The following is a 286894-nucleotide window of genomic DNA, read 5'->3' as shown; positions in this document are numbered from 1 at the left end:
TGGTGAAGTTATGTTTTGTTTGTTTTGGGGAGTAATTTTTATTTTTACTAAATATTTTCCTTAGACTGAACTCACTATTTGTCACAAAATTTTGAAACTGCCAAATGCATCCACAGTTTTAAACTCTGAACTTCTCTGAAGGAAAACATTTTTACTTCTGTTTAGTTCTGGTTTAGTTAGACTTCTTGGATATTTGAGCAATGGAAACATATATGATGCAGATTAATTTTAAAACGTTTCCCCACTTCAGAGAGTTTTATTGGCTTTTCTGTGTTTCATTAACTGAGATGTTTGCTTTAGATTTCCTGGAGCCAAAGAGACCAGATCTCCTGAGGTTTCTTGCTATATTTAGTTCATTTAAATACTTTATGAGCTTTTGGTTATGAATCCAAAAAGTGGGTGTTTATCACTTTTTATTGGTTTGGGTTTTTTTAACTCTTCTATAAAATCAAAGATTTATTGACTATAGAATGTAATGAAGATTTATATTTCCTCCTCAAAGAAAAACATATATTTTATATGCATATTTTTAACGCACATTTTGCTGAAATAAAAGAATGAATTGTAAAGATGATGAAAGCTCTTAATTTAAGCAGCAGATCACTGTTTATAGTCAATAAAGACAGAAAGGTTAGATAGATAGACGGATTAAATTGTGAGAGAGGACTCATTAAACCCTGCAATGTAACATGGATGTACAGACAAACTAACACTGATTACTGTGACATAGATGAAAATAAAACTGATATTTTAGGCAAATATGCTCATAAATAAATGCTCACAAGTTAACATTGAAACTGGCTTAACAAAATTAAAAAGGACTAAAATTAATGAATTTGAAAAAGCAATATATTGGGAAAGTAACTAAAACTTCAAAGTGTGAGTTAAATAATCCTTGTCTTCACACACTCCTCTCCTCCCTTGGGTCTCCAAGGAACTGCTGACTGCCTTATCAGTTCAGTTTGAAATCAAACCCTGGTGAGAAAACACAGGGGCGTGGGCAGCCATACAAATAGATGGATATACAGACACCCAGGTGGATACATGAGGAGTAGATGCACAGTCACTTTCAGGCCAAAAATAAAACTGTGGGAAAAGGACAGAAAAGAATTGGAGAGCTCTCAGTGTACCAGCCATTTCTAAGGAGACAAACAGGGACACACAATAACAATTGGACATGAATAAGCCAACTCCAAATTTCTAGAGCACATACAGAAGAAAGGGGGAAAAGTGATGGGGTTAAAGTTTCCATACACTCATCATGGGCTTAAATTTCACGGTAATTTCGCCATTTAACCCATAAGAACCCACCTGTCACCGCACCTTTACTGACTCTCCATAGTTATTTTCTGACAGTAAAAATGGGTCTGGGGTCTTATGGGATTTCTTTGGATTATTTTTTTCCAGAATGAAATGACTGCACAGCATACAACTTTAATGATTCAAAACACATTTCAATTTCTTTGGAATTTTCTCTAATCCACACAGAGCCAAAATTATGCATAAAGGGTCAAATATATATTTGCTGGAATGTTCTACAATGACCCTTATTTCCCTTATTTCTACAAACATATCTCTTGTCATTGTGACCAAATATTTTATCTGATGATAAAACATTTCTCCAGAAGGTATTTAGCTGGTCCATGATGGCAGCTTCAAATTGAACTCAAGTATGAAGGTGCCTTCTTTCTTCTGTCTTCTTCTTCTTCTAGACCTTTGCAAAGTGATGACCTATAAAAATTATTTGTACTTAATCTACAGTAGGTTATGAAGTTGGAATCTCCAGTTATTTAGAATTGGCTCTAAGAAACATTCATAGCTTGTATAAATCTACAGTTTAACCCCACACACAGACACACAAAAACTTACTTGTCACTACGTGCACCTTAAAATTCCCATTCCCTCTAAAATTTTAGCCCCCATCTCTGGTTGAAAAGATCTGGAATATTACTCTAAACATTATCTGTGCTGTATTGTAATTAAGCAAGTCATGAAGTTTTAATAATTTTGACTTTAAAAATAAGAAATTTGTATTATGAAGATACCAAACTTTGTGTATTATATGAACGGCCCCTTTTTTATCATTATTTCCCCATACCTCTACACAGTAAGTTAAATATGGAAGAATTAGAGAACAATACAGTATTTAGAGACACTTATAATCTAGAACAAGTTTAATTTTGTTCATGATTGAGATGCTTTTGTTTTGTATGTGTCTGATATAGGGTTTCCAACTATTTTATTGTCATATATCAAACGTCTCCTTTACTATTTCAATTTTTAAATTTTCTATCTGTGTTTGTATCCTATCATTCACTTTATAGTTACCAAATATCATTGCTATTGTTTTGCTAAGATTTAGTGATAATTTATTGCTATCCATACAATTTTGTAACTGTCTTAAATAATTTATACTGACCCTTAGGGGACTCCACAAGCAATTTCCATGTACCCAGATGTAAATTCTCCCATCTTCACAAACTGTTGTCTTCTAGATGAATACATTCTGATCCAGCTTAGTGCCACTCCCCTATTCCATAAAATTGTATTTTATCTAGTAGTAAAGATTGATTAACTGTATGAAATGTATTCTGCCCTCACTGCTACACTGGATACAGTTATGCAGACAGATAAACTCCTCGACAACTGACAGGTGTATCGTCCCTTTTATTGACGCTGCCTTCAATTATCAACAGAGTGAAACTACAAACAGAAGAAAATAAGCAATATTCAGTCTATATATTCACATGATAATGCAAATTAGTTGACTAAACTAGCTAATATTGGAAAGAAAGTAAATCTGAATACAGTACACCTTTAACCATAAAAGTGCATAAATAATAGCAAATATAGTTGCATTAACTCTTGTACAACTTAAATACACATAAGCGATGCTTTCTGTAAAACAATGAAGAGGATGGATGCAGATGTTTATCCGAACAACATGCTGAGTCAGTCTTTTCTCAAAGTGTGCTGCATTACTAACTCTACAGCTAATAACAAACAAATCTTGGCATGAAAGAACTGTAGTGACTCTTGCTGGTGGGAAGAAGAACTACACTAGCACACTCCCCGTCTGACATCTATTGGATGTCATCACCATCTTTAAGGATCAATGTCTCTATTAGTATTTCGCAGCAGGAGTACAGTCTCTGTCACTGGTCTTAAGAAGGTTTTAGATGTTCCTCCAGAAGTAACCTTTACCTGAATCTTTCTGACATGTCTGTCTTGGCTAGGAAAGGTCTCAATAACCACCCCCATGGGCCAGTGGTTTCTTTTAGCTCGACTGTCCTTTAGAAGAATTAGATCTCCCTTTTGAAGATTTTGACTCACAGATTGCCATTTTCTTCACTCTTGGAGTGTCAGCAGGTACTGTGTTTTCCAACAGTGCCAGAAGACATTTGAAAGATGTTGCATTTGTCTCCATTGGGGTCCGAACAAATCTTTATTGTCAAAGTGCCCGGGTGGTGTAGGTGGTAATCCAGTTTTCTGCGTAAGGAGGGTAGCAGGCGTAAGAAGAAAGGGGCAATCTGGATCTGACGAGACTGGTAGTAGCGGTTGAGAGTTTAAATAGCGGTTACCTCTGCTAGAAGGGTAACAAGAGCCTCATGGGTCAACAGGCGAACTTGACAGTTAGTCCAGTATGCGCTTCACGATGCCGATCATGCGCTCCCAGCTTCCTCCCATATTGGAACTATGAGGAGGGTTGAAGATCCATGTGCATTCATTCTTGAATAAGTCTTGAATAAGTCTTGAATTTCCTGGTTGTTGCAGTGTTTTGAAGTTATTCCGAGCTCTTTGCACGCTCCCAGAAAGTTGGTCCCACAGTCCTCAACTGCTTTACTGGTCCTCAGATAGAGATGAATCGTCTCAGAGCATTGATAAAACTAGACGACTCCATTGTCTCGATGACCTTAACATGAATGGCCCTGATGCCCAAGTAGGTGAAGATGACGGCCCAGCGTTTGCTGCTGGCAAGGCCTCCTCTTGTTCTCCGAGAGCTTATTGTCCACGGTCCAAAGACGTCAACTCCGACGTAGGTAAACGGGGGGCAGACTGTCACACACATGGGTAAGTCTGACATTTTTTGCGCTTCTGTGTTCCACCTGAACTTGCGGCAAATTACACAGTGGTGGATGACTGAGCTGATGCTCCGTTTCCCACCGACAATCCAGAAGCCAGCCGATCTAATGGCTCCCTCTGTGAAATGGCGCCCCTGGTGCTGCACCTGTTGGTGGTAGTGTCGGATTAGTAGAGTAGTTAAATGGTGGTTGACTGGGATGATAATGGGGTGTGCTTCGTCGCTTTCCATGCTGGCTTGTGAAAGGCGACCACCAACCCTGAGACAGTCTGCATTGTCTTTGAAAGGAGAGAGTTTTCTGAGAAGGCTCTGTTTTGGAATGTCTTTTTGGACTTGAAGACATGTGAAGATGTCAGGGTAGACCTCGTGTTGAAGACCACTCAGAACAACGCTCTTTGCCTTACTGTAATCTTCTGGTCTAAGACTTTTGCAGATATGCAAGCCATGACACTTTTTTGGGGGAGTGCTGTTCCTGTAACACCTTGCAATATGAATGAGCCTTGCTATTGCTGTCAACAGTGACCCCCAAGTAGAGAAAGACGCAAATCGCCTTGTTTCGAGGAAAGAAGCCGCGACATTGGTTGAAAGTGATGTCACTGTTGGACGGATCTCAGGATCTCATTCAGGATTGACTAGTTCAAAGGTATGTTTATTCACTTCAGGGGTTGATCTCAATAGGTAATCTGGTTCTTTGAGCCATGTGCTTGATGAGAGTGCACTAGCTGGGATTGATCTTGAAGCTATGTTGGCCGGGTTAAGCTCTGTTGGAACGTAGTTCCACTGCTCTGGGTTGGATGATTTTCGAATCCTCTGTACACAATTGCATACGTAGAAGTAGAATCGTCTGGATTCATTCTGTATGTATTCAAGTACCACTCTGCTGTCTGTGAAAAATCTTGTAGAATGGAAGGGAACATCAATTCCTCTGTGATAATGTCAGCAATCTCGACAGCAAGAACAGCTGCACATAGCTCGAGCCTGGTGATTGTTATTTCTTGCTGCAGTGCGAGTTTTGCTTTGCCAAACATGAATCCCAGTTCATTGTTGCCTTCTGAGTCTGTGAGCTCGACATAGGCTACTGCAGCAATAGCTTTCGTAGACACATCACAGAATATACAGAGCTCCCTTTTTTCTGCACCACTGAAGGATATAGAGGTGTACATTCTCAGTATTCTGACTTCTTCGAGAAGTTTCACGGACTCTTTCCATGCACTCCACTCTTGGAGCAAATTTTCTGGGAGTGGATCATCCCATTGACATATGTCTGTGGAAAGTTCAGGAGAGCTCTGCCTGCTCTGCAGCTCCGGTCTGCCTAATGCTGACCGGAGCTGCAAACCCGAGAGGGTCAAACAGACTGTTGACAACTGAAAGTACCCCTCTGCGGGTATAGGGCTTCTCAGCAGAGGACACTTGAAACATGAATTTGTCTGTTGCAATGTCCCAGCTTATTCCAAGGCTTCTTTGCATAGGTGGAATGTCAGCTCCTAGGTCGAGGTCTTTTATACCCTTGGCTAGATCGTTTTTGTGGAATGCCTTCATTACGTCCACGTCATTGGATGCAATCTTGTGTAGCCTCAGATTAGATGAAGCCATAGTGTCTTGAGCGTTTTGCATAACAGCAATGGCATCAGTACTTGATTGGAAGGAGGCGAGACAATCATCTACGTAAAAATGTTGTTCCACCAGATGTTGTGTGATGATGTCTTGCTTGTCTCGGTCCTCTGATGCCCTTCTGAGTCTGTAAGTTGCAACCGCGGGCGATGGGCTGTTGCCAAAGACATGTACGGTCATTCTGTATTCCACAATCGGTTGATCCATGTCATTGTTTTGGTGCCAGAGGAATCTCAAAAAGTTCCGGTGGTCCTCCCTGACCACGAAGCAATGGAACATTTGTTTGATATCGGCTGTGACTGCCACCTTTTCTTCACGGAGTCACATCAACACACCCAACAAGCTATTGTTGAGGTTGGGCCCAGTAAAAAGAACATTGTTGAGGGATACTCCATTGTGTTGTGCACTTGAGTCGAAGACAATGCGTATTTGTTCCGGTTTGCGCGGGTGGTATACTCCGAAGAAAGGGAGGTACCAGCACTCTTCTTCTTTAGTGAGTGGTGGCGCTATCTCAGCGTCGCCATTGTCAAACAAAGTTTGCATAAAGTCTATAAACTGACCTTTTACCTGAGGGCGTTTGTTCAGCATGTGGCGTACCGATGTAAGGCGTTGCATAGCCTGCCGCTTATTGTTCGGCAGGCGTGGCCTGGGTGAACGAAAAGGTAGTGGCGCGACCCAACTGTTAGCACTGTCCTGGTAGACTTCCTTATCCATTATACGTAAAAAGGCCCTTTCCTCCTGTGAGTAGCCGAGGCTCTCGTCCAAACTTGTTTGAAAACTGTTTCTCCAATCGAAGAGTGCTTTGTTCGCATTGGGGGGTTGACCTTGTTGTAGCCTTGCGAGTTGAAACTTTCCTTTAGCTGAATGGCATTTTTGCATGGAAGGAAGTGACTTGGACGACCATTGTCTAAGATGTTCATTTTGAAAATGTTAGCACGCGCGGGTTTGTGAGCTCCACCCAGGCAAACGTTCCCAATGATCACCCATCCAAGAGCTAGCTTCTGTGCAAATGGCGCGTTTGGAGGTCCATTGCACTGGTCGAGAACTTTGTGTGCTTGAATAACGTCCCTTCCAATGAGCAGCAGGATCTGAGCGCTTTGGTCAAGAGCTGGGATTTCGGTTGCGATTTCCTGAAGGTGGGCGTGGTTTCGAGCAGCTTCAGCTGTGGGAATCTCACTGCGATTGTCGGGTAGCATATCACACTCGATAAGTGTCTGGAGCTCAAGACGTGACGTGCAATCTGCCGATTCCACAATGAAGTTAAAAGCTCTCCTCCCTGTCACTTCCTCCAATCCAGCACAGGTTCTCAATTTATATGGAAAGGAGTTTCTGGTGACGCCAAATGTGTCAAAAACCGATGATTTTGTGAGTGACCTGTTGCTTTGGTCATCTAGGATGGCATAGGCCTTAAGTTTCTTTTCAGGTGAGTTCTTTGGGTAAATGAACACAAGGCAGATCTTGGCACATGAGTGACTTTCAAATTCACTTCCACAGACTTGTGTGCATGTCGAGATAGCTGTGGGCCGTGCCGCATTGCACTCCCGCCGTCAACTGTTACGGGCTCTGCAATAGTAGCTGTCGCAGTAGTCGTTGGTGCCAGTCCCGGATGAAGAGCTGTAATGTGTAATTTTGAATCACATTCTTTACAATGTATTTCTGACTTACATGTCTTTGCCTGGTGGTTTGTAGAAGCACAGCATTTGAAGCATATCATGTTTTTCTTGAGATAGGCCTTTCGCTCCTCCAGTGGCATTTCCCTGAATGCTCTGCATTTTTTGAGAGAATGAGGTCTTTTGTGGATAGGACATTCCTTATTTGGGTCCTCAATGTTTGTAGGAGTTGATTTCGGCTCCGTACTGACAACTTCGGTTCTGATGACTGAGATAGGTTCTCTTTTAGCGTGTTTTTTGTAAAGTTTATTCGTCTTTGAAAGGGCAGGAGGCGTCGGCACAGACTGCCTAAAGCTGGGGTTGTTGCGCATTTTTGCTTCTCTACTGATGAAGGCCACAAATGCAGAGAATGGTGGAAATGACACACAATGGTCCTCTTTGTATTTAGAACTAGGGCTGGGCTATATCATACCGTTCACGGTAATACCGGTGTAATTTTGGGCAACGATAGGAAAATGAAATATCGCAATAGAATATGGGTAAAACGCGCATGCGCAGTGCCTATGTTTACATAAGCACATGGCTGCGACGCAGAATGAGAAGAGCGAAAGTGGATCGTTGAATGAAACAGATGAACCAGAATTGGTTTGTAAAAATGCTGCAACTTCACTGGTTTAGCTTTCGTCCGTCAGATATACAACAAAGCACTATTTTTGGTAGAGCATGCTAGCGGGCCGTCGTTATTACCGTGTTGTTTGGAAAATACTGCACACTTAAAATCAATCCTTTGATTTTTCTGAAAATCGACAGTGCCCCTTAATAATCCCGTGTACCTTATGTATGAATTCTGGTTGTGTTTACTGACCTCGAAACAATTTTATGTCGTACACGGCGCTCGAAAATCTGTCAAATGATTTAGTACCACTTTGCTAAGCTACGAACCCGCACGGCTTGATGGATTGTCGGAGCATTACGGCTATCGTAAGCAGAAGCCTCGCGGAGTGATACGTACTGTGCTTCAACATAATATTACCGTATTATGTGTGTATAACCTCTTTTTAAGTTTTGTGGATATTATACATGGTTATGCTGAGGATATGTCGGCCAATTTCCACTGGAAATGCCGTTTGGTTAAACTGTCAGCAAGGAATTTGCACTGTTACATTTTATATAACTTTGATGCACATAAAAAACAGCTGCTTGTTTAAGTGAAAATACAGTGATGGGGTTTTTTGCACTAATAAAGTTGTGGAGTTGTAAAGCATTTTGTCTAGTGTCAATTATATCGTCAGTTATATCGTTATCGCAAATTTTCAAATGTATATCGTGATAAATATTTTTGGTCATATCACCCTGCTCTATTTAGAACCATAGTTCATCCATTTTTCTTGCATAGCACAGGGGAGTTTTTCCACCACTGGATTAATGCCTCTCGCTGTATCGAGGTAGAGTAGACCTGGAATGTAACCTTCACTCTTTGCAGCACCTATCTCTAGGAGCAGGTCCTGTAGTTCTCTCAACAGTTGTGGATCTTTGTATGAGATTTTTGGGAAACGGTCCAATCTGTCGAGCAGTGCATTCTCTATAGCTTCGGGGGAGCCGTAGCACTCATTTAATCTTTCCCACACCTTAGCAAGTCCTTCAGAGGGATTGTTAATATGCACAGCTCTTAAATGATATGCATATTGCACTGATTCTGTGCCGAGCCATTTAATCAGCAAATCCAGTTCCTCACTGGCCGTTAGGTTTAAGTCACAAATCGTGTTCTCAAATGAAGATTTCCATCCCCAGTAATCTCCTGCGTTGTCACTGAACCTTCGGAGGCCACCAGAGAGTAAGTCGCGTCTGGCAAGAAACCTGGCTATGTCAGAAATGTTTCCTTGTTGCATGTTCAAATCTCGGTGAAGTATCTGGTGATGTTTTCTGCATTAATTTCGGAGACTGGAAAACGTTTTCTCATTTGTCAGTACTCAGAGGTTGAAGGACATATTCCTTTAAGGTGTCCAACCTGGTTGGCTCTTGTTTTGGCGTGAGGAATGTGACATTTGGTGCAGGCATTGAATTATACTCGGTATGGCCAATTGGGCTTGTGCTGTCTTTGATGATGAGCTGGTCTTTCACATAGTTGAAGGTGCGTTCCAAAGTGTCAACCCTTTGAGGTACACGCACGCATTCTTCTTCTAAATCATTGACTGCTGTTTCAAAAACTATTGTTTCGGCGTGTGCCGCTTCCGCATCACGTTCTTGTTGGAGGGCTTGTAATGTGGCCTCTAGACGTGTTTCTTCTACTTTAAGCTCTGCTTTCTTAACTTGCATTTCAATTTCCTTTTTAGCATATTCAGCTCTTTTGCGTGCTGCTTCAGCTTTGGCTCGAGCGTTTAGGGCGGCCATCCTGGCAGATGACGTACTTGTACCTTTTGACACATATGATTTCTCTGAACGAACAGATGATGCTTTATCTTCTCTTGGTTCAGACATGGTTTATGTAGCTGAGTTGACGTAACATCCAAAGGTTGTCTTGTAGAAGGACGCTTTTTCACTATTCTGCCCTCACTGCTACACTGGATACAGTTATGCAGATAGATAAACTGACAGGTGTATCGTCCCTTTTATTGACGCTGCCTTCAATTATCAACAGAGTGACAATACAAAAAGAAGAAAATAAGCAATATTCAGTCTATATATTCACACGATAATGCAAATTAGTTGACTAAACTAGCTAATATTGGAAAGAAAGTAAATCTGAATACAGTACACCTTTAACCATAAAAGTGCATAAATAATAGCAAATATAGTTGCATTAACTCTTGTTCAACTTAAATACTAGTGATGGGTCGTTCGCAAACGAAATGGCTCTTAGAGCCGGGTCTTTGACGTGAACGACGCGAGCCGGCTCCTTATCCCGAGCCGTCACGTGGGTTTTTTTTTTTTTCTTTCTCTCAGCCTCTCGCACTTTTTTTCCGCTTCACTCTGCACGCGAGCCTTGTGCTTTACGCTGGGCAGAGGGGGGAGGGGCGGTAGTTACACTCAGTAGCACAGGAACAGAGCCGGAGGGAGAGAGAGAGAAAGAGAGCCAGGGACAACAACATCACATTAGAAAGGTATAGTAATCATCCGCAACTATTTTCGGTTGCAGATGATAAAGGTTTCAGAAAGTTTATTCATGCGGGCCCATATGACAGAGAATATGCATCTTCTTTTTGTTTTCATATTTTAATTTATATTTAATTGTGTTGTGGTTTGCAGTGTTTTGTGCTGTTTCACTTTAAATTCGTAAAAGGAAAAAGCTGAACATTTAAATAGTTAAAATTTGAAATGTGAATAGTTGATTTTTGTATTATATGATTTATTTATTACATTTTATGTGGAGTGAATAAATAAAAGTATATTTACGGTGGCCCCTAGAGACAAAGCACATACAAACTTCAAATCACGTACAAACTCCAAAACACGTAAAAACATGTAAAAACTCCGAAGCACGTAAAAACTCAAAACACGTACAAAAGACAACAGAAGTGCTCCAGGATGCTGGGCGCAGTGTTAAGCTTTTGTTACCTAGTGGCTACACAAGCCAGCAAGTACCAACGACTGGATTTGGTGTGTGGTAATAACAGGTAAATGAACTTTTTTTATTTGAATATATATGAGTGCCTGTGTATAAATACACAAATAATACACACATGCTTTCAATTGTGTAATTTAAGTGATCTAGTAGCTCTGCTTTGGAAGTTCAGTTCATGCTAGAAATGTGTTTTGGAGTTTGTACGTGTTTTGTCTCTAGGGGCCACTGCATATATTTATATATAAACATATATAAATAAAACCACTTTTTTTTACATTAGTAATTCCTTTTGTGCATAATTTTATATTATTGTTAATAATAAATTAATTAAAGCAACAAAACAACCTGAAGAGCCGGTTCGGAGCCGAAAGAGCCGGATCTTTTTAGTGAGCCAAACCGAATTAGCCAGATCTCTAAAAAGAGCCGGAAATCCCATCACTATTAAATACTCACAAGCGATGCTTTCGGTAAAACAACGAAGAGGATGGATGCAGATGTTTATCCGAACAACATGCTGAGTAGTGATGTTCAATTCGTGAACAAATCGTTCAATACTCGAGAATCACTTTACTGACTCGTGAATCATGATTCACAAGCCCAACTGACTCACTGACTCATCCCTGTTTCTGTTAGCAAACTAATTCGCTTAGTAGAAATATATCTAGCTTATAATTAAAATTGTGGGGGGGGAAAAACAACAGCCAGTTTCTTAACAAAAGCATTTCTGCTCTGAACTGGAAGAAAAAACCCTGAGTAGAAGCTCACATCAAGAAAATAGCTCCTCGGTTCACAGTAGCATCGCTCTGCTAACATGCTACCAGCACATTTGAGCTACTCACTCCCTCCCTTCCTGTGCTGAATCGTAAGCGTAAGCAAATCACTCAGGACTCGCTCACCCCCTCCCTTCTGTGCTGAATCATAGAGCGAACGAATCACTCAGGACTCACTAACCCCCTACCTCCTGTGCTGAATCATAGAGCGAACGAATCACTCAGGACTCACTAACCCCCTCCCTCCTGTGCTGAATCGTAAGCGTAAGCGAATCACTCAGGACTCGCTCACCCCCTCCCTCCTGTGCTGAATCATAGAGCGAGCGAACGAATCACTCACTCACTCACCCCCTCCCTCCTGTGCTGAATCGTAAGCATAAGCGAATCGCTCAGGACTTGCTCACCCCCTACCTCCTGTGCTGAATCATAGAGCGAACGAATCACTCAGGACTCACTAACCCCCTCCCTCCTGTGCTGAATCGTAAGCGTAAGCGAATCACTCAGGACTCGCTCACCCCCTCCCTCCTGTGCTGAATCATAGAGCGAGCGAACGAATCACTCACTCACCCCCTCCCTCCTGGCTCACAGCTTCTTCTTCTTCTTCTTGGTTGGCAACCAATGTTAGGGCGCATTACCGCCCCCTGGCTCACAGCTCAGTGGACATTTAGATGAGAAAATATATATTTAACACATTTAAGGAAAATACTAATAAAATACAAATAAACAAAATAAATGTTTATTAAGCAATTTTGATAGGAAATTGCTTAATTTTAGAAATGTTATTGCTCTTTTTTGCTCTATAAAATAGTTGTTTTTTTAGAATCATTCATCTTAGCAACTGGTCAACTGACTCAGTGAATCAAATGACTCAAAAAACCCGATTCACTTTGGTGAGTGACTAATTAAAACTCGATTCAGTAAAAAGAATCAAATTTACCATCACTAATGCTGAGTCAGTCTTTTCTCAAAGTGTGCTGCATTACTAACTCTACAGCTAATAACAAACAAATTATGGCATGAAAGAACTGTAGTGACTCTTGCTGGTGGGAAGAAGAACTACACCAGCACTAAATGCTTTATTAAAATCAAAAGATATTCCAACTGCATATTGTTTTAGGTCCAGTGCATTTGTTATTGCTTCGATTGGTTCACTTATTGCCAATGAAGTTGAACTCTTTGGGCTGAATCCATACTGACTTTGGTTAACCAAATCATATTTATTTGTGATTTATTTTTCTAGTTGATTGCTAAAAACTTTTTCCAAACTTTTTGAGAATTGGGAGAGGAGTAATGTTGGCCTGCAGTTGTGAAAAGATGTTTATTCCCTGCCTTAAATATCAGTATTACCTTCAGAATTTCATTTTATTTGAAATTAACCAGTTTAAAAAGATAATTTGCAAATACAGTCCCAATCAAAAGTTTAAGACCACTTGAAAAATGACAAACATTCACATTTGACATGGCTGGATCTTAACAAGGTTCCTAGTAGTGCTTCAACATGCAACAGTAAGAAACGTGAGTGAGACAAAACATTTTTTGAGCATGTAATTAATCGAAAACAACGCTTAACCTGGAACTGGCTGTTTTACAGCTGATCAAAATTTTAGGGCCATGTGCCTTTAAAAGGCCAAATTGATTCCAAAATGTGGATTCATTGTCATTTTCTGTCAGGTAGTCACACAGTCATGATGTTCTGATGGCAAAGGCAAAAAAATGTCCCTTTTTGTGGTCAACCCGACCACGTTCAAAAATAACTGAACTGAACTGCATTAGAAGGGTCCCTCGCAGCTCGCCATCACTGCTGAGGGACGCAGTAAGTCCATTGGAATTTCTTAAATTATCCTGAGGGTTATGGAACAAAACCGTCAAGTGGAAGACCGCAAAATATTTCACCAACACTGAGCCAGAAGATCCAATTAGCTGTCCGTCAAGACACTGGACGATCCTCAACCCAAATTAAGGCCATTACTGGAGCCAACTGCTGCCCCATAACCATCAGACGGCATCTGAGACTGAAGGGCTTCAAAAACAAAAAATGTCTTCAAAGGCCTCGTCTCGTTGAACGCCACAGAACCGACTGTTTGGACTTTGCAAGAGAACACCAAACATGGGGCATTAAAAGGTGGAAGAAAGTTTTATTCTCTGATGAGAAAAAATGTAAGCTCCTGATGTTTACTGGCACGACAATCACATCCCAACAGAGATGTTTTCCATGCGCCACAGCTTTAGGGGCGCCATAATGGTCTGGGGTGCTTTTTCCTTCAGTGGAACAATGGAGCTTCAGGATGCGCAGGGGCATCAAACGGCCGTTGTCTATGTCCAGATGTTGCAGAGAGTGTCCCTCTTGACTGAGGGCCCTGGTCTGTTTGGTAACAGCTGGGTTTTTCAACAGGACAGCGCTACAGTACACAATGTATGCGTGTTCCCCTGATCTAAATCCAACTGAGAACCTTCAGTGATGGATGGCAAGGGAAGTTTACAAAAATGGACAACGGTTGCAGACAGTAGATACACGTCATGCGGCCGTCTTCACCACTTGAAGACATGTTCCCACTCACCTCATGGAAACGCTTGCATCAAGCATGCTGCAACGAGTTTCTGAAGTGATGAACAATAACGGTGGAGCTTCTCATTACTGAGTTCATGTTTGGAACATTGATTTTTGTTTTTTAGGGCTTTACAGGATTTTTAAGAGGTGTGGTCCTAAACTTTTTATCACCTGTAAAACAGCCTGTTTCAGTGTAAGTGTCACTTTTGATAAATTACATGCTCAAAAAAATGTTCTGTCTACTCCCATTTCTTCTTGTTGCATGTTGAAGCTCTGAAACAATGCAAAATATGATTTTATTTTTATTATTATTTTTTTCTGGTGCCATTTTTTCAAGTGGTCTTAAACTCTTGATTGGGATTGTGCATGTTAAAAGCTACTTTTTTTTATCAATGTCACACCAATACCATCACAATCAGTAGAGAATTTATTTTTACACATATTAACAATAGATTTTACTTCCAACTCATCCACTGTAGAAAGAAAAAATGAATATGATTTATTTAAAAGTTTCACTTTTATCATCTCTTCCATGTTCTGGAATCTTTGCTGCTAAACATTTACAAAAAAGTCATTAAATCCATTTGCTAGCATATTTATATTATAATTGTCAACAACATAACAACATTTTTGTCAACAAAATACTCTGGATATGTCATTTTCCTTGTGGCATTTTTTAAAAACTGTTTAACATGTTCAAGATTCCTTTAATGTTATTCTTATTGTAATTTAATAATTTCCTATATGTATAACCTCTTGCTAGCTATTATCACTTCAGTTAACCTATTTTTGTTGTCTTTATGTCTTTTTTCAGATTCTTTAGTTCTTAAATTGATAAAACTTCTATAATGATTGTTTTTTGTTTTACAGGCATTTTGAAGCCAGTTGGTTTATGGACAGTTTTTATATTTCAAAATTTCATTTCAAATGGGCAATTTTTATCATATAATACATTTGAATATCTCTAAAAATTTATTGTAGAATTTATTCACATTTTTTTTTCTCTATAGACCTATGATTCAATATAGTTGCACAGTATAGAGTTATTTTTGTGAGTTTTGTGAGTTTTAGAAATAAGGTATACCTATACATTTATGTTTAAAAAAAAACTTCAGTTGGTTTATGTTGCTTAAACCTCTTGAGATCTATATTGAAGTCCCCAGAGATTCCGATATCTTTTTGAAATCTTTTTGTGTACATTTTCTCCATACGATCTTTGAAAATTTCCATATCGCTGGTCTATATATGCAACGTACAATCATATTCTTTCTTTCTTTTTTCATTATAATTTCAATTGTTAATCATTTAGCAGCCTCGTCCACTGTTGCTGTCATACTCCTTACTATTGTACTTTTAAAATTTCTGTCAACATATAGTGCTACCCCACCACTATTTTTACATGTTCTGTTCTGGGTGTACACCTCATACCTGTTTAAATTAAAATTAGGATGTTTAATGCTATAATTTCTGGTTTCCAAGATGGCTGTAATCCTAAATGTGGTCTTGCATTGTTTTCTTTTTTTAAATTAAATCTGTAGTACTGGTAAATTGGCATAAAGACTTCTACTATTACTATGAATTAGTGACATGCGATCCGATTTAAGCTGCTTTTCCTGGTAATAAATAAAAATTTTGTTGATATGATTGAAAAAATTTGCTGTCTCGATCAATATCACAGAGAATGTCTTGTGGTTGCTGTTCAGTGGGTACAAAGGTTTAAATTCTCTTAATGCACCTATATTCCTGTCTTCACTATTAAGACAGCACGGATAATTAAACAAGACATTAATCATGAAGTCTGTCAGTGAATGTACGCAAAAAACATATTCATACTGTGCTGTACTTCTACAGGATGGGCCATTTATGGGCTGTACTTATAACTGTCTAATTCACGTTGTTCCTTTATCCATATGACTTTTGCTTCTTCTTCTGGTTTTCCATTTAGTTCAATATATACCTTACAGTTTGATGTCCATGTTGCTTGGATCCTGTACTGTTTTTAAGATATGGGCTTCACTTGTGATGTCTGCATTTCTTTCTTTCTTTTTTTTTGGGGTGGGGTGGGGGGGTGCTCATTAATGAATATGTCCTTTTCAGTTTCCTCCCTTGCTAAAGTATTTTTCTTTTTTGGTTCACAAACCTCACTACAACTGCAGGTTTACACTGTCTTTATTTCCTGGGGAGAGGGTGCCACGCCTCAGTGCCACCGCTATAAACCAGAATCCCTTTACTGTTCAGGAACTTGATCATCTGCTGTTCAGTGGAGTCTCTACTGCTCTGGCATTGTGTCCAGGGCTTGATCTCCAGTTCTTGATTTTCAGTTCTTTACCATCTTTCATCAGATCCATTATTGTCCTTAGCTGCAGCTTGAAGGCCTGGTTGCTGGTTGTTGGTACTGGAGGCCTGTGTTTGGCCTGGCAGCTAAGCCTCTGATAGCGGAGGCCTGGATTCAGCTCGGAGGCTAAGCTTCCAATGGCTGATGGTTAAGCCATCGAAAGCTCAGTGTAAGCTGCTGGTGTCCAAGCTGCCTGGACTCAGCTTGAAGGCTAAGTTGTTGGTACTAGAGGCCACATCTAGCTCCTCTACTTTCATAAAGAACGCTTTCAAACTGACCAGCATCAGGTGAGGAGACCAGGAGAATATTATTAGACTTGAATGGCAGAATTTCATCCCTTTGAATACAATCTTTGTTTGCCACTTCTCTGGCTCACCGGATTTTCGGGCCTGTGACTGTGCTTCCCAAAAAGGAATATCCCAATGAATCAATGTGTGGGGGGGGGGGGGGGGGGGGGAAGAGACAGAGAGAGAGAGAGAGAGTAAGCCTCCTGGAACTCTGTGATCTATTGTTGACCTTGCAACTTCTTGGAATGCTGATATTTTGGAATGAGGTGATTGCAAATAGGTGATGCATATTTGATGATTCTAAATTGCTCATAGGTGGAAATGTGAATGGTTGTCTGTCTCTCTGCATCCTCCTGTGACTGTTTGAATAATAATTTGATTTAAATGAATGCAGTCCACATCTGTCTAATTTTCCTGTTACATAAAGGTAGTTATTTGGGTAAAATTTGAAGTCGTGAAGTTGCTGCACAGTTGGGTTATAGCATTTGTATACACTGCTGGTTCCCCTGCATGGTTGAGGCAATGTTTTGGTCCGGCCACCTGTTCTTGACTCTTGACAAGACTCTTCACTTTAAAATAATCTTTATTTAAATTGTTGTTGTTCTACCAGAAAAGAGAGTAGCTGAGCCATAAAGACCCTTGCTGTCCTCTTTGGGATCTGGCATCGGTTTTGTAGTTGGTGACCCAAAGAAATATTTCTCTCTTGTATATGAGTCATTGAGTCTTAATGAGACTACCTGTATAAATGAAGGCTAAATTTCAAAAAAATTATAAAATAAATAAACATTTACACAAACACCAATGACCCCGAACACAAGCGTTGTGGCGATTCTGTCATCCAAATGTTCACTAATTCCTGTTTCCCAATTCAATTTACATGAGGGGACATTTTGTCAAGCAGTTGCTAGGAAGTTGGCTTGTGTCGGCTGGGGAAGTGGAGCAACTTTGAAGCTTATTTTTGATGATCAAAGTAGGGTGAAGATGTAGCTATGGAATATTTAGTCCAAATCTAGCACTGGAAATAGATTTGATGATATAGCTCAAAATTAATGCTATCCATCCCACATCTCAAATCTCGTGGCGACAGAGCCATCTCTGTGGCAGGTCTCAGACTTTGGAATAGTGTTCCCCTTATCTACACAAACACTTGATCAATTTAAATCACTACTAAAGACATATTTTTACGCCCTGGTCTTTAACACACTATGACCCAAGCATTTTGGTCTTAGTTATCTTTTTAATTCACTTATTTTCCTATTATTGTTTTATATTGTTATTTTTGTTATATATTATTTCTTTTAAATGACATTTTTATATTGTTAAGCTCTCTGTGCAGCATCGTCTGTCTGGAAATGTGCTATATAAATAAATTTGACCTTGATCTTGATATTGTTTGTGTTAGTCTATAATTTTTCTCCAGCTTCCTGCGGTAATAGGTTTTCCACTTGATGTTTGTCACCAAACATTCAAACAAATACATTCTTAATGACAAACCTATGTGCATCTGTGTCTTCCTGCAGCAGTCACCCCAAACTAACAGTGCTGATTGCCATATCAATTATCAGCCCAAATCATCTGGAAAAAAAAACAAATTTCTTAAATTTTTTCTCCATAAAAAAAATTATAGTGCAATTGGAAATTTAGGTTGGTCTTTTCTGCTTTCCACTCTAGGTTCTTTATCAATTATGATTTCAGCAGTGACTGACTACTCTGACTGACTACGGTTGTTAGGTACTCATCTCCTTAATGATTTGCCTGCAGGTAAGTGATCTTTTAGGCTCATTTAATCCACCGGCAGGTTTTCCTGGATCAACAAGAAAGCAGAAAAGAAATCATTTGAGAAATTTCATCTTTGCCACCAAGATTGTTGTGAAAAAATAAATTGAGCATTGAAACCATGATTTATTTTCTGAAATGTATTGAAAGAAACCTTTGAAATATAGCACACACAGTCTGTAGCAGTAGTTTTAATACCTTGAGGGAAAATTAACACCTTGTTTATACCTGCGTGGACACTGTCTTTGTTTCTTCCAGCTGTGGGGAGTTTTTTTCCCATAGTTATGGAGGCAGCTTCCTGGTAACGGTGGCGCTAACAGGATCTCATGACCTCCAACACAGGTTACAATTTGTTGTTTTGTATCTTTGCACACAAACTCTTCATACAAAGAAGTTACTTCTTACAAGACTCTCATAGAGGGTTTTTTGTTTGTGTTTTTATCATTATTTGATAGGTAATTATTGAAATGAACAGAGTACACTTTTGTGTATAAGTTAGCACACTGTTTGTAGATACGCCAAAGAACTTTCTACTTTTATGGGTGCATTTTTGCAAATGCATTATCAAGCTACTTTTGTCCCACAGCTTTTAGTTGCAAAACTTGCAACTCTTTGGTGACACTACTCATGTCTAAACCAACCAATGATCATTTCTCACAATTCATGTGTCAAACCAACTCCCTAAACACAACCCATTTAGAGGCGCTGTAGGGCGGGCTACAATTTCTGAGAATTCCCATAGAGTCCTTTTCAACATAAAAGCAATCTCACATGACACACACTGATTTTTGCCAACTGTCACTGACATGTTTATAAAAAAAAATACAAAATTACCAAGGTCGGTGACCGCACAGCTGATTACGATGACTGATGTTACAGACTGTAACATCAGTCATCGTTTCTCAGAATTTGGTCACATTGGGTTTCAAAGTAGGACATGAAAAAGATCGGACTTCTACTGATATTTCACACCTCTTATCAAGTTGTTGTAAAGTCACGTGTCCTTCAAGCAGAACAGAAGGAAAATGAGAATGAGCTCTTATTGTTTATAACTGTGGTCAGACTTGTTCCCATTTATGAACCCTGGAGTTTCTTCTTCCCTTCCCCCAGAAATCGGTCTTGCCTTTGTCTCTCTGTAACTAATATGAGATATAAAAGGGCGCTGACAATGGAAATGGTGGTAAGCGCAAATAAGCCCTCACCCAACTTCATGGTGTGAGTGGTGAGTGCGAAGAATGAGAAAGAGCTGAAGACGATTGTGGTTTATTTCTCTTTTTCATGTGGCTTTCCCTTTTTAAGAAGCTTAGTTGTGTGATTTTTATTCCCTTCAGGAGGATCGTTGTCTGTCAGGAGTTTAATCGCGAGACCCCTGGGGTTAATAATAGGCTTGACCCCACAGATAAACCTGTGTGCATGTTTGCCTCTCTGTCTATCAGAGTGTTTGCACATGCATGTGTGCAGCCTCCTTCTCCTCTTTACGTTGATAGTCAGTGTAATGAGCTGTTTTATAGATAATGCCAATTGCCTTTGACTGTAGCAGTGCTGCGATAAGCTGCCAAACGCTCTGATGCTGCTTGACTCGTGCTTTGTTACACATTAATATTACCATTAAGGGTGGATATTATTAAGTGGGCACCCCTGGAGGTGCAGATAGTACCTTCTGTTCATCAAATATGTGGCTACAATAATCTTCGTGTCCCAGATAACACAAACTGATGGGTCCTGAGTTAAAGAGGGGCAGAAAACACTGACCTATTATTTTAAAGGGAAAAAAAGTGAGCTAAGAGGCAACTTATCCTTGAACATTATCTTATGGTATGTTAATGTTAAAATTATATTTAAAAAAAAATAATGAAGGATTAATATTTGAAAGCAGTTATTTCAGATGAAGATTATGTTTAAAGATCAAGGACCGAGCATTTGCTCATGCTTGTCTCTCTGATGGCTGGGGACAGATATTTGTTTTGAAGGAAATCAAACTGTAGTGTAAACTGTCTGATGCAAATACATTAAAAGCATGAATGGCAAGATACCCCCAAATCATAAACTGGGACACTCAGCTTCAAGATCACTTTGGAGCCCACTAATATGTAAAGTACAAAGATATGTACACATGTGCATTGTGCTAATTGTGGACTTGGTAAGATTGTCCGAGGTTAAGATTTGCCACGCATAGAGTTAAAATGTCAAAAGAAGAGACTGAGGAATGTAGGAGGATAAAACTGAAGCAGAACTCCTCGTGACACATCCGACAATGTCCAAATCACAAATCTGAACAAGTGCAGGATGTAGGAGAAGCTATAGGAAAGCATAATACATAGCAGAAACATAGAGGGGGAACGAGACAATGGAGGGAGAAATACTGATGGCTGTTTTTGTCTTGTGAGGATACAGGGCATTGAGTTAAGGATAGTCCTGAAAAGCAAGAAACTGAGGCTGATTGAACTAATTTGATGGTCTTTTGGCATGGACCTTGGTCTTTCTTTCACCTTGCAGATGTTCAATGGGATTCAATGTGCAGGCCAGCCTGTCACTTTCACTAGTCTTTTGGAGGTAGTTTTTCACCAGGAGTGATGTATGTTTTTGGTCGCTGTCATGTTGGAAGAGAAAGCGACAATCAAGACCCGGTTTTGCTGCTCACTGCTTTTCTCTCAGAATCTCTTCATTCTTCATGATTCCTTCTGTCTTGATGAGATTTCCAGTTTCTGAAGCACTGAAGCATCCCCACAGTATAAAAGTTCCTTCTCTGTGTTTAACTGTGGGGATTGTGTTCTTTGGGCTGTAGTCTTCTTATTTCTTTCTCCAAACAGTGTCTCTAATACCAAAGTGCTCTAGTTTTATCTTATCTGTAAAAATGATGCACTTGCAGTCTGCATTTTTTTTTTCAAGTTTTTGTTGGTCTGCGACCTCAGATTCCTGTCATTGTCTTCTTTGAGACTAAAAAAAGTGTCTCTGCAGTTGTTCTTGAGTCTATAAATACATCTCTCACTAGATTTCTTTCCAGAGTCTTTGAGATCTTTTGCTTCCTACTTCTGCCAGTCTTGTTCTGTGGTGTGTGGCTGCCTTTGGATTTCTTGATGATACTTCTCCCTCCAGTTCTTGACACTTGGAACTGTTGTTAAATATTTAGATGTTCATCTCCTCCTGTGTAAGCATGCAGAATTCCTTTTTTCAGGTCTGAACTGATTTAGATTGTTTTTGGCATGCTTTCTCAAGTGACAAATCAGACCTTTGCTGTGGTTTTTATACATTATGTTCATTGTAAGATAACCCTCAGTTACAAAAATAACCCTCATGTTTTCCCTGTGACTTCCTAGTTTTGATCTTCTCGTCTGTTTGTGTATATAGATTCCCTAGACTCGTTCTTGTTCCTCTTTTCTGGATTCCTGAGGGTGGGTGTTGGCAGTGTGGCGTGGCATGACCGTAACAGAGCAAACTGTATGGTCAAAAGCAGAGCGAGTGTGTCGTTTGGCAATCGGGTGTGGTGTCCCTCTTACCTCCTTCCCGTGGATCCCTGGAGCCCCTGAACTTACCCACATTTGTAAATAGTTCACTTGGTGTTGTCAGTAAACCTTCTTTGCACTTTATCACTGAGTTTGCGCCTGAATCCATTCAGTCAGCCTTGACAGTTATGGGTCAATAAAAAGGTCCGCTTTTTAGGGGGATAATAATGCTGATCTCGATCAGCTTTTTTTTTCTTTCTGAAATAAATGTCACGGATTATTGAAATAGAGATGTTTCAAAAAGTACGGAAAACCAAAATCATGGTTTAAAAGTCCACCACATTACAGAGATGAGTCCTAGCTGACCATGAACGGCGATACATTTGCTACAGCTATGGGGAACCCGGCCACACTAGCCGGCGCTATACCAAGAAAGTGAACAAAGGGGCTTTGGCTCCTATCCCCACGAACCCGACCCAGGCGGTATTTCCTGGCAATCCAAACTCTAAGGATGGGGTTAAGAAACACCCCACCACACCGACCATTGGGCGCCAAGCAGCCGAGTGTCTCGTGACAGAGGTGGAGGAGTGTTCTCGGAAAGTGTTGCACTGTTCATCTTAAGATAGGGAGAGTGGACACCACCTGCCTCTGGGACACAGGGTCAAATGTGACTGCTATTACGGAGTCCCATTTCCATACGTGCTTTGGGCCACAAGAGCTGAGGTCAACAGATTTGATTGAGCTCACAGCAGCAGATGGGCTCAATATTCCTGTCTTGGGCTGTTTGGAGGCCGAGATTGAATGCGCCAGGAGAGTGGTTGGCAAGAAGTGCATTTTTGTACTCACTGACACTCACCCTCAGCTAGGCAAAGCTAATGGGGTCCCAGGCATTGTGGGGATTGTAAGGTTCTTTTTGATTTGGAAGGAAAAGTAAGCGCAGACAGAGTCCTAGGGGGTGTCCAAAAAGTGATTTATTAAACACACACTTATTATACAGTGCGGGAAGCCGGTCTTCTTCTCTCTGTTCGCTACAACAAGCTTTATAGCCATTATGACGTCAGAACAATTCCTGGAAATCACCTTCTTCAGAACAACAACTCTTTCCCAGACTTAAAACCAGATGTTTCCCATCATCGGTGTTTGGGAACATAACAATTGTGTAAGACGAGAGTGCAGTTGTGTAAGATTGTAGGTCCAGGCCACCGAAAGGTGAGTGTCCTCATCTAACTTACTATGCTGGTACTTATGCATGATATTTTATTCTGCGTGCTCTGGCAGATTTACTAAATGATAAATGATACATGATAATATTGGTGATAACCTGATGATAAGTGATACAGACTAATGAAGTAATGATGAAATAATGACCGTACATGTGAATAATAACATAGTGACAGTAAAATAACATTCCTTGACGTGACAACTCCTCCTCTTGGGCTCGCTTGCGAGGCCAACCTTCACCAGGATTTGTCTCACTCCTCCGTCCAGCCTACAATCTCCCTCAAGGGCATCATGGACTCAGGCGCCGCTGAACCAGCTGAGCCCGAGCTCAGGGCCCTCTCCAGCATCTTTACCAAAACTCGCCGGACCAGAGGGATGAGACAACATCCTATCATTAATATACCAAGAAAAACAACAAAAGAAAACATGGCAGACATAACAACACTCTTCCATTGCCCAAAGACAGACATAAACCAGTCCCCCGGTCCCGTGTTCACACCTGATTGCTCATGCATGGTTTTAGACAACATTTTCAGACTCTCAAGCGCTCTAGTAACCGTACCGTCTGGGGCCGTATTGTTGGGTATGAAGGTACAGCACATGTCCCCAAACATGGCACACACACCACCCTTCTCTGCCAACAACATGTCCAGGGCCATTCGATTTTGGATTCCCATTAACGACATCGGGCCTAATTGTTCCGCAAGGCCTTCTACCGCGTCCCTAGTGAGATTAGAGCGTCTCAGCACATTATAATGGACATAGTTAATGCGATCAACATTTTTATTTGGAGTTATCCATAGAAACACTCTTTCAAAGCCGGCCGCTATCTGATTAACTAACTTATACTCATCTGGAACTCCCCTGGGAACTCCTATTGAGTCAATCCAGGTTGGCGAGTCCCATCTTGGGTCATATTTGTGCGCACCCCTTATACTTCTCCTACGTCTGGCTGTCAACACACCAGTGTCCTGCTGTGGAACTGTCTCTACTCTATTTCCTATCAGCATCAAAGGTGCACCTAGGCGCACCAGAGCACATGTTCCCACACTCCCCATGGGAACCTGTACCAAAAGCGTGTACTGCCCACAATAATAATATAGCCCACCCCTGGCCCAGGTGCCTATAATTGTGTTTGAGTCACTTACATTATTGGTAGTCCTGCCTGTGATTGTCCTCTGACACCAGCTTGGATCAATCCTTCCTAACGTATATCTCATGCTGTCTGTAGAGAACTCAAAACATGTATAATTATCCCGTTTAGGTGTGAATGAACCTGGTTGTGTACGTTTATCAATTGGCGGATATAAACCTGACAAAGTGGTGCAGTTACCTGTGTTCACCGCCTTTCTAGTTAATCTCAGCATACAATCATAACCCCACTCATCCTCTGGATACAGAGGAGCGGGTTCAGTGAACAGACGAGGTCTAGCTGTAGCACAAGCAACACAATCAACCACTTCCTGCTCGTTAGCATTGTGAGCCACCCAATCTAACCAAAGATTCCTATCACCGAAACCTGTGGCACGCTCTATTAACTCTTGTCTCAGTCCTCTACAATTGTAGAGATTGTAGCCACCTCCTCTTTGAGTGAAGTGATGCTCTGCAATCCTCCTCTTCTCGCTTCAACTTCCCAGGTAGACTACTGGTTAGTCGTTGCACGGGTCAGAGGGTTATTCTGCCTCTATTCCTTCTTGCCACCCGTGTCATTTGGAGATGAGCTTGTCTCCACCAAGCTCTCATCCGCCATGGCACATTGAGACCAATGAAACCAGGTCTCGCCTGTCCCCTTCAACCGGACCGCTGTTGTGGTACAAGCCGTCACTTCTGGAGCTTGGCACGCTCCCTTCATCCCTCAGGTTCTCATGTTCCAACGCTGCTGAAGATTTAAGGCAGAGCACGTCGTACACCTTAGTTGTCTTCCTCAATGTCAACGATGAATCTCTCATTTTATTTCAAACTTTGCTGTGGGAAGTCTCCTCTCAATGTCCTGGACGCTCAGTAGCATAGCTCTCTGTGCTATGTCTGCTGTTCCTTAACATGATCACTGATCCTCCTCAAGCCTCTATCCTGGCCTCCGCTTCCATCCTGTAGGTGCCCTTCCTCGCTCACTTCTCGTCATGGCACCTCACGACACCTACAAATTAAAATGACCCTCCTCTTGCACATGGCTTCCTCCATGTTTCAACTCCCCACTGAGACATGTACAAGAATGTTGCACCTTCTCTCTAAAACAATCTCCTGCCAACCTGTAACCTTGTGTAAAAACATTAGTCAACAGGTACATGTTAAGCCTGTTTAACTCCCAGCTCCACCTGGAGCCTGTATCCTGCAAAACAAATCTGTTAAATCAAACTTCTTATTTACAACCAACTATAGATCATGAGAGCAATAAAGTATTCAGCACAACAGACAAGTATCATGTGCAGGTTTTCTCCAATCATTAACTCACTATTATTACCATAATTTGTCTCCAATCATGAATCATCCCAATTTATTCCACAATTTACTCAGTGACTTTCCTTAAGCAATGTCACTCCACCCATTTATCACTAGGAGCTCAAAAAGTGGCCAGCTAGTGAGCTCCATGTTAAACTATTCCATAAACACTGCATCTCTTATTTGTTTCCTCATGTCACTTGTCTGTTTTCTACCGAATCCTCCACATGCCCTCTTAACAAAAGCAAAACAAACATTAGCCACACAAATTGACCATCCCGGTGATCAGGCGTCATAACCTATAAACACAGTTTCTTCACACATAAGCCCAGAAATCCTGTAGTAGAAAAACCAAACGTCAATCAATTGTCTTGTGGTAAATCACATGATCAAACCACATGAAGAACTGTAATGCTGTAGAGAAGAAAATGCAAATGTTAGCGCTGCGCAGATGTATACACTTTCTCACAGTTACCTCTGTGAGCAACACACAACACAAACCCATGAATAACACACCCCTGGTAAATTCACAAACACAGAAAGTGGCATTTAAAAGTTAAATCGGCAGGCCAAAGCTCACGCAACCTCGGATGTTGCTGTCATCTTTCTGCTCCTGTAAAAGACACACACAAAAATTCATCCACCCTTTCGTCCTGTCTAGGTGGAGGTTAACCTTGAGTCGTGGTCAAGTCTTATCAGCTTTTGTCAGCTTTTACCAGTCAGTCAGTTTGTTTTATTCCCATTCATTCATCCATTCATTCTTTCTTTGCTGATAGTGGAAACCATCGTCGCATTTGATTTCCACCCTCAGCAAGATGACGTCATTTCAAAAAAAGAACTTTAGATCGGATTACCTCGCTGAATCCTTCCTAGGCAGGGACTCTCATTTTCTAATTGTCCCAGATAAGTGGCTTCCCCAGAGCCCATTTTAATGTGGAGAAACTCACTTGCAACAACTTTCTGAAAGTGTAGCGCTTTTAATTCCCAACGTGCAGATCTGCTTAAAGAAAAGAAATTCACAAACAAAATCAGTGCACTGTTCAAAAATAAAAATAAAATAAAAATAAAATGAAAAAATAAAAGATAAAACTGAAAAACAAAAGTAAATAAAAATACAGAAGCCCGGTCCTAGGACTTGTCACTCTTATAAGTGAAAAAATACCAAATCTAAAACTTGGTGCCATGGTAAAACTTTCCCCATACTTCAGAAACAAAAATAAAACAAAACGAAACAAAAAATCTGCTAGTTCCACTCATTTAAACTCTGGCTGCAGGATTCTGTTCACCCCTGCTATCATCTTCCCCAAAATAATACTAATTCAATCTATGTATCAGTTCTCAACCCACTCAATAAACCAGACAGGATGCTGGTAACAGTATTACCTTCTTAAAATTGTGTTTGATCCTAATGAGCTGATCGCGTGTGTGTGTGTGTTAGTCGGGTTAATACATTTTCTATTTCTATGTATCTTTTTATGTACCTTCCCCCTTTTTTCTGAAACAAAACTCCGTTCACTCCAAATTCTGTTCCAGAAACATCTAAATGAAAAACTCTGTCATAATCAGGCACAGCTAAACCCCAATGTTTGCAGGTTACCATCGGCAACCACACTGTGTGTTGTTAACCCCTTCTACAAATGCCCTCTTTTAATGTGTTACACTTTATGTATGATTTTGTGTTATCTCTAGTGCATATTATGTGAAGGTGTGGTGTTGTCTTTTCATTTTTCTAACAGTTCACTTGCATACCTCAGTGCTTGTCTTCCTCCCCCTTTTGTGGTCTGGACACTGTGTCAATCCTCCACTCCCAGGCAGTCGTTTGTCTCCCCGGATTCCTTAACCCAATTTAATTCCCCAAACTACAACAGCCGCCTCTGTCATCACGTGCTCCTTTCCTCTCCGTTCTTTTCTCCCACTTTTCTGTCCAATGGCAGTCAGTTCTTTTCAGCTTTGTCCCGTGCATCTCTTTGTCTCACTGTCTCTTTCATTGCCATCTTGCTCCAAACATGGCAAATGTCAAACTCAGACAGTCTCCTCAAAGGTCCTTCACACACAGTGAGGTTGCAGCTTGCTGGAAACGCATCTCCATCCATCCAGTCCAGATGGTGGATCTTCTCTTTCTGATGCCGTTTGCCCACAGCGCTGCTGGACCTCTCTGCTCAGAACTCTGGTATTGTCTCTTGGACTTCTGTCCATTGTTGATGTTCATGCTCATGCTTCTGAAACTGCACTCTGTGTCTTCAGGGAGAGATTAGCTTCCTTGGAGCTTGCTTGTCCAGGATGAGGATGGGAAGCTGCAAAACAATTCAGCCAAAATTCTGGCTGGGTGTTTCTATTTTTGTTTCTAATGATTTTAACCTATAATTTTCTTCCGACTGCTGCCCATGGAGAATTGATCCAGGTCCGTTCCCCACCTGTAAACGACAGACTGAGAGACTCTCATTATTCACTGTGACTACAGATATTTTCATCACTCCTAAAACAACACATCTCTACTTATTTTGTTTTGAACTCTACTGACTTTAAACCCCAAATGTGAATTTTTAGTTGTTCATAACCGCAAACACAAAAAATCTTCTTGATGTTGTTATCAGTTATTTTCATCCACAACACTCCAAATTATGTTTTCATTTTGTGTCCAGCAGGGGAATAAGGTAACCTGTAGTATCACTGCTTCCCCAGTTGGAGACAATTTCTCACTCACACTTCCACACTTTTATTTTCTTTGTTTATTTTAGTTCCTTTTCTTTCTCTTTTCTTTCCTTTTTTTTTTTCACACGCACACATTAACCTGTTACAGTCAGCCATCAAATTCTCCATTCATCCTTGAGTACTTGATCACCTTTAAAGTCACTGTTAATTTTGTCAATTTATTTATCTTTACCTTAACACTAATTCACTGTTTTAGTTTTCTTTATTTATTTTCAGTTCACTTGCTCCTAGTTGATCACTAGGATTTCTTGACTCTTATTATTTCCCAGAAAATCAACTGAACTACTTCTCCTTTTTTGTCATCCAGGAATTCACACACACATGCACAGGCTGGTCACTCGGCCCCCACCTTTTCTCTCTCACAGACACACACACACACACATTTTACTCCTTGTTCGATCCGCCTGTGAACCCGCCCCTCGAGGCTGGCTCACACTCACTTCATGCTTGTCGCAGTACCATTCAAACTCTCTGTGAGACACTTCTTTCTCTGCTTATTCTGGACAACACCCTAGACGGCACACAGAGCGGGTGCCATCCGCTCTTGTGCACCTCGCAAATTTTCAAACTGCGCCACAGACTCGATACCGCAGTTTCTCTTCCTCTAAAAAATATAAAACCAAACTCAACCCCCCAATTGACTTCACAGTTTGATTTCTACACACCACAAACATACACTATTTTGTTTAATCCTCATACACTCAGCTTCTGTATTAAATCACTTTCACAGCACCCGCAGTTATAATCAATATAAGCAATCTACACAGCCAATTTACACTTTATTTAATATACTCGAACATGTATAGACATGACAAAAGACACCAGATGCCAAGACAAGTTATTCAACAGTTCCTTATCACTTCTTATCACTTCTTATCACTTCTGTACCGGTACACCTAACTTTTTGACTAATTTAAAAGCTTCTAAGCCCAGGTCCAACCTTGCTGGTCAATGGACCCGCTTCGGGAACGCTGTCTCCGACAGCGGTCAGATTTCTAAGCCCTAATTAATTTAAAACCGCTTCTCGCAGCTTGAGAGGGAGCTCCACGTCCGGCGTCAAAGTATCAAACTCACGCGTTCAGCTTTACTTAAAGCTCACTGTCACCCACGTTAATAGTCACGGCCGGGTCCAACCCTTTCAGCCAAACAGCACAGTATAAAGGTAATCCTTGATTACCTGGCCTTTAACGGGTGTCCGAAGTCCCGCGGGAGGCCACCCGAGCTAACTGGTCGCCGCCAGAGATAACCGTGCGTCCACAGATTACCGGTCGCTGCCACACGCTGAACAACTGTGCTCTTCGGAGCCATGCTCCGGAACTTTAGTTTATGTTTAAAAGCGTCCCTGGGGACTCTCAGCCCCTCAGTTTTTAATTACCTGACGCCCGAAACCGCGTTTCTACCACCCAAAGAGTCCGAATTCCCCTAACCTTAACGAATGCTTGGCATCTAACTCCACAATCTCACTTAAGGCACATAACCCGAGCCTCTTAGCTTTAACACCACAAAACACAACACAAAAAACACAGAAAACCCCCCTAAAATAAACAGCAATAACTTTTGCCAGAATTTTATCAAACTCTTACCACTAATTATCCTAATTAAATAAAATCACTACGGACAGAACCCAGCAGAAGGCCCCCCCTGAGTGAACATTCAATTTAGTTTTAACTTCCCATTTAGTACCTTTGGATAAAAATTATTCAACAGGTGGTACTGACCTTTTATGCCGCGGTTTTTGTCACTCAGTTGGTTGCTCTCCTGGCTTCCCCCGTCTTTTGGCACCCCGCAGCGCGTCTTCTTTCCCCCCAAACCGGGTTTCGGCACCAAAATGTAAGGTTCTTTTTGATTTGGAAGGAAAAGTAAGCGCAGACAGAGTCCTAGGGGGTGTCCAAAAAGTGATTTATTAAACACACACTTATTATACAGTGCGGGAAGCCGGTCTTCTTCTCTCTGTTCGCTACAACAAGCTTTATAGCCATTATGACGTCAGAACAATTCCTGGAAATCACCTTCTTCAGAACAACAACTCTTTCCCAGACTTAAAACCAGATGTTTCCCATCATCGGTGTTTGGGAACATAACAATTGTGTAAGACGAGAGTGCAGTTGTGTAAGATTGTAGGTCCAGGCCACCGAAAGGTGAGTGTCCTCATCTAACTTACTATGCTGGTACTTATGCATGATATTTTATTCTGCGTGCTCTGGCAGATTTACTAAATGATAAATGATACATGATAATATTGGTGATAACCTGATGATAAGTGATACAGACTAATGAAGTAATGATGAAATAATGACCGTACATGTGAATAATAACATAGTGACAGTAAAATAACATTCCTTGACGTGACAGGATGAATGTTACAGAAGATCTTGAAGCGCTTTTTACCATGGATGGGGGTTGTGTCCAAATGGATCCTTACAGCTCCGACAAGGCAGAGGCCACCATCCGTAGGTTGATAGCCCGAGCGAGGAAGGAGACCCCCTGCACGGGTCCGGATGGCAAAATTGGGTTCGTCAAGGTGGCTGGCAGGGAACCCATCATCATTCCCCTGATGAGTGAGAAAGTGGTAGAGGGCTGGTGCAGGGTCCCACCCAGGGTCGAGTGCCAAGTGCTGGCTGAGGCGGCGAGAGAAATAGAGCTCCTGAGGGGACTGTTAGTCGCCAACACCCTCGCAGCAACCATTGGTGGAAGAATCCTTCTCAGAGTGATGAACACAAGTGAGCGAGCTGTCAAGTTGATGCCTAGAGCCAGGCTTGCAGTTGTTAGCAAGCCACAAGCTGTAGTGCCTAAAGAGGTTGTACAAGTAGAGGAGAGAGGGGTGCTCGTGGTTAAGCCGCTGGGCCAGGGTGAGAGCATAGCGACAGGGGGCGAGGTTAGGCAGTTACCTGTCCCTGTGCAGGCTAACACTCAGGACCTCACAGAGCTGCAGTGCTAAAAGCTTTGTCAGTTATTAGTCAAACACAAAGGCGTGTTTTCAGTAAGCAAACGTGATTATGGCTTACCACCACTGTGACGCACAGTATCCCTACCGAAGCACCCCCTATCAAACAGAGGCACTGAGAGTCCCGCCCCATGTCTTCCAAGTATTCAAGAGGCATGTACAGGAACTCGTTAGCCAGGGGGTCCTCAAAGAGAGCTCACGTCCATGGGCCTCACCTGCGGTGGTAGTTATCAAGAAAGGTGGGAGTGTTCGTTTCTGCTGCGATTACAGGTGGCTGAATGAAATAACATGCAAAGATGCATACCCACTTTCGCGCATCAAAGAGTCGTTGAACACGCTCGTTAACGCGCTGTTATTCTCGACCCTGGACCTGACCGCAGGCTACTTCCAAGTGGCCATGAACGAGGTGGACAGGGGAAAAACATCCGTAACTCCGTCGGATTAATTTTTTGTGCTCCGCGCAGACAGAATGGCAGAGTCAAGCAAAACCAAAGGTGGAGGAGTGTGTTTCATGGTAAACAGAAAGTGGTTTGATGCCAGGAGCATTTCTACTCTCTCAGCGGCTGCTCGCCACATCTGGAATTCCTGAGCATTAAGTGCCTCCCTTTCTATCTGCCCCATTAGTTCACCTCAGTCATCGCCACGGTGGTCTACATTCCACCCCAAGCAGACACAGGTATGGCTTTGTCCGAACTACATGATGTGCTAAGTTCGTTTCAAAACAAGGACCCGGGCGCAGCCCTCATTGTAGCAGGAGACTTTAATAAAGCAAACCTCGGACAAGTCATGCCGAACTTCTACCAGCATGTCTCATGTCTGACGAGGGGGGATCGAATTTTGGACCACTGCCACACGCCATACAAACAGGGCTACAAAGCTGTCTCACACCCAGCTTTTGGAAAGTCTGACCACAACACCATCTTCCTCATTCCCCAGTATAAACAAAACATACGGAGGGAAGAAGTAACCACAAGGGAGGTGAAACATTGGTCTACCCAATCAGAAGCTACGCTACAGGACGCACTCAACGACATAGACTGGGATAAACTCGTTGATGTCGACTGCACATGCACGTGCAGTCGACATCAACGAGTTTATGGAAGTAGCAGTATGCTTCGTCAACATGCTAGCAGAGGAGATTATCCCCACTGCGAGAGTCACCACATTCCCAAACCAGAAACCATGGGTGGAGAGATCAGTTTGCAGATGGCATCACCAGCCGCCTGCTGCGCTGCTGTGCTGACCAGCTAGCAGGTGTGTTCACTTCCATCTTCAATAAGTCTCTGACGAAGTCTGTGGTCCCCACATGCTTTAAAAGATCCACCATCATCCCTGTGCCCAAGAACAGCACACCCTCATCCCTGAACGATTACCGGCCAGTTGCACTGACCCAGGTAGTAATGAAGGTGTTTGAGAGACTGCTAAAGAACATCATCTCCTCCTCCATCCCAGACTCCACAGATCTGCTCCAGTTCGCCTACCGACCCAACAGATCCACAGAGGACGCCATCGCCCACGTCCTGCACACCACCCTCAGCCACGTGGACAAGAAACAGGGTAAGTATGTGAGAATGCTGTTGATTACAGTTCAGCGTTTAACACAATAGTGCCCAGCAGACTGTTCACAAAGCTGAGGGATCTAGGACTCAACAGCCATTTGTGTGCATGGGTGTTGGACCTCCTCACTGGCAGAACTCAGGTGGTGAGGATGGGTAGATGCATCTCTAACAGGATCACCATCAACACAGGAGCACCACAGGGATGTGTCCTCTCCCCACTGCTCTACTCCCTCTACACTTCAGACTGTGTGACCACCCACGGTTCCAACACCATTGTGAAGTTTGCTGACGACACAGTGGTGTTGGGTGCCATCTCCAACAACGATGAGGCGGCCTACATGGATGAAGTGAAGAATCTGGCATCATGGTGCCAGGATAACCATCTCCAGCTGAACGTTGGCAAGACCAAGGAGCTGGTGGTGGACCTCAGAAGGAGTCAGCACAGAGACTACAAGCCCATTATCATCAATGGAGCTCCAGTGGAGAGGGTGCAGTCCTTCAAGTATCACGGTGTCCACATCTCCTCAGACCTGACATGGTCTGCCCACATTCAGGTCCAGACCAAAAAGGCTAGCCAGCGCCTGTATTACCGCTGACAACTGAGGAAGTTCAGGGTCTTGCCAGAGATCCTCAGGACTTTCTATGCAGGTGCTGTGGAGAGCATCCTCACACAGAACATCACATCCTGGTTTGGGAACAGGTGTGTTAAGGACCAAAAAGCTCTTCAGAGAGTGATCCATACAGCAGATTGCTGCTGTAGGATTGCTCTCCTCCCGCTTCAGGACACCTACACCAGGAGATGCCGGACTAGGGCAGCGCAGATACTGAAGGACCCGTTCCATCCTGGTAACAAACTGTTCCAAATTCTGCAATCTAGTAGAAGGTTCCTCCGCATCATCCGGGCAAGGACAGAGAGACTCAAGAGCATCATCCGGGCCCTAAACCATAACACCCCCCCACCCCCAAACACACACACACACACACCCGCCCCACACCCGACAGGACTCTCTAAACCCACCGGCACAATGTACATTTCAAATTCTAATAATTTTAAATATGTTCATATTGTCTATTTTGTAAAATGTTCAGATTGTCTATTCTTATTTAATTCACTTAATGTACAGAATTCACCTGCTTGCTTCATGCAATGCTACTACTGCACATTCACCTAATGTATATAATATATAATGTTCTTCCTCTCTCCCCCCTTTTGCACAAGTAGAGGAGTGTGTCATGTTACATTTCACCGCGTGTTATACTTGTATAACTATGCATGTGATGAATAAAGAATCTTGAATCTTGAATCTATCTTGACGACATTATAGTCTTCTCCTGGGACTTTGACAGCCCCTGTGAGAGGCTTGAGACAGTGTTCGAACGTCTGAAGCAGCATGGGCTGAAGTTGAAACCGACCAAATGCTTCCTTCTGCGGCCGGAAGTTAAATTCCTTGGTCACGTGATTTCTGCCAAAGGCGTGCAGGTAGATCAAGAAAAGGTCAACGCCCTGGAGGCGTGGCCAGTCCTAAGGAGTATGCGAGAGGTGAGGCAGGTGCTTGGATTTATTAGCTACTACAGGCGGTTTGTCCCGAGGTTTGCTCAATTGGCCAAACCCCTGCATGCCCTGGTTGGGAAGGGGTCGGAAGACATGACAAGGGGTGCCCAGACGTTTGTTTGGACTGGCGAGTGCCAGGAAGTGTTGGATGAGCTGAAACAGTGCTAGACGTCCCCACCAATCCTGGCCTACCCCAACTTTACCTTACCCTTCATGCTGACCACAGATGGGAGTCTGCATGGACTCGGCGCTGTGCTTAGTCAAAAGCAAGGGGACGTCGAGCATGTGGTAGCCTATGCAAGTCATGGGCTAAGGTGCTCTGAAAAGAACGACAAGTATTACAGCGCATTTAGACTGGAACTTCTTGCGCTTAAATGGGCTGTTACTGAGAAATTCAGGGACTACTTGATGTTCTCCAAGTTCACTGTGGTTACTGACCATAACCTGCTGCGCTACTTGGGAACAGCTAATCTGGGGGCTGTTGAGCAACGGTGGGTAGCACAACTCGCTACAAGTACAACGAGTACAACTTTGAGGTGTGTTACAAGCCCGGGTGGGAAAACACGAACGCAGACGTCCTCTCCAGGATTCCTTACCAGGAGGAACCTGAGCAGGAGGACATGGACAAGGACTTTATTAAAGTGGGTCCTGAGGTGCGTGCTTGTGGCCTGCTAGACCGGACGGGGATGGTAAGACTGATCTGCAGGCCAGGGTGCAGGTAACTGCTGGGAAAACTCTCAGTGGGCAAAGTTGGGACGAAGTGGAAGAAGCACAGAGGAATGATCCCGTTGTCGGGCCCGTGTATCGGGTGGTTGAGAAGGGCAATGGGATGAGCCATGCTGAACTTTGCATGTCAACACCAGGTATAAGGCGACTTCACCAGCAGTTTGACCGCCTTAAGCTTTATAAAGGTGTGTTGGATAGGCATGTTAGAGACCCCCGTGATAGAGAAGAGATCAGGCAGCTCATTGTCCCAGAGACCTTGCAACGTAAGGTATATGAGAGCCAACATGAGCATGGGAGGCATTTCAGTGCAAAGAGTACCCTCAGTGTGATGAGGAGGAGCTATTTCTGTCCCACAATGAGTAAAGATGTTCAAGACTGGATTCAGCAGTGTAAGCGATGCACATTGGGAAAGGATATCTTTCCTAACCACAGGGCCCCAATGACCTGCAGCAATGTCACAGCACCCCTGGAGGTCCTTGCTATGGACTATACAGTGCTGGAGAAGTCATGTGGGGGATATGAAAATGTCCTTGTTTTTACAGACATGTTCACCAAGTTCACAGTTGCTGTCCCCACCAGAAACCAGACTGCTGAGACGACGGCAAATGCTTTGCTAAAGTACTGGTTCACGTACTACGGGTGTCCAGCCCGATTGCATTCAGATCAGGGGAGAAATTTTGAGGCTAGTGTCATAAAAGAGCTGTGTAAGACCTATGGGATTGCCAAGAGTTGTACCAGCCCTTATCATCCGCAGAGTAACGCGCAGTGTGAGAGGTTTAATAGGGCCATGCATGATATGCTTAGAACGCTGCCACCAGAGAAAAAAAGGGATTGGAAAACATACTTGCCAGAGTTGGTTATGGCATATAACACTCGTGTGCACTCCTCCACTGGTTATGCGCCTTTCTACCTAATGTTGGTGAGGGGCGCAAGAATGCCCATTGACCTCCTGGGAGGAAAAGACATGAGGGAACCTGAGGCAGATAATCTGGATGACTTGGTCAGGGATCACCATGTGAGGCTTAGGACTGCTGTAGAGGTAGCAAACTCAGCAGCTCAGGAGGCCTCCAGGAGGAGGAAAAGAACTCAGGTGGTGAGGATGTGTAGATGCATCTCTAACAGGATCACCATCAACACAGGAGCACCACAGGGATGTGTCCTCTCCCCACTGCTCTACTCCCTCTACACTTCAGACTGTGTGACCACCTATGGTTCCAACACCATTGTGAAGTTTGCTGACGACACAGTGGTGTTGGGTGCCATCTCCAACAACGATGAGGCGGCCTACATGGATGAAGTGAAGAATCTGGCATCATGGTGCCAGGATAACCATCTCCAGCTGAACGTTGGCAAGACCAAGGAGCTGGTGGTGGACCTCAGAAGGAGTCAGCACAGAGACTACAAGCCCATTATCATCAATGGAGCTCCAGTGGAGAGGGTGCAGTCCTTCAAGTATCACGGTGTCCACATCTCCTCAGACCTGACATGGTCTGCCCACATTCAGGTCCAGACCAAAAAGGCTAGCCAGCGCCTGTATTACCGCTGACAACTGAGGAAGTTCAGGGTCTTGCCAGAGATCCTCAGGACTTTCTATGCAGGTGCTGTGGAGAGCATCCTCACACAGAACATCACATCCTGGTTTGGGAACAGGTGTGTTAAGGACCAAAAAGCTCTTCAGAGAGTGATCCATACAGCAGATTGCTGCTGTAGGATTGCTCTCCTCCCGCTTCAGGACACCTACACCAGGAGATGCCGGACTAGGGCAGCGCAGATACTGAAGGACCCGTTCCATCCTGGTAACAAACTGTTCCAAATTCTGCAATCTAGTAGAAGGTTCCTCCGCATCATCCGGGCAAGGACAGAGAGACTCAAGAGCATCATCCGGGCCCTAAACCATAACACCCCCCCACCCCCAAACACACACACACACACACCCGCCCCACACCCGACAGGACTCTCTAAACCCACCGGCACAATGTACATTTCAAATTCTAATAATTTTAAATATGTTCATATTGTCTATTTTGTAAAATGTTCAGATTGTCTATTCTTATTTAATTCACTTAATGTACAGAATTCACCTGCTTGCTTCATGCAATGCTACTACTGCACATTCACCTAATGTATATAATATATAATGTTCTTCCTCTCTCCCCCCTTTTGCACAAGTAGAGGAGTGTGTCATGTTACATTTCACCGCGTGTTATACTTGTATAACTATGCATGTGATGAATAAAGAATCTTGAATCTTGAATCTATCTTGACGACATTATAGTCTTCTCCTGGGACTTTGACAGCCCCTGTGAGAGGCTTGAGACAGTGTTCGAACGTCTGAAGCAGCATGGGCTGAAGTTGAAACCGACCAAATGCTTCCTTCTGCGGCCGGAAGTTAAATTCCTTGGTCACGTGATTTCTGCCAAAGGCGTGCAGGTAGATCAAGAAAAGGTCAACGCCCTGGAGGCGTGGCCAGTCCTAAGGAGTATGCGAGAGGTGAGGCAGGTGCTTGGATTTATTAGCTACTACAGGCGGTTTGTCCCGAGGTTTGCTCAATTGGCCAAACCCCTGCATGCCCTGGTTGGGAAGGGGTCGGAAGACATGACAAGGGGTGCCCAGACGTTTGTTTGGACTGGCGAGTGCCAGGAAGTGTTGGATGAGCTGAAACAGTGCTAGACGTCCCCACCAATCCTGGCCTACCCCAACTTTACCTTACCCTTCATGCTGACCACAGATGGGAGTCTGCATGGACTCGGCGCTGTGCTTAGTCAAAAGCAAGGGGACGTCGAGCATGTGGTAGCCTATGCAAGTCATGGGCTAAGGTGCTCTGAAAAGAACGACAAGTATTACAGCGCATTTAGACTGGAACTTCTTGCGCTTAAATGGGCTGTTACTGAGAAATTCAGGGACTACTTGATGTTCTCCAAGTTCACTGTGGTTACTGACCATAACCTGCTGCGCTACTTGGGAACAGCTAATCTGGGGGCTGTTGAGCAACGGTGGGTAGCACAACTCGCTACAAGTACAACGAGTACAACTTTGAGGTGTGTTATAAGCCCGGGTGGGAAAACACGAACGCAGACGTCCTCTCCAGGATTCCTTACCAGGAGGAACCTGAGCAGGAGGACATGGACAAGGACTTTATTAAAGTGGGTCCTGAGGTGCGTGCTTGTGGCCTGCTAGACCGGACGGGGATGGTAAGACTGATCTGCAGGCCAGGGTGCAGGTAACTGCTGGGAAAACTCTCAGTGGGCAAAGTTGGGACGAAGTGGAAGAAGCACAGAGGAATGATCCCGTTGTCGGGCCCGTGTATCGGGTGGTTGAGAAGGGCAATGGGATGAGCCATGCTGAACTTTGCATGTCAACACCAGGTATAAGGCGACTTCACCAGCAGTTTGACTGCCTTAAGCTTTATAAAGGTGTGTTGGATAGGCATGTTAGAGACCCCCGTGATAGAGAAGAGATCAGGCAGCTCATTGTCCCAGAGACCTTGCAACGTAAGGTATATGAGAGCCAACATGAGCATGGGAGGCATTTCAGTGCAAAGAGTACCCTCAGTGTGATGAGGAGGAGCTATTTCTGTCCCACAATGAGTAAAGATGTTCAAGACTGGATTCAGCAGTGTAAGCGATGCACATTGGGAAAGGATATCTTTCCTAACCACAGGGCCCCAATGACCTGCAGCAATGTCACAGCACCCCTGGAGGTCCTTGCTATGGACTATACAGTGCTGGAGAAGTCATGTGGGGGATATGAAAATGTCCTTGTTTTTACAGACATGTTCACCAAGTTCACAGTTGCTGTCCCCACCAGAAACCAGACTGCTGAGACGACGGCAAATGCTTTGCTAAAGTACTGGTTCACGTACTACGGGTGTCCAGCCCGATTGCATTCAGATCAGGGGAGAAATTTTGAGGCTAGTGTCATAAAAGAGCTGTGTAAGACCTATGGGATTGCCAAGAGTTGTACCAGCCCTTATCATCCGCAGAGTAACGCGCAGTGTGAGAGGTTTAATAGGGCCATGCATGATATGCTTAGAACGCTGCCACCAGAGAAAAAAAGGGATTGGAAAACATACTTGCCAGAGTTGGTTATGGCATATAACACTCGTGTGCACTCCTCCACTGGTTATGCGCCTTTCTACCTAATGTTGGTGAGGGGCGCAAGAATGCCCATTGACCTCCTGGGAGGAAAAGACATGAGGGAACCTGAGGCAGATAATCTGGATGACTTGGTCAGGGATCACCATGTGAGGCTTAGGACTGCTGTAGAGGTAGCAAACTCAGCAGCTCAGGAGGCCTCCAGGAGGAGGAAGAGAATCTATGATCGAAAGTCCCGCGGCTCTCTGCTCTGGTCAGGTGACCGGGTGCTGTTGCGTAACCACAAGCCCAGGGGTAGGAATAAGATACAAGATAAATGGGAACCAAACCCTTATTTGGTGGTGAAACAGAACCACCCTGACATCCCTGTGTTCACAATCAAACCAGAGAGAGGTGACTCAGTGAAGGTCGTACATAGTGATCAGCTCAAGTTGTGCGCTTCTCAACCGCCGATACGGCAGTTAAGGCATGTCTATAGTTTACCAGCAGAAGTGGAGTCTGATACAGACTGCATGGAGGTTGTTTGTGTTCCGCCATCCCCGTGTGTTTCAAACCCAAACACTCGCATTGCCCCAGGGGTTGAAGATGTTGGTACTTGTGTTTCCCAGGGGTCAGAGCCAGATTTAGCAGGGGGAGCACAAGCAGCCATGACTCCAAGTGAACAGGAGGAGAGTGATGGGGCCTCTGTGACGAGCGACAAAGTGCAGGAAGAGGGAGGCGAAGTTTTGCAGTCTGAGCGTACATTGAGGCAAACTAGAGGGGTACCCCCTGTAAAGTATAGGGATTATGTTATGAGATGAGGTAATGCGCCTGTGGCGAGAATAAGGCACGGCGGGACCACGGAGTATCGTTCAGAGCCATTTTATTTAATATCTCACCACCACACAACACCAACCGCTGAGTCCCTGTGTTTTAACACGGCGGGCGTGATTGCGGATGCCGTGCAGGTGCGTCCGCACTGCACCGCAGACCACGCCCCACCACACACCCCCATCGCCCGATTGAGGCCGGGGAGTCATCCGGCCGAACCTACTCCCCCACCCCACCGGTTCCCAACCTTGGAACAGAGCAAAGTCCCTTGCGGAGGCCGCCCACACCTCAAATGGCGGCGAGCCTTGTCCGGGGGTCAGCCACGCCTCCAGCAGCAGCGGCGAAACTGGTCCGGAGGCCGGCTACCTGGCAAGCCGGCACGACCCCGCCGGCCCCGGGAGAGGCTCACTACCGGGCGCATCTGACGCTCCGGGGCAGCTCGATCCTCGACCTCGGGCACAGGTCGAGTAGGCTCCCCTGGCACGGGGACCGCCATCTCCCCTCCTCTGTTCCCCCTCCTCTGGCAGGCGCAGATCCTCGCGCGCCTCGTCTGCCACCTCCGGCTGCTGAGGTGCCTCATGCGGCTCCTCCACCGCTTCCTCGGGACACACCTGTGGGGGTGGCGCCCAGGCCCAGAGCAGCGCCGCCAGCTCCCCAATCCTTTCCAGGTGGCGCTCGGACTGGTCCTGCAGCTCTTCCTGCTGGCGACGCACCTCCGCCGCCTGCTCCCGCTGGGCGACCGCCATTTCGGCCACCCTCTGGGCCAGCTCCTCCATTTCCTGGCTCCGATACGGACCCGCCGTGCTGCCTCCTGGGTTTCGGCACCAATGTGGCGAGAATAAGGCACGGCGGGACCACGGAGTATCGTTCAGAGCCATTTTATTTAATATCTCACCACCACACAACACCAACCCCTGAGTCTCCGTGTTTTAACACGGCGGGCGTGATTGCGGATGCCGTGCAGGTGCGTCCGCACTGCACCGCAGACCACGCCCCACCACAGCGCCACTGCTGTGTTCATTTGTTATGTAATGTAATTCATATGTGGACGATATAGAGTGTTACTGAGCAAGTGAGCTTATATGTGTTATTCTGTGTTTGTTTCTGGGATGCGAGACGTCACTGGCGTGGCAGGGTTTAGCCGGGGGGAAATGTGAGGGCACATACATATAACTTGCAGAAAACTGCCATGTAGGGCATTCAGTGGCCCGTCTGGACCAGCCAAGAGGAAGTGACATATTGAGGCGAGCTCGCGGGCGCGTGTCTGAATGGGGAGGTGCGCTGTTGGGAGCGAGCGGGGAGTACCTATGGTACCTATCTCGTGCGTGCCAATACAGCCCAAGACACCAAGAAATCCCCACGGTCAGGACGAGCCCAAAAGCTGCCCTTCCCTTTCTAAACTACCTTCGTTCATGTCGCTCGAGGCTGAGTTTGACTGTGGAGCTCGCATTGAAAGTGAGGCAGCACATCCAGCTGCCTGGCAAAGAGATACTGTGTTTCCGGGAGGGGAGTTGGGCAACTTCGCTTCGAGTTGCCCGTGAACTGCCGGAGCTTCGATACATTCCAAGGACCCGACGTTTGGGGCCACATAAGTCGGCAGCATTTTGATTACCCTGCCATCCAGACGACGTCCGGGTCGTTCACCATGCTCCAGCTGGCTGTATGTGAGAACATAGCTCTTTTCTAACCTTGTGGTTCTTCACACACCTGTACCTTTGCCTTGAGAGGCAAAGGTGAAGTTTCTGTGTTCTTTGTTTTCTTTGGTTTTTTGTGAGCCCAGGACTGGATAATCTGCTCCAGCTGCGGAACATCTGGGCAGCCTAACAGACTGGAACTCTAGTTCACGACAGCTACACCTAAAACTGTTTATTGGTTTCACATACCAGGGACAATTCACTGGATCGGACTTTACTTTAAAGACTGTAACTATTTTTTTGGTTTGGATATTGCAAATAATGTGATGAAGCTGTGTTAACCTTAATTGTTCTGCTGTATTGTGAACTTTGGGCCCTTTTCCTGTGGCTATTGTGGTTTGGGAGGGGTTGAGAACTCACAACATTGGGTCATAAAAGCCTGTTTGATTTCTTTTATTTGATTTCTTTTATTTCTTTGGTGTTGGGGGGTTTCCTTTCTGTCACCCGTGTGCTCCAGGGCCCCATTAACATTGATAAACACTCTTGGTTCATGAGAGCCATCTGAACAAATAAAAGGTGCCACATTGTTTAAAAAGTGACTGTTGCATGCTTTTGTCAAACCCAGGTTGCCTTGAAGTAGGGGCACCCAAGTTGTCTGGTCAGGTACAGAAAAAGTGGAGCCCTGGAGCCCTTCTTCTGTGCCTGCAGCAGCCGGACAGCTGAAACCATTCTTACAGTAGTAAGTATCAGGGTCAACTGTACCGGGGGGATAACGGACTCAGATCCCATCACCTCTTAGTCGTCCAGGGCAGCCTGTGCACTTCTACACCCCTACATAGCGGGGCTAGTAGCCCCTTACATAAGCCAATATAGAGCAAGCACCTACCTACAGGTATACAGTAACAATTGGCAGACTGAGGGATGTTGTAACTTCTATGGAAACACATACAGGCCAGCACTTTTGCGTGGATCGAAGGTACTCACAGCTTAAACAGGAACCGAACCGCTTCTTGTTATAAATATATCATTAAAATGTCATTAATATGAATAAGGTGTGTTTCTGCTTGTCAATGAAGTGTCCAGTAACTTTATACTTGTATTTTGTATGATCTAAAAAAAAAAAAACACATGAACAAACCACAATGGCCAAGCACAAATGCCACTCTTGCTCATCATAAAACTGGCCTGCTCATTGCTAAGTATGTATCACCATCTAGTGAGGGGAGTAGAGAACTGCTGGACCAAAGGAATATTATTTGGTACAGTTGACTGATTAGTGTATACTTCACAGAGCGATCCAGGATAAACTGTATAAGTAAGTTCACATTTTACTCAGAAGCAGCTTGAGTATCCAGCCGTCCTGACAAGTGACAGTACTGCCTGTAAACAGAATATTGAAAGAATATGTGATCAGAGAAACTGCATAGGGCAATGCAATTAAATCTGCTTATTTCTGTAACATTAACTTGAAAACATAGGCTGCAACTGTCTGTCAAGCATTAAGTACATGCAAGAACTTTAATTACACAACATGTAGCAGGCATTTATAAGGTTTACCTCAGTAAATAAGGTTATAATTATTCAAGGGTAAGTTTTAACCTATTTGACACTTCCTGTGTTGAAGTACATGTAGAAACTGTAAAATGTCACCGCTGTGTAAGCAGCATTTACACACACATTTATATATACATACACTTTTCAGAAAGCCATATCCTGCTTTGGTCATTGACAGCTGTGGGTGTTAAGTGGCACGCTGCCTCTTCAGAAGAAACGATATGGGGGTAACAAGAGGGACAGAAGGAAAACCAGGGGAAGGGGGAAACACAGATAAGGCACATGTTTGGTCTGGGCCTGATAGAGGCTTCAGATAAACATGCCGGTTTGTCTGCCCCCAAACCCACACCTGACTCCATATGTAGCAGCGAGAAGAAGCACAAGCACCTGATCACTGCCTTTCTCCTTTCATCTCCATTTCTATCTAAAGGAGCAATCCAAAATCTGTGTAAGTATGAAGTCCTAACAGTTGTTGGCATAATGCAGTAAGGTAGAGCATCTTATTGCATTATTTTGTGAAAAGTAGCCTGATTTAAAGACATCCCAATTCACACCATGCATTAGGCCAGGTCTATCAATGGATACTGGTTGGTGTGAATTTTTGGATGCTTTTTAACTTTTTCCCCCATTAACATGACATTTGATGACTTGACTGTCACATGTATTTGATTTCTAAACCATGGCACATTTAAGCAACCGAAGCTGATCCAAAGTGATTTAAAGGAAGATCTCCAAAAAACCCACTTTCAAAATACATGAAAAGCTGAAAGGTCTGTTTTGTTGTGTTAACTAATTATTGTAGAAAGTAAAATTCACATTGATTTACTGGTGATTTTACTGTGATTAAAATGTCCCCTATATAAGCTTCCTTTATAAGTTACCAATACTGATACAGGTAACTTTATCAACATTGCTGGCGTCGTATTTACTTCTGAACAATACCAAATTTAGTAGTGTCAAACAGTACTATCAAAAACTGCTGGTTTCAGAAAAGAGCTTTGAGGGTTACTCCTAGTAGTATTCAATAAATAAGACTTGTTTAAATGTTAAACTCCTTTGCTTTGGCTTCCAAATAATTCTCAAAGGTGTTAATCTGTTCAGACATCATTGCATTTCACTCATCTGACCCCAAACACCTCGCTTTGATTTTTTTCTCCCTATTAGCTTCTCACTTAAAAGGTTATCACTGTCCCCTCGAATCTTATCTCACGCTCAGACTCTGCAAACACACCAAATCCGGATGTTGTGTGCATGCGCCTATAAAACGTGCTAATCTGTGAGCCCTTGTTTTATCCTTACTAAATTCTGTTAATCAGTTATTACAAAATGCAAAATACGCCATTTGCATTATTGGAGGAGTAACAGTAGCAGCATTTTCAGTCACCCCATGAGTGTGTGCACACACCAATATTCTGTCTCGCACACACACACAGTAGCAGAAGTAATGGCAGTATCGCGCATTACTTCAGTCAGTGCAGATAAGAGAAGTTGTGAAACGAACTGTGCAAATCTTTCCACTTCAGCTCAAACTCAGTCTCATATCAAAGGTGTGGAGCGATAACAGCTCGCTCTCGCTCACATACAAGGTTTTAGATAGAATTGGTAACTATGCTGGTGGTCTCTCAACCCACCCCCTTCTCTTGTCTGCCACTCTTTTAGATTAGCTTACTGACTGACTGGTATGCATGTCTCAATTACCAGACATAGAGTCAGACTTTAACAGCTGTGTATGTTAAGGAGAAGGTCGTGCATTGAGACAGAGGGAGCAGTTTTGGGTGTTTTTGTGTCTTCAACTGATACTTTTATGTTCTGTTAAAGGTTCCATGACAGTTTAAAGAACATATACATCTAACGAACTGGCTCATAACCTTGATTGGACAAGAGTTTGTGGTCACATGATCCAAAAAGGGTATATTTTCCATGTTTTATGACAGTAACAGCAAAATCAGTGAATCAATAAAGTACAAAAAAGCATAACGTAAAATTTTGCACAAGTTCGCACGCAAGTTAGCAACGCTAGCGCAACGCAATTCCCTGTTGGGATTGAGCTACAGAAAAGCAGGTCTCTTGAAGATACTAATCACCGCCTCTGATGATAAATGACTACTGCACAAACAGGATGTGTTAACTACTACTACTTTTTTGCACAGCATGTATGCAGAAGCAGAGCTCAGTGTGTGGGTGTGTGTGCATGTGTGTGTGTGTGTCAGGCTGCAGGTGTGCCATAAGTGTGCTTGTGTGTGGGACATTCTCTTCTGGTGCTGGAGCAGAACAAACATGGATTAGAGCCGCACCACCATGCAGGTACCAACAGCTCCCCGTTGGCCTGCGCGCACACACCTAGAAGCACTCATGTTCCAAACAGCCAGCTGCTGCGGCTTACATGATGTCAGGGCCATTAAAGTCATGTAGCTAGAGAGAGCTGGCAGATGAAAGGCTTGTCATTTAAACAGAGCAAACTATTAGAAGGCTCATAATCGCTGATGGACAGGCAGGTTTACGGCCTCAGGCGTGGAAGGGTGCAAAAGCCTGTAAGGTGGAGAGGATGTTAAATTTCTAGGGTGTGTCTATGGTGGGGGAGGGGTTATGCCGTGGCTGAAGTTCAACACTTTGTAAAAATAGGATTATTCACTGTTAAAATCAATGATGTGATAAAGATGGAAAGAAGAAAAAATGCTCAGTCTGACTCAACAGGTCTGATTGATGACTCCAGTGTTGGCTAAGTCCTTTTCAAATATGCACTCATACACTCGCCCACAATCTGTGCAGCAACCCACTCAGAGTTCAGCCGGAGGTTCTCCTGATAACATTTACACATATGCTCAGTTGCACATGCACACCTTTAATTTGGCTGGCCACTGCTTCATACACACGCACATGTCTTTTACTCTTACTTGACTCCTGGAACAATGCTCAGAAAGATCAGAAAGATCATCACTTTGTTTCCTTCTTCTTAACTGCACTGGAGTGTTTCTACTCTGTATGGGTTCAGCTGCTTTGCATTGCACCAATGTCATCTCTGCCATGCCATGCCAATATAAGTCATTACATTACAAACTAAACTGTTACTGGTTTGAGTTATTTAGTTATGACACATGTCCAGCTTTGAGAAAGTCATTCATTTGGCATGGATCACTGCTTAAGATACCGCCTGATCACTATGTCAACGAAACAGACATTTCTCCTGTGGTAGAATATTTGTGGGGCCTTAACTGCTTAAGTAGAAAAAGGACTTATCGCTAAGTTGGCCATCTGCTAAAACAAACCACACCACTGAGCATGTCTGAACTCATGGAGACACACCCGTCCAAACCAGCTGCGGCTCAGCCGGCCTCTACCTGAGTAGCCAAGAGAGGGAAGGAGCGAGAGAGATAGGGGCCCCCAAAAGGCCAAGGTCACCTGGGTCAAATGTTTCCATAGCGATGTTAAACACACATATACGCACAAAGCATTTACACAGGCAGACATATGATTTGAGCTACAGGGTTACCACGGTGACTTAATGCCAAACGCATACGCCTCATGGAGAAGAGAATGCACGTGTTGTTGACACAGGTGCTTTTATCGCAGTTAATTTCGGAAACCTCTTCTGCATGCAGGTTCTTTCACCAGCGTCTCTTCTCCAAACCTCTCTGCTCTGCTTGTGGCTCATTTTCAGTCATCAAGCATTTTTAAATGTAGCTTTTCCTTCCGTAGCAACAAAAAAAGAGAGACGGTAAGTTGAAAGTTCAAACAAAACAGCAGAGGGCGAACCAGAGTACAGTTTTTTGCCAGCTACTGTGGCAAATTTCTTTTCAATAGAATGCCCTTCAGTTTTAATTACATTGGTAATAATTTAATAATAATATATAATGAGATAATGATAGTTTTCAAGTAAAGTAATAGTTTTCATTAACAAAAGGGGGAGCTATATTTAATGGAGTCTTTATGTAAGCGTTTTTGGTGATTGGCAGTGCACATGTAGAAATGAAATCACATCAAACTATTAGTTTGTGGGCATATGTGGATGAATTTCACAGTTTATAAGATTTTTTGCGCACACTGATGCGTTTCTGTCATCACCTCTGTTTGTGTTTGTCTGAAGTTTGAGTTAACCTCACAGGCAGGCAGGATTTCACCTACACCAAACCTCTCTGAAAGTGTGCATCTGTCAGAATGATGGAGAGCCGAGGGGGTTTTTTTTAAACTTTTTTTGCACCTTCAAGCAGCTGCTTGTCCTGGTAGAAATGAAGCAGATCGAAAAAAGCAGAGAAAGCGCACACAGCAACCTTCGTGCACACATACCAACCTTCACCATCTTACAGAAGAAGGAACCTTGTGACACACGAGATAGCAAACAGTTTAGGAGCTCCGTGGGTGGTTGCACTGCGGCAGCTGCCACATGGCGTCACCCAGAAAGTCATGTGTTATCTCCAAGATTCTGGTGTGATTGCAATAAATGCTTTGCAGTGGTGTAAACACGAAAAGAAGAAAATTGAGCAAACTGCTCCAAACCAAACTGTGCAATGTGCACACGTTCGTGATCTGTCATGTGAAGGATCAATACACATCGGAACTTACCTACCGTCTCCACATCCTGCTCTAGTTCTCAGCCCTGTTTCTCTATGTTCAATATTTGCCTGTTTACATTGCTGAAACCTTGCTAGGTGAAGTCACTTCCAACTGGTTGTCATGTCAATATTGAAAGACCACTGTAAAAGCAACAAACTTCAATACAGTTTGCTGCAAAAAAATGTGTGGCAGTGACTCAGAAGGTTGAGCAGGTCATCTGCAAATTAAAATGTTGGTCGTTCAATCCCTCGCTGCTCTAGTTTGCATGCCAAAGTATCCATGACGAAGATCCTGCACCCTGAGTTGCTTCTAAAGTGTTCACTGGGTGTTTGATAGAAAGCACATGTGTGTGAATGGGTAAATGACTTGATTAGAAAAGTACCATAAGAACCTGTTATTCATTACAACTGCTGAGACCCAATCTCTCTTTTCTCAGAGCTCTAAACAAAAAGTCAAAATCTTAGATACTGAGCTTTCATGATGCACTACCTCAAAAAACACAAGTGTCCAGGATACATATTGTCTTTATAAACAAACCTGGCTGTATTTAAAAAATAAGACTTATAAAGTGGCCACTTTCACATGTTTCTCCTCCACCATAACTACAGTACAGTGTAAGAAGTAAAAGTCAAGTAAACACTAAGAAAAAGTGTAAAATCTGGGATTTTTATAAGTGATTCGTAGTGTGAAACTTTTGGTCATCGCTTCTTTTGAGATGAGAACTTTCTGGGTTCTAATCTCAACAGTAGTGCAACAGCTGGGGTGTAGTTTAGCTCAGTGGGTGAGCAGCCAACCACATGCCACAGTGGCCCAGGTTTCAATCCAACCCGTGGGCCTTTGCTACATGTCCTCCCCCTCTCATTCCTCCCACTTTCCTGTTCTCTCCACCATATCACTATCCAATAAAGGCAAAAATGGCCAAAAACATAATGTCTGCCTACAACTCACCCTCGCTGGTTGTGCACAGAAGATGGATACATAAAGGCATGAACATAGTCAGCAATAATATTCAGGTAGACCATCATGTTGAAGCAGTCTGGCCTTTGTCCTGTGACCTTTGGCATCAACAACATATTTTGACTCAGAGAACTGCCGTTCATTGGCTATTTTCTCTTTTGTTCTCATTCTTGGTGGAGCCTGTGAGATGGTCGTGTGAGGGAAAACCCAGCATAGCACCATTTTCTGAAATGCTCAGACCATCCCATCTGTCACTAACAACCATCCCATATTCAAAATCACTTAAATCATCTTTCGTCCCCATTCTGATGCTCTGTTTGAACTCCAGCATGCCCACATGCCTAAATGCACTGAGCCGTTGCCATACCATCAGCTGATTAAGTGCTTGCATTAGTAAACAGTCCAAGACGCATACCTAATAAAGTGGTCAGTGAGTGTGTTTTCTATTGTCATACTGTTTTATTTGGCTGTTTTTGTATTCTGCATTCTGTTTTGGTCTATTTACTTTTAGAATGAAGCATATCTTTGCTTTAATTAGATAATTAGCAACAAGAGTGACCGATTATGAATTAGTGTGTTTAAGAAACCTTATTTCTGCAGCAGATTTTATGGGGGATTTTCCCCCCTCTGGTGGTTTCCATCATGCATTACAAGGGAGCCACTGCAAATTGTGTTTGATGAGTTTACTCATCCAATTTAGTGAACTGGATTTTGTGTGCTACTAGGGTTTCACGTTTTGGCAATAGAGTGAATAATTCAACAAACTGGAAAGAATACAGAGAATGTAGTTCACGGAAAAGACGTCAGTGTTTCAGCAACTCAGAAAAACTGCACAAAATTTCAAACTGAGTGTTAAGCAGTGAGATGCATTTACAGATTTGCCCCCCCCCCCCCCCCCCCCAAAAGGAAAGCGTAACAAATACACAAAGAGTGTGTAAAGCTCAGGATGTGCATTCAGTGTGATAACTGCAATCCTGTTGGGTTTCCACACTGACCAGTGTGGAAACACAAAATAGGTTCACCTAAAAGTCAGAGCTTGCACACTATAAATATTGCAGTACTGGACATGGAGGAACAGTGAACAGAACTAGAGGAGAACGCTGGAGGAAGTGTGGTTGAGGAGAACAGCTGAGGTAGAACAGAGGCTGCAAATGAACAGATTGTGGTCTTTCCATGTAAGCTTCTCACGTGGTGCTGCCAGCTCTTCTCTTTCTGTCTGTTCAAAAATCACACTGCCCTTATATTTGCTGATGAGAGGGAGTACCAGCTATAGCTGGTGGCATGGTGTAGGTCCCGAGATCAAACCTTTGGCTGCTCGGACGCGGCAGCGCGTTGAGGTCTTTGTGTGCACGGGCACACACGCTCACACACATGTACACAAACTCACAAACCATTATCCAACATGAAATATCACACACACTTGTCATTTCAATAGCAAGGCACCCTTGCAGAAAACAGAAAAAAAAATTTTTTTTTATTTTTATTTTTTTACTGCATGCTTTGAATGGTAAAAAAAAAAAAAAAAAAAAAAAAGTAGCGCCACCTGGTGGACAAATATGAAAAATTAAAAATTTAAAGGTAATAAAATAAAAATAAACTCTTAACATAAAAGAATGCATTAGTTGATGTTCAGATAAATGTGATATCACACATTGTATTTTCAATTATTTTTACTGGGACATTTGTTTTTGGCCATGAAAATCAGATGTGGTGTTTTTTGCATAGCTTAGCCATTTAAAACTAATGTCACAAACGGAGACAACAATTTTAAAATTTTAAAATAAAAATTAATATCCACTGGCAAATATGAGCTATATTCATTCAGCACAGCCAAAATAAAAAAAGAGGATGACACAAAATGTCCCGAGGGTTTTATCCAAGGGTTTTAAGGACATGCCAAAGCATCTTAACTTGATTCTTCCCCCAAACTTTGACTAGACTTTGACATCATTTTGGGTTTATATTCAGAGGCAGACTTGCTGGTGTCCTGCTGCTTAGCACAACAAACAAGCTTAAGCTTCAGGGCATGAGCTGATGGCCGGACATTCTGCTTCAGAAAGAACAGAATTCATGATTCTGCATTTACAGCGAGTCAAACTGGTCCAAAAGATTTTGTTCGGCGGTCTTCAGATATTTTGGGGATCTTTAAGATGTTTCTTGGCAAATGTAAGATGAGCATTTGCGTTCTTTTTGGTCAACAGGTGTTTTCTCTTTGGATTGATTCCATTGTTGTCCATTCTCTTTCTTATAGTTGCTTCTCAATGAAAGGAAAACCCTCCGCGATCTGTGTGGATTATTTATGAAGGTTCGTTCAGTGGTGATCCATTTAACACAGACACTCACAGTTTGTCATCCATGACCCAGTCCAGTGAAGTGGATGAAGAGATACCCCCCACCCCCACCTGTCTCACTGGGTCACAGAGTAAGGAGGGCAGGGTAGCTCCTTAGGAAATCTAATACCACCCACCTGGTAACACACACGTACTTAGACAGCAGACACAGACACAGAAAAGAGCCAAACTGCAGTCATTCAACCAGTTTTAACTAGCTACTTTCACAAATGTCCAAATGAAGGGTACCTTGGCCTCTGGTAGAGGACTCAAGGTTGAAGGATAAGAGAAACAGAGAGGGAAATTTTTTTATATATATATATATATATATATAGTTTAGATAATGTATTTTTCCAATACATACAATCAGGAGCTATAAGAATGTAATGTGTTATTTTACTTATCTTGTTGTTCCTTACAGTGTAGTGTAAGTGTTGCATGTTCAAAGCTACAGATGTTACTGCCAATGCAGTAACATCTGTAACATCTATAGGTGTGATACTATAGCTGCTATGTGCGGTTAGCCCCACCTCCCCACGGCCATACTACGATGGGGGAGGTATTCATATATAAATACTTGCTCTGTTTATATTTAAATTGTTCAGTTTTAATAGGAACTGCATATTTCAGGTTTTAATTGTATTTCCAATGTAAATTACGTTATATTTGCTTGTTAAGAGGTAAGAATGATAAATGTCACTGTCATTTTAAATCGATTATTACTGTTTAAACTCTTTATGTTCTTTATTGTGACATAATTGTGGTAAAATCATTTGTACACTGTAAACACTGCAATAGTTACACCCTTGTTGCACACACTCCTTTCTACCCATTAATGTTGTTGTCAATATTCTTGATATTTATTTATAATCACCTCTGTCAATCCTTGATATTTATTATTGAGTGATTTGTATATATTAGTGCTTTTTTTCTTTTATAAATCTGTAGCATATTATATTTTTAAATATTCTAGTCTGTTTCTGTCACTGTTACTGTACTGGAGCAACTGTAACCCACATAATTTGCTTAGTGATTAATAAAGTATTCCGATTCTGATTCTAAAATACTGTAAGCTGTATCCTTCAAATTATTCAGTTATTTAAAATTAGTTCATACCACCTGTTTGAGCGGTGTGTTATTACTTGACAAATACAAAAATATAATAAAATTACAAACAGTTTCTAATCATAATATGTAAACATTATTATACATGGAGAAAATGCATGAATATGTAAAGATTTAGCCCTGAAACAGACTTGCAAGTAATAATAATAATATATTTAAAGTAGTGCTGTCAATAGATTAAAAAAATTAACTAATTAATCCCACAATTTTCTGATCAATAGCCTGGTCACGATTACATTTTTTCAACTTAATATTTAACCTTGTAACTGACATTTATGCAATATAATGAAGTAAATGCATGATAAAAACAAAGGATGTATGCTTAAATTCAAAGAGAATTTGAATTGTTTTCAATCTTTTTGCACAGGTTTTCTCCTGTAAAATCCAACTTTAAAAAAAACCCAAACCTATATACTAATAGGTAAAAAAAAAAAAAAACACTAATATATAATATAAATTAGTGCTGTCAAACAATTAAAATGTTTAATCAGACTGATCACAGGTTTACTGTGATGAGTCAGGGTTACTTGACATTGTGTCAGTGAATATTTCCGAGGTAGACTTACTGAGTCCCCGATGCTCCGTGAGTGGTTTGTCGCAAGCTGGGTGACGCGTTAGCCAAAGTCCTAGCAGCATCCCTGACTAACGTATGCGTCACATCAATGTGATATTTTAAGCTGGTAGTGATTCAGTGAAAAGGAAATTCCTTCTTGCACAACGTGCACCATACTTTATGTCAGTCGACTGTTCTGTCTTGTTATTTTTTTAATACTCAAATTTTCCATCGAGAGGGCCAATGTGGGACATTGGTTAAACATGTGTCCAAGAAGTTCCGGCAGTCTGGAAAGAAAGAAAGGAGAAAAAAGATGAAGATGATAGTTCCAGTGATCCAAGCCATCAGTGAATCTTGAAGTGTGATGTTTTCTTACGTGGGGATAGATGCTTGTTGAATTCCAGTTCCTTTTGGAGGAATATCATGGTATTAAAGTCCCCCACATGAAGCACTTCATACAGCACCACTCCCATTTGCCACACCGTGGTGGGTCCAAGCCTGTATTTTCTGCGCCCGTAACATTCGGGAGGGGTGTGAATAGGTGTACCTAATAAACAGACACAATTAACAACAGCAAACAGCGCAAATTGCTACATGTTTATCCTCCAGGTCCTTTGCTGCATCAACCAGTTGCTTCAGAATGACCTGGAAACGATGAAAAAGACATTAATGAGTCAATGGGTTGATGCTTCTCTGATACTGATGGGGATTCTGTCCTGTGGAATGTGTTTGATCGCTACCTAAAAGACACAGAGCATTGGTGAGCATTTCCTCAGTATGACATCATTAAAGGTGTAAAACAGCACACGTCTCACCTTACGATATCTGCTACTGCCTGTCTTGCTCCCACCATCTGAACACTTACTGGGAAATGATCTGTTATCCAGTAGCCAGCAAACACTGCTCTGCAGCCGCCTCCTCCAAGATGGTGCTCCTCCACATATCCCGCTTGGAATTCACCTGAAAATACAAACGCAAATGTTGTTTTACTACAGATGTGACACAAATTACTCTCTGCTGTACCCTAAATGTTCCTTTTGCTCTTCACCTGAGCATAACATCTAAGCTGCTTGCTACTTACATTTCTGGTCGGCTGCTGAATTTTGGTTGCCGCTTTTGGTTTTGTTCTTTTTCTTTTTGTTGAGTGGCTCTTTGCTGTCTCCCGCAGCCTTCCTTCTGCCATTCATCTGCCAGGAAAGTACTGCAGAGGGTCATCAGCACAGCCCAGAAGATCACTGGCTGCTCTCTGCCCAGCCTGGAGGCCATTGCAAACTCTCGGTACCTCAGCAGAGCTGGCAATATCATTAAGGACTACTCTCACCCCAGTAATCAACTGTTTGAACTATTACCGTCAGGCCGACGGTACAGGTCACATAAAACCAGGACAAACAGATTCAGGGATAGCTTCTTTCCCAGAGCTATCGCCGTAGTAAATAAGCACAAAACAATTGAGCCTGCTTAACTATACCATACTTGCCACTGTCACTATATTATGCTGCTATTCATACTATCATTATATGAATGTTGCTATTCTGTATATATCGTACTTATTATTGTTTGAGTACTTCGGTTGTTTTATTGTACTTTTTATATTTTATATTTATATTTATTATTGCATTTTGCACCAAGAGAGTGGCACTCCAATTTCATTGTACCCTGTACAATGACAATAAAGGCTATTCATTCATTCATTCATTCATTTTTTATGCACTCCTTTGTGTTTTGACTGCAGTCTGCAGATGTGGAAAACACCAAAAGCACATCAGCTTAATAAATCATACACACAAATATCTCCCAAAACACTAATATCTTAAACCGAGCAACTAGATGTGCACTTAATCTTCCCCTCACTCAACTTGGAAGGATTTTGATGGCATTTTAACAACACCCAGTTGTTGTGTGAATAGCTAGGGTTAACTAGCTATTGGTGTTAATTTACTGATTAACTTATAAAACACATGCTCAACTTAGTGAAAAAGTCCCACAGCGGCTTCCATCCTTAATGTTGGGGAGTCCAGTTGACGGCAAAACACCTAAACTTGGGGCCCATGTCACCCTTACTTGCGGCCATATATTTAAGTGAAGAATTATAAAGCAATTTGGCACTTGAAGTTCCTTTGTTGTTAGGGAGGATTTATTTGTTTTTGAGTCCATCCATGTTAAAATCCGTTCTTAAAAAAGCAAAAAAAAAAATTTAATATGAAGGTCTATAGCCTCAGGGTGCTGGACTTGGGATGAAACCCTCCATGCATGGTCAGGAGCTTCCTCGTCTGGATGTCAGTGGCTTCTATCTCTTCCTTTGGCCAGCTTATTATCCTAGTGGATGATCACGGGCAGAGCATAGGTGTTGATAGCCCAGATCTTGTTCTTACCATTCAGCTGACTCCTTAGGACTTGCCTGACCCTTTGCAGGTAATTGGTGGTTGCAGCTTTCCTAGTGGCCTTTTCGTGGTTCCCATTTGCCTGTGGGATCCCCAGGTACTTGTAGCTATCCTCCATGTCTGTAATGTTGCCTTCTGGTAGTTCGATCCCCTCATGTCTGACTACCTTCCCTCTCTTTGTTATCATACAACTACATTTCTCCAGTCCGAACGACATTCCAATGTCATTGCTGTATATCCTGTTGGTGTGGGTCAGTGAATCAATGTCTCGTTCACTCATGGCATACAGATTGATGTCATCCATGTACAGGAGGTGGCTGACAACTGTTCCATTCAGTATCTCTAGCCAGTCCTGTCAATGATCTCACTGAGGGGGTTCAGGCCTATGCATAACAGCAGTGGGGACAGAGCATCTCCTTGGTAGAGTCCACATTTGATGGTGGCTTGGGCTATCTGTCACACTTGCATTTAATATATATATACACACACACACACACATACACATATATATATATATCCATCCATCCATCCATTCGCTTCCGCTTATCCCTTTCAGGGTCGCAGGGGGTGCTGACGCCTATCCCAGCTGTCATAGGGTAAGAGGCGGGGTACACCCTGGACAGATTGCCAGTGTGTTGCAGGGCTAACACACAAGAACAGACAATCATTCGCACTCACATTCACTCCCGCATTCAGACCTGTTGGCAATTTAGAGTTTTCAATTAACCTATCCCCGCAAAGTGCATGTCTTTGGACTGTGGGAGGAAGCCAGAGTACCCGGGGAGAACCCACACAAACACAGGGAGAACATGCACAACTCCACACAGAAAGACGCTGCTGGCCTGATGGTGGAATTGAACTCAGGACCATCTTGCTGTGAGGCAACAGTGCTAACGACCATGCCACCATAGATAGATAGAGAGATATATATAGAGAGATATAGATATATAGATATATATCCTGTATTTACTTATAGAAGTTGCAGTTTCACATCTCCAACATATTCATAAGTACATAAGTGAACTAAGTTCTATAATAAAAATGAAGAGCTTTAAGACTCTTCTGGAACCTGATCTTAGGATCTTCTTGGCCTCTCACATTGTTTCCAACCATTGTTGGTTTAACCACACCTAAACTTCCACCTCCTGTGGCTTCATTTATGCATCACAAAGTTTGTCACTGTGGAAAAGATGTCTTTCAGTGAGTAAAAGGGGCTTAAAGTTTTTTCTCAAAAAGGCGACTGATTCAGTAAATTAGAAAAGTAAATTAGTAAAATTCAGGTTTTGGGCCTTAGAATGAGATTATTGGTACTTTAGAACAACTGTAGTGTCTGTTTTAAAGTTTACTGAACTGCTGTTTTATATTTGCAACACCTTCTTTTGTCCTCAAGAGGGAGACTTATACCACATGTTAGATCTCCCCCACAGCTCTTTCCTTTGGATAGATGATTTAAAAACCTCCCACCAGTGACTATCAATTAACTGAGAAACTAACTTTTCCCCCCACTGCTGCCTGTCTCGAGGGCCAGTGTCCAGCATTGAGAAAACTAAATTAAATCATTTCCCTTTTTTTCACGCCAGTATTCATTCTGAGAGCAATGTTTTATTTATTTATATTTTCAAGACTAATGGCCATTTGGTATTGATTCAGCCATCCACTTTAAAAGCCAGTCCATTCATTTTCTATCTCCCTAAGAGGCATAACGACCAATGTTAGGCTCCCCTGAGTCCATTATTCATTTTTTTCCCCTCGTAGTAAGACATTTATTCATGCTAACGCAACAAGACAAATGCTAATATACCCACATATAAAGTGGTAACCGAAACCTGAGCAAGTAAGCTGGACTTGGAGGGAGCAGAGTCTGAGCTGATAGTGAGTACTTGTCCTAAGCCTATTAGTACTGCTGGGGATACTTGGTGGTAATGATTGAAAGCCACTTAGCGCTGGTGTATTTACCAAGAGGATCATCCAGGGCATGGTTAAACAGGCCTGATGAATTAATTCAGTTTAATGTACATTGACAAGGAAAGGAAAGGAAAGGAAAGGAAAGGAAAGGAAGTGTTTAAGTTGTCCTACTAATTCAGGCTCTCATTGCCTCAAGTCATTTCGAAACAAAACAGGGTGTGCCTCACACAAATGTAAGGCAAATCCAGAGGTCAAACACCCGTGCTTTCTTTCCTTGCACAGTTTACATGACAGCCTTTTTAGTTTAGTTTTGTCCATTTTTGATTTATTGCTTAAATGGATTATGAAGACCTCGTACCTGTATCCACACCATACGTTGCTACTTTTAACAAAGAACTCATGCAGTATTTCCTTTTAATGGAGTAAATGTACGCCACAACACGTGGTGCTGGATCCCCCTCTAAAATAATGTGTGTCTAGAAACACTGCCGCATGTTACGCAGACATAAAGATGCCATCTTTTCTACAGTGTAGCTGAGCCATGGTTGGAACATGTCTCACATGACACATGTAAAATGTGTGGCCCAACAGTGTGTGAGGAGGCACACATGCAGGTAACTGACTTGTTTCTTGAACGGTGCAGTATGGTGAGTAATATTAACCTGTAAGACCACAGTACTGTGTTGCAAGCACTTGCGAGATTGCAGTATAAGTTGAATTCAATACAAAGCTGGGCAGGCAGCCAAGCAATGTCTGGTGCCTTGCCATCCATTTCCATGACAGACATAGAGGGCATTATGGATCACTGGCCAGTCATCTCATGTCTCAGGTACAACACACACATTTCAACTGGCAGTTTCTATGTCTATGATCACTATGCAGCTGACCATGAAAATTAAGGTAAAAAAAAAAAGGACACTTAGATTACACAAGACATTTTCCTGAGAGTAAATGATTCAAATCAAAATAAAGGATTGGTTCTTTTCTCTTTCATGTGTAGGATGAGCTTGAATCACTATTTTTAGTTGCTTTGCCACCTCGGCAAACAACAGATTAATTGGAAAAAGAATTTCTCTGACACATTTTAGAAATGTAATGTTTTCATCTCAACAGCTGAAATATGCACAGCCCTGGCAGCCTCTCACATTAAAAACTGACATACTGTTTCCAGTCCAGCTGTCAGGTAGGAGCGCCCAGATGTTGCTGCTGCAGTGGCGTTATGTAAGCCAATGTAAACCAGAGATTTCCCTCGCAGTCACATGGGCAGAAACACTGAGCTTCAGTCTCACACACACATGCAGATAGATAGCAGATTATCTGCAGGATTTGCAGAGTAAATCTGCTCTTTTAAAAAGTGACATTTCTGTTTTTACTGGATGCAGAGCAGAAACACAAAGCACACAATGGGGCTTGTGTCACTGGTTACTCTACGTGATAGATGACGAGGCCTTAAAGGCAAGACGTTGCGCACACAGTCACTCTCGCCTGCTGCTGACCTAAAGCAGTCTTAATCCCGGGTAAATGCATATCGGTGGCTTTTGGCTTAGTTTGTCTGTTTTTTGTTTTTTTGTAAGACTGCCATCATGAAAAGTCCAGCAGAAATCAGATAAACTGTGTGCTGTAGACAGTAGACTCACTCTGGCCACTTAAGGAGCAAAGGTGAAGGTGCTGGGGATGATGCAAAAGCATGCAAATACATGGGCGTCTTTCCTTTTGACAGCAGGGCAGAAACAGGAGAGGAAATGCTTGGGCAGCTGCAGCTGTTCTGGTCCAAATATAGCTGCTCGAACACATTGATTACACAGGATCATTATCACTTGCCATTTGCTCTTCTTCACTCTTCATCAATAGAAGTATCATGTTGGTGCTTTCGATCACGTACAAAGAGCACAGTGCAGTCCTGAAACTTACAGATACATAAATTCTCAAGCATTCCACGTTAGGCATCATTTTCTCTCTATACATTATCGACTGACTGGGATGCAGCCAAGTATGCAAGGAGGGAGGGAAAAGTAATGGATTCATCACAGTGAGAGAGAAAGAGACACTTATACTAAGATGACCTCACTTTATGTGAGATGCCTTACAAGAGAAAATCTGTAACAACTGGTCTGGAGGGCAGTTTTAGAAGAAAGAGATAATGGATAAAAGATAAACAGACCAGTTTTTCCAGCTCATAGGTAGTTAGGTTTTACTTCAGGAGATGATAAATAAACAGTCTATTAAGATATTTAAGATACACTAGAATAAAACAAATGCACCTAAACACAATTTCCAGCTCCAAGTCAAACAACATTCGCTAGCTGCCTAGTAAGATACCTGGAGAACCTTGCACGATCCCTATTATACCATACATCTGCACTTTCATAGCACAGCTTAAATTCTTATACACACTATGAACTATGTAGAGTGAGGTCTATCCCGCACAGTATGGAAAATATCTATCCAGCTACTGTATCTGTCAGTCTATCTAGCTATCATTTGTAAATGCAGACAGGCAGGGGGCGTGCAAAGGCCACCGGAGAGCAGCCAGAGCTGTATCTGCACAGGCTGAGGCTGCTGGCAGAGGAAAAGTGATCGTGGCAGAGGAGTGATGTAGCAGCGCTGCTCGGTGGGACTCTGTGGCCAGCCGTCTGTCATTTCTTTTAAAACCAGAAATTGTTTTTGTCAGACATTACCGTGAATGGGAAAGATTGAATGCATCTTATAGCACAGTGGCGCCGTATGAATGTGTCGCGTAATGCGACCGAGAAGGATTGCCTCTCGGGGGAAATATTTATGTTTCGGGACGGTTTTGTTGGAGTAGCTAGTTGCTAGCGCTGGGCTAGCGACTGTGCTGGCTACTTGGAACGTATTCTGCAAGGATGATTCGGTGGATACGACAGCAGCTGGTAAATGAAACCGCACGTCCCATCTTCTTCATACATACCGCTTTCCTCTTATTAGTTCGCCACAGCAGCCAGTCTCCTTACGCATTGTAAGGCTTAGCCCGCGGAAAGCAGAATAAACTTTATTTAGAGAGCAAGCTAACCTAGCCAATTAGCTGTTGCTGATGTGTTCAAAACATTCCATTTCCCCTTAATGACAGTCAGGTGTAGGTTACGTTAGCTAACAATTACCTTATCTGCTAACTGTCAGTAATAAAGAGTTTAGACCTCAACAAGGGACATTGGTTGAGTTCAAATTTGAGCTTGAGGTATAAGTTTGGTTCGAACTTTGATAGCATTTTAACAACTGTCGGGTGATTTCCGTTACTAAATGCTGAGAGTTAACTACCTTAACACTAGCTAGCTGGCTAACAACGTCAAACTTGGCAAAGTTATAAAGCGTCTCTGGCTTGCTTTTATCTAGTGTTAACGCACAACTTTCGCTTAGACTGAGCTCAGTTTCAAATGTTCTATTTAATGTTTGTTCAGGAGACTAATACACTATCTTTAACTGAGCTAGTTAAGACTTAAGCCTCAACACTCCAGGGTAATAATTGACGTTAGCTTGTGTTATTTTAACTTTATTTCGGCCCACTTTGTTCCCTGCTTTCGTTACATGATCTATATATGTATGTATTATTTGAAATTGAACTGATTTGATTCGTCACACCGCATCCTGTTTCTGCTGTAATCACCTGTTGTTTGTCTGCAAACATGACGGTCGCATTGACGGGCGAAGGCTTCAGTTAAACCACAATAGTGGCCCGTTTTGGTACAGTAGAAAGAGCGAGTTCTGAATTATGGCTGAAGAAAGCTACAGTGTCACGGTGCTTGTGGCTGTAATCATGAAGGTCTGTGTGGTCATTTCACTGTGTTTAAGCAGAGTTGGGATAAGAAGCGCATTCAGTGATCGGCAAATGAGAGTGGCGTGACCAGTGGTGAAGAGCCATGTGAATGAATGAGTGATTGCATATTATGAGATTAGCCACACACAAACTGTTGATGTCACCATGTCTACTGAGTTTAATCAGTGTTGGGGGTGTTTTTGACCTTTCCCCGCTCACTGTGCACTCTCTGTAGTTAAGGTTAAGTTAAAGTGACACTTATTAAATTTTATGAGTCATGCTCAGCTTCAAGTTTGCCTGTTTAAAAAAAAATCATTTTTGCTTTTGGAGATTAAGAGCACCACAGAGAGTTAGGGGTCTATTTAGAAATGGTACATAGCCTCCTCCTAATTTAAGATAGCTCAGCTCATTTGACCCATCCCGCCTAATTGACCTGGCTGCTTAATTAAAAGTGTAATTAAAATGCATCTTAATACAGCTGGCCTAATGAAAAAGTTTGTTGAGGGGCATTAGTCTGACCCAAATATCAGCTGGATGGTAGAATGGGGATGGTTGTTCACTCATACTATTTATCAGCTCTTTCTGATGGAATGAAGGGGGAGTGAGATGCGACGGTTTTCATTGTCAGTCTTGGTTTAGTTACACTATAAAACAAACCAGAAATTAAAGCACAAGGAATGGTAGCAAAAAAGCAAAGTCTTTGACATACTAGTTTGCAAGCCTGAAAACTGGGTTTTCTAGATGTCTTTATGGAGACTTAAAGTCTGTATGTTATTGCTGACAGATATTAAAAAGACTGGTATAAGTCTTCCTGAGGTTTTGTATATAGTTTAAGTGCACTATGAGAGAAGTATTTATTGAATTACCCTTGCTTTACCAAGTCACGTTAATCATGATATAATCATGAAAAATAGAGCAACTATCAAGAGCGCAAATGAGCAAAAGGAAAAAAAACATCTGTCTATACTACTCATCTGTAGCCCATTGAGCAAATGGGAGTTTCCTACATTTTTTTGAGTGTCATTCAGGCTCTTTCCTGGATATTGCTGCAGCAGCCCTTGTAATAATCCACTGACACCCAGCAATAAAACATCCTTATGTGACCCATGATAAAATATCATTCCTTACTCTCTAGCCCTGCTCTGACTACTCTGTTGCTGTGGGTTGCACAACAATATTTTTTTTGCTAATATTTTATATTTGGTGATGTAGTCCATCAGTTTAGCTTATATGCAGTTTATTTTATTGTATTGCTGGTGTCATCAGTCTTATGTTTAAAACTAGTACCCACTGTACATGAGTACACACTGTTTATTGCCCCCCCTTTTTTTTTTCTTTTTACAACCACCTCACTTTTTTGTTAACATTTCCATTTAGCTCATCGCGTTTGATTAAGTGCCACTTAATCTGTAATATGACCCCTTGGTTGTGTTGCGTTGCCATTATTCAGGGCTGTTTCCCCAAGGCATTGTGGGACTTGTAGGCATTATGTGGGGACTAATTACCTGCCAGCCTTCAAATTGATGGGGGTATAGAGTCAATGGGTCAAAACAAGCTGATTTCAGCTTTATAGTTTTTAGTTATAAGCCTACTTTTATCTTCATTTTCAGTGGTATAATGTTCATTTTTCATACAATGTTCAAAATATATTTAATGCATTTATGGTTACGTGAAGGTGTTTAACTCAAAATTGTGAGGTACATCTGGTAGTGGTGTTGAAAATTGAGTAAACCCAGCAGGAGTAAAAGTATCTGTTACTCATCTGTTACTTGTATCCATCCACTCTCAGATTGGCACGCAGTTTTCAGACATTTGTGCTATAGAAATAGAATGTCATAAATTACTGCACTTTTCACTTTAGACTTCACCTTAGGTGTTCGGCTTATTACCGCTGGTCCTCAAAACAACCAAACCATGTTCAACTGTTTAGGAATATTTTATTTTAAAATAAGTCAACCTCTTCATGTTATGTCTATCCAAACAAATGTCTACAGAGCCTTCATTAGATAAACTTCCTGCTGCACTGCAGAAATCTGTAATCTTATATAGCAGAACTGCATCGGATCCACAAAATGCTATGGCAGCTACCTTGTGAATTGAATTAGCATAAAATTAGTCATTTTTAAGCACAAATGCCAAGTTTGTGCTTGGTGCCAAATGTCAAAATTTGAAGTTTTTCTGTATCATATACAAAAATACAGAATATCTTTTAGTCCTTGGACTGTTGTTGTTGTTGCAGGTGAAATAATTATATTTCCATAGCCATAGTCACACTAGTGGTTGCAGACTGTTGCGTGACTAAAATTGTAGGGCAGTGAGTTGTACTTATTTAACTTTGGTGTGTGTCAAGATGGCTAAAAGATGGTGTCGGTCTGTTGTTAGGTTGCAACTGAATGGGGGAAGTTGACAATTACATGCAGTTTGTTTGAAGTGTCATTAGCTTAACGCTGAACTATAGAGAAAACGGATCCTGTTAAAGCCGTAATGCTGGACTTGCAGAAGCATCGACTGAGGTGCTTCTCTCAATGTTCTCTTTAACATGAGAACATGTTTGTTAGAGCTACGCAGGTTTTTATGTATATGGCCATCAGTCATTTTAACTGTAGTTATTGTTCACCAAGATATTGATGATCGGGTAACTTAAATGTTAGTTCCGTGACATGCTCAGGCAATTTCCACAGTTGCCTGAAAAACTGGGTGGCAAATAGGAACAGAGTAAATCTCCAGTAACCGTTGTCTGATTTGTTCACAGCAGTTGCGTAAAGGTGTGTTAAGCATGATGTTTGCACTGTTAAAATTTGTAACTGCTTTAAGCTCTCTGTAAGGATTGACTAATTTCATTGACTCATCTGTTGCTTTTCTGCCTGTGGGGAATTTTTTGGCTTACAAAAGTTACTTCTTGGCCCCTCACCATCTGCAGTTTCATTTTCTTTAAAAAGAGAACATTGAAATATCCCTGGTTAAGAATTCACAGTGAGCTGTTGTTTGCCATTACTAATAAGACTAGAAAAGTTGCAATATACATATTGCATTTTTATACTACTACAAATAACACTTGTGCGGTAAGCCATTAAGTTAATGGTTTACTGGTTTAATTTAATCATTAAACATTTGTCTACTTTTTCATTCCAATCCAAGACATTTTTTAATGCAGTGCTACTGGGACAAACAAGAAAACAAAATGCTTAATTCTACATACTTTCCAATCTCCAGTTGCCCATTAACTTGAAGTAAAGGACAAATATCTCACTAAGACAAATCCACCTTTTAGCTGCAATGTCCGAGTTTGTAAAGCACTTAATAAATGAGGACAGTGTGTATGTAAAAAAAAAAAAAAAAAGTATATGAAGGCATGCATATATATATATATATATATATATGCATGCATGCCTTCATATGTTTAGGGTTTCATGTCCTCTTTAAGATGTTCCCAACCCTGTTGCCCACTTTGTTTCAGGATCTGGTCAAATAGACCTTTGTTTTGTTTTTTAAACTGCTGCTCAGCCGTCAGTAAATGAGTGTTTGCAGACAAGTTGGTGTCTTCCCTTCAAACCGCAGACTACTTAAATAATCTACTGTGGATTTCGTTAAGCCATTGGGAAATGCACTCCCTGTCTTGTGATCGGAGGATGCCAGGGGCTCAGGGTATTTATGTTACTGAGCCCAACATGTTTTACATGTGTAAACACACATACGTAAAACATCTTGGGGCTCAGTGCCTGTGTGCCCTTTCCTTAATTCTGCAACCACTTCTTCAAAATCCTAATTGGCCATGGTGTTACTACAATGCAGAATTCAGCTTCTTTGTGTACTTTCAACAATGCCTACTGAGCTGTGTATATCAAATAACTGTTGAACAACAGTTTCTTAAAGTTGCTGTAATGGTTAATTGATCAATGTTTATATCATTTTATAAATGTAAATGCAGAAAAAGAGAGAGAGACAATTTTCCCTCTTTTTATCTCTGCCCATTTTTATTTATTTATTTATTTATTTTTTTAAAGCTGTGAGCTAGGGGTTTGCGGTATAAACGGTATATGGTAGAAACGATATCAATTTGGCCAACGGTAGAGATTTTTACTATACCACTCTACCACGATAGCGCATGTTGATGGTGTCATCATCAAGCTGCGCCTGTTTTGGTCGAAAGCATTGCAGCGGCTGCAAACAACATCATCTGCAAATTATGCTGTGTGACAGTAATAGCAAAGAGACAAAGCACTTTTGGAATATGAGGAAAGCCAAAAACTGCGCTTCCTCCACTTCCGTACCATTGATTCATTAATGCCAAATTCTCTCGCAGCCGCTCTATTCCCGTGTTGTTGCAGTATATCAATGACTAACCTCATATTGTGGATGGATCTCAGTTGTTCTCCTGACTGAAGTTTGGTCCGTTTATAGCATCCTGCTATGCAATTGCATTTGTCCCTAACCAGGACAAACCCTCACGTTAACTTGTATCGAGTGGGAAAAAAGCGTTCATCCTTCAGCTTCACTGTGCTAATGTTATGCTAACGTAGCTATTTTGCTAGCGATTATGTAGGACATCATTATACACCAGCTAGACCATCTTCAGTAACCCTACAAACGTCACTGCTTAGTTTTCTGTCTTCATTTACAGTGGGGCAAAAAAGTATTTAGTCAGCCACCGATTGTGCAAGTTCCCCCACTTAAAATGATGACAGAGGTCAGTAATTTGCACCAGAGGTACACTTCAACTGTGAGAGACAGAATGTGAAAAAAAAATCCATGAATTCACATGGTAGGATTTGTAAAGAATTTATTCGTAAATCAGGGTGGAAAATAAGTATTTGGTCAATAACAAAAATACAACTCAATACTTTGTAACATAACCTTTGTTGGCAATAACAGAGGTCAAACGTTTACTATAGGTCTTTACCAGGTTTGCACACACAGTAGCTGGTATTTTGGCCCATTCCTCCATGCAGATCTTCTCAAGAGCAGTGATGTTTTGGGGCTGTCGCCGAGCAACACGGACTTTCAACTCCCGCCACAGATTTTCTATGGGGTTGAGGTCTGGAGACTGGCTAGGCCACTCCAGGACTTTCAAATGCTTCTTACGGAGCCACTCCTTTGTTGCCCGGGCGGTGTGTTTTGGATCATTGTCATGTTGGAAGACCCAGCCTCGTTTCATCTTCAAAGTTCTCACTGATGGAAGGAGGTTTTGGCTCAAAATCTCATGATACTTGGCCCCATTCATTCTGTCCTTAACACGGATCAGTCGTCCTGTCCCCTTGGCAGAAAAACAGCCCCATAGCATGATGTTTCCACCCCCATGCTTCACAGTAGGTATGGTGTTCTTGGGATGCAACTCAGTATTCTTCTTCCTCCAAACACGACGAGTTGAGTTTATACCAAAAAGTTCTACTTTGGTTTCATCTGACCACATGACATTCTCCCAATCCTCTGCTGTATCATCCATGTGCTCTCTGGCAAACTTCAGACGGGCCTGGACATGCACTGGCTTCAGCAGCGGAACACGTCTGGCACTGCGGGATTTGATTCCCTGCCGTTGTAGTGTGTTACTGATGGTGACCTTTGTTACTTTGGTCCCAGCTCTCTGCAGGTCATTCACCAGGTCCCCCCGTGTGGTTCTGGGATCTTTGCTCACCGTTCTCATGATCATTTTGACCCCACGGGATGAGATCTTGCGTGGAGCCCCAGATCGAGGGAGATTATCAGTGGTCTTGTATGTCTTCCATTTTCTGATGATTGCTCCCACAGTTGATTTTTTCACACCAAGCTGCTTGCCTATTGTAGATTCACTCTTCCCAGTCTGGTGCAGGTCTACAATTCTTTTCCTGGTGTCCTTCGAAAGCTCTTTGGTCTTGGCCATGGCGGAGTTTGGAGTCTGACTGGTTGAGGCTGTGGACAGGTGTCTTTTATACAGATGATGAGGTCAAACAGGTGCCATTCATACAGGTAACGAGTGGGGGACAGAAAAGCTTCTTACAGAAGATGTTACAGGTCTGTGAGAGCCAGGGATTTTCCTTGTTTGAGGTGACCAAATACTTATTTTCCACCCTGATTTACGAATAAATTCTTTACAAATCCTACCATGTGAATTCATGGATTTTTTTTTCACATTCTGTCTCTCACAGTTGAAGTGTACCTCTGGTGCAAATTACTGACCTCTGTCATCATTTTAAGTGGGGGAACTTGCACAATCGGTGGCTGACTAAATACTTTTTTGCCCCACTGTATGTTGGAAGTGAGAGCAGAGCTGTACGTTTTAATTTTTTCAGATATCTCTGTCAGAACATGGCATATCATGTTTAGGTGGAAGCTAGCGAGCTAACTTCCTGCTAACTTCTAACTCTGTTGAATTTAATAAATTCTGTTTTCATGGATGCCTGGATGTTAAACTTAATTGTTACACCTGGTAAAGCAGCAATGCTGATCATTTTAATAAAGATGAAAGAATTTAGACAGTTTTTAACTCTCAGTGATGCCGCAGTGTTCGTTTGACTTTGGGACCTGAAGCAGACGGAGTTTTGGACCCAGATTACTCCGCGAGGCTCCTGACTATGGTAGCTGTAATGCTCCGACAATCCATCAGGCGGTGTGGCTTCGTAGCTTACCAAAGTCGTACTAAAACATTTTTGAGTGCCGTGTACTACATAAAATCTGTTTGAGGTCAGTAAGCACAACCAGAATTCATACATAAGGCACACTGTCGATTTTTGAGAAAATTAAAGGATTTTAAGTGTGCCTTATAGTGTGTAAAATACGTTATACAGAAGAAAAGAATATATCGCAATATACAGTATATCGTTACCGCACATGCTTCAAATTATACCGTGATATAGATTTTAGGCCATATTGCCCAGCCCTACTGTGAGCAAATAATACAAAAAAATAAATGAAGAATACTGAAAATATTATTTCCACAAGTGGATAACTGATTTTATGCCATCACCTGCATTGCCCATTGGCTGAGTTACTGTATGACAAAGTCATATGAGCTAAAGGCTAACAGGTGTTCTGTTATTCAGTCCTTGAACTGCATGTGCTGCATTAATTTTCACAACGGTCAGATGGGAGAAAGATGAAGAGACTGAGAACATTACAAAGATGGGTGCTAATGGTTTACATGTGTCCCTGAACAGAGGTTGATCTTTCTGGAAGTGTAGTGACGTGACCCAGATACATTCCTTTTTGTGTGGTCGGGTGTGCATATTGCGTCACTTATATTTGTGAATAATAGGAAACGCCTCCTTTAGTCGTCTGTGTACAGCAGTTGGGTGGGGTTTGTCAGACCAGTCAGCGCCAGAAAATCTTAGAAATGTCACTCGTTGAAAAGTTCACCTTGTTTGTCATTGGTGTTATTTTTCTTACATGTTGAGGGTGTAGTGACTATCAAAGACCTGCCAGAATATGCTGGAGATTTGAATTGCTCAATCTGAATGTAAATATGTTAGAGGTACGTTTTAAGTAGCATGTTTATGAAATGTTTGCAAATGACTTTAAACAACAAGTGCTGCTTTAAAAAGAAATGGAATGCTTTAAATGTGAAATTTTAATATGCATGTAAAAGATGAAAGGTTGTTATGTAATTACATACAGTTCAACCAGAGTATTTAAGTATGGAAGTTAGCTTTGGACAGATTTATGTTGGAGACAGATTGCAATTAGAACATGGCCTCAAATGCAGATGTCCTGCAGTTTGTTTATGCAACAGAGGGAATTATGAATTTATGGCGCACAATTCTGTTGCAGTATTATAACAATGTGTCTGAAATATATCAAAAACTGTCTAATCATATCCTCCACTTATATCACAAACAATGAGCAGACTATCCTTCAGTCCAAACACAGCACTGTCCTGAACACAACACAGCAAACCCTGAAGCAGATGAGGTACAGCACGATACCTCATGGTTCTCACCTGACCGATATGTGTCGCCTCTCATACAATACTGCCACATAAGTGCCAATGTAGGAAGACAAGAAGTCAAAAGTGGAAGCAAAGACTTTCAAGTTTTTTGAACTGTTGCAACATCTCCCTCTGTATATCTAAGGGAGATATCTCTGAGCTTCTGTACTGAAATATCATTATTATGGCAGTAAAAACCAACATGATCATACCCTCGTGTCTTCAACCCAGATGCAGCAGCCATGGTAGAATGCAGCAGGTCAGAAAAAATTGAGGTGCACAATATGAACGTGTCTGTGTAGTTCTCAGTTAACAACAACATGGAAGTCTAAAGAGCTTGAAAAGCACGTTGTTTTTTAAAAAAAGATGTTTTTCCTCATATTTAAGAGGCTTCTTCATTTCTAAGTCCAAGGTATTTATCTCTAGTTGAGGTTGTCGCTTAGGAAGTGGTTGTTGACCCACTATTGGTTGTGTTATCACATAAGCCAAGATGTGAAAAAAGGCATCGGCCATTACCATCATGATTTCGGGTCAAACCACTGTGACACCTTGCCCCACCCTATTATGTGACCTACTGAGGTCACCTGATGTGAATGGGGGTTAAGGCACCTGAGAATAGATCTCAAGACTTATCAGTCCAAAAACCGAGAAGATATATGGTTTGTAAGAGGAATAAAAGAAACCATCTATCCCACTCACTGAACAGAGTTGGTGGCTTACAATACCAATGGTCAGCGACCTACAATCCAGTCTTGAGATCCCTTCCCAGGTCCCTCAACCCCCACTCACTGATGACTATATCTTTATGGTAAGCGGGATTTACACCAGCTGTTCTGATCTAGTTATTCATGCCTTACCATATTGTTTGCAATAAGGCTTGTCTGCATCCAAGTTGATGGCATTGCTTGTAAAGTTGTTTTGCTTTCATAAATGTGTTATGTTGTCTAACTGTCTGAAAAAGTGAAAATGATTTGACTCTAGGCCTGTGCGATATGACCAAAATCTCATATCCCGATATAAGACATCTATCGTCCCGATAACGATGTAAATCACAAGAATGTAACATTTTCTGTAAATTCTGTGAATCTCGGGCAGCTCGACTTGCGCGAAGTGATTCCAGCTGGGCGTCATGTACGTGGAGTTGAGTGTTTTAACCGATGCATGAAACGATACATTTTTAGACATAAGTTGTAACGGACGCTTTTTTTTTTTTTTTTTTGGAAGTATTTATTACACAGCGTGCTGCGGGGAAAAGCCTGTTCTAACGTTTGAGTCTAAGGTATATTTTTTAGCACCTGATGGCTCTTTTTTGCTTCTCATCCGTAAATACTCTGCATACTCTTTCACGTGATTCAGTTTATTTTGAAAAGTCTCAACAGGATCTTGAGCTTTATTGTGAAAGGTTTATGTGGAAAATAAACAAGCGGACACGCGGTGGTTTTACCGTCGTGCATAAAAACAGGCACTTGTCCGTCTGTAGTGTGGTTATCTTAAATATAAGAGAAAGAGAGAACTTTAAGAAATTAATATTGCCACTACAGTGACCATCAAAATGATGAAAAAATATTGCCGTAAACAGTTTATTTTGCGACACCACGAAACAAACGATAGCGTAAAATGAAATGATAGACGTTTTTATATCGTCATCCGATATATATCGTTATATCGAACAGTCCTATTTGACTCTATAGTAAAACTGCAGCAATTTTTACCAAGTTTGTTGCATATGGCTGGCTTTTCAGAAATTTGCTTTTAAATAAAAACATACAGTCATCATAAAACAAGGAATGCCACATTGCCATATTCTCACTCTTGATATGTGTATTTACATTCTGTAACAGTAGCATCGTGTCTGGTATTGCTTCTCTTTCTGTCTCTTACTGTAAAATCTATCCAGCCCCAACCTAAGCTGTGCTGCACTCGACAAAATAACAGCCCACAGAGAAATCACTTTACACTCCCAACTATACAGCAGCTGAAACCTCAATGAATAGAAGCACAAAACGTTGCTCCAGGTGGACTTTAGTGTGGTGTAGACTTGCAGTGGTTTATCACATTGCCAACAGTATTAAATAACTTGGTTTAAAATAAGATCATAATATTGCAATGACATCATTAACTGCAATTTTATAGTTAGTGTGGTGTTGAAGTGATGATGTTTTAAATCTAGGTAGCTATACAGTTTTGTTTTTTTTTAACCTTTCCTTACACTTGTCTGGTGTTTCTGCCTCACCCTTTTCTCCCTCAGGGCTTTGACCCCCCTCATCAGAGTGATACCAGGACAGTGTACGTAGCTAACCGTTTCCCCCAGAATGGCCACTACATACCACAACGCTTTGCCGACAACAGAATCATCTCATCCAAGGTATGTTACAATTATGATCTTAAAATTTGTGTCAAAAGTGCAAGGGAAAAAAAAACCCTCTTGATATGAACACTAACATTTTGCAGTCACAGCAACTATGGCTACAGAAAAATTGTCATTCAGAGAAACTCTAAACTCAGTCTGGTTTCGGACACCAGTGTTGACCAGTGCTAAATACATTAGTGTGTATCTCTGGTGTGGTAGGAGAGAGATAAGCTTGAAGTGTGATTTGTTGATAACAGGATTAGCACAGCCTCTCACCAACACACAAGTTTTCTGTCTAAGTTGGTTAGCTAGAGCACTGGCAAGACAAAAGGATAACAAAGAAAAGGAGCTAGGGCCTGCCTCCAGCAATCATGACTGTCATTGATTAGCCGGTAGATTAAATGATTGACGGGAAGGTTAAAGCACCTGCTTTAGTCAGGCATTGATTTCAAACTGATTTTGGATAAGGTTAATTCTGCCATTCGTGTGTCCTCATACAGTTAGGTCCATATGCATTTTATATTTTTCCTCTTTACACAGCAATAGAATTTTTTTAAGTTAAGATTAGCTTGAAATGCAGAGCTTTGATTCAAAGGGTTTAACAAAAACATTGCATTAACTGCTTAGTAATCACAGCTATTTTAATATATGGTCCCCATTTTCAGCTGCTCAAAAGTTATTGGACAAGCAACTGACAACCAGTTTCAGGCGAGGCTTCATTATTTTATGTTAAATGGGGGTGACGTATATTGGCTGTTGATTCCAAATATTCAACTTGTATATTATAGCTTGTCGATGGAACTCCTAAAATGAGCTTGTGATGTATGCGACACACACACACCGTTTTTGCTCACAATCACGTTTTTATTTATAATAACAATGCGCCGTGACAGCTCGTCCCGGTCCAGCCCTTTCAGGAGATGAGAAGAACTTCAGGAGGGGCCATATCTACAATCTAGTACAATAACCCAGGCACTAGCACAGGCATGTATGGGTGATACTGGAACTGGGCTGCTAGTGTTTACTGATGATGTGACTGCTGATAGAAGCAGCAAGATGAATTGTGAAGTGTACAGGGCTATACTCTCTGAGCAGAGAGTATCTCAACACAGCATTGATGATGTCCATAGGATCCAGAAGTCATTGACAGCAAAGGATTTTCATTCAAGTATTAAAAATTCCTGTAATTTAAAATGATGTTTCTTTACTTCTATGGAAATTTGGGACTTGATTCAAATCTTGATTGTTGGATTTTAAAATCCATTGTGGTGGTGCACAGAGGTAAAACTACCAAAACTTTCATTCTTCAGAAACTTATAACTGTCTGTAGCATTTTATCTTAATAAAGTAAGACAAAGACTTAAACGGCACATTTATTGAGTAAATTACAACCAGTAATCAGTTTATCTGAAACACACTTTAACTCAGCACAGCTGCTGTACTCCTTTATCTCAAGCTCCAATTTGGAAATGCCAGTGAACACTATAGCCATAGACAAGATCTTTTACAGGGGTAATCAGAATATCATTTGACTATATTATTGTATTCATGTAAGGTCTTAAATATGGCCAGTATAAATATGACACAGTAAAAGTGTTTTTTTTTTCCTGCTCTAATAAACAGTTGCTACAGTAGTTTGAATACCTCCAGATACACTATCTATGTATTTGCAATTCAATTCCTCTGTTTTACTTAGTAAAAAAGAACCTTTAGTAGCAATTATTCTGTCCCAGTAAACCCTGAAAGATGTTTTCTTTTTTTTTATTTCAGTATACAGTTTGGAATTTTGTCCCCAAGAATCTGTTTGAGCAGTTCAGAAGGATAGCAAACTTCTACTTCCTCATTATCTTCCTTGTACAGGTAACGACACACAAATGCATGTGAACACTCCTTGACGTATTTGCTTCTCTCAATACAAATGCCCATGCTCGTTCTTGTGCTTGTGCTTCCGAGCATTGAGTGACTCATCGACTTCTAGGTACCAGAGCAGAGACTGGTCTGCCTCTGTATGAAAGCGACACACTTACTCACTTAGTAATATGTGTGTCTTTGCAGCCAGTCCTAAGCATTAGGCCTTCACTGTGCATCAGTCATTTTATGCTGAAGTAGGATTTGGCTTTCAAATTTTTAGCCTTCTGATTTATTCTGCACTGTGTAGTGAAGCCAAAGCAATCGCCTTGACTCTGTCTATTTCACCCACTCAACTTGCCAGTGAGGCTGAAGTCAGCTTAGCCTCAAATCACTGAGAGAGGGGCCTCTTTTCATCTAAGATAGCCAATTTGACCATTTAAAGATTGCTTTAGATGGGTTTCTAGATGACTGGTGAATTCTTCAGTTAGTGTAGCCATTTACAGAAAGTGTTTGTTAAAGTGTTAAGATATCTTTGATCTTTTCCTTGAGGCGTCTTCCTTTTAAGCAAAGTTTCACTTTACATTCAGTGTTGCTTGCCTAAAGCCTTTGTGGTTACGCTTGAAGCCTAACAAATGTTGCACATTTTCCTCACATGAAAAGTTTGCAGTGCATTTGTTTTTTTATGAACATGCATTGTTTACATTCATGTTGCTTTCTTTCTCATTTGTCTGCTCAAGGATTTTTTTTAGAGTAATTATTATTATTATTTTTTTTATTGGATAACTACTTCCACCTGTAGATTAGTGCAACAGTGTGAAAGAGTTGCCAGAAACCTGCTTATGAAAACCCCCGCAATTCAAAACTAATATCCACTAATAAACTGCTCAATGGCACTAAACCATTTTAGCTTGGTCTTCAGTTTCACACACTTTGCTCAGCATTTCGTTGTGATTATTAAGACCAGGATATGGGGTGAGGAAATATAATATCCCAGTGACCCTGCTTACAAAGACAGGAATTCAAAAGTGTGTGTGAGACTTGTTCTTATCTGATCGTTGACCTTTAAGGGAAGTTATACGGGTTTCCTGTTTATGCACATTGGCCACTACTACTCGTATTTTTCAAGTTGCTTGTTGTTGCAAAAACCACTACCATTTTTACAGTCCCTTCTTTAGTTTGGCAGCATCTCTAAACTCTCTGTTTTGTATTTTTCTTTGAAGTTAATGATTGACACGCCAACTTCCCCAGTAACCAGCGGCCTGCCTCTGTTCTTTGTGATCACAGTAACTGCCATAAAACAGGTGAGAACATAACCACATAGCGGCTTCCTCTTCCTCATGAAAATGTGGAACAAACATGCATGCATCATCAATGATTATTGTCTATTTGTAGGCAAAGCTCAAAGCTTTTGTTGTTGTACAAAGCACAATTGAAATGATAAAGTATTGATTGAGAACATTTGAAGCATTCCTGCTTCTGACATTAAACAAGTTTGTTTAGAATAACTTGTTAAATTTGGTGGCCACTTCTGTTGATCAGTTTCTAGTAGTGCCACACATGCCACACACACAACCATAGTCAGTAAATAAGATTATTTTAACCAGCTGCCATCTGCAGTTTGTAACTGGTTGTGTTTCACAGGGCTATGAGGATTGGCTGAGACACAAGGCTGACAATGAGGTGAATGGGGCTCCAGTGTTTGTGGTTCGCAGTGGAAGTCTGGTCCAGACGAGATCCAAGAATATCAGGGTAAGATCATCAAAGTTGTAAAGGACCTTAATCATGCCAGTTATTCCAGTTTAGAAAGAATTTCTTTGGTCCAAGAAAATTAAGGTATCAAAAAAGCTTTTTGCAACTCCTAACGAATCGATGTAACTAACTTGAGCTTGGATGTTATAGTGTCATTTCTTTAAATTTGTTCCCATCTAAAGCTTATAAATTCACTCTAATACCTAATTTCCCATGGTACAGTATGTGGACACTCAGAGACCTGTTCATAATTCAAATAAACCCTGAAACGGTAATGTGATTCCTTTCTATGTCTAATTGTATTTGTATAACTAGCTGCAGCATTTGCCCTTCAAACACTGTGTCATTTTATACCTCGGCTTGTCTGGTAATGGTGGTTGTGTGATGATTATAGGTTTTTCCTGATCTTATCTGACACCATGGAAACACTGTGGGTTGCATGTCTGGGGTCATCACTAAAGACATCTCTAAATGTGTACTTTAGTAAAAGAATAAATTAATCACTTCAGGGTTTTTTTCCTCACAGGAAACTAGGTGCCAACAGGAGTAAAATTGTTTAATCTAATACAAAGGATGACTAGTTGCTTTGTGTTTGGTGTTAGTTTTGGTGTGAGTTAATTGTCCTCAATCTATGGAGAACTACATCGCTTCTAACCTGCTACTCACAAACATCTAACTGCATAGCTTCTATTAAATAAGTAAAATATGTAGTGTTGTATTACTCTGAAAAGACAAAAAGCTAAAAATTACAAACTGTAATATAACAATTAAACATATTGTCTAGAGTGTGAACAATACAGAGTTTTTGTTTGATTTCTGTTCACATACAGAACATTTGAAACACTCCCAGCGAACTAAAATGCTTCACAACACTTCACTAACCAGTGAGAATGCTCAGTACACTTCTTGGCCAGGCTCTGGAGTAGTAGATAACATGGAGAATGTATCTCTAACATTTCCATTTACCTAGGCAAATTTTCAGGCAAAATGGTATTCTTTACGTCTTTATGTGGTACTCTACCACATCCTCAATGCACACCTGACTACAGGACGGAGTGTAGCTCTTGCAGCGTGCGCCTAGTACCTGGGTCACATTGACATCAGAACACATTGTCACAATACAAAAACGGCTCTGGAGCTTGTTTAGAAGCAGAGTGAGCCAACGCCCTCCAAAGGGTCCAACTGTGGGAGTTTTCATGTACGCTAAAGAGCACAGAGGTCAAAAACAACCAAAAATGAACACATTTGCAAATTTCGATAATAGTTGCACCCCAATAATTTTTAACTTGCCTACAATATATATTTTTTAACAAAGTCATTTAGCTATTTAGTTTTAAACATTTTTAGATTTCTAAAATATTTTTGTGTGTGTGTACTTATTTTTTTCTCCTATCTGTCTGAAAACGTGTGATAATATTGCCTAAGTGATGCTAAACGTATTTTAACTCAATTAAACATCACCGTAAATGTGTGAATACAATTATTTGACAATCCAACTGAAATATAGTGAAAAACTGAACAGACTTTACCCCGTGCCTGCTTCTGTCTATCCATCTAGGTGGGAGACATCGTCCGTGTGGCTAAAGATGAAACGTTCCCAGCAGACCTGGTGTTACTGTCGTCAGATCGTCCAGATGGCACCTGTCACATCACCACAGCCAGTCTTGACGGAGAGACCAATCTCAAGGTCTGACAATAATATGAGTGGTGCTGTTAAACATACTTGGAGGTGTTTAAATCTCTTTAGCTTTGTCACTGTGAGTTTTCAGAAGCTATTTTCACCCTCTTTTCTTTGTCGCAGCTCAAGCAAATACTAGATTTTTGCTTTGTCGAAGTGACACTTTGTGTATATTTCTCTTTGGGTCATTTAAAGTATTATTTACATAAAAAAACAATATTGAATTTCAGTTGTTGCAAACATGCTGACATGAATGCATGGCTAATAACCTAGTCAGGAAAATGTGAAACCAATTTTATAAATCGTCTGTGATCTGAGTCACTGCAGTGAGTAATTGCTCGTACCAGTGATGGTGTTGATGTACAGGAAGGAAAGTTGACGATATTGCTGAGAGTCAGACATCATAAGGCCTGCATATTAAAGCCCTGTGGATGGAGAGCTCCTCACTGAGCCTCATTCATTAGCAGCTTATGGAAACAGTTTACATAGAATAGGAGTTCTTTTTTTATTTTATTTTTTTAGAAAACTAAGTTTAGTTTAAACTTGTTTGTGTCTGGCATATTAATGATCCCAACTTTGAGAGTGTGCGGAGTTTTTTGTTTTTTTGTTTTTGCTTTTCCTCTCATTTTATCTGTGAGTTTTCACAGTGTTTTTCTGTTATAATTTTCTCATTGCTCACTCAGAAAACCACATTTGTCCCACTTGAAGCAATGCTTCCTGGCCATCACTAATTAAACTGTTGTGTGTATGTGTTTTTTCTAGACCCATTACTCTGTGGCTGAGACATCAGTGTGCCAGTCAGTCTCCCAGCTGGAGGCATTGCAGGCTGTGGTGGAGTGTCAGCAACCAGAACCTGATCTGTACAGGTAATCGTCAATTAAGTGTACACATCCTTCAAGATAAATCTAAGGGTGTATTGTGTGGATTCAGACAACAGATGTTTAAAAAAGGTACTTAGTCCCATTAAACCACATAAGAAAAAAAAGCAACAACAACTAAAGCAGTCAGAGGGTTATGTAACAATTTGAAAAAGCTGCTCAGAAAAAAACATGTTTACCAAACGTCTGAAGAAAATCTCGTAATACATGAACAAGGCATCTCTCCATATGTGCAGGTGCAAAAGTAAAAAATATAAATGCTTGCAAGTGCAGGTGGATACTTAAATCAGAGGAAGAATTGCCAATAATCCGGAGGTATGAGGGCAGATGCACCAGCTTGGGTTGTGTTTGGGTGGAAAAACCTGATTGAGTATACGGTCTTAAAAATTCCACTATGATAGCAACCTTTCCTGTCTGTTTGAGAAACTAAAATCTGAACTGTTACCATTCTTTTTGACTATTAGAGAGGAATGCACATTGTGTCTGAAAACCTTTTCAATGTGGGATCCTATTTGATAAAGTAGCTCAAGAATTGCCTGCGAGTTAATGTTCAACTTGAGGTTGGTGGATGGAAAAAAACAAAACAAAATCTAGCCAGGAAATTATTGTCACAAGACCACAGCTGAACTTTAAATGTAGGATGAAGATTACAATAGACATTCAGATTATTCAGTATTTATCGATCATAAGATGTAAAATGTTTCGTCAGGACAAATGGCTTCATTATGTAACTCTCCATAGGCCTAATTTATATTCACAAAGCACTGATTTATGTTGACTGTCCATTAGGGTGTTTTTTCTTTGTTGTTTTTTTTAGATCTTTTATTGTAACTTGTCTTTTTTTTGTGGCATCTTGAATGTAGAATATATAGATGCAGTATTAGAGGTCCATTACATTACATTTGCTGCTCATTATCACAAAAATGCATAATAATAAAAAAGAGAGCTTTTTTGTTGTCTTTTTGGGAAAATGCATTGGTTTCTTTATTATTTTTATTATTATTATATATTATTAAAATTGCATCTGTCACACATTGGATCGATATATTCTGACCAAAATTGAATCTCTGAATGTCAGCTTTCTCTGGCTTTTCTGTTTGTCATTTGTTCTAAGTGCTCTATGAGTCACAAAGCTTCCTTAAGCTGCAGAGGCATTAATCCAATTACTTAAATATGTCAGAGAATGGTGGATGGATAAAAATATAAACATAGGCTTTAAAGTAATTTGGTCATCACAGTGCATGTAAGTCTCAGGTTTTCTCTTCTTTCCTGAAATTTTCTTTTTACTTTGTGCATGCAAACAGAGTATCCTGTTTGGTTTATCAATCCACTTAACTCTGTTTTTTCTTTCTTTGTTCTTTTTCCCAGATTTGTTGGTCGTATGACGGTGACTCAGCATGGGGAAGAGATAGTTAGGTGAGATGAGTTTTCTGTCTATTATAGTACCAGCTATAAGCACTAGAGCTAAGGATACAGAACCATTAAAAGAGAGTGAACATAAAAAAAAAATAAATGAAAATTGTTACTTAAATATGGAGACTGTGCATTCATTGTAAGATGCATAATGTCATTGGATACAGATACAGATGTATTTTTGTCTTGTTTGTATTTGTCAGACCGCTGGGTCCAGAGAATTTGCTGCTGCGAGGGGCCAGGTTGAAAAATACTAAAGAAATCTTTGGTGAGTCAAAATAAAAGGAACAAAAATAAATGGTTCAGCAAAGCACAAACGATTTACCTTTTTTTGTGCTGTTGCAGGTGTGGCTGTTTATACAGGCATGGAGTCCAAGATGGCACTCAACTATAAATGCAAGTCCCAGAAACGCTCTGCTGTAGAGAAGTAAGCTATTTTATTATTGCTTTTTAAGATGTGCTTAATGAAGTCTCCAACTTAATATTTCCCAATGTTCACGATGTCAGGTCCATGAATACCTTCCTCATCATCTACCTGATCATCTTGCTGTCCGAGGCCATTCTCAGCACCATCCTAAAGTACGCCTGGCAGGCGGAGATCAAATGGGACGAACCTTTCTACAACCAAAAGACAGAAGCGGAGAGAAACAGCAGTCCGGTTAGTCTGCTTTGTTTTTACGACCAGAGGAATGCATTCTTATTGATCTGTTTTTGTGAAGACTGCAGGCTATCGGCTCCAGAGATTAGATGAGTTGAGATTTTAGTTGACATTCCACTTCTTCTCTCTGTTTACATTTGCACCCTGCGCTGTCCTTCACTTTCTGATCCCCGTAAAAATTATAAGGGGCCTATAATATAATGTAGATGTAAATTAATTAATGGTAAAGATTCTTTGAATTGACATGCACAATACGTCCACAAAACTACTTGTGTTAGTGTTTCTAGATTTTGTGACAAGACACTAGAAAGGAAATGCCTGTCACTGAGCCAGCCTATCAGCCAACCTGCCAGCAGTAATCAGTCACGGGGAACAATAGCCCTTATGTATTGAGACAGCAAGAGATTAAAAAAAAAAAAAAAATCATAGTTGTGCACAAGCCATCCTGCTTCCTGGACACACAGGAAAAAACCCAGGAAATAATAAAGCTCTTGTAAAGTCTGAACTCTTTCTAATATCCCGGTCCAAGGATAGCTAAACTTATATTTGTAATATTAAATCACACATTTCTGAGAGTCCTTCTTGTGTCTATAATGCAGACAAACGTATATCTAAGTCATTAATTATAATTTCTTTATTTTAATTAGCATGTTAGTCAGGCTCACATAAAGGCTTATACAGTGCAAACATGGCTTTTAATAGCTGCTCATATGTTCAGTCTGTGCTCCTTATCCTTTCCCGTCAGTTAAATAATCAGTCCCTTAATGTCAGTGAATTACCTCGCCTACTTTGGTTTCATTATTCTGTATATGGCTGAGATATATGTAAGCTAATTTATTGAAAGACAGTCTTAATATTCTCCTGCATTTTTTTGTAATGCTTCTCTCATACAGTTTAATAATTTCACTTTCTTGCAGCAGTGCAAACGACTTGCACGTATATAAATTTACTTTATACTTTTCATTGTACTGCTCTCTTGTCCTCTCTTTAAATAAAAAAGAATCTGTCATGTTCTTTCAGATCTTAAAGTTCATCTCAGACTTTTTGGCTTTTCTGGTGCTCTATAACTTCATCATCCCTATCTCGCTCTACGTTACTGTGGAGATGCAAAAGTTCCTTGGCTCTTTTTTCATTGGCTGGGATTTGGACCTTTACCATGAGGAAAGTGACCAGAAAGCTCAGGTCAATACCTCTGACCTCAATGAAGAGTTGGGACAGGTATGAAAGAGGAATGAAGATACCTATGTATGCATATTACAAAGCACACCCTGAACATGGATATGCATGGATATCCTGCTGTATCATCTGAGTTTTAGTGTTGTATATAAAAATAGCATATACTGTAAAATATTTTACATTTATATGAAATATCATGTATTTTTAGTAATTTGGAAATATGAACCGGTTTGAATCTGTGAATTCCGTTTATGTACAAATTCAGTATACAGCATACAACTATGCCGACTTTAATGGTTAGTGTACTTCTGTGAGCATCTGTGTGTTTCTGTTTTTCAGGTGGAATATGTGTTTACTGATAAGACAGGCACACTAACAGAAAATGAAATGCAGTTCCGCGAGTGTTCAATTAATGGAACCAAGTACCGGGAAGTTAATGGCAAACTTTTACCAGAGGGAATGACAGACGACTCACCAGATGGTTCTATGCCTCCTCTGGTATTGCATATATATATATTGCAGGCTTGGTCCTTTTCTTTTTCTGTTTTTTTTAATAACATGCTGTGTTTGTATCCATCAAGAAAAGAGAGAGAGAAAATAAAAAATTATGTCTCATCTTTCCTTCCAGATGGGTGACGAATTGTTATTTCTCAAGGCAGTGTCACTTTGTCACACAGTTCAGATCAGCTATGACCAGTCAGACTGCCTGGCTGTGGGAGGAGACCCATTCTCCCATGCCAACGGGTTCTCTTCCAATTCCATGGAGTACTACGCCTCTTCACCGGATGAGAAAGCTTTAGTAGAGGCAACAAAAAGGTAAGATGACACTTGAGCTTCCTCTTCTGCAAGTTTCAGGTTCACAGGTTAAAATTTATGCGTTGTGATGTTAGACATTAAGAGCTGGTGGTTACACCGGACTGCAGAGGTTGCGACACAGGAAATGTGTAAATTGTAGTCTGCATCCCAGTAATGCCACAACAAAACTTCTTAAAGGTCTTTATTAATTTAAGGATTCCTCAAATCTTTCTTAGTCTTCTTTAAACTTTAAAGATGAGTTTTGTTTTGTCTGTGCCTTTCTAGATGGGTCAGTGATTGGCACTGGCACCTCACAGCAAGGTACCTAGTTCAAATCCCAGCTGGGGTCCTTTTGTGTGGAGTAAACACGTTTTCCCTGTGGCGGTGTCACTTTCCTCCAGATACCAGTGACATGCATGTTAGGTTAATTGGTGATATCCTAAATTTGCTGTGGATGTGATGTAGAATAGGTGCAGTCTAAAGTGCTGAGAACTGGAAATATGCTATATAAATGAAAGTGTATAAGAATCCTTGCTGTACTGATTGTGTTAGCTGCAAGGGGAAATTGGAGGGGGGCGCGGGACACTGAGGTTGGGCTGCTGACCACTTGTTCCTTTCAGTGTTGCAATAATACTACATGGGCAGCAATTCAATATCCAGGAAGTGATTCAAAAACTCAAGCTGACCACTGTGGGAATATGTTCTGAAAGGGCAAACGCAGTATTGTGCAGCTAAAGAAGCTGGAATCAAAACACCACCTTTAGATCTACAAGAAAACCTTGATAAATTGATCATTTCTGCATGTAGCTGTTTAGGACCAAGTTATGGTTTGCTTGTCCACAAGTGTTTTAAGGTCTACTTGGGTCAGACTGACGTTAAGTTCATCGTTGGACGTTTAGCATAAGGCTCTGTTTGGATATGTGTGTTTCTGCCCATTTTTATGAGAGCTATGCGAGTTCGTCCAAAGAGAACTGCAGTGCATCAATTGCACATGCGCCGGTCAGGCAGACTTCAAGTGGGCTTAAAGGAAGCATAACCGGAATGACTGCCTCTCTGTGCTGCCTGTGTCATCATCCATTGTAAATTATAATTTGTACCTTAAAGTAAATCCACCCATTGATTCAAGATCCTGTTTTGTAGGAACACCCTATAAAACTGGAAGTCCAGACAGTAGAGTTCAGTGCTTAGAGTGTTTTGTTTTTTCTGCTGCAAAACAGTTTTAAAAAAGTTTCTAATGCTGTGTAAATTTCAAATAAAGACCGAAAGCTGTCATTTAGACTTAAATTCCATTTGTTCGAAGTACAGAGAGAATGGATGGATAACTGAATGAATTATGTATTGATTCGGTGTCCTGAGAAAAATGCTACAGCTTGCAGTTAAAGGTAATTGTTGTAAGATGTTAATATAAGTGCTGGGGTTTGCTTTATTTTTTATTTTTTCTCTCTCAGGATTGGAGTGGCCTTCACTTGCAGCAATGGAGATACCATGGAAATCAAAACTTTTGGCAAGTTTGAAAAGTATGTCACCTTGTTCATTTTTAAAATCGCAAATAACACTGGATTGTTGTTTTTCTTAATCTCACTCAGGAGATGTTCCATGCTCTCATAGTTTTTAAAGTTAAATAATAAATAATAAAACCTGCAGCCAAAAAATAAATCGTCCCTGTTCAAAACGAGTAACTAATCTATGTCTGACGGGTCTTTGTTTGGACACTAAGGTATAAATTGCTCCATGTACTCGAGTTTGATCCTAACCGCAGGAGGATGAGTGTCATACTGCAAACTCCCTCAGGTAATACCACGGTCTTCAGCTGAACTGTACGTTTGTTGCAAGTGACAAAAAATGAATTTAACCATTAACAATAAAAACAGAAATGTTGAGGAGTTGATAATATTCTAAAATAAGCGAAAAATGGAACGCTTATGTTTACAAGTATAATATAGTAAGGTTTTTTTTTTTTATATTTTTATTGAAAATTGACATTTTAATGCATATTTAGCGTATATGTTTTTGCTGTGTTGCTTTTCAAGGAGGCAAAGTGCTGTTCACCAAGGGGGCGGAGTCTGCCATTTTGCCTTTCGCGACTAGTGGTGAGATCGAAAAGACAAGGCTGCACGTTGATGAGTTTGCCATGGTAAGATTTTTGTTATTTATTTATTTGTTTGTTTGTTTTCCTCTCTAAATATTAACCAGATGCTTATATTTTCACAATCATGATACAGATTTATCACCCCTTAAGCACAATATTTTTGGGGGGGATTTTTCATCTGTTGCAGAAACACATTTTTTTTTAACCATTGAAGTCACACACATCAGCTGCACATGTATTATTTAATAGGATACAAATGACTTACCTGTCTAGAGGTAATATGATTATCAATATGAAACTTCCCGATATCCCTGTGGTCAGATGTCTGAGACAAATTGGATGAAGTTGATACATCTGTCTTCAAAAGAAACCTTTAAATATATATATTTTGATTTATGTCCTCAGATTTGTGTCTGTATGTGTAGGCCTGACATTTTTCAGTGTTACAGTGATTACTTTTGGCTCTGTGGCTCTCTGTTCCCATTACATTGTAAATTCCTCGCCACAACAGACACACACACACACACACACGCACGCACTGCCCTCACATCATGTCATCATACGTCAGTACCCAGGAGTCGGTGGGTTGATTTGTGGTCATCTGCCCCTCAGGCTCGCTCTGTGATTTAGAGTCAAGCTTTAATAATTTGTTTTTCTTGTCTTTCTTTCTCTTTGCTTTTTTGTTTCTTTTCTTCCCATCATTCTCTTATGATTTTTTTTTCCAACCTTGCCGACATTTGACCTTAACATCTGCCCAAATGTGGTGTCTCATTTTATCCTTCATCATTTTATCAACCTTTCTTTTGATTTTTCTTTTTCTTCCCTGTTTTGAATCATTTTTCTAAACTCCATTCTCCTAATTTAATTATAGAAAGGTTTGCGAACCCTGGTCATAGCATGCCGCCACTTCAGTCCAGAGGAGTACATCGATGTGGACAAGAAACTAAACAGTGCCCGCACCGCGCTGCAGCAGAGGGAGGAGAGACTGCAGGAAGCCTTCAGCTACATTGAAAAAGACTTGCAGCTCCTGGGAGCAACAGGAGTGGAGGACAAGTATGGAGACTCAAAACATAAAATAAAATATCTTGACATTCTCATCACATTCATAACCCGTGCTAATCAATACAGAAAGGATTTTGCATTGATTATCCACACCTAAATCGGTATTAAGGACAAACACAGTCTCGCTAAACTAATAATACACAAAGCAGGCTTTTGATGTGTGCATTGAACACAAAGTAATAATCTACAGTCTAGGCTTAAGTAGAGTCAAGTGAACTGGGTAGACTCAGGTCTTACTTTTTTTTTTCCTTTTTTTACACAATGTTTGCTATAAATTAAAGCATCAATTCTTTTAAATCAAGAATAAATTGTTTAATTTGGTCAGTACAATCAGTACACTGAAGTACTGGTTGTGGTTTGCTTGCTTTTCCAAACACTTGTGTGTAATCTGAGTCAATTTTTAGGAATGTGGGGTTAAGATAATGTTAATTGTAAGTGTTGCTCACTTTTGGAAAATGCTACATGGTTATGGGCATTAAATTAGATCAATTTAAACAACTGACCACTGTACTATTTGAAGATGGTTAACTTTAAAAACAGGATGCCATTGTACAGGAGTAGATGATTTATGTGCCACACAGGCTTCTGGATTTTTTGTTTATGCTGGCCAATTTCAGTTGACAATTTGTCCGTCCACTTTGGTGATCGAGATCTGGATATCTGAGCAGCTATTGGATAAAATCAAGAACTTGAAGGACCAGTAGGCTTATGCCATGGCAAAACATCTGTCACCCATCCATCTGTAATTTACAGGGCTCTAGAGTGCGACCAATTTGGTCGCAAATGCGACACACTGTCGGAGCTTAGCGATTCTGATGCGTCGGGTCCGCTCTGTGTTTACGTCTTTTTTTGCGCTGATTCTGAGCTGCAGGTTTTGTCTCTCTCCAACCAAAATTCACAGAGCCAGCAGCAAAAGAAGCAGCAAACTGAACTTCACATTTGATCAATGTCGTCATGAATTCCCTCTGCCTTTTGCGGTTTTGCTTCCACCACGATAAAAATCACACTTCCTGCACAGCTCTCTCTCCCTGTGTGTACTTCAAGAACAGTTTCCCGTCTCAAATCTGTTTTCTGCATTATTCATTTGCTTATTACCCACCAGTCTACCGTTGTTTACAGCGCTGTCTTTTTCTTTTTTCACTTAAATGACCTCGGACAAGAAAGCCTAATTTCTGCTGTTCAATACTGAAGAAATTTAAACTTCTTAAAATTATGCAAAATTACAGAATATTTTAAGGTTACCTGCTATAAAAAGCCAGGCCAGGAAAATCTCCTTCGTGTTTTTCTGTGTTTTATTCTCAGTTACTTTCACACAAAGGCATCTGCTGTGATGTTCACAATTCTGATGAAGTCTCATGTGTATCAGTACTGATAAGTGATCAGAATTATAATATTTCTGACTGTCTGAGGCTAAATTGAATCAAATCAGGACTTTGAGAACCAGAATCGAATGGATTATAGAAATCAGTGATGATACCCAGCCCTAGTGAGCAGCCTAGGCCTGAGAGAAGTGGATGTAGCTGTGGGTAATAAGAAAAGATGAAAAGAACGATTGATAACTCTTTTGTTAAGTTAAGGCCTGATCTGTCTGAAATTCATAGCCAGTGCTCTGACACGGTGCCATCAATCTTTGAATGCTGAAAAAGCACAGTGTATCCAGGAAACACATTATATGCTGCAATAAATGCACTGCCCAAGTGTCCCCTCTCCCCACTGCCTTTCAGCAACAGACAGCAGCAAACAGGTCATCAGAGGGGGCCAAGATGATGATTAAGTTTAACATTTTCTACAATATTGACAAAGCACTTTAAGCACAAGTTTGTTAGTTAATAATTTAGAAATGAATATTGTCTGTATGGACTTCCCCCCCCCCCCAAAGAAAGTGCACATGTAAAACTGCAGAGTTAAGCAATGCGGTTGAAAAATTTGAGTGCGCCTAACTTTTGTGCTGGTACGCCTAAATTTTTAAAGTTAGGCGTACCGGTGCGCCCATGTCAAAAAGTTAGTCTAGAGCCCTGATTTATCGTGGTTGAAGACACTTTTAAGTTTTAAGATGTTTCACCTCTCATCCAGGGGTCCTGGTTATTTAAAGTGTAGTTGGGTTACGTTAAGGGTGAAACCACTCTAAAGGTGCCAATATACCCTCCGTCGTGGCAGGAAGCCGCTGCAGTATTCTCATAAACGTCAGGTTTCACCACTCAGACAATATCGCGTCATGCGCGCTAATAAGGAGGCGAAGTTGTGAAAACCATCTCCCACACAACAAGCAACGCGGTCCAGCATAAAAACTGTGAGACCTTGCCCCGTAATGAGCTGAGGTGTGAGTTGACCCATGCCATTTTTTTCACACCTTGGCTCATGTGATAACTCGCAACCTCAAAATGGGACAACCCCCTCCGGGGATTAAATACATTGCACGCGCCACCTTTTGGTTTTAGAACTGAAGCTTCTTTGAGAGATGAAGTGTCTTCTCAAATTGAAAGAAGTACAGTTGCCTTCTTTTTAAAAAATCTTTTATTCAAGCTCTTAAGACTACCATGACTAGGATGAGACCTTATACAGACAGGTATTCACCTAATTTGGTCTCAAGGTGTAATGGTTAAGTCTTATTGGTAGCTTTACCGGCACTTTAGACATTTTTGCAAGAATCACTAGACCCCGTAGAGTTTTGGTCAGACTGTAGTGCAACGAGATTCATTTGTCACTATTTGTGAGCCTTCTTGAGTTCTCAATGGATTTGAAATCTCAACAGTTTGTGCAGTACAGTGGTCCCTCGTTTATCTCAGGAGTTACATTCCAAAAATAACACGCGATACGTAAAATCTGCGAAGTAGCCAACTTTATTTTTTACAATTATTTTAGATGTTTTAAGGCTGTAAAACCCCTCACTACACACTTTATAGTTTTGAGAAATGGACATCATCCACAGTGGATCAAATCTGCTTGTGTTTTGTTGTTGTTTAGGCTTTTTATGTCTTGGGCTTCCAGCCAACGGACAGATAAACACAGTGGGAAGATTTTTAACCAACAATAAATAGTCAGCAGGGAGAAGAAGACGTCACCTCACTGAGCCTCTCTGGAAATGAATGTTGATGTGTGTTTGCAGCCGCTCGCCATCTGCTCCTCACATAAGCCTCTTGCGTCTCCCACTTTGTTTATCTTTTTGCTCGCTCTCCCTTTTCCCCACTGCTCTGCTTCTGTATCTGAAATGAGATCCTCCCGGGGCACGGATGTTCACGGTCAAAGAATCTCCTCTGGTATGGAAGATGAGACGAAGGGTTCCCTCCAACATCTGTGTAGCATGAAAAATGTAATGCCGATTGGCATGAAAATATTAGATCAGATCAACTGTCTTTGAATCTTTGGAAAAATAACTGCAGCGAAAAACACAAAGTAGTCAGTCACCCTCTGCTCACCAGTTCTTGCTAACCCTTCAGTAGATGTGTTAAATTATGAAGCTTAGTTTGATCAGTTCCATCAATTTACCCACACTTTGTCTGCGTTACCTTGGAGACCAAAGTGTTTATTTTCTCTCTTTCTTGTATCCCTAGACTTCAGGACAAGGTCCAGGAGACCATTGAGGCTTTGCGACTCGCAGGAATCAAAGTATGGGTGCTGACAGGGGACAAACATGAGACGGCAGTCAGTGTAAGCCTGTCCTGTGGCCACTTCCACAGAACCATGAACATCCTGGAGCTCCTGCAGCAGCACTCTGATAACGAGTGTGCTGAGCAGCTCCGCAGACTGTCCAGGAGGTAGGTGTGATTCTGCTGAAAGTCATGATGTTATCTGACAGCATACGTGTTGTTTAATTTTATAGATAGATAGATAGATAGATAGATATCGATATCTATCTATCTATATATATCCCCCTGACCTCATATTGTGTTCTTTTTTTAACTTTTTCTCTGTCTGTTCGCAGGTTAAGGGAGGACCATGTCATACAGCATGGATTGGTTGTAGATGGAGCTAGTCTGTCTTTAGCATTGAGGGAACACGAGAAGCTCTTTATGGAAGTGTGTAAAAACTGTTCAGCTGTGCTGTGCTGTCGCATGGCCCCACTGCAGAAAGCTAAGGTATCGTTGTCTTGTAAGCATTTTTAATTGTTTGTGGGTGGATGGGGTTCTTTTGTTTGTTTTTTTTTATGTTTGTTTGTTTTTTGTCTCTGCAAATTTTCTGAAGCTCACCTGTGATGCCATTGTTACTTTGTTATGTCTAGGTTGTGCGTCTTTTAAAGACATCTCCAGAAAAACCCATCACCTTAGCTATTGGGGATGGAGCCAATGATGTCAGTATGATACAGGAAGCCCATGTGGGCATAGGTAAACACTTAGCTCACGTACATACAGACTGTATTGTCTCACACGACATGGTATTAGTGTTCTGCAGTGTGATCTCCAGTATGTCCGTGTCTCCAGGTATCATGGGGAAGGAGGGTCGTCAGGCCGTGAGAAACAGCGACTATGCAATTGCCAGGTTCAAGTTCCTGGCCAAACTCCTGCTGGTCCACGGGCACTTCTACTACATTCGAATAGCTACTCTTGTACAGTACTTTTTCTACAAGGTAAGATCTAGAAAGAGACTTTCTACTTCCGCTGTAATCGTTCAGTCCGACTAGAATGAAAATACAAGACACATTCCCTGTGGCTAAGAGAAATCAGTGTGTTTTTATTTGTTTTGTTTTGTTTTTGTTTTTTTTAATTTAGCAACAAATGGTTGCATTCTGGTTATTTTCCTAGCTAAAACAAGTTTGCACAGGGCCTGTTTTTACATTTTCAAATAACAAATCACTTATCTGTGGAGAACTTCTACATTTCTGTTCAGGATTTGGTTGTTCTCTAAATGTGAATTCTGTGTCTATAGATAGCAACAGATTTGCAATTTTTGCTGATTTATCCCAGTTATTTGCTGTGTAATTGCTGTGTAATTGCCAACTTAACCCCATTCAGATAGCAGACTGACTCTTTTATTGTCATTTTATCATTGTGTGATACAATTACTCACTGACTTGGTTCCCATTTTCAAAGACACCATTTCAAAGGCAACAGGACTACAGGTTCACTGCACACAGTCACAATAATTTAGCTTGTGCTGTGGCCTCCGACCACTGTTTCCCCTAGTGTGACCGTAGCATAACTAAGAGCGTGTTCAGTCGTGTCTCCTGTCACTGCAATATTTTTAATGTTTCTTTCCTTCACTCTGTCTTTTCTAGAATGTGTGTTTTATCACGCCGCAGTTTTTATACCAGTTCTTCTGTTTGTTTTCACAACAAGTAAGTCTCACACTCTCTGTGTCTTTGTCTTTTTAATGTCAGTGGTGTTTTGGTCCTGGTCCTTATTAGGTATCGGATTGAGTGCATTTTTATAGATTTTCTCTTTTTCGATGTCTCTTGTAGTGAATCTGTGTTAAATAAAAACGAAAATGGATCTTATTATTTATAGGCTTTAAAATTAAGAATCAGAAGTCTATTGAATTTCTGTCTTTTCAATTATTTATGTAGCATGGTTTTGGAAGCTAGTCCCAAAATATTATTAACCATGTAAGACTATAGTTTTTACTGGGAGGCCATATTATAATCCTCTTGCCTCATCTTCTAGTACAGTGTGTGTGTTCCTACTCATTTGTTTTTCCGCTTTGCTCCAACTCTGCTCCGCCTCTCTCCCTGATATCTTTAAGGTCTGTTGAACGAGTTGTGGATATCAGTTCTTGTTAATGGGTCATTGATGAGTGAAATGCTGTCTCTGTCCAACCTAGACTCTGTACGACAGTGTTTATCTGACACTGTACAACATCTGCTTCACCTCGCTGCCAATCCTTGTGTACAGTCTGTTTGAACAGCTGGTCCATCCGCATGTATTGCAGAACAAACCTGGCCTGTACAGGTGAGCTTATATGTCATCTCTAGGTGAACACTACTTTGTATATTGTTTTCTGTTATGTCATCATCTACGTACACAGTTGGCCCACTGGTTCTTTTTTTGTGCGTGTTAATTGGAATTTTATGTAATGTTTTTAAATTGGCTGTTAGCATCTAGATGCTGCTTGTTACATAAATCATTTTAATTTTCAGAACCGCTAAATTGCAATGTATTTATTTATTCATCACAGTGAAACATGCAACTTTGCTTGGATCCTATGAATGCTCTTAAGGATTATATAAAAAAACAAAAACAAAACCCAAACGTATTTATTTTTTTCTGCAGGGATATTAGCAAGAACTCTCTGCTTTCTTTCCGGACCTTCTTGTACTGGACTGTGTTGGGTTTCTGTCACGCCTTTGTCTTCTTCTTTGGATCCTACATACTAATGGGAGAGGACACCACTCTTATGGGCAATGGACAGGTATGTGTTTTCATGCTCTATGATGCTGATATCAGTCAAATGTTAGTTCAGAGCAAAAACGAGAAAAGTAGCAAACAGATACTATAGAGTAACCGTTCGTGATTGCATCTTGTTGTGTTGCGGACATTAACGGGACTGTTTACCCGCTGGTATTTTTGCACTCACGTCTTCCCTTCATCTTGCACTTTTCTTATCTGTCTCTTTGTCGTTCTTTTTGTTTAAGAGCATAACAAATCTTCCCTTTTCTGTCCTGCTGCATATCTCATCATCTTTCTTTCTTTCTGAAGTTTGGTATTTCCGAAAGCACTCACTTTTACTGCACTCTTGGTTGTCTTTTTCTTCTGTCCTTTGTTGATTACGCCTTTTCCCTTTTGCCTTCATGCTGTGCATGTCTTCAGATCTTGCGAGCTAACAGGCAGCTGGTAAGCGTCTGCTCTACAGATGAATGCATGTCTTCTTAGGGAGCTAATGAGAGAGCTCCCAGAAAGATTTTCTTTTAAGTGAAATATTAAATTATTAGTAATGATGCTATTCAAGAGCATGAATTTAAATGGCTAGTCTATAGCATTTACATTAGTGGTGTCTTGAAATATGCTGAATCAACTCATAATAGAGTTACATGGCTTGGTTTAATCATTTCCTACCTCTCTTGTACCCTTAATGGCAATTTTTGAGTATATACAGTATTTTACAATATATTATATTTTGAGTTTGATGACCATTAGAATAGAATAGAATTTCTGCCTTTTTCAAAGCGTAGCTGCATAGGCAGAAACCATCGTCACAAACATCTAGTCAGATTTTTCTATAAGTAGGCCTGAAATATGACAGAAATCACTGCTCAGAAAAGAGTTTGAAGGGTTTTACCTAGTAGGCTTTCAAGGGGTAAAGAGTAGATATCCGTTAGGGGGCCGAGTTTGTAAAAATTTTTAGTTTAAATCATAATTCTGAAAGTATCGAGCACAAACTTGAACTGTATTTCTAACACAGGTCCAGAAATGGTGTTTACTCCCCTGTGTGTCACTATTAGCCCTCAATGTTCAGACTCCAGCAGGGTCCTGAATTGGCTGGCAACAAAACAATGTCTCCCACAGCTCTCAACCTATAAGTAGAACAGTCGAGCTACTGATGGTACTCACACAGTTGGAGGCCGAGGTCTTATTTTGGGCACCGTGATGCCAAAACAACTTGTTAACCAAGGCTACAGTCATAGTGAATTTGTCTCTCTTTGCACCACATGTGTAGACTAAAGCTTGTCAGTGATCCGAGGGAACAAGAGCAGTAGGGTAACGACGTCCCTTATACAGATGCAAACACACAATCTGTACATTTATGCAAAGCTTCTGTTTTCCTCTCCTCATGAAATCATTTTCAGGAAGTGCCAAACTACATTGTAATGCTGTTTATAATTATTAACTGAAGTACTGTATGTCTGTTTTTGTAGATGTTTGGGAACTGGACATTTGGAACACTGGTCTTTACTGTCATGGTCATCACTGTCACGTTAAAGGTAAATGATATCAAATATTATACCCTATCAACAAACCACTGTACTCGTTCTAAAGAAGCAGTTATGTTTGGATCATTTTGTAATGTTTACGACACTCATGGTTGCATTTGAAGCTTTCAGAGTAATGAGTGGTGGGTTCATATAATAGCAGGCACTCTCCCAGTCAGATTTGTATGTTTGCCACCTGCTGAGAACAAAGCAGCAGGAAGCCAAGTTATTCAGTGAGTGTAAACAAGGGCTGGGAAAGAAGTATCCAGTAACACATCTTCAGCTTAGCTGGAGTTTTGCTTACATGTAGGAATTTATAATAAGTTGACAAGCTGACACTGAAGTACATCAGCAATTTATTTTTGAGTGTTTGAGTCTTTTCTCATGTAATGCCCTCTAAGGATGGTGGGTGCTGTTTGCATAGCAGAAAGCTGAGAAACACATGCAGTTTCAAAAGGAGACATTTGTATCGTCAAAGTCCCGTTAATGAAATATGTTGAAAGATGTTGTGATGAGGATGATGTCAGTGGCCATTAATTGGAGAAGATAATTTATCAGTGTCACCTCAAGGTCTCTCTTTATAGCACGGAGGAAGATTGCTGTAGTTTATTGATGCACTGCCTGTCCCTGGATCCATGTTTTACACCCATCTTTCTTTTCCTCCCCCTCCTGTATGTGTGTAACGTCAGCTTGCATTAGAGACTCATTTTTGGACGTGGATGAACCATTTTGTGACATGGGGCTCAATTGCCTTCTATTTCATCTTCTCTCTCTTCTATGGAGGCATCATCTGGTAAGAACACCTTCTTGGCAAGTTCTTTTTGCTTCTGGAAAGTGATGCTTTTAAACTCAGTTACTTCCTGTGTGCTGTATGTTTATGTCAAATAGGTCTGGGCAACATGAACAAAAAAAAAACTCTTACCACTTTTTTTTTCAGGTTTTTTTCTCATATATATTAAACATTTAAATATTATTTTCTGTTAAAAGCTGAGCATGACAAATGTACAATACACAGAAAAATAGAACAATATACAGATCTGTAAATCTGTGTGTCTACAGTCATCTAAAACATTAATTCTGACCATTAAGATGATTTATATAGATTCAAACAGTTTTTGGGGGAACAACACCAAAAATAAACAAAGCTTTCTGTATATATCATTAGTAAAAATTCAGGAATCTTTCAAATATAAAAAAGAGAACATAAACTAAAGTGATATATTCACACAATTGTGGTGTGCTAATGCTTCAAGACAACAATCCATCCATCCATCCTTTCACTTATCCAATTCAGGGTTGCGGGGATGGGACTGGGAGCTATTCTAGCTGCCATAGTGTGAGAGATGGGGTTCACCACGCCAGTCTGTCGCCGGTCGCCAGTCTGTCGCCGGTCGCCAGTCTGTCGCCGGTCGCCAGTCTGTCGCCGGTCGCCAGTCTGTCGCCGGTCGCCAGTCTGTCGCAGGCCTAACTTTCTTTCTAAAATATAAATAAAAACGGTTTGAGAAAGCACAGGACTGGCTCATTGAAATGCATTGTATTTGACCACAAATCCGATCGGGTGGTGAAGTATGATAGCTTTGCAGATCTCTCTACACTCCTGTGTAGCTGGGACAGTGCTGTCTGAGATAAATGTTTACAGCTAGTTGAACCAGCAGCTTCAATCAACATTTTCAACTGTGCTTACTTGCATCATACAGATTACAGTAAGGTATTGCATTGTGCAGGTAAACAGTTAGCTGTGCATGGTGTAAGGATGTCCTTGCTTCAGGTGCTTATGTGGCATTTATGTGGAAACGTGCTTTCAGCTCATTTTGCAATGTATGTTGCTCTGCTTCTTTATCAGGCTTTAGCAAAGTCCTCAGACTCTTCTTTTGAATAATAAGCTTGTCCTTTTATGGCTGTCATGTTCAGTAACGCTGTCTCTCGAGTTTCCGTTACAACCCTAATGTTGCAGTAGCACAAACATTAGCACATATGCTGCTGCCAGCGGCTCCTCCTACACTGATGTCAGTGTTCCAACCATGTCCGTCCCCATGATTGGTTCGACAGGGTGCTATTCTCACCGTCATTGGCCTCTCGTATTGTCTGTGAAAACATGGATGTAGTGAGTTCCATCGGCTTTATATTGAGCATTGTCTCATATTTCTATTGAGGGAAAAATTACTTCATAATAACTATTTTAGTGTTTTATTGCCCCGCCCTGATGTCAAACTATACCTCACACGACTGCTTTGTTTTTGTTTTTTCTGGTAGTCTGCTGAGTTGAACAGATCTGTCTCGACCACGTTACACAGGCCAGTGAACTCACAGACTTGCAGGAGCCATGCTGATAATATTGGACCATAATGGATATTTGTAGTCTGACATCTGCACTAGTCATTAAACTCTGGTGTCAGGAAATAATGAAATTACTCTAAGAGCATGACTTCCAACTGCCAGTAAAACCTGAATTTATGGTGAACAGGGCAAAGTCGAGGCTGGCTGCCCATCTCTGTTGCTGTTTTGTTTTGTATGATTCTTTTTTCTTTTTTTTTTAAAGGCTAACCAAATGTTACTGTTGCTTTTGGACAAACTGGCTTGTAGATGTTTTTAAGCATAAAATAGACATTGTTTCCTCTCCTCTTGCCCCCTCAGGCCATTCCTGCACACCCAGGACATGTACTTCGTCTTTGTGCAGCTGCTGTCCAGCGGTTCAGCCTGGTTCGCCATTATCATCATCGTCATAACTTGCCTCTTTCCTGATGTGTTGAAGAAGGTCTTGTACAGACACCTGCAGCCCACCAGCACTCAGAAGAGTCAGGTAATGAGGGGAGGAGGTGCAGGAGCCGTATTATAAAAAAGAAAAAAAAAGTGGAAAGTATGAATGTGTGATGGTAAGACATTTATAGGTTGTTGCCTGTGAGCCAGTACTGGCCTAACTCTGTAGTTTCTCTGGTTCACAGCAGCTGTCTAAGTGCTGTTTTGTTCTACTTGCTGTTTGAACTCTACTGTAGTTACTGAGAATACTTCACCCACTTCTCTGTTTTCACTTGCATTGAAATCGTTTTAAAAAGGGTTAAAGCTAATGAAAGATAACAGTATTCTTAAGTAGTTAACAGACTTTGAGAATAAGTCAGATATTGTTAGTTTATTACCAGATCTATGTAAACAAATCTAAAAAAAGTTTCTGTGGGTTTACTGCAGGCTCAGAATGAAAAAATTGGCAAAAGGCCCGAATGCTTTCCAGTAGTTAAACTTGTGTGTCAAGCGTTAGATTTAATACATATTCCTACTTGTTTCACAAAAAGGGAAATTATATTTCCTGCTATTTGAAAAGAGCCTGGAGGGAAGAAATAAACTAAAATGCCACTGAAAGTTAAAATGTGACAGAGGCAGGGAGGAGAAAAGGTTCTGCCCATCGTGTTGTTTAAATGAGCCTATGTGGTCACAAGTAATCAACTTGGCAGCACAAGAAGGACTTGGTGTTTATACACACATTGCATGAGTCTCCTTTGATCACAGACACGCAGACCAGCTCCACACTGTGCATGGTCACCTTTCAGAGGACCCACACTGTTGCTGTATTGATTTGTCCAGCTGGAGATTGCTTATGTTTTAGTTTAGACCCTTCTCCTTTGAAATTTGTCCAGTCCTACATGGAGTTTGTATTTTCTGCGAGTGGGCTTGTGGTAGCGTGTGTGTCTGTGAGAGAGAGAGAGACTTTGATTTTTAACCTCTCTGTGTGTCTTCATCCTATCCTCTGTGTGCATTCTCCTGGTGTAGATGTATTCCAACCGTGTGGCGATAGGTGATGACTTCATCGCTCTGCAGCCTTTGTCCAGAGCCAAGAGCCAGCTGGGCAAAATTAGGTAGAGGAATTGAGTGATTCAGCCGTGGACTTAAAATACACCCAAAACAAAATTCAAAATATTATAAGGAGTGCTTTATTCAAATGCAATATTCTTGTACTGTGCGTGTACTTGTATTGTGATCCATCTGTATTTATAAATCTATATTTCTATGATTTGTCAGCTATTAACACAGAGTTGCTGCCCTGCTTTTGTAATTGAAAACGTATCAATTCTGACCCTTTTTAGGGAGCTGTTCTTTGATAATGTGGCGTGGCCTGACAGTGACATCAAAGCATGCTGTGCGCCTCTCTTCATATTAATTCTGTTTGGCCAAAAATACACAATGTAGTAGTTAAAATCCTGTACACAGCACACTGCAAAAGGTCCGTAGAAAGTAGAAGTATTGCTTTATGGAATAAGCACTCCTGTGTAAGATCATTCATACAAAACTCAAATGTTCTTTTTCCCAGGCCTCAACTTTATTTGGTCATTTTTCTAACACTGGCAGTACCACAACTGCAGCGTTGTGTACTGTCAGTTTTAGAGTAGGAGCCTTTGTTTCATGCCTGTAACTGCATGCCCTGCACAAGCCAATCAGCATTCTCTGTGACTGGGATGTAGAGAATATATAAATGTATGGTTGGAGATCATGTCAAAGAATCGGGTTCAAGCACTTCAGCCGCTGCATGTGTTGCATTTTCAGTGAGAGACTGATGTAGAGAATGTGTTCTGAGACCACTTTCCACTCCTGCCTGTCACAGCATGCCGCTGTCATTACCGCACCACCCGCTGCATGTACAAATGGATAAATGGGGGAGAGAATGAATGAATGCCGAATCACCTGTGAGGGCTCATAGACTCTTGACTCTTTCCCTCAGCGCTCATAACGTAAGGGGAAATGTGTTGGGGAGGCGGCTCTGATCGTCATTCTTTATCGCTGCAGCTGGTCAAACCTACCTCTTGACCATCAGCAAGTGGTCTTGTCACATGAGTACAATCTGGAATGCCCCTCACATGTTAAAGTGACACATGAATCAGATGCATGGTGCAGCCCATCAATCCACTACTTTTATCTATATGGCATGGTCACCTATCTTGATGTATGCCCAACTAAAACAACTCAATCTAGGACACGGAAACGCCCTCCTTAGCTCAGCGTTATCCACCTGCATGGTTTTAGGCAGATCCTCAGGGCAAGACTGCCACTCCCACAGCTGCATGACAGACTCTTGAACTGGTTTGGACTGTTTTGTACAGCAGCATGTTGCTATGAATGAAACCCTGTGTTGTCTCACATATTTCTTATTGATTGAGTTGAAGATCTTGCTCTTTCGTAGTTGATGTCAGGATAAAAACCTGTAAGGAAAATGCTAACAATAGCATAAGCTCTCTTTGATAACACAAAGGCCAAAGAGCCAAATTGAGGGTGGTTCTCTCTTAATGAGTGAACATGAGCAAATGGGGAGGTTTTTTTTATTCTTTTTAACTGTCCAAGGTGAGCAAATCTTTGGTTGATACAGAGGTCATATTTAGTTTTGCTATTATTACTTTTGTTATGAGCAAGGATCATTAAATTTTTATTGCTTCTGCATGTTTTTATAGCTTGCAAATTTGTTTGGTTCCAAGGTGGGTGGGAGGAAGTGTCACTTATAAAAACAGTGGGCTGGATTTACTGTTCATGTTAGTTTATAGCACACTTAGTTGCTGGTTTATACACTATCAAAGTAACCTGAATCTGCAGGCTGTAGTTAGTGGGGCAGATAGATTGGGTTGCGAGTTGCTTTTTGTCCTCACTGACAAACAGCCTGTAAGTTACAGTAAAGTTGAATCAGTTATCTGAAACTTTTGTAACAGCAACTAAATGTGCCATCTATGACACTAGGGTTTATTGCCTACTGCCTCTTACAAGTTTTAGCTAGGCGTACCTAATAAACTACCGTCTGAATGTGTTTTGGGCTGCTTGTATAAAGATAAAGCTGAGCAGAAGCCAGCTAAATGAGCAGAAACCAGCTATTGATTTGGAGAGCACAGGTGAGGGTACAGAGCACATTATGCAAAACAGATTCACTCAGTCTGAGCGATTTGTTGAATTTCTGCGTTCAAAATCTTAATGGTTTATTCATGTTAATGTGCTGCATAATGCAGTATGTTCAGCTCTGCTGAGATAATTCTGGAACTATTCAGTTTCCTTTTTTTTTTTCTTAATTAGATTAGATAGAGGTAATCGTAAAAGATCGTAAAAGAACCCAGAGGGCTCTCTAGGGTTTACTGTTGTTTGCCTACTCTGCAGCTCTGATAGATTCAGCAGCAGGTTAATTGCTTTGGATTCTAATAGATGTGCTTCTATCTCTGTTTCCCTCAAGACGCTTGTCATATGAATGAAGCTTCTTTCTGCTCATTTGTTGCCTAGTTTCACGGCTGTTTTTGAGCGCACTGACCGTCTAGCCACTGTGTTTAGTTGTCTTTAACTTTTGTAGGAAATGAAGCCCTCCACTAGTGCCCTCATCAAAGCTCTTTACATTTTCTAAAAGACTTATTTCACTTATTCTCAACTAGTGACTTCTGATTATCTCGCAGTCTTAATTAAATTGTGGTTTAAATGTGCAGCAGGGGACTTTGAGCAAAAAGCAGGAAGCAGCTGGACTTGTCAGCTCTTCTGCTTTGTCGAGAAGGTCACTTGTGAAGGGCTTTAAGAAGGAGCGGCATTGATTTGGCCTTTCTGTATGACGTAATGTATTCGAGTACACTGTAGAGTGAAGGTCAGAAATTCCCCCAATTAATTGCCCCCCTATAGTGCAGCCTGGACTGGCTCTTGACCGAATGATCGCTTGCTTGCCGACTAATGAATCCTCCAGTTAGTAAATAAGCAACACTGGAAAACATATCCACTGTACCTCAAATTGTTTTCCAGCTGTACGAGACAAAAGCTGATCTGCATGTAAATCAAAATAAGAACAAATATTTGATACATTTAGAAAGATTGCACAATTAATGAAAGGTAGCAATTATTTGATCCAATCATCCAAATCGTTTTGTTTCAATAAACACCTAAAGATTGAACATGAGATGAAACTGCTAAGAATGATGTGTTTTGCAGTACACCTGGTTTGCTTTTTTAGTGTTCAGCCAACCGTCCGCAAGGTTGACTGTATGACTAGCTAGTGGGGCTCACTGTAAGCATCTTGTGTCCTTCAGATGGAAGAGGGTGAGGGTTCAGTCGGCCCAGAATATGACCCTGTTAAAGCCCAGCGGAGCCCAGGGGAGGACAATTGGCACCTGCTAGCTGCTTATCCTCCCCCTGCTGCCCCCGGCCCAGACTCATGCTCCCTTAGGTAGTACCGTACATGTACTTCACTTCCATCTGCCCCCCTCCTTGTACAATCACTGCCTGGGCATCGTCTTCACCCGAAGACCAACCAACCCTGTGCACCCTTTCATAGCTGCACTCAGTTGCACAACCTGCAGCCCTTGATCATTAACCCATAACTGTTTGTCACAGCTGCTCCCACACAGCCTTTTAACTGGTTACTCAAATAAGATTCCTGTTTGTCTCTGTGTCTGTCCCACGTTGTATATGAGTGACCCCATGCTTTCCCAGCCAGTCACAATTAACTTCATCCTTCCCTTACCTGTCAGTGAATAACACAGTCCTTCCCTGCCCAGATGTGACTGACCCTGTCCTCCCCTTACCCAACCATGATTTTTTTTACTCATCCTTTTCCCAACCCGGTCTCAATTCACCCCTCACTGGTTTCTGATCAGGTATGGGTTCAGAGTTTAGACACAGAGAGAATGCTGTTGGCATGCTGACTTTGTCTTTGCCATGTTTTCATCTCATACGCAGTGATATATCTTTGCTTGCTTGTAAGGGTTTTACATCACTTTTAATTCCTTTTCAATTATGACTTTAAATATCTTTTTTCCCATTAGTTCCATAATTTAATAGTTTTTGTTTCTGTGAGTTATTTTTGTGAGTGCTAGAAACCAAGATTATTCTATCACGCAGATCGACGTGCACTTTCTTGTTTCTCTTTAAAGCAGCAAATTGCTGTGCTCAGTAACAGGACAGAAAGCAAGAACTTAGTTGAAAGCTGTAATTAATATTGTGGTAAGTCAGCCAGAGGATGACGTCAACCATACAGCTGTCACTGAGGCCTTGGCTATTTTAATGGCAAAGCCTTCGGCTCTAGCATTCATTTTTCAAAAGGTTTACATGAGAATTATTAATCTTACAGTCTGGTCGTGTTTTAATCTCTGAATTATGTGACTGCCTCTTTTTTTAGAGGTTAAAAAATAAATAATAAAACCCAAGAGTTGGTTGAAAACACTGCAGTGCTGAATTTGGCTCTTTGTATTTACAGCCTCTGTGATGACTCATTGGTTCTCCACAGGTTGATGCAGGGGTTCATTTGTTTGAGTAAGCAAAATCAGTATTGTTAGTTAATCTAAAGACAGACTCATATGGTGCTGTCTACTTAAAGGATATTTCTCCAACAGATAATCAGTAGAATAAGGTGCGTAATGTTCATAGCTACAGCTGTGGTTGTGCTTCTTTTCCTGTTTTCAACAGCCCCAGCTTTTCTTTTCTTTTTTTCAATAGAGAAAACGCTGTACAATAGAACCTGAGTCTAAAAACCAGACATTTATAGTATAACCTTGGAGCACCTGACAGTGTCAGAGTAATTCATATTCACTGTGACCTGTCTTTGTTTTGCTGTCTCCAGCGAGGAAGCAGAAGTTTGGATTCATGCCTAGCATGTCTCCAGTTTCAGCTGCAGAAAAGCACAACATCCATAAGTGAAAGCACACTGGAATCCACGGGTCACTTACCCAGACACAAATGCCTGTCAGCATTACCACATTAGAGGGGACATCGTGAAATGATCGAGTTTAGAAACCGTTTTGTACAAAAGACGACTTTGGCGATATCTCAACTTTCTGATTCTGTACTGTGACACAGTATCGAACTGTACCTGTGTGTTACTGGACCTTCAAACAATCAAAACCTTTTTCCTCAATACTATTAGCATAGTAGATTTATGAATTATGTTCATGTAATACACAGTAATAAATGGGACCTACACTTGAGAGGTAGTAGTAGGGAACACAATGCCAGCTGAATAAGTGTAACTCTACACCACTGTCACTTTTTCCTCGTTGTCTCTACTACATCACCTACTGTCAGGTGCTTCCTTAGGTCAGCAGACAGGTTTCTCATTTAATTTAGCTTTATCTACGAGTGCATCACTGGCTCACTAAGCAATCTAGTTTTAAAAAAAGTTTGTTTGTTTTGAAATAATCCCAAAACATGTAGTCTTGTGAAAAAAGACTTAATAGAGAGCCAGTCTGAGCATAAGGAAGTAGAGAAAAATGGGCTTATGGTTAGTTTATGTTAAATGTTTATGTTGATGCTAAGTGATCCATCACAGATGCGACAGCCTAGCAGAAAGACCTGCGTTGAGTTTTCGAGGCTCTGGAACAAAAAGTCATCTTTCCTTGAAGGTTTGTTTTGTAGTCGTAGTCTAATGCCACAGCTTCTGCTCTGTGAACAAAAATCCTCTGCTGAGGTGCACAAGGAGGAAAAGAATAGCTTTGGGTGGTCTTCATGCTATGATTGCTGCAGATGCACAGCCTATTTTGTGTAATGCCCAGCTACTATCAGGAACCTAGAATAGAACCACTGCAGGAACTTTATGTATTTAGCAATTGATATTTTGTTTTGGCACAAGGCCGAAGACACTTGATCTGGTTTAATGTTGCCCAAAAATTATACAGCAGATCATTTTTAAGTTTAACTACTAATATGTTTTTTCTCATGGGATTTTGTTTGGTTTTTAAGTATTTATTTACCACATTTCAATCCCTGATGTAGCATGTTTTGAATGTTTTCCCTTGTACATCACTGTTGCTGTGACAGCATGCAAAACATCATCCTCCAGTCACTCTTTTCATACCAGTCATCCTGAATTGTTTTGGTTTTGATCTTTCTTTGTTTTCTTCTCTTTCTCCACTCAAATCTTGTTTTTGTTTTTTTCTCCTGAATTTTCTGTGATTTCATTCTGTGCCACCTTTTCATTTTTGTTTTATTCACTTTCTCTCCCTCTGTTTCTGCGCTTCTTCCACTTTTTGCCTTCCCTCCAGTCTCTACCAGCCTCCCAGGTGCAGAACCTCAGCTGCATGGAATCCCTGTGCTGCTACCAACAGGGGCAGAGCGGCTGTACCCGCCTGGCCCGCCTCCTGGAGCAAATGACTGGACGCTGCAAGGCCAGCGCCAACAATTGCCACACATCCAGCCGCAACAACAGGTGGGGAAGACTGCGACATCGAGAAAGCGTGATTTTGAATGACGAACCCTCGGCACCTCTTGGTGTCAGAAATCTGGGCTTCATTCCCGACCGTTGTAGCCCATAATGTGACTGCAGGTCAACTGTAAGTCTTGTTCAGATTTATAGTGATTTGAACTTAGTGGTGGGGAAGCTGGGCTCCAGGTGTTCCTAGAGGCTGGTTTTAGGCTGAATCTTAGCAGGACTTTGGGACAGCAGCCAAAAGAAGGAGTTAGAGGCTGAACATATGTGGATCAAGCCATCATGGACTGCACTACTATGAGTTTCTCATTTCCATCAAAGTCCGTGTTGGGAGTCTGGAGTCTGAACATTCTGATTAACCAGACAGAAGGGTGTGCTTAATGTCATATCCACAGAAATGCATCAGTACTCCATAGAACCAAAACCACAGGGCGATTCTGATGGCTGTGCTGTCTTACAAAGCATGCAGGTGTGAATGTTTGGCAGACTAACAGGGAGAATCTGGGTTACAGTATTATTTATTAATACACGGTATACCGGTGTCCAGCGGGTCTGTCTTGTGTAACCCACACTTAAGGGTTTGTCTGTCCGTATGTTAACCCATGTGTCTGTGTCCTAACAACATGCTATGATCTGTTCGTCTTGTCTGTCACCCTTTCCAAAATATTCTCCAAAAACCACATGGCAGTGAGTCTGATTAATAACCAAGGAATAACTAAGGTTTCAAGGAATTTTGCAATGCGCTTTAACAGATAACCCAAGCACTGCATTAAAGTCGGTTTGTTAGCCTTGTATTCACTAACAGGCCCTATTTTTCATTGGAAAGCTACTTCACATGAGATGAGACCAGACAATGGTTAATTTGTCCAAATAATAATGTGGATTTAGATATTTCTGGGACTGATGAGCTGTCAAAAACATTTAAGTGGGAAGCCGAAGCAATGAGATTGAACAGTAACTGCAATGCGAGGTCTTTGCTGCAGAGAGAAAATGAAATATTCCAGTTTACAGCAGAAAATGAGCATTTGATTATGCAGATTTCTTAAAAGCTGCAAGTCCACTTTGTGACAAATGGATGATAAAACAGAATCAGTTTGATTATCTCTTTGTTTGTTTGTTTGTTTGGGGGGGGGGGGGGGGTGCAGCTTTAACAACTTCAGTTTATCGGTCTGCCCAATCTGCAGTTTCACTTCTGTTGTGTCTTTTCACCCGAACCCCGGCGACTCTGTGGGGTCATCGATTTATTGACTGATCAGCCGTCTCTGCTGAGCAGTCATTATTTGTTTAAACACCTTGGGACCCTCAGTATTGATTGCACTGAGTTAGATGGTGTGAGCATGTGTATTTGTTTGTTTATAACTGTTTGTGTGTGTGTGTGTGTGTGTGTGTGTGTGTGTAAAGGTCATGACAGCATGCAGGGCAAATAAGGGATTCAGGGGTCTCCCCGTAGCCCGCATGGGGACTAATAAATGACAACGTCTTATGTGAAGAAGTTGTTTTTAATCTTTTTGAACATTCTCATAGTAGAGACATTGTTCCTGGCTGCAGTTACATCTTTCAATCAATAACCTCTGGTTTGGCATCAGATGATCACGTTAGACTTGCTTCAGCTGGTGAGATGATAAATTGGGTCCCATGCTTTAATATTTATGCCCTTCATTATTCCCTCAGCCCCGGGGGGAGGGGGTGGGGGGGTTTATCTACCATGAAATGTTTTAGCAGATCAGATGTCAGGGTCATTTTGCTGAAGCCCCTTTGCTTCAGGGAGAAACTGCCACTAAATGCATGATTCAATTTAGATGAATTTCTTCCTGTGGGAATGATTGATTTTTGTTTTCTGACCTTGGCACAAACCAATCACTCGTATTCTTCCAAGTAAGGACATGGCTGCCAGTTTGTTCTCGCCAAAGAATAAATAATGAACATCTAGAAAATGCTTTGCCTAGCTGTGCTTCATACTGTAAATACAAAAAAACAAAGTGGAGTAACAAACTCGTAGCTGATACTGCAAGTTTATTTTCCTCCCTCCCCTAGGCGTTTCTCTTCTCGCTCTTCTTCACCTTTTGGGTGTGATGGCAAAAAGCAGGAAACTGCAAAGAACGCCTAAACAGGTAGTGAGAGCCAGCTAATATTTGGCCTTAATGCTAGGATACTGCCATAGAGGAAATGGAATATATCCACCCATTCCTATATTCTATGCTTAATGACTGGAAGGGACATATAGCAAGCATATGTAGTACTTATATAATACATGACACATTTATCTCATATTTATTGGAAGCCTAGTTACAGTTGGCTGCTGTACTTGGCCTGTTGCTGGCCAAGGTTAAATATTTTAGTGACAAAGCAGATTTTTTTTTGTTTTTGGATTTGTGGATTTGGATTTTTTTTTTTTTTTTTTTTTTGGAAGTTTTTGGGGAAAAATGCAGGTTTTATAACAAAAAGACCTCCTAAACAGAACAAGACTGCTTAGGACACCAGAGGGGCTGCTGGGATGTGTAGTCTCAGTCTCAGTTTTGAGGTGGGTTTTTTTTTCTTCTTCTCCCTGCTACTTCCTCCAATTGTTTTCTATCGGATCCTGAAGCCTTATTATGCTTCTGAGAAGAGGCCGTGATTGAAGGCGTGCTCGTTTTAAATCCCATGGTGTTCCAGTTGGGTGGAGTTATCGTCCCTACAGGTTTAAATTACAGGAACAAAAACATGAATGCCCAGAGTGTGTCTTGTTGCATGGGGGCTGCTGTTGCCTTTGGTATTTTGTAAACAATATAATCATGTATGTATCTATCTGTGCCTACACACACACACAGAGTTTTTCTGTCCTCACTGTGTGCGTCTTTGTCCTTCCGTGTCTGAAATCTGCATAATGTTGTTCGACCTTCCAGATTAATTATTCATGTACTGTTACCGTCCCCTGTGAGCCGTCTTGTCAGAAATCTGCTTGTTCTTTTCCTCTTCTTGGGTTCACGCTGCCACCGTCTTATAACCCCCCAAAAAAACAGTTTTAGGTGTTAACATAGTTCATGGTAACCCAGGGAGCAACGATGGTTTTTAGTACTGAGATGCTTCACTATAACCCCCCACCCCCCGCCTGTGAGTAGACAGCTGAGCATGTGACAGCATGTGAGAGCGCCCCCAGTCAAACCATTTGAGTCATCAGTCTATTTAAAGTGCCCCTGTAGTTTATTTTCTTCTGTTTAGCAGGTATTAAAACAGTTGTCTTCATGTTGGTGTTAGACTAAAGGTTGAGAGATATACTTTGAGTAGACCTACTGACATCTTTTTTTTTGGGGGGGGGGGGGGGGGGGTGTTAGGTGAGAGATGCAGCAACTCTGAAGTTGGACAACATGAAACAGTTGATTTTTGTAAAAGCTGTCCACACGTTTCAGACGTCACTCGTTCCATCATGTGAGGTTCAGATGTGGTAGCCAGGCTTGGAGGTGCTGTTTGACGTCAGTGGATGCTGAGCTGTGGTCTCTCTGTTACTCGCTCGAGCTTTGAGGCGGAAGCTCTGATCGTGAACTCTGGTTCAGCTTTGATGTGAGTCACATTGGAGGCTGGTGTGTTGTGACTTTTAAAGGCGTTTCAAACAGTGTTTGCTGTGTTCATGTTTTTCTCGTCCCACATAAACCAAATGGATGAGACTGTATGGATTTGTTTGTTAGATATTTCCAAAGGAGCCTCAGCTCACCAAGCTAATAATAGGGAATTGGCTGTAACTCAGTCATGTCATATAACGTTATGCACTGTATGTGTTTGTGTTCAGTACTAAAGAATAGCAAGTCAACCCTGCTGTTGTATATTTAATAGGCAGGATATCAGATGCTGATGGTTATTTTGAAGCTGATAAATGATGAATGTTTCTGATGCTTGTTCATCTTAATTTTATTTCTCTTTATGATTCTACTCATATGTTGAGTAGCTCAAGTCTCTCCCCAGCTCCTCAAAGGGAAAACACAGGTGGAGAAAACAGCTAAACCTGTCTTAAACACATTTATGGAGGCAATTGTTAGAAGAAGCACATCTACTGTATGAACCTGTATAAAGAACCCTAGTTGTAATGTTGAGTGGTATCTAATTCAGTTCCAGCCAGGATCGTACCATCTTTAAAACTGACTGATGATACGTGTCCACATGGGTGTTATTCTTTGTGAGTGATCACCCCAATTCCCAGCACTGGAATCTCGATGGGAGAGCCACGATATGATGATTGGCAAATACTCCAATAAGGGTGCAAACACTGACGTGTACCTGATTGGCCGTTTGCTCCCACCACAAACATCCTAAAGTAAATATCGCTCTAAATGGCACAAGTAATGGGTGACATCACCTTGTTTTTCATGAGCCCCGCCTCTTCATAGTGTAAAAAGCTACAGCCACAAAAAGATTAATGAAAACGTCCCATTATTAGGGACCCCAACAGGTCAGGAACACCAGCAACTAGAAAAACACTGCAAAGCACACAAAATGCAAACGAAGTGGAAAAAAATACAATGGAAGTAGGAAAGAAAATCTCAAAAAACACTGAAGTGTTTTGGGGAACAGCTGTGGAAGTGACAGAAACCAACACATGCGACGCACCGAGACACGCTTAAAAGAAGCAGAGGATTCCTATGAGGGACAAAATAAATGCTGTAGATGCATGTTTGTCTCCCAACAACACTTCTGTTTTGCTTTGTTAGGGTGTGTGGGGTTTGTTGTCTTGCAATGTGTTTGACCTCTCGGGGCCACCGTACAGCTTTGGTAAACAGTTGTGCCTTCTTTGGTTCAGTCACTGAGTGCAGGACTTTTAAATTGTGGGCCGTTGCTGATAAAGATTAGTGCGAGTTACTGAGGAGAGACTTGTGATACTCACTAACACCATCACACCATTACTAACCTCACTCATCGCTCACTCAGAGAAGACTCTGCTTCTTCCAGCCTGGTTGTGTAGATTGTAATCACCAACCTGTGGACAGCAGTGTAAGCTAGTGATAGCTCAGCCCCACTCTTACACCCACACACAGAAACCCACTTAGGCCAGCCTCCTAACCGTCACTCACCCTGCTGCCTGTTTTCAGGTCTTGGAGCGACACGGAGAACATGTACTCCAACGATCGCAGCATCCTGACGCTGTCGCCCATCGAGGCCACCCACTGCTGACTCCCGGGGCCGCTGACTGGCGCACAGGGGGCCGGGGGGAGAGTCACCGCTCCATTATGAGTCATAATCACACCCCCCGCAACCTCAGTCACCATTTTCGAAACAATTTCATTTTAAACTCGGTTAATTCCCAGCAGGATGCAGCACTTCTACAAATGGGATAAGGATCCAAAGAACTCGTTTGAGTCTATGCTGAGAGGAATGTCAGATGGGAGCGAAAACTTTGAAGGAAATGGAACATGTGGTGCGAGTCATCTGTGCAGCTACGTTTACGCTTGAAGATCCGGTCTGTGTCTGAGCTGTAAAATGCCTGGATTCCTGCTGCTACTGCTAGCAGCGGATCTGCAAGTCCATCAAACTGGAAAACACCCTCCATAAAATCAGTTTTTAGTCACGTGAACTCCTCTGAAGCCCTTTCATTGTCAAAACAGCGATTTCTGACTGAGTACACTTTTTGCTGCGAGTGTCAAAGTGAGCATCCAGAGGATTTGTCAAGTCGACAGCAAGCCAGGATCATATATGTAGCAAAACATCCTGTTGCTTCCATAAACTGCTACAAAAACTCTTCATTCAGACCTCCCACCACAGCCCGGCAGCATCCAGAACATGAAGCCTCATCTCTACTGCGGTACCAAAGACCAAAAAGGATTCCGACTGGAGTTTAAAAGGAAAAGTGTTTATTTTTTGTGCCTGATTGTACAGAAGCTTATATTGTTAAAGGAGACTTGTTATTGTTCATGCTGCTTTTGTCGTCTGTTCTGGCCTCTTTGTCCCCCCCCCCACCCCCACCCCTCCCAGTGCGCCACTGTGAAAGAGGCCCAATGTTTTAAAAAGCCATACGTTTTTGAAGAGGTCAGATTATTGGAGGTACTGCAGATGGACGCTTGTCGGAGCTTGTTGTTAAATTTGTTCTCCTCGAATGCCTTTTGTCACCCAGCCCGGCGACCAGAAGCATCTCAGCATTAAAGCCCACGAGGTCTGGCAGAGTCATCCATGTCAGCTGCCTAAAAATACGTCCGATTTGACACCATTATTTTATTTATGCTTTTTCCGGTGAGGCTGTAACGGTGAGATGCTTTTCCAAACCGTGGCTGATGCACGTCGACCCAAGACAGCAGAATGTGTTAAAGTTCAGAGGGGAAAGGAAAAGCAGAGCATTTGCACAAATCACATATCAAAATTATTTTGTTGCGTTTCTTTCTTTCTTTCTTTCTTTCTTTTTTTTTCCATTGGGAAAAGTCATTGTCACCGTTCACATCTGAAACCATTTGAATCATCAATTTTTTTTGCTGTTACATTGTTATTTTATTACCCCCCCCCCCCCCCCCCCATGTGTGTTTGTCTCCACCTGCTGTTGGAGGTGTGTGTGTGTGTGTGTGTGTGTCTGTTTTGTTTTTTCTCTGTTCGTTGAAGGAGGTACGGTCCATCATAGCTGTTTGTACGTATTTGAATGATCTCAGCGACCACCCGGCGCTACCACTTTTACTCATATCGGCGTATGTGCAAGTGGGATGTTGGTGTGATATTAAATACAAAAAGGATGTTTCACTAAGGTCACTACTACACTGTTGCTCCACATTTTACACAGTTGACGAGTTGACCTCATATCTGCTAATAAAATATCTACCTTGATGCACCGCTGGGCTCACAGTGGATAAAGGAAACTATAACTTAATGCAGTTTTATAGAAGTATTCAATAGATTACAAAGTTTCTGTGAACACAGTTGTGTTATTCCACCGTGTGTGCGTGTTGTGTTAAACTTGATCTTGATTTAACAGAAAGTCTTAGTCATGATCTCTGAGCGTGGAGCTGGAAAGACCAGGATGTAACCAGCAGAGCAAGTTGCATTATGGGAGCTGTAGGAACCACTTTAAGCCAGGATATCCATGCCTCTGCAGTGTTTTACTGGGACTCCTTGTCTGGCTGCTTTTTGAACTCAATGTGGATGTTTGATTCACCATCATCCCTTTAATACCTTTTTAAAAAAGGGACTAAAATACGCTGATTTTTCTTAGTTTCTTTTTTTTAAAACTAGAAGATGGCTTTAAAAACACTTGGCGCCTCGCACAGCGGCATCTTTTCCCTGACCCTCCACGTCTTTCCAGCTCCACGACCCTCCTCCTGTAGCACGCATTCAGTTGATCTCATGTCAAAACATTCCCTCTGTGTGAGATCTTGTAAGAGCCGGTGCACATCACAACTTGAAACATTGTTTGCTACACACACTAGCACATGACTGATGTTTTAAAATAGACGTGAAAACGTCCTTTAATGCTGGGGAAACAGCCCACATCACAGCGAGCTGAGGTAGCTGCGTGGGTGACGTTACGACATTCGTTTTTGTCCAGGTTGAACCTGTACACTCATGTGAAGCAATAATCATCATTGTCACGATATGAGTCTGCTAAAAGGTCAGGTGATGTCATCACTGACCCCACCTCCCGACACCACATCGACCCAGATAACAGGGCAGCCACTGAGCTCGGTGTTTGGGGGCATCAGCACTGCACACTGCAGAGTTTCTGCATGATATTTTGGAGCAGATGGCAGGAGGAGGAAACGCGAGTCCTTCCTGACCGAAGGCAAGTGACACAAAGCCCAAAACACCTGCAGTGTCAGTGCAGTTCTGATGCCCCCTTGTGCTCAATGTGGACACCAGTAGTGTCCAAAATAATGGTGTCACATGTTGGAGGTGGTGGTTACGTGGCTCCAAAACAGCCTCCCTTTTCAAAGTAGCAGAGTTGATTACATAACAGTCTCTGTTAGACTGAAACAAAAGTAATAACAGCTCGAAATTTATTCTCCACACTCCACCACAGCCGTGACGGCTGGAAATGTTTTTAATTAATGTAATCCACTACTATCTTTTCACGGCTGTTTTCTGTGCCCCGGGTTCCAAACAGCCGTGAAAAGAGCTTGTGTGAAAACACGGACCAGATCCTATAAAGCGCTGCAGCACTGACGTCATCCGGGGCCCTTGTATCGGAGTTCAGATACAAGGCCTGGAGGGGTTTTGCAGAAGCAGTTGATTACTCAGTCACATAACTCAGTCGTGACTTAATATTTCATCACGCCTCAAGCCCCCGTGATCTTCACGTCCAAATGAGAACAAATGCCGTCAGGAATACTGGTCATGTCACAATGGCCACTGAGGCATGAGCATGAGTGGAAATTGGTACTAAAGATCAAACCACTTGTTTAAGTAGAAAAGTAAGATCAGAGCTGGAGGCTGATGACTTAAGTGCCAAGGTGCTCTTTCAAAATAAAAGTTTGCAGACTTGCATGAAGTTTCAAAACCCCTGATCGTAAATAGAGGGAGTTCAGATTGAAATGTCAGCTGCCAGTGTCGTGCAGCCTGTCACTCGGAGCCCATCAGAAAGATGCGGGGATGCATGTCAGCGCTCAGTTTGACTTCATGTTTGCTCCCTCCTCATCAGTAAGTCGTGCTGCACCTGAGCATTACTACATAATTTCTTCTGTTATCTGATGCTGTTTGTCTGTCCTCTACTGTCTGTAAACCTGTCTTATAGCTGAAGATGCTGTTCTATTTACGAAATAAAAACATTTTTAAAGAAACAGGTCTGTGGCCTCCACTCATTTAAAAACAGTCGTGGGAAGTTGGACCCTCACCAAAGGCAAGTGGAGCAGCTTACCACTGATAACGCTCCATGGAGTTAATGAGGGAGAGATGGCACAATTAAGACGTGCAGCACATAGCTGAGAGGAATGAACACAGACTCCACCCACATGAAGATCCATGAACATGCTGGGATACTGTCCATTTTTATTGCTTTCATCAATAATGTGAAGTGCTGCAGTCGTAAAAAGAAATTACCTCAGTGTGAGAATTTTCAGGCAAAAAACCAGAGTTTAGTGCAACCTTTCAGTTAGTGTTCATATCCTCATGTCACATCCTAGTAAGCTACACTCTACGCCCTACTATTGTGTTGGTCCCCCTTTTGTTCTCAAAAGGCATAGGTGTCAAACTCTGGCCCGCGGGCCAAATTTGGCCTAATTACATTTGGCCCGCGAAGCCATACCAAATTACTATTAAAGCTGGCCTACTGGTATTATACAGCTAATATATATGTTTAGTATTAAGCTTTGCTTGTTCCATATTCAGTTTTTCAGCAGGAGGAATAAATATATTTCAATAAATATTGTTAGCCCGCGACTTTGTTCCAGTTTTGAATTTTGGCCCACTGTGTATTTGAGTTTGACACCCCTGCGTTAAGGCATGGACTCCACTAGACCCTTGAAGCCGTACTGTGGTATCTACAAGATTGACAGTAACGCTTGTGCAGGTGGTATGTGTGAAGAGTAATATCCACATGGCTAGCAGGACCAGATGTTTCCCAGCAGAAAATTGTTTTTTAAAAAACGTTCCTGTGCTTCCTGATATCCCACTCACTAACAGGTGACATGATGAAGAGATGATCAGTGTTGTCAGTGGCCATAATGTTATTCCTGATCTGTTTATACTGCTCTTTAATGTATAATTTTATTTAATTTTTTTAAATTCTGCATCGAGAATTGGAAAAATAACTTTAAAGTAATGGCTCTCTCAAATCAACTTTCTTGTGCCATTAGCATTTTTAGCATGCTGAAGAACTGAACTAGTCTGTGAAATGATCCTTTTAATTACACAGTAAATTCAGACAGGGCAGTTCAAGCCATTCAGCCCAGGAGTGATGCACCTTGTAGGCTGAGATCAAGGCTAAAGCCAGGAGCAGAGGGTGACGACCTGAGCTCAAAAATAAAGCCAGTGTATATTTACAGTCTGGCCTCTATGGATAGATCTCCCCCTCCTAAAGACTCGTAGTGGGATGTGACCCTAACCCTTACTGGCAGGGGTGTGGTCCTACTGACTGACAGTTTGTCCCAAATAATGCCTGCTAGACCTGGTCTGCTATGAATCACTACACTGGACTTCTTATATGTGTGCATCCATGCTGTCGGAGTGTATTAGTAGTACAGATCATTTCAGAAGTGCTGTGCTTGTTGTCCTTCACTTCCAGTGACTGAAATTCTGGTTCTTAGTTCATAAAAGCCAGTCTTCTAACCAAGCTAACTAGGTTAGCTGAGAATGTAGCAAACCATCCGTGTAAGTCAACTGCTAGCATCAAAAACAAGCGCCAGCACTGAAGTTTCAAAATGCAGGGGCCCAGACCACTGAGTGAGATCACCATGATTTAAACAATGTATGAACAGGAACTGGCACGAGGTAGTCACCAACCCATTTCCTTTATTGTGAGCACAAACACGCCTTTAAGTTTCCGGCTGTTCTGTGTTTAACAGGCTTAACAAGCTTATCAGAGTGTGTTTAACAGTTTCAATAAGGACAGTGAGTGAGAAGTGCTGCAGTGGCTGCACCTGTAAAAGCAGGTGCACGTGGACCGTCTCAGCTGTTTCCAGCGTGAGGCAGCGATGCTCACGGAGCGTGAAGCCCGAGTCACAGTCATGTGGATGAAGTTAAGATCCTCGGTGTAGCAGGCATTTTCACATCCCGTCACACAGCATTTAGGGCTCGGCACAGGCGCGCAGCTGTTCCCATTAGTCACACTGAGCTCTGAGGGAGGCGACGCCAGGACACGACAACCACAAACACTCAAAACCCAAACACAGGCGCATCAGTGACGACACGGGACAGTTTATACTTTAAAAAAATTTATTACAGAATTTGACTATTTGATTATTTTACACCTACAACCAATCCAGGAAATGTGTTCATACTGACAGTTTTTGTCTACAAGATCTCAAAGCACACCGGTTAGTGAGAAGAGAGCGATCCACTTCACCGCCGACTCTGTGGCAGATCACTCCCTCACTGGATTTACGCGGATGCAAACCATCTGTCCGCCAAAATCTCTCCGTGACCGACATTTCATCCTTCAGGAGCTACTCTGAACCGAGAGACAAGTGCGTGCAGAAATGCTGCACATGAGACTGATTTGTCACAGAATGCACTCTGGAGTGCTTTCAGCAGCAGAGTGGAGGGTTAAAGGAGACCTGTGGTTTTTTGTTTTAACTGTGACAGAGAGGTGAGTGTGAATAATGAAGAGTTTGGAGTCAGTCTGGAAGCACAGAGTGGCCAGATTTTAATTAATAAAAACAACTTGTGCTCACGTTGTCAACTTGGCGCAACCTTTCCTGTACAGCGATGCTCTTTCACCCCTCCCTGAAAAGCCCAGACTAAAGCAAAGAGCCTCTGATCAAAGAGTAATCTGGCTCGAGTGGTAGCTTTTGGTGCCAATTCAGGGAACCGACACATGTTTGATGACTCAGCAGCAACTGTATAAGTTGGCGCTTGTAACAAGCCTCCTCAGAGGAGTTTAAGCCATTGATGAGAAAGCTGTTAATGTGCCCTGACATGAGCCGAACTTGTCAAAGTTAGGAGGGTTTAATCTGCTGCGATGGCGAGAATACGAGAGCAGAAATTCAAGAGAAAAGCTCCCCACTCTCTTGTTGCTACAGTAAGGCGTTTCTTTCCTAAACGTGACCAAAATGCCACAGAGCTGTGGACGCAGAGGGAAGAACAACCTGTGAGCAAACATGTTACACGATCAACAGCACTCACCTGCCACCGCCGCTGTCTCCATGTTTGTGATATGGAGACACAGACAGGGATATCTCACCTGATCTGCCTGATGTTCGAAGGTTATTCCCTTCAGGTCTCTGTGGCGTTGCAATCAACCCCCTAGCCTGTGTCTAACGTTCAAACTGCCTTTTTTTTCCCTTCGTCATTCATTAGTTTATCTTAATTACAATTGAAGATCAACAGAAATCCCCAGCAAAGATATTTTTGTGGTAAATAATCAAGATACATTTTGAAAATCAACATTTTTTAGAATTACTGATGATCCTTCTGTTGTAACTGAGTAGCCCTACTTTCCTCAAGAATCCTTCAGACAGTACTTGATAGAAAAAAAAAGTCTCATTTCTCATCTAGAAATTGTTTAAATGCACAAACAGTAAAGAAACTAAAGGCAGGAATCAGTCTAACAGAAAGACAGGATTTCGCCAGGTTTAACCATCACTGCCCCTCCGACAAGCTTGATGCCGACCAAAACTGAAAGGAGAGATTATTCACTGACAGCAGAAAGAGAATATGGATCTGCCGATGAAGACGAATCCAGATCAGCTTCTAGTGGAATAAAACACACTCGTTTGTTCCCTCTGCGTAAATCACACTCGCTGCACTGCAGACTGTATATTTCCCCGATGGTCATCCACACCCCACTGCGGTGGTTTCATGCCCCCCGAAACTTTGAGAAATGCTGACATGTAGGCAAGAATTGCTGAGTAAAAAGAGCAGCTGTACATGATAGAAGTTTTAGCAGGAAGACATCCAGCAAACACGCGGCTGCCACATCTGTCTCAGACTGACCCAAACTCTTTGTCGAACAGATGATTTAAATCCTGCAAGAGGCCAAAACTCGCTCACACTGAGTAGCTTTCCCTCCAGCTCTTACACGTGCTAGCCCTCTTCTACCTTATAGTGTAACTGTGGCTTTGATGCATTTACTGGTTGCTCCCCTCCGCCTGCTCTTCCTCCTCCACCAGCTCAACCAGAGGAGCGTGGCGGTTAGCCTGAGAGCCCTCGCTGAAGAAAACCTTCTTGATCACACCTGACTTTGGCGCCCGGATCGTATGCTGCAGAGGCAAACACAAGAGGTGACAACATTAGAAACTCAGCAGTGTGTGTCTGTGTGTGTACACCGGCTAAAAGGCAAGAATCATCAGTGCCTCACCTCCATCTTCATGGCTATCATGACCATCAGTGGGTCTCCCACAGTCACCTTATCTCCGGCCTTCACCAGCACCTGGACACAGGAAAAGCGGCTCGTTCACGAGGGACGTTCATCTCAAACCAATACAATAAAACCAAACCAATAATGTCACTCAGAAATAAAAAAAAGAAGTAACACACATAGTATTATGACTTCTTCCTTCATGTCTCCTCCACAGTCTCATTGCTCCAGCTGCTAGTGGATTTGAGGGAAGCAGTAATAAACCCAGACATGTCCCCATAAATGTAATAAACAAGGCAGAGGGATTTACTATCACTCTCCAGTCATCACCAGTTGCTTAACTTGTTGTTAAGCAGCATTTGCATCTGTCTGAGCAGTGAGTTAACTGGGGGCATGAAGCAGAGACATTTTGCTGTCTGCTGATTTACAGCAGGTGTAAAAAGAAGCTGACAACATTAAGCAAAGTTTATTCGTTACCTTGTTATGAGTTGAAGAAAAACTGGGGCACCAACTATGATTGTCCTTATTTTCTGCTGTACATGATTACATGCTCATGCTGTTCATGCTGTTCAAGCAGCAGCCAATCAAAAGAAGCTAAAGCTACTTTTTCAAACAGTGGATGAACTAAAGAGTTATACCAAGGCCCAGAAAGATATATAAGAGCTCCAAACTATGGATCATGCAAAGATATTCTAGCAGAGTCCCAGATAAAAACATATCAAAATAGAAATGTGATTATTTTCCTATCAAAATTAAGCTAAACAGACTGATACTATTCAAAGCTTTGTTATACAAAGTTTAGAGGTGGGATCACTTACCATCAAGACTAGGAAATATTCACCCTCTGAAGCATGTAAAGCTAATAATAAACAGACTGGACCTTTATGTCTTACAGCTGTCTAATTATAATAATTAAGCCTAAAAGGCACCCGTACAGTAGATGTGGGTCTGTTTTTTAAATACCAGAAAGTACTCATGGCTAAACTACTTACTGGCTCAACATTTATCCTCACAGCCATGACAGTGGCATCGATCTTTTAGCTAATTATCAGCAAAAAAACAGAAAAAGGTCAGCATATTTCCTAAAATGCCAAACTTTTGTACCCTGACTGGATGGAGTTCGTGGCCTTCGGCTCCATTAATCAATCAGAATCCTTTATTTATCCCTAAGGAAATTATGTCATGGACTTTGGGTTACTGATGTCAGAATAGTGGCTGTGATTGATGTATTTTTATGTGTCCAGATACAAAATAAAGCTGAAGAACAAAATAAGAGATGTATGGAATTTTTCATCTGCTCTGTGCGTGTCATTTCCACATATTAGGACATCTTGTGTCATACTGGTTCAGCACTGAGACATTCAGAGTGTAACGTCTAAAATTATAGACATAAGCTCTTCAGCTTGAGATTGACTAAGACTGCATTTTAACTGGTAAAGAAACTTTACTGGACAGCTTTTTACCCCCACAAAAAACTATTAAAACTTCAAATTGAACCTTAAAAGTAAACTTTAGAAAAACACGAATATCCTTTACGCAAAAGAAAAAGTCACCTTCTCTATAGTTCCAGTCATGGGGGCCACAGCTCCACCCTGAGCTCCTGAACCGCCAACACCAGCCTGATACTTTGGCACGGGAACAGACACCTGAGAGCTTCCCTCCTGCAGCGCAGATGTAAAGACGTCAGAAAGTGCAGTGACAGCTCGCTGACAGCTGAGGTGAGAGGACTGAAACAGGTTTTTAATTCCCCCTGATGTCAGACTGTCAGAGGGATGTCAGAGTGGAAACAGAGACAGTTTGCGCGGTGACAGGTGAGACGAAAACATCTTTAAACCTCCAGAAGGAGCTTTTGCATAGGCAAAAAAACCAGCTATAAATAAAACTGCTGAGGTTAAAAAGACCCCTTTTCCCTCCACTTCTGCTTAAGTGACTTTTCTATGTTTGGGAAACATTTAAGCCTTGTTTGGGCCATCAGTCACCAAACATCAAAGAGTTTTGCATAGAAGACACTGCAAGCAACATGATAGATGATAACCTGGATTTCAGTGGTTTTGAGGAATATGCAAAATAGAAATCTGTATACTGTGCATGTCAGATACATACAGTGGAGAACAGGTGCACCGTGTTGTCCAGGATCACAAGTTTAGGGCGGGACTCGACGCCATTGACAGTACAGTGCAGGAACGATGCCCCGCCTTCCATCTCCACCTCCCCTGTGACGTGATTCACCTCGTCACCAACCTAAAAAGAAAGCAGAAGTGATGCATTTGTGGGAAGTAACCTGGGTTTGTTTAAGCACCGACATCCCCCATTGTACTACTGTTATTTACAAATTTGGAGAACTTTACTTTTATTGTAAAAAGAAAACTTTTAATAAATACCCAAAACATACGGATTATAAAACAGAATTAAGTATTTGTAGCAAAAAAAAAAGTTAACTTTCTCAGCTCACCTGCATACTGTAGCTCCCATCCTGGTTGTACATGATGACCACATCAACTTCTAGATGGTAAAAACAAACAAAAAAAAGTGTTAAAAACAGTCTTGAGATAGAGACGGGAGAGACTGACACAAAGTCTTTAGTTAAATAAGTCCCTCAGCTGCTGCTGTCTGCTTTATTTTTAGCTTTTCGGTGACAATTTTTAATAGAAACACTGAATAATGAATACAAGTTCCTTAATAATGTGTCACAGACCAGACAGGCTTTAATTTAATTTTTTACACAATCATTAAATCGGATTATGAGTCAGTCCCAACTGTACTCGACTACAAATTAACAAATTTCTACAGTTTCATTCATTCCTGTCGTTCTTTAGATTTAAAACCTCCAAAAACAGTCCAGTGACTAAAACCCATAGCCTGAAGTCACCACACACACACACACACACACGCTTATACACGTGTATCTGTATCAACTGCATAAAGACGAATCAGAAGCAAAAAGCAAAAAGAAAGCCACTAGCGTCACTAATAAAAATCACTCTTTTTATATCGGTTATGTTGATTAGATTTCCATTTACTTGCACACACATTTAAACACAGATCTTTGTTTAATCTAATGATCATAAATAATTGAAAAGCTTAAACTTTCTGTTAAATAAAGGGAAACCAGACAAAGATGTTCATGCTTACATGCCCCCAGTCTGAACCAGTGTGTATCCATGCCCACATGTGGAGCACATACAGTGGGGCAAAAAAGTATTTATTCAGCCACCGATTGTGCAAGTTCCCCCACTTAAAATGATGACAGAGGTCAGTAATTTGCACCAGAGGTACACTTCAACTGTGAGAGACAGAATGTGAAAAAAAAATCCATGAATTCACATGGTAGGATTTGTAAAGAATTTATTCGTAAATCAGGGTGGAAAATAAGTATTTGGTCACCTCAAACAAGGAAAATCCCTGGCTCTCACAGACCTGTAACGTCTTCTGTAAGAAGCTTTTCTGTCCCCCACTCGTTACCTGTATGAATGGCACCTGTTTGACCTCATCATCTGTATAAAAGACACCTGTCCACAGCCTCAACCAGTCAGACTCCAAACTCCGCCATGGCCAAGACCAAAGAGCTTTCGAAGGACACCAGGAAAATAATTGTAGACCTGCACCAGACTGGGAAGAGTGAATCTACAATAGGCAAGCAGCTTGGTGTGAAAAAAATCAACTGTGGGAGCAATCATCAGAAAATGGAAGACATACAAGACCACTGATAATCTCCCTCGATCTGGGGCTCCACGCAAGATCTCATCCCGTGGGGTCAAAATGATCATGAGAACGGTGAGCAAAGATCCCAGAACCACACGGGGGGACCTGGTGAATGACCTGCAGAGAGCTGGGACCAAAGTAACAAAGGTCACCATCAGTAACACACTACAACGGCAGGGAATCAAATCCCGCAGTGCCAGACGTGTTCCGCTGCTGAAGCCAGTGCATGTCCAGGCCCGTCTGAAGTTTGCCAGAGAGCACATGGATGATACAGCAGAGGATTGGGAGAATGTCATGTGGTCAGATGAAACCAAAGTAGAACTTTTTGGTATAAACTCAACTCGTCGTGTTTGGAGGAAGAAGAATACTGAGTTGCATCCCAAGAACACCATACCTACTGTGAAGCATGGGGGTGGAAACATCATGCTATGGGGCTGTTTTTCTGCCAAGGGGACAGGACGACTGATCCGTGTTAAGGACAGAATGAATGGGGCCAAGTATCGTGAGATTTTGAGCCAAAACCTCCTTCCATCAGTGAGAACTTTGAAGATGAAACGAGGCTGGGTCTTCCAACATGACAATGATCCAAAACACACCGCCCGGGCAACAAAGGAGTGGCTCCGTAAGAAGCATTTGAAAGTCCTGGAGTGGCCTAGCCAGTCTCCAGACCTCAACCCCATAGAAAATCTGTGGCGGGAGTTGAAAGTCCGTGTTGCTCGGCGACAGCCCCAAAACATCACTGCTCTTGAGAAGATCTGCATGATCTGAAATGGGCCAAAATAGCAGCTACTGTGTGTGCAAACCTGGTAAAGACCTATAGTAAACGTTTGACCTCTGTTATTGCCAACAAAGGTTATGTTACAAAGTATTGAGTTGTATTTTTGTTATTGACCAAATACTTATTTTCCACCCTGATTTACGAATAAATTCTTTACAAATCCTACCATGTGAATTCATGGATTTTTTTTCACATTCTGTCTCTCACAGTTGAAGTGTACCTCTGGTGCAAATTACTGGCCTCTGTCATCATTTTAAGTGGGGGAACTTGCACAATCGGTGGATGACTAAATACTTTTTTGCCCCACTGTATATGCATTTCTGCAAATATAAAATCCAGATCTCTGTTGAGCCAAGAACTAATTAATAACTGTTGTCGATCTTTCCGAGTTGACTTTTAATAACTACTTCTTGACTTTCAGACCCCGTTCCTACAAGACTCAAAGAAATGTCACCATTAATTAAATGTGACTAATTTACATTCACCTTTTATGTACCACAGGCCTTTAGGCTGATAGTAGTTAAACCATTACTTAAAAAGTCCTCACGTGATCCAGCTGTGTTAGCTAATTATAGGCCAATGTCCAACCTTCCCTTTATCTCAAAAATCCTTGAAAGAGTAGTTGTCAAGCAGATTACAGACCATCTGCAGAGGAACGGTTTCAGAGCTCATCACAGCACAGAAGCAGCTTCTTCCTGTGGCCTCTGACAGCAGAAACACCTCAGTGCAGCACTTGACACCTCTGATGACAACATTTTACTAGACTAGTCTAGACTATGCTGTTAGTGTTGAAGGAAACATGCTGCAATGCTTTGAATTGCATCTACAGTAACTACAGTTAGGTTCATAAATATTTGGACAGAGATAACGTTTACTAATTTTGGTTCTGTACGTTGCAACTAATTACCAATAATTCAATGGGTTAAACAAAAAGATTGCATAAAAAAATCTGAGGAACTAAAGCAATTTTTTAACATAATTTCTTTCTTTTAAGGGGCTCAAAAGTAACTGAACAAATTAAATAACTGAAAATGAGTCCTGAACTCATGGACTTCACCAGATGCTCGGTTTCCTCCTTTTTAATACTCTGTCAAGTCTTTACTGCAGCGGCTTTCATTGCAGCTTAATTGATGATGACATAAGGAAGGAATTGCTCACACCTGCCCATGAAATAGCCTTGTGACCCCATTGTTCAATTACTTTAAAAAGAGGCACATATTAAGGAGCTGAAACTCCTAAACACTTCATCCAGTTTGAATGTGGATACCCCCAAATAAAAACGGAGAGTCTACATATTATGTCCATGTCCACTGTATAACTATAATTAGAATATGTTTCAGTAAAAGGGGAAAAAACAACAACTTGTCAGGACCTAATATGGACCTAAGTCTGCATCACGTCATGTACACAAGGAGTCCTCCTGACACACAGAAGTCAGTGAGAAAACACTGCACACATTTGCATTGCTACACAGATGATACCCAGCTTTATCTGCGACACCTTATTAAAAGAATAATTAAATTACAAGCGTATGTTAAAGAAATAAAACCCTGGCTCACCTTTATTTTCTTCTCCTAAATTCAGATAAAATTGAGGATACTGTATTTGGCCCCAAATATTTTAGAAATATGATATCCAACCAGAATTTTACTCTGGATGGCTTCTTCTAAAAGAACATAACAGGTAAGAGTACAAACGGGGATTAGAAAGAGATCAGGTTTCCCCCATATTACCTTTTCTTCATTGGCTCCAAGAAAAATCCACAATTACATTTAAAATCATGTCAATAATCAGGCCTCACCATATCTTAACAACCTTAGTCCAAGTACCATAGTGTCCAAACAGAGCACTTTGCTCTCAGACTGCAAGCTCACTTGCAGTTCCTAGAGTTTCTAAAAGTACAAAGGAAAGCAGGCACCTGTCCTGTGGACCCAGTCTGTGGAAGACACCCTTTATTTTTAAAATTAGACTCAATCCATTCGTTTTTTAATAAAGCGTACAGTTAGGGCTAGATCAGGTGACCCTGAAGGCTTGCCTTAGTTATGCTGCTACAGGCTCAGACTGCTAGGGGCAAGCTATCAGTCTAGACTCATAATAAATGTAGTGAGACCTTTGAAGGAATCCATTAGGTGGGCTATCACGGATTACTGTCGCCAGTTTCACACTGAATAAAAAGTAAAATCACAACCTTCTCCTGACTTATGATGTTAAATAATGTTTAGAAAAGAATTTCTGCAGAACCGACACACACGGTAAGGTTGACCTTTTCCTTATAAAATCCTATCAGACATTTGTATTAACCTGCCAGTCATTGCAATAATTAATATCTGGCAACAGAGTCACTTACTTTTATCTCCCACCTGTAGTGTCACATTTCTGTTAAACAGGATGTTGTTTCTCCAACCACGGCTAGAGCCAAATGGGGAGAAAGGATCTGGAAAACACAGATGCACAGACTTCGTTTTTCAGCTGTAATTTGTCCTGATCCAAACAATATCATCTCTGTCTCCTCACCAGTGGAGCTCTGGGTGAATCCCAGTGTGTGGTTCCTCTCCTGTAGTATCAGGCCGAGGGCTGCCTGACAGATTGTTGCCCCAGAAGGTGCTTTCGGAGTGGGGAAGAGCTCAGCGTAGTGCTGGGGGATGAAGCTGGTGCTCACATTTCCAGCCTCGAACTCTGGGTGGCCCGAAAGATTCAGCAGGAAATCTATGTTGGTGTTTAGTCCTACTATCTGAGGGCACAGAGGAACAGACAGGACGCAAAAACATCATTTTCAAGTGCTCGGCACTGATTTTTGAAGCTCGCACATACAGTGGCTATAGTAAAAAAAAATTTAACCCTGTGCTCATTAAAAAACAATTTTTTTTCAAAATTAAGCAGCACGACATGCAAAGCATCATTTAAGAGTGTGCATTTGTATCTTACATTGTACTGTCGTAAACAATACCGCAGCTTTTTTAAGGCAGCAGATCGGTCCTCTCCCCACACCACCAACTTGGCAATCATTGGGTCATAATGTGCCGAGACCTCGTCCCCTGAAACCAAACACAGATAAAAAGCTCCCACCATTTAACTTTATTAGTGTCTTACTGCAACAGATTCCCATTTCTGATGTTGTGGGCCAGTAATATGTGGGGCTCAGCAGTGAGGAGCTATAGGACAGAGCAAAAGCTTTGGCACCACACTTGAGAGAACTGAGCAATCCACCATCGTTATGACAACATCTACCCTTAGCATAGAAACTAATACCCTAAAAAAGAAAAATAAATTTATTTTTTACCCTATTTGTATATATAGTTGACTCCTACCTTCTCTGACGCCAGTCTCTATACGTGTATGTTGGTCTGGTGGGGGAGTGGAGAGATGCAGCAGAGGCCCCGCCCCAGGAAGGAAGTCATTATTTGGGTCTTCAGCATAGATACGAGCCTCAAATGAGTGTCCCCTTAGCATTATGTCTTCCTGAAGGAGAGGCAAGCGCTCCCCTGCTGCCACCTGGAAAAGAATTTCAGAAATCAGTTTTTTGTCACCTTGAAGACATTCTGCTCTCCCCTTCCTCCCTCCTTCCTCACCCTGAGCTGCCACTCCACCAGGTCAGTTCCAGTGATCATCTCAGAGACAGGATGCTCCACCTGCAACCTGGTGTTCATCTCCATGAAATAAAAGTTGTGCTGGGCATCCATAATGAACTCCACCGTACCTGCACAGTGAGACAAACAGAACAATGGCCCTTTTCTCCCTGCTTGTGCAAAAGCTGTTTTACTGTGAGTCTGGATCACTCTGGTGCGATGAATGCAGGAGAGTGAGTGTTTTACCTGCTCCAACATAGTTGACAGCCTTGGCTGCTCTAACCGCTGCTTCTCCGAGTTTTCTCCTCACTTCAGGGCTTATACCAGGCTGAAAAAATGTCACAAAACACAGAAACATGCTCATTTAAGTGGGAAACAACCTATTATTTACTTCACTGAATGGAAAAACAAGAAGAATCATTTTTCCAGGACTAGCCAATGGACCTATCTCGAGGTTAACCTCAGGCCAAGACCATTTCAGTTAGATGTGTTGATCCAAATGTATTCTTTCTCCTTAACTTTGTTCAAACTTTATCACTCACTCACCCCTGGTGCTTCCTCTATGATCTTCTGATGTCTCCTTTGAACGCTGCAGTCCCTCTCAAACAGATAGACGGCATTACCATGCATGTCCCCAAACACCTGGACCTCCACATGTCTTCAGGACACAGGAATATGTTAACTATAAAAACTTGTCAACATGGAATTTTACTGTCAACACATCATATTCTATAACCACGTAAATTTGTTTTTATAACTGCAATACTAGGGATGGGTATCGAAACCCGGTTCTTGTTGAGAACCGGTTCCCACTGTTTCAATTCCTTGGAATTGTTTGCCATTTTTGCAAACGATTCCCTTATCGATTCCAGTCGCCCCGAATGACGTCACCACGTTGCGGAGCGTCATTTACCTGGCAGGAAACATGGCGGCTCAAACGCTCAAAAGTTTGGTCAAACTTTACGAGAACGGATGACAACAGGGAAACTTGCAATACTTGAAAAGTAGATATTTCATTTAAGGGAGGAAACACTACGAATATACAAAAGCATTTGCTCACAAAACACACGATAACCTTAAATCAATGTCGTGTTTTTAATTCCGCTCCGGACTCGTGAATCTCAACCCAGCAGCAGCGGTAACATTTGCACGTCCTCTCCCGTTAATGCGGCAAGTAAATAATCAACTAACAGTGCATATTATGTTAGCGCGATCTGCCTTATTACAAAACCTGCCATTACTGTGCATTTAGGTGACCATGATGAGAGAGACAGAGTCTGGCTGGCTCAGATGCTGGCAGTTCTCGCTGCAGTCTACCGTTAGCGTCTCCTTTCAGGCCAGGATAGACGAATGTCACCGAGCAGTGACTAAGTTTGTGGTAAAAGGCTTGCACCCATTTGCCACAGCAGATGCCCCCGATTTCACTTTGGTAAGTGAATGTGTTGAATTGTAGGCAGGGACATTACTGGATTTTTTTTTTTTTCCTGGGGACCCTGTGACACCTCATTGAAGAGCCGTAGGCTGTGGATCTCTTAAGATCTCACTGTTGGGTTTGTAAGGCCATGTTACTCCTAAATTTCTATCTTGTTCAAAGAGAAGATATAAAACAAAGTTCTAAGCTGATCGACCTTAGTGTTCTCCTTTTTAAAATGAATCGATAAGAGAATCGATAAAGAATCGAATCGTTAAACAGAATCAAAAATGGAATCGGAATTGTGAAAATCTTATCAATACCCATCCCTATGCAATACACTACAGAAATCTATGAGAACAGTATATAGCCTCTGCCGACGGCACTCAATACTAACGAAGAAGAACATAGCAGGAAGACAAAACAGGAGGATGGAAGAAAACGTTTTTTTAATATGCTTTCACAGTTTAAAAAAATGTGAAAGCATTTCACAGAAAACAAAGTTGAATGCAGACTGCGCAGCTGAGCACGACAGCACTACTGCAGAGCACCAGCATTTAAAACGATGACACCCTGGAGCCGTGACGTCAACTTTGAATGGGTCAGTTTTGGGGAGTTACATTAGTGCATCTTGTTGATACCTTATTTATGTTAATGATTGTCCAGTAATCTTTATGTTAACGTGAATATCCCCAATGAGGGACAAAAAGGATATTTCTATTCTATGATATTCTATTCTATAATAGCTTATCTTTCGGAAACTCACTGCCTGCTACTTTTTTTTCCCTCTTCCACCTAACGTTAGGTTGTTAATCTGTGGGTCAATATCAATAATTAATTATGTCTATAAACAGTTGAACAGTGCATCAACCAAGAAACTATGACATACAACCACATTTTTGATTAGTAACTGTCTTTTCTAATTCTGTTTTACTAGTATTAAGCACATGCGCATACATGAGTTGGTCCTGTAAAGAGGCTCATGCACAGTCATGACAGTCATGTTTAGCCTGGTTATCATCTGCAGCTGGGAACAACATATCAAACATGAGAGCATGTCCAATCATAAATTCATAAACTGAATCATCTCTAAACTCTGAAAACTTCTGATTTCGGACTGGGTAAAAAAATAATTTTGATTTAATTTGAAGCTTTATTCGAACTTATGGACAGAAGACATATTTGTTAAATACTACTAGCAATTTCATTTGCATTCCCAAATATTTTTACTTATTTCATTTTTATTCTGATGGTCCTTTTGAGTAATGTTTAAAACACATTTGATTATTTTCAAATTCTTGTTTCCTGGGTCATTATTCTAATTTGCTGTGGCAGGACGAGACAACAGAGTGATATTTACAGGTGGGTAGACTTGAGCAGGCGGAGCCTAGAACAGGAGGTTTGCCCACAGGAAGTGGAGTTCAGAGTATTAAAACTGTTGTTGACTAATCGAAGAAGAACTGACAAATTAGTCGACTACCAAAATCATCTTTAGTTACAGCCCTACCTCTCTGTCACAAAAACAAGACAACATTTTGGCCACACGGTGGTGCTGAAAACTGCCTGGTTAACAGTTAAATGTGTTACCTGGGGTCCTCCACGAACTTCTCGATCAGCATGACATCATCATTGAAGGATTTTCTGGCTTCCCGCCGTGCTGACTCCAACTGCTCCAAGAAGTCAGAGTCTGAGCGTGCAATACGCATGCCCTGCAAAATTTTAAAGACCGATGAGTTAGGGTGGCAAGAGTTTAAAGACCACTGACTAGCTCATAGCATAACTCTGTTCTGGGCCCAACTTAATGTCAATCTGTCACGGTGTTGAGGTGTATCAGCTGATAAAGGCTGGCACTGAGATCAGCTGATCTGCCAGGATTGGACAAAAGCTTGACTTGATGCATCCTCTCACCTTCCCCCCTCCTCCACGAACTGCTTTGATCATCACAGGGTATCCAATCTGGACAGCCTCTGCCTGCAACTTCTCATTAGATTGGTCCTCTCCATGGTAGCCACCTATAATTGGCACGCCAGCAGCTGACATGATATGCTTGGATGTGCTGAAAAACAAAGTAAAATAAAACACGCGAGTTGAAACACATGGTTATTATTTCTCTTTCCTATAAATTTGGGTTACAGCAAAGAGACCAAACCTTTTAATGCCCATGTCTCTGATGGCGGATGAGGGAGGCCCAATAAAGATGATTCCTTCCTGTTTACATGCCTCAGCAAACTCTGTGTTTTCTGACAAAAAACCATAGCCAGGATGGACCGCCTGCAGATACAAAATGTCAGCAGCAAATAAGTAGATTTAAAAGAAAACACAAAAAACGGTTACAACACAGAAATCAGACATAAGTGATTAAAGAAGGCTAAATCCTACAATGAAAAGAATTCCTTACGTGTGATCCAGATTTTTTGGCCACTTCCAAAACTTTGTCCATAGAGAGGTAACTCTGCTGGGAGGGTGCAGGGCCAATATGGTAGGCTTCATCTGCCTTGAATAATAACAAAGCAAATACAGGTTTAAAAAACAAAAACAATGTCATATTTTATCAATTAAAGGCAGCTTCAGGAAATTATAAACAACTACTTCTTATAAAATAAAAGGATCCAGTGTCTCACCATAGCTACATGCATGGAATGTGTGTCTGCATCACTGTACACCGCCACTGAGCGTACACCCATCTTCTTGGCTGAACGCATCACACGGCATGCAATCTCTCCTCGATTGGCAATCAGCACCTTTTCTATCCTTCTCACCCCTGGAAAAGACAAACATCACTGCTCCAAACAACCTCAGCAAGGTGAAGGACTTGGACGTACAGTGTGTGCTAGTCAGTATTTGTAAAATTGGAAAGCGATCAGTTCATAGATTAATCAAACAAACATGCTGAACACCATCAGCTCCTGAAATGGCTGCATGTTGCTTTTCTGTGTAGTGCATGTGATTTTTGGACTTTTTGCATCACTCTTTGTGGTTACTCAATCTTTTGGAAGTTTTGCATGTATATTTATGCTTCCTCACCTCCTGAAACAAGCCTCACGCCTCTCGTGCTCCATGACAGCTTCCTGTGGAGAGACAGGAATAACAACTTCAGCACCACTCGTTACTACACAGGCTGAGCTGCTGCTAGAGCAACACAGCAGTGGCACAGGCAGTTCATCACAATAAGCATTCAAGAAACAAACTCCAAGCTAACTTGAGCTAGTTAGACAGCATGCGAGGTTGCTCCCACAAATATGTTGTGCTATGTTATGCTAGCACCATTAGCAACGCTAGCAGACAATTTGCTAGCCGTTTAACCTTGGTCCATTCTCATATATATCAGGACAGCGTCTCGGTGTTGAATGCAAATAACATTTTCTGCAGGTCAGAAGTCGTGTCCACAGGCTTAATGCTAGCGCCGTGTGCTTAGCTCAGAGAATAACATTAGATAGCCTCCCAAATTGACACCTGTAAGCTATCGTTAAAAACGAGTGCGCTTATTGTCTATAAGACAAAACAGCCCTTCAGTGCTCTTAGGTACTCACTGCGTGAATATCCGCAGGCCCTGTAGAGTTGGGAAACTTAAAATAACTGCAGCCATAGCCACCAGCTGTTGAGGCTAGCTGTGCTAGCTAGCTGAATGAGCACCTGAAAAAAAGGTCTCGGTGCTGGACTGGATAAGCCAACAAGAGAAATGTGATCGACTAAACTGTATATCTCAAAACCACAGCGACTCTAAGGTAAATTTCGTTATCATTATTTTTTGACCTCTCCAAGGACTCGTAGGGGCGACAGCCAATTAGAAGGGAAGGATAAGGAGGCGGTGAATAAGCTGCAGTTATCAAAAGTCGTCAGCAGATGGCAGCATTTCTCTGTCGAAAAGCTTGAGAATTAAAAGTTAACAGGGACTCGAAGTACAAATTTTACTGCATTCAGAACGTTGAATGCATTTATTTTGTTATGTATCCCTTAAATTATTTCAAGTATTATTTTTAATTTTTGTGCAGTAAAATACAACATAATGCAATGAGTATTAGTTTGTAACCTTAAGAAAGGGGGGCAAAGCATGATGAATAGAGACTATTTAATAACGACATTAGTCTGCACTCTCGCACCCATTTACTTCTATTGGCATTATTTATAGCTTTCTAGTGCGATTAAAAATATTCTATTTTGAACACCACTTGTTTCAAACAAATATTGAACATGCAGTGAAAAAAATAGCAATTAAAATTACACAAGACATTAATGAAAGCAACAACAACAAAAGTTAACCAAAAAAAAAGACAACTTTTAAAAAAATGTTTTATTTATTAAAATTGTAAATACCAGACAAACTGTCTTTTCTGTTAACAGAAGAATGTGAAAAGCCCAATGAAGGTTTGGGAAAAGAACAAGTGAAAGAACAAGTCAATAGCACCCCCCACCACCACCCCAGTCCAGTTTTACAGTGAACTCTTCACCATTCAAATCCGTTCGTATCCATTTCTGCGGCGATCTCTGACCACAAGGAAGCTCATCAAAATGATAAGAATGAGACACACGACGGCTGCCCCGATGATGATGGGAATGATTCTCTTGTTATAGTCAGCCCAGCACTCCACCTCTGAACCATGGAGAGAAACAGAGCAGCATTTATGTCTGGGATTTAAGTAAAATACAATTTTTTAAAAATTCTTCTTTTCAATAAAAATTTAATGTCTAATATTAAACTTCTAACATCTAATGGGATGTCTTTACACACAGTCAGATCATAACAGAGCTCTCATTCTCAAACATGTAAACCTATACTGACCACAAAAAAGGCTGTAAACCTGAAGGGTTGTAAGACGTTGTCCAATTTGTTCATGTTTTCTGCCACAACTTCCTGTCTGAGAGATTCTCAGCCAACATGGGTTAAACAGTCTTAGAATGAAGCTGCGCTGAAGAGAAAGAGCTTAACAGCCAGTAAGAAGCATTTTACGTTGGACTCTTTTGACCTGAGATTGTCTGTCTTGGCTACTCTGTTTAAGAAGTGCCACTTATTTACATTTGAGGATGTAAACTCTAAAAACCTAACTTTGGGCAGGAGATATTTGGTTTCCATTCATTTGTTGCTGTGAAAGCTAGTCACCTTTTCCATATTGTCCTTGAGACAGGTTGAAGGCCTGCATCTGCACAGGAACCAGCTTGATCTTCAGCTCAGACGACATCAAAAGCAGATTCTCAGACTTGCACATGAAGCTTCGACCGTTAGCAGTTTTGAACAGCTTTTCATGGGCCAACACACCTTTGTAAGTCTTGTCTGTTGGGGAGAGGATGAAGCACAAGAGTAGTTAAATTTTCAGTTTATGCTGGGCATCTGAATCACACACCAGCTGTCTGCTGCGTCTTTTCCTTTGGCTCTTACTGGAACAGTCTTTGCAGACAGGCATGGGAGACAAATGAGCATTCATCTCGATGACGTAGGAAACATTCTTCTCCTGGGGACAAAAACCAAAAAATTTGAGCTTCATAAACAACAGAACATTACAGCCTCGATGTGAACGTGGATAAGGCAGACCTAAAGTGAGTAAAACTGACTATGATGTGAAGAAAGGTATCCACAGCAGGCACGAGGATGACATGGAGAGTTCACCCAGCAGTGAATGAGTGTTGTACCTTTTTGAATTTGAACTTCAGGCTGGCACCATTGTCTGGCAGTGTGAGAGAGAGAAGAGCCTCTTCTTTGCCACAGTGACCACTGACCCTAACTCTGGATGGGTCCAGGTCAAAATACCAGGTTTTCTGATTTCAAAAGGAGAAAAGTAAAGGCTCAGGATCAGCATTACAAGTCACCATCTCCTCTCACTTTCTGTTGAGAGGAGACAAGCAAATCTTTCCTTCTGTGCTGGGTCACATCTGGATCAGTCAGTGAAAAATAGGAGCGCCTCACAAATGACTTAGAATCAGATGATGTCTGTTAAATATTGAAGCCCAATCAATGTCACGCCCAGTGTCTCAATTTTAATCTATATTATTATAGCATAGAAAGAAAAAAAATGATTACACTGAGGTCAGGTGGAAACGACTTTCAAACTGATTAACTCCTATGTGAAACGATCCAACTGTAACTGGAAAAAATAAATAAGCTGACGGCAGTTGGAAATTTTTGTGGTGAGAAACCAGCTTGTGACACCTCACAAAGACATGCTGATACAAACACACTTTTTGCAACAACTGCTGAAAAGCAACAAAATAAAATTCATACTAATACACAAAAAGAAGCATGCCATTGAACACACACACACACACACACACACACACACACACAGTGCTAAGACAGTCGCAGCCGCTGACCTTGTTTTCAGTGACCAAGAACTCTGCTCCCATGGTAATTCTGATGCAGGGTTTCCCACTATGGTCTTTTTTCACATAGTTTCCTGCACCCATATATTAAAAAAAACAACAACATAGTTTTTAACTCAAGCATGCAAAATTATAACGCATACCACTTTCAAATATTTCAGTTAGTCACCTTTAAAGCCATCACATCTGCATCCTTCTCTGAATAGTAGTCAACAAATGAACATGTACTGTAGGCCATCTGTTTTGCACACACGTTTCCCCAAATTCTTCACGTATGCACAGTAAACTATGAATCAATATTGCTTGCCATTCTTAGCCTTCAAAATATGAAATTAATCAGCATGACAGACAATCATTTGTGTCAGTTTTAAAAGTTATTTTATCTTCCTTACGTCCCTCTACCTCTTGTCCCATTACACCAGCATCTCTTCGTCTGCTGTAAACGAACAGGGGATTTGGACCATGCATATACATGGAATAAAACAGGTGTACCTGTTTGAGGAGTGGCCTCAGATGGCTGCAGGACCGGCCGGTAGATCTGACCCTTGGAGTGAAGCTCAGACTCCAAAGCAGGCTGGATGGAGCCGTTAGTGCTCTGAAAGTGGACACCTAGTAGAAGATCACACCTGTTATTTTCATTGTCTGGTCATACCCTGTTTTTTTCTTATCCCTTGCATAAAGTTGTATATCATTTAGAAATGAATAAATAACCAGCGGAAGTCTTCGCAAAATACAACACAGAACCCTCTTTCAGGAAGTACATACCTGAAAAAGGGAAGGAAAGGAAAGAAACTATGGTCAAATTCATTAAGGGGGGAGTGCAGTAGGTCCACTATCTTGAATGCCCTTCACCCATTAACTCTAGTCCAACACAGCTACTTCTTTATTAACCCAGAGAACCAGAAACAATTGAGCACTCCAGTTATTTAGAACAGTCTGAACCAGTATAGGAGCATAATTTGGATGAGTCGGAGTTGGAATACTGTTAGTCATGATAATAAGTGGAGCAGTAAGGCTCATTTTAAAAGCACAGTTGCAAAGTGCTTTACTGTTCGGATAAAACTTGCATTAAAGAAGTCAACATACACTATACACACAAACATGCTTTCAAACATACAGTCATCCATTCATTTGTACTGTGCACATATACTTCTATACAAAGGTGTGAACACATAATAAGGAAAAGCTAACTTATAAAAATAAGTTTTCAGCTGCCATTTAAAACTGACTAGCCGACAATGGCTGTTCCAAAGTTTAGTAGCTACAACTGCAAAAGCATGGCCACCCGTGTATTTAAAATAAATGATCGGAGAGGCCGACAAGGTCTGTGGCAGATGCAGGAGTGACAGATGCAGGAGCCTGTCCATGTAGGTCTCACATGGACAAAAAACCCCATCAGCTGATGGGTTTTTTTAATGTTACAGCCAGGGGAGGTTTGAAGCTCTGTAATTCTTGAGTCAGCAGAGCCTTTTACACACTGCATGCCTTAGCGCTCAGCAGCTCTGTGGTTTGTCACTTTACAGCCAAGTTGCTTTGGCTCCCAAACATTCTTAATATTATTATTTAGCATTTTTGGTCTTCATTAATTTCTGAAATGTTATGCAGGTAAGTGGGGGAAAAAAGGCTGTCTTAATGAGTGTGATCAACAGTAAAAAAAAAAAAAAAGAAGATAAAAATCAAGTAATTTTAAATGAGTCAACAAAAACAGCATTTCAGAAGGTGCAGAATTTAATGATACAGATAACAGTGCATGCAGCATGAGAAGTACTTCTGCTCAGGTCATACCACTCTTTTTTTGCTAAAACCACAGAGTGACAAGCGCGACATCTTTGGGACAGCTAAAGACCACTGTGTGGGAGAGGAAACCAGCGCAGTCTCATATATGACGTTTACCACACTACACTCTTGCAACGAAATATTACCATTTAAACAGAAGTGGAAACAGCAGTATCAAAAAGAGTGAGAGTAAAACTATTGAACATGGAAGAACTTTGAGCTTTGGTTTTGACATGCAAATAAAAAAAACAATCCTGTCAAGTGAGTTTAAGGTCAGCTGTCTGTGGATGGTTGAACTCCACTTGAATGCTATTAGACTTACCTGGAACGACAGCAGCCAGGAAGAAAAGATACCATCCCCCTCGGTGGCCTTTTAGCATCGCAGTTAGAAGACAAAAGAGAATAGCCATGCCACTAGATCAGAAGTGCAGCAGCTGTGCCTTGATGTCTAATTGTGAAACTGTTGAACACCTAACACCTAGATGAAGGGTGCAAAGGAAGTGAAGTGACAAAGGGGGTGGGGCAGAGACCGCTGCCTCACTCAGCATTGACACATCTGAAACTTTTGTTTTAAAAAGAAAGTTTTGAAGCCTTACAGCTGTTAAATGCAAGTACCTTTGTATTTAGTGTTCAGAGAAATCAGGTTTTAAAGTCTATGAAAGTGTTCTGTTCAATGAATTCCTAGTTTTTAGGGAGAATATTACTGGTCTAGTGAAAAAGAAAGAAAGATTACAATTTCCAGTCACATATTAAAGGAAAAAAAATGAACCAAGAGAGCAGAAACTCTTTTAAATGTCATAATCATTCTGTTTCCCGCTATTAATTTACATGGCACAGGCTGGCACTAAAGTGTCAGTTACAGGAAAAGGGTCAGGCAACACATGAGCATGCTCACGGGGTAGAGCTGCTCCCCTTAATCACACTTAACATGTATAACTTTTGTTTCTAACAATGACTGCTTCAACAGCGCCACCAGTATTTATATCATTAGGCTCTGTACCTTATAGCTCAATTTACTTTAAGGAGATAGGATTCAGCTGTAGGTGATTGGGGTTGAAAGACTATTTAATCAAGAACACAGAACGACAAAATAATTTCATCAGACATTAGTTATGTAACCAGATTTTTGCATACATTTTGTCTTAGAGCATTATCCAGCATGTCTATGTACATCATGGCATCACAAGGATGCAATAGGATCTGGATATACTGGGTCCTAGTTCTAGCCAATTCAACAAGTCGAGACAAATTCTTAAAGATTTGGAAGTCGATCAAATAAATAAATCATCTTGATGTCTCTGGTAAAGCAGAAAAAATAAATGTCCTCTGGAATATTCAGAAGTTTATCCTGGGAGTCAGATGATGTTTCACCTCTCATCCAGAAAGTTTCTTCAGTTCTAAAACTAAAAAGTGAAGAGCCCCAGGTATTTAATCCCTAGTGGGGATTGTCCCTTAAAAGGGCTGTTAACCCATTATTAATCATGTGCCTCGTTACATGAGTCAAGGTGTGAAAAAGGTCGTTACCACTAGAGGTTTCAGGTGAAAACACTATGAGACCTTGATGCGCCCTATCATGTGACTTATTCACCAGATAAACAATGTCACTTGGGGTTTTGGGGCCTGGCAAGGGATTTCCAGACTGCATTGTAGATGGCTGACTGTTGGTATTGTATGCCACTGTCTCTGTTCAGTGATGGCTTCTTTTACTTCTCTATCAAACCATCTGCCTTCTTGTTCCAAAATCGGAACCGTGGCATCCTTGAAAGAGTGACCTTTATCCTTTAGATGCAGATGTAAAGCAGAGTCTTGTCCTGTCGAGGTCTTTCTCCAGGTCTGAGCACGCCTCACTGTACTGCACAGTGGTTGGCTGAAATTGTTTTTGACATGAAAACAGAACAACACTGCCGACAAGCAGCAAGACTGGTGACTGCATTAAAATACGAAATAGGCACTAGACTTTTGAAAATGTCAAAGCACACAAATCACAGCTCATCTCTGAAAGTATCCCAAACATCAACACATCTATGGCATCATGTTTCCCTTCAAACTTCAGAGCCTTAGCTCACATAATACCTCTTATCAATCATAAACTTAATGTGTTGTCATTTTGCGCCAGCTCAGTTTTCTCAAAACTGTCCTTCTCTGAGCTTTCACCTTCCTTTTTAATCAAAAAGCTCGACTGTGGGGAGTTAGTTTTTAAAACAATGCTTTAGTGTTCATCTAACTGCTTAGATGTTCATAAAATAGAAATTTTACAAGAAATCCACAATAAAATAAAAAATATCATTGCATTACATCACTTTCTGTTATTTAGCAAGATCTGATGTCCAGAAGCAACAGAGGATAAAAGGAAGAAAAATGTATGTAGCATGTTTCTTTCATCCATAGCACTTAAATAACCTAAGGTTATTATTAAAGGAACCATTTTTGAGCAATTTATTACTTAAAACATCTCTAGAGCAGCAAAGTGATTAAACTGGAGCCAGAAGCACAAACTAGGAGATAATCAGGAATTAAACAATGGTGCTTAAGCAGGCAGAGTACACATATTCCACCACAAAGGCAAAAAAATGAAAGAGATACAGACCACTAACTACGGGAGTGGAAACAGAAGGGTAACAAGAAGCAGGTGTTGATAGTCAAGACAATGAATTAGGGGAGGGAGTGAAAATTAAACAAGTTACAAATAAGTATCAAAATAAAAGAGGAAATGAACAACATCATGGCTGAAACAGAAATGCAGGAACACGAATAAAGTCAACATGGAGGAATACAGAGGATTACAAGATGAGGATTAAAAAACAATGATATCTACAAACCAAAACACAGTAGTCAAGTAAACAACTAAAACATGAAAACAAGTCAAACTTAAATCAACATGAAAAAATAATCTGGGAAAACCAAATAAGACCAGAAAACGCACTGATAATAAGGAACAATAATAAACACCTTTCTTTTGTTTTCTGTATACTCCTGTTTGTCTATAATCCCCCTTGAATGAATACTGTTTGTTATTTATTCCTGCTGTCGTACTCTTTATATATTGTAAAGGAGTAAAATACTCCTGCACCACACGTATAATGAAAGGAAAGCAAATCACAGTGCGCAGTAGCGTTTTTTGATACGGGCGACACGGGCGGTTGCCCGGGGCAGCATCGTGGTGGGGGCGGCATCACGGGCATTGGCAAAAAAAACAAAACGTCATGCCAGCACATATTGGGAATGGCACAGGCACCGATCGGTTTTCTATCGCCCATTTGCTGGGAGTAAGGGCGCCCTCCGTTAGCGAGGTGCGCCTGCTGCTTGCAGCACAGGGAGGAGAGGGCGGGGCGGCGGGGGATTCACTGGCTGGCTAGAGCAGCATCTGATAACCAACAATAATATGATACAGACTTATAATTTGCACTGATGTTTTTTCGAAATTCTATACGCGAAAAGTGAGCATGAGAGCCCTCGGTGCGCCTGCTCGCTGCTGAAGTCAAAGTAAACTTTATTGTCATATACAGACAATACAGTCCAGTATATAGAGAGACGAGACGATGAGGCTCCAGTTACACCAGTGCAAGTAAACAAACAATAAATATAAGAAGAAAATAAATCTACACTTTAGGACTCGGGGTAACAATTTGAAATTTATAATTTACAGTTTGATGATTTAAAGTCTCACACACAACCTGTCGAAAGGGGTTCCAAATAGAGCACATTTCATTCATAATGTTATAAATCCAAGCCCATCATGTATTCATGATTTGAATCCTGGGTTGTGCGAAATCCTAGAAATACATCTTAGACAAAGTGAATCTGTGAACTAAGGTGTAGGTCTGTTAGGTTTTGTTGTGGTGATCCTCGGGTTGGGGGATTTGTGTTCATACTGGTGTGCAAAATTAAAACCAATGGAAGATGGACAAGAAAAGTTCAAAGCCATCAGGTGCTCAGTTTAGAAAAAAGAGAAAAGAAGAGGAAGAGAAACGAGCAAAAGATACAGGTAAGCAGATGTGTCATTGGATAATGGCAGGTCATCCTGAAACAATCAGAATCAGAATACTTTATTAATCCCTAAGGAAATTATGTGGATTACAGTTGCTCCAAGAAGAAATGGTAAAAATAGTAACAGTAACAGACTAAACTCCAAACAATACATTATGTTACAGATTTTAGTCATTGTCAATTGTTGATTTGTCCTGTTCTCATTGTATGACGAATTAAGATGGCTGTTTGGTAGCCGTTTGCATACAATGCATACTCTCTCTCTCTCTCTTCATGTGCGTGTGTGTGTTCCTCTGGTGAAATTCAGTATGGTTTCAACAACAGTTCTATGTTAATGTACAATCCTTAATATGTTTTGTGTGTGTGTGTGTGTGTGTGTGTGTGTGTGTGTGTGTGTGTGTGTGTGTGTGTGTGTGTGTGTGTGCGGGGGGGCAGAGGGATTGCTCGCCCAGGGCGCCAAACAGGCTAGGACCGCTACTGACAGTGCGGGAACACGGGATAACACGGCCATGCAGGAAACTTGCAATACTTTGGGAGCTCATTTCAGTGCACTCAATCCCACAAAACTGGATAGCGCAAAGCAAACAAATGTGGCATCGACTGGATTCTGTAAAGCATCTTTTTATTTTTATTTTTATTTTTATTTTCAACTTTTTGCGTCGGAGAGCCTCGGCCGCGGGCTTGGACCTCAGAGGGTTAACCCAACAAGTCATGAAAAATTAAGTTATACATTTTCCTTCATGACAGTGCAGATTTCTGACATTTTGTGTAAATTCAAGCATGTAACAATTTGATTTTTTTTTCTACCAAAAAAGTGTGAAACACAAGTTAGACTTGAGTTCCATGTTGTTTACCTTTCTGGATTTTTTGGTCTACATATTTATTTATTATACAAGCTGTACAGTACATAAAATCAAAATTCACATGTTTTCTGTAACCGAAATGTTAATTAGGTGGGTTAATAATTAAGTTTTAGACTATACTTATATGAAACATGTACTTACTGCACTTGAATCCTTTTAACCATATGTAACACCTGCATATGTGGGTTTACCGCCCCTGGTAAACAAAGATAATAATATTGTCCACATTGTAACCAAAAATTAAAAGTGTATTGATTCATAAGAATAAATTTATTTATCTACGTATTTATTTGCTTTATTTTTACATAAGTACAACCAAGCAGAGCAAATGTTTTTATTTTCCTTCTTTCTTGCGCATGCGTGAGAGAAACCTGCTACTCCACCTGCGCGGGCTCTGCTATTGTCATGACAACCAGTTGCTTACTGGAAAGTTAAAACACAAATCTGACTTGTGAGACCTGAAGTTGTCGCTTCCAAACAAACACTGTAGTTAGTCGCTAAAGTGAATTGTCGTTGCCCTCAACCGGACTCGGGAGAACGCGGGTAAAATGCTGTCGACGACCTTCACAGGTGCGGCACCGGCTGCGGGGCGAGGAGGTGCGGAGCCGGTTACGACACCGGGGTCAGTTAGACAAAGCAACGACCGCGAAGGTGCTCGGGTCGGGAGGGAGATATCAGAAGGAATCGGTGTGCAGGAGTGGCCCGACGGCTCCAAATATGAGGGAGAGTCTATAAACGGCCTCAAACACGGCAAAGGAAGGTACAGCTGGACAAATGGAGAGGTAGTGTGTGACATATTAAAGAATTAAACAATTTCACTAGAGCATTTACTACCCCTTAGCTTTAGGGTGTGAACACCTTAAAGCCAAGCTAAATGTAATTTAGATACAAATACACGCGTGGGTTGTTTTCTTTGGTGTAGTACTATGAGGGCTCTTTCTACAAAGACTACAAGCATGGAGATGGACTGTATTGCTGGCCCACGGGCCAAAAGTTCATTGGCAAGTTCTACCTCAACAGAAGGGAGGGATATGGTCAGCAAGTGTTCTCCGATGGAGCTGTCTTTCAGGTAAGCTGAACCGTTATTTAGATTATAGATACGTCATAAAACAACGCACCTCTCCCCTCCTCTCAGGGCTTGTACCACATGGATCAGAGGTTTGGTCCAGGTGTGCTCAAATATCCAGATGGGCGAGAGGATGTGGGTCTGTGGCTCAAGGACCACCTGCTAAGGTTGTGTACCCCTTTGGAAGAGGGATTTAGCCTGAAGAGTTTTCCTGAATATTCTGCCTACATGGATCCATCAGTCACTGAAAAATCCCTGACTCAGGTACATGCTGTGTCACCTACAGTAATAATAATGAATAAGAAATAAGAGCCTAGAAATAAGAGCAGTGCTTAATGCTGTGTCATGCCCTTTCACAACTGTAACACAGATGGTGTTTACAGCAGAAAATCTGATGATTAATATTTTACTGCGTACATCTAACCTTACCATAAATGTACCCTTCTCACACCTCAGTCTATCTCTGGTGGTCTACAGCAACAAAAAAGGACACACTCTGAGGTAAGTCACAGCTTTTAATGAATAATTGGATAAGCTCTCTGAGTTAATATGACGCAGATCAGTTAACGCTTCATCACCTTCAGGGGGATGAAGACAGAGATGTGCTGTTAGATGAGATTTTCATCTATCCACCTGGCATGGAGAGTTACTCAACAGATGGGGACCACTTGCCACTCCCCCCTGGTCGAAGGACAGAGCTGGATCAACATTTTTATGGCGAGCTGTGGGAGCCAGACGCTCATCCTTACCAAGGCTATGCAAGAGACCCACTGTCCACAATGCCATTACAGGCCCGCCTTCAAGCTCACATACACAACCACAGGTCAGACTGGGTCCAAACACTGACAGTTAGGTCTGTGAGTCTGCAACATTTGTGGAACTTTATGTGTTTGTCTCTCAGGCTGCAGGCTGAAAATGTGGGCTGGGACACGGCAGCCGTTCTCTCTATGAACAGGGACAGTTTTGGTCCTAAAGGGCCTTTGGAAGTCAGTTCAGAATTGCTTATCGAGCACTCCTCCAAAGGAGACCTGCACGCTGTATCACAGATCCTCAGGACTGGTTTAGTCTACCCTGATGTAGCAGATTCGCACGGACACACAGCTCTGATTGCTGCCACCGTAACACATTACTAATTTTTGAACACAGCAAAATAAAAGGTTTTAACATTTTGCCCGTGGTTAAAATCTGAAGTAGTCTCATGTCTCATATTCTGTTCCTGTCAGGTAAACTGCCATAATGATGTGATCCACCTGTTGTTGGACATGGGTGTTGATATTGACAAGATGAACTGTGAAGGCATGTCTGCCCTGGCTGTGTGTCATGTCCTCTACTATCCTTTTCAATCTCTGCACATCTCTGGAGCTGAACCACCTGCTAGAAACCAAGTAAGATCCAGCACGAGGCACCGTGACTTTGAGTTTTATCAAAAGTTCAACTCGTCTCAGATACCTATGGTTTTCTCACAGATATTCTCCCTTTTTCTTGACATTTATTTTCCCAGATCAGCCAAGTCGATCTCAATACAGACGCATCGTTAATTAACAACCTCTCTGACCAGTAGGATTGTAGCTAATGTCCCTTCACTCACACATTGTTCACTATTAACGATTTATATTCACACACATTGCTAAATGAAGCCAAACAACATAACTGATTATGAATTTATTGATAAAATACTGCTGTATTTATTTCTTGTGTTTTCAGATCAATAGAAGAACCAACTGAACACATTTCACTTCTCAACCGTGAAGCATCCAGTGACAGTGAACTCCTCTCTGAGCGCAGGGTCGGACTGAATGATTGTGTCGCACACGCTGAACACACACAGGAGGAGCCGAGGACAGAGGAAAGAGAGGACAGACACTGTGAGGAGACAGAAAGCATGAGGAGCAAAGGGAAGCAAAGAAAGACAGAGAGCAGATATGATCAGAGAAGGGAACGAGGAGTAAGTGAGGTTGAAGATACAGAAAGAGAATTTAAAAGGGGGGACAAGAAAGACAAACAGGGTGAGTCTGCTGAGACCAACGAGTTAAGCACAGATTACCTGGAAGAGGAGAGTTGCGACGAGGATGAGAAAGATGTGGAGGATATAGAGGGTAGCGATGAGAGTGGAAAAGAGGACGTGTCTTTTGTAGAACGCTCCATTCAAGTGCTGGATGGTCACATTAAACTGGGCACCGTGCAGTGGAAGGGAGCTCAAGCTAAGGTAGCAAGCAAGGGTTCATGAGTAATGTGGAGTGATGCTTCTCTGTGATTGGTTTGATGAGTTGGTTAATGTGTTTGTCTCTGCAGCATGCCAAAGATCTGCCCTCAAAACAGAGCTTTGACTCCACCTGTTGTCTCAGAAGCTACGAAATTCAAGTCACAGACAAAATGATCCAGCTCGCTGCTGAAGCTCTGAGTCGCACAGGGGTTTCCATGCACTGCAGCACACAGGAGACAGTACGCAGAATGGCTGCTATGAAAATAGAGTCAGTCCTTTTTCTTTCTGCCTCATTTTCCGTTTTATTTTGTATTTAATTTGCTGCTGGCTCTAGTGATCACTCTGTTGTTCTGTTTCACCATGCATATACATCCATCAGGCATAACATTATGATTACTGAAAGGTGCACTGAATAACACTGATTATCTTTTAATTATACCTGTTAGTTGGTGGGATATTTTAGGAAGAAAGAGAGCATTTTGTCCTCAAAGTTAATCTGTTAGCAGCAGAAAAATGGACAAGCGTAAGGAGAAGTGAGCCAATTTGACAAACGTTTATTGGCTAGAGGATGGGGTCAGATGTGGCTCTTGTGGAGTGTTCCCGGTCTGCAGTGGTCAGTAGCTACCAAAAGTGGGCTAAGGAAGGAACCATGGTGAACCAGCATCAGGGTCATGGCTCGCCAAAGTTCAGTGATGCATGTGGGGAGCAAATGCTGGCCCGTCTGTACTGATCCAACAGACCAGGTACTCAAAAAAGTTATTGCTGGTAAGTTGCAGATAAGTCAGAGTGCTCATGCTCACATTTATTGAGAAGAACATTTATTCTGTGTGTGCGTCGCTTACCTGGAAAACTCCTGGCTGCACTATGTAAAGAAGGCAAGCTGGGATAGACAGTATGATGCTTTGAGTAGTGTTCTGCTGGGAAGTCTTGGGTTCTGCCATTTATGTGGATGTTACTTTGACATGCACCACCTACCTAAGCACTGTTGCAGATCATTTACACCCTTTCATGGAAAAGGTACGCCCTGATGGCTACACCCTGCCACAAAGCAAAAATGGTCCAGGAAAGGTTTAAGGAGCACAACAAGTTGGAGGTCAGATCTCGATTCAGTCGGGCATCTTTGGGATGTGCTATACAAACAAGTCAGATCTATAGGAACCTCACCAGCAACACAGAGGAGGTAAAGGATCTGTTGCTAACATCTTAGTACAGATAGCACACCTTAAGGGGTCTAGTGGAGTCCATGCCTCGATGAGTCAGGGCTGTTTTGCCTGTAAAAGGGGGACCGGGACAATATTAGGCAGGTGGCCATAATGTTATGTTTGATCAGTGTAAGTAACCTGTGTGTGTTCTGTCTGAGCAGGCACCGCATTCGTTTGGACACCATGAAACTGTTGTTGGACCGTGGAGCTGATCCCAACGCAGCCAGGATCCCCATGCCCGTGCTCTTTTTAGCCATTATGGCAGCTGACACCGAGAATGTGAGGAAACTGCTGCTGTGCGGAGCTCGCACTGACATCCCTCTTCCACCAGAGGCAGGAGCTCAACTTTTAAACAAATTTAAATAATATTTTGTACAGGCACAAAAGAAAAAATCCACAAACACAGAAAGAAAAAAAAAGCACCTACATTAAACTCACCTGAAAATCTGCTTGTTTGTATAGAGGAAAGGCTTGTATCCCCTGCATGTAGCTGCAGCACTGCCAGGTCCAGCAGGTCCCAGAATCACACAGCTGCTGCTGCACGCCATCACCGACCCGGACGTACGGGCGTGCGACCAGGACGAGATCTACGAACCAGACAAGGTGTGTAGGTTTTAGAGTCCTGGGTTTTAGAGGTAAATGTGTTTGTGTTAGTTAACCTTCTTTTTCTTTTTTATGTACCTATATATGTTATAGATTTCCACAAAGGCCACAGAAACACTAAATACCAGCCCACATCTCAAAGAAGGAGGCCGCACCGCTCTACATTTTGCCTGCCAGAGAGAAAGTGACTACAGGGTCAGCATGCATACAGTCACAGCTAAACACAGCAGCACTATTTAATGATTACGTTACTGCTGCATCAAAGCAAAATGCGGAGAACTGATGAATATTTAAGGTAAAAAACCACCTTTATTTTCCTTCCCAGAATGCCAGTGAAGTGGTTGCCATCTTGCTCTCCCACAGAGCCAGTACAGACCTTCTCTGGAGCTGCCACTCACCTCTCTCCTTGGCTATAGCAAGTGGCAATGATATGGTACGACCTCGCTGTGCATGCACACTCACACATGCACGTGAGAGCCAAACCTCTCTTTGTCCCACACTATTCGTTGTTCCTCGTTTAGGCGGTAGACGAGCTGTTGAATGGAGGTGCAGATCCCAACTTACCCCTTGGCTGGAGGGTGGGCAGCGCGGTTTGTGCCCTCACCAACATCAACTACCACTTAGTTGGGCACAGAATTAAGCTGGTACCCACACAAACACATAATGACAATGAAATGTTTTTAAAAATTAATTTATTAACATTTGTACTTTTTTTGTGCAGCGATCAAAGATAAATGTGTTCTTAATGACTTCAAATGAGTCACTTTTGTTCAGCTTTCAGAGAAAATATGTTTTCCTAACATCAGTACGGCTTTTGTTTGGTTTAGTTGGACACGTTAACCAAGGCTGGAGCTGATATCTTGATGCCAGTTACAGTGTGTGGCATTGTTGGAACTGCAGTTGATTATGCACGCTACTCCTTCAAACAGGTAACACTCCAGCCATACTACATTGAATGCATTTAATGTGAATTGCTGAAGAATGTCCAGTGACTATCAGCTGTAGGTACTGGCAGTGCTGCACCTTACTGGTTCATCCAGTATTTTATGTTAATCATGGAGGGCCATGCTGGTGTACACGGGGGCTGAGTGAGAAGGCTTTTTAGAGTTTTATTTTTATATATATTTTTATACTCCTGTCTGCCTTTATGCTCCTATTTAGGACTCACATATTGCTAATACTCCTTTCCACGCTCTGAGCATTCGGGAGAGAAAAATATTCGAAGCACGGCAAAAGCTGCTGAGCAAGATGGAAGACTTGATGAGGCAGGTTGCTGCTGAGATGGAAACTGGTAATATAGAGAGAATAGCTTCCACTGGATACTTGGTGTAATGCATTTGTCCTTTTATTATTGAATATGCCTCTAAATCATAGAGTGTGTGTCCATGCATGTGTGTGTGTGCGTGCGTGCATGTGTACTCCATGATTAGCAGGAGACCTTTCCTCCAACAAGGCTCTTGCCAGCAATAAAAGCCTACCAGAGGAAACACAAGAGCACAGGTACACATACACTCACATTCATCTACAGTAAGGTGCTGCTCTAGTTCCTTTTTCCTGTTGTCTGTCACTCAAACTTTTACTTCAACTAATGTCAGTTTCTAGTAACTTATTTGTGACTCTTTTCGTGTAAACCTGTTCTCAGGAAACCAGTGTTAAAGTTCTGCTTTCACTGCGGTCGCTCAGTGTCTGTGAATCTGACCCCGGGCAGGCGCTGCAACAAGGTCTCCTACTGCTCCAGGACCTGCAAGCTCAACTCCTGGGAAGAAAGACACAAGAAAGAGAGCGTCCAGGTGTCAGGTGGGAGTCAGAGACCCTCCTCCCAACAGTTAGAGCCAAACTTCAGCAGCCTTAAAATATTTGATGACAGTTTTTCACAAGTGCTTTGAATATATGAATCACTTATCTGAATAATAAAATGATGCTTAGAGAACAATTGATGATACAGAGAATTTGTAAAATGCTGATTTAGTTTTGGAAGGAATAGATCATGTAAATACTCTATTTCCTTCTTTCCAGCATCTGTTGACAGTGCCCAGAAAAGTGCTGTGTCAAAAACCCAACGAAGTCCCAGGGCTTTGTCTGCCATCTTGAAATCCAAAACAGCCCCCAGGCCACTGAGTGTTCAGTTCAAATCCCAAAGAGAACTAAAGCTGTTGAGCAAGGCAGAGAAAATGTTGGAGAGCCAAAACCCACTCAATCTGAGGGAAAACTACAGCCACAACTGATGGATATTAACATTTCTGTTTCATTATGTCTAATATTGACTACCTAAGTTAACAAAGCACTCCTCTTAGATCACATCACTGTATGTGGTTGAATGGTGGTGGCAGCATTTGTGCCATAATATTTCTCATATTTGTAGCTGTCAGATTACAGTATAAAATAGCATTAACTGTAAATTGTGTTATTATTAATTTGTGCTGCTGAATCAGATTTCTTTGTCATTGTCAAGTGCAGTCCCTGCGGCTCAAGAGAAAAAGTTTAAATAAAATTTCAAAAACATTATATAAAAAATGAGGTCACTGCCTTGTCAAAATAAATGTTTTTGCTCATGTTCTTCATTCCCATGATAATATCTGGCTGAGTGTTTCATGAGAAAGGTAAAGCATGACAGTTATGCCACATATGGTCTATCAAAGTTCAGTCTATGATGAGAAACAAGGGTATAGAGGAGAGTTTAAAAAACAGCAAATGGACCTTAAATTAAATTTTTATAGTTAACGTCATTCTAATGAATATGATGATAGCTTCTGTTTTGCCCTTAGCCAGTCTGCGCAGTTCTTGTTACTTACACATTCATGAAATATTAAAGGCTCGCCTTACTGTCAGTGAAAGTAGCATCACAAATAATTTGTGTCTCATTAGTATCTCATTAGATTTGTGTCTTCCTGGTTTCAAACTGGGGATCTTTCACGCATTAGCCTGAATTGTGAACCGCAACACTAATGGAGCAAATTTCTATAGCAAAAAATCAAACTCTGAATATTTCATTATTAATAACTTTTCTTAAGCACCACCCTTAGGACAAATTCTGAAAAAAAAGTTGTAATATATGCCTACTGACTGGGGAGATAAGTGTTATGTCTTCTTCACTTTAGAGCCTGACTAGATTTTATTTAGGTGTTTCTATCACAAATCATCATGATCCTGAGGGTTAAAAACAAAACAAAAGCTGAAGCAGCTCTTTTCCCCACTCTCAAGACCATCCATTGTGTCATGAATAGGACAGAAACTCCACTGTTATCCCTAAATCTGAGATCCAACTAATGGATGGACTCTTCTCTTCAGCATCTGAATATAGACCTTTACAGAGAGGCTGAAGAGTGTGACCCTCCTCTTTTTTATATAAGGGGAAACCACCACCCCATCTACCAGTCCAGAAGCACTGTCACCAACTTACATGCAATGTTGCTGCAGCTCCGTACATCAGTCTCTGCAGTGATGGTGCTGAGCATAATTCCACTTTGAATGCTGTTGGAGTTTTGTTTGAGGTGAAGGTTAAAGGTCTTGGCTGGACAGTCCCAGTGCAGCCTCACTGTATATTATACTACATGACTATTCAGCATCCTACATCACCACCGTGATCGAACTGAACCGCAGGTGCTGATCAGTTGTCACAAAGGAGGACAGTGGAGCCACCGGATGCTTCCAACAGCCCACCCCGTGGCTACTCTGAAATATGTGGCCAATGCTTCTGTATGATTTTCTGCCTGTGTGTGTGTGTGTGTGGAAGGGGGGGGGGGGGGGTAATTTTATGTCACATCTTAATCACAAAATAACTCTCCCTGTCAGTTATTTTGCATTTGATACATCAAGTAAATAGACTCAAAAAATCATTTTGTAAAATTCCTGTTTGGATGCATCATTCAGACATTCCCAGTAACATCATAACACAGACTATTTGTGCAAAGAAAGGCTCGTAATGCTACATGCTGAACTGCCTGTTTGACTGGTTTGCATTAGCAGCAGGTTTACAGTAGGCTGAGGTTGCTTCCTGTACTTTGTTTCTTACATCATACGCTGATGAGTCAGAGGGACGGACAAACAAGGACCAGGAACAGGCTGGTGTGACCCAGAGTCACCTCAGCCTCAACAAGAAGCAGGAAAACGTATTCAGAGAAGGAAGGCTTCTCACAAAACCAGACCGAGGAGAAAGAGATGACTGAGGACTTGGAGGAGCAGGAAGACGAGCTGCTCGCTCTCCAGAGTATTTTCGATGCGGACGAGTTTGTTCGGGACGAGTCGAAGTCTGCCGGAGAAATCCGAGTGTGTGTCGAGCTTCCTGTCGGCTTCAGCGTGGCTCTCAGAGAGGGTAAATCAGACCGAAAATGTCCAATCTGATGTTTTTGGAAAATGTTGGTTTGGAATATTAGGAAGCACCTTCACTGGTGCAGCCCTAATCATCTACTTAAGATAAAAATGGGTTTTATGTAGCCAATGATGTAAAATGAGTGAAACACTTGTTCTGCATTAGGCGAGCCCGTAACAATGTAATGTTTTTGTTGGCATTAAATGGGAAGTATGATGTATGAATTAAATATATCTATATTAAATATACCTTTGAACCTTAATGTCATCAAGCATCATTCATAGCTTTTGCCATTTGAGTTCATGTGACAGAATATATCAAATATTTTCTATTGAATACACCCAAATAATTTAAAAACAAATAAACAAACATTACAGAAAGAGAATAGTTCATCTGATGACCTCGTATTTTTCTTTCTAAGGTGAAAGTCTGCGTAGGTATGATATTTCCTTCTTTCCACCGCTGATTTTGAACTTTGGGCTTCCTGAGGACTACCCCTCCTCCTCTCCTCCCTCCTTCAGCCTCACCTGCAGCTGGCTGACTCACACACAGGTAATCAGCAGTCAAGTCATTGTTGGTCACGTGTTCATCCTGCCAGTGTGTGAGAGGTTCACAGGACATTGTAGAGGCTCAGTAAAGATGACAACAATCTATTCTCCCTCTCCCTCCACAGTTGGCTGCACTGCGCGCCCATCTCGCTGATCTCTATGAGGCCACTGGGGGAGCTGTGGTGCTCTTCTCCTGGGTGCAGTTTCTCAGAGAAGACGCTCTGAGGTTCCTGAACATCCACAGTAAGCTGGATCTTCCTCCTGATGAACGCAGCACCCTGCATTATAACCAGGACCAACACGATGCTGAACCCTCAGAACCAAAGAACAATTCAGAGCCAGAGTTCTCTGTACCATCCTCGGAAGTTCAGGAGAATCCTTCAGACGGGAGCAGCGCAGACTCTCATGGAGCTTCGGCTTTAGACTCATGCAAGCATGACCAGAATGATTTGAACTCTCACCAGAACCAGAGTGATCTAACCTCAGATTATCAAAGAGCTCTTTCTGCAGAGCCTGCACTCCAAAACCAAACAGCACAAACTCCAGATGTGACAATCCTCCAAGCCTCAGAGTTTAACGTTGATCCCCAGGATGATCTTTCTTTATCTGCAGAGAAATCCAAGCATCATCAAAGTGTCCGGGAAGATTTCTTAAATGAAGGAGATGCTTCTCTCTCATCGCTGCTTCCCTCCACCTCCTCAGGCACATTAGATCCAAGTGAACTTGGAGCTGCTTCTCTGCCGGTCCACCCCACAGATTCTCCTCAGAGTGAAGAGCAAACCCTCTCTGGTCTCTTTTTATCTCCATCACAGACTCTGCTGTCCCACATTTTGATCTATGATGCGGCCCAGAAACACAAAGTGTTTGCCACGACTTTCTTTGACTGCGGGGTTTGTTTTATGGGCCGGCTCGGGTCCGAGTGCGTGAAGCTGTCACCGTGTGGCCACGTCTTCTGCCGGGCCTGTCTCTGCGAGTTCTGTACGGTTCAGATCACAGAGGGGAACGTCCGGGGTGTCACCTGTCCTCAGGCAGACTGCGCTGGTGCCCCTACACCTGCACAGGTAGAAGCTACATGCAGCCTTCAACCTGCAGAATGGTTTCAACAACTGTAGTGTTTGATCCTTTTATCTAATATCAAAACACATTTTAAAAGCTACAGGTAGAAGGATCAAGGACAGAGGAATTTCGATCAGCTGACCTCGGCCTCACTTTGTGTCTCTGCTTTTTCGTCTCTGTTGTGTTTGTAGGTGCAGAGTCTGGTAGGGGAGAAGCTGTTCAGCCGCTATGACCGTCTCCTGCTGCAGAACACTCTGGACAGCATGTCTGGTCCGTTTCTGTTGCTGTTAAATTGAGTGTGTCGTAAAGGTTTTCATACACTGATTGGAATGTATTTATTACATTTCTGTATTAGACCAGACAGAAAGAACATCTTTAGCTCTTTTTCAATAAATGTTTTTGTCTCGCAGATGTGACGTACTGTCCTCGAACATCCTGTGGCTCTGCTGTTATTTTGGAGAAGTCCAGCAATGCAGTGCTTTGCTCTGAGTGCGGCTTTGCCTTCTGCGTCACGTGCAAAAGGACCTACCATGGATTAGAAGAGTGTGAAACCAAGAAAAAACATGCAAGAGATGCATTGCAAACCGTTTTAAAAAGCCTAGACTTGCCACAGTCACACGGTACACAAAGGCACACTATTTCAATGACTATGTGGATATCTCTTATGTTTACTAAAAATCCAAGTATGTTTTTTAAACTGATAATTTTTTGGTGTACTGGTTATTAATGTTAAAGTGGCAATATTCAGTCACAGGAAGAGTGGTGTGAATGTTGTCCTGTTTCAAAGAAAATCATAAAGTCAGTCATCGGCATTTCAAAGCAGGAAGTACAAGAATCAACATAGAGATGTCCCAGTATTGTATCTCGTGTCAGTGCAGGACTCAACAGCATCAATCCAAGTGCAGCAGCCTCTGTAGAGGTGTAAGATTAGTTTACAGCACTTACAAGTCACGAATGCGACTGAAATTTTTTTTTTTATTTGATCCCATTTGAATAGTAGCACTTTGTTTGATTAATCTTTAACCCTACACTGAAGGCCTTTTGCGTGTTGATGCAAATGTTGTTTTGTGCTCTCTGCTATCTGTGTCTCTCAGAGGGGTTGAGTGCTCTCTTGAATGACTATAAACATGGCAGTAAGGAGAGGAAACGCCTGCTGGTGAGCAGATATGGTAACATGCTGGTAACGCTGGAAAGTAATCTGAATGACACCTGGTTGGCCAACAACAGCAGATGCTGTCCTCACTGCTTCAGCAGAATCGAGGTATTTAGTCATGTGCGCACAGAGAGAGTTTCTGGCTGTTTTGAAGTCATGTGACTTTGCCTGCTCACATGTTGTGTTTCATGTTGCAGAAGAATGGAGGATGTGACCACATGTTATGCACTCAGTGTGGACAGGTCTTCAGTTGGTGCTGTGCTCTCAGACTGACAACAAAAAATGGAAAAACACACTTACAAGAACATGTCTGTGAGAACCACCGAAAATAGCCTCCCAGTGCTTCCGCTACTTTCCCCAGCAGCCCATCAACAAGCCGTGTGTGTGTTTTGTCACATTAAAATTAATTTTATTTAAAAAGATTAAAAGAGAAATAAGATCTGATTGAAACAAAAAACAGAAATTTACATCCTGTGAAGTGTTTTGACCCAGACATGTCATACTGCATCATGGTCGGCAGAGGGCGCTAAACAACAAGAATGACAAAGCAGTAACATGACAAGTTCCTTTTGGTAACTTTAGAAAAGCTAACATGTAAAACAATCTGTTTGTTTGTTATTTTCAATAAATTGATACATGAATTTAACAAATGATGATACTGATTTATTTAACCTGGATGCTATAAAAAACACTTCAACAAAATATCCTCTGTGAAACTATACAATAGCAAACCTGTAATGTAGAATATCTTACATACATATTTCTATATGAGACGTTCTTGCAGCTGTTTCTTAGATTCTCTGAGATCTACAGTGTACATATTAATTATTAATCTTAGTCTTACCTTTTACTCTTCTTTGACTTAACCTCATGTTTTATCACTGTTGCATATGTAAAATCACAACATAAGGTCCTCACTATGTGCCTGTAAAACATGTTCTCCCTAGTTATATTGTAGCTCATTGTTGTCTTCACTGTCAGTAAACCCACGTGTGGTTGTAATTACTATAGCCACAGTTCCAGCAGTCTGGAAAAAGCCTTTTTTACTCCAAAAGATTAAGTTAAGATTCATTAAATAATTAAATAAATGTGTAATTCATTCATTAAAATGATAAATGAAATAAATATATGAATACACAATTAAATGTCAATTCATTTCATTTAAAAGATAATTATTTATTTCAAATTTTAATAAATTAAAGACGCTACTTTCTTTACTTACTTTTTGATTCATGTATTTGTTTAATTCATTTCGGCACATGTGGGTCTCAAGACTCATGCACACATTTTCTTTTATTATTAAATCATCCAGTTCATACCAGACCATTAGAATATTGTGTATGACACCTCCAATTTCTGTGTTCAGTAATATCAAGGCTACACTAATAGAGATTGGTTAATATGTGTTTACAATCATTACGGCGTGCCATGATGATCTGGTTTAATCTCTAATGGTGCCTTAGGACCAAACAGGTTGAGAACAGTATGAGTCTGTAAGCAGGTTAAAAGGCTCATAGTGGTCCTGTATACTTTATTTCTGCAGAGGTCAGTCTGTGTAGCAGATAGTGGCAAAGAAGAGAAAAGCTTATAACCCTTGAACTGCATGTCTCATTTCCCTTGCAGCAGCAGGCTACAGGTAGATCCTGAAAATTTGGCTTCTTCACACTCATCAACTTCCTGTTTTGAAATGTCCCCCTCCATTCTTGCACTGTTCTGTCACAACACTGGAACAAAGACCACTGCTGCACGTCCCCAGGTTGCCTGAGGCACAACTGGAAATCTACAGATGTCTCGTATATCAGGCCAGCATGTTTGACTTTCTGTGTCTCTTCCAGGAAAATCCCGCTTCCACCCCAGGGGGAGGTCATCACTTCCTCATAAATGTCTAAACAACACTTTGCTTTTCTAAGGCAAACTGTTGCAGCAGGAGCCCTGGCCTGGAACTCCTGCTGCACTTGTACTTGACAAGCCTCTTCTTCTGAGAGAAAAACAGCAAATGAAGAGGCACTCAGAAAATAATCATGTCAAGGACTATAAAAGACAAGTTATATGTTTCTACTGAACTATAGAGAGCAGTCATTTAACAAAACAATCTCAAATAAAATGAGGAGAAGGACTGCATGGCGAGTAAATAATACAGAAATCTTCTTTACTGGAACTGAACAGGTAAAAAAAACAAAAACAGGTGAGGACAATAGAGGCAACGCAGACCTCAAAATTACACCCTGGTCACCAGCTAACACAAAGAGACAGACTAACCGCATGTCTGCATGAAGCCAGAGGAGAACCCACACAAGCACAGGAGAACATGCAAACTCCATACAAAAAGGCCCCGGTGAGATGGTGGAGTCTAACCCCTTCTTGCTGTGAGGCAACGGCTCGTTTCATTTTTTAATCTTCTTCACATAGAACAATTAGCAGATGTTATAACTGACATGTATTACAACTCTAGGACAATGTGAGATCAAGGAAGAAGCTGCCAGTTGACTTTATGCATTTGCAAACAAAGAAGAAATTGTCACTGTGACAACTTTAACCCCTTGCACTGGGGATTTTATATATTATTTATTTATTTATAGTTTTATTATTACATAAAAATATAATATAAAGCATCATGAATTCATACAGACAATGACTCCTCTGTGTCTTTTGTAAACTTTATTAGTCCTGCCCGCATTCAGTTCCAGTAATTCTGCAGATACCTACCTTTAGTCGCACCAGATTTGTGTTACTTCCTTTATAATTACAGACCTTCTACTGTTATTCGTGCAGAAAAGGTAAAAAGATATATCTCTCAGGTCTTTGCTGGATTTATTTTATGTTGTGGATATGACTTTCAGGTAATGATCATCTGCTGTAGACAGTTTTTAGGCTTCCTGCATCTTCTTTTGTCCTCCATTAGCCCAGCTTCCTCAATTTCTTTGAGAACACACTGCACCCCATGCTGTGATTAGTCAGATTTTCAGTAGTAGTAGTTTCTGGAGAGCCTGGAGAACTGTTGCTGGAGACCACTTTAAAACTGACATGAAAGGCTGGCTCTTTGGAAGCAAAACATTAAAAAGAGGGGTTGCTAAAGACTTTTGCACAGTACTGCACGCACACATCAGAACCAAAGACCAATAACAGCCCTGAGTGATGGTTGTTGTTTCAGTCAGATTCATACTGATGTCTCACTGAGCTGACTGTCAGACGTGTGCTGAGCTGTCAGTTTGAAGCAAATCCCTCTTGAGTCTTCTAGGACCACTGATGCAATGATGTGAAGTAGAACTGCAAAGCCTAGCATTTATCATAATGAATTGTAAATATCGCTGTTTCAATGCAGAGTAAAACTTTTTTTAAAAAAACGCCATTTTATAAATCATTATAACAGTTTAAAGAAAAACAAAAAACAAAAGAACGAACAGATGAAAGAGCCATCCCATCCTTGATGAAAGCTAACGACTTGTGCTAACGGCTTGTGCACCACATTTCCGGCAATCTGTTCATACTTTTTTTGTGATATCCCGCTGACAGATAAACAATACCAGGGGCACAGAAATAGCTTTCCTGGCAGAAGTAATATCAAGGATAGTGAGTAAGGCCTGGTTATCAGTGCAGTGGAAACTAGGCTACGGAGGAGCGTCTTCTCCCTGTGAGTCAATAACAGCATCAACTAACAGAACATTTATTTCCCCTGGAGCAGCAGGAGCTGGGTCGTGGAAGAGAAAGCTTGAGACACGAAATCACTGTAATAATTATTAGCTTAGATCCATTATAGTGATCGCCACATTTATTCAGAACTCCCCCCCCACCCCCCACCCCCCAACGCACACACACACACACAAGTTGTTCAGGCATCCATTTAGTCAGTCAGTCAGTGGTATATTGGCAACACTGTTCAGAGGCACTAAAAGTATGCTGAGCCTTTCAAGGAGATTACAGGAGCATTATGGGAGGTTTGGGGGACCCCACACTGTAATTGAAGGTGTTGGGGGGGGGTCCTGAATTCTGCCAGTGCATGAGACTGAATCCGTCAGGATACATACACTTATGACTGAGGCAAGCCTAACCTATTTTAATTATTAAAAAACTAATATGGTAATGGAAGGGAACATACAAGACATCTGGGCAATGCTAGGATTTGGGGAAATATGTTTGCTCGCTTTCTGGCTGAGAGTTTCATCAGAACATTTAAAAAACTGGCACATCTGGGTGACAGAATTGAAGCTGATACCAGGAGCTTATCTTAAAGGGTTGAAAATACAGCCAAATGGTTATCCTGTCTCTAAAACCTCTAACACAGGGGCGGGCAACTCCAGGCCTCGAGGGCCGTTGTCCCTGCAGGTTTTAGATGTGTCCTTGAACCAACACAGCTGATTTAAATGGCTAAATTAGCTCCTCAACATGTCCTGAAGTTCTCCCGAGGCTTGGTAACGAACTAATCATGTGATTCAGGTGTGATGACCCAAGGTGAGATCTAAAACCTGCAGGACACCGGCCCTCTGGGCCTGGAATTGCCCACCCCTGCTCTAACATCTACCTATCAGTAACTTTAAACTTTACTGGTTAACAGATGCCACCTTTTCTGGCAACTTCTAGAGTTTGGATATTGTGCCAGTGCTTAAACGTAAGTAAGCTGAGGTTTATTCTGTGGTAACAGATTGCTTGTGAAAAATCTGTGAAAGATCTTCTTAAAAATAAGTTTTCCCCAAGGCTTACAACAGCTAAAGGTCAAGAAAGACCCTTAACTGTGTGTGGTTTCATTGGGAGTTATGGGCTGTAACCACAATCTTGAACTGGTGTGTGCTCAGAGTGCTGTCAGCGTGAGCTGTTAGGAAGCCGACAGAGCAGAGAGCTGCAGAAAACTGTGATTAAAAGTAGTTTGGCAAAAATGTAGTTCCACTACATAAGTCAGTCTAAAATCACAAAAAACATGAAGGAGACTGTGTGCACAGCAGCGTGTGTGTATGTAGTAATCAGTGAGTTTTAGAGGTGTTGGGTTACAGAGCTTTGAACAGAGCCTGGGGAGCTGTTTGTATGTTGGGCTAATTTAATTACCTCTTGGATCTATAGCACAGACACAAGAGTTGAATCAAAGTCTCAGAATGAAAGTTTTTAAAAAAAAGCACTCACAAAACCTTTACTGTCTCTGGAAATCCAGCTGTAAAAACAAGTAGAAATGTCTCTCATGTTTTGTGAAGAATCCTTATTATGTGTTTGTTGCCCTCATTTGAAAATCAACGGCGTAGTACCACTGGTGAGCAAGGCTAACTAATCCCGACTGTGTGCCTGTATGTGTAGCTAAACTGAAAAAGTGTTTCAGATCATGGTAAGCCATTTGGATCTAGTTCTATCCAGACACCAGACCTGACCTGACCTGAGCAAACCTTTTAGCGTTTATGGTGACGTCCTTCACTTTTCTGTGCCCATTAACATGGTGTCTTTAAAATTAGACACTCCAGTTCACCTAATTCTGCAGTCGCATCAGTAAAACCAAAGAAAACACTAAGGAAATAGAAAAAAAAGCAGCAAAACCTTAACTAAAAAGGGGGAAGCAGTTTGAAGGGGTTTTGAGGAGACAATAACGTGATGGACCAACTGCAGAAGTGACGAGCTAGCAATAAAAGCTAATAGCAAACATGCAGCTACAGTGTTATATGAGTCATTCAATTAAACACACATTACTTGGATCTTTTTCTCCCTCATAAGAATCCTTCACTTCTTGTAAACAGGTCTCAGTGCAGTCTTTCACATGTTTCTGATTTCTGTCACTTCTTCAGATCTTCGGTCATGTTCTTGTCTTCCCAAAAACACTTCCGTTGTGAATTGTTACATTTTTTTTCTATTAGTGTTTTATTCAACATTTGTGTGTTTTGTGTGCTTTTGTATCATTTTTTTTCTATTTGCCGGTGTTTTCCTAACTTGCAGGGCATTTGACCTTTCTGGCCCATATGGAAAAGAAATAGAAAAAACTTCATCAGATGTGGCCTACTTCATATAGTGAATCATATACGGCTTATATGATTTACACATAAAAGTGGCCACTTTCATATATTGTTTTAGGAAGTATCCAAAACATAGAAGTTTCATTTATATAATTTTTCTAGGGATCTTATATCTGTTTTCACTCTTGTATGCTTTTCATTTCAAGACAGATACAAACTTTATAAGATATATATATATATATATATATATATATATATATATATATATATATATATAAAATCTTATAAAGTTTATCTTTTCCATATAGGGGGGCCACCATATAATTCAGCATGAAAAGCAGAATTTGAGTCAAGGGTTTCTACCTAACCGCACAGTGTTGCCCATCTACCCTCATCTGCTCAGTCCAACAGTCCAGCGCATGGATAAAACACAGAAATGACAAATATCACACACATTTGCAACAGCTTCGGCTTCTCACCTCGTAGATTTTAGCATAGGAGTTCATTAGAGGCAAATAATGACAACAAAGTCTTCACTTGAACTAAACAACATATGGTAGAACACATTTTCTAAATAAACATCAGTGTATTTTTATATTCCCTGCAAACGTGGGATTTTTTTTTTCCAGTACCATTTTGCAGATTCCTCACAGCACACAGACATTTCCAAACAACCAGCTGTGTAAACTTCATTAAATACTCCTGAACAGCAGCCTTATAGTCTCAGCCTGTGGTAGAAAGATCTTAACAGTTATTAGGTATGAATGTACTCATGCACAAAATAAACCAGATACATTTTATACAGTGCGATACGTAACACACTCTGTCATTTACTGCGAAGCACTGAAATTTAACTTATTAACCTGTGCTGCTGAAGTAGAGCCGCAAATAGATAAGTGAAACCAATAATTATTAAGTATATTGTACTCACATTCTCTATAGTTTCTAACAAGTAAACATAGAATAGAAATGGATACAGTGCCCCAGATATTTGAACTGTTGCACATTAACATACTAAATAATAACTAAACAGTCCAATTTAAATAATTTGTACCGGTTAATGGACATATGTTGATGTAAATACATTTATTTCCCACAGTGCTTTTATTTATTTACGTTTTTGGCCATTGTCTGTGTGAAACATTTGTCCAATTAATAGAAATCCTCTGATGCAAAAACCCCAAAAGACAAACAACAAAAAAAACAACATAAAAACGTTTCAGCGCTACAATATCCTTCCAAAAATAGTCTTGTATAAAAGGAGCACTTAACTGGTGGGCTGCTGTGTTTCAGCTCATTAAGTGCAAATTGTGTTTGCCACGTTTTTTCAGGCTTAATCGTTTATTTTCAGCAAGACCCTTCTGCTTCTGAGATTTTCCTGCTACACAATAATTTTGTCATTTTTTTAAGCTCTTGAAAAGAAAACAGACGTTTTAGAATCAAATGTTGATTACAAACACTTTAAGTCCTTGTAAATCCTCTTGAGGCCCGACTCGTGTGACATATCGATCGGTGCGTGCACACTGACACAGATTGTTTCCTATTATTTCCTGTGCACGCTGCCCTTTGAACCTGGAGCTAACGCCAACCTTTCTACAATACTAGATAATTAGCCTGGCATCACCTACGACGTGCGCTTATGCAAATTAGTCTGTTTCAATGCTCCTGGATGCAATTAGACCTGTAAACACTCAGAGCAACGTGTGGCGTCATGTTGAGGGAAAAATGTAAAGTGATTACAGCGTTCAGAGGGGTGAGTCGGTGCATCAAACTCGCCCTGTAGTTGATAACCGGCTGTAATTGGACTGGCACAGACAAGAGGAAATCTATTTGAAAGTTGGGGGATGGCAGACGCATTCTGCCAGAACAAATTAAACATTAGCTCCAAGATTTAAATTCAATTCAGTTCAGTTTAAGTTTGTTTGTTTATATAGTGCCAAATCACAACTGTTGTGACATTTTATTTATCCCTTAGAAGCCTACCTGAAGCTCTTTCTGTCAAATTTCAGGACTGCTTATAGAACAACATGACTGGATGTGCATCAGAGGTTAGTGATGGTGGTCTCTGCCTGTGCAGCTACCTTTGGAAAAACCTGCAAACTGTTCTAATGGTCATCAACCACGTCTTTCCTGATGTACACTGAGGTGTCAAAACTCAACATGAAGGGAAGGTCATCAAATGTCATCTTTGTGGGGGAAAAAACGACAGAGATCGGCGATATGCGACGTGCCGCCAATATGCAGTTTTCCACTAGTTCACCTGCCACTGACCCACGTGTGTCACGTATGCTGGTAGCCTACAGCCCACATGAAATTAACTTGATTGTGTGACCATGGGTTAATGTAAAGTTAATGAATAAGATGCAGAATAACAACAGTATGTGCGTAATAGCGCCATGATACCAATCCTTATCCGTCAAAGAATTCACCTCTACATCCCTGTGAGAGCCACATGATCCCCCCAGAAACAACCAGTACTTCACTTTGTGTTGGTTTTGACACAGACCAGGGATTTCTGGGGCATCTTGATGGCAGCTGATACTTTGCTGGTGTGTGGCACAAAGACAGGTTGCGTTTAATGTTTTTTAATGTCATCAATAGGTTGTGTGAGTTACAAATAATGCTGCCCACTTGCCATTTAAATTTATGGTAAATGGGCAGCATTTATAGAGAAGTTACGCGACAAACTTACTATCAAACAAGGAAATATTAAATATCAGTGCCTCATGTTAAGTGGTAAAAAGCCACAAAACAGGTGGAATTATCACAGAAAGGGGTCCAAACGCTCCACTATGAACATTTCTGTCTGGATCTTTAGGCTGTATTTGTAGGAGCCCACTAGCTTCCTGTGATCTCCTCGTTTTCTCCAGCTTATCATTTCCTGCACTTGCAGAAGGTGTTCAATAGCTGCACTGGAGTGTGACTCTCATTTTGAGTCCAAGAGCCTGTCAGCGTAATAAAAGGTAATGCTCCCAGCGCTTTCATGTAAGACAAAGCGTGTTATTTCTAGGAGGAGGAGAGCTATTAACAGACTGCAACTCTGCCTCAACGCGCAAGACTAGCTCACCCACGGCTTTTTGTTCCTGTTTCATTAAACTGTGCGGCAAGGTGGGCTAATAAACAGGCGAGCACTTTATTTTGAATGCCTTCTGCTTGTACGTCCCTCTAGCTCTGCCTTGCTGTTGTGTTTTAATCCCCAAAAATGCCACAGCGCTTTGTTCTCACAGTGCTATTCTCCCGAGCATCCTAGTGTGTGGTCAAGTGTGTGTATTTGTGCTCTGGAGACAAATATAAGATGTGAGCAGCTGCCTCTCCCTGCAGCAAACAAAGCCGAGCAAAGAGAAGGCCAGGATGCTGCTTTCAATTCCGCTTTCCAGCTCATCTAATTATATGAACTGATCAGACTGATTTAATTACTGAGGAATGGTTTTTTTCCCGCAAAAGCAGATTTAAAGGGAAGGTTTTTCTTCTCTTTTCAATAACAAATTATTGATTTTTGAACAGATGATAATCTTTTTCTGTTACAATGGGGGGAAAAGCACCGTTCTATTTTAAAGGATTAGTAAGAAAGGCTTTGAATGACAAGCTTTTCTGTTTGAATATGTACATTTTGTGACCCCTTCACTATCATTGATATCTGTAGCGAAGATCAGCATAAAAGACTCGTTTTATTAGTACTTTTTAAATTTTTTTTATTTTAGCAATTTTAAATGTGACTATAGACTTTGAATGCCTTGTGACAACTTGCTGTGTTCAGCTCAGGACCATTAAACTGGAACAGTTAATCCAATTTAACTTCAATTATATAACTTTTTTTTTTCCAGAACGGGCTAAACACAGGAACACAGCTGGATCTCCTCGTATATGGAAAAAGCAACACAAACAGGCCAAAGCAACACAAAAAAAACATTGCGGCACAGTCCATGTTACTATTTAGCAGTCGTTGCACACACTGCAGTAAAACCTGCTTACGTCCCCTCTGGGAATCAAGACTGGGAGTATTAAATGACATGTCTCACAAGCAGAAACATCCAGGAGCGCTGCAATTTGCGAGTCAATTAGAAGTTTAGAGTTAAGTGCGTTTGGTTTGAAAGCGTTTGCGCGTTTGAGCGTTTTTCAAGAGGAAAATTTTGTCTTGTTCTCGTCATCAAAGCATGTTTCGCTCTTAGGGCCGGCCTCTGCTGGCACTCTGTTCTCCTTCCTTCCAAAGTAAAAACGATGAGACTAGCAGCTTTTTAACCAGAACTGACGGTACCAGAGTTACTTACAAAGGCGCCATCCAAAGTGGTACGGAGGGCCCACAGTGAAATCCACACACAAACATACAGTGCTCAAAAAAGAAGACATTCACTCAGTGCACACTTACAAGATTCCTGATAGTTGTTAAATAGATTATGAGAGTTTACAAGAGATGGTGAGCTAACACTGATCAAATAATCAATAGGATTCATGTCTACTATAGTCTATTTACATCTATAATGCAATATTAAGAATATTTACATAACATTTGTGAATACAGAAAAATCCAATCAATGTGACAGACTGGTTTTTTACTATATTGCCAAAATGGCTAGCCAAAGCTTACTCTTTAGCCTAACTTCCTCCAAAGGCACCAGCAAGGCTCGCAAGAGCCTTCAGCCTGATACACACCTCAGGACAAGTAAGAAGTCAGCTAAGGCTCACAGTTTCATATAACACTGTTTCATTAGGTGAAGTTCATTGTGCTTTTTTTTTTAAATTAGCAAGTAGTGCTTTGGATTTTATTACATCTGTTTGGTTGTAAAGATGCTGAATTTGTGTCCCGTGTGGCTCTGTGGTTGTAAGTTTTCCCCTGCAGTCCCTGCTGCAGGACCTATAAAAAATACCTGCAGGGCTAAATGACTCGTAAGAGTTTAAAAAATCATCTCAAACTAAAACTTAGTAGTTGTTTTCCCAAGTTTTTGTAACATAAAGTAATTGCCCCGTCACTCAACCTTCTCTGCATTTTTGTACTTTTCAAGCTTTCTGCGTATCTTTGTCTTCGCTGAGGCTTCTTAAGCCTCCTCTCATGTCCACCTGACTTTCTGCCAAAAAAACAAAACCCTGATTTCCCCTCTTTCAGATTTCTTTGCATTTCTTTTGCATTTACCTGTGCCCTGAGTCAGAATGTAACCCACTTAAAGCTTTGGAGGAACTGGAGCAGAAAGTATAAGAAAGGATAATGGCTTAAAAATGTAGTCCGATTCTGTGGCTAGAAAACAGATTTTTTTTTTTTTTTGTTCAAAGTTTTAAGATTAAAAATCTACAATTTCCTCTGCATGTTATGAGCTGATTAAATACACACTTTCTAGAGCAATACAAGGATTAATGGAATCCAATTTTAGCCTCCTGTATCAGAGCAGATGTGACACGAAAAGCTGGGCTGTCTATCAGGAAATAGGGATCAAACTGTCAAGCCTGCACTTTGTGGACAATCTGATCTACCACCTGAGCCACAACCAGCCACCTCTATTTATATATTTCCTATCAAATTGAAAGATTATATGTTTAATCCATACACCAAATAAAGTGCAAAAAGATCTTGATGTAATTACTCCACTAAATATGCTCTTCAAAAGTATGGCAGTATTTTCAGTTTCCTGCTCTGCGTTCTTGTACTCTTTACATGTTCTCTTCCCTTCCCCTCTTGTGTCTCTTAGCTGTAGCCGAGGTTCTCCATCTCATGGCGGTATCTTAGCTCCGACACTTTTGCTTTGTGCTGCTTGCTCTCCAAATGCTGCCTGAAGTCCGTCTCCTGCTCGGCTCCGCAGTTGCACATGGAGCAGTAGAACTGTCCGCTGGGAGTCACGCACATGGCCAAGTCCCGGGGGATGCGCTGCCTCGGTCTGGGGTTGTAGTACGGCCCTGAGGGAGAGAAAGAGAGATTACAGAGATGAGATGGATGGCTGCTAACTGTTATTTTTAAGAGATGTTTTATTGCAGAGGGAAGTCACAATACAGTGCCAAGGCTCCAACTTTAGGTTTCAACTAGTGCCTTATAAAGTGGCAAAATGAGATGAGAATCAACCTAGAACATCTTTAATGAAATACTAAAGCTCCCAGAAGAAACCCATCCTAGCACTAGAATAACATGGACAAAGGTGGGTTACATCTCGCTGGCACGTACCAGCATGGTAACTTATACTTTCAGCCTAACTTGCTCCAGTGATGGTTACAGTATGTTTCATACTAGAGCTCACTGGGTAAGAAACCACTGCACACTTACAGATCAGTTCGCTGTAAGACAGCCTCATCATTCCTGGAACTAAAATGTTTTAATGGTCTACATTACCCCGATGAGCAGTAATGAAAACACATTTTTAGATGATGCAAACAATTTTACATTTTTATTTTATAAGCAGTAACATCTGACCCTGAAACAGGGCACCTATTTGTACCTGCACATAGACTAAGCCTACATTTGAATTCTGTTGATTATTTCTTTAATCAGATCCTCCTGTTTCTTAATGACAGAGCTGTGATATTAAAAAGTACACAGTAAGCATTTGTGTTGGCTTTCCTACCAGACTTCAAATAAGCTAAACTTTATTAATACTGTAGCTTTTCTCAGAGTATAGTTTCTTTGTAAAATCACTCCCTCTGTTGACAGTACACTTACCTATAATTGTGACTGGTTAGATGCACCACAATAAAGTTTACATTTTTGATTCAGGTTAAAGGATGGACTGAACATAGGACATCTCACAATTCCTTCACTTTTTTTTTTTCTTTTTTTTTGCTCATTTCTAACCAAAAAACCCATCAAAACTATTAGGATTCCCCTCCCTCATTATTAGGAAATGCTAGCATTTCTTGACTATGACTCTTATCTTTTTATAAAATACTACTGGTAAGAGTAGATGCTGCCAGAAGTACAAATACTTTGTTACTGTACTTATGTAGAATTTTCAGGTATCCATACTTTACTTGAGTATTTATTTATATGACTACTTTTGACTTTTATGCCCTTTTTAAACAAATATCTGTACTTTCTGCTGCTTACATTTTCAAAACAGGCTCATTGCTCATTGCTGACAGATTTGGGTGGAGTTATTATATCACACTGCGGACCTTCAAACATCAAACCGATTTGAGCCTAAACCGAAACACGTGAAAGATAATCCTGTTCGTTCAACTTTTACTGGAGTATTTTTAACATTAATATCTGTACTAATACTTAAGTGCAGAACATGTGTAGCTTTGCCACGTCTGGATGCTGCTATAATTGTACATTGAAAAAATGAAATGGGCATAGGAAAATGCCAGCATTTTACTGTCTTAAATTTATCTGTTAAGTCTTCGACTTTTAACTTCATATAAAATGTTACTGATATTGTAGTTGAATGAATTAATCCGCAGTGTTTGGTTTTTTTCTGTTGTTCAGTGATAAAAATGCATCCCAGACCCATGTGTGTATGAGTGCTGTGTGTGTGATAAATGTACACAAATGTGTACAGAAAGAAAAGCTGAAAGGTGTCTATGATTACATGATGAACACTGGAAACAGAGTGTTGCTTGTGTTTTAACAACACAGAAAAAGGAGAAGAAAATGGAGAGACAGAGAGAGAGATAAAAAAGACAGAATGACAGAGAGAAGCTATTTTAGGGATTGTCCATCAAGAAAACTGATTGAATCAGCAGATTTTTTTTTTTTTTTTTTTTGCCTGTGGAAGAGCGTGTCAGTGGGAGACTAAGAGGGATTTGCTTTACTGTATGACTTGTGATTTATCTTGTTTTATCTCGAGCTGAAGTGCAGGTGCTTATGTGTGTGGAAAGACAGAATAGGAAACAGACACGTGCAGAAAGAGATGGTAGCTTGACGTCAGCAGAAAGTCTGACATTACCTTACTCTGTATCTGTTTCACACATGTACACGATGGTGAAAGCAGACACTCACACAAACACAAACCACAGTTAAATAATAATTATAGAAGAACATTCAGCCTTAAAGAAAGAAAAAACACCGGCCGATAAAACGTGTGACCATGTAAGGGTCATGCACTGGACATAAGTAGGTGGGTGCACCAAAAACGGTAGAAAATCCAATGACATGAGAGAGCTTTAGGAGAATAACTCCTATCTGTGACATCATTTAGTTTTTTTTGACAGTTTCCACACTGACTCAGCAAACAGACACTGCCCTCAAAGGCTGCTGAAAATGACTACGGGTCATGAAAGCTGCTTTAACATGAATTATCAGTATAGGGAACAGGTCTAGACCTAAGAAAAGGATTTTACAGCATTCGCTATATCTCTTTAGAAAGACTGTTGGGGTGTTTGCAAGTACAAAATCAGCTTTTAGAAGATACATTGGCATTTTGAACAGTGGCCTCTCGGGGTAGGTACCATACACAGACAAGATTATGTGTTTATCACATTTTATGCCGCATAAAAAGACCAATTTCAAAAGCTAGTGTGCATCAAATAGAGTTGTTTGAAGACACAACCAATAACTCAAATAAAAGAATATAAGATCATTAAAGAAACAGCCAAGTTTACTGCTGATTGGTCCTCAAGCCGCTGTGTATGAACAGGTGACATTTATTCTAGGACTGCTGAATATAGCTTGTTTGTAGTGACGTATTTTCCAACCACCGCTTAAGATAACACAATAACAGACATGACCCTCAATAGCCAGACAAATAATTGGTCAATTCATTAAATAACTTCAGGATTTGCTTTGCTAGTTTGCAGCCTTTGAATAGACGTGGAATAGGACAAAATCTCTTGCATTTCTTTGCATTTTACAGACCGAGATAGCTACAACAATGCCACTTAAATGAAGATTTTATCAGATGACTTTTGATAGTTATCTTTAAATTGTGCTGATGCCTTTTTAATTAGCATTTAATTTTCTTATCTTACCTGGCATGGAAGCGGGTACTTGTGGGCTGCGACGGTTTTTCACTAGCCGGTACTCACTGCCATCTTTCCTGTTCCTTCTTGGAGTTGTCTCATTGCTGCTTTCCCTGTAACAGGCAAAGCTAGAGTCAACAGTTGTTGGTTCCATATCACATGTAATGTCAACATGGCTAGCTTGAAACGTGGCGTATTTTGCCAAAGCCCTGAGTCACCCCTCATCTCTCTAAGATGTTCCATGTTATTTTCTCTAGGGCCAGCATCCTGCTTGTTTTTGAGATATCCCTGCCCTACTGCTGCTGAATACCTGGATCAGGTGTGCTTTGCCAATAAGAAGCTAAAAGGGCAGGTTAGTTGGAAAACAAGCAGGACAGCAGCCCTCGAGGCCTCAAGGTATGGAGTTCCATGGATGATCTGATATCGTCGTGTTGGTGTTGTTCCCAGATCATCATGAAAATGTTGTTCCAGGTTCAACATTGCAAGTGACCAATCACATTATTGTGACGTTATTCTTTTGCGCACCAACCCATTCGTGCATTTATGAAATTCCAATGTTGCAAGGACAATATCAATTCTGCTTAGCGTTTATTAAAGGGTTAGGGTTAGGGTCAGGGTTAGGGTCCGTTGATCGGCGGACAAAGGTGGTTTCTCGCAGCTTAAGTACAGTTTTTTATTTTACGCCGGTTTTTCCCAAAGTCGCAAAAGTATGACATCACAACATTCTGATTGGTCACTTGCAATGTTGATCCTGGAACAACCTTTAGTATGATGATCTGGGAACAACACCAACGAGGATATCAGATCGTGCGGAGTTCCATACCTGTGTTCTACAGGCTTGGTCTTGCAAGGCTTTTCTTTCCTAGGCTGCTTTTTCACTCATTTTCAGTCCAATTCTTGTACCTGACCATTTTCAGGGGAATGTTTTTTGTTTGTTTGTTTTGTAAGCCACCTAACACTGACCTATGAATCATTCAAGCATAAAAAAGGGACCTAACTCTAGGGACAAGCCAGTGTTATGTCCATACATAACAGACAACTTACCAAATTTGTCTTTGGTAAGTTGACTTTGGTCTAGCTGCCTGTTGTAAAAACACATAATTTGTTCTTATCTCTTTAGTTGAATCTATTAAAACTGCCAAAGATAACACAGTTTGAAATAATAAAATAGTAATTTTGTAGCAACGCAGTGATTCCAAAAGTGCGATCAACAGAAAACAGCTAAGGAAACTGAACAAGTGGAGGACTAAAAAAATGGGCAGGCATAAAAAAGAGCTATCAACAGCAGATGAATTAGGCCTAATCAGAAATGATCTCAGTGGAAGGGTGGCTGAAGTTGTTTTAAAGAAGGGAAACAGTGAGAAAAGACTGAGGTATACCAAATTACACAAGAACTGGACTTAAAGTAATTATCAACAGGCCTGTTGGAGTTATGATTCCAGATGTGAAATGTTTGGTTCAAATGTTGATAATATCTACAGCGAGGTGAGGAAAGAGGTACAACATCCATCTGTAAAACACAGTGGAGGTTCTGTCATGGTTTGGGGCTGAAATTCAGCCAGTGGTGCAGGATCTTGTCAAAATGGATGTTTTCATCCATCAGTGTGATGACCACAGAAAAGTTTGGTCAGACTTTGATTCACCACACAGCACCATCTGGAAAGCATCTGATTGGCAACGGCTTCATTTTTCAGCACGACAATGATCCCAAGCACACTGCTAATGCAGTAAAGGCACACCTTTGAAAAGAAACTCACAATGGAAGACTGTCAATCATAGACTAGTTTACCCAGAGCCTCAACATTAGTGAACAGTGTGGGATGATGTTGACAGAGAGCAGACTAAAAGGCAGCCAACATCCAAAGAAGAGCTTTGAATGTCCTTTAAGAAGCCAAGAGAACTATTCCTGAAGTTTGAGAGAAAGAGAGTTCAGACTGTGTTGCAAAATAAAGGTGGTCATACAAAATATTCAGCTGCATGCTTTTTGGAAATAATAGAAACTGCTTTTGCTTATATACTGTTTTATTATACCAATTTTCTAGCAAATTGTAAAGAAACGATGGATGGCTCAAGATATTTGTGCAATGCAATGTATATCTGATTGCAATTGCTATATTTCTTTTTCAGCTAATGCTGAACAAGGTATTGTCTGTAGTGGGCCTCCACTCCATTATGCCTGCGTAAAACACAGTAAGGATGAAATCTCTGTCCAATAAAGCCAACATGTCTTCACCCAAACCTACATGGTACTCGCGTTCTGTTGGGCCTCAGCCAGCCGTAGTTTCTTGGCATGGTTCTTGCCCTGGTAGTGGGCCTGCGCAACTGCTGGTGAACTGAAGGAAGCGTCGCACAATTTACAATAGTCATTCTCTGTGGCCAAGATGACCCTGGGCGCCCCCTTATACAGCGCCTGCAGAGACAGGACAAAGTAGCACAGTGTTTGTGGTGAGAGGAGATTTGGAGTAAACACTGTGAAAACAAGGAAAGAAATGTTCCATTTCAGCAGGAGGAAGAACTCATTGCCTTTAAAATGAAAGTAAAGCCTAATGGAAGCTATGAGTTATGCTATTTTTTGTCAGAAAGATTGTTATTTTATTAGCAAACATATTAAAAAAATTTCACTGGTTACTTCGAATAAATAGACTTTTAAAAAGCAGGGATTGAGTGTACAGTGGTGAGTGGATGCTTTGAGTGTCTGCTGTTTAAATGAAACAGAGTGACTATGCAGTTCTCTACCACCTCCTCAGAGCAAGTGACAGCCATCATCCGAGAGGCCACTTCAGCAACAGCACACCCACCTCCTAAGCTAACACTGTAGCATTAAGGTAGGCTGGTACTACTTCTTAAATTCAGGCCTTACCTGCCTGCCTGCGTCACTGTCGCTGGACCCTGAGCTCAGGGCCGTCTGGCCCGCAGTCTCAAAGGCTTCTGGGATCCTGATGGCCGGTGGCTGCTGACTGCCAGCATAGAAATTTCGTAGCTTTTTACTGTGGTTCTTTCCCTTCAAAGAAAGATATGAGATGTTGATTTTATTTGATTCTTCACATGTTTTTCTGTGCTATTCTGCATGTCTGAATTTGGCTTTCAGCTGACCTGGTAGTGAGCCTGTGCCTGCTGAGCAGAGTTGAGGGTAACGTTGCAGAGTTTACAGTACAGCGGTTTACACAGTTCTTCTAGTCCCAGAGAGTCCTCCTGCTCCTCTGTCCCCAGCGAGGAGCCCTCATCCTGGGGCTGCTCACTGGTTGGGGCTGCCTGGCCTGGGAGTGGACCGCAGATGAGGCTGGGCACTGTAGCTGGGATGAGGGCTGGTCCTAGGGGCCTTGGGGGCATCTGTGAAGGGTCAGGGCCGGGAGCAGGAGATGAGGACAAGGGACTGGGAGGGAGGGGAAATCGACCTGCTGTTGGTGCCACTACAGGTGGAGGCACCAGTGCTTGTGCAGGGTTCATATGTGGAGGCCCCAGCTGCTGTGTAAGGTCCATGGTTGGAGGCACTATTGCTTGTGTGTGATCTACTGGTGGGGGACCCAGGGTGTGTGCCATTGGTGGAGGCCCCAATGACTGACCTGGAGGCATTGGAGGGGGGCCTAAAGTGTGTGGCGGGGTAATGGGAGGAGGCCTTAATGTATGAGGTGCATTTATGGGAGGCGGGCCTAGACTCTGGCCATGAGCCATAGTTGGAGGTCCAATAGATTGAGCGGGGGCAATGGGTGGTGGACCAAGAGGGTGTGCAGGTGCCATTGGCGGAGGTCCCAACTGATGTAAAGAATCCATGTGTTGGAAAGGCTGCTGGGGATGGCTGAAGAGACTCAGGGGAGGCTTCAACATGGTTTCTGGACCTGGGTACATTAGAAGCAATACACTCAGGTCTGCATTACACACATAAACACAGATATTAGAAAACAAAGACACCTCCTATAAGCAAATTCAGTGACCTTGATGAGGATATCAGTGATGACGAAGGCAGACATTAATGAAAAAATACAGTCACTTACATGCACTCTATATTTTATGCAACTTCTTTCCATTAATGTTTAATAGCCTTATTGGCTTTTAGGCACTTGTCTGTTTTACTATATTCAAGCAGGAATTGTGTTTGTGACTGAATGGATGGCTCGTGTCTCCATATGTGATAGACTGGTAAATTGTCTCCGCTGTGCTCCGTCTCCGTGGGATTGGCTCTAGCCCCGAGGCCCCAAGTTAGACAAGTTGTGATGGATGAATGGATCATCACAACTTTCTGTTCAGTCATCAGCTAATGTATCCCACTGACTGACTAATGGTAATTTGCTCTCTTTTCTTTGAACAACACCATGACATTTTCTTGTGAGTAAAGCGTGTGAAAAAACTACAAAAAGGCCTTCCACAACACTAGGTTCAGATAATCATGTTCCTGTTTGTGTGAACTGTAAACCAGTTTATGATTCTACTGGATTTTTACCATTATTATATTGAGCTTTCTGTTTGTCCAGTTCTTTAGTTTATGACCAAATGCAGCTATAAACAAACACTGTACGCAGGGAAAACTGTACTTGCTATACATCAGCATTTTAACAATTCCATTGTGAGCATGTTGGCCTGCTGATGGTATCATTTTGCTCAAAAGGCTGCTGTGCCTTAGTACAGCCTCAAAGAGCTACTGTGATGGCTGTGATCTTGTTCTGCATCAAAATACACTCTGAAGAATGTTACTGCTTATATTTCAGAAAAGCATTTGTGTTTTTTTTTTTTCTTTCTGTCGCACGTGGTAAATTTGCAGGAGCTGTAGTGGAAAGCTTTTACACCTGGTATGATTTTGAGCCAGTTGTTTAAAAAGAAAATTCTTTGTAAAAGACAAAACATATGCAAAATCATCGAAATGCCACTTATTTGGAAATATGATCTCCATTTTATTTAAGTAAATGAATGTAGAAGAGTCCTTTTAAGGAGATACTGTTGACTGACCAGTCATCAAACATACAGTGTGAGGGAACTCAGTGACTACAGTACATACGTCTATAGCCTCAAGGCTGGAGAGAAATTACCAAACAGAAACACATTCTCGGACAGAGGAGCTTCACATTTCAGTGGGCACCAGAAAGAGTAGTCTGAGTTGCAGTGCCTGCGGTCATGCAAACAGGACATTACATACACATCTGTTTGCACACACACAGACAGAGGCAGCGACAGTAAAATACAGTCTGAAGTGTGACTACTTGGATAAGCTGATACAGTGTGAGTGTGTGTGTGAAGGCTGGGAACAACTATGTAAGTGCTACATGAAAAAATAATAATAAAAAAGGGATGATATTAGTAATGGTGCGGCACTAATTTCAGTTTGTTCTCTTTTGATGCTCCAGTATCATAATATTAGTAATATAATATATCAGTGTGTGTTTGCATGTGTGTGTGTCAGTGCTTTCCCCTATATTGTCAGGTCAGTAATAGGCCAACAGCTGTGTCAAAATTCACTGTGCTGGAAGCTTTCATCATCCAATCGGACGCCCGATAGAAGTGAATCATGCACCCAAAATAACATCCCTGGCTGTTTGTGTTTCCGACTGCTGCTCACTGTCAGTCTGTCTGTCCAATATGTCTAGCTGCCCATCTGTCACCTGGCCTGGCTGACCTCAGGAGAAAGGTATGCTAGACAAGTCACTGACCTTACTATAGTGTCGTCAACTGCAAGATGAGACTCTGGAAGAGCGAGCAGAACTGGGTGTTGTGCCCCACACATTAAGATGGAAACCTAGACCATGCAGTTTCTGGAAAAAGTGCGGTGGGATTGTTGCTGGGATTGGCCAAAAGATTTGAAGGGAGATGGCTCATGAGCACATTGGCTGCTACTTTAATAATTCAATTCAATTCAAATTTATATATATAGCGCCAAATCACAACGGCAGTCGCCTCAGGACGCTTTATATTGTACAGTAGATCCTACAATAATAGATACAGAGAAAAACCCAACAATTATATGACCCCCTATGAGCAAGCACTTTGGCAACAGTGGGAAGGAAAAACTCCCTTTTAACAGTAAGAAACCTCCGGCAGAACCAGGCTCAGGGAGGGGCGGCCATCTGCTGCGACCACCTGGCCACAAGTGTGTTGTACCTGTGATAGCAGCTAGTTTGTAACAGGTTTTTATATTCAAAACGCAGTCAGCCTGTTCAGGGACATTTAACTTGTTGCAGTAATGCTGTCCCTCTGCAATGTGGAATCATTTTGTAAACAGGAAAATGTTTGCAGTTTTCCATCTGAGATTGTGAGGATTTGCTGTATTTGAACTCACCATCTTCACCATGCAAAGGAGAGGCGAGCAAGCTCGCAAGCAAAATGCCAGAGGACAGTAACATACAGTAAGTTCATTTTGCAGCTGTGTGTAATTAAGCTTTGTATACAGTCACAACATATTGACCTTACATGTTTTCACCTCATGAAAGGTTCACGGTGCTGTTTTTGGAGCACCCTGCAGAGGTATTCCCAGGCATCCATTGAGAGCATCAACACTAATTCATTTGTAGTAAACGGGAGTAGAGGTGGTTAACACAAATGTGAGTCAGTAAATAGACAGTTAACAGAACAATAATGCTTCATTGCCAGAAAAATCCAACTCATACTTAAAGTGCATTGCAAAGATCAACACAGCAAATGGAGCCTTGAGAGCAAAGACGGAAAAATACAACAGGAAAATCTGTTATTAATGTTACAACGATAATAAAATTAATGTTTTAGCAATTAAAAGATTAAAAGTGGTCCCAAAACCCTTCACATAGAAAAACAAAAACATTCTTGATAGTTTATGCTTCAGATGATCATATTTTCACTGGTGACGTTGGATGAGAGCAGTATAGTATATTAAACTACATGAAACACCAATGCCCGGCGATGTTCGTTAATCGCACCAATTGCATATGACAGCATTGGCCTTGTTGGCAGCAGCCTCAAGAGAGCCCCGGATCGCTGAGTGAAACAGCAGCAACCCAGAAACCCCCACCACAGGACGGCTGACCTTTTTTCTCGGGTCATTAAACAATTCAGGGAACACAGCGTGCCACCACACAGTAGTTTGAGCATTTAACCACATGCTTTGCATTTACTGTATACCAGTTAAAAATATAAGATAAGCCCAAAGATGTTGCAGCTCTACCATCACTGCCTCCAAGAATGACACGTTAACTTGCAAAATAACTTTACAAGGAGGTCAGTTTTTTGAGGAAAAATTGTTTTGGTCTCCTCTGTGGATCTCTGCAAATTATACATTACAATCATTAAAAGATCCCAAAATTTTAACACAGTTTTCTGATGGTTTGGTCTGATATCACATGCCCCCCCCCCCCCCCCCCCCCACACACACACACAGCGCAAAGAAACTATTTTTGGCACGACAGTTTTGTGTAAGATCTCATTATGCGGCATATTCTTCTAGATTAATGTAACTGGGCTATGTGCTTGTCGGTGAATCTCCATCTGTTTGCTACAGAGCAGTGTCTAAACAGTCTTTTTACACAATCACCATAATTGCAAGTCTTTTCTTCGTCTGCACTTCAGTCCCTCTGCTAGTCAGAGAGACCTTTAACACCTCTGTACATTTGTAACTTGAAGCCTCTCACTCCTCAGGCTCCATCATTAAAATCTTAAAACACGGTCACGTTTCGAAGCACTTACAGTCAATCTGTTCTTGAACTTGAGAAATAAAAACATCAAACAGCTTTATTTTTGTATTTTTTCCACACACTCCTTGCGCTTGTTGGCATTTTCAGCTCAATTAATGCGTCCTTCTCTGAAAGTACAGAGAACACAATGACCAACAGAGCCATCTACAACTGCTGTGTATGTCACACACTAACATTAAATCCATTTGTTCATATTTTGCCTTGATCTGTGTCGTTGTTGTTTTTTTTTTCATTTTTGTTTTTGCTTGATCTCTTGTTTTTGTTCCAAAGTGTGAAGCCAAAATCAGCATCTACTTAGTTTAATGTCCTATTATGATCCTAGGCAGATGGACTGTAGGCAATGATTGATTGCTTTGAAGGAAACTGAGCACAGTTATGATGCTCAAGCAAGGAAGATGATCACACAAAGATGGCATAAAAACCAACCTGCATTTCAAGTGTTGTTTTTTGCTCCTCATTTAGCACACGTGAACAGAGTTATAAGGGAAAAAAACCCAAAAATCCAAACATTGTCCAACTGTGCTTTTATTTTGGCTCTTTTGCCTTTCTGTAGTTTTCCTGTGAGCTAGATAGGTCAAGGTGAGCTTGCTTCTTTCCTTAGACCCAGATCTGCACCCACATAGTGCAGTCCTCAGAGCCGCGGACCATATTCAAACATCTACAGCAGTGGACCTTGCTGCAAAGTCAAAAAACATTTGTGGTTTTGCATTTGAGGCTTTTTAGATGACACATTCAAAACCAAGCTTATATAGCATTACTCTAAAGGCCAAAATACAAGGTGAAAGTGTTGTAATCCTCACAATTTTCTGACAATGTTGTTCTCAAAGTCTGAAAAGTAATTTTCAGAAATGACTTAAAACTAAATCGGAAGTTACTCACGATTCAGTCACTTACGATTTTTTTTTTGAGCTCGACTCAAAAGTTCTTGGTTTAGAAGCAAAAAACAAAAGAAATCTCCTGTCTTAGAGCCTGAGAATCTGATGGCCTCCACCGAGAATCTCTAAATAGGCCAAGTGTTCATTTTCTCTAGAGTTTCTCTTGTCGTTCTGTGATGTGTCACATCAATTATAGAGCAATGAGAAGCGCATGCCTCCTGCACTTATTCCATCTGCTTCACTGGGCACTGGACAAGCAAGAGTATATGCAGCAAAGACCAGATACGTCTTACTGTACTTTGCAATTTACCCACTGTACCATTACAATAAAGCCTCAGGTCCATTTTTATATATCAGCCGCAGTCACAATTTGAATATCATTCAGCTATCACTACTACTAGAAGACTTTATGTTAATAGAATGATCCAGTGGTCCAATATCTAACATGTCAGTGTTATTTGCCTTTAAAGACTCACAGTCACATGGCCAATCCATTAAGTTGCTACTACTATATTGATTAGTGTCCATTCTATCTCATAGAAGATAACTATCATAATTTCAAAACATCTTGCTGGGAAGCATGTGCATATTTCTGGCTGCAAGTGTTATTATTGGCTTTGGTAACTGATAAAACATTTAGTCAGTAACATAGAAACATTGACAATAATAACAGTACCAAAGTTAAAAGTTAAAAGTGGCAGCATTATTAAAATGAAAAACCATTCACAGAGAAAGGCACACAAAATGTCTATTTCTTTATTTCTTCTTATTTTTCATCACTTAGCGGGCTGATGCATGAAAATGGTACTTATTCTTTTTTTCCTGTGGCTGTCCCATTGATGGGGTACTTTTACACCCTCAGATCCACCTACATTCATGCATTACTGCAACGTGAATTCACTGTGACATTTTCACCATGACTGAGAACCTTAACTGAATATGACAAGTCACTGTTTGATGACACGGATATTACCAAGTGGGTTGATCATTCTCATGCGGTAATCTTCATCATCTATGACAGACACTGACCTCGAGTCCCCTAAAACCAGCCAGCAAAGCCCGCTATTACAGCGACTTTGCAGGTCCAGGGAAGAAACACTTTCCGTATAATTGCCACATGTCACCATCAGCTGTGCAGCGACTCAAGTAAAGGGACCACAGCGATTATTTCGCTTGTTCTCACAGACAGCGGTGCTCGAGATAGAAAACTAAGCATTACATTAAGGTTTCGCATATTTCAAACCTGGAGTGTTCGTGGATGAAGCGAATCGGAGCTCTCCTGTAGTGCGAGAGGCTACAAGAGTATCGACAACCTCAGATTTTGCATCGCAGCATCCATGCTCTACAACCTGAACAGAATGGTGGCTCGTGTACCCCCTCCTCACACCCGCCGGTATGACATTAAGATGATGACAGTAGCATCAGGGCAACCGGCTTAAACATCCTCGCTATCATATGCAAATGTCTCCGATTAGATTTTTCTCCATCCTCGCACATATGCGCATGAGAACTGCTGACAGTCAGAGGGCAGGTCCTGTCTGGACCAGCCTCCCCTTACCTGGCAATCGTGCGAGATAATGGCTGCTGTCACCGTAGCTGACAGGCGGCGAAGTGTAGTTTCTGCAGTATTCTGCACTCTGGTAGTACGCGGCATCCCCGCTCTTAAGCTGCAGCGCCATCATCGCAGGAACATCCCTCTGCCAACTTCTCCTCTCCAAAAAACCGGGCAGCCAGGCAGGATGACAGTCCCTACCAACGCTCAGACGCCGCGGCTCTCACCGGAGGGGTGCCCGAGAGAGGAGAGTGGAAATTCAGAAGACGACACCAAGGGAGAAAAAGTGCTATTCCTTGACTTACATGCCAGATGTGCGGGTGTTGTCACATTAAACATCAGCAACGATGTTCTTATTCTCTAAACTAGATTTTAATGACATAAACCCAGCCTGGATTCCCCTAACCTCCCCTCTCCTTCTTGGTACAGTCCATTTCCGATGCCACTGCTGCTTCTCTGCTCCTTAACATGGGTGGCAATCAAGACACATCGTATAACTATGTTACACCTCTGTCATACAATCAGATCACCCCTGCTGGCAGAGAAAACAGCCGCACTAACTCTGGCATTAAAAATGCGAATAAGATGTACAAATAAAACATAAACAATTATTAGTTTTATTAATAATAATTATAATGGCAATAATAGTGTTTTGGTTGTTTGTTTTATGTCAACAATCATACTATCATCGCTCTCTCTCTCTCCCTATATATATATATATAGTTTTGTTTTTAGATTTTTTTTCTTCTAGCTATTTTTCAGTGCTCTGACTTCCGCTCCCTGTAGATGAAAATTATGCCTATGGTCCACTTTGTAAAAACAAAACAAAAAAGTGTGATGCACGCCCACAAACACACTAATTTGTCCTATTTTTGTAACTCACTGCGACAATGTAGTGCGATTCTCTAATAGGATCTGTTTTGCTGTTTGAAATGTAAGTGAGTCACATGCCTCATACCACAAATATATGACACCGATAAATCCCACGCAGTTTCACTCTCGGTGCGTGTTTGTGTGTGTTTCATCGGAAGGGAGGAGGGCCCTAGACAGACAGCGTGGCTGCATTGTCGCAGCAGCAAGACAACTTGTCCAGTCGACCAGCAGTTTAGCTGGTCATAACATCCTCAGGTGGAGTCCCCCTGACCGGACAGGCAGGTCTGTCTTCACTTACGGTGTGGCTTATAATTCAAAACAAAAGCGAGCTGATTGTCAGTGCGGAGCTGCTGTCACGGATAGCTGGCGCAGAAGCTGACAGACGGATAACAGCCTGCTTTGACCGGCGCCGGGAGCCACCGTTGGGAACCGGAGGGGTTGGCTAGCAGGAAAGCTGGCTAACTGGCATTAGCCGGGGGAAGCCTTTTAGCGCACGAACACGTCGCCGTGTTGACGCCAAGCCATATGGGTAGGTTCTTCCATTAAATTAGCTATATCTGCACCCCTCATTAGACACACGACCCGTTCTTTATATTGGGAATATATTTTTCCCCAACACGGTTCACTATTAGCTATTAGCTAACGTTAGAAGAAGGGGGCTAACGTTAACAATTTCCAGTCTGGCGTACATTAGTCGAATGATAATGTTTGTAGTTCCTCAGAGGCAGAATGGTTATAAACGCTGTTGTCGAGACTGTGTTATTGTTTTATCTATAGCGTGAAACGTTGTAAAGTAGTTGTCATCTCTGAGCTGTCATTCCCAAACACAGTGTTAGCTAACCTGCTGCTAGGCAGTGTGAATCACTCGAATTGCTGCTGATGCAGGCTGTGTGTTGTTGTTTGTGTTATGATTTTCTCCTCAAACATTTCAGTGCCAACGTGAAGATGGATTGAAACATGAAGGGTGGAACTGCCCCATCGTCCAAATAGGAGGGCGTTTTTCTAAGGTATGTTTCACATTCATCTCCCGGTGTCTCAGTCTTCTGTTCACTGTTCAGCAAAGACGCTTTATATGTAATATAGTCATGTCTCCGGTAACTGATAGTTGAATCGGTAAAGCTCACTCTGTAGACTGAGGAAACTAGATGTCAATCACTGTTTACCAATAGCTTCCTTTGTTTTGCAGTGTGGTGCAACTGGCCAAACCTAGTGTTAACCACAGGGCTATTGAGCTGATTGTTGTAAAGACCGAGCATATGTTTGATCTTGCCAGCCTGCTGTGGCTAGCCCACACATCTATTGTATAGTTGTGACAGTATTCAAAGCAAGCTTGTGTCTAGGCCAATGTTTCCCCTTGCCCCACATCCTGTGTTGTGAAGAAGCTTCCTCTTTTGTCCTGAAGTGCTTAGCTGCATCCTGATCAGGGTTACAGATCGCAGAACTGCTCAATGGCTGGGTTGTTCTTACTGAGGGTTTTCTATTTTAGCTTGTTTTTGTACATATTCGTGGTGCAGTTTTTTGTAAACAGAGTTTGCCGTTTTCCTTTCTTGTAAACTACCAGACATTTTTTTCTCTCTGTCACAAACCTTAGGTTGGGCAGAGAACTTAGAGCAGCTGTAGCATTACTCCATTCAGGGGGTTTCCCCTGTTTCTACTCTTGCTCCTCTTATTTTATAACTTTGATCATTTTGTCCCTTGAATAAACTAGGGCAAAAGGCGACTGGGTGTTTGCAGTTAGGGCTTCTCAAGTGTCAAATTGCCTGCCTGTGGAACTCCGGCTTGCTTCATCAGTATAGTGTTGTTATAAATTTACTTGTATGTTTTCAGTTTTTAAGTTAGTCTTAATTTGTTCTTAGTAATTTAATCACACTGGAATTTATTTATTATACTGCATTTGGGACATGCATGGCTCTATTTTAAATTGATATCAAAATTATCTTGTCTTCCTCCACTCACCAGTCATGGTAGATGGCTACCCCTTTCCTAGCCTGGTTCTTCTGGAGGTTTCTTCCTGTTACAAGGGAGTTTTTCATTCCAACCATTGCCAATTGTCAATGTATTATTGTAGGATTCTTTATCTTACAAGACCCTGCTGTTTGAATTTAATTTATTCATAGAATTTGGATTTTTATTTTTTATGTTATTGTGTGACTTATGTGTTTTGTTTTGTTTTTTTTACAGCAGTGCTGGTTTGCAAAAACATTAACCTGTCATTTAGCTCTCCAAATTTCCAATTGGTATCAGACATTGAAAAAGACAAGGGGTAGGGGGTGAATGTGGTGATAAAGACCTCCACAATTAAACTCTACCTGCATATTATGGATATTTTCTGTGGTGTCCTCCCAACAAGTCAGACCCTCAGTACATTTCCAAAGTTGGGCACCAAAAGGCATCTTGCCAGATGCACTCACACCATGTGATATGCTCCCAAGATCCCAAGAGAAATGCTGCAGGCCCAGGCGCCTATTGTGTAGGTCAGAGGGATGTAATGGCAACATTGGTATTGTAAAATTAGATCAAAGTATTGCCTGATAACTCCAGTCTGATGCTCTTTGTAGCTATCACAGGCTCTATTAGTGTTTAGTGCCATCACATTCCTTATCTAACTGTTCTTTTAGAATAAAATGAGCAGTAACAGCTGCTACCTGCTTGACCAATATATTATTTTTTTTCTCAGTGAAAAAAGTTACTCTTACTACCTTTTCAAAACACTAACTAACTTAACGTTTTACTAAAAAATTTTCATAAAATATAATTTTTTTCCCATGTAGATTGGTTTTTTTCCCTCTCTTCTTCTACTTTCTTTCCTGGCTCAGAGTGAGTCTGTCTATGCCTGATGTAGTATTTGTGTTGGCTGACGTAAGTAGTACTTGTCTACAGTTCACAATGGGTCTCATTCACTAATATGTGCATGGAAATGTTCTTACCCTGCACAAAAAATTAGGTGCATGCAAAATCACCATCAGATTCATGACACGTGTGCACCGCCAGCTTTGTTCTTACAACTCTGTCTGTGTTGGTGAATCAGATTCATTCCAAATCCACAGGCTTACGCTGCTGCCTGCAATTTGCATACTATCTACATGCTGCTGTGTTTCTCTGTTTATAAAGAAATACGTTTACATTTAAGTGAAGTGGAGAGCAGTGGCAAGGGGCAGTGTTGTGCAGTAATAGAGAAACGAAGAAAGGAGATGAAAATGTACTGGATATATATATATATATATATATATATATATATATATATATATATATATATATATATATATATATATATATATATATATATATATATATATATATATATATATATATATATATATATATATATATATATATATATATGAATGAGCTTTCCTTAGCCATTGACTGAAGAAAACGAAGAGTTTTAAGCACAGATTGACCATTCAAACCTTAAGCTGACCATGGTGAATGTGTGTCTGAGTGGCTTGGGTGCAGTTACTATGCGGTCATCAGATTTCCGATCTTATAGTAAGTATTGATGTGGATGTGTTGAAATGCAGGGTGTAGGCATCTTGTCACAGGGTGCTACAATTTGATAATTTGTGAAAGTGGGATAGAAGACTTTCACATTGTTATTTTTAGGGTTGTGGAGAAAGTCTTTGGCTGGATTTGATCTCTGCCTTAGAGAATCAAATAGACACTCAACCCTCCTGGATTCCCAAAAGGATATGGTTGACTTTTGCCTAAAACATTTCAAGTGTGCTCTGAATTTGGAATGTTTTCACAGATGCTCTCACACAGCAGTTTCTCATGGTTCTTCATGTTTTAGAGGGTTAATTCAAATCTGAATAACTTTGTTAGAACAGGATAGTCAAACAAGAACTTAAAAAAACGAACTCATTAAGAAGGTTATATACCTTTTAAATACAATATAAATGACTTTTTGTCAATGAAGTCTGATGGCTTTGAAGAAGCTGTTATATTGTAACAGATATCACAAAGGACTGGTAAGGTTATTGTTGCTGATCCTTTCCATAGTAGTACATTACTTGGTGTCTGTGCTTGTAGTTCTGTCTATTATGTACCCGTTGTAGTCTTAATATACTGACTATAGGGGTATCTCATATAACTCCACTTCAAAACATATCTACTAATGGTTTCAGGATAGCAAATGGTAACCCAGGCAGAAGTTTGACTTGCTAACAAATGGACTGGAAATTTTACAAGGTGATGCTCTAAATATAGGAGAGTGCAAGACTAGAACAGTGATCAGGAAATGTGACTGAATCCAAACAAAGGTTGTCTCCATGACATTGCTAAACCAAACAGACAGTAATTGAGTAAAATGTATTTTCTTGTGAGGGCAGGGTGGAAAACCAATGTGACAGGAATGTTACTCCAAATTAGCTTCATGTATAACAACAGATGTTTAAAGCTGAATAATTTAATATTTTAGATTACTCTCGCTTTGGGTAAAGGCTATATAGAAATAAATTTTTGATAATATGCTTTATGGGTCTTTGTGATCAACTAGTAAGCATTTGTCTATAGTAATGTTATCTGTAAGGTAAATCTCTTTTTAAAAAAACAAACAAACAGCTATGCTGGTAATATACTCTCGACTGACAAACTCTTCCAGTTTTTGCACATGCTGTGTGTGCTGCGCTCACAGAACTAGCTTCAGCCCTGCTTTAATGTGGTTGATCGAACATGTTTGTTTTCTTTAACTCACTGAGCACAGCTGAGCCTAAACCACAGTGACTTTGAAGTAAAGCAGATTGAGCAAGTAGTGCTGGCAACCATTCAAGCAGATGTAGCTCCTGTTGGGCCATAACTCATCAAATTTCATGCATCAAGGTGCTTAATGGAGTCTTTAAAGTCACAATGAACGTGCCATGGGTTACCTTGTGTATGTTGCTCATACGCATTCGAACAAGATTTGCCAGTCGGTCATGTTTTTGACTTGATATATTTCATGAACAAATGCATCATATAAAGTGTATTGAAGCACTCTAGTTGTTTTGATTGGTGTCACCATTGCAACTTGAGCTTAACAGAATTTCCTGTTATTTGCACTAATGAGTGTTGCTCTTTTTCAGGTTGCGCTCGGCAGCTTATCTGTGTAACTGAGCTGGGAGACAGAGAGAAAGATGCCTCCCAGGCCATCCTCAGGGGAGCTATGGGGCATCCACCTGATGCCCCCCAGGTATGACATGCTGGATTGTTCTGTGAAAAGAAATGAAGTTGCTATCACTGGTGTGCACAGAAGGACTTTATTAGCTCTTTAATTTCCTTTATTGGAAATAAAAAAATTAATTGTATGTATTTGTTTTGTAAATGCCACATCCAATTCCCAAAGAAAGCGTAATGCTGAACATGAACATTTTGTAATGATGATGGGCTCTTCTGCAGGATTCTGGTGGACTGCCTGCTGCCCAATGGGATGATTCTGACCCTGGAGTGTCTCCGTGAGGCCACGCTCATCACCATCAAACATGAGCTGTTTAAGGAGGCCCGAAAATATCCTCTCCATCACCTCTTACAGGAAGAGACATCCTACATCTTCGTCAGCGTTACACAGGTGAGAACTCTCACTCAGTTGAATATCTAAACTCTCTAAATCTGTGTTCCAGTTTTGTGAAAATTACAGGGGTAACCCACTTTGTTTTAATTGGATGGTTTTACAAAAAAAAATAAACGTTCATCTTTATTCAAGACCTTTAAACACATTTGTGCTTTTCTGAACCATCCATTTTATACCTATAGAGAGACTGCTGGCTACCACAACAGTTCATTGTTAGCTTTCCTGAAAAACAATAAACGAAAATGGAATATAGAACGCAACCTCTTGTTTTTTCCGTTCCTACAGGAAGCAGAGCGGGAGGAGTTCTATGATGAAACCCGGAGGCTGTGCGACCTCCGACTCTTTCAGCCTTTCCTCAAGGTCATTGAACCAGTTGGCAACAGAGAGGAAAAGATCCTCAACAGAGAGATTGGTGAGAGTTTCATTTTATTTGTTAAGTAGTGTTTGTGCTCCAACAAGTCTATTATATTATATTATAATATATCATATCATAGAATATCTTTATATGTGTCTGTTAAGTTAAAAGAAATCTAAGTGTAGCAAAACAGTCAATTTTAAGTGAGTATTTTTTCCCCGTTTATTACTGATTGTTGATAAACCAAAAAGAGTGTGAAGATGCAACAATCTGTGAATTACTCAGAATTTTGTTAGGAGGCAAGTTAAAAAGATTGTCTGATGACTTTTGCTAAAACTTTTAAGCCATTTCTTGTTTCTGTTCTGTTAGGTTTCGCGATTGGTATGCCTGTGTGTGAGTTTGACCTTGTGAAGGACTCTGAGGTTCAGGACTTCAGGAGAAACATCCTGAATGTTTGTAAAGACTCTGTGGAGCTGAGAGATGCCAGTGGGCCCCACAGCAGAGCGCTGTACGTTTACCCACCTAATGTAGAGTCAACACAGGAACTTCCCAAACACATCTATAGCAAACTGGACAAAGGTAGGCAAGAACTTTTGTCAATGATCCATATTTCTTTCTTTTATTTTCTCTAGGGAAAAACATTTTGAAAATGCAGGGCTCATATGTGTGTGTGTGTGTTTTTTGTTTTTTTGTTTTTTACGAACATTATATATAAAGAAAACTTTTACATGTGAAATCAAAAAAACAGGAACCTAGTGGGCATTTTAATTTTCTTACGATAGTTAATTTTGTTTTTTTGTCAGTGCAATGAAAAAGTGTTTTGATCTATTTTTGTGTTTCTTTTTTGTTAGGTCAAATTATTGTTGTAATATGGGTGATTGTTTCTCCAAATAATGACAAGCAAAAGTACACACTGAAGATCAACCACGACTGTGTGCCTGAACAGGTAGGATACCTGAGCAGTGTGAATACCAGCTATACAACAGTCCAGTAATAAATAATACTCACCACCTTAATATCTGCATGTATGGTGCTCTGCAGGTGATTGCAGAGGCCATTCGTAAGAAGACACGAAGCATGCTGCTGTCCCCAGAGCAGCTAAAGATGTGTGTTCAGGAATATCAGGGTAAATACATCCTCAAAGTCTGCGGCTGTGACGAGTACCTGCTGGAAAAGTACCCCATCAGCCAGTACAAGGTAAAGAGGCATACTGCACAGATAAATTTGACACAACACTGAGGATCCCAGCTGTGCACACAAACAGCCATGCAATTACATAATCATGAACACCTGGACTTTCCGATATGTCCAATATTTTTTTATCTTAATTCAGTGTTTGCTGTGTCTCTCATAGCTATGTCCAAAAAATACAGTTTATTGAGCAGTTTCTGATGCAAAGACTGCACTTCTTTTTTTTCTTTTTTTTTCCTACCCAAATCCTCATTCAGCAAACTTCTATGGGGGAAAAATCCTGGCTGATTGCAGCCACACACACCCAGAGGTGCAACCTGGGCTTTCAGTCAGTGAAATTTGCCCCTATAGGGATGCTGGCAACTTTATCCTGCAGCGATAACACTGTGTGGACTGTGATCGTTCGACAGTTTCTTGTAAACCTAGAGGAGTTTTTATCAAAAGTTTAATCATTTACAAACATGGTACAAGTGAGTATTGATCTACTTGCATCGTAACTAAACCACAATAGAATACAGTGATTGACGGACCCATACTGAAAACCTAACACTGAATCAGCCCTGCTGCCTTAAAGGAATAAAAGTAATTTTAATTAAAGAAAAAAAGGTCACGCAGTCCTTTGGGTCAATATTTATCAGTAAATCCATTAAAGATCTTTTTATTCTAAGTATTATAGATATGTAAAATGTGTCCATTACTTGTAAGAATTCTATTTTATGTCATTTTGCGAGAACACTCTCATGTTTCAGAAACATACCTTCAGAGAAAAGGTGAAAAATCCAGAAACGTGCCATTTTTTTTTTCCTTTGCAGTTCCTGGAAAATGACCAGTTGACATCATAGCATCACACCTTGACACTGTGAAACTCTATCTGCTCAGTAGCTCTGTGTAGACTTTCTACTAACTGTCCTTCTCTGCGTCATTCCCCGTCTCTGTCTCTCCCTCTAGTATATCCGTAGTTGCATCATGCTGGGCAGGATGCCTAACCTGATGCTAATGGCTAAGGACAGCCTGTACACCCAATTGCCTACAGATAACTTTGTCATGCCATCATATTCCCGACGCATCTCCACGGCAACATCGTATATGAATGGGGAGGCAGCTGCCAAGTCTCTGTGGACCATCAACGGGACTCTACGAATACGAATCCTGTGTGCCACCTATGTTAACGTCAATATACGGGACATAGACAAGGTGGGGCCAGCTCAAGTGTGAGGGCTGACCTTTTTGTTACCAGTCAAGCCACCAAAGAACAGAAGTTACATTTTTGCAGTTGACTTAGCAATTGTTACATAAGTACATGAACTGAAACTAAGAATTGCTTGTGAGTAGTTTCATATGACAGTTTGCAACATCTTACCATTACTTACATCCTGTTAGTGGTCATTGCTGAGATCTGGTGTGAACAGTGATTCTCAATAAGGGGGAAAGCAGCTCTCATGTGGATTTGTGGAGTCCCATTTGTGAATCTATTTAAACTGCCAGATTATTTTTCTTCTTTAACTTTCCTCTTTGATGTATTTTGCTTTCCCTCTCTATTTATAGATATATGTGAGGACAGGCATTTACCATGGAGGTGAACAGATGTGTGACAATGTAAATACACAGAGGGTACCCTGCTCTAATCCCAGGTAATTGTCCAGCCTCTCAGTTCACTATATTGAACCTTAGATGGAAAACCTCAGCAGTCAATGGTGACAGTCAATTTTTGTGCCAGACAAAGAAAATGAATTCTGCTTTAATTCGCTTTTGTGTTTTACTGAAGTTTCCCTGTAGACAGTCTACACTACTCATTTACATTAAGCAGTTGGAGGCAGGAGGGTAAGTTAACAGTTTAGCTCAGGATAGTAACATTAAACTGCCAGATTATATTACTGTGAATGCTGTGTTGGTCCTCACTCGCTCTCAAAGTAAATAAAATTATTTAGATGAATGTATATTGGAGCCTTTGTGTGTTAAAACAAAGACATCTGACATTTGTTTGTGTAATTAAATTTTGTTGCTTAAACTATACTGTGACCTCAGTGAGAGGTGTGTCATTGTAATGTGTGTGAGCATTCATTTTTCTCTGAGATAGAACCTGGAAATAGTTTGTTAGATCTTAGAGATTTTTTTTTAAGAACCTTTTTGGAATATAGCTTAAGATGCACCTGAGATTTTATTGTTCATATATATCTGGACTTTTCTAATTGCTTTCATTCTTGCTATACAGGTGGAATGAGTGGCTTACGTATGATATGTACATCCCAGACATCCCCCGTGCTGCCAGACTCTGCCTTTCTATCTGCTCTGTCAAGGGCAGAAAGGGAGCCAAGGAGGTAGGAAAGAGCTCCAAAGCTCTGCCTTTTAGTTGGTATTGGTAAAATTGTAAAATTCCATTTTTAGTGAAACTTTAATATCCTGGGTAGTTTAAGGTATTTTTGATGATTACAAATGATTTAAAATAGACAGTGAATCACTTGCAAGCCCCAAATAAAGGATATGTGTATTCATTTTTAAAATGGTAAATGTCAATAGGCACCTTTGTAAATGTATTGGTTGTGTGTGTGTGTGTGTGTGTTTGTGGACCAAAATCCCACAAGTTTAAAGGCATTTTTGAGACTCAAAATTTGGTTTTACTGTCAGGGTAACAATATGTTTAGAGTAAGTGGCTAGAGAAAGCATTATCTCAATTAGATGTCCCCACAAGATATAAATACCCAACGTGTGTGTGTGTGTGCTTGTGCATCATGAATGAACCTGCTGTGCCCTGTGTGTCAGTTTGTCTGAGTATATGTGTCCACAGTAAATGGACGCTGTGGTATCATTTTTGGCTCTGTTTAATTACTAATCAGCCGTAGGCACTGTGGTGGCAAAAAACATCAACAGAAACACAATCGGCTGGAGGGATTTTTCCATTCATATAATAGGTGTAGGCATGTGGTGAAAAGTGCTAGTTATTCTCACATCACTCACATCAGAGTAACATAATAACAGGAAGTGGTGGATTCCAAATTTGTTTTTTCAAATTTTTGATCAGAAAATCATTTGTGGTGTTGCAGAATGAGCTCTTCTTGATACTTGCAAAGTGGCATTAAAAGTCTTTCTACATGTTGTTTACACCACATGGCGTCTGTGTTTACCGTGTGGTGTAAAACTGGCATGGGTCTGTTTTTGTGGATGTGGCCAATATACCATACTTGCTGATTTTTCTTTCATCTTTCCGTCTCCTTCTGATGGAAACATTGAGGGAAGAGCTAGATGTGTGTATGAGTGTGTTTGAAGTGTGTCCCAATGGTGGATAATGTAACACCCGTCCCATCTCTTGTTGTGCCAAGTTAAGTTGCGGTCAGGTTAGTGGAGGCTTTTTCATGCCCCACCTGAATTAAAGATAAACACTCCTTTTACAGCAGCCCATTGTTCCACAGCTTACTATAAATAGGTGCATTTTGACTGGCTGCTTGCATGTTGTAACTCTATCTGTCACTCTCTCTGTCATCTGGCTCAAATGCTGCCCTGTAGTGAAAATTCACTGTCAAGATCAAGATGTTATCAGAAACGTTTTACTAGTCTTTGTCAGGCCTTTAAAAGGCAGCTTTGATGGGAATGGCATGGTTAAATACATAGTTACTGAATAACAAAGAAAATAAGTATCAACCACATTCACTTACATATACTTAACCTTTCAGAGTTAGCAACTGTGGCCATTATTTCATTATAGTTAAGAAGGCAATTTAACAGCATCCACCAAAGAGCATCACTTTTGTCTCACTAACCAAGAATGAAACCTAACCTTTGGTCTGGGTGCCAAGGAGCCTGCCGAGCCCGTACAGAGTTTCAGCAGCATGGATGATAAATTACCAGTTTTAAGGCTCACTGGACCAAGTGTCTTAGTATCCTGTCTCTTGTCTGAACCCCTTTGTGGGCCAAGTTCTCTTACTGTATCATAATTGTATTTAGTTTTATGTGAGGTAAACTTTAGTCAAAGTTGTCACGTGTTAAGAATCTCTGTGATTTGAAATAACATACATGGTATTTGTGTTTGTCTTGTTTCCCAGGAGCATTGTCCACTAGCATGGGGTAATGTCAACTTGTTTGATTATACACACACGCTGGTGGCCAACAAGATGGCTCTGAATCTCTGGCCTGTCCCCCATGGTCTTGAAGACCTCCTGAACCCCATCGGAGTCACTGGGTCGAACCCAAATAAGGTATTTGCGTATAACATCTTTTCAATAAATGTAACAAACAAAACAAATAACCAGCTGTAACCACAAAATGAGAAATACGAATGTATTTCGTTTTATAAAAAGTATTTTTTTAATCTTTATTTTTCCAGGAAACACCATGTCTAGAGCTGGAGTTTGACCACTTTAGTAGTCTTGTCAAATACCCAGACATGAATGCAGTGGAAGATCACGCAAACTGGACCATCTCAAGGGAACTAGGGTTCAACTACAACCTCTCAGGGCAGGTAATATAAGAGTGTAAAAAGTGTGTTTAGCTAACTTTAAGCCAACACACTTGGTTGCAGATAGGGTCCCCACAGCCTTTATATAAGAAAATGTCTTCCGAACTTATCTCTGTGACCAGCATGAGTCTTGCAGGTGTGAACTCGGTAAAGCAGAATATAAGAACTATTAACCCCATTGTACTTGTTACAGGCAGTTGTGAATTTGCAAAACAGACATATACTTTAGTTACATTAATATTAAATGCAATAAAATATTCACTTTCAGATACACACTGGCAAAACATTTATTTTGCACTTGGCAGAGTTCAAATATTTGCTTTCTTTTCATATGGCTTATACATAATACTTGTATGTAGATTGAGATATTGAGTCATTTGTTTAAAAGGTCAAAGGTGTGTGCTTTATTGGAGGTTGGCTGGGCCACAAATGACTGCAGTGTGGTAGCACAGTATATCCAAATGTGCCTTAGGTTAAAATGGAGTGAAGCCTGCTCAACAGACCAGGCATGGAAAGACCACCGCTGCCTCATACAGTAATCGGGCCTGACTTTAGCATGTGCCTTTAAATGTTAGAAGTAAAATGTTGAAATGAGATCCAATAACATGGATGTGGACATTTTTTTTCTAATACTGGGTCTGAATTGACACTCCAGGAGGTGTCTGTTTATGATTGGCTCTCCAAAGACCCCTGTTAATTCCAGGTATGAACAGAGCCTTTGTTATGATCACATGATCCTCACACCATATAGTATGAGTTGAGCATTCCTCACATTTGATACACACATCATGAATAACTTAGCACATCACCTCACACTATTCACGTCCGCTTACATGCCACAGTGCAAGCACAGATATGTGCGTTGTGCAAGGTCAGCTCTAAATATAGTTGGGCGTTATTCATGTCTATGTTATGTTGGTGTGCAAAAATGCAGTTTGTCTCCACAAAATAGTGCTGCCTCTAGCAAAACATTTGCATGCATTTAACATTATTGGCAGCACAGACGCAATTAGCACAAATTATTTTGACGTCAGTTAGGGTTTTCCACTGTGTGAGGGGTTGGTCATGTCGAGCTGTGCTGTGAACAGCTGTAGTCACAAAGTGCTAATGAAGCCCCACTAAACTGTAAACCCACTGAACTCCAAACACACACAGAAACATGCAACAAAAAACCCACAGTCCACTCCCCCCCCCTTCAGTTTATTTTGGGCATTTATGGAAAAAAAAATATCACTGCTGACTAGATTAAACTTAATTAATTCAGTTATTTCCAGTACTTCGCAAGGCGCAGTGTAAGTTAATGTCTTTATTTATTATGACGGTGAACATGATGCCGTGTCTTATTTGATTTCTATGTGAGAGAAAACCGTGACTGATGTGTTAAAGTGACAGGTTATTGGAGTTACTGTGCCATGTGAGAGGATGTGAACAGTGTGAGCTCATGTTTTATTTATGATATGCGTGTCAAGTGTAATAGCGCCCGTCTTGTGCTATGTGATGTGACGTTAATATCGCTCATCCGGAAAAAGATTGAGTTGTCTGCAGTATTTATTAAGGATGTTTGTTAATGACTGGACGGAGGGCAAAGCCAGTTTCCAACAGATTTTATGCTTGTCTTATGAATGTGATGAAGGAACGAAGGGAAAGCTTTAATTCAGGATTACAGTTCATTGTTGGGGTCGTATAAAAGTCTGAGTCTCAAGATGAATTTACACTGTATGTGGTTGTGCTGTGTTCCAGCTGCACTCCAACTCTGTCTCAGTGTTTAGTAGAAACATTTCACAGCTAATCTGTCATTTTGCAGCTGTGCCTCTAAAATATTCTGTTACTTTTCAGACTTTTTCTTGTTTTACAAGCATAAAAACACAATCATGGTTCATTTACACATGGAGCCCCAGTGAATATGATACATTTTTGTTGCTTTGTTGCTTGTTAATTGCTGCTACCATGTTGAGTCTAATGTAAAAATGTAGTGTTTGAATGTGTTTTATTTCTGGTATGTTTTAGAGCAATCGAGTGGCCAGAGATCACGCCCTCACAGAGAGTGACACCGAGCAGTTGAGACAGCTGAGTAACAGAGACCCTCTGTCAGAAATCACTGAGCAGGAGAAAGACTTTCTCTGGAGACACAGGTACCCTCTCAACCAGCAAATATGGCACTACGCTGTGTTACTGCATACTTTATTTAGGGCCAATGCTTCCATTGCTACATTTAAATGTAGAGTACTCTAAAGCCCCAACTGGGATCGACTCACCATGGTTTGCCACAATTTTTACGGATTTTCCATTAGGTCAGTTGGTACCAGGTACTAAAATGTGTTGTCGTCACACTGCGTGCAACCAATTAGCTGGTCAGTGGTGTCACTCGATGAGTCATGAGAGTGTCTCATTCATGAAAATCAAAACAGTCATTTTTGAAACCCAGCAATGAGGGAAATGGCTACAAAAAAACAACACTGTGGTCCCCGTGTCTGAGAAAAAACCACAGACCTAGCAGTAGGTATATTTTTGCCTCGATGTCCACCTTTGTTGTAGCATTCGTCACAGGACTCTCTTTAATGTTGCTATAACGGCAACCACACACATTAGCCGGTACTCAATTGCATTGGAAAACAAGTTGATCCAAGGCGAGTTGTCGCAGCCATGGTGAGTCCTTCTGAGCAGGTACTAATGGAAAAGAGGCTTAAATGTAAAACAAAGCTAGTTATGAATGAAACTCCAGTCCAAAGCACAATGTCAATCCTTTTTTTAAACAGGCACTACTGCATGAACATCCCAGAGATCCTTCCCAAGATCCTTCTCGCGGTCAAGTGGAACTCCAGAGATGAAGTAGCACAGGTAATTTCCTGCCACATAATTGTCTATTCCATCTCAGACATAGAATATTCAAGGATGTTTAGTTTATGTACACAGTTAGATTGAAACTGCTTTTGAAAATTGTCAGTTACTTTGTACAAAGCATTTCTTTGCATAATCACCAACTTGTTAAAAAAAAAAAAGTTTTCATTTAAGTAAGTGTGTTACTAATGAACACATCTTCATCATTCTTGGTTTGCCTGTTTCCAGATGTACTGTCTGTTGAAGGAGTGGCCGTCTATCCGTCCTGAGCAGGCCATGGAGTTGCTGGACTGTAACTATCCAGACCCCATGGTCAGGCACTTTGCTGTACGTTGCCTTGACAAATACCTGACTGATGACAAATTGTCCCAGTACTTGATCCAGCTTGTACAGGTAGGTCCAGTCAAGTGTTGGATCTGTTGAATTTTAAGAACTGATAAATGGAAAAACTGGGTTAAAAAGGAAGACACCAAGTATGTTTGGAATCTCATTACTGGAGTTCCTCCTTTCAGCCTGTGTGTTTTTGTTCGTCCTGTTCTTCTTTGCTAAAGACTTTCTGGTCTGTAATGCCTCGGGTTGTATTTGGTGTTCAGTGTACAGAGACCCCGTGGTGGGAAGGCATCAAGGACTGCTTCTTATTCTTTTCTTTCAATCTTTCCTCTCTTCTAGGTTTTAAAATACGAGCAGTATCTTGACAATCCCCTGGCCCGTTTTCTCCTCAAAAAGGCCCTGACCAATCAGAGAATAGGACATTTCTTCTTCTGGCATCTCAAGTGAGTCAGCATTCTGTTTGTTTTTGTTACATGTACCTTCCTTTCACTGTATCCCTCCAGAAGGCTTAAAAACTAATCTTTCCTCTCTGCTTCTCTCTCATTTTTCTCGATGTGGCTTTCTTGCAGGTCAGAAATGCACAATAAAACAGTGAGCCAGAGGTTTGGGCTGCTGTTAGAGGCTTACTGCCGTGCTTGTGGCATGTACCTAAAACACCTCAGCAGGCAAGTAGAGGCCATGGAGAAGCTCATAAACCTCACTGACATCCTCAAACAGGAGAAGAAGGATGAGACGCAGAAGGTAATGATTAGGACAACACATGTCAGAACTGCTGCTTACAGTATAAGGAACATGCTGTGGAACTGGTTCCTCATCTGTGTATATTTTGGCTTTTTTGTGGTTGTGTACGTGTCTGTCATGCAGGTCCAGATGCGGTTTCTTGTGGAACAGATGAAGAGGCCAGACTACATGGATGCCCTGCAGAACTTTACGTCTCCTCTAAACCCTGCGCATCAACTTGGAAACTTGAGGTCAGAAGCAAGAGATTGTTTTGTGTGTGTGTCTGTGTGTGTATCTGTTCAGTAACCTGAATCTTTTTGAATTTGTTTACAGGTTAGATGAATGCAGGATTATGTCGTCAGCAAAGAGGCCTTTGTGGCTGAACTGGGAAAATCCCGACATCATGTCTGAGATGCTCTTTCAGAACAATGAAATCATCTTCAAAAATGGAGATGGTAACGCTGACACAGAAAAAGTCATTTACACTGACGACACTTTGAGCAACACTACCAAATTTCCATTAATATATTTTGAGAAAATTAGTGGAAAGCTTTTAACGACTGCCTACATTTGTAGCTGTCTCTCGGTCCTCCTCCTTTTGTGATAGCTTTGTGAGAACTGCTCACACTTTGTGGTTTGTTATATGAAGGCTGCAGCATGTTTGGACGACCTTGTCCTTAATGTTGCTGATTAGAGCATGCAGAGTTTCTTGGCGAGCTTTGTCTATTATAATTGGAATAATTGATCCTTATATTGTGTACTTGTTTCATTTGTAGGTATCCAAGGATGCAATTAACTGTCTCTATTGTGTGCGTGTGTGCATCTGTGTTGTAGACTTGCGCCAGGACATGCTGACATTGCAGATTATTAAGATCATGGAGAACATTTGGCAGAATCAGGGACTGGACCTACGGTACTACTTTCTTTCTCTCCTGTTATTGGGGTGTGTGTGTGTGTGTGTGTGTGTGTGTGTGTGTGTGTGTGTGTGTGTGTGTGTGTGTGTGTGTGTGTGTGTGTGTGTGTGTGTGTGTGTGTGTGTGTGTGTGTGTGTGTGTGTGTGTGTGTGTGTGTGTGTGTGTGTGTGTGTGTGTGTGATCCTTGTGACCGTGCATTTGGCTAAGAAGAAAATGTGTTTTGTCTTCAGGATGTTGCCCTATGGCTGCTTGTCATTAGGAGATTGCGTGGGTCTCATTGAGGTGGTTCGCAACTCCCACACCATCATGCAGATTCAGTGTAAAGGAGGCTTGAAAGGGGCACTGCAGTTCAACTCGAATACTCTGCATCAGTGGCTCAAGGACAAGAACAAGGGCGAGATGTGAGTTTTGTCCTGATACTTTGTGCAACGTCTCCGTTTGGCACTGGTGAGCAGTGTCAGAGAACTTTTAGTTTGTGGATGGACATTATTTGATTTGATTTTAGCCATGTACTGATTTGTAATTTCTCTTTAAAAATCCAAGTTAATTGTGTGTTTGTGTGCTTTTGCAGGTATGACATGGCTGTAGATCTGTTCACAAGGTCTTGTGCTGGCTACTGTGTAGCTACATTTATCCTTGGGATAGGAGACAGGCACAACAGCAACATTATGGTCAAAGATGATGGACAGGTGACTTGAATTTGCACACATACGCAGCAGGGCTGGGCGAAATATTTTAACAATATATATGTCGAGAGAGTCAAATATGTCAGGAAAGGCATCCTGGTATGTTTTAATATCCATATTAAGCAGGTCTTGTCTAGCATTCCTTGTCTGGAGGGGAAGAGAGACGTGGTTTTAATGTTATTAGAACTAGGTCTTTCTTTCCTTTTTGGGGACACAATATTTGGTATACGTTTTTAATCTTAGGCCTATTGGGACACTTTAAGTCTGATTTCAGTAACTTGGCATCCGTTTTAACAGTAGCTTTGTGCAGCTGCTGTGTGGCTCTCTGGTAACTCTCACAAACTCAACAAAGAGTTCCTCATTTTCCAGAACAGGAGCTGACATGGCCACTTTCCTTAATGCTCGAGTTACACTGGAGACAAACAGTTGTTGGAAACAGTAGAACAATCAGAGTTATTGGTCTGTGAGCAATGAACTTGCCACTGTCAGTCAAAGCGACTTTGGTGCATCAAGCAAGCATCATAAACCAGCAATATGATGGTATCAGACCATTAACAGTTAATACAGCCTGTGATAAATCGTAAAAATCGCTAACTTGGTGCTGGATTTAACCTGGATTGTTAGTTACTGACTTTCTCTGTTGGTCTTTATTTGTTGTTCTTCAGTTATTTCATATAGATTTTGGCCATTTCCTGGATCATAAGAAAAAGAAGTTTGGCTACAAAAGAGAGCGAGTGCCCTTTGTTCTGACACAAGACTTTCTCATCGTCATCAGCAAAGGATCCCAGGAGTGCGCAAAGACCAAAGAGTTTGAAAGGTACTTCAGTAATGTGTTTGTGTGTATGTTGTCTGGTCACTTCCTCAGTACCATACGATTGTATAAGAAGATTCACTTTTGTTAATCAAAGTCTACAATCACTTTAGGTTTCAGGAGATGTGTTATAAAGCCTACCTAGCCATCAGGCAGCACGCCAACCTCTTCATCAACCTGTTCTCCATGATGCTCGGCTCTGGCATGCCTGAGCTGCAGTCATTTGACGACATTGCCTACATTAGAAAGACGCTGGCACTGGAGAAAACCGAGCAGGTAAACGTGGCCATTCTCTAACCATGTTTTGTTCTTTTAAAATCTTTTCAGCCCCACATTTGGCTTTCTTAAACTTCTGAATATGTGTTTTGGATGGTTTGTTTTCTAATCTTTTATCTTGTATTGTTTTTCTTCACGCTGCAGGAGGCGCTGGACTATTTCATGAAGCAGATGAATGATGCTCACCATGGAGGGTGGACCACCAAGATGGACTGGATATTCCACACAATTAGACAGCATGCACTAAACTGATGCTGCAGACAAACCCAATCCACCAGTCCCAGCATGGAGTACTTCACTCAGACGCAGCAGTCTTTCAAGGCTCTTCTCGTTTACAGCAGATATCACAAATGGCTCCGTGAGGATGGATGCTTGCAGCTTGATCTGTTTTTTCTTTACAGCATTTTTCTTTTTCTAAACGAGGTTCTTGTGTTTCTGTGTTTTTTGGGTTTTTGTTTTTTGTTTGGTCTTGATGATGCCGTCCGAGTATCCGCTGCCTGTTTCAGGGTCTACATGGGAGCATTTTCCTGTTGCTGTGGAGGTGTACCCACCATGGCTATTATGCTTCCTCTGTATTTTTTTGTTAAACCACAACAGGAACAAACTGGGCAACCAAGGAAAATCTTATCCTTTTACTCCATTGCTCAGTGATTAAAAAAACCAAAACCCGGAAAACTCAGTGTAAAGATGACATTTTTGCCAAGGTATAAATGTAGCCACACAGTTCAACCTGCTGCCCCCTCTGCTGTATTAGTGCTGCACACTTTCTCCACCTAGAATGGAGGTTGTTTTTTTTTTAATCTTGTCACCCCTGAGGAGCTAGTTGGCACAAGAAATAGTCTAAATTAGCTGCGCTTTGTTGTACAGTACGGGATAACTGGTGCACGGGAGCCTTTATGATGTCTTCCCCCATCTTTGTGGTGAAGTCGCCCCTTCGCAGATGATTTGGAGTTGTCTCTCCTTCCTTTGAACTCCTTGTGTGGAAACGTCAAGGTTGCAAATCTGCAGGAGAGTCTTTGAGTTGTTTTGCACGGATCTGCGGGCCTCCACCCTCCACTCCAAACAGCCTCATTGAGTCAGCACTTCACCCCAGAGATGGTGGTGCAGCTTTAGACTCTTGCATAAACTTCAGGGTGATGATGCCTCTCCATCAAAAAAACAGCACTTAGAGAATAATATACAGATTTATTATGACTTTTTAAATTTATTTATGTATCTAGTTTCTTTCAGTTTCAGCAAAAGGCAAAACCTGAACTTGACTCTTCAGAAACACGTTTATTTTTTTTCATTGTGCGTGTGTGTGTGCGTGTGTGTGTGTGTGCGTGTATCTGTAAATATAATTAAGTTTGAAGCATCTGTGTTACATGTTTGCAGCTTCACACTACCACCAGTGCTACCGCTTAGCCATGTTTCTTTACCCCTCAATTTTCAATTTTGTTATATTCACAAAGACTGATGTTGTTGTTTTGGGGGGTTTTTAAGCTTTTTTTTCCTTATATTTAACATCTAATTTGGCCTTACCCGTTTCGTTGTGGCTAGTTTACAGCCCTACTTGGGATAATTTATTAAATGATGCAAAATGGAAAGCGTTAAAGTGCCAATCTCACATTTGAATAATGGGACCTATATTAAGCCTCTGGCTGTGGTTTTTGTTTTGTTTTGTTTTGTTTTGTTTTTTGGCAAGCAGAGGCCCTGGGGAATGTCAAGTCTTCCTCTTGATTAAATGCCTTGGCATCACAGCACAACACTGCACACTGTTGAGCCCTGCAAACTCTGCCTAAGCAAACCCTTACAGCACTAAGTCAAAAAGCATGGCAGGCTTAGAGAAGGATTTGACCGCCTTAGCGGTCCTTTTGACCTTGTTAGACTGGCGGGTCTTGACACATCTCTCATTAGAAAGTTGCTAAAATGTTGAAGTATATTTTAAATTGTGTTTTTGAAACATTTGATTTGAGGCTTGCAGTCTTTTGCCAAGTGGAGACACTGAATTATGTTGGTTTTGTATTTTTGTTTTTGTTTTTTGGTTGTTTGGGGATTGTTTTGTTTTTTTACATTTGAAAATCACATTGAAATAGTAGCATGAGTGTCTCGAGGGGGAGGTTAGTTAGTTACGAGATGAAGTCCTCAGAAATTCAGCTGGAAGCCTCTGAAAGTGGGCACTGGCTCAGCAGATATCGGATCGACTCCTTCAATTGTGATCAGTTGTTTATCCAGGTGGCAGAAAATGTATTGAAAGATGAAAAATTTAAACAGATTGTTTGCACTTTGGGGCAGCTTGGGGTCATGTGATTGGCACAATGAATATTCATATTAATGCTCAGTTTGTGTGTACAACCCAAGACGTGAAAAAAAGGTATAAAACCGTTTTGGGGTGGGGGGGTTTGGGTGGGGGGCCTATGAGATACGAAGAAGAAGAAGAGTTAGCAGTGTTACGTGAAGCAGCTTGGAAACTCTTGTTCCATAGTGTCTTTTGGGCAGGCCGTAGTTGGTGGAACTCACGCTGTGCTCTGCTAAGGAGAGAATGTAGTATTTTACAAGAAATAGAGCCTCTCACGGTGCATGTAGGAAAGACACTAGGACACTACAGTATGAGACCCGGCGTGTCTGTGGGGAAACAGTCTGCACTTTGCCGCTTCAACTGCTGATTGTATAGAAAAGCCAAAGTTGTGTTCTGTCGCGATGCGGCGCGCACGTGCGTCACATCATCGCAGCATTAATGGCTAGAATGTATTCAGTCGCTAACATTGATGACTCATCTTTTTGCATCAGTAACGTGTTTCTATCCCTACACAGCAGGTCATCAGCACAGAACGCATTCCTTTGTTTTCTCTACGTGCCAAATCGGACAGCATCGCTGATGCCTGCAAAAGCTAATGCTTGAACAGTGTCATGCAGTGAGGCATATTACAGACTTTTACAATTTCAAAAAAACAAACAAAAATACAAAAAATATTGTGGTATGCACTTAAAGAAAAACTCTAGTTCTCAATGCCTTTTTGTCCAGAAGGACTCTATAAGAAGAAAGTTAGCCTAGTATGCATGCAGCATAACCAGTATGTATGTATGTAAGATGTACATTTTGAAGCAGCATTAAGCAGTATGTATGTACAGTTACAGTCTAGCCTTTTTTCTATGGTAGGCTTCATGTGTAGTGTTCTCTTTAATATCCATGTACTCTCCAAACAAAGTGTGCGAGCGTGTGCGTGCTCTGTTCTGTACAGGTTGCAGAGCTTCATTGGCGGGCTCCAATGAAAACCCTACACACTGTGTGTATGTACATGTTCTGTGTCTGTGTGATGACACTAGCAGCAAAGGTGTCTTTAAATGTTTTATAAATCATTTTCTCTCTTGGCTGGTTTGTGCCAGAGAAGAAAAACAAACAGACACACAAAAAATGCTGTTTTTGCATCATTTGCAAGGAAACATAAATGAGGGTAAACCTTTTTTTTTTTTTCCCCATAAATCAGTCGTTTTACTTGAAGCACCATGAATCGAAACCACAGCTGTATTTTGTCAGTTTAGATTTGAGGTGTAGGGGTCTGTGTGTGTTGTACCGATTGCTGAAGCATTGTGTGCAGGTTGCCTGTTTGACACCCTCAGTAAATGTTAGTGATGCCGCAGAAATGCATTTTCAGCTAATGAAGAACTAAAGTTGCGCTTGAGTTCAAATTTTCTGAGATCAGGTGGCAGCTTTGACGTCACAGGGGAAAACGTAGGAGGAAATGTGGGCGTCTTCTTTAGACCATGCTCGTTTAAAACGTCTTCTAATCCCTCAGCTTTGGTGCTGAAGTGGTGCAGTACCTCTGCAGTAACTGTTGCACTACCATTTTCTCCCTGAACCGATTTCTTTTTTCTTTCCTTTTAACCATCACATGGCTCAGCACAGGTTCAGATTTACAAATCATGCCATCGCAGGATCTGATTTCTCTCTATTTGTTGCAGTTTAACTGTATGATTGGGTTATGTGCAGAGTATCACAAAGATATATCGCTGTTGTTTTGCAATCTTGCAGAGTCAGCTGACGTCAGAGATGACTGTTGGTTGTCTTTAAACCCCCTATGTGTCCAAAGAACCGAGAGCGGAGGGAAAATGGTTCACTGTGACCATAACAACACAAACACCAAGCAAATGTAAAAGTCTGCAGCCGCTGTGAAGACTATAGTGTACTGCTTCTAGTCGGAGGTGTCTCTGTTACTATTCCTATTTGTTTACCTGGTGTTCATGTTATTGTGTCCACCATCTTTTTAATTGTATGGAACCTGATATTTAGAAATGAAGCAACGGCGGCCCCTCTCTCTCTCAGTGAATTGAACAGATGTGGAGGGGTTTGAACCCTTAGACTTGCAGGGAATCAAAATATGGACAAACTATGTGAAATATTGATAATTTATATTCAATTTGGAGGTTCAGAAGTGTCTCAGACTCTCACACATGGCTACATGCTCTGTGGTTTCATGTTAATACTTTTTTCTTTGTTTTTTGGTATGCAGTACTAATATATTTCCATAACATACCATGTTGTCAGAACTCTAGCCTATACTATGAATGAATGTACGCCGGGCCAATGTATTGTTACTCACAGCCTACCTGCATGATATTGGGTGAAGCTGAATACTCTTCCTGCTGCATTTTGTTTTCCTTTTTTTTTATATTGAAGTCTAATAGGCAGCCATACAGACATTTATAAATGAATGCCTTAAGTTTGCTAGTTTCTAGGACAAGTTTGCCCTCACAGTAACCTGCTTTTTTATTTATAAATGTATGTTGTGTTTTGTTTTTGGGTCACTGGTCGAAGAGTAAAGGTTTGTACCCCGACTGACTGACTGACTGACTGACTGACCGACTGACTGACTCATCATCTGAGTGTTCTGTGAAGATGTACAAATAAATTTGTTAAAGATTGACCCAGCTGTGTTTGCTCTGGCACTACAAATCTTGCAAAACATGAACATTTTCCACCAAATTTTAATTTTATTTTAAGCTTCAATGTGTAAGCATTTTATATTCGCACATAAACCAGCACACAAACTGCTCTATCCTTTGATGAACTCAACTCTTTGATTCCAAACAGACATCACTTTCTTGAGAGCCGTAAAATTAGAGTTCTGTCTTAATTTCAGTTTCTTTTCCTCAGTTTTCTTAAGACTTACAAGACCTTAAAAAAATATTATTAACTGAACCCATCTGTTGTATCATTTGAAACCTGGCATCTTACAAGACGATCATCATCTCCCAAAACTCCCTGCAGCAACTAGAGAACTAGTCTGCAACAAAAACAAAAAACAATCTGCTGGAAGAGCGCAACAAGTGGAAATTTTCTTTTATGAATCTGGCTCCCTTGAGGAAAGAAATTATGACAGCAGGTCTTTATCGAGGAAGGTTCCCTCTGCTGGGGGCTGTGGAGAAGCCGCTTCTACGGTAGCCTTGGTAGGAGCTGCAGAGTGGTGAGGCTTCAAAGCTTTCCAGGGCTTGGATGGGCAGTGGAAGAGGTGGTCTTTCGCATCTGCGTCACGCGAAACTGACGGTGTGGCAGATGTGGTGTCCTCCTCAGATGATTCTTTGGTTTTAGCTGTGGTGGGGGGTTGTGAGGGTGAAGATGTAGCTGTGGCCTGGGGTTTGACTTCATACAGGAAGTGCCTGAGAGGAGACCAGCCAGGAGGACGACGCCTGGCGAACTTTTGAAGAAAAAGCAAAGGATTTATAAGAAGATTGACTCGCTAATGGACCTTCCTAATCGGTGACCTCTGTGCAAAAGTCTCAAGCCATACCTCATTTGTTTATCATTTAATTCCAAGTAGCCTGACTTTCTTGTAAATTGTTGAAATGCTCTTGAACTGCAAGTATTTCTCCAGGCTTTCTTAAGATCAAATATTTACTTTGGACATTGGCTGCTTTTTCACTCATATTCCTTCTACCTGATCATTTCAGAAGAATATTCTTTCATTTGTTAAGCCACTTCACACTAACCTAACATAAAAAGGAATGAGCGAGTGTTAACACATAAGAAAGAACTTAGCAAAGAATCCATTTTAGATTCTATCTTGGTTTTAAAGGCTGAGCTCTCAAAGTAAGAACCACAAATCTTCACCATTTCCAGCCACAAAGCCAAGATGATTTTCTTCATATATCCGTACTTTGCAATAATTTGGGATCAACTGTAATGTGACAAAAAATTCTGTTTTCTTTTTAAAAATTATTTCTTTTCTGTACGTTGACAGTGATTTCTGCGGAGTGATTAAAACAGAGCGTCTAATACGACAACCGAATGAAACGAGAATTCTGAACCTAGTTAAACTTTTCCATTAAAGAAATGTGCACGTTTCTTTTAGATGGATAACACTTAATTTTCATAATTATAAAATGAATTTCCGATAACTTAGATGAAAGACTAAGATGGAATAATTTGAGGTGCACAAATTGGAAGGTTGGTGGTTAGATTCCCAGCCCTTCCAGTTCAAAATATCCCAAAGCAACCCAGATGGTAAGCCCGCTGGTACATCCAGTGGAGTGGGAGAGTGAATATTAGCCAGTGCAGTTACTATGTGAATGGTTTTCATTTATTTCCTGCATTCTTGTCTACTCGCTCATGTTTGATCATCCTGTGAAAAGAGGGACTTACAGAGGGTGGCAATTGACCAGGTGCACACTCTATGTGGGCCTGTGGTGGCTCAAGTCTCCAAGGTGCTACATCCACTGTAGAGTTGCAGTTGGCAAATTCCTGCAGATGCACAGAACACACGGTGAGAAGCACATCTTGGCTGGGGTGATTTGTGCATTAGTTTTGGTTTACCAGATTTTTGTTGTCTGGGGTGCATATCTCGTTCAGGTCTGTGTGTTCAGCCTTGGAACAGACGGTCTTCTTCATGTCAAAAATCAGCTTGAATCTGAAGCCGGCAACCACCTACACAAATACACGTGATGCGTAAAGACAAAAAAGGAAAGAAAAAGAGATGCCTGTCCTCCCCATTTTCCCTTCACTTCCATGCCACCTGCTGTACCTGTCTGGTGGCGTGGCTAATATTGTGCAGACTGAACAGGTGGGTAGAGTCAGACATGGAGTTGTACTTGGAGATGGAGACAGAAAGGGGAACCTTAAGGTCCTCGGAGTCTACATCGATGAGCTCTGGGCAGCCCATGCAAGGTGCTTTCTCGGAAACGATGTGCCCTTCTACAGTGGAGAAAAATCGGAGTCATGGAAAAGCATAAGCTCATATTCCAATCACTGCTCAAGGTTCAGGCAAACAGAGCTGGTTAAAGCTTTTCAAAAAGTGTCTAATGTTATTTATTTATGATGTTTGTAATCTAGTTAATTATTTAAAGAATGCCCCGAATTCAGGCTCCCTCTGGATGTGTTTAGATCAACACAACATGATCTCAGTGTGCACAAAACTGTCCCAAATAGTCTGTAATACAAATAGGCCAGTGAGAGAAAATATACTTTTTGTTTGTTTTTGGAATCTGGCGGTCATGGTGCATTGGGAGGAAAGAAAAGCCTCTAGAAAGCAACCCAGCTGCCTAATGGTTAAGACACCAGTGGGTATCTCCTAAAACCCAGTCCTGAGATCCCTTCCCAGGTGCTTTATCCCCCATACACACCTTGACACATGTGACCTTATACTTCACATAATGGTGGGTCGGGGCAGTGCCTCATAAAGGATCTGTGACAGAAATGACTGCATGCCTTGATTCACACCTCGGTTCATATGACCTTCATTGACTCACATCAGCAACAGGTGGGTCAAAAATGATCAGGACCACCTCCAAGGACACACTCCCACCAGGGGTTAAATACCAGGGACTGTCCTTGGGTGATTCAACTGAAGAAGAACTGAATCTAAAAGTCCACCAGCCTTCATTTCAAGCCCTTTTCATTTATCATTAAAAACTAGTAAATGTGCTGATGACACCTATTTATTTAACCTAGCTTACTTTATTTCTTTACAACCAAATCGCACATGAAACAATCAAATACTACTTTAATGTACAAATACAGTTTGCAAGCTGAGCCTTAAAAACCTGCAAAATATCCTGTGAGTGGGACAGAAAAACACAGGATCGATATACCGAACGCCTATATTTGACTGATTAAAGTCTAGACTGCGTCACTGCCTTTTATGGTGTTATAAGTTAATATTGTGCTTGCAGATAGTGTTGGCATGTTACCCAATCAGCCCCCTTCTGTTTCCCCAGCAGCCCACCAGTGCCCATTTCCCTCAGTGACTCACTGTTAGGTGGCTGTACTCTGGTAAACACATCCATGGTGTAAGAACTGTGGATATTTTTGGTTTTGATAATGATTTAAGTCCCTTATGTGGGAATTTTGTCTCTAAAAGCAACTGGTTCTGTGTTAAAATGAGGTCTCAGTCAGAATGGATTCAATAGACCATGTTCTGCAGCAAGACAACAAAAAAACCCAAAGAAAAAAACAAGCTTTGAAAGGACTGTTAAAAACTTTAATCTGATGCTGAGTTTATTCACCCTCACTCACCAATCTGGCAGTCCACCTGCTTTGTCTCAGCCTTTGTCTCTGACATGAGGACGGTGGCGTTGCAAGAAATCGGCCCCTGGAGGGACACGACAGACCGTGCGACGGCTTTGTTTTTACTAAAGCATTTAACGAGAACTTTAATATTTTCATACCACGAGTTGTTAAATGGGAGGAGGAGCTGATTATTGTTACCTTGCTTCCAGACTGCAAATAGTCACAGTCTGTCCAGGGTTTGCTGCTGTCAGCTGTGCACTCGCTCTTCCAGGTAGTGAACTTCAGTGAGTACACTGAGTCTGAGCCATTCTCTGACTGGAGACACACACACACACACAAATATATGTAATCAGTGTGCACCAGAAGTCAAAGTGCCACAGCATGTTTTCTTTGAATTTCTTGGTAATCGTCCCAGAGCATTGAATCCTCTTGTTTTTTTAGCTTTGTAAGGAAAAACAGCGACAAGCTCAGTTTGATTTGATTTCCACTTATGTAACTTACGTAACAAAAAAGCTCATAAAATCTCACAGTATTGTTCTTCATGGTAACACGTGTGTCTGCAGTCACTGTACCTTGCTGGCTTTCAGTATCTGAAAGAGGGCCAGCTTATGGCCGGTGCTCAGCCTCTCGTTGAATTCGTCCACAGCGCTGTGGACAGCCTTCTCCACAGACGGGTCATCACAAAAGATCAGGACACCAGACTGGACCTCCGCTGCCTCCTGGATGAAAAGAAGGAAGATGATGCACAGAGTGATTTTTTTTAGAATAAAGCCAAAATGTTTTTGTAAATACCAATTGGCTCATTTCTTTTAAAATTGAGAAAAATTTAGTGTTTTCCAAAAGTGTTGTGATTTGTCTGACTTCTTTTTTTCTGTTTCTACGTTTTTCTGCAATTTACTCAGAAGTAAATAAGGCTGTAAAACTTCATGTGTTCAGCTTTCAAAAACTTTGAGGTGACTTGCTTTCCTTATTTGCGTATATTCGCAAGTTATCCTTTAACTAATGCTCTGCATGCAGGACTTTTCAGGTCAATACCCCGATATCAGAAAACAGCAGAGCACTTAAAAAGGTGCTGAACCACATTTGAAAGGCTTCTAAATTGTGGCATTGCACTGCAGCTTGTGCTAAAGTAAAAGATGTAAATGTTTCTTCATCCTCAGATTATCTGCAAAATGAAATTGCGTCATTTCAAAGGGTCACAAGAACTGAAATAAAGTACGGTACAAACAAGGCAGGTTAGTGACCCTGCAGGTTTGTACTGCAGTGGATTTGCACTCCGGGGTCGGAATAAGGGAGTAAGAGTTGATCGTTATTTGCTTTTTGTGGTTTTAAGACATCCTACTTATGTACTGAGTGTCCAGATTACCAAACTAGTAAGGGAATCTACCAGAAACTATAAAAAGATGAAGCACATATCCTCCAATTCCCAAAGTAAGTGATGCTCTTGCTTTGACGTGAGGCATCCGACAAACTTAGCAGTTCTGTTTTTAATACTTTTAGCTTATATTTATTAAAAGTATTTAAAGATTTTAATGCAAGATCTTTGCTGTGGTGTTTAAAAACATCCTCTTTTATTTGACAAAATGATCTGATCACCCCCAAGCAGCCTTATTCGTATATTCTAGGTTTCAGAGCAGGAAATCTGGTGTTTCCTCCTTACCTGCCCAAAAACTGAGCAGAGCAGGCCCAGCAGGCCCAGCACACACAACCCCACTCCACTCCTCATCTTCTGATCCTGCTGGATGTTTGACTCTGTTCTGCTGTGAGACACAGAAGAGACAAATATCACACACCACCAAACACTGTAAGCCTCAGGTAACCACAGCGAGGCTGAAATGACCTCCAAATAACCTCCGAACACTGATAACTTTCACCGGATCAATCTAAAAATGCACTCCTGTGCACAATTTGCTCACTTCATATTATTTGCTATAAAAAAGTGTCCTCTTACAGTTTCTGAAGGTGTAGGCCTGCTATTGATCCCGCTGAGCTCGTAGAGGAAAAATTCCACTCCTCTCCACACTGGGATGGACGGCTGAGTGAAGATCTCCTGAAACTGTGGGTGGGAATCGTCAGAAAGACATTGACACACACATGGACACATGCACAGGGGACAGGAGGGCACAATGGACAGGAGGGACACACACACACACACACAGAATAATGCTCAGAAAGCTCAGTCAGTAAAAGGAAAGTAAATGTTTGCTCATTTGTTTGCCCTCCTACCTATCGAGCAAATGTAACAGTCACTGTCTGAGAGATAAAGGCAGAGAGAAAACTGATGATATAACTCCTCACATTAGGCTTAGTGACTGTGACATTGCAACCATTAACACACATTAAGCCACATAAAGTAGAGCTGACTGGCTCTGACTGTAGGGAGAAGGAAATTTTAGTGTTTAGGGACCCCTTTGTGTGCGGTCAGTACTTTATGAGTGTGTGTGTGTTGTGTGTGTTTTTAACTGGTACTTTGCCCCCGTCGACCTTTATCCTGAGCCACACCGATTTCCCCACTGCTCATCTGTGAAACAAGCTGAGATGTGTGCACTCTGTATCCTACAGTCAGTGTTTCATTTCTCTTTTGGGGGTTTGCAGGGGCACAATAAGTTCACCAAGTGCATTAAGAATCAGCTTACCTGACGACAGATGACAGCATCATGCTCTGCGTGAACCACTCACGTAAGAATAGCAAGTAACATATTATCGTGTCACAGATTTTAAAGACGGCTACAAACATGGAAATGAATTAATAGTGTAAAAGTGTACAGCAGATTCATAAGAGCGCAAACCTGCCCTCTTGTGGTTATGAGTCAAAATTACAGCTGCACGTGTGCTGGAGACAGATTATCAAAGTACTTAGAAAATAGCCTGACCACAGGGTATCTTAGCTTAGTAGCTACATGAAATCAGGGGGAAATACTACATAGACTGGACATTAAAGATGACACATGGTTGAGGCCCACTGTCTGTGGACTTTGCAAGACACACACATATATGGAATCAGAACGATGCCACCTTGAAACGAAACCGAAAAAAATATTGAAACCGAAAAAAAATATTGTCATTGAAATAAATGTACTCAAAAATCTTGTATTGAAACCGAAAAAAAAATTGATAGTGAAAAACAATTAATTGAAACTGTAATTCTTTTGTTTTCGCTTACAATTTTTTTTTTTCGGTTTCAATCCATTTTTCGGTTTCAATCCATTTTTTTTCGGTTTCAAACCATTTTTCAGTTTCAAACCATTTTTCGGTTTCAATCCATTTTTCGGTTTCAAACCATTTTTCAGTTTCAATATGCTGGCACTGTTTTGGCATCCGGGTGCGCGCAGGGAGGGGGGCGGGGATTCCGGCACGCATATATTTGCATACATTATAGAGGCCACTAGTGCTGACCAAGCTGCCATCTTTCTCTCTTCCCGTCTTTCAATGGCTGCTTCAATTTCAGCTGGACCGTCCAAACCGCAAGTAAGTAATCATTTTTTGTCATCTTTCCTTGCTGTCCCACTGGACTGGACATTAGTTTAGTTTTTTTTAGCTACATCTGGTGAAGTTGTGGTAAAGTGCTGGTATTAGCCTATTTGTCGTAGCAAGCTAGCCTGAAGCTAATATTTGCTAAATTTAGGTACACCCGTGTCTCTTTAGGAGTTGGAGGCCGGTGTTTTAGGAACGGCACAAGATCTCATCAACAGGCAGTGTTGGGCAGTAACGTAATACATGCACCGGCGTTACGTATTTAAAATACAAAATATGAGTAAATGTATCCGTTACTGTTCAATAGGTGATATTGAGAACACAGTTAGTTTGTTGAAATAAATGGATTACATGGCGGTATTTTCCTTTTTCATATGTTAGGCTATGGTCTCTCTATTTTTGGTAATTCCACGCGGGTGGAAACCCAAACAAAACACGCAATAAGAGCCTCTAAAAATTATTATACAAAAATGATTTAATATGAAGGCAATAGCAGAGTGTTACAGGCATCGCCCTAAACAATGTAGCCTCATGGGCAGTGTAGTCCGTGCTGCAGGGAGAATGGACTGCCATACCCGTTATGTGTCTGTGAGCGAGGGAGGGAGAAAAGGAAAAGTATGAGCTGTCACTGAGCAGAAACGGGAGCTGGAAGCATGTAAATATAATAATAACCACTGCAGCCAAAAAGAGTGCCTGATGAGCCCAGCTGTAAGAAAGCTGTTAAGACTGGACTGTACACTGTGTTCCTGTTTTCCTCCGAAACAATAAGCAGCCTTTCAACGCCTCTCTCTCTCTCGCTAGCAAAGTTGACCCAGACAACAAAGTAAAGCTAGTTTTCAGCTATGAGCCCGACATGATGTATTAGCCAGAGGTCCCTTTACTACGGTTCGGAGCCGCTGACCTGTTTTATATATGCGCTGAATAGTTTTCTACACGAGATCGCTGAAAAAAGTGCAGCCTTACCTAATGTCCACCTACTGTTACTCATTTATATTAAGATTTTAACATCTAGTTGGTATTGGTATGGCGAATAGCCTTCAGTAAGAGTAATAAATCACACAGCAATAGTACATTCATGTAGTTGTAAAGTATTCAGAATACATTACTTCTATAATCTTTGGTGGAATACATTTTAAAATTAACCTTCCCAACACTGTCAACAGGTTAGCACCTCATACCACAGTGCACCAAAAGCAGTCTCATGAGTGCTGGGAAGGACAAGCCCAGAGCCCAAAACAGACAGTGCAGGAGATGACAAGGTTAGTAATTGTATGGTGAAAATTATACTTCTAGTTATCTTGATTGGCAAAAGAAAAGTAAATACAAAATCTGTTTCTCACATATAGGGCATTTCCAAGATTTTTTTTTTCAAAACGAATTCAATTTCTTTCATTACAGCTGTCCTGTGCCAGATATTCTGTTGCCCCACAGTGAGAGGCATCATTTCACAAACACCAGGAAGACTGAAACTCATCGCCGGGATCAAGCAGGGCTCGTGATCTTCACCAGCAGCTCCCTCACAAGAAGGATAAACCCAGCATTTCATGAACACTGATGGAGACCTTTGCTTTGTGTAATGTTAGAAGTACTCAGATAATCCTCAGAAGGTCTGGACTTTTACATAATATAGCTTTAAGTCCTGTAGAAAGTTAAATATATGTTGTGCTCTCTGGTTACTCTGGTATGAATGACTCTGAACTACTTTATGATAAATAACACACTATTGTCAAAAAACAGTGAAAGAATTCCAGATCAAGTTTTTAGTTCAAATACAAGTAACAACCTTTGACTTTAATCAGGTTTTATTTAATTGTGTCAGAGAAAACATCATGTGCCCTTCATGTAGCTGAGTACATTCAGTGTTTAAAACAGAAGTTGTGCAGGTCTGAGATCAGCAGTTTTCTGAAACACCAAACTGAGGTACTGTTAATGCTGATGTATAGTGACACAGTTACATGAGTGATTAATCCTTTTGACTTTTTGTCTTTAAATTTATCAATAAAACAGCTGCAGCTTTCACTGACAGCACATGTGGTACTTTAACCTTTGTACTGTTTTCTTCAGTTAAATTTGGAGTTACTACAAAGATTGAAGATATAAGATGATCTGTCTGCTGTCACTGGGTGGTGCTGAGGTCTGAATCTGAGGACGGCTCCTGTAATCACAAACAGAACAGAATCATCACAAACTGAAATATAAAGATTATCTCTCAAATCTGAAATAGAGCTGATCCTTCTGTCCTCACACACTCGGGATCTGAAGTTGTCCAGTCCTACAGTTCTGCCGACAGCTGTTTATTTTTTATTTGTTTTAAAGGCCTTATATACTAACACATTTTCTAATATCATGTTTACCTTTGAGTTGTTGATGCTTTATAAATGGACATCTGCAAAGATGAGATGATGGAGCAGGTTTCAGTCAAGGTTCAGTCTGCTGCTGCATCCTGGTCACAACATACAGAGGTGTTATCAGCTCAGTATTGAACAAGAAATATTAATGTTTCAAATTATTTGTCCTAAAGGATGCAAGCTGTACAGAGTACTGCACATGTGACTTTGTGAACATAATTCATTAAAAATAATTAGGACAGTTTTTTAACCTGAATATTTGTAACAAGCTGAGTAAAAAAAAATGCTAAAAAAATAATCAGAGGAAAAATGTAACATTTTAACTTAAGCTGACAAGCGGAAGTAGTTGGTTTCAGTACATAAGTATCGGGCTTTGCTATTTAATTCGTAGCTATTGACTAATGAGGGGTTACTGAAGTTCCAGGTTTTTAAAAGTTGGCGTTAATGTCGTTCCACATGTGGAAAGCGACAGAAAACATGCTGCTGTTTGCACATATTTAATAATCAGCTCTGCACAGGAGCAGAAGCAGAGTCCAGCCTGTTGCTCTTACAGTATAATACTCATATAAAAGTACAGTAACCGTGGTTAGTCACTGAGCAGCCTGGTGCGTTTCTCTTGATTTCTTTAGTCAGGGTAAATTCATTCACCTGCACGGGTTAGCTAAACGAACTTTACAAAACAAGTTTCCCCAACAGCCAAGTGCTCATCTTAGCTAGCTAGGTAGCTAGCTAAGGACCTAAATTACGGATTAGTTTACAAACACATTTAATTTACCAAAAATAGTGCGATGGGGTCTCAGGTCCTCCTGTCTGGTAGTCCAATTTACTGAAGAAGAATTTACCTCAGGCTGTCACTTTGAAATAGTCGGTAATGTAAACGCTGGACCTCTCAGCATCTGCCATTCCCGAACAGACACGTGCAAGTTTGTCCGTGACCGCAGCCGCGTCGTCAGTGTTTTCTCCAGTCATTGGTCAGCATTATAATATATGCAAATATATGCGGGTCGGAATCCCCGCCCCCCCCCAGCGCGCCCCCGGACGCCAAAACAGTGCCAGCAGAGTGAAACTGAAAAATGGATTGAAACCGAAAAGTGGATTGAAACCGAAAAATGGTTTGAAACCGAAAAAAAATGGTTTGAAACCGAAAAATGGTTTGAAACCGAAAAAAAATGGATTGAAACCGAAAAATGGTTTGAAACCGAAAAAAAATGGATTGAAACTGAAAAAAAAAAATTGTAAGCGAAAACAAAAAAATTACAGTTTCAATTAATTGTTTTTCACTATCAAATTTTTTTTTCGGTTTCAATACAAGATTTTTCAGTACATTTATTTCAGTTACAATATTTTTTTTCGGTTTCAATATTTTTTCGGTTTCGTTTCAAGGTGGCATCGTTCTGATCCCATAGACACACACCTGCTAATTAGTGCTAAGCTATAACAGCTATTAGAACTGAAAATGATGCTTCTTGGATGGTCTGTGCCATCATGTGATGGGTTTAGTAGACTGGCCTAATCACCATAAGCAAGGCCTACCAAATAATTGGCTACACATCCCTGTGTTTGTGCATCTGTCAATTAAAGTGACCACATCTTAGAAAATACATCACTTAAAAAAATGAAACATTAACAGCTGAGTTATAAATAAATTAAGCAGATATCCAGCTGTCTTACAAATAAAAGACTGGCTGCAGAGACTAACATTTTTTGTAAATGTTAAGTTTGTTTGTTTTGCTTTGGGTTTTCTTTTTAATTTTATTTTTTTAAAGTTGGACATTTTTAATGTCAGTGTCTGTGAGGACTGACTCGCTTTTGGGACCAGCCTCAAGAGATCATTAGAGGAACTGCAGTTTTTGCCTTTTCATAGGTTACCACCTGGTCCACTGTGGCAATCTACTTTCTAAAGGTCACCCTGAAACACTTATGAAATTAAATATCTTGTTTGTTTAATTGTAAAATTGTGTTTGTGAAATACACAATCAAGTCATTGTGTATTTCACATTTTAGGTACCAAGCAAAGCAAATCTGAGAGCAAAGTAAAAAATCTGTGTTTTTGACTTGAGAACCAGTATAAAGGAAAGTGTTTTGCCAACAAAACCGGCCAACGCCTTTAGAAAATGCATTGCAGGTGTTTTCTTCAGTCAAATCTTGCAGTGAAAACCTATAAACTACCATTATCAGTTGCTTTAGTTTTCTTAATTCATGCTTCTTTATCTAAGAATTCCTTCCAGCACACCCTGTATGTGTCAGTATAAATTTTCTAGAAATTTCAAACTGATTTCCAATTTACTCAGTTTTATTTATATGGTGCCAAACCCCTGCAACAGTCACTGCAAAGTATATTACACCATAAGTTAAAGATCCTACAGAGAAAATCCCAACAATCAGATGAACGCCCATGAGCATGCACTTGGCAACAGTGGAAAGCAAGAACCTCCTTTTGATAGTTCGGAAGAATAAGTCATCGGCTGTGACCAGTTGGGGTTGAGGGGGAGGTGATGGAGCCATGTTTCAAGGTGTTCTAACTAAAGGATGAGCCTGCATTTGTGGAGCTACAGGGGTTCCAGTCTGGAGAGTTAGTAAATTTGCCTTTTTTTAATGAAGCATGTATTTTGTTTGTGCTAGGAGAAAAAATAAAGGTGTAACCGATACAATTAAAAAGTATTCTTGCATTGTGCAGTCTCCTTCTGTGGGTTATAAAGGCAAACTGCTGTTAAGACATTTATGAGGAAGTGATGAGGAAGCAGGATTTTTCCTGGGGCAGACAAGAAAATCAAACATGCTGGCGTCTTTGTTGCACTGTCATAACAGGGCAGTGGAGGAAGGGGAAAGAAGCCACGTGTTCAGGATCTACCTGTAGGCTGCTGCTGGAATTGAAATGAAACATGCACGTCAAGGTCAGAAGCTTTACCTGTAGTTGTTGCAGCTGCATATATCTGTGGCAGTGTGAACCTGTCTTTTCCCTCAGAGTTCAAACGGTACAGTGATAATGACTGCACAGAGCAAATACTTGCTCAGTTAATTTGGTTCATCAGGAGAAAAAGACATTTGTGTTTTTGAACTGTTGGTTTGAAAAAACAGGGTTCTGGAAAACGTGTCTGTTTTCCGACCACATAATTTGTTCATTAACTGAAAGAATAATTGATCAGTATGTTGACAGTAAAGGCCACAAATTATAATGAGTTAGAACATACACCTTTGGTATAAATGCTTCATTGTGGCCTAAGGCAAATAAAACAGCCAAAGAGGACAATTTTTGTTAAGTTACAGCACTTTGTGTTTTCTAAGGAACCAAAAGTATGTTTTTTGTGCCTGTTTTTGTTGCCCCCTGCTGATTATGAGACAGTATGACACATGGTGTCATTTGGGAATGACTTTTAAGGCAAGAGCAGAAACCCGTGGTAACAGGAAATATATTTTTTTCCATTTTCTGACAAAGACAAACATTTTAAAATAACTGCTGTCTTGTGTGCCTTTATACAGGTTTTCTTTAAAGATGTACACAGTAAATATTTAAAAATGCAAAAAAAAAAACCACATTCAAGTAGCTGATAGCTGGGGAGGTTAGCATTAGGAAGAGCATTGACCCCCATAAAAGTGTTCGGTTGTTTTTTCTGGAGTCAGTCTGGTGAGGCAGTTCCAGCAGAAAATCTTCTTACAGCGAGTGCACAACATCCGGTTGCACCCTCCATCCTTCTGTAACGTAAAGCACAACACACGTATGAGCAAATTCAATCAGAAACTCTCTCTGAACTGCTCTGTGCTCTCAAGTTTGTACGAATGTGCTCAGGTGAGTGCAAACCTCTATTCTAGTGAAGCATTCAGGACAACTCTTGCTATTGTTGGCAATCCAGTTGTCGCTTAGGTTTTTTTCCATAATGGACACCAGTAAATTGGAGCCATATCTATTTTCCAGCAGGCGTTTCCTCTCCCTGCTGCCACTGACATAGTCCTCCCACAGAGCCTTCACCCCCTCTAAGAGACACATACAGGACACCAGCATCTACACTTGGACTAAACACACATCTGCATCGACTCAAAGCAATCATCCAGTTACCTCCTGTACTTTCAAACCTCAAAAGTCTCATTTGTGAAACTTTTTTCTTGTGGTCACACAGCATATATCTGTGTACCTTGTGACTGTGGCAGGTCTATTATATATCTTTCAGCATATTTTTTCTTGGTCTCACACTTCCCCATTCCATGGTATGTTTTTCTGCATATGACGCAGAAGGCAAAGCCGCACTCAGAGCAAAGCGCTGCCTTGCTGGATTTCTCCAAAATCACGGCAGAGCCGCAGTATATTCGAGGACAGTACGTCACATCTGCGAGACAAAAAGATGCCAAAAGAAATGAGATATTTATGAAAAAGAGCTAAAGATGTTCTTTTTACCAGGTCTAACCCAGAAATGTAATAAATAGATTCTGATCAGTCTATGAAAGCATTCATCACACAATCAGTATAACAGCAACAGAAAGAAAACAGACCAGACATGCTGTCCAGAGTCTTCTGCAGCAGGAGACGGTCATAGCGGTCAAACAGCTTCTCCCCTACCAGACTCTGCACCTACAAACACAACGGAGATGAAAAAGCAGAGACACAAAGTGAGGCTGAGGTCAGCTGATCGAAATTCAAACACAGAGGTTTCATTTGAAACCTCTGTGTTTGAAACACACAGTAAGGAAATGGTCAGCAGAGACTGAAGAGGCCCTGAGGGACTCTTTCCGTTCTACTGTGTGGGACAACCTCTGCAGCCCCCTGGAAGATGACCTCAACAGCATCACAGACTGCATTACGGATTACATGAACTTCTGTGTGGACAACACCGTACCCATCAAAAAGGTACGGTGTTTTTCTAACAACAAGCCATGGATAAATCCTGAAATTAAGGCTCTCCTCAAGGAGAAGAAGAGAGTCTTTAGATCTGGAGACAAACAGGAGCTGAGAGTTGTCCAGAAGAAGCTGAAATGGAAGATAAGGCAAGGAAAGGAAAACTACAGGAGGAAGATGAAAGAGCACCTGCAACAGGACAACATCAGAGGGGTTTGGAACAGCCTGAAGACAATCTCAGGACAAAAACCAACTCCCCAGGCTGCAGGAGACTTGGGGTGGGTGAATGACCTAAATAATATTTTAAATGGTAAATGGCCTGTATTTGTATAGCGCTTTTACTAGTCCCGCCTAGGGACCCCAAAGCGCTTTACACGTCCAGTCATCCACCCATTCACTCTCACATTCACACACTGGTGGAGGCAAGCTACAGTTGTAGCCACAGCTGCCCTGGGGCAGACTGACAGAAGCGAGGCTGCCATATTGCGCCATCGGCCCTTCTGGCCAACACCAGTAGGCGGTAGGTGAAGTGTCTTGCCCAAGGACACAACGACCGAGACTGTCCGAGCCGGGGCTCGAACTGGCAACCTTCCGATTGCAAGGCGAACTCCCAACTCTTGAGCCACAATCGCCCGGATTTTAATAGGTTTGATCAACCACCCACCCCTCCCACAGCATCGTCCCCCCTGCTGCAATCTCCTTCATCTTCAGGGACTGCCTGTCCTTCATCTCAGGACAGCTCCCAGCTCCCAGTCATTACACCCACCCCCGGCTTCTGTGGACTCCATCATACACCACCCTCCCCCAAAATCCATTCTTTCTATCTCAGCACTTCAAGTGAGGAACGAGCTTCGCAAGATCAAGGTGCGGAAGGCTGCAGGTCCAGATGGCATCAGCTCCAGGCTCCTGAGATGCTGCGCAGATGAACTGTGTGGTGAGGTCTTCATTGGATCAGCTGCAGTTTTCTTACCAGCCTGGCATTGGGGTGGAGGACGCCATAATCTACCTCCTGCACCGAGCTCTGACTCACCTGGAGAAGCCTGGAAGCACTGTGAGGATCATGTTCTTTGATTTCTCCAGTGCTTTTAACACCATCCAGCCACAACTTCTGAGAGACAAGCTGGAGCTATCAGGAGTGGACCACCACATGTCCTAGTGGATACTGGACTACCTCACAGAACGTCCACAGTATGTGAGGTCACAGGGCTGTGTCTCTGATACACTGGTCTGCAGTACGGGGGCCCCACAGGGAACTGTGCTGGCACCGTTCCTCTTCACCCTCTACACTGCAGACTTCTCCATCAACTCCCCACGCTGCCACCTACAGAAGTTCTCTGACGACTCTGCCATAGTCGTCTCAGAGTACAGACAGTGGACTCTGGACTTTGTAGACTCTTTACAGGAAGGGCCAGAGCAGACTCTACCTGCTGAGGCGGCTGAGGTCATTTGGAGTACAGGTAGCACTTTTAAAGACCTTCTATGACTCTGTGGTGGCATCTGTCATTTTTTACAGTGTTGTATGTTGGAGCAGCGGTTTATCGGCAGCTGAGAGGAAGAGGTTGGATAAACTCATCAGGAAGGTCAGCTCTGTTCTGGGATGCACCCTGGACCAAGTGCAGGTGGTGGGAGACAGAAGGACTCTGGCCAAAATAACATCTCTGATGGACAGAGTCTCCCACCCCATACATGTAAATGTTGCTGAACTGCAGAGCTCCTTCAGTGACAGACTGCTGCATCCTCGATGCATGAAGGAGCGTTTCCGCAGGTCCTTCCTCCCTGCAGCTGTCAGACTGTACAATCAGAACTGCTCCCAACAAACATAGATGTTTACATCTGCGCTGTAACTGCAATAAGTTAATCAACCGATTCGCACTGCAACCTGGTTTGCCTCTTATCTGTAGTTATTTTTATTTAATTTAATAACTGTACAGTACTCTGTTTATAGTAACCATTGTTCTTAATGTAAATATGTAAGAAAATTATGTATGTTTCTGTTCTGTGTCCTGTGTACTGTTTGTTTGTATATGTGTCTTTCTGGCTGCTGTTAAAACCAAATTTCCCCTTGTGGGACAATTAAAGGATTATTCTATTCTATTTGACAAGAAAGGACAGTCATCAGTTCTCCTTGTCTCCTCTGTCCTTGATCCTTCTACCTGTAGCTCTTTTTAACAGCTTTTAAAATGTGTTTTGATATTAGATAAAAGGATCAAACACTACAGTTGTTGAAACCATTCTGCAGGTTGAAGGCTGCGTGTAGCTTCTACCTGTGCAGGTGTAGGGGCACCAGCGCAGTCTGCCTGAGGACAGGTGACACCCCGGACGTTCCCCTCTGTGATCTGAACCGTACAGAACTCGCAGAGACAGGCCCGGCAGAAGACGTGGCCACACGGTGACAGCTTCACGCACTCGGACCCGAGCCGGCCCATAAAACAAACCCCGCAGTCAAAGAAAGTCGTGGCAAACACTTTGTGTTTCTGGGCCGCATCATAGATCAAAATGTGGGACAGCAGAGTCTGTGATGGAGATAAAAAGAGACCAGAGAGGGTTTGCTCTTCACTCTGAGGAGAATCTGTGGGGTGGACCGGCAGAGAAGCAGCTCCAAGTTCACTTGGATCTAATGTGCCTGAGGAGGTGGAGGGAAGCAGCGATGAGAGAGAAGCATCTCCTTCATTTAAGAAATCTTCCCGGACACTTTGATGATGCTTGGATTTCTCTGCAGATGAAGAAAGATCATCCTGGAGATCAACGTTAAACTCTGAGGCTTGGAGGATTGTCACATCTGGAGTTTGTGCTGTTTGGTTTTGGAGTGCAGGCTCCAGAAAGAGCTCTTTGATAATCTGAGGTTAGATCACTCTGGCTCTGGTGAGAGTTCAAATCATTCTGGTCATGCTTGCAGGAGTCTAAAGCCGAAGCTCCCTGAGAGTCTGCGCTGCTCCCGTCTGAAGGATTCTCCTGAACTTCCGAGGATGGTACAGAGAACTCTGGCTCTGAATTGTTCTTTGGTTCTGAGGGTTCAGCATCGTGTTGGTCCTGGTTATAATGCAGGGTGCTGCGTTCATCAGGAGGAAGATCCAGCTTACTGTGGATGTTCAGGAACCTCAGAGCGTCTTCTCTGAGAAACTGTACCCAGGAGAAGAGCACCACAGCTCCCCCAGTGGCCTCATAGAGATCAGCGAGATGGGCGCGCAGTGCAGCCAACTGTGGAGGGAGAGGGAGAATAGATTGTTGTCATCTTTACTGAGCCTCTACAATGTCCTGTGAACCTCTCACACACTGGCAGGATGAACACGTGACCAACAATGACTTGACTGCTGATTACCTGTGTGTGAGTCAGCCAGCTGCAGGTGAGGCTGAAGGAGGGAGGGGAGGAGGAGGGGTAGTCCTCAGGAAGCCCAAAGTTCAAAATCAGCGGTGGAAAGAAGGAAATATCATACCTACGCAGACTTTCACCTTAGAAAGAAAAATACGAGGTCATCAGATGAACTATTCTCTTTCTGTAATGTTTGTTTATTTGTTTTTAAATTATTTGGGTGTATTCAACAGAAAATATTTGATATATTCTGTCACATGAACTCAAATGGCAAAAGCTATAAATGATGCTTGATGACATTAAGCTGTTCAAAGGTATATTTAATATAGATATATTTAATTCATACATCATACTTCCCATTTAATGCCAACAAAAACATTACATTGTTACGGGCTCGCCTAATGAGTTCAACTTATTTTACATCATTGGCTACATAAAACCCATTTTTATCTTAAGTAGATGATTAGGGCTGCACCAGTAAAGGTGCTTCCTAATATTCCAAACCAACATTTTCCAAAAACATCAGATTGGACCTTTTCGGTCTGATTTACCCTCTCTGAGAGCCACGCTGAAGCCGACAGGAAGCTCGACACATACTCGGATTTCTCCGGCAGACTTCGACTCATCCCGAACAAACTTGTCCGCATCGAAAATACTCTGGAGAGCGAGCAGCTCGTCTTCCTGCTCCTCCAAGTCCTCAGTCATCTCTTCTGTTTTGTGAGAAGCCTTCCTTCTGTGGCTTCTTGCTTGACTCTGGGTCACACCAGCCTGTTCCTGGTCCTTGTTTGTCCGTCCCTCTGACTCATCAGCGTATGATGTAAGAAGCAAAGTACAGGCCACAACCTCAGCCTACTGTAACCCTGCTGCTAATGCAAACCAGTCAAACAAGCCAATCAGCATGTTTGTTTGTTTTTTAGTACTAATACTCCTTAATAGTCCATTGTGCACTTTTATTTGCAATCCATGTCTCTAAGAACCCAACAACACAGTACACTATTAAACTCCTCTCTCCTTTAATTTACTGGAACACATTACAGAAGAATACTCCCTGCTCCTCTGTGAACGTTTCTCCTTTAAGTTACTCACAAAACTTCACAGACATGAAGAATTACAGTATATTATTGTGGGGTCTTTACCTTACAATATAAAGCACTTTGGGGCAGCTGTTGTTGTGATTTGGCACTATATTTATCTGGAACGCTACATCCAGATGAACAGAATAGACTCATAGGTGAAACATTTTTTCTAAGTATGGACAAAAAAAGCATAATAATAAAGTCTCAATATTTTGATGAAGGCCACAAAATGCAATGAAAGCTCCGAAAAGGACAATATAATAATTTTTCATAATTTACATTTCTCCCACAGTCAGCTGAGGAATATCATAGGAATGTGAAAAAATAATAACAGACTGTTATGTTATCTGATACTATAATCTGACAGCTATAAATATGAGAAATATTATGGCACGAATGCTGCCACCATTCAACCACATACAGTGATCTAAGAGTGCTTTGTTAAATTAGGTAAGTCAATATTAGACATAATGAAACAGAAATTTTAATATCCATCAGTTGTGGCTCTAATTTTCCATCACATTGACTTGGCTTTGGCTCTAGAACTTTTTCTCTGCCTTGCTCAACAGCTTTAGTTCTCTCTGGGATTCGAACTGGACACTCTGGGGGCTTTTTTGGATTTCAAGATGGCAGACAAAGCCCTGGGACTTCTTTGATACATAATTTTTCTGGGCACTGTCAACAGATGCTGGAAAGAAAGAAATACAGTATTTACATGGTCTATTAATCCAAAACTAAATCAGCATTTCACAAATTCTCTGTATCATCAATTGTTCTCTAAACATCATTTTATTATTCAGATAAGTGATTCATATATTCAAAGCACTTGTGACAAACTGTCATCAAATATTTTAAGGCTGCTGAAGTTTGGCTCTAACTGTTGGGTGGAGGGTCTCTGACTCCCATCTGACACCCGGACGCACTCATTCTTCCCAGGAGTTGAGCTTGCAGGTCCTGGAGCAGTAGGAGACCTTGTTGCAGCACTTGTCTGGCGTCAGATTCATGGACACGGACCGACCGCAGTGAAAGCAGAACTTTAACACTGGTTTCACGAGAACAGGTTTACACATAAAGAAAGAGAAGTTCCTGAAAGCTGTGTTTAGATTAGATAACAGAGAGCAGAAAAATAGGAACTAGAGTAGCACCTTACTGTAGATGAATGTGAGTGTATGTGTACCTGTGGTCGCCTGCTTCCACTGGGAGGCTTTTACTTTTGGGAGGGACACACACAAACACACTTATAATTTAAAGCCATTTTCAACAATGAAAGCAAGTGTTAGCAGGAGTCCTTAGCAGTAACATACAGCACTGTGCTAACGTCTTGCACCACTCCTCATTTCCGGCCCTGTAGATGTTGATCCATCCTCAGCAAAAATGGTCTCAGTGACTGTCAAGGAAGTCAAGGAAGGGAAGCAGGGAGAAATGTCTGGGGTTTGCCAAATTACACAAGAACTATACTGAAAATCAGTGGCAACAGGTCTGAGTAATGACTCTAAAAATGACATTTTTGGTTTGAATTGGTATGTACGGAGGAGGTCAGGAGAGAGGTACAGTAGTGAGCATCTACAGCCATCTGTAAAACAGGGTGGAGGCTCTGTGATGGTTTGGGTTTGCATTTAAGCCAGTGCCGTTGGAGATCTTGTCAAAACCGATGGAGTTACGAATTCAGAAATGCACTGTCGGATTTTCATCCACCATACAGTTCCATACGTGTAAGTGGTTGCGTATGTAGGATCAGTCCATGCGCAGTCTACAAATGAGGCAAAATGAACTCTTAAGACTTGAACCACTTCATCCATTTATTAGTCAGCTGTTCAAGGAAAACGTAAATACTCAATGTTAAAAATAGTCTTCAAAAGTCATTAAAGTGTTTATGAACAGAGGTGAAAAAGTCAAAATAGCATAGCAGGGGCTCAGTGCTTACATACATATATACATCAGTGATGTGCGACTTTGCACCACTTTTCTGTTTCTCAAGGTTTCTCTTAGAAGCCTTTCAACTTGTAACATTATCATAATTTTTTAAGACAAACAAACAGACGGGTTAGAGTAGGATGAGATCAGTTAGTATTTAAATACAATCCAAATGTTCAAATCACAATGTCATAATTGCACCATGTTCTTAGGTCTTCATGTGGAAAATCTGCGTCTCATACCTTGCACTATAAACATGGGCTTGGATTGAAAAGCTGTTTAAATGACTGTAAGGAAATTTCCTTCACAATTCCACTGAGGAAGTTAAGATAAGTGTGCTGTGCTGAGTGATAAGGGATGTAGAGAAACAAGCGGGGTGGAGGCCGAACTTCTCAAGCTTTGGTCTCGACCTCTAGTGTGAAGCTTTCCATGGGTCCTTTGCTCAGGGCCTTGATGTCATCCAGGAGAACGGTGGGGGTCAAAATGTGGGAAGACCCTGTATTGGATAAAGATAAATAAATTGCATTAAAAAAACCAAACAAACAAAAGAAAAGTCCTGTCATAATTCCGCTCTGCTCCAGTAGGGGGTGTAAAACAGCAGGAAATAACGTATAAGTGTAATCTTAAAACTCAGTGGAACCTTCCTAATAATCGTCACAATCATAGCTCTCCTTAGTTCATGTGCTGCAAGCTAATATTTCCCAGCATTCTGACTTTCTGCGCGTCTGTTTGGTACGAAGCATTGTCCAGCTGTTTCCATGCACTGAATCTTACCAATGATGACCTCGCAGGATTTCATTGCCCTGGTGACCTCGTAGGCGCAGCGCATCTCAGAGAAGCTGATCCCTCCTATAACAAAGATGATGAGACGTGAGCCAGTCCGGCGGTCATCCTGAGTGCTGCCTCTGTGCTTCTGCCGTGCGCTGTGGAGAAGAAGGAGGGGCATCGGAAATATTAACTGACAGAGGAAGAAAAAGCAGACGCTGCTTCTTACTGCTGAAACTGGAAAATCGACCTTATTCACCTCAATCAACCCTCTAAGAAACAGAAAGTGGATGTGGAGAGATAAATCACACAGACTGACTGTATAAGCATAACTAAGTGACACAACAACACAAAACTGTAGGGTTGTTAAACTGTATATTCTTCAGTTAGAAAGAAACCAAAACAGCAGCCCAGTTCCAGCCTGGTCACTCACAAAAACCCACCTCACAGCCCCGGAGCCATTCCAGGCAGCAGGACACTCGGACTGGTGCGGCCACTCTTTGGTGTCCAGTTTGTTCTCCACGACATCCTGGAAGTAACGCATGTTTTAGAGATCATGTGACATGGAGAGCAAATCTGTTTTGCAAGCCAGTAACAATTTTAAAGTGCAGTAACCTTCACTCGCTGAGGGGTCCTACCTACATTTAATTTATATGTCCAGTGGTCATCTTCTAAATGTTACGCAACGTGTATCTCTTTGACCATCATGCACATACTTCAGTTTTCTTTATATTTGGAACACAAGTTTCAGTCACTCTGTAAAACGATTTATTTTGTGGGTGACGTCACAACTTAAAAGCAGAAGTCATGCCATTAACAGAGCTAATTAACAGAAGAACACACGATGAGTAATTTTGGTGCCAAGGGAAGGTGTGATAATAGCGTAACTACATGATGCATTAGTAGATGTCAAAACACAGGCTACTGCTTGACAAACAATTTGCTTTCCTCAAACTCAAAGTCTCACTGTTTTTTGCATCATGCACCTTTATGCTTAGAAATACTTGAGACTAGCAGACGAGCTTTAAGTTATCTGCAGCAGATATTCAGCTCCCACACATCAAATCAATTTGTCTTCTGCTGCAAGAGGAAACATTTTAACCGCATTTGACAGGAAACCAGGTGCTCAGATGAAGACAACTGATGTTTTTATTTTTATTTTTCATGTAATAACAGGAAATGCAAGTGAAGATGAGAAGAAACGAGCTCATGTTACAGATCCTTTTACTTGGAGTTAGATTCTAATCTAATATAAACTTATTTTCACAGTAACCTGTAAGATGATTACTAAAAAGCTCCTCTCAGTTTTGTTTGCTATTAGGAGCCTCCTCTTCATTGGATACACTCCATCTGATTAACAACATGGATTTACAGAACTGAGACTGAGTGAGGAGAAGAGTTTGGGGGAAAACTGCTAACGGGGGTATTTCCACCTCTCAGGTCCATACCCATTTCAGAGAAACGGCTTCAGCAGCTGAGTTTTAAGAGCAAGCATATATTTTCTTTTCATGATTTGTGGTTGACAGGTCGCATGACTTTACCAAAGTGAAAACAAAGCACAGTGAAAAAGTACATTTAGAAAAGAAAACCAAAAACTGGCAGCACAGCGAATTTCACACAAACAAAGGACAAAAATTTTCACCCAACATACTTATAAGACAATAAAAACACTAGTTCTGAGGGACTGAGACAGAAACAGAAGGACCATCCTCTGAAGAAAAACAACAAGGCAACAACTAGTGCCTTACTGTGGTTTACACTTGCTAGGATGCAGAAAACGGTACAGAACAACACAAACTTGTGTGACACAGCTTATCAGATGACCCAAATCTGATAACCTCCTTTTGTTCTGCTTCCATAGTTGTGCTCATGAATGCCCCTTAGACGAGGACTGGGGTAGCACAATGAAACCGATACAGTTACATGTTCAGTTTGGCAAGATGCAAGCATCAACTACTGTAATGACCGCTCAAGGCTGGGTCCACAACAGAGTCAGCTCACACATGTTCAAATGCCCCAAATCAGCAATGAAATGAACAAATGTTTACAGCCTGAAATAAAAACTGCTTTTGGCAATGGATAAATTCATCCTTTATAACAACTGTGCGCCAGGGTAACTTTTTATTTATAACTGAAACATTTGTACTTGCTCAAAGCTTTGATTGACAGGTGTCGAAAAAGTTCATTCCACCAACTGAACTGAAACCTCTACACCCCGCCTGTGTGTTGGTGCCTGTAGAGCAGTTTTACTTTCACTGTCTAAAGCATAATATGGACTCAAGTGAGCTACAACAAAGCCCGCAAGTTTCTACTTTAGTTTCATTGAATTTAGATTTAGATAGATTAATAAAATCCATCACTTAGCAATCATTAGCAGCTAGCAGAATCGGTGAATTGCAAAGGTACAGTTTATGGATGCTTACTAATGTAGAAACAATGGGTGCAAAGACAAGCTAGGATACCACATGATGATGTCACTGACCTCCATCACATCTTTTATGGTGGGGATCCATCTGGAAAGGCTGTATCTCTCCTCTTGGGAACGCTCGCGTCGGTTGGGTTTACGAGAGAAGAAACTGGGCTGGAAAGAAAAGTACATCAATGAAAATTTAAAAAATGGATAAATCAAAACACCGAAACGTTTTCCTTTTCTCAACCTACCGTTATGATGATGGGCACACCCAGCTCTTTCCAGTTCAGGATATACTCCGGTTCTCCCTCGATCTTTACATGCTCAATAAGTTTGTTTAAGTTTTCCTCGGTTGTCCCTGTTTACAAACACCAAACAACCAAAAAGCAAAAAAGACAGATGGACAAATTAGCACCTCTACCTTTAATTCAAAAAAAGTTTATTCTATTGCTGTCAGCGTTAATCTCATTAAAATGACGTTAACGCCATAACCGCATTAACGCTGCAAATCTCCGTTAGCGAGTTAACGCGGATCGCCCCGTGTGAGGGGCTGCACGGTGCTAATGCGTTAACGAGCTAACCGCGCTACCGCTGTGCAGGCCTTGTGTGGGGAGATCTGCGTTAGCTCACTAACGGAGATTTGCTGTGTTAATGCAGTTATGGCGTTAACATCATTTTAACGAGATTAATGCTGACATCACTACTTTATTCACGAGAAGGCTGATGTACCGTTCAGGCTGAAGATGTAGAGCAGCACAGCTCTGATCTTGTCATGTTTACTGTATGGGTTCAGCAGCACCGGCAGCAGAGTCCTCATGGGATCTTTCACCTTTAACCCATCCACATCGGCGCCTACTGCAAGGTCCTGCACAGAAACATACAGCATATTACACATAGTACACATGACACACTTCCCTAAAGCTTTGATTAGAAGGTCACACTTGGCCGCATACAGTAACGGTACTCTGCAGGTCAAGAAGAGTGTGACTGCTAGATCTTGATAACAGAGCATAAACAGACCTGTTCAGCTTTGCAGAGTTTCTCCACATTGTTTGCGAAATGTTTCATGCAGTCCTCAGCCAGCTGCAGATGAATCGTTTTCTAGAATCCAGACAGAAAACTGTTAAAAACATCAGGTCAACCCAATGTAATAACAGGCTGCAGAGGCGCCACACCCGACCACAACATAAGGATTGCGTAGCCCTTACAATAAGATCCTGGAGAAAATTCTGCTTTAATCTCACATTTCAGATGAGCACATAACTTCGAAGTAAGTTCAGTTATCCCTACATAAGTTTTACTGCATACCTCTGTCATCTGTTTACGGAACGCAGGCATCTTCTTCATCATTTGAGCCAAATTGCTAATTGTGATCTGGGGAAACAAAAAACATACATATATATTTATATATATGAACACATTAAATGTTTGCTCAAGATATGCTTTTCAAAACGAAACGATCACACAAGCAGAAACCACTGCACTGTACCTTCCCATCTGGCTGTTTCTTGCTAGCAGATATCTCCTTCACCATCTTGGGAATTTGCCTGTTGTAGGGAAAACAAAAACGTTAAGATGAGTGTTCTGACAACAAGAAGAAGATATTGCCATACTTCTGGTTTCGCACACTTACGCTGAAACCTCTGCGATGTGCTGGTGCCTCAGCTTCACCCAGAGCATGTCATCCTCATTCAGCAGGGCCTGCTTCTCTAAGCCGTCTCTAGCCTTGTACCTGGACACAAAATGACCCAGAATATCAGTATCTAGTTTCTCATGAGCACAAAAATATGAAGCAGTAAGCAGATTGTACACATATATCTCTATATCTATCTCTATATAGATATAGAGATATATCTATATAGAGATATATAGATATATCTCTATATAAAATACAGGAAGTAGACTGCATTACTTATAGGTATCGTTTTCTATATCAATGAGATCGTAGGCCATGGCCTGGTAGGTCAGCTCGTGCAGGATGGGGGTCACAGGATCAAAGCCTCTGTCGACTATTAGCAACTGGGCTTGGGTCTTCTCCTGGTGATGTAGGGGGAAACAAAAAAGTTATATATTATTAAATTATATATAAAAACTGTGATAATTCACTGCCACGGAGCAAGCTGTCCAAACTTTTGCCTTTTCAAATTTATAGTAAAGGGAACTGTTTAATGTGCTTGAGGCAAAGGAGGGATTATTTTATTCTTTCATGTGATAAACAATACAGTATTTTCAAATTCCCATTTACTCCCAGGGCTACGACCTTGTTTATCCTGAAACCATCCTTTGTTCGGCAGGCCTCTCACCTTTTTCTTGCCACTGTCATCCAGCTGGTAGTGTGTGGCCAGCTTCCGGTCCACCAGCTCTGCAAGGAGTTTGGCATTCTCCATGTTGCCGTCTCTAGTTATGATATAAATGTTGTTTCCGTGAGTCAAGTGAACGTTGAGGTCAAGGTTAATCCAGTGTATAAAACACAAAACTGTATTTTCTGTAAATAACAGCTACACTCTGCTCTTTACATATCTTTACACTCTTACTTTCATCAGGCTGAATAGGATCAGCGCTGCTGTGAGCGAGTAACCTCACTTGCTCAGCTGCCAACTGATTCTTTCTACACGTTATAAGATACATCTCTACTATATTCACTCGGAACAAACACATTCTAAAACCAGTCTGTTCAAAGAAACAAGTGATACCAACGCTTTGTTTTCAAGCCCAGCATTATTCCTGCCATTAATACGGAACCTATTCTGACTTTTTCTTGTAAAAAGTTTCACTCTGCTTGGGGGCTCGGGTGTGTTGTAACCTAAGACACTACATGTTGTCTGACTTACTTCTTGTATCGGATCCCTGGGTACTCGTCTAATGTGGCACAGAGCGTAACGAGCTGGTCTGCCAGTGTCTCCAGTGTCTTCATTTTGTCCTGACTCTTGGGGCTGTAGATGCTTCGGAAAGCCCCGGGATTATCGCAGGTGAAAACCTTCAAAGTATTTAATACCACAGTGTAAACCACAGCTGTTCCAGAAGATACAAATTGAGCACAAGGATCATTTTTAATTTCTCATCGTTTCCCGAACTAAGGCTATAATACATTAAGCACCTGCTTGTGTGTTTCTATCACATCTCCTAGAAAATCAGCAGATGAGCAATCAAACCTGGTACACAGGTATATCTTAAAGGTTCTCATCTATATCAGAAATTATGACATCACTGTGTTTCCTAACATCCGCCTAGTAACAGGCTAAAGTGAGCCATTTTCAGAATATATGCACATATACCACCTTTTACTTCAATGACAACATCTAATTCACATCAACATATGATGAATTACCCATGATACGATGGCAGCATGTTGCCTGCCAAACACGAAGCAAGCGGCTAATAAACAAACCCCGTTTTAAGCCTTTGTGAACCTACAACACCTGGTGAAAGTAACAACTCATATCTGCAAAAGCTGAATTCACCAGTGTTTTCTTTCGCTCAGTGCAGCAAGACAATGCCAGTAACACGTATACAACAGTAGTTTTCCGTTTCTGCAACTATCCCACCTGCAGTCAAAACCCATTGAGAACACACGGTGAATTATAAACGGGAAAGGTTGACAATGAAGCCGCTGAAATGCTATAGCAAGGAAAAATGTGAAGCTACAGGATTTACTCTCTTTAGGACTTTAAGAAACACCCTACACGAGGAAAATTCTCTTCCTTCAACAACAGGCAAGTGCACGCGTGCCTGTCAACTGAGGGAAATTTTGACAAAAAGAGGAAATGGACTATTACAAAATAAACTAAAAAAAGAACACTTGGCTAAATTTTAAACACTTACTTGTGCTTCCTGAGGCATGAAAGAGATGTTTATTTCCTTGCAGACCCTTATGTGTTTTCCACAGGCTTGCCTCATTTTGTTGAACAGGTCATCAGGGCAGTCTGCGGATCAAAAAAGCTTTCAGTGCCCACTTTGATCGTAAAAGGTATATCCGCTATTTGGCTGATGAAGCAGATTTAAGCACGAACACAGGAGTTACCTACAGTCAGTGAAATAGACGTACGCAGCTTTGTATTTGGGTTTGGGCTTGAAATCCTTTATAAAGGCATCCACACACTATGAAAATAAATTAGATTTAAGAACTCACAACAGAGATTGGCAGTGATATGTTAAAAAAATGAAAATGAAAAAGTTTTAACAGCAAACCTTAGCAGTAGGTGTCATAAAGTAAATGGCCTTCATTTCGAGAACAGGCTCTCTGCTTTTGAACAGGTCCTCCACAACTAGAAACAGAATACTAGTAGTCAATAGTAGCTAAAGACATACACGCACAAATTATCTTTGATCAAATAGCTTCATGATGTAAAAATAAATATAAGGACATCATTCCACCTACTTGTTATCTTCTCTGACATCAGATCGGACATTTTGCAGCATGACGAGAGGAGCTTGGTGGTGAAGGGATCCAGAATCAATATCTGTGAAGAAGACAACGTGAAAATGCTCCTTTAATTATGCATTAAACAGTAATATACTCCCATGATATGCTGCAAAAAGTTCTCTATATCGAGACAAAGCGAATGAGTGAGAATCAATCATATCAAAGCTGAATCTGTAACTCGGAGCTTGTCCATTTATCCAAGTACAATTCTGGGACTCTGTACTGAGCACATGGTGGGTTTCTTACCTTCCATACTTCAGAGTTTTTGCAGTCTGTAATAATTGTGTCCTGTATTCCTGTAAGGAGCGCATAACATAACAACATGAAAAACACAACAATAATCTGAAAACAAATTATTGTTCATGATGTCACTGTTCAAGCTACCTCTTAGTTCAAGTGTGCAAAACAGAAAGTGATGTAATCAGAACTGCAAATATCCATTATCTCGCTACTTATGCATCAAATTAAAACATATTAGAACGTTTATAGCCTAATGTATAAAAGTTATGCAGTTGTGTTTCGTAATATTTCAGAGTCTTGGTACAATTGTACAATTGATTCTTCATATGTGTTTGGGTCATACCACGTGAGCGTGAAAGGGTGTGACACTAGTAGTTTTCTAGATAATGGAATTTTAAAACAGCTCCTCAAAAATAAGTGCCAGAAAAACTCAGATCCCGTCACTTTCTATTTTTTTGTGAGGAAACAGTGAGGTCCTGGAGTTTTACATATTTTATCTTAAGTAGTAAACTTAAACTTAGTTGGGGGGGGGTTTCGGCAGTTTTTAAAAACATTTTTTGATTAATTAAGAAGGAATGACCTTTGAACCAACTAAAGTATTTACGTACTGCCAAGGTTATTTCAGCTTTCATGAGTGGAGTATTAAGAACAAAGGCTATTTCTGTCTAACTCTGTTACTTGATTATTAGCCTGTTATTGGGCAAACCTGAGTGATAGCACTCTCATTCATTTAGGGACAACTGTTCAGCGACTTTATGGTCATTTTGTAGCCTGTAGTGCGTAAACTTGAATCGTCCATACATCTATCCCAGCTGTCACAGGGCGAAAGGTGGGGTCCAGGTCACCAGTCTGACAGAGTTCTAACAACACATGTCAGCAGCAACAAAACGTCATTACCGCTGTTCTACTGGGCTGCATCAGTTTTAGCTGCTTGTTTGACCCTCATTTTAACGGCAACCCAAACCAGCCTTCTTGGTTACATAACCTAACCACAGCCAACAAGAGGAAGGCAAGACATCAGGATAGGGATACAAATAATACGCCAGGCTTGTAGCAATCCCGCTGCATAAACGAGGTGCGGTTGCAGACGTACAGTGACCTCACCCATGGCTACTCCTACAAACAAGTAGCCTAAAAAAGTCGTTATGCTCTGACCGGGCCAAGTGTTAGGTCAAGTTGCGTCTGCGGCTGTTTCCTCTATCGGTTCTACTGCGTTTCGTAAATTTGTAATTTTCCGCTCAAAGGGAACAGCTGAATGAAAATGTTCCAAAAGCTAAAGTCGCGCAGGAAGAGGTTAGCTAAAACAGCTCACAGTTCACGGCCTGTCACGTGCTAAACAAACGCAGTTGTGCTATTTTACAAGAACAAGAAATACTCTCCTGTTGGAGTAAACTTACTTTTCCAAACTATTCTTTTCAGCCCGTGATCTGAGCCCGTTGCCATCTTGTTTTTTCCCCCACTGCGCCTCTTCCCTTCGAGAAATTCACGAAGACAAACTCTGACGTCATTCGCGTCACCAAGTGTGCGACAGTGAGTTGTAGTTTTTTAGTGATGAAGCGATAGATATCTATCTATCTATCTATCTATCTATCTATCTATCTATCTATCTATCTATCTATCTATCTATCTATCTATCTATCTATCTATCTAACGGTCTATCTCTGTTACTGTCAAAGAGGTGGCTCTGAGGCCTCCAGACAGTAATTATGTCACATTTAGTGGATATATCCTTGAGTGCAGAACATGATGCTTTCAAAGGTAGGTTGTTTTCATGGCATTCAACCTATACTGGCCCCTTCAGTATAAAAAGACATTTAATCCCCCCACCCCCACCCCCACCTGCAGCAAGGAGGGGCTTGCTGCAGGTATTTCAGCTGGTAGATGTTTAAGAAAAGATCAAACCACTGGAGAGAAGTGTTTTTAAGAATCAAAGAGAAGCTATCAAGAGAAGGAGAGAAGACACAAACCAGAAAAACTGGTGCTATGAAGTGGCTGGAGATTTTTGTATTACTGGGCATGTGCTCACAGGTATTGTAATAAATAGTGAGGAGATAATTGTTATAGGAAATTGATCAGAACACTTAATACATATATTTTATCTTAATTTGCAGGCTGCAGCCCAATCAGGTACTGTATGTTGTCTTTTACTATATTCAACTGTTGGCGCTTTATCACAGAACAAGAAAAAAACTTGACTTGTCTGAAAGAATCTTTTTCTCAGGGTGCCAAATGTGTCTTATGATGATTTTTGCTCTACCTTCATTAGATTTTAAAGTGTCTGTGTTCTCTGCAACATCAAAGACTGTGACTCTCAGATGGACCAGGTACTCTGGAGCCACTTCATACCAGATCACTGTAAAATCACAGAGCGAACATGTCGCTTTTGCATCATTTGGTCCAAACACAGTGATGGGCTCTGTTACCTCGCTGTCTCCAAACGTCATGTATAACTTCGTAGTTGAAGCAATGAGTGGTTCCCAAAAACTCAGCACTGCATCAGTTGAATCATCAACAGGTAAGACATCATGCACTTCAGTCCATGCTCATGCTGTTTAAGATATGAAGTATCTTACTATTTATTTCTAAAACAAACAGTTTTTAAATAAATTTTATTGAACATGACTTTGTCCTAATAAGTTGTTTCATTTCTAGAGGGTCCAGGCTGTGTAGCTGTTGCATAGAAATGCAACCAGTACCTTTTTAAAGTTTGGAGAACACGCTACAGCAGCTGATGAACCCCCTGTATACCACAATGAAATCCTACAGTATTTGTAGCAAGCTTCATTTCTGTTGCATCACATAAGAGTGTTAAGATTGTAGCTTATAATTTGAATGGAAAAAATAGAACTGATTCATTATGAAAAGGATGTCATTTAGGAAGTAAACTTTCCAGTGTTTCTTAAGTTTTTCAAACTTCACGCTGGACTGGTAATACCTATTATTAGACTTTTATTACACAGTGTCTTTAAGTGTCCGTTCTCCATAGAGTTCAAGGTTGTTAATTTTGAACTTACAGTTTCCCAATTAATGTTATTTGAGTTGTAAATTTCAAAGAATAGCCTGTAAAGCTCGATGGGTTAGAACAGGGGTGGGCAATCTCAGTCCACGAGGGCCGGTGTCCCTGCAGGTTTTAGATCACACCTTGGGTCAACACAACTGAATCACATGATTAGTTCGTTACCAGGCCTCTGGAGAACTTCAGGACATGTTGAGGAGCTAATTTAGCCATTTAAATCAGCTGTGTTGGTTCGAGGACACATCTAAAACCTGCAGGGACACCGGCCCTCGTGGACTGAGATTGCCCACCCCTGGGTTAGAATGTTTGTAAAGCTGCCATGTTTAGGCACACTGATCACTGATCTAAATAAAATTATGTAGGCAAAAAGCTATGCTGGAACCATGAAAATAAGTAATTTTGCAATGCAAATATAGCTATCTAGATCTGTTGGCAGTTTTACTGCTAGTATTACTGCCATTTTTCAGGCTAGCATCACTAGTATCACTTGAGACATCACTAGTAATAAACGTGTGATTTATAGTTATGTTCAGTAAATGTACCAGAGGAGATTCACAGACAATAAAGTATGGGGTAGTTTTGGTTGCTTTTTAAATTAAAAAAAAACACTTAATTAAACCACTTAAATCTAAAGTTCAGCACGCAGACACATACAGTAAAAATTAACTTAAGAGTGGACTTGATACCATCCCTGTTGTGAATTGTTTGTGCCTCTTTCAGCCCCTGATATGATGGAGCCCATTCTGACCGTGAAGTCACTGGATAGCACAACCTTGACAGTGGAGTTTAACTCGAGAAACGGGGTGTCTCATTACATCATACGTGTCGAGAACAGCAATGGCTTCTTCAGAGAGGTTGCAGCATCCTCCTCTCCAGCTGAGATTGAGTCCCTCGCGCCGTACACTGAGTACTCGCTCAGCATCATGGCTGTGAACACCGCAGGCCGCAGCCAGCCCTCAATTCCTGTAACTGGAAAGACAGGTGGGATTTTCAAATTACTCGTGTGAAATGGGTCTCACACCCCATGCCCTGCAGAGGTCACTTGATCTGTTTTATTGTCTAAACAGCACAACCACTATATTCAATTGTTCAAGTGAAAGGTACAGTATACACACTCATCTTCAACCCTACGGGCCTCCCTGGCATCGGTGGTAACCATACCTGACCCCTCTATGTCAAACATAAAGAGCTGAACTCTTCCTGAGTAAAGGGTTACCAGCTCTAATCTCATCTTTACGGGGGGCAACATTCGATTCTCACGAACATGAAACATGAACCCGCCTCTCAGCGGTGCAATGAGTTTACTGATCTTGCACCAGTCAACAGGTCTTGTTTAAAAATCTCTTAAGATTGCACCTGTTCAACTAATCCAGTCACTTTGTGACAATCATTTTTTAATAATTCAGAGAAATGTCCTCTAAACTTTTTGATTTATGCAAACTTGATTAACTTGAAACAGAAATGAAGACAAAGTTATGTGACTATTACCAAAGTAATACAAAGTTTATCTATTAATAATACTGATTACTTGCTTAATATATTAGTAACAGTTTTCATTGCTAACATACAATTACTTGAACCTTTCACACTTTAATACTAAGCAACTTTCAAACTGATTCTTGAACGTGAACACAATCAAACTCTGAAGCTCTGCCTCACTTAAAAACTAAAATGATCAAAGAAAATAACACAGTCTGAATATGTAACAACTGACAAGAGCTCTAAATGTTGCACCCACTATAAGTTGACGTTACACTGACTTCCTTCACATAGTCTTGGATTAAACTTTTGGACTTTCAGTAATGTGCTACAGTATTCATCTCCCACACCAGTTACTACATATAAAACAGTCTAATCTTGTCTTTCACAGTTTTGGCTCCTCCTCAGCTTTCGTCCTCCTCTACGAGCAACAGCAGCATCGTTGTATCCTGGGATCCAGTTGCTCATGCCGTCCAATACACCCTGTCCATATGCAAGCTTGATTCAAACACAAGCATGGGCGTGTACAACACCTCCAACACCAGTTTGACCTTCTCCGGCTTGGATGCTGGCTCACTCTACGTCATAACTTGTTTTGCTTGGGATCTTGAAGGTCGAAAGGGAGACAGCTCGAACATTAAACAGGCTACACGTAAGCAGGCACTGAGACAGTTGTCTGTTTGTGACTGTACACTTTGTGTTTACTCTAGCATACAGAGCGTTATTCAGTAAGAGCCCTGGACAGCATGAAGAATGCTTAACCATGATCTAGGGTCAATGCAGCAAAGCAGTAAAGCCACCAAAAACACACACAGTATTATAATTCCGAGGAGTCTTACTGTGGGAAATTATCCATAAGGTTTAATGAACATGCTGCTTAAAATATAGGAGCACAACAAGGATGAAATACTTGTTTTCTAAACTTAGAACCTTGAAAACTTCCTGTTTTAGTAGACATTTGAAAAATACAATGAAGTAAAAAAAGCAAAATCTTCCGCTTAATTACAACAAATAAAAGCATGCATTCAAAAATATCCAAATGCAGTTATATCACACTGGTTCTGGTGTCTACTCCAGTTTAGTCCTTCGCTGGTTTTGTTTTTATTTTTTGTCATTTAACAGGACCTCGGACCCCAACGTCTGTCAATGTGTCTGTGGTGATGAATGGCAGTGTGGCTGGACTCTTGGTGTCTTGGGAGCCAGACCAGGAGGTCCATGGACCCATTGAGTACAATGTGACGAGTGACCTAAACTTAATGTGTAAGACCACATCCAGCTCCTGCACCCTCTCAGTAGTGGGGTGTGGAGAGGTACACACCATCCAAGTCACTGCCTCAAATGAGGCTGGGCCCAGCTATCCATCTAGCCCTGCAGTCTTCATCACCTGTGAGTAGAAGAGATATGAATGTGTCATCCACATAATGTTTTTTAAAAATACTGGAATTACCTTCCGGATATGAAGCCGAATGCAGAAACTTGTGTTGTTTCTAATGCATTTATTTTAATTAAGATTTATATTCCATATGACATGAAAAATACCCAAATTTAATTCCACATTACAAAAGTTGAATGTATCCTGTAAAATTAATGACCACTAAGGGTAACTATGGACCAATGGTAGCAATACTTTGACCTCTGAACTCTGACCCTTTATAACCACAACATTTTAAAACTCATAAGCAGATAAAACAATTTCAACATTTTTTTTATATCACACTGTTTATATATTTTAAAGAAAACAATTTATTCATTAATAATTTTCAAACTTTTAATAACTACAATGCAAAACATGCTATAAAATGTGACACACAAGTTTTTTGTGTTCTACACCGAACCCCTACCTGACACTATGAGTGTGTGACTGTGACTAAATTCCCTGCCGTCTTGTGCTGCAGTCCCCTGCCCACCTGAGTCTTTGGCACTAGTGGAGTCTTCAGAAGGCAACTGCACTCTAACGTGGAAAACCGTGGCTCATGCTGACAGCTACATGGCCCTTTTTGAGACAGCTGGCAGCAGTGTGGAAACCTGCAACACCACCAGCAACAACTGTACCTTTCACTGCCCGTGTGGGCAAACATACCTCCTGTCTGTGCTGGCCTTTAACCACGCTGGCAGCAGTCCTCAAGGACAAGTTATTAACTACACCACTTGTAAGTAGCAGCAGAAAATTATACTTTTTAGTCACGATGAGATGCATTTTCTTTACTCTCTGATCATTCATAAACTTCTTTTAGTGGTGTGTTGCCCGGAGGATGTGTCAGTGTCAGCGGTGAGCACTGACACTCTGGAGATCAGTTGGATGCCCTCACGGGGGGCAGTGCTGTACGAGACCCGGGCTGCACACAGTTCAGAGGTCATCCTCTGTAATGACACCGCACCATTGTGCGTCCTCTCTGGCCTCAGCTGTGACACTGCCTACAGTGTGGTGGTGATTCCCTGCAGTGATGTGAGCGGTTGCAACCGTGCTTGTAAAGCTCACACCAAAGACACAGGTAGAAAACTTGTGTATATAAATAAGACATATCCAAGGAGAAAAAGTCCACAATATCTAAAAAAAAAGATGTCACCTCATAATTTTGAGGGGTCCTTAAACAACGTGGACACCATTAACTCAGCCTTCTTTCCATTCTCGAAGCTCCCTGCATGCCGAACAATGTGATGCTCAATCCAAAGACCTCCTCCTGCGTCACTGTCAGCTGGACAGCAAATAACAGGGCCGCTAATTACACTGTAAGCGCAAATGGAGATGATGACAAACACATCTGTAGCACCAATAAAAGCAGCTGTGACATCACTGACCTTTCCTGTGGCTCCACCTATGAAGTAAGCATCGAAGCAACCAGCACAGCTGGTCTGAGTTTACCCAGCTACTCTGAGTTTCTAGAAACAGGTGAGCAGTCGAATGCTGTCACTCACGAACGGTCAGTGCTGCTTCCTGACCTTTCTTGCTTAACTTTACAACTTTGCATAACTTCATATGTGACTTTATTCCAGGTAATTATACGGGACCTAAAAGAGTTTATGTTCAATTAAACACTTTGCCCATCTTTACGTCAATTTTTCTAGTTTACAAGACTCATATTTAGACACTTTTGCCTAGCTGCAATATAAAAATATACTGAACTGTACATTAATTGATATGTTATAACTATTTCGCACACCTCATCTTCTATCGCAGAACCGTGTTGCCCAGTGAATCTGACGGTGGATCAGGTGACCCAGGCAATCACCAACGTGTCGTGGTCTCACGCCAAAGGGGCACGCTTGTTCATCGCCACTCTGACATCATCACGCGGTCATGCCCGCTGCCATACCCAGGACTCCCACTGCCTCATGGGATGCATCACCTGCAGCACCAACTACACTGTCACCATGGAGGCAATCAGCCATAACGGACGCAGGTCCAACTGCACCTATCAGGGTTTCTCATCAAGTGAGTGATGTCTTCTAATAAACCGTGACAATAAGTAACAAAGAGTGGTCAGTGAAAGATAAAAGAATGGAAAACACAGAAGAGGTGTGGACAAATTTAAAGGCTAAAATGATCTGTCAGAGAGCTCTGACAAGTTTATAAAAATGTGCACAGATCTATTATGGTTTTACTTTGGTTACTTGTTTGAAATATGTACATAGTTTCAAATAATCATGGCAATTTACGTGCATATCATGCAATGACCCAAAAGATAAGGCATCGGACTCCTCTAATGGCTTTGGTCACAACCCCCAGCCACCTGCTGATCAAACCTTCTGTTTGCTAAGGACAGGCAATCCAAAGAAGGCTGGCTTAAAAAGAGGGTTGCCTTCAAAGGAGAAAAGTTAAAACAACTCTTTTAGAGAGAGGATGAACTGAGGAGCTCTGGCAATCATGTGAATCATGCAAAATTACTAAAACAGAGTATAAGACTAAAAATATGGAGGTGCAAAGCAGCGTAGTAAGTCACTTGAAAAAACTAATTTATGACTTAAAGGCCTTTATTTTATGTATTGAAGTAAAAACTTACAAGGAATTGTGGATTTTTTTAAAGTATCAAGATAAGTGTATACAAACAGAAGATATGCCTACCGATGAAGGAGCAAAACCAAAGCTGTTACAGTCATAGTAATCCGTTTTTCTTCAGCCTTTAATTGCAAAGTAGTATTCTAGTCACAAGACATGCATCACTTCATTAGCATGTCTTTGTCGCAGGTCCCTGCTGTCAGTCTGGTGTCAAATTATACAGCACGACCAGTAACTCTCTGCGGGTTTACTGGCGCAGCACTGGGAGCAACCACAGCTCCATCGCAGAGATGGTGGGGATCAACAGCAACTACAACTGCACCGCAGCTCCTGGAGACAACAGCTGTGACTTCGGCAGCGTCCAGTGCGGGGACGTCTATCATGTAGTGGTCGCTCCACTCACACAAGAGGGCAGCAAAGTCCAATTCTGCCCAAAGAGACTGTACTCGGGTAATTCAAAGTGAAATTGTATAAAATTAGACTTTGTGTTTATTTTATTTTCCATTGATTATATTATTATAGCGATCCCTTTCACACATTTTTCTCATTACTTCCATGTTTTGTCAGGGTAAAGTTTTATATAAACATGAATCAGTAACTGTGATTAGAAAAAAAGTACCTCAGATTTTGACTTTTCTGTTTCTGCTCTTTTAGTCACCTGTTTAGGAGACAACATTGGCACAGGTAAGTTTGCCATCTCTCTAGATTGTTTTTAATTTGGATTCAAAAAATGTTATTTTGGATTGCATTAGATTGTAAAAAAAAAAATGCATGCATTTTTTTCTAAATATGCTTCAATCTCTTCTCCATCAGTTATTTACAGAGGGAAGCGAAGCGTGGACTAGCATGTTTAGCAACAAATGGTAAGCAGCTGGCTAAAGAGAGCAGATATAAGCAATAGCAGTACTGTCAAAAATAAAGCCTGAGGGCTCGAATCAGTAAAGACTTCAATCTGGTGCACTGGACAGCTTTGGAAAATTTGAAGGAGGAATTTTTAGCTTTTCCTGGTGATAAAGATCCCTGATACACACAGACATTTGTACTACACTAAAGTCTACCTGTTATAGATCAACATATGGGTAAAAAGAATAAAATTAAAAAGGACATTTTCTGTGAATTAAGTTTGATGTTTTGATGTTATGTTTGAGTTACCATAACCTTTTCTGTAATTTTACACATGTATCATGCAGAAAAAAAACTACACGAAAGGTATGAAATATAAAAAGATGAAAATTATTAAGATAAGATTCAAAAGTCTTCCATCTGAAACTTTGTCAGCACCACTCCTTTTTTAAAAAAATGTACCATAAATGCCAAATACAAGTATCAGAGTTCACTTTCTGTTTTTATGGTGCTAAACTGTGGAACGGTCTATGTCTTGAATTTATGATAACATTTTTAATGACAATTAAAATAATTGATCATCTTTTGTTTCTACCGTCTTGTGTATATTAATGTCTATCTTCTGGCTACAAAAAACACAGCGACACTTGACAGTGCTGTCATCAGATTTGAGCACATTAAACCAATGAGCGAAAATAAAAGTACAAATATTGCAGGTCAGTATTCAGTTTTCATGGGTTTTGATCTTTTTCCTCGACAGAAAACATGTTCATCCTCCTCTTCCTCATCCATCACCCCCATCCTCACCGGAATGATCCCAGCCTCATAAATATATAGAGAAACAACCACAAATGTTTAGCCATGAAACATGTTGGTATAATGTTCGATGATTTTTATGTGGCATAGGAAAGCAAACCCACAGTCTGCTCCAACATTTAAGATTCAAATCTGTGATCTGTGAAAATCACACATTAAAGTTAAAGTAACTAAAGTTATGTTAAATTGGGGAAATTAGAAATTAATTTTAACCACAAATTACTGGATTTAATAGGAAAAAGATATATATATTTTTTTTAAAAACTGGTAAAAATTGCAATTGATAATTGATAGTAAAACATTTACCATGCTTGAGTAGCTAATTCAAACTACATATGATGGATTTTTCTTCTTCAGTTCAAGAAATTTGTCATAGAGATGACTGAAGCACAATAAATGTGTAGCTCATTGTCCTCCTGACAATCAAGGAACACGAACTGATATATTCATCTTTAAATACATGATTTTTTTTTCCCTTTTAAAACAACTAGTCAGTTCTCTGTTTTATATTGTTAGGATGTAATGAACTGCTTTCAGTACGTGTCATTGTCTCAAAGTGATGGAAATTTCTGGTAATAAAGAACTCCCAGCATCATCATCATATAGTGTTTTGTTTTGGATGTAGATATGTGATCTGTAAATCAGGATGTTGATAATGCTTTGTTAGTTAAATCTGTTTAACAGTCACATGGCAGCAGTTACTATATTCAGCCTGTCCTGCTGACATTCAAACCAAGCATGACAATGGGCAAGAAAGCTTGTTTAAGTGAATTTCAAAACATTAAACTGATGATGTAGAAGTCTCAAACACTCATAACCTCATGTATCAACGATACATTTGCTTTAAAGGGTTAATTCTGTTAGAAGCTGTTTTGTTGTGTCTGAAACTTTCCCTTCTTCAAGATCAACTGTATTTTCTTCAAACTGATTACACATGAGTGAACACTTGGCTCTCTGATGAGAATGTTATATTTGGTAAGGCAAACAGCATCATCTTCATCTTTGTGTTACATTGGAAATTTAATCAAATATGATCAAGTTGGGTGACATGTTTGAAGTCTGGACTTACATGCAGGTAATATGTTAGACTGGACTAAAATGTTACAAGTTATAGATATATTTATCAATACATTTATAAAGTTCTGACACTGTAAGTAAACCAGAAAATCGGATAACCAAGTTGCAGAGAAAGCAATTTAAGAAGAGATCCCAGAGCTCTGTGCCACTGCCTCCAGCTCTCCCATAAACAGAGGTCTCTAAAATCAGAAATTTGGCCTGTAACATCTTTTGGTTTTCACACTCCCCTATCTCCCAAGTGTCAAACATAAATATACAATCATACATAATATACAGTAGCTGTAAATATGGGGATTGTTTTTTAACTTCAGAGTATAAAAGACAATAATCAGAATGTCCTTGTGATGTAAGAATTTGTGGTCTTTCCTTTTTTGCAACCAGCCTCAACTAGACGACTAGAGTTTGTGTCACTCCCACATTGGCTTCATTTTTCAGCTTTGCCAGTTGCCACCTGTTTCAAATGTCAAACCTTGAGGTTTTTTATTAGGTCAAGCCGAGTAATACCGGGAAAGATACACTGGCTTTATATAATGCATTGAAAAAAGTTTTCAAAGTCTCAAATTACAAAAATAGTTCCCAAACACCAGACATTATTCCTGCTGAAAAACTGCTGCCACGTTTTACATTGAAAACAGAGAAAACTTCCCTCCATCCCTCTTTTTGTTGATTCACGGCATCTCTGGTTGCCTGGGGCTGCTGGAGGGGCAGCCTGCCCCCATTTGGGGAATACTGATTGGTTCTCAGGTTGAGTGGACCAAAGCTTAAAAGAATCCAGCAAACGTTTTGTATTTGACTCTCTCGTATAGTAAACTAATTTTAATCCCGCTCTCATTGTTAAAGATGGGGTTGTTGGGAGCCATAGGCTTTTTTTTTTAGCTTTGGTAACTCTAACTCAGGTAAATACAACTTTTAAACTTGTTGAAATCTATCAAATGATCAATATTTATCAATAACAAAAGAAAAATAATGTTCTATTGTTTTTATTTGCAGACACATGAAGGTGCAGAAGGTAAGAAAATGAAAAAGTCTTTTTTTTTTTAAAATACAAAGGAATGATTGTGAATAAAAAAGCACTACAGATAGATTCAAATAATAACAAACTTTTTTTTGTGTGTGTAGCTGCATTTTTTGCTCCTGTACAACCTTTAATAACAAAGCTTACTGCATGTGCTTCCATTTATTCCAGGGTGCAAAATCTTGTCAGCAAGTGCCTCAAATGCATCATCAATTCTAATAAAATGGGAAAAGCATGCTGAAGCGACCAGTTATATTTTGGAGCTTCGAGAGAAAAACTCTCCACAGTCTGCACCGATTACAGCGCCCATATTCGGACACCAGACTGAAAGGAACGTCTATGGTCTAAAACCAGGAACTGAGTATAAGGTGACTGTCAAAGCTTTTGTCTTCTTCAGTGTGGCGTGTGTGAATTCAACCCTGGCTTCCACAGGTAAGTTCAACATTTTTATCAGGGGTCAGTGCCCACATGCATAAATTCACGTAAAACTGCAGTATTTATAAACACATCAAATACATCCACAATGAGCTGATAAAGAACTTGAGTGACTAAAAAGCTATTCATAAAAGAATACCTCATAAAAGAAAAGCCAGTTGTCCCTTTATGCTGGAACGGTGCTATTATGCACAGACTTAATACAGATCAACACTACTTGGCACCCTTAAGGGAAATTATTAAAATCACACTTTAAGAGGAGTATGGTATTATTTTTTAAATCACTTCACTCTTCTCCTCCGCAGTGATTTAAAGAAGAGAAAAGCACATGGTAAGTGAATGTATTATATCTGACATGTAGCTTTGTGCTTGAATAAACAGAAAAAAACCCATTTGGTGAAGATAGAGACTCTGTAATTCCTTTGTGCTTTTTTAAATTTAAGTTTTAAAAATATGGCAAATAATTTTAGCTAGTATCTGCAAATTTCTGCTATGTTTTGTTTTGTAATTTTGTAATTTTTCTTTGCACAATGATGAAAAGATACAAACAATACATTGCAACACAGTTTGTAATTCTGTGTTGGCCACACAGACATGTGTACCTATATGTGCACATGAGTGACTTACAATAAAGAAACAAAAAAAACTAAAAATACCGCAAACTGAACACAATGTTGATGTGTCTTGATGTTTTGCTTCCACCGAAGATATTACACAACATATTCATCATACGCTGCTACACCACAGGAAGAAAGTCGTGCTCCTAAAGGAACAAATGTCAACCAGGAATCAGTCATGGAGCAAGAAAATGAGAAATGGTTTTGTTAAATGATTTTCATGTGTCGAATGAAAAAACAAGTGTAACAGCAGTTCTTTCTGTGTGTTCTGCTCAAAATATGTCAGAAAGGGCATGTGGTGGAAAAATCTGCCTAACCACACAGGTGTAGCTACCTTCTGTAGCAGCTGCTTGTGAACATGGGAGAGACCTCTTCACTGTATGAAGTAACCAATAAAATACAATTTTTAAAAGTTTAAACCCAGGCAGGAGGCATGTTGGTGATGAAGTGACACCGCTCTGTGAACCTTTTCCTGATCTGCCTTTGCTTTAAATTCTCTTTGTGCTATTTATGATTATGAGAATTAAATTTTAACTTTGTGCAGCATGTGTGTAAAAATGAGCCTACTGCAGGTAGGTGGTTTCCAGCATCAATTTGCATTTGAGAGTAAATAATTAGTTTGTGTGTAATTTTATGGTAATAATTATACAAGAAATATCTTCTCGGTGACAACATGTTGTATTCTATTTATTCCATGTCAATAGTGAATCTAGTTCTAATAAAACTGAATTAAAGTTCTTTAACAAAACTGATATTCATGCTGTTGGTTATCAATGCAAAACACCTTTACTCTGTACCATATTCACTCAAACTGGAAGACAAAATGATTACCTCTCATTTTTGTTAATACACATCATTCCTTCTTTCTACCAAATACCAATGATTAGAAAATTACTCATTACTAGAACATTTCTTATTTCTGTTAAAGATTTTTGTTTCCAGCAGAGATGCAATTACCTGAAATGTAAAGCTGAACGTCATCAGTATGCAGACTGACTTTAACAATGAGGGAAGCTATATTTGATGTTAAACCCACAATTACAGTGAGTTAGAAGAAATTCATTGCTGCAGTTCCATATTAGGGTGTTAACATATTTTTAATCACCAGTATCGCAGAAGAACACACAGAGAAGAGGGCTCAGATTAATTAAACACCCTACAACGTGCCTTTACATAAGACAGCTGCACCTCTGCAGCTTTGCACGGCGCTCCTCCCAGAAACAATGGTTGCCATGGACTTTTTCGTAGCGCAAGTTTCACTTGGCTGAAGTCTTTGAAATCACAAATGGCTCTGGTATTATGTTCAGCGTACTGTGAACAGTGCTGGTTATCAGTAAGGAAACTGTAACTCTCTGTAGGGAATAGTTGGCATTGAATGGTAAAACATGAGCCATGACTCTCTTTTGTCGAGACACCTATCTCTTAGCAGCTTGTGTAACAAACACCAAATTGAGATTTTTATAGAATATTTTTTGTATAATTTCTTGTATAATTTCCTCGCAAAAAGCACGCACATAATAAAAAACCCACCACATTAACATTCATTTCTCAAAGCACTCAAAACATGAAGGGACATTTTTTTCTGTGTGTCCTCAAACCTGTTGAGGCTTTCTCAACCTAGGCTAACTTGATGCCATGATGGTGACTGTGAAACCATATTTTGTCACAGTATAACATTTCATCAGATCATGTCTCCAGAGGTTAAAGAGACATTTAGTAGACAGGGGAACCCTGAGTTCCAGTGCAGGAAATTACTCAGGAATCATTCAAGTAATCATTACATTTGTGAGCTCCCGTAGATTCTTCTCCATTTACAGGCGTTGCTCAGCTGACCTGTGCTGCTTCTGTGGCTTTGACATTTACTGCTCTTTGTGAATTTAACAAGCAGTTTTCCACGATGTATGGAAGCAGTTGTTACATGAGCCACCGTGGCAGTTTTCCAACCCTTTGTCAGTATAAAGCTAGAACTTGGCAACTGTTGCTAAAGACCATCTTCACTTTCAATTCTGCTCAACTGCAACCAAAGTCTTTCTAGAAAACAAATCCTGCCACGTGGCAACCTTCTTAAAAAGCATCCCAGAACCTATTTAGGAACTTCTTTTATTTTCAAGTATGGATGTACTTAACATTTCAGTTTATTCTGTTAGTAAAGTAAAAGTGGTGTCAATGATTACAACAACTTTTCATCTAACTTCCACATCAGAAAGAACTACATTTTTAGTGTGGAAAAGTATGCCTCTCTCTTCTATATTGTTCATTCAAGTATGCCTTTGTGTCTTACATTGTGCCAAACTGTGCCATTTCCTGTATTAGGTGCAGTGTAATTAAACTGTGGATGAATACCTAGAGAAAGTACCAGACTGAAAAACATATTTCCACAATGTCAAAGGATCTTGCAAAGAAAAGCGTCTGGACTTCTTTAAGTTGCTTGAAGACGTTTCACCTCTCATCCGAGAAGCTTCTTCAGTTCTAAGGTCAAATGGTGGAGAGTCCCAGATATAACCCTAGTGGGAGTATCCCCCCACAGAGGGAAAAAAGGACCCCTGATGATCCTCTAATCGCCTGAGCCAAGGTGTGAAAATGGGTGTGGCTCCCAATCAGCCAGGGTTTCGGGTGAGCTCATTGTGAAACCTGGCCCCACCTTATCATGTGAATTCCTGAGGTCAGATGGCCCAGGATGTGAGTGGGCATTAAGGCGTCTGGGGAGGGAACTCAAAACTGGATTATAGATGGCAGAGAGTTGGTGTCGTAAACCACCGCCTCTGTTCAAAGATGGTCGCTCACTCCTCTTTCAAACCATCTGTCCTCTCTGTCCAAAATGTGAACATTGGCATCCTCGAAAGAGTGTCCTTTATCCTTAAGATGCAGATGGAGTCTTGTCCTGTGGAGGTGGCTCTTCTATGTTGTGCCATGCGCTTGTGAAGTGGCTGTTGGGTCTCTCTGATGTAGAGGTCTGGGCATTCCTCGCTACACTTGAGTACATTTGAGTTCTCTTCCCAGACGCCTTAATGCCCACTCACATCCTGGGCCATCTGACCTCAGGAATTCACATGATAAGGTGGGGCCAGATTTCACAATGAGCTCACCCGAAACCCTGGCTGATTGGGACCCACACCCATTTTCACACCTTGGCTCAGGCGATTAGAGGATCATCAACCTGACGTGAAAGAAGATTGAACTGTTATTGATTAACATAATAATTTATTATTATTATTATTGTTGTTATCACCATCATACAGAGATAACATGATAAAATAGGAAAAAAATGCAATTACGCACTAACTGAAATCAGTGTGAATTTTTCTATATATTTTCATTTTAGTATGTGCATAACATCACTAATATAACCACTATTATATTGTCTAGGTGCACTGTACGTTAAACTGAATAGATGATGATGACTACCTTAAACTCTAATATTACTTGATTAAAAGCAGCATTTCCTTCAACATCATCTGCACCATTTTCACTTATACTTCTTTCAACAAAGCAATGTCTCATTTTAATATGACTCACTTCACCAGATAGGTGCCAGCTTAATTGTGTAAGGATAAAAAGTGAGGTTGGAAAACTGCAAAAACAAACTCCTATAAACCATTACATTCACAGTAAAACTACAGTGTTTTATACACTACTGCTCAAGAAAGTGTTTTATATTGTAAAGAAATACTGTTATTTTCTGCAGAAGAAGCAGTGCCAGATGCCAATTCTGACAGAAGGCCTTCATATTTGTAGAAACAGAGTGTCACAGTCTGGCGGTGGCAGACTGTATTAATTGTGAAGAGTGGACCCAAAATGCAGACACGAAGGAACTTGGACCAAAGCTTGAGTATTAAGAAAAAGCGAGCCGTTTAATAAGGCTGGTAAAAAAAGGTACAAAGAAAGGGCAAGGCAAACCGAAGTAAACTAACATCAACATAACTGGGAGAGCTAAACAAACAACAAGAAAAACCTAGACATGAAACATGACATGGAAACCTTGGCGTGGACAACAGACGACCTAACAAGGAATGAACAGAAACACACAGACTAAATACACACAAGGGTGATTAGGGGAAGTGGAAACACATGAGGAAACAGCTGACACTAATCTGACATAACGAGACACAGGAAGCAACGCTGACTACGCTGAACTAGGACACAGACTTTCACAATAAAACAGGAAACATGAGACGCAGACATATAAACTTGATAATATAAACTTGACAACATAAGACATGCAGCTTGAACACATAAAGGGCAAAGGGAGACTAAAACAAAGGGGTTGAAGATGCAAGGGGAATCGAAATAGACAAATGAGCTTAGATAATCGAATGAACTTAAAAATAAACCATAAACATCAAACATAAACTAAAACTTAAAAACGCTGGGTCAAAAGACCCAGGAACGTGACACAGAGAAAATAAAATGTCTGTCTGAAAAAAGATTTATATTTTTCACATAATGTGTGTTTTAAAAATGTTCGCTAAACTGCAATAAAATGTTGGGGTACAAGACTTACAATTCATGTGCTTATCTTTCTTGATGATATCAAACTTAAACCTTAAAACTCATGGTCTGTTGTGGTGACCCTCGCATTCACTTGCTTCTTCTGCGAATTAAACTTATACATTCCATTTGGTAAAACATGGCCTTAAATTGTTTTTTTTTTGTTTATAACTAGTGCCAACTTCTGTACACCTGACTTCATTTCACTGCATGTTTTTAATGTTTTTACTCTGGTCATTCAGCCTCCCCTGCAGGAGACCAATGCCCTCCAAAATAGTAAGCACCTAACTTTGAGACACCCTGCAGTAGGGAAATCAGAGATTGAATATATGTATCCTACCAAGCAGCTTTCATGCATAATATTGTCGCTGATTTGAATGCAGTCGTCATTAATTCACCTCTAGGTTCCTTACAGGGTAAAGCCAACTTTATATAAAGATGAGCGTAGCTGTTGTGATGACAGAAGTTGCACCACGGTGTAAACATGTTTATTTCTGTTCTAAAGTTGTGCATTTTAACATGGGCGTGAATTAGCATTGACTTGCTTTTAAACTCAAGTGGCCATTCAAGGATCTGCACTTTTTGTTATCTGGTCAATGGATTCATTTTTAACCACTGGAGATCACCGCTTGGTGAGAAGCCAGAGGCCGAAACAACCCAACCCTTCTGTGTTGCATTGTCATTTTTATGGAGGCCGATTTATAGGAAGTTGCAACACAGGATCCTTAACACCGACCTGTAATATTGTCTACCTCAGGACAATATCACAGCTAAAATATCAAGATGTTCACATTATTTGTTCATAATTGCTCTTTTGCCTAAGAACATCTAAAGTTTCCTCACAGTATTCTAGCCCATATCCATTTTCACACTGACTTCCTTTTTTGTAATACACGAAGAGGAACCATAGGCCTTTATTCAAGTGTGACAAAGATCTTTTTCAGCCCAGCATAATGTCAGCTCTGGGATTAAGATATCTAGGAAGAAATCCGCTTCACTTTTTGTTTGTACTAAACACCTGCAAAAATTCAGTTTATGAATGAGTTTACTCAAGTTAGTAAATCTCTGTGCGTTAGGAAGTTCATCCCATCTAGATGAAGTCCCAGTTCACAAGTTTACATTCCTGACTTTAGTTTCAGGTGCATTTCTTTTCTTTGCTTAAGCAGCCCCTCCCAAGTTCAGGTCATTTACCGCACTCTCATGTATTGTTTCTTGAAGAAAAAGAAACCACTAAATGAATAACGATGTGTAAACATTCAGTTACTTCGACAGAAAAGAAAAAAAAATGAATCAATCATGCTTGGGTTAATGAGCAGTAAGGCTTAATAGGTCAGTAACATTATGTCGTAAACTACGGCTCCAAATATTAGGTACGACAATGCTGTGTTAACATGTGACATATGACTTACGTGGATGAATTAATATTTTTTCTCTTGTGATTTAATAAACACGGCTGAACTGAGAGATCCTAAAACTAATCTTTTGTTTTCTGTAGTTTAAAAAACAGAAGAACAACAAAAAGACTGTTTGATATTGCAAATAATAAACACAAAATAATAGATACTACAAATAGACAGCAAGGAAAATGCCTGGATCGAGGTTATGGCTGCTGATAGACTGAACAAGAGGGAAAAAAGAGAGAGGAAGTGAGAGAGGGTGATGACCTTCCTGTCATCCTCATTTCAGGTAAACTCTCATCCATGTATCCATCCCGCCCTCCATCCCTCCCTCATGCTGTGTTCCCAGGGCAGCTTATGCTGCCTGGGGCTGTTGGAGGGACAGCCTGCCCTCTATTTGAGGAATACTGATTGGTTCTCAGGCATACTGAGTTAAAGCTCAAAAGAATCCAGCACACCTTTTGCATTTTACTCCCTTGTATAGTAAAGTAATTTTAATCCCGCTCTCATTGTCAAAGATGGGATTGTTGGGAGCCATATGCTTTTCTTTAGCTTTGGTAAGTCTAACTCAGCTAAATATAACTTTTTATGTTAAAATCTATAAAACTGAAACAGTTGTATGATTTTTCATTGTTTTCATTTACAGACACTTCACATTGCAGAAGGTAAGAAAATGGAGAGATTTGCATGACTATGCAGGTCTAAAGAGCTATGTATTTGCATAATTTGGTCATTTTTAAACTTATGACCATGATAATGACTAGACTATAATAGAATAGAAAATATCATTAAAGCTCAAGATGTCACACTGGCTTCTGTTCAGTGTGACATATATGTGGCTGTATTATTTGTTGCTGTGTAACCTTTAATGTCAAAGTTTATTGCAGTGCATTTCCATTTCTTTCAGGATGCAACATCGTGTCAGCAAGTTCATCAAGTGCCTCATCAATTTTGGTAAAATGGAAGGAATATCCTGGAACAACAAACTATGTCTTGGACCTTCGGGAGAAAAACTCTCCACAGTCTGCACCAGTTATAACGTCCATATCCGGATCCCAGACTGAGAGGAACATCTTTGGTCTAAAACCAGGAACTGAGTATAATGTGACTGTTAAAGCTTTTGTCTTCTTCAATGTGGCGTGTGTTAATTCCACTCTGGCTTTCACAGGTAAGTCCAACATTTTCACAACAACACTGATTGATCAGGATTGAAAATACTGTCATTTTTTTATGTTGACTTCCTTTAGCAGTTTATGTGAAATAGTCTCGCCTGCTCTTTCCCACCAGTCCCTGACACATCACAGATAGTTGAAGGGCGAGCACTATCAAGTACTTCAATCAAAGTAACATGGACAACAGTGCCTTCAGCACAGAAATACTATCTAGAGGTGTACTCTCAGACCACTCGAACCACGATGAACTTTACATACACCAACACCACAGCTGTGATAAGAAACCTGCAGCATTCCTCCAACTATGACTGCTATGTCTACACAGTTAACCAGGCAGGCCTGGGAAGAGGAAGCAAAGTGAAGACCATCACAACCTGTAAGTGACCAACTTCAATTAGAATGTAGAAGTGCTTTAGGGTGGATGGGTATTTTATAGTCGCTCTCTGAAAAACAGGTAACTCTTGCAAATGTTTGGTAAATTTAAAAAAGAGAATGTTCAAAGAGATCTCATGACTTTTGCAGGGGGACAGGAGCAGATATTCCAAAATAAATGCATAGAAAGTGAAAACTTACATTAAAGCTATGCACCTTACTTTAAGTGAACTAGAAAACACATGAACTGATCCTTTAAACGTGGCTGTATGCATTTATAAATGGTAGCTTGACCCTTTTTAATCAAAGGTCTCTAAGAATTAGAAACTTGTGTAGAAAAAGTATTTCACTGATTTGTGTCAACTATTTAAGAGTATTCATATCTGAATAAATCCCACTCTCTTTCAGTGGTGCAGCCTCCAGTGGGTATCACTGCAATACAGACTAACCAGGTTATGGCAAGAATAACGTGGGAGCCGGTGAATACGGTCCTTTTATACCATGTCAAGATTCGCAACCTAGATGATCCCAGCAGCCAACCCTCTTCATACGATGTCCCAGACACCAAGCTGGATGTTCAAGGCATCCTCCCATGCTCCACCTATCTGATATCAGTGTCTTCATACAGCACGTTCTTGGTGGCGAGCGAGCCCACAGACTACACATACACCACCAACAGTGAGTCTGCAGAGCCACACAATATCAATAACTTGGTGATTAGGATCTAGGTCAGCCATTCTCTCTGAAGCGTCCCTTTCAGACACTTAGAATATGATCCTCAAGGACAATTCAGATGTTCTGAAAACCTATTTGTTAGGTTAGGTGGAGGCTGATGGGAAAAGAGACATGTGAGAAGATTATTTGGGTTTTATTGCACTCTACTATTAGATATGAGGTTTCCCTTCAAATACAGATTAGAGGCAATGTAGCATCAAACATCAGTGAAATGATATAATTTTCTGAAATAAAATTATATTAATGCGTTGCTTGCAGAGCTGACACCTGTTTCATCGGTATCAGTGGACTACAGCTGTACCACTAACTCTGTCACCGTGTCTTGGCCGGCTGCTTCGGGGGCCACGTCCTACAGGGCCGTGGCAGTTGGCAGTAATGGCACACAGCTGGAATGCACCAGCCAAAGCACCAACTGTCTGATTAAAGGACTGAGCTGTGGCCAGGAATACAAGGTGTATGTAACGCCCATATCAGACAAATGCAAGAACTTAATCAACAACACCTCAGCTACTTTTAACACTGGTGAGACCGAATAAACACACACACACAAAGAAAATGAAGCAATGTGGTTCCCTTTAAAGTCTGTTTTTGTCAGGGTTTTTGTGAAGTGTGTAAGCAGCATACCCAACCAGCTGAACCTTTGTTCACAGCGGGATTGTTTCCTTCTTCAGCTGTAAAAACTGAAATAATCCATCTTGTTTTAAATGAGGAAGAATCTGAGAGCTCATATTCCAAATACTCGTATAGGTTTGGTATTGAAAAATCTGGCATTTTACTTTTAAGTTTTAAAATAAAGAAGCCAATCTGAAGAGGGGCTAAAAATAATGAAGAAGAAATATAAAGGAATTTGTTTTAACAAAGAAATGTAAAGCAGTGATTCTCTATTGATGTCCCACATTTAGGTATAATTGTCCACAAATCAAGCATAAGGGGCATAAGGTGGTCTAGTAAGTGGTCACGTATTTCAAGCTTCTACCTTGTAAGGGAACTTCTATAAATGTCAGACTTTCAGAAAGCTGCTCTTGAACTACTGGAGACAATATACAACTCTTTTCATAAGATCAGCAGAAGGCCTCATCCTGTTACACAAGCATCTGTAAAATGTTTTTAATGCTCCTTTAGATTAGACGTTGAAACACTGAACATCTTTATCGGGAGAGACGATTAATAACTAGCAGTATTTTTACCTATTGCATAATTTCTATTGGTAAATATTTGGCCCTCCAGCAATAGTCAACTGGATGTCAGGACTTTATTGTCTATTTTGGGCAGGCAGTTAATCTTTTCGTCTCACATATCCCTCCATTCAGTCGGGGATCTCAGGGCTGAGAGTGCGTGTTCAGCCCCACCCAATGGGTCACATTGTGCTTGGCTAAGTTGTCGTGACTTGGATGCTGCTGAATATAATTTCATGACAAGCAGCTCTAACATGTCAACCACCCACGTATTTAATACGGGACAATGAATCCTTAAGTCAATCAAGTGATATAACACCTTTTTAAAAAGAACAAATCCCTGGAAAGGACAAAGAAAAACTCTATTTTTTATAATAACAATAACAACCTCCACCAATCAGCTACAAATTAATTTTGAGACAAGGATTGATGTCAAATTTAAGCTTTTTCCAAGTATATTACACCCACTTGTTTTTACCTCAGGATAGCGATTACTGGTGTCACATTGGTCTTGCGCCTAATGGGAATACTTGTTTACAAGTTTTTCATTCCAAGTTCACACACTTGTTTTAGTGATCACTAGGCGTCTCCTTTGAAAACTGGGTCTCCTTTTGAGATTTGCTGTCTATATCATATTGTGTTGTGTTCGGCCAGTTAAGAATGAGCCTGTGTTTAAGTGAAACCTGAAACATTATACAGTGAAAAGCAACACTGGAGCGCAATCTTTAGTATCAGGGCGTTTTAACCTGAACAGAGATTTGAGAAGTTCACCTTTGATGAGGATATTTAATCCAACTAGTTTTGTTTGTTTGTTTTTAGCTCTCCTGCTATCCATCCATAGATAGCTCTACCACCCATCCTTTATATACAGCATATACGTCATGTCTGTGATGTGCTATTTTTAAATGACTCTATGTCTTCCCATCAAGCCCCTTGTCCTCCAGCCAACCCGATGTTGTTGCGGGACTGCAACAGTGATGTCATAATTTTTTCATGGAATCAGACAAACGAAGCAAACCACTACTTGGCCAGGGCAGTCGACTCCAAGGTATTATATTTTAGATTTACAATTGGTTATTTTTGTCAAATAATAATTGCACAACCTTTTTTCATCCAATAAAAACATCTTGCTGAGAACTGAATGAGAAGATTCCTTTATTAAGCTTTAGAAATTCTGGGAGGCAGATTTCATGCAGAACTAGATAGTCTGTTTGAACATTTCCAGCCAGTTTCTTAAACTAGCTCCTTAATTTTTGCTTGTTTAACACTGTTTTTCTGATCTCTTCAAATTCCCAAGACTTTATCTACCTAAGTAGAAAACAGAATCATAGAAGTTGGATTTCAAAAAGAAAGTTTTTGAGAGTCTTGACATACACATTATCTTAAAGTGGTCAGATCAACAGAAACCTAAAATCTTTTCTTCAAATGTTGACCTTTGTGATAAACTAGAACATGTAAATTAGCACTGGTTAAATATTAAATATTCTTCTTTGCACCCAGGGAATGGTCAGGGAATGCATGACTCAAGAAAACAATTGTTATTTCACAAATACATACTGTGGACGGTACTACTCCTTCACGGTTCAATCTGTGTCTGGGAGTTGCTCAAGTGGCCACAGCTCTCCTGTTGGCGTTCGCACAGGTATGATTTCAATAAATCTGCAACATAATTTTGGGTAACTAATGTCACATTTTCTAGTGAATGATTTGACAAATTTATCTCACTGGGGCTAACTATTTAAATAGTCTTTTATCTGCAAATGATTACATTTTTAACATTCCAAATTGTAACAGTTTTTGAACAGGAAATTTAACGTATTCCTGGTTCTGAGAGAAACTGAAGTGCGTTCTCATATAAGCTCTCTGTGATGAATGTGATGAATCCAATTTACAATATCAGTTGTGTTCAGCTTCTCGTTTATAAATGAAAACATTTTAGTACATTTATGCAATTCTTTATTTCCACTCTTTCCAGCACCCTGCATTCCGCAGAATCTGGAAACAGTAGCCGACTGCAGCGTTGACAGTTTGCTCAGCAAGTGGGACAATGCAGAGGGGGCACTGTACTACACCGTGGCAGCTGTGGGCAACTACAGAAACAGCAGCTACAACTGCAGCTCAGTGTCCAACAGCTGTGTTATGAAGGGCGTCAAGTGTGGAGACCATCTGACCGTCACCATCAGATCTTTTGACAATGACTGTCCCAGTCCAACACAGCTGGGGTCACCGGCTGAGACAAGTGAGGAACACATGTTAGAGCAGGGGTGGGCAATCTCAGTCCACGAGGGCCGGTGTCCCTGCAGGTTTTAGATCTCACCTTGGGTCAACACACCTAAATCACATGATTAGTTCGTTACCAGGCCTCTGGAGAACTTCAGGACATGTTGAGGAGCTAATTTAGCCATTTAAATCAGCTGTGTTGGTTCGAGGACACATCTAAAACCTGCAGGGACACCAGCCCTCGTGGACTGAGATTGCCCACCCCTGTGTTAGCGCCTCAGACATCTGCATTTGCATTCACTCCATTAACCCAAAAGGGCACAGACCCATTTTTACTGCCAGGAAAACTATAATAGAGCCGATGTTAAAACTTTAGCATGACTTTCCTCAGTGTGTAAAGGGGCAGTGACACAGGTTCTTATGGGTTAATTAGTTTATACAAATCTTATAACTAAGATTTTATCAGTAAAACATATTTAGTATGCCAACCAAACCATTCTCAGTGTTATATTTACATATTTGCATATTTCAATTAATTAAATGTTTATTTTTAATAGCATTGGATTAATTGAGCCAATATTTTATATGCAACAGGATAATCTGTATTGTATCTACATTACTCTAAGTTGCATTACTGCAAATTCAGCTGTTTACGTATTAAAGTATGATAATAATAAAAAAAAAAAGGATGGCTCACAATTTACTTACTAAAGAATCAGTGTGTAGTATTTAGTGGTATCTTGCGTTGAGGTTGCAGATTGCAGCTAACTGAATACCTGAACCTTACCAAGCATGTAAGAGAACCTATGGTGGTAGTAACGTTTACACAGGTGGTTCAATCTAGGCTCAGTGTTTGGTTATAGTAAAACATGGCAGCACAACATGATGCAGTCTATGGTGGATGACCCATTTCTACACAGCTATGCAAGATTCATTCTAAGCTTGACAAATGATTAACTGCAAGTGAAAACATTATGAATATATTATATTACATGTCTTTGTTACATTTTACCACTGGATATATATAGAATATAGCCAATAAACAAGCAAGTACTAATTCTATTTCCAAAGAACAATGCTTTTTAATGTCTTGCTGTATAATTTAATTGATTATCTTAAAATTTTTTGGACTGTTGGTTTGTTAAAAAAAACTGTAAAAGACATGACCTGAAACTGTAGGAAATTTTGACTAGATTTTGCCTTTTATAAAGTTGAAGAGTAATTAAAAGAAATCTGTAGATGTATTTGCAATATAAACAAACAAACAAACTAAAAACTAAAAGTAGATTGTTTACTTAATTCTAGTACTGTGAAAGTGTTCCAGGTTGGTATTATTATTAACTTTGTTGCTTTCTACCTCAGTGCCATGCGCTCCCCAGAACATCTCAGCAGAGAGAAATTGTGCAAAAGACTCCATCTCTGTGAAGTGGGAGATGAGCAACGCAGCACCTTTCTATGTTGCAATGGCAAAGGACAGCAATGGGGTCATTCATAGCTGCAACTCCGTGGATATGTTGTGTACGATCAGTGGCTTGAAGTGCAGCACCAGCTACAAAGTCTATGCTATTGCCTCCAACTTTGTGTGCAACAGCTCTGAGAGTGACATGTTTACCATAGAGACAGGTAACCTCTAGTGAAGATGCTCATTTAGTTACTTTATGTAAAAGTTGCCAAGATGTGCATCTTTTTTCTGAGTGACCATTAATGACTAAAATGTCACAGTCATATTTGCACATTTCTTTTATTTTATTAAAAGTTAAATACTGTTTTGTTTCTTTCTGATTGATAATGGCCCACTTGTGTCATTTCAGCTCCCTGCCCACCAAATAACCTCACTGCCACCCTGGACTGTGCAGCCAATGAGGCTCTGATTTCGTGGCATGGAAGCGTGAATTCCTACACTGCTACCATTATAGATTCAAGTCAGCGACTTTTAAGCTGCAGTTCCACTGCAACCAACTGCAAAATACCTAACCTGAAATGTGGCGAGCGCTACACTGTGACTGTCGGCCAGCATGACGGCAACTGCTCCAGCATGCCCTCTACGCACATCTACATGGAGTCTGGTAGGAAAATTTTCAAAATACATTAAAAACTGACCTCATATCAATTTGTCAGATCTAACGTAGTGCTGATGCTGATAGTCTGAAAAGGCCTAAAATGCTTTTTGTTCACAGAAAAAGCAGTTTTGATTTACTGTAACAAAAAGGTGTGTTCCCTCCGACTATCCTGAGACCACAAGAGTCATTTTGCTCCACCAGCACCTGACCAGTAATCACTAACCAGGGGCTACATCCATTTATGAAGTCTAGAGCTTAGCAGTTTGGAGTCAACTGATTTTGACACTAGACAGAGAACTGACTGAGAACCTGAGGGACACTACACACTTGTACATTAGACTGTCAATCGCATGGTAGACCTGCCAAATTTAGCTTCTTAACTCTAATGAATGACATTAATTAAAGTGATCAACATGTTATATTCACTAATGCTACAACACTGAGCCTTATACTAGCAATACTCTGAAAGTATTTACAGAGGTCATAGATCTTGAAGAGTCACCCCCTGCTGGCCACTAGAAAGAATGTAGGTTACAGGCGCTTTAGCGTTGGCTTAGTTTTCACACCCAGATACAAATGATCTCTTTTCTACTAAGACAGACAGTGAGGCTCTAATATAGTGGATCTTTGCCTTTCCATTTCCCTAAACATACTTTCGATATTAAGTTTGACAGAAGGATTAGTTTTGAATATAAAATTAAATGAAAGTTATTGATTCACCAATTCATTTCTTAGCTGCCTGCCTTCACCCACCCTTCTTCTCTTTTGTTCAGTTCCTTGTGGGCCAGCCAACGCAAGTGCCAGGGTGGACTGTGCATCAGGCAATGTGACAATAAACTGGAACCCATCCCAAAATGCAGAACGTTATATCGTCATAATCTCAAACGGCACCATGCCGTTGACGTATGACACCACACAGACAAACCTGGCAGTCCACACACTGGAGTGTGGCCAGGAGTACACAGTGAATTTGATGTCCTTCAATGGCAGCTGTGTCAGTCGTCCTTCAGAGTTATATTTCAGGGAAGGTAAGAGAAGTTAACTCTATAAAGTTTTTTTAATTCATTGATTCAGTGGTTCTACTTTGCTACCTACTAAGATAGTTTCTTCATTAAATAACAGCTGAGCTAATCAGAAAATTTCACTCCCAGTTCCATGTGTACCCACTAACGTCGAAACAAGGACAAGCTGCAGCCAGAATTTTGTGGACGTCATGTGGCAAGCAAGTCGGGGTGCCATAAACTACACTGCTACTGCTCTGGATGCAGATGGCAGTTACTTAAAGTGTACATCCAATGAGACATCGTGCAGGCTGGTCGATGTAATGTGTGGACATGTGTATAATATCAGTGTGGTTGCTGTGGATAACACGTGCACCAGCATGAAGAGCCGCACATTGCAACTACAGATAGGTACACGCTGACAAAAATACAAGTTAACACTGCTTATGTGCAATCACTGTCAAACTTACACCATGCATGTGTTCTGTGTCGTTCCTCTGCAGAGCCCTGCTCACCCTCTCAGCTGACCGTCTCAGTGAACTGTAGCAGTAACTCTGCCAAGTTAGCCTGGCAGAGCAGTCCCAACGCAATGTCTTATACTGGCAAAGCCATAAGCGCAGACGGTCACAGTGTGACCTGTTCCACAACGACAGAACTCAGTTGTAATTTGGAGGGTCTGCAGTGTGGAAAGATGTATAACTTCACTGTGTCAGCCTCAGATTATTACTGTCAGAGTCCAGACAGCAAGCCAGTCATCCATACAACTGGTAAGAAGCAGTAGCACCTCTGCTTTTATTCTACGTCCTAATAACCCTCTCGTACTTATCGAATCCCAAACAGCAGTTGAGATATTGCAGACGAGTAAGTCTAACTGTTTTTCTGTCATCTCAGCCCCATGTACTGTGCAGAATATGCTGACCACTCTTAACTGTACCACCAACATACTGACCATCAGCTGGACACCGGGATCCATGCCAGTGAACTACAGCACCACAGCGGTGACGACAAATGGCACTACACTTCGCTGCGTCACGCAGAGTTCTAGATGTATGATGCCTGAGTTACAGTGTGGACAGCAGTACAGTGTGAGAGTCAAGCCCATCAGCAGCACATGTGAAGGACCCAGCAGTGTCCCGGAGATTGTAAATTCAGGTATTTTAGTTGACTTGTTAAAGTTTATGACTCTACGAGCCATGATCTCACTCGACATTAAAATGTGTTTTTTCCCGTCTTCCTTGTCTTCTTTGTCACCATCATTTCTCTCACAGTTCCCTGTGTTCCTTTGAACATCCAAACCCTGGTGGAATGCTCCACTAACAGAGTGTGGGGATCCTGGGATGCAGCTCCTGGGGCAATGTACTACATCTCCACACTGAAAGGAGCAGGAGGTTTCTCTACATCCTGTCAAACAGCTAACCAAAGATGCCTCTTCTCTGGTCTGCAGTGTGCTCAGACATACATGTTCAGTGTGATGGCCTCCAACAACAGGTGTAACAGCTCAAACAGCGCCATGGACACAGCAACAACTGGTAAAATATGGACTGAAATATTTTTTGTAGGGTGTGAAAGCACAGCTTACAAATTAGATTTGCTAACAAGTGATTCTTCAAGTTGGGCAAAAGAAGATTATCTCAGCGTTCATCTTCTCCACTTTGACTTCCAGCACCCTGTGACCCTACAAACGTGTCTGCTTCTCTGAACTGCCTCTCTGATGTGGTGACGGTTACTTGGAGGGCCAGCCCCGGCGCAAATTATTACACAATCCTGGCTGAGGCCAGTGGACATGTCAACTCCTGTAATTCCACTGGTACTTCCTGTGAGCTAACAAACATGCAGTGTGGGAATGACTACACTGTGACTGTTCTGGCAGGGGACACAAAGTGCAACAGCTCCATATTTGCTAAAACCAACATTACAACAGGTACTTTCAGTTTTGCTCGTTGGCACAAAGAATGACTTCAGGATAAACTGAGTAGCTGAGTAATTATCCTCATGCAAAAAAAGAATGAAATCTTAAACTTCCTAAAACTGCCTACAATTACAGATTACTTAACCAGAAAGATTCCTTTAATCAGCACATCTGTAATGTGTTTTGTGTGCAGCTCCCTGTGCTCCAGTAATCCAAGACCACTCACTGAACTGTAGCTCCAACCAAGCTTTGGTCACCTGGGTTAAGGATGAGGATGCCATGACTGTCATGGTCAATGCAACCTCCAGTATGGGATACTTGCAGTCGTGCAGCTCATCTTCCAACAACAGCTGTGTCCTGGATCTGCTGTGTGGAAACACTTACACTGTAAAGGCTGTCGCAAAAGGACCTCAGTGTCAGAGCAAACCCAGCTCTGCTTTTCAGATTGTTACAGGTAAAGAATATAAGAAAAAAATTTGACTTAACAATTGCTGTTTCTTTTTGATTTCTTTCTCTGATTTTCTTTTGAAAAAAATTCAATAGTGGTGGTTTTTATACTTTAAAACAGTACAGTTTTTATAGCAAAAGAAAGAAATCTGTCAGCACAACTTGTATATAATGAAAAAAATGAAGTTTTGTTAAAAAAAAAAAAAATCTTGCAGCCCATTGCCCATATCGTCTTTTTTGTTAATTCACAGAACATGTCCTTTTTCACCGTAGACCCATTGTAAAAACACACACACACACACACACACAGAAATTTTTCTAGTAAATCTTGGAAAAAAAACAGATAATAGTGCTTTCTATCATTTATATATTACTTAATTACTTTGATGTAGTTTAAAGACCTTGACAGAGGTCTTTATTAGCAGGGAAAGTGTAAAACATCTGAAAATACAGTTAAAAGTCCAAGTCCAACCAGCTGTCCAGAGTCTTTGCTGGGCCAATTCTGGCCCCCAGACCTAATGTTTAACAACCCTATCATAAAGTTTAGGGATGGGTTAAAAAAAAAGGTTGAAGGTATTCAGGAACTGAACCTGTCTTCTCTCACACAGCACCCTGTACCCCTGCAAACGTGGAGTACCAATACTCCTGTGAGACTGGCATTGCTTTTGTGAGTTGGGATGAGACTTTGGGCAGGAAGAGATTCTATGTGCATGCTGAGTCTGGAAATTTCACAGCCTCCTGCAGCACCAGCCAGACTGACTGCTCCCTGCCCACGCTGCTTTGTAGTCGCACATACAGTGTAAAAGTAGTAGCTCTGGCTGACTCCTGCAACAGCAGCGTGCCCGGCGTAACGACTATACAGACAGGTAAGACGGAGAGGATATAGATGCAGGTGATGGGCGGGGCACCTGTATATACAGCTGGGAAAGTCTGTGGGAAATTCAAAAATACTATTTCTGATTACCATGAATACATTTTCCAATTTCCCCATGTTCTCTTTTCTACTATCGTAAGTATCCAAGTGTAGTAAACTGTATATAATACGGTAAATTCTGCATTTCTTTTAAAATACTTAGTTGAAATGCCGAGTAATGCATTGGATTAAAAATTATTTAACACATTTATTTAAAAAATATATAAATGTAACTTTTAGAAAATACATGACTTAAAATAGCAGTCCCCAACCCCAGGGCCACAGTCTGCTACTGGTCCGTGAGTCGTTTGGTACCGGGCCTCGAGAGTTGAGGCGGGTGTGAAATTTATGGTTTTCAGGGTTTTTATCGGTTTCTATCCTTATTTTTTTTATCGTTATTATCGTTAACTTGTTTTCTCTGGGTCTTTTCCTGTGCGTTATGAATAACTCTTCTTCTTTTTGTTACCAGTACTGGTTTTATTTTGTTGTATTTATCCGCGACACCTTAAAGGCCGGTCCATGAAAATATTGTCGACATAAACCGGTCCGTGGCACAAAAAAGGTTGGGGACTGCTGGCTTAACAGATACCAGGTGTAACTTCCTAAAAAATGAAAATGAGGGTTAATTAGGTGGTGTTTGTACTCTGCTTTAAAGACTCAGTGGTTTTTCCTTTTGTTTTTCTGTCAGCACCTTGTGCTCCAGTGAACATCAGTGCTTCCCTGCTGTGTGACAACAACACTGCGGCAGTGAGCTGGGAACACAGTGCTAGTGCAGTGTCCTACAGTGTGAAGGCAGTTGGCAGAGACGGCGACCTCAAAAGGTGTGCCACAAACAGCACAAGTTGCCTGCTACCCAACATGCACTGCTCTCAAACCTACATTATCACCGTCACTCCCTTCTCTATGCGCTGCGAAGGCAGAGAGAGTCTCCCATACACCTACAATGCAGGTGAGATAATGGCAAATAAAAAAATAAACTGGATAAACTTGGCTTTAATCAACTTTATGCATTCTTTAAAATAACCACTAACTTTTATTGATTCAAAACAAAGATTTTGCTTTTAATATTTTTAATTATATTTAGATTTATAACCTGTCCAACTTTATCTCACCATCTTTTTCGCAGGTTCCTGCCCTCCCACCAACGTCCACATGTCTCTGCAGTGCGATGGAAATGTGAGCCATGTGACCTGGGACCCTGCCCTTCGAGCAGATCTCTACTTGGCCACAACCGCACCTTCTCTCACGGACAAACACATCCACAACTGCTCATCCAATGGAACAAGCTGCTCCCTTACAGACCTCCCCTGCGGAAAAACAGTCGTTGTCACTGTTGTCACCATAGAGAGAGGCTGCACGAGCCAACCCAGCGTACCATTCACCTTAGAAACAGGTCAGAGAATTGAACCATCCATCCATCCAACTTTTGTAGTGTTCAAAAAATACAGCTACCATAGAACTAAACGTCAGATACAATGTACAAATCTGTTTGCCTGGTACTTTTGTGCATCAACATTTTATTAATATGTTATAATGGCTCACATCTGCCACGTTTCAGTTCACCCATATGCAGACCATAACACAGAGTAGAAAGTGAACTTATTTTTTAAAAGATATAACAAAAGTCGACAAAGGGTAAGGTTACTAAATTCAAAGGGTACAAAACCTAAACCAAAACCTAAACAATGCAACAGAACTAGGAACTAAAGAACTTGCAAGAAAGAACCAGAAAAAATGATAAACAATCATATAGACAGTTGTCCTGTCAGAAGATTACTGCAAATATAACCAACTTTCAGGAAATAAAATAGAACTTACGCAGATTTTGTCTTACCCATCCATCCATTCTCGTTCACTTATCCTTGTCAAGGGGCAAAACCCTATGATAGGCTGGGATATGCTCTTGCCCCTATAGGGCAAGAGGTGGGGTACACCCTGGAAAAGTCACCAGGGCTAACACAGAGAGGCAGACAACCATTCACACTCACGGACATAAAAAAATTGCTTGTTAACACATAAGATAAGCAAGACAATTGAACGCACAGTGATCTTAACACAATTAATGCCATACCAATAAGTTGATTCTGTTCATCTGGACGTAAAGTTTCCAGTGGGAGACTAATTAGGGAAGTTTTTCAGGTAAAATCAAATCCAAAGACAGGATCTGTTGTTGCTCATATTCTATTTCTAAAATAGTGTTAAAAAATCAGTGGGACACTAATTATCAAATTGTCTCTCTACCTGTCTCTCCCCCTTCTTAGTCATCTGCCCACCCACTGGTGTGACTGGAGTGACAAATTGCAGAAACAGTGACATCACAGTAAGCTGGGACCCAAGTCCAGAAAGCGGAGTGACCTACTTCATCTACTCCCAAGGAAACAGTGGGATCGCTTATAACTACTCCACAACTCAGACTTTCTATGTGATGAATGGGCTGCAGTGTGGACAAGCATATATGCTCTCAGTGGCTGCCCAGGACCCTGACTGCACCAGTCTCTTGAGCAAGCAGATAGAAACTGAGACAGGTTAATATCTGGATATTTCTGTTCACCAACAAAGTACTGGTTTGACATCCTTTGCAAATAATTAACCCCAGTTTGGTCTTTTTTTTTTAATGCAGATGATTTTGTTCATTTCTCACATAATGACTTGTTGTTAATCTCCTTACTTCCAGTTCCATGTCCTCCAACCAACCTGACTGTCAAAACTGAATGTGCCACCAACTTAGCGATTCTGAAGTGGGCACCAAGTACACATGCCATCTCTTACACAGCCACATTAACTGGTACCCACGGCCACTTAGTTTCCTGTCGTACCAACAAAACAACCTGCTCATTGAACGTGGATTGTGCAAAGCAGTACTCAGCTTTTGTGATTGCTTCCAGTGCAACATGCAACAGCAGTAAATCAGATAATCTAACTTTTGTCTCAGGTACATGACATCTGCTTTTAGGGTTTAATTTTCTTTTAAATCTCAAACCTATTAAACAGTCAACTGATAATCTTCCCTTCTCTTCTCTTCCAAAAGCCCCTTGTCTGCCTGACAAGGTACAAGCAGAGCTGGACTGCAATGCTAACACCTTTGCAGTGGAGTGGAGGGGAAGCCTTGGGGACATTGATTACACTGCAATCGCCATCGGCAGAGACAAGACACGGAGAACTTGCAACTCTAGTAGCACCAACTGCGTCATCCAGGACCTAACTTGTGGCCTCATTTACAGCATTGTCGTCACTACCTCGTCAATCGACTGCGGCTTAATTGAAGGCTCCAACTATGAGATACAGTCAGGTAGCAAATATTCATTGACCAACATTAAAATTGGGGCAAATGTTTTGAAGTCACTAAACAAAATCCATAACAACGTTATAAAACATATTACAATTCACACATTTTGAGAAGGAGCAAGATTCCTGAACGTCCTGAGTCATTTAATATTTATTTTTAGGTTTTGTGCAGCAACATTCATACAGTATACTTCTATCCCTTCAAATTTTTCATTATAACCTTTATCTAACCTACTTTCACCCCTTTTAATAACTTTTAAAACCACCCACATCTGCTAGTTAATCTTCCTTGCTTTGTCTGCAGCCCCCTGTAAGCCAAACAGCGTGATGGTGAATTTGCAGTGCATAACAAACATGGCGACTGTCAGCTGGGCAAACTCAGGCCCAGACCAAATGCAGGTGGTGTCAGCGAGGGACAGCAGAGGAACAGTCACCACCTGCAACTCCACCAGCTCCAACTGCACCTTCAGTCAACTTAAGTGCGGGGAGATATATGCCATCAGTGTGGTTGGTCTCACAAGCAACTGCAGCAGTGAACCGGCTTTTGCCCAAAGGCTCAACACGGGTAATTTAGCAAATAATAATGAACAGATTGATGTACTGTATCACTGTGACAATGCATCAAGATTGTTTATAACAAATGCAACAGGTTGTTTAGACTCAGTCACATTTAGAAGCACAAGACCTGGCCTGTGTCATGGCATAATTGAAACCTCTATTAAGTTACAGCACAGCAGAATAATAATAATACAGACTTCTGTAATGAATTATGATCAAAAATAAAAAAAAAACTTTCATTTTTCTAAATTAATTTGCTTAGAAGAGCCATTATTTGTGATCTGCACACAAGCTGTTGTGAATGATTGTTAAAATAAAGGCAGAAAATATAGCCAATCATAGCCAAACACTCCCCAGTATTGACATAATTATCAAGGCTACATGAAAGAATAAATACCCCCAAACCCTATAATGTAATGTAAAAATATTTTTAAAAATGTAAAAAGGTTTCTATAAAACTACTAAAAACTGAAGAATATTTTAACTGTATTATTTTTTTTTTAACTTATGCAATGAAGCTCAAGCAGCATTTTGAAATGGTATTAGATTTAGGCGAAGCTGATTTGACTTCTGACATCATAGTCATCCATCACTGAACCTGAACAAGTGCATGCCATTAGTGTAGAATATTACAAGCCTGAGCACTGCAGGAATAAACTATATCACACTGATCCATACACTTACCTGTTTCTGTCCTCCATCAGCTCCATGCATTCCCACACACGTCACAGCAAGTGTGGACTGCAACACCGGCATCACTGCAGTCACATGGGATGCTGCGCTGGGTGCCACATCTTACACTGTCTATGCTCGGGGCAGTCTGGGCTACAATGCTCAGTGTAACAACACCGACACCAACTGTGACTTCCTTAACCTGGCCTGTGGACAAGACTACAACATCACAGTGGTGGCTCGCCATGACACCTGTGTCAGCATAGCCAGCGAGACTGTCAAGGCCACCACAGGTAATAAAATAGAACCTGTCATACCCACACAACAAGCTGCTCACTAAAAGTAGATTGTGCACAGCTGTAATGTTGCTAATGCAACATGAAACAACAGTGCATCAATTTTTCACACCTACTTTTAGTGTTTCTTTGTGTTGCGGTTACTTTTAATTTACTCTAATGAACATAGCATTAGCTTTTTTATTATTAGCGGCTAAGCTAAATGTTAATGTTATGAAAAAAAAAAAGAAAAGGAAACAGCAATTAAATAAACCCCCCCAAAAGATCAGAACGTCTTTTTTACATACATAAATCATGTTAATAACATCTGCTACATGTTAAAAGTATTAACTTTTCAAAGTTACGTCTGTGTCCCTAGTTAACTGCTAACCTGCAGTTATCCTAACAGGAAAACCATTTACTATGTCAGAGCTTTTAAAGTTAAAGAACATTTCTATAGAAATAACTCCTGTTCCTGTGAAAATGAATTCCTGAAACTCAAAATGTAAAAAAGAAAAAAAAAACATTTTAAAAAACTACACCTGCTGTTCTTTTTTTTTCTTCCCTGTCTGTTAGGTCCTTGTCCCCACAGTGGTCTGAGAACATCCCTGGACTGCAACACCAACACAGCTGTGGTATCTTGGACTACAGGAATTGGCATCCTCTACTACAATGCCACAGCTGAAGCCTTCGGCTCCATAGACAAGCAGACCTGCTCTACAAATGGCTCCTCCTGTAATATCAGTTCTCTGCAGTGTGGGGAAAGCTACAAAGTGAGCGTCAGTGGACAGGGACTAGACTGCAGCAGTCCTGCTCAGGACTGGCAGAGAGTGAACACAGGTGGGGTCAATTACATCCCTACAAAACAAGCTGACACCTAACTGGAAGATAATGGATAAAATGTTCTGTGCACATTTGCATACACTATCCAAAATGTTTTGTTGCTTATCAGCTAATTGTTCTCTTTATCTGTTATATGGAAACCATTTCTGCCCAAGCATCTCACTAACTAGTGTTAATATTAGTTATAACATGTAACTGTATGAAATGCAAATACAAATTATTCCTGATTCATTCTGACATCCTTTTTAAATCTCAGGATCTAGCTCTAAACAGAAACCTCTATCAATGAACCGTGAAAAATAATCTCACTCACTGCTTGTTTTTCCTCCAGCTCCCTGCCCTCCCACCCAGCTGATGGTGAACTCTTCATGCAAATCAAACAACATCTCAGTGTCCTGGCAGGCCTCTCAAGGCTCAGTCTCCTACATGGCAGTGGCTGAAAATGAACAGGGCCACCGGTGGTCGTGTAACACCAGCAGCACCAGCTGCCAAATATCTGGTCTGCTCTGTGGGCAACAGTACAATGTCTACGTTGTTGGTATTGATGACAAGTGTACTGGAGCCAAGAGTGACATGAAGAAGATTCGCACTGGTAATTTGTCTATTGTTATTCAAAGCTTTGCACTATATTCACTGATTTATTCATCAGTTTCAGAAAAAGGGATTTCACATTTACTTTGTATGCTTTAACAATTCTTTGCTGCCACTGAGCACTAGCCAAAACAGAAACAGACAGCTGCCACACACTTGATCTTACTCCATTTATGACATATGAATCATTTAAATGTGGCTATAAAGACATGATGTAATTGGGACATTGGTTAAAACTTAGAAACATTCAATTGAATTCATGAGCTAAATCCATATGTCTAAGGTGTTTTTTGTGTTTGTTGTTATTTGTTGTAGCAACCATACCCTTAAATTAGACAAAATATATTCTTAATAAACATAAAAAATTAGCAGTTCTGTGTCTCTGTTAATGATTTCTGTTACCATACAGAAAGTATTGTGTTTGCTTTGTTTCCAGCTCCGTGTGTGCCACAGAACATACAGAACCGTCTGGACTGCCTGTCTGGTGTCCTGAACATTACCTGGCAGTCGACAGGTTACTTTTTGAACTTCCGCGCCTCTGTGGTGAACAGCGAAGGTCAAATGAGCGTCTGCACAACTCCTACGCATTACTGCGTTGTACAGAACATGCAGTGTGGGCAGACCTACAATGTTACAGTGGTGGCCCAAGATGAAGCTTGCAACAGTTCCCATAGCCCCACAGAGCAGGTCTCTACAGGTCGGTGTAGCTCCTGTTGGCAGTTCTAGTGCACCTGCTCTAGTATTCAGTGTTCAGCTATTCAGATCTGATATCAGCACCTCTTATCTATATCTATTTGTCTTTTAATAGCTGTTTTCTTGTCTTTGATTAAAGTGATTTTTTTGGTTCATATCACATAATAAATTTTTACCTTCTTGTTATTTACCTTCAGTCTTTACCTCAACTTCTCCTCTTTTTCTGCCGTTCCACTCAGCTCCCTGCCCTCCCTCATCCTTCCTTTCTAATGTGAACTGTGGCACTGGCGTCGTATCTGTCACCTGGAACAATAGTGTGGCAGGGGTGATGTATACAGTGTCTGCTGCAGATGCCAAAGGTGCCAGACACAACTGCAGTAGCACAAACAACGGCTGTAATCTCAGCACACTGGCGTGCGGGATGCAGTACAATGTCACAATCACACCATCCAGGAATGAATGTGTGGGCAAAGACAGCCAAACTAAAATGGTCAAAGCAGGCAAGTATCAGCTGTTCTTCTGTTTTTGATCGTATATTCCTCACTTCCATCCCATATCATCCTCTCACTTGTACAGGCTGTTGTTATAAACCCTATTTGTTGCTTATTTCTGGTAAGCCTGTGGTCTTTAGAGGCCATTTGATGCTTGTTAATGCCTCTTTTGGGATGCCAGTTTTATTATCTTGCAAGTTGGCTTTAATTCTTCTCTTGTAGAAAATCCAAACAAAGCGCAAAAGATGGCTTTGTGCATTTAAGGTTAACCAAAAAATCTGTCATAATTTTAGATCACAGTTCTAACTCATGTATAGTGATAGTGACGACAGAAACACACCAGATACTTGGTAGCCAAGTCATTAGTTTAACAGACGTGTTACAAAAATGCACAGATAATAAAATATTACGACATATTTCAGCAGCTGAGATCATTTCTGGACTGCAGATTTGAGCATCTGTTGATAATATCTACAGAATATAATTGTAAATCCGGTGGTCTAATTTCCTGTCCCTGGTTGCCTCCAGTTCCTTGCGTACCCCAGCTGTCAGACGTGGAGATTGACTGCTTGACAAACTCAGCGTGGGTGATGTATAATGAGTCTGCCGGGGCCAAAGAATATGTTGTGGTGGCAACAGACACCACGGGTGCTGTTCAGACATTTGATTGTAACTCCACGTCAAATGGGATGTGTTCTCTGCCACCGCTTACATGCAGCCAGAATTTCACCATTACCCTGAAGGCCAAGGACCAGCAGTGCACCAGTGCACCCAGCAACTCTGTCAAAACCGAGACAGGTAAAGGAAAATTATAACGAACGTAAAAGCAAACACCGAAACTGTAAAACCAGGATAAAAGGGAAGTCACTTTAATTAGAATATCACCAGTGCTCTGATGCACTGTGGATTTAAATAGACTTAAAAAGATAATATCAATTATATCGTAATATATGTTAAGAAACCATTTAAAAGGCCAGTAATATGAGGCATGAAAATGGTTCTGCTCCTCTGAATCTTTGGTTTTTGGCTCATACAGCTGTCCATCCATTGCTCTGTCCGCAATTTAAAGAATGTGTGAAATGCACTCAGTGATCACCTAATGGGGGGGACAAATTGTGCTCGAGGTCAGCGCCACATTTGTCATTTTACAAGGAGTAAGCGGTACATGAGCTACTACATAACTGATGTTCGGGTTTTGTTATAAACTGCTGCTTCTTCCTCTTTTTCGTTTGGCTGCTTCCATCTCATCCTATCACACCCACCCTCTGCATGTCCATCTTCCCCACATCTGTGAGGTGAAAATTGATAATGTGGATACAGCTTCACAGGCATGAAATATTTACAGTTAAAATACTCTTTACATAAGAAGTTACTGTTTTATGGGTTAAATATGTCTAACTTGACTCTGAGTGTGAATGTGTCCAAGTTATGAGTTAATTTTCTTGGAAATGTAGTAGGGATGCACCGATACCGGTATCGGGTATCGGGGCCGATACTGTAAAATGTGCGTGTACTCATACTCGTAAAAGTTAACCGATACCATGAACCGATACTAGCTTATTTCATAAATCAGAGGGTGGCATGTCATTTTTGTTGTAGTTTTTTAGATTGCCCACTAGGGGGACATCCCCTAGAGCAGGAGTCGGCAACATGCGGCTCCGGAGCCGCATGCGGCTCTTTAGTCCTTATAGTGCGGCTCCGCGTGGTTTGGGAAAATAAATTAGTAATAAACAAGTATTTAGCTGAAGTGTATTTTATTTATGTTAGTTCTTTTTTTTTAACTTGTAGTTCTAAATTGGAAGATTGTTGTGATATCGAAATATAAAAATAAAATTATATCCTATTATTTTTTCATCGCTCAAAATAAGCGTCACACTCGCGGAAGTACCCGGTGTACCCGCCGAAACGCCGTGCATTTATCGAGACTCACACTTCACACGCGGTTGCTGTACGCATACAGCCGGCTGTAGCTTTTCAGCTCACAGCCCGACATACACCAACAACAGCATAGATAGTGCAGACGTTAAGGTGACGAGGCGTGATTGCGGGTGCCGCTCAGGTGCGTCCGCCTCCCCTGCAGCGGCACTGCACACCACGCCCCGCCACACACATTAACCAGGTAAAATACATATTTAGGAAGAATTTTGCAAATATCTATTTTTCTTTTTTCAGCAGCATAGTGCTTTTTTTAGAATTATTTTTTAAAAGTCAGGTCAAGGCTCCAAAAGCCCAAAGGCGATATAAGGGTGGTGGCTCACAACAGTTTTTGTTTGCTACATGGATCATTTTAGCTCAGCTGGGTGTCTTTCCTTTTGTTATATTTCTTTAAGAGTTCAAAATGTGTTAATTAGATAAATAAAATGTAAATTTCTCTGTAGCACTTCACGGATTTCATAAGCAACAAACCTTAGTTGTTCACACAAAGCATAAAGGTAAAAAACAAAATATATAGTGTTATCTTCATTTTAGATGTCAAAAAGTATTTGCGGCTCCCAGTGTTTTCTTTTGCGTGGGAACCGGGTCCAAATGGCTCTTTGGGTCCTAAAGGTTGCAGACCCCTGCCCTAGAGACAGTGCCAATAGTTCAGTGATATTCTGTTAAATTACAATGTGGAGACTCTGCAATAATTTAACAGAAGTGCTTATTTTTCACTTGAAATTTTTTTGTGGTCATTTTTATTAAGATATTATTTATTATCGGCAGAGAATAAAATAAAACCTGTCTTCCAATTCATCGCATTTGTGTGTGTGTGTGTGTGTGTGTGTGGTAGAAGTATCGGTTTTTGTACTCTGTATCGGCAAGTACTCAGATCCAAGTATCGGTATCGTATCGGTTTGAAAAATTTGGTATCGTTGCATCCATAAAATGTAGCCCACGCAGGGTTTTTCATGTGAAATGTCTTGTTGTGTTGTGTAATCTCAATAATAATCAAGAAAGGACAGAAACAGAAGTTCAAGTCTGTACCTCAGAGTATTCCTCTTTCTACAGCTCCCTGCCCTCCTAATGACGTAAAGGAATTAGTGAACTGCAACAACGGAACAGTCACAATTACCTGGTCGACTGTCTCAGGTGCTTTAACGTACACGGCCACGCTGGAAGACATGTACGGAGACAGTATCACGTGTTGCACTACATCAAACACTAGATGTGATGTCACACATCTGCCATGCGGCGAAATTTACAGCGTGCACGTCACGGCTGAGGGACGAACCTGTAACAGCTCAGAGAGCGAACAGCTCATGTTTAGGACAGGTACAGTGAACACAGTAAATTACATAAAATATTCATTAACATAACTGGGGAAAAAAAGAAAGCAGACATATATTTCTCTCCCACTCAGTGCCATGCGTTCCTGAGAATCTCAAAGCCAGCCTGAGCTGCAGCAACAATGTGGCTTACATGTCATGGAGCTCTATAAAGGGAGGACAGCTTTTCAGCGTAAAGGCAGTGGGTACTGACGGGCATGTGGACGAGTGCAGGGTTCCTGACAATGAGTGTGAACTGACCAATCTGCACTGTGGACAGTACTACACAGCCACTGTGTCTGCAGAGGACATGACGTGTATGAGCAAACCGAGTGAGAATGTGACGATCAAGACAGGTATGCACTCCGACTGCTGAACCGTTTTATTGCTGTGGTTTTATTTTGACAGGAACACCAGTTACCCAGTGATTTTGAAACTGTCATTGAAGGTTTAGAACTTTGCATCTACTTACGGTACATTAAATTCAAATTCTACTTGTTTTTAAAAAGGTGATGCCAGTTTATTTTTCTCAAAGAATTTTTTTTTTCATGCAGAAGAGGTAATTATACATTCACCTACTGGTCACTTTATTAGGTACACCTTACTTGTACCAGTTTGGGCTTCCTTTTATCTTCCTGGCTTAGATTCAACAAGGTGCTGAAACATTTCTGAGATCTGGTGTCTGTGGAGGCTTTTTAAGTACAGTTAATTTAAAGAGATGATTTGACTTTGTGACATGGTGCAGGATCCTGGTGTAAGCAAGCATCAGAAGATGACTACACTGTGGTCATAAAGGGATGGACAACAGCAATATTTGAGTAGGCTATAGTGTGTAAGTGTGCTTAGAACACACGATTACGTCACCATCAGCCTGAACAGTTGAAACAAACCAGGATGGATCCATGCTTTCATGTTGTTTCTGCCAAATCCTGATACTACCTTCTGATTATTGCTGGAGAAATTCAGACTCATCACACCAGGCAACATTTTTTTACATTTTTCTGTGATGTTAATCACGAACTTTCAGGCATTACAACTCTGCTCTAAACATTGACAATTGTCTCTTCTCATCAGTGCCGTGCACTCCAGCAAACGTCTCCTCTGTGGTCGACTGTCAGGCCAATTCTCTCATCGTTTCCTGGTCGAAAAGCTCAGGAGCCGATTCCTACATCGCCACACTGCACGACAGCACCAATCAGGGCACAACATGCCAGGCCACAACAGAGGGCTCCTGCAATGTGACAGGACTCGGCTGTGGACAGATCTACCATGTTTCCGTAGTGTCTTCTGATGGGTACTGCAACAGCCCGTCCACTCCTGTTGTTGACACACCGTCAGGTAGGACAGAGAGGGAATTTAATGCATTTTAATTATAGAGATTTAAAACAAATATAGACAATAAAATGCAATTATCCGTGGTACAACATGAAAAACGCGTCACATGTGTAAACTGAGAAAATGTACCATTTTAATAAAAACATTGCCGTGACTTTTGGGAGAGTCCCGTTCTTGCCTGATACAGGATTCTTGTTGCTCAACAGCCTGTTTCTTCTTTTATGCAAAGTCCATTTTAAGCCTGATTTATTATCTTTGTATACCCAGTCAGTTGTTGACTGACTGCCATTTAACCCAATTAGTTGGAAAATGTTCCTCATTATTCCTGGAAACATTTTCACCCTTTTGTTCCCGCTACTTAACTTATTTGAGAAGTATTGCTGCCATAAAATTCAAAATGAGCTCATATTTTTCTCTATTTTCTCATTTCAAACATTTCATATTCTGTCTTTCTGTGTTCTATTGTGAATAAAATATGAGTTTGTGAGGTCTGCAAATGATTTTACCCAGTATAAAACTGCTTTAGAAAATTGAGTTGTAGTTTTGTGTAGTTAAAATGTGCTTTTCTTTTTCATATTTGTCAGTTGCGATACAGTGATGGATGATGTTCAGTTTTACATTTTAGTAAAATGCTCTGTTCCTGGCTTTTACATTTTTACTATTCATATAAAGTTTCCTGTCTTATCTGTCTTTCCCTCAGTGCCCTGTAATGCAATAAATATCAGGGCATATATGGACTGTGAGATTAAGACAGCTATGGTGTCATGGTGGCCGAGTGATGGAGCCTTGTCATACATCGCGATGGCCACTACAAATTCAGGTCACAACGTCACCTGTGAGACCAACAGGACCTCCTGTGACCTGACAGAGCTGCTCTGTGGACAGAGCTACTCCGTGTCTGTCAAAGCTATAGGAAAGACCTGCAGCAGCATCGCTAAAATGGCAGGACAGCTGGTCACTGGTGAGCAGCACCACAGAGGCTTCACGAACCTATACAAACCTATATAGCACATCTTTCGTCTTGCCGAGTTTTTCCACCTTTAAAAAAAGTGAAACAAACTGCTAATTTATTGAAATTGTATAATTATGTTGACCTTTCCCACTTAAAACCAACCAAAGTGTCAGTAAAAGTGATAAAACACTATTAACCAAAATGACCCTAAATGCACTAAAATTCTTGAAACAATCAAGTTTCTGCTTTTTTCTAACATTACTTACATTACATAACTTTACTACAGTGGACCAAATCTACACTACCTTCTTGCATTTAATTTGAAGCTGCAGTTTGAACACACAAAGCTACATTTTTGTCTCAGTTTTCCTCCATCCTCTCTTTTAGAGCCTTGCATCCCAATCCAAATCAACACCCAGTACAGCGTGACAATCGGCCAGGTGCAGTGGGACATGAGCAATGGTGCTAATTACTACACAGTCACGGGGCAAACAGACCAGGGACTCACCACCACCTCCTGTGTTACCAATGACACTTACTGTGCATTGTACAACATGTACTGTGGCCAAATGTACAGCATCGTTGTCACAGCAAACAACTTTGTGTGCCAAAATGTGTCTGCCTCTACTGTTTTAATTGTGACAGGTGAGAACACGTGCTAAACAATTTTTAGTTCCCTGATTTATTTTTGTATCAAAATATCTTCATGTTTTCCTCCATGACTACTGATGGGCTCTTTAAATTTGCAGAACCCCGCTGATAGTTTATTAAGTCACTTTGGGCAGCCTTTAGCTTCACCAATTGGACAGACTATATATCAACATCCACACTAAATCATTCTGCATGTTGTGTCTCTCAGAGCCGTGCCCGCCCAATAACGTGCAGACAAACGTTAACTGTCAGGATAACCACGGGATGGTCTCCTGGGAGACAAGTTTTGGTGCAGTGGGTTACGAGGCTAGCTTCGCTGGCCGTGACGGACACTCACTGTCCTGCCATACTAATGCCACTTCCTGCATCGTGGAAGGACTTCACTGCGGAGTCGTCTACCACACTGATGTCATTGCTATTGGGGAGAAACTCAATAGCAGCAGGTCCAACACTGTCCTGCTGTATTCAGGTACCCTACCAGCCTAATTTTATTGACATTGTATGCTGAGTCTTTCCCAAACTTTATAACTGCAGTTTTCACTTATAGCTGAACGGTTTTAAGATGTGTTTTAATGAAAATAATGTAAACTGCGAGAACTTGATTGAAAAAAAGCTAAAATGAACTAAAAGTAAGACACATGTAATAAACAGAAAATATCATGTGCCATCTCTTGGTCTGAATAAAATATGTCCCTGAAAAATCAGGGACATATTTTATTTTTAAAAAAGGGCATAAAAATCTGGTATTTTGAGCTACATCAACTACATGCCCATGCAGAGAACCTGTGCTTCTCAGTGAATGTGTACTCGTCTGCCGAATTGTATAACATCTATTTTCTGAAGTGGAAACTTGAATAATAAATATGATTTGGAGCCGTGCATTCATGGAGATCATTGCAGCTTTAAAGTCGATGTCGATGTTGTTGTTGTTTTGCCAATAGCTCCCTGCGCAGTTGGAAAGTGCACAGCTAACCTGGACTGCTACAATGACACAGCCACAGTCTCCTGGAGTCCAGTCAGTGGAGCAAACTCCTACATGGTGACTGCTGTTTCAGCAGATGGTTCCCGCGCTTCCTGTGAGAGTACTGAACATCAGTGTAATCTGACAGAGCTGGAGTGTGGACAGGTGTACAACGTCACTCTCGTAACCATCAGCAACCACTGCCGGACTGAGAAAAGCACTAATATCTCCTTTAGCACACGTGAGTCGAGCCATGTCTCAATCACAATCTTAAATTTTTTCTACAGTCTAAAATAAAATCATTAAAACTATTTTCACTCTTTGAATTACGGCCTAGGCCCCTGTAAGCCGTCACGTGTGGGAGTGGATCTACAGTGTGGGACAAGTACAGCCAACATGTATTGGGAGGAAAGCGCGGGAGTGGAGCTCTACATGGCTACTGCCACCAACATGGGAACAACACTGAAGTGCAACTCCACCAATTCCACCTGTCAGTTCTCTAACTTGACCTGTGGGGACACCTATAAATTCTCTGTCATTGCATACAGCAACAGGTGCTACAGTGAAATCAGTAGCACTGTGGAGATTCAGACAGGTACAGTAACTCGTTAGTACTGATTGACTGAATGAGTGATTTGTACTTTAATTACTGCCTGATTGAATTAATAACATGCTTTATTTCCTATTAAGTGGCCTAACCTTAATTATTCTGTACATAAAGATAGGTAGGGAATTTTCATCCACAAAGACTGTTTAGATTTACTCTATTAATCAATTAATTACTATTAATTTCCCTAAATTTAACAGTTGCTAGACTGACAGCAACATCCCTCAGAATACCAATGTGACTCTTCTTTTTTCAGAACCCTGTAAGCCAGATGGTTTGAGGGTCCATGGGTCATGTAACAATGAGACGGTGCTGCTGTACTGGTTTAAGGCTAAAGGAGCATCGGCATATGTTGTGACAGCAGACGGAAACCTGGGATACAGCACGTCTTTAAAAACTAATAACACAATGATAGAGACCAACCTGCCCTGTGGACAGCTGTTCACATTCACTGTAAAAGCTCAAGGTGACTGGTGTGACAGTCCTACAAGCCGGACTGAAAAATACATGACAAGTATGTGTCTCATTTAGATTTTTTTCACACACAATAACATGCATAATGCGTGATGATTAAACCGTTAACCTTCCCGGCAGCCCCCTGCATCCCGGCACATGTACAGAGCTTTACACGCTGTGAGAAGAGCCTGGGCTCAGTCAGCTGGGCTGCGAGCGATGGCGCAGAGTCCTACATGGCCATTGCAACAGGACAGGATCGCCACATCCACACGTGCACCACAAACACCACCATCTGCACCTGGAATGATCTACACTGTGGTGAAACGTACACAGTTTATGTCGTTGCCATGAACTACGTATGCACCAGCATGCCGAGCAACAGCACTTCAATTCGGATGGGTAAACAAGCTTTTAAACAGCAGTAATATTTCTGGAATTGTTTTAATGGGGATTTTTTTTAGAGCACATGAAAATGAACGCACTGCATGCAGAACAGTAGCAGTACAGAGCTGAATATCTTAGTTTTAAATTGCTGACATTTTATACCATTTCCTAGCACTTTCATTTTGTCACTCTAGACAAATCAATACAATTAAATAAAGAAATAATGATCAAATTAATCAACACTAATAAATGTCTAAACTTATGTCTTCTCTTTTTAGCACCATGCATACCTCAGAATCTGACATCATCTTTTAATTGCACTACAAAGGTGAATATTATTTATCTGGATTTTCTTTTAACTCTTTAAAAAGGTTTCTGCTCAGTAAATTAAAGACATACCCAGTTCACCTGGGTAAAAATGTAAACTAATAGATTTTACTCCCTGGTTCATTGCTTATATAGCTTGAACTCTCTTAAGCAAACCTTCGTGTGATTTTATTAAGTAGTCTTCAGGAAAAGTGTCGAACCTTCTTGAAGGACATTCAAAGTAAGAATGCTCTCTTGATTTCTGATGAGGATTGAATTGTATGATTGAATTGTACTGTAATATTTTCTAAGGTGGGATCACTGGCCTGGAATGCCAGTGAAACTGCAGAGTTTTACATCGTGACTGCAGAGAACAACATTGGCCACAAAGTGCAGCTCAGTACCAATGATACCTGGACTTACATTTCTGAGTTCCACTGTGGTCAGGAATACTTCCTGTCTGTTCAGGCGGCAGATTCAGTGTGCACAAGCCGCCCCAGCCCACCTTTAAATCTTACATCAGGTAAAATCTGGTTTATACTTGGAGACATTTGTTTTCAAGCCAGTAAGTAAAAGGGCAATGCATATATTATATTTATTTGCAAAAATGCACGATAACTGTAAAAACAATTGTACATAAAGGATTTTATGTTGTAAAATGCATCATTTCTTACATATACTAAGGAACTGTAATTGACAACGAGTGGTAAAACAATTTTTATTGCCGTTAAACGTGATTTTTACAGGCAGACCTGGAGTCATTGAAATATGTGCTGTTAAAATGCAACTGTGCACCATACTTGAGACCCTTTTTTTATAATCCAGTCTTTTCTCCTTTCTTCCCAAAGAGCCCTGTTCACCCACCGGTATCTCCAGCTTCATGAACTGCATCTCCAACATTGCTGTGGTGTCGTGGACTGGCTCGGCTGGTGCAGAGTACTACATTGCCAATGTTAGGACGGAAGATGGACAGTCTTCGAGCTGCTGGTCTGACAGCGAGCAATGTGCCATGCCCAATGTCCTCTGTGGACAGAACTACGCAGTGACTGTGGTGGCCTCAAACAGGAAGTGTAACTCTGATCCCAGTAAAGGTGACCCACTGCGATCAGGTGAGGACAAATCAGTATTTTTGCTACGCTGTTGTTATTTTTACTCTGAAAATAGAAAGTGTGTAAATAATTCAAAGACAGATCTAATTTAAGTCTTTTTTAAATGTAGTTCTGTGTTCATTTAAAATGTATACTTAAATGAGTTTCAATTTCCTATTCTTCACACTTTTATCTAGTTCCTTGTGTTCCGACTAATGTGGAAGTGAAGATGGTTTGCTCCAAAAATCAGGCTGTTGTGTCCTGGAGTGCTAGCAATGGGGCTCTTTCTTACAAAGTGACAGCACAGAGCACACTGGGGTCCATGTCCATCTGCCAGACTGCAGGCCTAAGGTGCACTTTGACCAATCTGACGTGCGGACATGACTATTCTGTCCAGGTGGTGGCAGAGGGTGGAACCTGCTCAAGTCTGCCCAGCCCAGCTATAACTTTCCATTCAGGTAAAACAGTGAGATTTTAAATGAATCTCCTTTGGACTGTGTGATGTTCATGATGTCAGTGTGTCATAGATTTGTTGCTCTTAACATGTGCATGTACTCAAAGTGTTACTCCCTTCTTTTGTCAGTTCCCTGCACACCCAACATTGGCACAGTGATTCTGGACTGCTTCACCAACTCGGCCCTCTTGGACTGGGCCTACGCTGAGGGTGCCTTGTATTACAATGCAACAGCACAGTCATCCAGTGGCCATGTTTCCACCTGCAGCTCCAACATCACCAACTGTGAGCTGCCAGGCTTACAGTGTGGTCAGATTTATGACGTGATCACTGTGGCCTCAAATTATGAGTGCAGAAGCCCTCCTAGCTCCACACTCCAGGTGGAATCAGGTAAAAAAAAATCTATATGCAATAAAAATAAGTTAAAATTGTGAGGCAATGATTTGCTGTAGTATAACACTTATTTGGTAGTTTCACAGTAATTTCACACTGGCGGAAAACATATTTTTTTGCCATATTTCAACTTCTAGGGGGGCATAAACAAATGCAAAACTCAGTATTGCGGGAGTTTAGTTGGGTCGCTTACTAGTGCAAACTACATGTCATTTTTTAGGGACCTGAAGATGTTATTAAGTTTTCCATTATAAAATTATTAAGTTTTTAGGTATGAAAGCCTTGATGAAGCTTAAGGAGCTGTTATGTTATCTGAGTCAGAAGTGTAAGCACCTAGAAATGGAGCTAGGGTTGCAGCTAGCCACTATCATTACACTTACTACCTCCTCATTGAGCTATTTCACTTTGTCCTTCAACCACCAGTGCCTTGTCCTCCCGAGGATGTTGTGCATGTACTGGATTGCTCTACTAACACAGCTGTGGTGGAATGGCAGGCCAGCAGAGGGGCGGACTACTACATTGTCCAAGCCGTCGGCGTGGAAGAAAATGAAACGAGTTGCGAGACAATGTCACAGTCCTGCATCCTCGCAGACCTCTCATGTGGCTTCACCTACAACATCAGCGTGATTGCTGTTAATGATGTGTGCAATGTGTCAATGAGTGACACACAGCAGATGCAAGCAGGTACAATAGGGAATGTTCACGTCTGACAGCCAGTTACGACATGCTAAGTCCAAAATTTTCTTAAATAGGAAAATAAAAATACATAATATTTTTTGCGATTTTTTAAATATACTACTGAACAATCTAATATTTACACACAGATGTTGCTACTACTAGTTATTATCATTGAAAAGGTCTGTATGTGATCATTGCATCTGTACTAATCGTTCTTTCCCTGTGTTTTTGCAGTGCCCTGCATACCACAGCTAGTGGAGGCCAGGGTTGTTTGTGAGTCTGGGGCTGTGGCAGTGTCTTGGGAGCCAAGTAAAGAAGCATTATCCTACACGGTAGTTGCCCAAGGCCACGGTGGCTACGCTTCAGTTTGCAACAGCGACGACTCAACCTGCCTGCTCGGTGACGTGCTGTGCGGCCTCAACTACTCGATCACTGTTACTGCTTCAGATGACACATGTAACAGCACTGAAAGCTCTGCTGTGGAGATCAACACAGGTTAGAAGATTTCATTTATCAAAATATGATGGATTTTTAAAATAAATCATGAATATATAGTATAAGAGAGTGCAATTAATATTCTTCTGTATTCACATTTGTCTTTAGTGCCATGTGTGCCTCAGAAAGTAAGAGCTGAGATGGAGTGCAGGAATGACACAGGAGTGGTATCATGGGAAGAAGAGGAGGGTGTGTCCATCTACTTGGTCCAGGCTTTTGGACCTGATGGTCACAAGTCAGAGTGCGACACAACTGAAAGCAGTTGCGAGCTACCCAACATGCACTGTGGCCAGCTCTACAACCTGACAGTTACAGCTCAGGATGGACGCTGTGATAACAGCCAAGCCCACCTCAGCCTGCAGTCAGGTAGGTGGGAACTACTGTGTGTGTGTGTCATCTGTGTTTTAAGATGTCTTTAAAGCTTAGCCAATGATAGTAATGATGAAAAAAAATGATTGTATGTTGTTGACATGTCAGTTGTCTTACTGCTCATATCATACCTCAGCAATGCTTTAGTTCCTCTTTTTCTTTCACAGTGCCGTGTAAGCCAACCAGCGTGAAAGCTTCTCTACGATGCCACTCAAACTCTGCTGCAGTGACATGGGAGGGGGCCAGCGGAGCTCTCCTATATACTGCAGTGGGTGTTACAGCAGATGGCCGTTACAGGGCTGAGTGTAACAACACTATGACCTTCTGTGATCTGAGTGAGCTGCAGTGTGGGCAGACCTACAGTGTTAGCGTGTTCAGCCAGGATGATTCCTGTTCCAGTTTGGAGGGCAACAAAGCTTACGTACGAACAGGTATCAAAAGCAGCGGAGGCTCAGATATGAACTCAGTGTAACAGCTTGTGACTTTATACAATCTACATACAGATGGCAGGCTTAATAATTTATCTGAGTAGTTTAAAAATACTCAAACAACTTGTGTCTCTGCCACCCTCAGCGCCTTGTCCACCACAGAATGTGGTTGTTGGTGCACAATGCGGAGCAGGTTCCATGGTTGTGTCCTGGTCCCCCAACCCTGATGCCCAGTACTTCCACGTGGCTGCAGTGAGCAACACTAGGGCGAGACTCTACTGTAACTCTACTGGAAATAGCTGCACTCTAAATAATCTACCCTGTGGACAGAGCTACAACATCACTGTGCTGTCTATAAGAGATGGTTGCCAGAGCAAACCGAGCGCTGTGGTGGAGTCTTCTTCAGGTAAACTTTTCTTATAAATACAAAATGTACTGATGTGCTGGAGACGTGATACACTTTCTTCATGTCTTTGTGGCTATAAAGAGTTTAATGGAATCCCTTCCTAAAGGGTATAATCAGTGTTCAAGTTTAGGTCTGCACATCCATAAATAAGATCCCAAATATGAGACGGTGTATTAATCTGAAAAGCAAAACATCTGCAAATATCAATCTGATAATAAATATTTGTTAGTTTATTTCATCTTTAAAATCAAGGCTTAAGATCTGAATTATGACAACAGCTGCACCATCAGGTGCAAAAGCCAGCAAACCATGTATGTAACATTTCTTTAGAGATGGTGTTATAAAGAGAGTTTCCAGATGTGGGAAGTGGGAGGAGTCCCGGCGCATAACTGCAGTTCAACATGTTGAAATAAGAAGCTGCAGATCTAACCTTTTTTCTTAGCCAATTGTGGTGTTGACAACATGTGTGTAAGAATTTTTCGATAATTATTTTGTAAGTTCATCTCTGACTCTCTAAATCCTTTGCATTTCATTTTTATTTCGTTAGTGGGGTTTTCTGGGGTTTAGTTAGTGGGGGTGGACTTTTTCAAGAAGCAAAGCAAAAATCAGACGAGACTGATAAAAATGTATATGTTTATCTACATGTTTGACATATTTTATGGTGGGGATAAGAAATAATGTAGCATAGACACATATGCCCAACTCCAAGCAAAGCACATGCTAATTTCTAATGCAAACATAAGATTTTGAAGTGAAAATCTGAGCTTATGGTGCCAGTGAACATCTGTAGATGATTAAATATATATATATTAAAATTTCCATGCGCATTAATGTTTTGCCTAATCTTCGGCTTAAGCCACAGATTTTTCACAGGATGTTAACCGGTGCTACTGGCAGTATAGAAATAGATATGCTTTCCATCTTTTTTTCTTTTATGTTGAATTAAATGTGGATCTCCTCTGGAGCAACTCGCTCATTATGTTGCCTTTCACCTTTAATAGCTCCATGCATACCCAGGAACATTAAGGGTAGTCTGGACTGCATATCAAACAGTGCCTGGGTGACGTGGGATGACTCGATGGGAGCAACCAGTTACTTTGTGCTGGCCCGAGCAGCCAATGGTCACAACTCCAGCTGCACTACCACCTCATCTCCCTGTAAAGTCCAGGATTTGAACTGTGGGACACTTTACATCTTTAAGCTCAAGGCTATCAACAAGCACTGCAGCAGTATTGACAATGCCACCTTTGAGCTTGAGACAGGTATTTAGCAGGAATCTCTGCACTCTGGATCCCTCTCTGTTAAGTGTGTGGTGTTTTGTGTGTTTTTGTGAGGTTTCTACAAAGTATTTTGACCACTGACATCTCTGGGTGAGGCCTGCCATCTATATCTTTTCAGCTGTTTTATCCTTTGTGACAGATTAGACATTGGAAAGGATTTTTCCTTTTTCTAATTATTATTATGGTTTAAATTCTTTTCTGTAGGTCCTTGCACTCTAACATCCGTCAGTGCAATGAGCCAATGCAACAGTGACACCATCCTAGTTGAATGGAAGGTGACTGCAGGGACGCCAGTCTATGTGGTCACAGCTGAAGGTGATGACAACTCTTTTGTTACCTGTAACAGTACCTCCACTTCATGTGTACTCCAGAATGTTCACTGTGGCATGCACTACAGCGTCATAGTAGCAACTTCCTCTGATAAGTGCAGCAGCCTCAGAAGCCCTCCAAAGAAGATCCAAACAGGTATTCTTCAGCTTCCCAGATTTGTCTGCTAAACTACAGTAGAGTTTCAGTACAAACACCCACAGAGATTTGAATCAGATAACTCTGTCTTCTTTAGCACCTTGCGTCCCAGCCAATGTAACAGTGGTGCCATCGTGCAAAGACGCTGGGGCCAAAGTGAGATGGGCGGACTCTCTGGTGCCCACATCATACCAGCTGATAGCCACAACTCGAGATGGACATGTGGCAACCTGCAACACCTCAGTGAACAACTGCTCTTTGGTTGATCTTCACTGTGGTCAGCTGTACAATTTAAGCATCACTGCCAGAGGGGAGAACTGTACCAGCTATCCCATCAGTTCATCCTTTAAAACAGGTACAAATAACTGATCAGTTATTTTCTGTCATCTTATTGAGCTTTACTTCTTCAAGTCTTTTGATTAGTTTGTGTTACTGAAAAGGGTATCCTGTTTTTTAGATTCAACATTACTAAAAAACCGCGTTTAGAAATTGGGCTGCATGCTACGTTCCCCTAACAGGAATCCTCTCTCTCTCCTTCCTATCAGTGCCCTGTGCGCCCTCTGATATCGCAGTGGATATTGACTGTCAGACCAACTCGGCTGCCATGTCGTGGAACAAAAGCACGGGTGCTGTGGAGTATTTTAGCTTTGCACAATCCACGAATGGAGTCGCCCTGTTCTGTAACAGCAGCAATCCCTCCTGCACCTTCAAAGGGCTGGAGTGCGGTGGCGTTTACAATTTCTCTGTGACAGCCTCTAACAGCATCTGCAACAGCTCGTTCAGCTCACCTCTGCAGGCCGGAGCAGGTAATTCAAACATTTATATTTAACCACAAGTTTGGGGAAAAAAATAATTTTTTAAATGTCTTTCTACTCCTACATTTATGGTCAATTTACAGCGTTATTGATAAAATGCTTCTTCCTTCTTCTTCAGTCCCGTGCCCTCCTTCTCGTGTAAATGTCCGTATGCAGAGGATAGACAGGCTATACTGGGCCATGATATCATGGAGCAAAGTTACATGTCCTGCTGTTGATTATTTGGCGGAAATCAGCGGTCAGATTGAAAACAACCCACAAGCCTTGATGACTGTCTCTTCTTATTGGCTACCCAGGCCATACTTTGAATTTCCAGTGCCTTGTAGCACTGCTTTTAACATCACAGTGCGTGCCAAGAACTCAGCTGGTATCGGCAAGCCATCGAGTCCCATTACTGCACTAACAGGTAACTTTCTGTTCTCATTTGTAGACTTTAAATGGAACAGGATGTGTTTTTGCATGGATGTTTATGTGTTCACAGCAGATGGCTGCAGTTCCGCTGGAGGTCTCTTCCTATTAAAAGGGAGTTTTTCCTTCCCACTGTTGCCAAAGTGCATGTTCATAGGGGTATTGTTTGATTGTTGGGGGTTTTCTGTGTTATTGTAAGGTCTTTACAATATAATGCACTTTGAGGCAATTATTTGTGACTTGGCGCTATATAAATTAAATTTAACTGATTTATTTTGAACTAAACTAAACTTATACCATAATGTCAGCTTCCAGTTATAGCGATTTATACATCAAATGCAATAATAACAAAAGCCTGACATTACAGTATAGATAAAATTTTAACTGTAGCATTACCCTTTCCTTCGGTTAACAGCATTTTCACTGTTTCCTTCCCAGCCCCGTGTGCTCCACAGAGTGTGATGTACACTGGCAACAGGCAGTCTGCTGTCCTGTTCTGGAATGCTTCAGTGTTTGCTACCAGTTACACGGTCTACAATGTATCGAGAGGAACCCGTGTAAAACTATGCAACACCACCGAACTTTCCTGCCAGCTGACCGACTTCGATCCTAATGCAACTATAGTGACAGCTAGCAATGCTGTAGGGGAGAGCAATCCCAGCCAAAACATTACAGGTCAGACAGACAGCAGTGGTCTGCAGCCTGCACGCAACTTAGGAAAACAGATTTAAATCTTTCTACACTCCTTTGTGTTTTATGTCATTCTTTATAACTTTATATAATGCCACTAAAAATTAAATGTGGTTGGTTCTTTTTCTATATATTGCTATTTAACACAATCCTCTTTGAGACATTTTCTTACGAGTGCTTTCCGCATCTTCCTCAGGTCCAGTGACAACTCGCAGAAGAAGAGACCTTGTTCAGTTCTATGAGGGTTAGTGTGTTTGTATTGGTGTAAAACAGCATCAAGATAGTGTTGCTCATGTAATCAATCAGCTGTCACTCACTTCCCTCTGTCTCTGTTAGATCTTGAAATCCCAGAGGTGCTGACATTAACAGTAAGTGGAGTTTCTTTGCATGTGAGTTGGACGACAGTGACGGGTGCCACCGAGTACACACTTATGATTGAGGAGGAGCAGATAGAGGGAAAAGCCAGCAAGCCGGCGAGAGTTCGAAGAGTGGAAGGTGACTCTTACACAGAGACTGATCTCAAACCCCAGACCACCTACTGCGTCAGGGTGGCAGCCAAAAATGCCATCAACCAAAGCAGCTACTCCCAATCCAAGTGCAGAAACACTGATGCTCTAGTGGGCTCTTAGTGACACACACACATGCATGCATACACACAAATTCACTTAAATAGACACTGGACTAAAGAGAAATACTATCATATGCCACTCTGTAGCATCCATAACACAACTCATGCTGGTTTGATTGTACACATACTTTAGGAAGATAATTGTGAAAAGGAAGTAATCACGCATACAAAGTCATGATAAAATTATGTTTCTTAAATGTCACAAAGAGATGATGATCAAACCTAACAACCACTTATAGATTTAAATGCTTCAGAATTTTATGTGGGAGTAGTTTGTATATTTGCATAAATGTAGCTCTGCTGAAATTATACAGTATTTATCAGAAACATGCTTATATTTTTGGGGTAGGTTATTCGATTCTCTGCATGATTGATGAAAAATGTAGTGTAAACAAATAAAATGGTAATTTATAAAGCTATATTTGTAAAGTCATGCAGTATCTGATCTTTTTGATGTACTATGTGACTTCTCAGATTGTAAACACGCTGACAGATGCTTTTGAACAATCCCAGAAATTAAAGAATAAAAAAAAGGTTGAAAACACAAAACAAAGTTTCATTTTTTCCAACTTGGAAAGCACACCATCTTTTTACTCTGAAGCTTTACATATCAGGACAATAAAGCATCATATGGGCCTGTGCAGGACAACTTCAGATAAACAACAGAAGACATTACATTATGTCACTATTTATTCAAAATATGCTAATCCAAATTACAGAAGTAATGTGTATTTTCTCATACTCAAAATCAGAGGCCTTCACTGGGATTTATGCACTGACAGGCAGATACATGGATAGCTTTAACACTTAGAACAACCAGGAGGGTCATTTTGACCTTAAGTAGAATTTGATTTGGGCCCCCCGCCAGCACCAGTCCCGCCCACCTCAGCACCACTAGTATTATCTATATTTTGTTCATGCTTTATCATTTGTGCGTTAAACATCAAACACAACTATTATCATAACTTACTAGTGTGCTGGAAGGAAATCAAGACAATGTATGATTCCTGTTCATGTGCCTCACAGCTGTTCCGTATTTCCCAAATGTGGTAGAGCGCAGTGATATACTGTGAAAGGAAATGATGCAACTGAAGCCTGGCAGCATCTGGTATATATGAAGCTTTGGTCATTTGGATAAACTGGGCCAGAGGGACAGACCACTGTGTATTATGTAAAGCCCCACAGCACAATGAGCACATAATAAACCTCACAAGTCTATTTTTGGGTTTCAAAACTTTCAAAATTAAATGTTCTGAATGCTGTGATAAAACAGTTTCTGTTTAAATAAATGATTTCAGTGTAAAACTGCGACTGTGTGACGCCTCAGTTGTCTGAGGTGATCCTGACGGATCAGAACTAACTGATAATTAAGGCCAGTCAAGTTTTATCATATGAACAACAGTATGTTACCTGAAAGTATTCAAACACTGTATTACAAGTTCTTGTCTCTGTGGGTTTAGGGGTTTTCGTGGCTGCAGTGAATGATGCTGCAAGCAGTGTTTTAAGAGAAAGATAGAAATAAAATGGTCTTCTTGTTTGGATTTTGCAAGTCCACAAGACCTCAAGTCAGTAAGAGAAAAGCACCCTCTGCAGTACAGCCCATGCAGCAGTCCATTGTCCATAGCACAATCCATTTTCACACAGGAATACACCATAACCAGTGGCGGTCCTAGCCTGTTTGGTGCCCTGGGCGAACACTCCCTCTGGCGCCCCCCCCCCCCCCCCCCGCACACACAAAACATATTAAGGATTGTACATTCACATAAAACTTTTGTACACACACACACGCACATATGAAGAGAGAGATAGTATGCATAGTATGCTAACGGCTACCAAACAGCCATCATAATTCGTCATACAATGAGAACAGGACAAATCAACAACTGACAATGACTAATTAATATTAAAATCTGTAACATAATGTATTGTTTGGAGTTTAGTCTGTTACTGTTGCTATTTTTACCATTTCTTCTTGGAGCAACTGTAACCCACATAATTTCCTTAGGGATTAATAAAGTATTCTGATTGTTTCAGGATGACCTGCCATTATCCAATGACACATCTGCTTACCTGCATCTTTTGCTCGTTTCTCCTCCTCTTCTTTTCTCTTTTTTCTAAACTGAGGACCTGATGGCTTTGAACTTTTTTTGTCCATCTTCCATTGGTTTTAATTTTGCACTCCAGTATGAACACCCATCCCCCAACCCAAGGATTACCACAACATGATCTAACACACCTAGTTCACAGATTCACTTTGTCTAAGGTTTATTTCTGAGATTTCACACAACCCAGGATTCAAATCATGAATACATAATGGGCTTGGATTTACAACATTATGAATTAAATGTGCTCTACTTGGAAGCAGCCGCCCCCCTCCCCTTTCAACGGCTTGTGTGTGAGACTTTAAATCATCAAACTGTAAATTTTAAATTGTTATTGATCCCTTTACCCCTGGTCCTAAAGTGTATATTTATTTTCTTACTCTTCTTATATTTATTGTTTGTTTACTTGCACTGCTGTAACTGGAGTCTCGTCGTCTCGTCTCTCTATATACTGGACTGTATGTAGCGGAGATGACAATAAAGTTTACTTTGACTTCAGCAGCAAGCAGGCGCACCGAGGGCTCTCGCGCTCACTTTTCGTGTATAGAATTTCGAAAAAACATCGGTGCAAATTATAAGTCTCTATCATGATGTCTGGTGTTTTTGTGTTTGTTGTTTTGTTTTTATTTTATTTTATTTTGCGAGTTGGTTATTAGATGCTGCTCCAGCCAGCCAGAGAATCCCCCGCCGCCCCGCCCCCTCCTCCCTGTGCCGCAAGCAGCAGGCGCACCTCGCAAACGGAGGGCGCCCCAGCAAATGTACGATAGAAAACCGATCGGTGCCTGTACCATTCCCAATATGCGCTGGCTGACGTCGGGGCAGCATGAGTACGAGCATTTTTTTTTTTTTGCCGATGCCCATGATGCCCCCCACCACGATGCCGCCCCGGGCAACTGCCCGTGTCGCCCGTATCTACTGACCGCTACTGACCATAACACAAATATTTTTTATACACATGCTGTATGTCTCTTACTGGATATTTAAGTATATTTTTGTTTTTTAATGGGCATATGGAAGCATGGTTATTTTCATATTTCCATAAAATGTTAACCTCTCTGATAGTTTTTTTTATTTTTTATTTTTACATTGAATACTGAAAATTCTTGATAATACATCTATCTCTGCCTGGCATGCCCCCCCCCCCCCCCCCCTATAATATTGGTATATGTTTAACACAAACAAAATATACATTTATCAAACTGGTTTGTGTGACATTTCCAGTGCTCTTTGGGCCCCCCTTCTGGTGTTGGAGTCCCATTTGCAATTCATTTGCTCGGATTAATAAGGTGCTCCACACTCGTCACTCTGCAACCCATTTGGTTCTCCACCCGTTCAACCACACACTGCTCTGCTCAGCTATGGCTCAATGCGACCCTGCAGTATTTTTTAACCTTTTATCGTTATATATTTAACTGGAGCTTTGCAAAAGGTTGTCAACAGGCAAAGAAGAGCTTTGAATTTTCTTTGAGAAGCCTGGAGAACTGTTAATGACAATAGCTTATAGAAATCACAAAACAAGACTGTCTAAGAGAGTTCAGGCAGAATAAAAGTGGTCATATCCATCCAAATATTGACATTCTGGCTTATTAGACTTGTACAAACTCAATTTATGCCTTATACTGTATTAGCATGTATGTGTGTATGTTTTTTCTATTTTCCATAGCAAAATGTAAGGAAATGCAGGTTGGCTCAAGGCTTTTGCGCAATACGGGATATATTTGTGGTGGAAAATG

General features: G+C 41.1%; 11 protein-coding genes, 2 long non-coding RNA genes and 1 pseudogene across 28 annotated transcripts; 7 read left to right on the top strand and 7 right to left on the bottom strand.

The window, feature by feature from the left end:
- The first annotated feature begins 59596 nt into the window (after window positions 1-59596).
- Window positions 59597-111130, top strand: atp11b (ATPase phospholipid transporting 11B). 5 transcript variants are annotated; one of them, XM_085137289.1, is made up of 31 exons: window positions 59968-60848; window positions 70988-71104; window positions 72860-72949; window positions 74161-74241; window positions 74582-74689; window positions 76248-76376; window positions 77130-77233; window positions 78614-78661; window positions 78862-78926; window positions 79004-79085; window positions 79166-79316; window positions 80337-80534; window positions 80832-80990; window positions 81121-81308; window positions 82736-82804; window positions 83005-83078; window positions 83318-83421; window positions 84248-84429; window positions 87990-88193; window positions 88361-88514; window positions 88658-88760; window positions 88857-89002; window positions 89651-89710; window positions 90193-90320; window positions 90642-90780; window positions 91179-91202; window positions 92225-92290; window positions 92968-93071; window positions 94913-95078; window positions 102250-102413; window positions 107471-111130. In XM_085137289.1, exons 1-31 carry the CDS (start codon window positions 60798-60800, stop codon window positions 107550-107552), a joined length of 3540 nt encoding a protein of 1179 aa, XP_084993415.1. In that variant the 5' UTR covers window positions 59968-60797; the 3' UTR covers window positions 107553-111130. The 5 variants fall into 5 exon arrangements, with proteins under 5 accessions (XP_084993413.1, XP_084993418.1, XP_084993415.1 ...); XM_085137287.1 differs by lacking the exon at window positions 59968-60848 and adding an exon at window positions 59597-59961 and having other exon boundaries at window positions 102250-111130; XM_085137292.1 differs by lacking the exon at window positions 59968-60848 and adding an exon at window positions 59661-59681 and having other exon boundaries at window positions 102250-111130.
- A 2074-nt stretch (window positions 111131-113204) lies between these two features.
- mccc1 (methylcrotonyl-CoA carboxylase subunit) lies at window positions 113205-128544 on the bottom strand. Of its 2 annotated transcripts, none has more exons than XM_085137297.1 (19): window positions 128293-128544; window positions 127787-127830; window positions 127384-127523; window positions 127161-127256; window positions 126912-127033; window positions 126671-126818; window positions 126350-126471; window positions 123898-124009; window positions 123598-123679; window positions 123355-123482; window positions 123094-123277; window positions 122711-122820; window positions 122300-122516; window positions 122133-122219; window positions 117758-117807; window positions 117409-117546; window positions 116859-116966; window positions 115306-115377; window positions 113205-115207 (listed from the first exon to the last, which is right to left on the bottom strand). In XM_085137297.1, exons 1-19 carry the CDS (start codon window positions 128346-128348, stop codon window positions 115076-115078), a joined length of 2148 nt encoding a protein of 715 aa, XP_084993423.1. In that variant the 5' UTR covers window positions 128349-128544; the 3' UTR covers window positions 113205-115075. The 2 variants fall into 2 exon arrangements, with proteins under 2 accessions (XP_084993423.1, XP_084993424.1); XM_085137298.1 differs by lacking the exon at window positions 128293-128544 and adding an exon at window positions 128066-128264.
- Window positions 128545-128702: 158 nt separating this feature from the next.
- lamp3 (lysosome associated membrane protein 3) lies at window positions 128703-134288 on the bottom strand. 6 transcript variants are annotated; one of them, XM_085137299.1, is made up of 9 exons: window positions 134222-134288; window positions 133173-133328; window positions 131567-131683; window positions 131066-131148; window positions 130388-130513; window positions 130137-130209; window positions 129861-130031; window positions 129543-129683; window positions 128703-129353 (listed from the first exon to the last, which is right to left on the bottom strand). In XM_085137299.1, exons 2-9 carry the CDS (start codon window positions 133258-133260, stop codon window positions 129214-129216), a joined length of 939 nt encoding a protein of 312 aa, XP_084993425.1. In that variant the 5' UTR covers window positions 133261-133328; window positions 134222-134288; the 3' UTR covers window positions 128703-129213. The 6 variants fall into 6 exon arrangements, 5 of the variants coding, with proteins under 5 accessions (XP_084993425.1, XP_084993427.1, XP_084993426.1 ...); XM_085137301.1 differs by lacking the exon at window positions 134222-134288 and adding an exon at window positions 133851-133903; XM_085137300.1 differs by lacking the exon at window positions 134222-134288 and adding an exon at window positions 133746-133788.
- Window positions 134289-138087: 3799 nt separating this feature from the next.
- On the top strand, window positions 138088-145291 carry ankmy1 (ankyrin repeat and MYND domain containing 1). 4 transcript variants are annotated; one of them, XM_085137296.1, is made up of 21 exons: window positions 138089-138482; window positions 138623-138769; window positions 138836-139030; window positions 139223-139267; window positions 139351-139589; window positions 139668-139884; window positions 139990-140151; window positions 140268-140323; window positions 140471-140523; window positions 140710-140972; window positions 141059-141237; window positions 142333-142504; window positions 142634-142774; window positions 142868-142969; window positions 143100-143207; window positions 143296-143418; window positions 143602-143703; window positions 143936-144065; window positions 144205-144274; window positions 144417-144571; window positions 144791-145291. In XM_085137296.1, exons 1-21 carry the CDS (start codon window positions 138249-138251, stop codon window positions 144997-144999), a joined length of 3102 nt encoding a protein of 1033 aa, XP_084993422.1. In that variant the 5' UTR covers window positions 138089-138248; the 3' UTR covers window positions 145000-145291. The 4 variants fall into 4 exon arrangements, with proteins under 4 accessions (XP_084993421.1, XP_084993422.1, XP_084993420.1 ...); XM_085137294.1 differs by having other exon boundaries at window positions 140471-140972; window positions 144208-144274; XM_085137293.1 differs by having other exon boundaries at window positions 140471-140972.
- A 1502-nt stretch (window positions 145292-146793) lies between these two features.
- LOC146498914 (E3 ubiquitin-protein ligase RNF14-like) lies at window positions 146794-150490 on the top strand. Its single transcript, XM_085138747.1, has 7 exons — window positions 146794-147086; window positions 147505-147635; window positions 147757-148692; window positions 148879-148957; window positions 149098-149307; window positions 149782-149948; window positions 150038-150490. Exons 1-7 carry the CDS (start codon window positions 146933-146935, stop codon window positions 150170-150172), a joined length of 1812 nt encoding a protein of 603 aa, XP_084994873.1. The 5' UTR covers window positions 146794-146932; the 3' UTR covers window positions 150173-150490.
- A 5740-nt stretch (window positions 150491-156230) lies between these two features.
- Window positions 156231-175144, bottom strand: zmat3 (zinc finger, matrin-type 3). The gene is made up of 6 exons (XM_085137549.1): window positions 174721-175144; window positions 167732-168474; window positions 167499-167639; window positions 166882-167048; window positions 164648-164751; window positions 156231-161647 (listed from the first exon to the last, which is right to left on the bottom strand). Exons 1-6 carry the CDS (start codon window positions 174842-174844, stop codon window positions 161439-161441), a joined length of 1488 nt encoding a protein of 495 aa, XP_084993675.1. The 5' UTR covers window positions 174845-175144; the 3' UTR covers window positions 156231-161438.
- A 579-nt stretch (window positions 175145-175723) lies between these two features.
- LOC146498912 (phosphatidylinositol 4,5-bisphosphate 3-kinase catalytic subunit alpha isoform-like) lies at window positions 175724-199022 on the top strand. Its single transcript, XM_085137545.1, has 26 exons — window positions 175724-176116; window positions 176520-176594; window positions 180648-180754; window positions 180961-181129; window positions 181418-181544; window positions 181857-182066; window positions 182339-182433; window positions 182529-182684; window positions 183627-183872; window positions 184224-184309; window positions 184891-184996; window positions 186716-186868; window positions 186997-187131; window positions 189136-189260; window positions 189885-189966; window positions 190195-190359; window positions 190636-190739; window positions 190866-191037; window positions 191161-191267; window positions 191350-191471; window positions 191851-191929; window positions 192161-192331; window positions 192502-192619; window positions 193282-193433; window positions 193541-193703; window positions 193848-199022. Exons 3-26 carry the CDS (start codon window positions 180699-180701, stop codon window positions 193953-193955), a joined length of 3207 nt encoding a protein of 1068 aa, XP_084993671.1. The 5' UTR covers window positions 175724-176116; window positions 176520-176594; window positions 180648-180698; the 3' UTR covers window positions 193956-199022.
- On the bottom strand, window positions 198655-204292 carry kng1 (kininogen 1). Of its 2 annotated transcripts, none has more exons than XM_085137551.1 (9): window positions 204137-204292; window positions 203846-203942; window positions 202758-202904; window positions 202384-202500; window positions 202192-202267; window positions 200702-200871; window positions 200494-200604; window positions 200323-200421; window positions 198655-199378 (listed from the first exon to the last, which is right to left on the bottom strand). In XM_085137551.1, the coding sequence occupies exons 2-9, from the start codon at window positions 203909-203911 to the stop codon at window positions 199055-199057; spliced, it is 1110 nt and encodes a 369-aa protein (XP_084993677.1). In that variant the 5' UTR covers window positions 203912-203942; window positions 204137-204292; the 3' UTR covers window positions 198655-199054. The 2 variants fall into 2 exon arrangements, with proteins under 2 accessions (XP_084993677.1, XP_084993676.1); XM_085137550.1 differs by having other exon boundaries at window positions 203846-203945; window positions 204137-204291.
- Window positions 204293-205170: 878 nt separating this feature from the next.
- LOC146498910 (uncharacterized) lies at window positions 205171-208103 on the top strand. Its single transcript, XR_014870140.1, has 2 exons — window positions 205171-206918; window positions 207058-208103. It is a non-coding gene; the product is annotated as an uncharacterized LOC146498910 (long non-coding RNA).
- LOC146498909 (uncharacterized) lies at window positions 206126-208768 on the bottom strand. Its single transcript, XR_014870139.1, has 2 exons — window positions 208014-208768; window positions 206126-207814 (listed from the first exon to the last, which is right to left on the bottom strand). It is a non-coding gene; the product is annotated as an uncharacterized LOC146498909 (long non-coding RNA).
- Window positions 208769-209414: 646 nt separating this feature from the next.
- LOC146498908 (E3 ubiquitin-protein ligase RNF14-like) lies at window positions 209415-216956 on the bottom strand (annotated as a pseudogene). Its single transcript, XR_014870138.1, has 7 exons — window positions 216697-216956; window positions 216155-216285; window positions 215100-216033; window positions 212493-212571; window positions 212138-212329; window positions 211807-211979; window positions 209415-211700 (listed from the first exon to the last, which is right to left on the bottom strand). The product of XR_014870138.1 is annotated as an E3 ubiquitin-protein ligase RNF14-like (transcript).
- A 2046-nt stretch (window positions 216957-219002) lies between these two features.
- Window positions 219003-228485, bottom strand: stxbp3 (syntaxin binding protein 3). Its single transcript, XM_085137547.1, has 19 exons — window positions 228371-228485; window positions 226980-227029; window positions 226689-226770; window positions 226499-226575; window positions 226336-226408; window positions 226133-226233; window positions 225142-225287; window positions 224614-224707; window positions 224223-224347; window positions 223944-224042; window positions 223800-223857; window positions 223619-223684; window positions 223331-223411; window positions 223040-223175; window positions 222562-222668; window positions 222383-222481; window positions 220344-220429; window positions 219910-220058; window positions 219003-219631 (listed from the first exon to the last, which is right to left on the bottom strand). Exons 1-19 carry the CDS (start codon window positions 228414-228416, stop codon window positions 219528-219530), a joined length of 1779 nt encoding a protein of 592 aa, XP_084993673.1. The 5' UTR covers window positions 228417-228485; the 3' UTR covers window positions 219003-219527.
- Window positions 228486-228813: 328 nt separating this feature from the next.
- Window positions 228814-238989, top strand: LOC146498906 (fibronectin type III domain-containing protein 7-like). The gene is made up of 14 exons (XM_085137546.1): window positions 228814-229001; window positions 229085-229100; window positions 229240-229488; window positions 230710-230970; window positions 231860-232120; window positions 232591-232854; window positions 233364-233618; window positions 233703-233960; window positions 234104-234358; window positions 234647-234901; window positions 235655-235915; window positions 236120-236149; window positions 236279-236328; window positions 237069-238989. Exons 1-13 carry the CDS (start codon window positions 228855-228857, stop codon window positions 236308-236310), a joined length of 2544 nt encoding a protein of 847 aa, XP_084993672.1. The 5' UTR covers window positions 228814-228854; the 3' UTR covers window positions 236311-236328; window positions 237069-238989.
- A 7426-nt stretch (window positions 238990-246415) lies between these two features.
- Window positions 246416-283957, top strand: fndc7b (fibronectin type III domain containing 7b). The gene is made up of 59 exons (XM_085138279.1): window positions 246416-246442; window positions 246800-246818; window positions 247061-247321; window positions 247441-247701; window positions 248106-248375; window positions 248691-248954; window positions 250537-250655; window positions 251108-251249; window positions 251583-251846; window positions 253190-253450; window positions 253639-253893; window positions 254661-254915; window positions 255039-255299; window positions 255392-255655; window positions 255780-256040; window positions 256157-256417; window positions 256552-256809; window positions 256991-257251; window positions 257853-258110; window positions 258846-259106; window positions 259284-259550; window positions 260419-260682; window positions 260832-261089; window positions 261186-261446; window positions 261747-262007; window positions 262705-262965; window positions 263524-263787; window positions 264122-264382; window positions 264818-265078; window positions 265314-265574; window positions 266094-266363; window positions 268554-268817; window positions 268906-269166; window positions 269885-270148; window positions 270846-271106; window positions 271485-271742; window positions 271957-272217; window positions 272690-272950; window positions 273047-273304; window positions 273573-273830; window positions 273911-274171; window positions 274435-274484; window positions 274775-274985; window positions 275311-275571; window positions 275748-276008; window positions 276134-276394; window positions 276821-277081; window positions 277310-277570; window positions 277679-277936; window positions 278107-278370; window positions 278513-278773; window positions 279775-280035; window positions 280258-280518; window positions 280616-280873; window positions 281064-281324; window positions 281452-281739; window positions 282180-282416; window positions 282628-282675; window positions 282768-283957. Exons 1-59 carry the CDS (start codon window positions 246416-246418, stop codon window positions 283058-283060), a joined length of 14235 nt encoding a protein of 4744 aa, XP_084994405.1. The 3' UTR covers window positions 283061-283957.
- The last annotated feature ends 2937 nt before the right edge of the window (window positions 283958-286894 follow it).

Source organism: Neolamprologus multifasciatus, chromosome 17 (assembly GCF_963576455.1).
Source record: "Neolamprologus multifasciatus chromosome 17, fNeoMul1.2, whole genome shotgun sequence".
NCBI classification, from domain to species: Eukaryota; Metazoa; Chordata; class Actinopteri; order Cichliformes; family Cichlidae; genus Neolamprologus; species Neolamprologus multifasciatus.
This window is presented reverse-complemented; position numbering and strand designations above follow the sequence as displayed.

Bases quoted from the DNA above. Each gene is read 5' to 3' on its own strand.
- LOC146498906 (XM_085137546.1), top strand. From the start codon at position 228,855: ATGTTTAAGAAAAGATCAAACCACTGGAGAGAAGTGTTTTTAAGAATC. The intron at 230,971-231,859 runs GTGGGATTTTCA...TGTCTTTCACAG, and splicing joins TCCTGTAACTGGAAAGACAG to TTTTGGCTCCTCCTCAGCTT. The intron at 232,855-233,363 runs GTGAGTAGAAGA...CTTGTGCTGCAG, and splicing joins CCCTGCAGTCTTCATCACCT to TCCCCTGCCCACCTGAGTCT.
- stxbp3 (XM_085137547.1), bottom strand. From the start codon at position 228,416: ATGGCAACGGGCTCAGATCACGGGCTGAAAAGAATAGTTTGGAAAA. The intron at 226,576-226,688 runs GTAGGTGGAATG...TTCTGTTTCTAG, and splicing joins GATGTCAGAGAAGATAACAA to TTGTGGAGGACCTGTTCAAA. The intron at 220,430-222,382 runs GTCAGTGACATC...CGTTACTTCCAG, and splicing joins CCATAAAAGATGTGATGGAG to GATGTCGTGGAGAACAAACT.
- lamp3 (XM_085137299.1), bottom strand. From the start codon at position 133,260: ATGGCTATTCTCTTTTGTCTTCTAACTGCGATGCTAAAAGGCCACCGA. The intron at 131,149-131,566 runs GTACACCTGTTT...ATATGGGTGCAG, and splicing joins TGAGGCCACTCCTCAAACAG to GAAACTATGTGAAAAAAGAC. The intron at 130,210-130,387 runs GTACAACACTCA...TTTTGTCCCCAG, and splicing joins TGAAGTTCAAATTCAAAAAG to GAGAAGAATGTTTCCTACGT.
- kng1 (XM_085137551.1), bottom strand. From the start codon at position 203,911: ATGAGGAGTGGAGTGGGGTTGTGTGTGCTGGGCCTGCTGGGCCTGCTC. The intron at 200,605-200,701 runs GTACAGCAGGTG...GTATTTGTGTAG, and splicing joins TTAGCCACGCCACCAGACAG to GTGGTTGCCGGCTTCAGATT. The intron at 199,379-200,322 runs GTAAGTCCCTCT...TTTCTTCAAAAG, and splicing joins CTGGTCAATTGCCACCCTCT to TTCGCCAGGCGTCGTCCTCC.
- LOC146498912 (XM_085137545.1), top strand. From the start codon at position 180,699: ATGCCTCCCAGGCCATCCTCAGGGGAGCTATGGGGCATCCACCTGATG. The intron at 181,545-181,856 runs GTGAGAGTTTCA...CTGTTCTGTTAG, and splicing joins GATCCTCAACAGAGAGATTG to GTTTCGCGATTGGTATGCCT. The intron at 190,740-190,865 runs GTGAGTCAGCAT...GCTTTCTTGCAG, and splicing joins TTCTTCTTCTGGCATCTCAA to GTCAGAAATGCACAATAAAA.
- atp11b (XM_085137287.1), top strand. From the start codon at position 59,935: ATGATTCGGTGGATACGACAGCAGCTG. The intron at 83,079-83,317 runs GTAATACCACGG...TTGCTTTTCAAG, and splicing joins CATACTGCAAACTCCCTCAG to GAGGCAAAGTGCTGTTCACC. The intron at 88,515-88,657 runs GTATCGTTGTCT...TGTTATGTCTAG, and splicing joins CCCCACTGCAGAAAGCTAAG to GTTGTGCGTCTTTTAAAGAC.
- fndc7b (XM_085138279.1), top strand. From the start codon at position 246,416: ATGACCTTCCTGTCATCCTCATTTCAG. The intron at 248,955-250,536 runs GTGAGACCGAAT...CTTCCCATCAAG, and splicing joins CTCAGCTACTTTTAACACTG to CCCCTTGTCCTCCAGCCAAC. The intron at 278,371-278,512 runs GTATCAAAAGCA...TGCCACCCTCAG, and splicing joins CAAAGCTTACGTACGAACAG to CGCCTTGTCCACCACAGAAT.
- LOC146498914 (XM_085138747.1), top strand. From the start codon at position 146,933: ATGACTGAGGACTTGGAGGAGCAGGAAGACGAGCTGCTCGCTCTCCAG. The intron at 147,087-147,504 runs GTAAATCAGACC...TTTCTTTCTAAG, and splicing joins CAGCGTGGCTCTCAGAGAGG to GTGAAAGTCTGCGTAGGTAT. The intron at 149,949-150,037 runs GTATTTAGTCAT...TTCATGTTGCAG, and splicing joins ACTGCTTCAGCAGAATCGAG to AAGAATGGAGGATGTGACCA.
- zmat3 (XM_085137549.1), bottom strand. From the start codon at position 174,844: ATGATGGCGCTGCAGCTTAAGAGCGGGGATGCCGCGTACTACCAGAGT. The intron at 167,640-167,731 runs GTCAGCTGAAAG...CTTTCTTTGAAG, and splicing joins AGGCACAGGCTCACTACCAG to GGAAAGAACCACAGTAAAAA. The intron at 164,752-166,881 runs GTAGGTTTGGGT...TGCCTGTTACAG, and splicing joins CAACAGAACGCGAGTACCAT to GGAAAGCAGCAATGAGACAA.
- ankmy1 (XM_085137293.1), top strand. From the start codon at position 138,249: ATGCTGTCGACGACCTTCACAGGTGCGGCACCGGCTGCGGGGCGAGGA. The intron at 139,885-139,989 runs GTAACACATTAC...TGTTCCTGTCAG, and splicing joins CAGCTCTGATTGCTGCCACC to GTAAACTGCCATAATGATGT. The intron at 142,505-142,633 runs GCAGGAGCTCAA...TTGTTTGTATAG, and splicing joins ACATCCCTCTTCCACCAGAG to AGGAAAGGCTTGTATCCCCT.
- mccc1 (XM_085137297.1), bottom strand. From the start codon at position 128,348: ATGGCTGCAGTTATTTTAAGTTTCCCAACTCTACAGGGCCTGCGGATA. The intron at 123,278-123,354 runs GTGAGGAAGGAG...ATTCTTTTCCAG, and splicing joins TGGTGGAGTGGCAGCTCAGG to GTGGCAGCAGGGGAGCGCTT. The intron at 115,378-116,858 runs GTGACTTTTTCT...TCCTGTGTCCAG, and splicing joins TGACTGGAACTATAGAGAAG to GTGCTGGTGAAGGCCGGAGA.